The following is a 288,358-nucleotide window of genomic DNA, read 5'->3' as shown; positions in this document are numbered from 1 at the left end:
ATAGACCCAGGTGCCATGGGATAACTGACAGAGATGACTGGCACAAGCACCAACTGTGCTCCCCCCACTGTGCCAATTATTTGCGCTTTAGCCACTCGCCGCTCCGGTTGTTGTTGTGAGCGTCGCTTCTCTGCCCTCCGTTGTTGCTAGAGGGCAACTGCCTCCAACTCTTCAGCAGCATCCTTGACAAACCTCCTCTACAAAGGCCGATCTTGACCGTGCTGATATCGGTCACCGGCAAGCCCAATCAACTAAGCGCATCCTTGTGTACCGCATCGGTCCATCACTTCTCTCGCCCGTGCCACAGAAGAAATGGGATATCCGAAAAACGCAACACATTTTCGGCACGACAGGAAAATCAGCTTGGAGCGTAAAACAGTAAAAACGGCGGTCAGTAGATATTTGCTGGCGGTTGACAGTGGTGGGCAGAAAGGTTGGAAAGCCCATCTCTAGACCATGGGGAGCAGCAGAAGATGAGGGGGTGGGGGTACTCACCATCCTCATCCAGGGCCTCAAGGGGACTCAACTCAACCAACTCAAATGCCGACTGGATGCACCACTCCTGTGCCTCCCTGCGAGAGACACCTGCAACACGCAAGTAGCACAAAGACAAAAGCTACTCCATATAGACTCTAAACAGACTAACGGGGCAAGTGCTGTCAGCAAGCACCTACACACCCATACAATGACAAAGATCCCCCCCTATAGCCTCAATAGACTCTTGGGGCATGTGCTGCTATCGAGCACTTATGAAGGCTGGGCACACCACACACACCTCCGTACACACACTCTACACCACACACACTCTCTACACCACACACACTACACCACACACACACACTCTACACCACACACACGTCCATACACACACACTCTCTACACCACACACACCTCCATACACACACTCTACACTACACACACTACACCACACACACACATACACTCTCTACACCACACACACGTCCATACACACACACTCTACACCACACACACCTCCATACACACACTCTACACTACACACACTACACCACACACACACATACACTCTCTACACCACACACACGTCCATACACACACACTCTACACCACACACACTCTCTACACCACACACACACGTATACACATATACACACACGTCTGCACATACACACACACACACGACAACCCTGGGCAGCGTGCGCTGCGGTCACCTTGCTCGTCGATGCGGTCACACACGAGCACGAGCACCGATGGCGCCCAGTGCTGGGAGAACGACAGCCACTCAGACACCTGCGCCAGCGCCCCCTTCTGCACAAAGACAAAGATCCCCCATGTAGCCTTAACAGACTGTTGGAGCAAGTGCAGTAAGCGGAGTAGCACCTATGAATGCTGGCATTGGCAACACTAGGGGGTTGGTGGCCAGCACCACGCCCGGCCACCTTTGTCTCCCTAATGGCGATGCTTACACACTGCACCAGGTACTCAGTTGAGGTTGAGTCGACCTAGGGGAGGCTCCACACCGGTACAGCTAATCGTCACTGTTGTTCACAGTCGCTGGGTTTGTCGAGCCTGCGCTAACCGCTACACCACCACTCCCCACACACGCACGAACACAGACACGAGAGCCCATGGCGATTGCATTTGTACATCTCTGTAGTCACGTGTCTACTATGCAGGGTTTGCGGGATCTGACAGAGCAAATCAACTAAACAATTTTAAATGCAATGCCCACTGAGCTATGTAGCTCTTTTTCAGAAGCGAACTCGCCACAAATGATTGCTCAACTAAGTGGCTTTTCACGTGGCAATGTATAGCAGCCACATACTCTAAAGCACGTTGATTCTAAAATGTGGAGGGAAAAAAACGGAGGACCCGGAGATAAATCCACGCGACCACAGAGAGAACATCCGGTGACCTCAACGGCTTTGGCCACGATGACATCTTGACCTTGACCGGGATGAGAGAGGCCATGTGCGGCAATGCCATCCATCCGTACTCTCGCCGGGGAGTGAAGAAAAAAGATCACGCGACGGGGAGGCCAAGGATGGGCGACGCGGAAAGACGAGCGACGGTCCGCGAAGCAAACACCAACCTGGGACGCGTCGAAGTAAGCGAGGAAGGCCTGCACCGATTCCCCGAACTCGCGCGACACCAGGGACTTGCTCCGCAGGGGACAGAGGCGCACGCTGGCCGAGTAGTACTTGTTGTCGATGCGCCACGGGAACGACTCCACGCCGTCCTCGCTCGTCACGCTCTCGTCCGCCGAGCCCTCGCTCCCCAGAACCTCTGCGCACAGCGGGCAAAAAAACCACGCGGTTTTAGCGGCGGAGTTCGTACAAAACCGAAGCGGCAGATGACGCGCCCGCGGATACGGTGCATTGCCCTCTGCCGTGTTGACCTTTTTTGCCCATTGCACAGCTCCGCAGCCTATAATACATGTTATGTATGCATGTATATTGAACGTCTTTCGCACAGTACATAGCCAACCGTGCTAATGACCCATTCAAGCACTGTGCAGGTTTCAAGCCTGCTTGAAAATAAGAGAGGTTAAAAGCTGCGCTACACTTGATACAGCTAATCTGGCTGTGACGGTCCCACCTGATGACGGAGACTTGTGTTGCCTCCGAAACGTCGTGATTTTTGTTTTTTATTTTATTTTACTTTCTACGTGACTTTACCGAAAAAACCTAAGAAGATGATTCCTTGCAGTCACGAAAGCTTCAAATCTAGAATTAAAAGCTGCGCTACAGATAAACAATGTGCCGGTCATTTTTTACACAGTAAAAAAACAGTTTGCAATAATCTTACGTGGGCATAGACTTACGTTAAGTTTTACTTATGCAATATTTAATTAGCGTAATGGAAGCCGACCGGTAGCTGCCAGAACATACGTTTGAATATTTGAAAATACTCTACTGTATGAGCCTGTACGGTCCTTTTTTATTTAATTTCGGTCTCCAGGTTTTTGCCAACCATTTGATAAGTTGTATTGATCTATCAGCTACGTACCTTCACAGCAACACAACTTTATACTAAAACTTCGCTCACATTGGATCATCTTTGCAATAATTATCGTGCCCCCCCCCACCCCGCCGACAACCCCTTCAAGGATGAACAGACGGACGTACGGTGTGAACGTATATAGACGCTGTCACCCTCGGCTGGAAATCTTCATATGAATTACCTGTACAACCCTTTGACGATCTAACCCAGCGAGCGGTCTTCACTACTAGGCCCACGGCAGAGGTCGCAAACGGGTTTTCATTCCTTACCCGTACCTGTACCCGGCCGCACCAGGGTCGCAAATGGGTACCCGTACCTGGCCGGGTACGGGTACCCGTTCCCTACCCGTACCCGTACCCTACCCGAAAGGAGTGACAAACGGTTACTCACCAGTGACTCACGGCCTACCCGTACCCGGCCGCACCAGGGCCGCAAACAGTTACCCGTATCCGTACCCGGCCGGGTACGGGTAGCCGGGTAGGGTACGGGTATCGGGTAGCCGGTTGCGACCTCTGGCCCACGGTCCACTGGCGGCCCCTGGTGGCCTTTAGTGCGGCCCCTAAAGTGCAGCCCCCGACAATAAACAACGTGCGGCAAAACCCCCATGATTGTGCTGCTGTCAAACCCCAATGGTTTCAAATGTGTGGCGGCCTTAACACTGATGATGTCTTATCGGCGAAAGTGGCCCACCACCCTGAATGTTAGTGAAGAAAACTGGTCTAAACGCTGAAAGAGGCCTCCCCTTGCTTTGTGAATCGTACCGATTGTTTAACCATTCTTCACCACACAGGGCATTGCGGGTTGGTGAAGGTAGGGGATACAAGAGGCGGGAACACAGTACAGTACAACACTACATGTCACATGCACCGCCCCAAACCGCGCAGCCAATAACAACCGAACGTGCATTGCAGTCGCCAATAAAATAATTGTCCAGGTTAATCCTTGCTTGGCTTGACGAGATCTTGACGAAATCGGGGGCATTGTGGGTGATCTGGCCACGGGTTCGAGTTAAATACCCGGGTGAGCGGGGTGGGATTCAACCTGCCATGTGGGAGACGCTACTACACCTGGGGGGGGGGTTCCACTCACCGACTCACGCAAAGCAGCATGGAGAGAGAGAGAGATGCCGGCTTACAAATTACACTTAAGAGACAGAGTGTTGTAACGGTCGACAATGATGATGATGATGATAAGAGCATAAAATAAAAGTGTGTTGGGCAATTGGGCGCGTTGCTGGAAATGGGTTGATCTATAAGCCCGTGGCCGAGACTCGATAATCGCGGAAATTCAGCGATTTACATCAGCTCGTGTGGACGTGGATCGATGGATTACTCCCATACCTTAATTCTAGATTTGAAGCTTTCGTGACTGCAAAGATTCATACTCTTTGTTTTTTTCGGTAAAGTCACGTAGGTATAAAATAAAATAAAACAATTAAATTAAATCACGTTTCGGGCGCAACACAAGCGTCCTTGTGCGTCAGACACACACTTAAGCGGTTGTGCTTTCGCTACGTTGTCCCCACCTGAAGAAGGAAGGTTGTGTTGCGCCCGAAACGTCGTGATTTAATTTAGTTGTTTTCATTTATTTTATACTCCCATACCTTTCAAGCCCGTATTCTTGTGCAGGGAAAATTGAGTTGTCAGGTCCACACGGCGTACAGCCGTTTCAATACGGGCAAAAAAATGTGTTTAGTGACGTAATTTGTATCGATTTGTGTGTTTCTCCCTTGTGATGGGACTTTGTAGGATGAACGTTGAGATTTATAAGTGACACGGGCTGACCAATACGGTCTGAATTGATCTGCAATAATAAGGTAGGGCACTGATAAGGGGTTTGACAGGTGTGTACTACATCGCGGAATCGTGAGAGAAGGGGGGCGGGCTTTGGGGAGGCCTTCTTGCAGCAGTGGATAGACCACGGCTGACGACAACGAACAGACACCGACCGGCGCTTCCCCCCCCCCACCACCCCCGCATCGCCTACCGAGGAAGGCGCCACTCGCCCGGGCAGGGAAACCAGGCAAGAGCGAGGCTCCTCGAGGCTGCAAACGAACTCACGTTTCACGAGATCCTCCGCCGAAAAGCTGTCGCTGCAACTGACCACGGCGATCGAGGGCAACGCCATGACCCCTGTGGTTTAGTTTGTTGTTGTTGTCGTTGTTTTATTTAAATTAAAATTGACACTGAGTTCAAAATAAAGATGGAGAAACGTTTAACTTGACGGAGCGGACGCAGAGGGCCGCGCCATCGGGGTGACGTCGACGACGGTGGCCGGTGCGCGTCAAAGACCACGTGGTTCGCGTTTTTTTATTCGTCAGCTACAGACGCAACGGCTATGCTCAATCCACTGCTGGATGAGGGCCTCATCCATTTCTGACCAGAAGAAGTGGACAATACAGACGTCGTAAGTTCTAAGTGGTGAAATGTAAAGGTGCAGCCCCTGCAATTATTAGCTTTGGGAACGTCCATAAATGACGTCAAGCGATTTTGGACGATTTTTTGACCCCCCCCCCCACTCGTCACACGGCGTCACAAAAAGTCGGACCCCCCCCCCCCTCAAATGTGACGTCACAAAGCTCTGCCCCCCCAAACAATATTTATATTTTGAAAATAAAACATGCTTCAAATCGCTTTAAACTATTGTCATTGTAGTGCGTATTTAATGTGGCGCTGCACTCTGATGTTGTAGGAGTGTTGTTATAACAATAATTATTGTTGTTATAACAATTCTATATTTATTTAAAGTTGCGCATTTTGATGTGACGTCACATTTCTCAAACCCCACCCCCCCTCGTCACACATCGTCACAAATGTCTGACCCCCCCCCGCCCTAGGTGCGTGACGTCATTTATGGACTGCCCCTTTACACCACTAGAGGGAGCGCTGGCGACTTGTAATGGAAGGAAAATAATCATCGCCTTGCACCAGAGGTCGCAAACGGGGTTTGATTCCTTACCCGTACCCGTACCCTACCCGATACCCGGCTACCCGTACCCGGCCGGGTATCGGGTAGGGTACGGGTATGGGTACCCGATTGCGACCTCTGGGATGAAGCCATGTTGCAGGCGCGGGTGGGTTGATTCTAGGAACTTGAATTGTGAGAAGAGACAAGACGTTGGGAAATGAGTGACAAACGGTTACTCACCAGTGACTCACGGCCTACCCGTACTCGTACCCGGCCGCACCCGGCCGGGTCCGGGTAGCCGGGTATCGGGTAGGGTACGGGTATCGGGTACCCGGTTGCGACCTCTGCCTTGCACTCAGAATATTTAGGAATCCGATGATCTATAAAGCGTTTTTAATATCACAGATGTCCAGTAAGTGGCGATTCGTAAAGTTACAACGACAAACAGTACTAAAAGCACGACGCAGGTCTGGAGTTTTCCTTGTGTTTTCTAGATTTGAAGCTTTCGTGACTGCAAGGATTCATATTCTTAGTTCTTTCGGTAAAGTCACGTAGGTAAAAAATGAAATTAAAATTAATTTAAAAAATCACGACGTTTCGGAGGCAACGGAGACTTGTGTTGCCTCCGAAACGTCGTGATTTTATTGTTTTATTGTTTTACTTTTATTAATTTTCATTTCATTTTTTACCTACGTAACTTTACCGAAAGAACTAAGAGTATATTTTCCTTGTGTGCTGAACGAATGGTGCACGCTAGGCTGGCGATGCTGATGAGAGGTTGAATGGTGAAACCGGGCCGGAGTTTTGCTTGTGGTGAACTTCATTGCTTTTCGATTTAAAGCTTTCGTGACTGCAGGGATTCATCTTCTTGGTTCTGTCGGTAAAGTCACGTAGAAGGGAAATAATAAAATAATAAAAATAAAACAATAAAATAATTCTCACGACGTTTCGGCCACAACGCAAGCAGCCGTCCTCAGGTGAAGACCAGGTCTGTCGGGGAGACAGCGTCTGAATGCTTGCGTTGTGGCCGAAACGTCGTGAGAATTATTTTATTATGTTTTATTTTTATTATTTTATTATTTCCATTCTACGTGACTTTACCGAAAGAACCAAGAAGAACTTCATTGCTGCTGAAATTATGCACTCCCAAGAAGGCTGTGTGGATGATGGGATGTGTAAAGAATGTTTTTTTTAATGCAGAGAGACAGATTACGGGAAGTAAACGGCTTATTGGCTGCGTATTCGTTTTATATTCGAGAAATTATTTGGTGATGTTGCGTTGGCAGTGATACACACATTTATTTTATTTGGTATAGCCCTGTGAGCCATTCGGCTCTTGAATTGGGTGCAACCGCAACAAACAACAAACAAAAACATGACCAAGAAAACATCTTAAAGTGACTATGCGCAAACAGAAAAATCCAGGAAAAAACTGCAAAGTCTTCAAAAGAAAAGCACCGTACACCAACGCTGTGCAAAAATCCCAGTGGGATGCAAGTCAAACAACAACAACACGCAAGCACATTTCGTCAACAACAACAACAATAATACGGCCTTAAGGGAATCAAAATAATTGGAGACGTTTCGGAGAAATGGCCCTTCAAAGGACATCAATTAAGAATGACCATCATTTCGATTTAAAGCTTTCGTGACTGCAGGGATTCATATTCTTGGTTCTTTCGGTAAAGTCACGTAGAAGGGAAGTAATAATAAAATAATAAAAATAAAACAATAAAATTCTCACGACGTTTCGGCCACAACTCAAGCAGCCGTCCTCAGGCGAAGAACAGAGCTGTCGGAAAGACAGCATCCTAATGAACACTGCTAAGCTTGGCAGCGTATTCTATTCGCTTTACGTGATTTTACCAAAAGAACCAAGAATAAGGGCCATCATACTAATAGGGGTTTTCCCCTTTTTTCTGGCAACAAAACTGACACCTTTTGCAAGGAATCATGCTTACATTAACCACAATACTTGCAGTCAAATGCAAAAAAAAATTATACTCTGATCATTTATGCATTGTCTTTCAAACTGATTGGTCCACACCAGAGACAGCTTTCTTTGGAGCCTAGTCTCATATGGTGTTCGACCAGATGACGCCAAAAGGCGCACAGTTCAAAGACAACGCACTACCAGAGTAATGAGAGCTCGGGGTGAGCAGCAACATCATGGGACCTCCTTTGCCAGTACCAAAATATACTAATAGGGTTTTTCCGGCAACATATGGAGAAGGGCCATTGTCCGAAACGTCGCCCCGCTGCGTGTTGTTTATATAAAAGCCACACCGGGGGAGCCTTCCCCTTTGTGAGCGCTGAGTTCGGCCCACTGCTCCATCACCTTCGATAGCTCAGTTGGTAGAGCGGAGGACTGTAGATGAACGCGCTTGGCTGACATCCTTAGGTCGCTGGTTCGACTCCGGCTCGAAGGACGATTATTTTTTTAAATCTACTTTCAACCGGCCGAATGTTGTTTTGCTCGTATAGGCTGGAATTAGCGGCCTCTTCGAGTCTACGGGACGGATTTTGTTAAGTTTGTATCTTAAATGTCGCGTTTGTGTTTTGTTGCTCAATGCTTTTTGTTCGGTCTGCTCGTTTTGCCACGACGACACTGGCGACGCACCGCCCTCTAGCGGACTCTAACCGAATCGTGCAAACTGCAAAGGGAGTGCACAACACGACTTCCTAACCCAACGACAACCACACAACACCTCGAGACATCATGATAATTGTTTTTTACCCTTCTATCTGGCAACAAAACGGACACCTTTTTTACAAGGAGTCATGTTTACATAGACCACAATACCTGCAGTCATAATGCAAACAAAAACATAACTCTGATAATGTGCACTGTCCTTGAAGTTGATTGGTCCACACCCGAGACAGCTTTCCTTAGAGCCTAGTCTCACATTTTGGCGTCATCTGGTCCAACCCATGTGAGACGAGGCTCTAAGGAAAGCTGTCTCGGGTGTGGACCAATCAACATCAAGGACAGTGCACATTATCAGAGTTATGTTTTTTGTTTGCATTATGACTGCAGGTATTGTGGTCTATGTAAACATGACTCCTTGTAAAAAAGGTGTCAGTTTTGTTGCCAGATAGAAGGGTAAAAAAAACAATTATCATATTTTTACTGGCAAATGAGGTTCCAATGGTGTAAACCTCGAGACATCGTCAACCAACAAACTTCGCCGTGGACTCAAGTCCCGATCCCAATCCCTTCCGCCATCAACCGCATCAGAACATCGGCAGGACAACACGTGCACGTCACCTTCATGAATGGACAATGAAAGACACGAGCGTGGAGTAACCCCACCTGCAGTCTGCGCTCCTTCCATGGACGAGGGACACGTGTTGTTGGAAGGAGGCTGATTGTCCGCTTTTATATTTTGTTACTGGTAGGAACCCATTGGTTCCACCAGCCCACAGGGGATTCTTGTGTCCGTCCGTCCGGCTGTGTGGGGAGGGTGGGGCTGGGTGGGGAGGGGCTGGGTGGAGAGGGTGGGGAGGGGCTGGGTGGGGCTGGGTGGGGGGTGGGAGGGGTGGGGCTGGGTGGGGAGGGGCTGGTCACCCCGTGGTGCCCTTATAAAACTCAACGTTTAACCTACTCACGCCGGCTTGTGCCCGCCCTCACAGTCGGGCATATTTGCGGAATACACCACGCCGCCGTTGACCCTGGCCATTGACCGAGCAACCCAACGTTCCTACCAGCTCCCTCCGCAGGAATGTGTTAATTATACATGGTGCTTCCAAAAAATGCTAACACTTTTTGGGGCTATCGTTTTTAATGGAACAAAAATAACCGGCAATACACCTTAACATGATAACAAATGTAATGTTAGTAACTTCAAAAAGTCACAGTCTCCACTTGTTTCGCCATCGTTGTCAACGCGTGCAGGGAATCTTCACCAGGTGGTCTCCAGAGCTCAGAGGCAGCACATTTCTTGCGTTATTGTTGCAAATTCTCCGAAGTGTTAACACTTTATTGTTGGTTCTTTCGGTAAAGTCACGTAGAAGGGAAATAATAAAATAATAAAAATAAAACATACTAAAATTTTCACTTGTAAAGTCACGTAGAAGGGAAATAATAAAATAATAAAAATAAAACATAATAAAATACAATTTTCACTTGAGAATTGTATTTTATTATGTTTTATTTTTTATTATTTTATTATTTCCCTTCTACGTGACTTTACCGAAAGAGCCAAGAAGATGAATCCCTGCAGTCACGAAAGCTTTAAATCGAAAAATAAAAATTCTCACGACGTTACTTCTCCCTTTATCACTGCTAATCCTACATAATACACGAGCATAATATGACTTTGAGACCCCCCCCAACCACCTACACATTCCACAAGGAGTAACTAATCCCATATCTGCATTTTCCATCAATATGCTTAATTCCGGTGTTGATATGTAAACTCCTTTGTCAAGGCGCTCTCCGCCCCCCGACCAGCTTAAATATACGCTGCCAAGCTTGGCGGTGTTCATTGGGACGCTGTATTTCCGACAGCTCTGTGTCTTCACCTGAGGACGGCTGCTTGTGTTGTGGCCGAAACGTCGTGACAATTTTAATTTAATTACGTTTAATTTTTTTTTCCCTTCTACGTGACTTTACCGAAAGAACCAAGAATATGAATCCTTGCAAGTCACGAAAGCTTTAAATCGAAATGTTAGCACATTATTGTTGTTGAAGCACCCTTGCACGTGACCGTCCCTCCATCCCTCCAGCCGCGGCAACTGGCAATCATCATCCCTTCTGACCGTCACGCGTGTCCTACTCAAGCCCGCTCACTCGCTCACTCAAGGGGTTAAGATGATTCTAGATTTTAAGCTTTCGTGACTGCAAGGATTCATACTCTTAGGTTTTTTCGGTTACGTCACGTAGGTAAAAATATATTTAAAACAATAATATAAATAATTATAGAAATTAAATTAAATAATAAATCACGACACATTTCCCCACCGCGGCACGTACAAATTTTGGATCTAGACCGGGCTTGGGTCACCCCTAGGTCGACTGGGCGCAAAATTAGTACTGTATCTGATGCGGTGTGATGATGGGAAGGAACACTGGGGAGACAAAGGTGGTCGGGTCGGGTGTGGTGCTGGCTGATGGCCACATCATCCCGTTGTGCGCTGTTCCAACCTTAATAGGTGCTCACTAAAAGCACTATCTCCAACAGTGTGACGTAGTTATTCACGAATTTATTTCTGTACAAGAAGAGACGAACATTTGTATCTTATCAAACCGATTATTAAATCGCGCGACGTTTGATAACCGAGTTTTAAAGTCAATACCATTTTTTTAAACATGCGTTGAACACGATCCGTTGTAGTAATTACCTGAATTAAGTTATCACGATCACGCGAGCGCTCGCAAGCTCAGCAGAGTTGAGCCCATTCACTAACCCACTCACCTACTCACTCACTCCCTCACTCACCCACACACTCACCACGCTGCAGCTCACAACAACATGCTCACTTACTTACCCACACTCACCCACTCACTCACCCACACACTCACCCACCCACACACCCACACACTCACCACACTGCAGCTCGCAACAATATGCTCGCTTACTCACCCACACACTCACCCACTCACTCACCCAATCACTCACCCACACACTCACCCACACACTCACCCACACACTCACCCACTCACCCACTCACTCACCCACACACTCACCCACTCACTCGCCCACTCACTCACCAACACACTCACCCACACACTCACCCACTCACTCACCCACACACTCACCCACACACTCACACACTCACTCACCCACACACTCACCCACACACTCACCCACCCACTCACCCACTCACTCACCCACTCACTCACCAACTCACTCACCCACCCACACACCCACACACTCACCCACTCACTCACCCACACACTCACCCACACACTCACCCACTCACTCACCCACACACTCACCCACTCACTCACTCACACACTCACCCACACACATACTCACCCACACACTCACCCACACACTCACCCATTCACTCACCCACACACTCACCCACACACTCAATCACCCACTCACTCACCCACTCACTCACCCACACACTCCCCCACGCTGCAGGTCACCTCACTTCTCACGCCTCCCCTTTGAAATCCCCTCTTCTCATCATCAGCGTCTCCTTTCCCCAACTCTCGTAGTCGTAGTAGTAATAATAACATCGCCCCCACTTTAAAACAAATGTGAACTCTGAACGATTTTACACCTTCCATCGTGCGTGCTGTTTGTTACTGGCCTCTTACGAGTTCAATCAGCGACCAAAATAGCCAACCGGGCGACTCGGGGACTTCGAGCCGGAGGTTCTCAACAGTTGCAAGGTCACGGAAATCCACCGAACCTGTCACTGACCGATCCATGGAGGTCCACTTGCTCCGTGTCAACCTGCGCGCGTGTGATTCTTGTGGATGGCGTGGGCGAGGGCTGAAACGAATGAAAGGCGGACATCCGAACACGAAACGTCGATGCCAGAGGTCTCCTCGTAGCGGCAATGAACGTCTGCGGCGGAGACGGAGCGACGTGAAGTCGGGTGTTGGGTGGATTGTTACATCCGTGGGATTGGGTTGGAGGTGGAGGCGGAGCCGGCGCGAGGAGAGGGGGGGGGCTTCATCCAGCGGTGGATAGATCAAGTTCTCACGGCGATCTTGAATACGTCGAGCAGAGACACGTTACTTACCGACTGCTGTTCACACTCTCATGGTGTTCTTCTGCAAGGGCTCGAATTCAGAGATATGGCTCAATGATCGTGGCGGTGACTTTACTTGATAGAACATGATGATTTGATTCTAGATTTGAAGCTTTCGTGACTGCGAGGATTCATATTCTTAGGTTTTTTTCGGTAAAGTCACGTAGGTAAAAACCTAAGAATATGATGATTTGATCTCACTCGGTTCTCAGCCTAAAGTTCCACGTTTCTCAAAGTCTCGCGGTAAATGCTCACAAGTTACGCGCGCTGCCATCACCACCACCATCATCAAGAGAGCAATTGACTCTCGCAATGCCCAATGATTGCACACCGCACGAGAGTACACGCGTTCGAGGCTAAGTCGACCTAGGGGAGGAGGCCCACGAAATGTTCCCGATGCCGCTCACCGCCAAAGCGTGGCACCGTGCCCGGAGGGTAATGGAATTTATTTTGCCGGGTTGATGGGCGCAGTGTGCCAACCACTGCGCCACCGCTCCCACGTCAGGCACTCTTCTATTGCTTTGTTACTAAGTTATACTTCGCATGATTTGCGTGCAGTGATTTTTGTGTTATTGAAGTTCGGTACGTTAACGTAGAACACAACACCCACGCAACCTATCGTATAATCATTTAGCAATTTGTTATATTGATAATGTTGTGTTGTTGATCTTTTAGATATGCTGTAATGAGGTGTAAATAAAAATAATTGTATATGTTTGCCTTTATCAACGATTTGACTTTTCCAACTGAATATACATTGACTCTTTCAACAAAAAGGATCAATAAAAAATCTTCTTGGTTCTTTCGGTAAAGTCACGTAGAATGGAAATAATAAAATAATAAAAATAAAACATAATAAAATAATTCTCACGACGGTTCGGCCACAACGCAAGCAGCCGTCCTCAGGTGGAGAGCAGGTCTGTCGATAAGACAGAGTCTGAATGACACACTCCAGGCTTGGAGCGACTATTTAAGCTGGGATGGAGGGGGGGTCAATAATTACAGTAAAAGCTCTTGCGTAATTATTTTTTCTTTATTTGCAAAATATAACAATGGACCCAGCGACCTGAGTTCGAATCCGGGCCACGGCAAACATCAGTGTCGAGTAGAATCTCAACCGGTCCTGAAATCTCCTCGAGGGACAGTGGTCAAACAACTCTCACTCACCAGCGTGGTGAAGTATGGTCAATTTTGCGGGGGGGGGGGGGGCGTCATCGATCCAGCAGTGGAGTGACAGAGGGCCTGCACGTTTATAACCGGTCGTACGTACGGAGTGATCACGGCGCACGGCGGTTAGAACGTTGTCCGCGATTTTATTTTTAAATGCAGTATAGAATTACAGCATGCACACGTGAACATGTGTCCTGTGATGTCGATAATTCTGCAAATGAGATTGATAACAATGGCAATGCTATGCACACATATTTATATATTCATATTCTTAGGTTTTGTCGGACCATCTTATTTGACAGACAACTATTACAGGTTATTGATAGACAGCCAGTTTGTTGTTTTACCAGTTTTAGTTTTTACTTGCTTTCTTTTTTCACACTTTTGTTATGTATGCTAGGTGTTAGTTACAACCCGCACCTCTCCATAACAGTCTTAAGCCTCACCTTACCATATTAATAAAAAGTGTGCCGTTCCTGGCCCTTCCCCCCTCAACCATTATATATACGGGGTGGTATTTCTTGTGATCTCTCATTTACTTGATACAGCTGTCGTGGCTGTGACGGTTCCACCTGAAGACGGAGGCTTGTGTTGCTTCCGAAACGTCGTGATTTTTTATTTTGTTTTATTTTACTTTTATTGATTTACAAAATAAAATAAAAGTGTTTTCTACCTACGTGACTTTACCGAAAAAACCTAAGAATATGAATCCTTGCAGTCACGAAAGCTTCAAATCTAGAATTTATATATTCATATATATATTTTTTAAATATGCTACGTGATTATAAATAAGATAATATTAGAATAACGAATCATACTAATAATACGTCTGCAATGTTAGCATATTGTTATAGCCTTTACAATATATAATTTATAGTACGATATTTGTCACAATTTCATGCATTATTGGAACATGTAATATATTATTTACACGTATATCTATATACATAATTACTAATATTCCAGAAATTGATCGTTGCCTGCTCGAGCGCTCGCGTCTGTCCACTGCTAGACGACCTGCTCCTTCCCCACGCCGCGTGAGGGTCGTTTGACCATACTTCACCACTCTGGTCCGTCAGCGCATGACGGCGTGGTGCGCTGGCATCGTCGCTCGCCGCTGGTGTCAAGCCGTGGCCGCGATTCGAACCCAGGTCGCCGGCGTCGTCGTGAGTAATCGAATACTTTTCGTGTAATTCCTGAGATTTTTACAAAAATATTTTTTTTTACTCATTTCATGACATTGATATTGTGGATATAACGCTGAGTTTGATGTTACTTCACAGGCCTGTAAATTAAAATACATATAGGTGCACTATATACGCTTCATAAAAGTATAAATATGTTCATAATAAAGGGTTTTTGGGTTAGATCGCGTTAAAAAAACTAAACTTTATTATTAATAATATTTGTCGCGAAAGCCTACGTGTTAAACTCACTAAAAATATATTGTGTCTATAATAAGTTAAAGTCATGGAGTTTATATATATATTATTTAATATTGTTATACTGTAGATATATATATGTGCACATACTGTCTATATAATATACATATATACTGAATAACACTATAAATTATACTATACCCGGATATAATGTTGTGTATGCGTAGCGAATTGTGTAAATATTACATCGTCTTCTGCACAATATTTCTAATCAGCAAATTCAGCTGGCTGTAAATCAATATAATTGGATTCGTAATTGGGGGGCGGTAGGAGGAGGGGGTGTAAATAAAATATGTGTCGTAAACCTTCCTCCACCCGACACAGACGTGGCATAAGAGTGGCACATTAATTCAACATGCCAAATTTAATATTGGTCGTTAGACGCCTACACGCTACGCACTACTGTATAATTCGTTTATTGTTCAATCGTAAGGAAATGTTTACAAATACTATAACGTCGTATGAAAAAATTAAGAACAGCTTTTGCCCTTTTCTGGCAATTAAACCGGACGCGTTAAGAGGTTCAAAGACCAAGTAGAAACATTTCGCGAAGAATCAAGTACGGCATGAACCACACACACACACAGTGCTGAAAATGCAACATGCTCTGCTAATATTCGAAGCATTTTTATTTTAAATCGATCGCCCTATACACCAGAGCCGGCCTCCTTTAGGGTCTCGTCTCACCAGCAGTGTCAGAGCACGGCAAAAGGCGACCGGTACAAAGACCATGCACGTATCAGAGCATTTACATACTCTTAGGTTTTTTCGGTCAAGTCACGTAGGTAAAAAATAAAAAGAAAATTAAAATTAATAAAAGTAATAAATAAATAAAAATTACCTACGTGACTTTACCGAAAAAATCTAAGAGTATGAATCCTTGCAGTCACGAAAGCTTCAAATCTATAAGCATTTACATAGCTCGCGTTGAATAGCTACAATATGGGACCTTTTTTGTGAATCTAGATTTGAAGTTTTCGTGACTGCCGGGATCCATACTCTTGGTTCTTTCGGTAAAGTCACGTAGGTAGAAAACACTTTTATTTTATTTTGTTTCATATCTACGTGACTTTACCGAAAGAACCAAAGAGTATGGACCTTTGTGTGGTGAATACGGTCCATGATTCCTCGCGAAAGGGTTCTATTTGGTGTTTGAACCCCTTAACCCCTCCTGTTTCAGTCAGAAAGGGTTAAAAAAAGCCCTCTTCTTAATTCTAGATTTGAAGCTTCCGTGACTGCAAGGATTCATACTCTTAGGTTGTTTCGGTAAAGTCACGTAGGTAACGGTTCCACCTGAAGACGGAAGCTTGTGTTGCCTCCGAAACGTCGTGATTTTTATTTTATTTTTATTTTACTTTTATTAATTTACATTTTTTACCTACGTGACTTTACCGAAAAAAACTAAGAGTGTGAACCCTCTTCTTAAACACAATGACCTTGCCTTGTTGCCGTCACTTCACGGGTCCTCTTCGGCGCGTCCAGTGAGTGGAGTTGGGACGACTGCAATCGGCTCCTCGTTGCGCGCCAGGTAAAGGTGTCGGGGTGGATCCTTATCGACCAGCGGTGGGCAGATCATGGCTGGTGCCGATCGAGCCGTTAGAATTGTCTGTGCCTGAGCCAGAGGTCGCAAACGCGTTTTGATTCCTTACCCGTACCCGGCCGCACCAGGGTCGCAAATGGGTACCCGTACCCGTTCCATATACCCGTACCCGTACCCTACCCGAAATGAGTGACAAACGGTTACTCACCAGTGACTCACGGCCTACCCGTACCCGTACCCGGCCGCACCAGGGTCGCAAACGGGTACCCGTACCCGGCCGGGTACGCGTAGCCGGGTATCGGGTCGGGTACGGGTATCGGGCACCCGGTTGCGACCTCTGGCGTGAGCTTGCGTCGTCGTGCATTACGATCGTGTATTTGAACGGAATATTCTGCAACGTTATTTATATTTCTGTACTGTATACATATACCAAGCAATATATCTACGTGTGTGTGTGTATATACGTGACGAGCACAACACATCATGCTTGAGGTTGACACGTGTATGTCCATGCTATCGATTAGAGAGTCACCATTGCTCGACGGCCTGTTTTTATGAAACTCCTCAATCTAGCAGTGGAGAGAGAGCTGTAAATGATTATCGCCACCATCATCATCATTATTATTCACTCGATCACCCCGGTCAATATAAACAGCGATGCTCATCGATATCGCCGTGGCCTTCAAAAACGGGCGGGAAACAAAAAAGAGCGGAATAATAGTCGACGTTTCGGGCGATGACCCTTCTTCATAGCGCATTGATCTATGCGCCGTCAAACAAAACAATCAGACTCGACGCGGCATGCATATCCGTCCCTATGCGCACGAATAAAATATACGGATTATCTTCTTGGTTCTTTCGGTAAAGTCACGTAGAAGGGAAATAATAAAATAATAAAAATAAAACATGATAAAATACAATTCTCACGACGTTTCGGCCACAACGCAAGCAGCCATCCTCAAGTGAAGAACAGGTCTGTCTTTCCGACAGTGTAGGATGGCTGCTTGCGTTGTGGCCGAAACGTCGTGAGAATTGTATTTTATTATGTTTTAATTTAATTATTTTATTATTTCCCTTCTACGTGACTTTACCGAAAGAACCAAGAAGATGAATCCCTGCAGTCACGAAAGCTTTAAATCGAAATTTATAGAGATTCTATGTATTAGTCCAGCAGCGTTGAATACAGGAACAACACCCCCCCACCCCACACCTCGGATCGGTTTCCGACACGCAGTGTCTCATCAGCAGTGTCGGGCTCACTTCTGTACGTACGTATGTTGAACTTCTTTTGCGCCGTACGCAGTGAACCGTGCACATCGGAGGCGCGAAAACACAGGGCTGGTGGTAGCGCCCGGATGTTTATAGGGATGGACCCTGTCTGTTTTTGAAATGGAGAAGGTTCATTGCCCGAAACGTCGCACATTTTTTTTAAAAAAAATTCCATTTAGGACAGTATTATTGACTTATTGACTGTGTTAATTTTTCGTTATGTGTGCTATACACGGTATCACAAAGGTAGTTAATTCTAATTATGTAACTCCAAATGTAATATCGATATCAACATATAATAGATAGATAGATACATTTAACTTTGCATTTGGATTCGCAGTGGAAAATATGCGAATGTACCATCGATGATTGTACGCCTTCTAACTCATGTAGATATTAAATGTTACAAGGTTCTAAATTTAGAACCAGCAGCTGGAATATTTTAAATGTGACGCATGTATTTGCACACAGGTGTGTGTGTATGTCCACCTGTCTTTATATGTGTGTGCAGATTGTGTATGTGTGTACCTATGTCTACGTGTATTTCTGTGTTGGTGTGTATCTGTATAAAATGTGTGTGTATATATATACAATGTGTATGTATGTACCAGTGTGTGTGTGTGTGTTGTATTTGCGTATAACCTGCATGTGTATTTGTCTATGTTTTTCTGTGTGCGTATTTTAATCTCTACATATGTATGTATGCCTCTGTGTGGAGCGGTAGTGTAGTGTTTAGCGCGCTGCATTACGAACACGGTCATTCGAGTCCGATTTCTTGCTCATTATTTGAACCGGTTATCTGAAACGGTTCTGGGCATCCCCTAGGTCGACTCGGCCTCAAACGAGTGCCTGGTACGGTGCGTAAACATCGCCACTGGGGAGACAAAGGCGGCCGGGCGTGATTTTCGGCCCACCCCCCCTCCCCTCGTGTGCCGTGCCGGCCTTCATCGGTGCTGCTACTCGCTAACAGCACTTGCCCCAACAGTCTGTTAAGACTATACGAAGGAGGGGGGTGTGGGTGTCTTTATCTTTGTGTATATTTCCACTCCGTGGTGTGTTGCGAGCAATGTCGCTGTGTGTGTGTGTGGGGGGGGGGAGTTGTGGGGGGGGCTCAGAGTCTGTTGCCCTCACACTCACAGCCAGCAGAGGAAGGCAACGGGCGGCTCTGGACAGGTGCGAGGGGCTGGCTGGTGATCCCCCCACCACCACCACCGCGCTCCACATTCAATGCAATACAAACAGCGATGCTCATCGATATCGCCGTGGCCTTCAAAAACGTGCGGGGAACAAAAAAGAGCGGAATAATAGTCGACGTTTCGGGCGATGACCCTTCTTCATAGCGCACTGATCTATGTGCCGTCAAACAAAGCAATCAGACTCGACGCGGCATGCAAATCCGTCCCTATGCGCAAGAATAAAATATGCGGACAACAGAAAACGAAGACCACAACTAAGCTTGCGACGGAGGGCCTCAGGGTGGGCCATTGGTGTCGATGACGTCTCGAGGAGACTGAACCCTGCACCACCACCACCAGCCCTGCGAGTTCCTCCAGAAACAGCACGAGACCACTGCGGCTGGTCACGTGGGGATGTTTGAACGCTGGACGCTGGAGGAGAGGCTGCAATCCCTCTTGTCGGGAGCTGGAACCGTACCGTCGGGACGGCTGTCGACTGACTAGAGGAGGAGGGGGTGGGTAAGTCCTCTGCTCGGGAGAAGCTCTCCGCTTCCCCGCGCCTCCGATCAGCACGGTGGGCTACGTACGGTGCGAAAGAAGTTCAACGTACATATATACAGGCAGGTAGGAAACTGCCAAACAACGGGGAGTGGCTCTTCTTCTGAACAAACCAATGAAGGGGTGATGATAGTGTGATGGCGAGGTTTGGGGAGCTTCAAGTTCAAGCCTGTTGTGGGCTCGCCTCCCAGTCAACGGGAGGCGAGGAGTGGTGGTGGTGGTGGTGGTGGCCGCTTCCAGCCCTACCGCCGATGAACATCAGTGGAGGGATTGCGAGAGATGCGAGGCTGATGAGTCAAACGGCTCCTATGACCTCCTGTCGCAGGTGCTGGCTAAAGTTGCACAGGAGATGAACGCCATAATCTGGGTGCCTGTTAGTTGATATAATCAGTAATTATTATCATTAACTCCGTGATGATAAAAAAAAATAGAATCGCGTACTTGCACGGCAAAGCTTCGCTGAGTCTCGTGACTCATTTTCAGGAGGGTCCTGCCAAGTGTCCACATGCAGTAGGGTGGGGGCGATGGTTGCTGGAGTCATTTGTGGGTGCATTTTACAATTGTGGAAAACTTGGTATCAAGACTAAACTAAATTTTTATTTTATTTTGCCAGGTAAGGCCCACTGAGCTACGTAGCTATTTGTGAGAAGCGACCTGGTCACAAATGATAGCTCGACAAAGTGGCTTGTCACGTGGTAATTTTAATTCAGTCAAATACTTTAATAAAAGCACATTGATTCTAAACGTGGCACCACAGGGAGAGAGAGAGAGCGAGAGAGACACGCAAACTCCATATATACAGCAGGCGTCATGGTCGGGATTGAACCCACGATGTCCTGAATACCAGGCGAGGTGATTAACAAGACCGCCGTACACGCGATGGCCCTACGCTTGCTAGTGACGCCAGAGGATCTTTATCATCCGCTGCGTAACGGGGTTTTCTCAGTAGGGGGCGGCAATTGCTGCGTTTCCCAATTAACCCTTTTGCCGTTCCGAGACGTCTGCAAGTTGCAGTGTGGGGGGGTGTCCCGTTCACCGCTGAGTCTCGGGTCACGCGCGGTTTGCGTCAGAGGTCGCAAACGGGTTTTGATTCCTTACCCGTACCCGTACCCGGCCGCACAAGGGTCGCAAATGGGTACCGTACCCTACCCGATACCCGTACCCTACCCGAAATGAGTGACAAACGGTTACTCACCAGTGACTCACGGCCTACCCGTACCCGGCCGCACCAGGGTCGCAAACGGGTACCCGTACCCGGCCGGGTACGGGTAGCCGGGTATCGGGTAGGCTACGGGTATCGGGTACCCGGTTGCGACCTCTGGTTTGCGTTGATTTTATTTAGAGAGGCGTTGCGCCGTCAAAAAAAATGCATTCTACTCATCGCAGATAACTGTGCAATTGAATTCCCCGTCACATTAACATCGCCACTCCCGTGCCCTGGACTAGGAGACCACTCTCCTAGCTTACCTTTACATGCTAATTTCTCACATTAACGTCATGCTAATCCCTCACATTTACATAGCCACTTCCGTGCCCTCGTATAGGAGGCTGCTCTTCAATCTTAGAGTTACATGCTAATTTCTCACATTCACATCACTAGCCCCGGCCACTTCTTTATAACCTTTGAACTCCACCTATTTCAAACCTTTTAAAACAGTCTGCCTCAGCAGCAGACCACGCTTTCCCACCTGATGACGGGCGCTTGTGTTGCGCCCGAAACGTCGTGATTTATATTATATTATTTTATTTTATTCCTACGTGACTTTACCGAAAGAACCAAAGAGTTTCATCATGGGATCTCCTTTGCCAGTACCAAAATATACTAATAGGGATTTTCCCCTTTTTTCTGGCAACAAAACTGACACCTTTGCAAGGAATCATGCTTACATTAACCACAATACTTGCAGTCAAATGCAAACAAAAAACAATACTCTGATCATTTATGGATTGTCTTTGAAACTGATTGGTCCACACCAGAGACAGCTTTCTTTAGAGCCTAGTCTCATATGGTGTTCGACCAGATGACGCCAAAAGGCGCATTTGACTGCAAGTATTGTGGTTAATGTAAGCATGATTCCTTGCAGTTTTTTACCAGAAAAAAGGGGAAAAACCCTATTAGTAACCAAAGAGTACTTATATGGCTGGCGCCACACTATACCACACGCCCTCCCACCATGACCTTGCGGGAGCCTCGGTACCGATTAAGTAAATTTTATTTTCGTTTATCTTCCGTTTCCGTTCTGATGACGTACGTGTACGTACGTGTACGTCATTGGAACTGAATCGGAAGAAAAACTGATGACGTAAACGTAGGTGTGGACGGTTGATTGGTGAGAACTCCTTGCGTGTGACGGTCGGATGTGCGACTTTGCGCTGTACGTAGCGTGTGCCATTTACCTACTTGTCTTACTGCTTTTTTATTCTTTATTTTACTTTACAGGCGTCAACCAAGCGCGTGTTGCTTAGCTCTGCACGTGCACGGGTGAGTTTGCCGACGTGCGCTCTCGCAAATCGAGCCGAGGGTCGTTAAAATCGGTACCAATTTGTGGGAAGTCAATTGTGACTGGCCTATAGATTATAGAGCAGCAAAGTGTGCGGATTGATCTCCGTCTGATCATTCTTGTATGAGATCGAGTGTTTTTCCCTCTCGCACGCGTGGGTTTCCTCGTGAATTTGATGAAAACATCTTAATATGTAGAGGAGCGCAGAGCTGGGGCGATTGTTGGTAGTGCCGGCTCACCACCCAGAAGCTGTCTTCCAGCTTGGCCTATGGTTCCTTGACGACTGTGAAATATGCAAATTGCATGAACAACGCTACATGTGTAGTAGGTTCCAGGAGACTTTGACGACGTAGTCGGAGGCACACTTATTTATTAACCACAATGTATATTACAGGCCGAGATATACAACTCTTCGAAGGGGTATCGGCCCCTTCACCCGTCTAACAGGGAGATCACACAATCTATGTCACGGCTAGCCTACTCCTAGGTCCTCCACTACAGGGCTAGGGGAGGCTAGCTGACCCAGCTCTGGTTAAGCTGGGATTACGGCACCCTGAGTCCCCAGAACGGCTCGTACAATAACATCGGCTCTGGGCTCTCGGGGCCACGCCACTGGCTTGCCCTGGTCGCTCCTTAGAAGGACAGCGATCCAGGGGAGTCCCAGGGCCTATCTAGCCGGTCTTCTTGCTTCGCTGGTTTAAGCTGAACACTGAACCCCGAGCCCTCCGGCTCACCGCCTTATATAGCAACTCCCCCACTGAGGGGTGGGGCAGTGTGGGATCCCAGCGCCGTGTTAGCCCCCCAGGCTAAACGGTGCGGACGTGGATGTAAGCACCTCTCGGCGTTCGGGCATAACCACGCCCAGTGTGTTTGTTTGCCCTCCCGTAACACCTCTACACATGTACACATACAGCGTATATCTTATACGGTGTGCTTCAAAAAAATGTGAACACTTAAGAAAATTTGCAACAATAACCACCATAAATGTGCTGCCTCCGAGCTCTGGAGACCACCTGGAGAAGATTCCAGGCGCGTGTTGACAACGATGGCGAAACAAATGGAGACTTTTTGACTTTTTGAAGCTATTAACATTACAATTGTTACCATGTTACAGTGTACTATTATTATTTTTATCCGTTCTTTTTCCATTAAAGACGATAGTACCATGAAAGTTTCAACATTTTTTGAAGCACCCTGTACATTATTATCGGACTCGACTCTGCCATAGTAATGTGGAGTTTTCACAACTTTCACATCGTCATCATCCACATTATCACCACCATCATCATCAGTACCACCACCAACATCATCACCATCATTATCACCATCACGCGCATCACCATCACCACCACCAAGTGCAGCTCTCCTGTGTGCTCGGCGTAATGTCCGACGTTTCGCTCCATGTACTGGTAGGGAGCATCTTCAGGATCTCCGCAGCACGTGGATCGAACCGTCGGATAACGGCGCTGAACGATGACGACGCGGCACGAGCCGTGAACCACCCCGCATGGCAGAGCGCTGCGTGAATGTGTGTGGTGTGTGTGGTTGGTGTGATGTGTGTGCGGTGTGTGTGGTGTGTGTGGTGTGTGCGGTATGTGTGGTGTGTGTGAGGGGTGTGTGGTGTCGGTGGGGAGTGGGAGGGGTGTGTGTGTGGTGTGTGTGAGGGGTGTGGTGTGTGTGTGGTGTGTGTGCGTGACGTGTGTGTGCGTGCCGTATGTGCGCGTGCCGTGTGTGTGCGCGTGCCGTGTGTGCGTGCCGTGTGTGTGCGTGCCGTGTGTGTGCGTGCCTTGTGTGTGCGTGCCGTGTGTGTGTGCCGTGTGTGTGCGTGCCGTGTGTGTGCCTTGTGTGTGTGTGTCGTGTGTGTGTGTGTCGTGTGTGAGCGTGCCGTGTGTGAGCGTGCCGTGTGCGTGCCTTGTGTGTGTGTGCCCTGTGTGCGTGCCCTGTGTGCGTGCCGTGTGTGTGCGCGCCGTGTGTGTGCGCGCCGTGTGTGAGCGTGCCGTGTGTGTGCGTGCCGTGTGTGTGCGCGCCGTGTGTGTGCGCGCCGTGTGTGTGCGCGCCGTGTGTGAGCGTGCCGTGTGTGAGCGTGCCGTGTGTGTGCGTGCCGTGTGTGTGCCGTGTGCGTGCCGTGTGTGAGCGTGCCGTGTGTGTGTGCCCTGTGTGTGTGTGCCGTGTGCCGTCCCCTGGCTCTCCGCCCCTCTCCGTGGGTTCCGCGACTCGGGTCGCGTCTCCTGTTGCTGCTGCTGCAGCACGGAGCATTGAGCGCGCGTGCGTGATTCGAATTAAAAGATGCATTTTTCCTCGGATTAATGCCGGATTCACTCGCTCCCGTGTGACCCCGTGTCTCCCCCCCCTCCCTACCTCTCTCCCTCCCTCATTTCCTCCCTCCCTCCCTCCCTCACTCCTTCCCTCTCTTTTTTTTACGATCAGAGGAAACAAGAAGATGCTCGGTGTAGTCGGCACTTTGCTTCGTTCATCATTTCGTTTTTTGTTTTTTTATCAATGCTTTGCTTTATGCCCCCCCCCCCCGTGTCTTCATCCCTCCCCTCCCCGTGCACCCCCGTCTCTCATCCATGATGTCACCTGAATCCCTCTTGGATGGGGTTGGAGTTTGGGGGGGTCTATGTTTAGTTCCACGAGGCGAGAGAGAAGACAGGGAGGAGGAGGAGGTGGCGGGGGTGGTTGGATGTTGTAATCCTCGTTGCATCACGCTTTCACGCTCTGAATTGGGATCACACACTCGGGAAGCACCGAGCATCGCCACCCCCTCCCTCCTGCGAAAACTCGGCAGGGCCCTCCTGAATCAGAGTCGCGAGACTCAGTGAGACCTCCCCGGGTTAACAAGCGGAATAGTACACAGCAACACACAAATGCGAAACGAGTCTCGTGGGGCACAAAGACCCCCCGTGTGGCCATGAACAAACTTTTGGGGTAAATGCTTGTGAGCCAGCATCTATGAAGTCATTTGAGGCTGAGTCGACCTAGGAGCGGCCCGGGACCGGTTCAGATAATCGTCACTTGTGGTGGTGGCCGCGAGCGGGAATCGAACTGGGATCACGCGCTAACCGCCGCACCACCGCTCCCCACGTCGTGCACACACACAAAGACAAAGATCCCCTGTATAGCCTTCGCAGACTGTTGGGGCAAGTGCTATTAGCGAGTAGCACCTATGAAGGCACACACACCCACACACACACAAAGTTACACGCAAATGCACGCGATGCATTGAGCAGGAAAGACATACAAATCAGAGATATCACATTGACGTAATCGTTTTTTTTATTTAACACATTTAAAGAGGGAGGGTCATTGCTCGAAACGTCGCCCATGAAATATTTATTTTATTTTAAGGCCACGATGATGTTAAATCTTAACACGATGATGTTGTTGACGAATGTGTTGCGTGTTGTTGTCGTTGTTGACTGCTTGTGCACCACTGCCAACGCAGCAGCAGCATCACGAAATAATGTGTTTAATGTCCGTGTTTTGTTGCTGGCCACGTGCTCACAAAACCGATGTTGTGTCGTACACCTGCTCTCTTTCGTTCGCCCTACAACTGTATTCCTCCGACCGTGTCGGGTGGCGAAGGGCGTACGACACACATTGGCAATTTTTTTTGGAATGTTTTACTTGCGCGGCGCTTTGAGCTAGAAAGTAAAAATTTTGTCGCGGACAATTTTCAAGGAAATTAGTTGGGAGGAGGCGTTTGGACCGGACCCAGCGTGAAGACGGCGGAATGAGGGCCGATAGGCGAGACAATGAGTCAGTCTACTCAACGACCTCGCCTCGTACACAGGAGGTCGTGGGTCCGATCCCGACCCTGATGCCTGCTGCTGTATATTTGAAGGTTGCGTGTCTCTCTCTCATCATCACCATCACGGTGGCTAGGAGATGTTAACGACCTCGCCTGGTCTACGCGACGTCGTGGGTTCGATACCGACCCTGATGCCTGCTGCTGTATATTTGGAGTTTGCGTGTGTCTCTCTCTCTTTCTCATCATCACCATCACGGTGGCTAGGAGATGTTAACTACCTCGCCAGGTATACAGGAGGTGGTGGGTTCGATCCCGACCCTGATGCCTGCTGCTGTATATTTTGAGTCTGCGTGTCTCTCTCTTCCCGTGGTCGAGTGGATTTTTCTCCGGGTCCTCTGGTTTTTCCCTCCACATTTAGAATCGCCACGCGTTTAGAGTATTTGGCTGCTGTACATTTCCAAGCCATGAAGATGATGATGATGAGCCACAATGTTGAGCTATCATTGATGATAGCCGGGTCGCTTCTGAAACAGAGCTATATAGCAGCTCAGTGGGCCTTATCATGGAAACAAATTAAATAGTAAAATACGCAGTAGTTGTGAAATAGTCAGAGGCGGCAAACTACGTCCCCACAGAGATGGAACCGTGAGATCGCTCCGTACGCACGATCGCAAGAGGTGGTAGCGGCATGGGGATGCCTTCATCCAGCAGTGGATTGACCATGGCCGCTGACGACGATGATTATGATGAATAGATGATAAGAATCATGATGTTCGCCAAATGATGATTCCTCTGTGTTCTAGAGTGGTGCGTCGAGCTCATGGAGAAGCGGTGGTGCAGTGGCGACGAACCCGGCGACCCGAGTTCGATTCCCGCTCACGGTCACCAACACCGGTGAACCGGTCCTGGTCCTCTCCTAGGTAGACTCAGCCTCAAATGAGTAACTGGTGCGGTGTGTACAGGCGTCGTGCTGGCCAACCCATCCCCTCGTCTGCCGTGCCGGCCTTCATAGGTGCTCGCGAACAGCACTTTCCCCAACAGTTCGTTAAAGGTTACACGGGATATCTTTATCTTTATACGTAAGTTAATGTGTGCATATGTGTAAACATGAGTTTGGTATACTGTGTACTATATGTGTATGTGTGTATATTTTAGTGTGTCTGTGTGTGTATTTATATGTGCACGTATGTCACTATATATATGTGTGTGGCTGTGCTTGTATGTATACATCGTGTGTGTGTGTATGTGGATGTCGTGGTGACGTCACCGCCACTTAGTGGCGAATGGCGGTTGTTGTTGTTGTTGTCTATTTGTGTGTACACTGTATATATACATATATATGTACAGTTTAGTGCGCTGTTTATATTTGATTTTGTGTGTTGGAATATTACGTGTAGGTGTATACGTTTCGTTTGTTGGTGCGTACACACGTTTTTTACACGTGTTTTGCTATTTTGTGTATCATTATGTATGCGGGTTTTATTTTTTATTGAAACAAAAATACGAATTAAGTTAACGCGTAGTTTGTTACCACAGACAATATTACGATTCCTTCAAACAACCACCGTGGCCTTGAAAGTACAAAAATATATAATAGGCGACGTTTCGTGGCAAAAATAAATGCAAAAAGTCCATTAGAGACCGTGCGGCTGATGGGATTCGTAAATAATGATTTTACTTATCAATGCAGAGAGACAGATAACGGGAAGTAAGCGACATATTGCGCACTTATTTTAAGATATAACAAATTATTTGGCGAAGCTGCTACACGAGCACAATTCGCCAATAATATTAATAACAACGACGCGACCTTAAAAAGTGGAAAAATATAATCGGCGACGTTTCGGACAAATGGCCCTTCAAAGGATACAAATGACGAAGGGTGATTATATGCAGAAGGACCATTGTCCGAAACGTCGCCCGCTTACATGTTGTTTATTTAAAGGCCGCACTCCGGTGTTGTTCATCACGTGGGCCTTCCTCTTTGTGAGCGCTGCGTTCGGCCTCAAACTCCATCATCTTCAACAGCTCATTTGGTAGAGCCGATGACTGTAGTGATACACAAACACGTTTCGTCAATAATGATAACAACGTGGCCTTTCAAAAGAGAAAAAATATAATCGGCGACATTTCGGGCAAATATCCCTTCAAATGACGTAAATGCAGAAGGGCTATCAACGTGTGAAGAAGGCCCATTGTCCGAAACGTCGCCCCGCTGCGTGTTGTTTATATAAAAGCCACACCGGGGGAGCCTTCCCCTTTGTGAGCGCTGAGTTCGGCCCACTGCTCCATCACCTTCGATAGCTCAGTTGGTAGAGCGGAGGACTGTAGATGAACGCGCTTGGCTGACATCCTTAGGTCGCTGGTTCGACTCCGGCTCGAAGGACGATTATTTTTAAAATATTTTTTTTTCTGAATACTGACATAAACTTGTTGACTGTAATGGATAACTGTTCATAAAGGCTTAAATGTCAGATTTTTTTTATCATCATTGGTTTAAGCGAGCCTGGCTTTGCTGATGCGACGCCGAATATATGCAATATATATGCAATGGAAAACGACGGCGTGTGTCACACCCGGCCGCCTTTGTCTCCCCAAGTGCCGACGTTTTTTACACGTCGCTGCAAGGTTAAGGCTGAGTCGACTTAGGGGTAGGCCCGGGACAGGTCAGTACACCGACTGGGCGCGAAATGAGAGTTGGTGAGTTGATGAGGCACTGAATGTCGAAGCCGTACCACAGTGTTTCCTTGCGTTGAACCGCACGGCTGATGAGATGTGTCAAATATATATTAGTAAAAAAATAATAATTATCTTTTGGAGAGACAGATATGGGGAAGGATATCATCTGCTTGCTTGTTTTGTTATCAATACTAAAACTTCTCCACCTCGCTCCGTCTTTTTCGCGTTCACCAATGGAATCCTGTACCCCATTCAAATACTTATACTGGTAGGAACCTCCTGGTTACACCAGCCCACAGGGGATTGTTGTGTCCGTCCGTCCGTCGTGCATCCAAAAATGGGAGGGGTGGGGCTGGGTGGAGAGGGGAGGGTGGGGAAGGGATGGGTGGGGAGGGTGGGGCTGGGTGGGGCTGGGTGGGAGGGGTGGGGCTGGGTGGGGAGGGGCTGGTCACCCCGTGGTGCCCTTATAAAACTCAACGTTTAACCTACTCACGCCGGCTTGTGCCCGCCCCTCACAGTCGGGCATATTTGCGGAATACACCACGCCGCCGTTGACCCTGCAGGCCGTTGACCCTGCAGGCCATTGACCGAGCAACCCAACGTTCCGACCAGCTCCCTCCGCAGCAGGAATGTGTTTAAACTCGTGTCACGCTGCACACGCCGGATGATCGTTAAACACGCCCCCCCCCCCCCACACACACAGTGACGCGGTAAGCAATTAGCGCGCGCGCGTGTGTGTGCCCGCGATGCGCGTTCATTGCATAGCGCGTCACGTGGGGAACGTGTTCAATAATCATCGGGCGCGGGCGGCGCGCGACGATTGTAATTTGCGCGTGAATTGGAGTAAAGTGGTAATGGCGGAAAGACGGAGCGTAGTTGAGTCGACAGACCTGGAGTCTGGGGAGATGTCTATGTGTGTGTGTGTGTCTGTGTGTGTGTCTCTGTGTGTGTGTGTCTCTGTGTGTGTCTGTGTGTGTGTCTGTGTGTGTGTGAACCGGTCCCGGGCCTCCCCTAGGTCGACTCAGACTTAAATGAGTACCTGGTGCGGTGTGTCATAAACATCGCCACTGGGGAGACAAAGGCGGTCGGGCGTGGTGCTGGCCACCCACCCCCTCATTCGTGTACCATTCCGGCCTTCATAGGTGCTCGCTAACAGCACTTGCCCCTACAGTCTGTTAAGCCTATACTGGGGATCTTTTATCTTTGTGTATGTTGAACTCTTTCGCACCGTACGTAGCCGACCCTTCGAATCGGAGGTGCGGGGGTAGGACAACAAACTAAACACAAAAATACGTTCTAAAGAAATAAGTTTGTCACTCTGGATGATGATGATGATGATGACGATTTTAAAGTGTGCAGCTCCAACGGCTTCCTAATATCGGATGGAAGAGCGTTCCAGACGGCCGCAGAAGCGCATCTGAACAGCGCGCGTTGCAGTGAACATCCTTGCTGGGTCGTATTATATCATGATAATTCGCAACGATCAATCTTACGAATTATGTAACAAATTATCTTGCTAATTATATTACGAATGGTATTACGAATTATTTTATGAATTATGTTACGAATTATATTACGAATGGTATTACGAATTATTTTATGAATTATGTTACGAATTATATTACGAATTATATTACTATTTATGTTACTTGTTATATTACGAATTATATTACTGTTACTTCTTATATTACAAATTATGTAACGAATGATGTTACGAATTATATTTAGAATTGCATTACGAACTATATTACGAATTATATTACGAATTATATAAAGAATTATGTTACGAATTATATTAGGAATTACATTGCGAATTATATAACGAATAATATTACGAATTATATTGCGAATTATATTACTTCTTATATTACGAATTATATTGAGACTTATATTACGAATTATACTACGAATTATGTTACGAATTTTTTTTATTACTCGCAATATTTTATTTTACACAATGTACTTATATATATAATAAAAATGCAATTGTTGTCATTTTGCGTAAAATATAAATGCCAGCTTTTATAGTTAATTATTCTTTATAATCGTTACCATCCCTGTCTCAATCCCCTGCTGGGCGAAGGGGGTTGCTTGACCATACTTCACCACTCTGGTCACTGGGTTGGTGACGTGTGTGGAGGAGGGGGGGTGGAGGAGAGAGGGGTGGAGGGGAGGGGGGTGGGGGAGAGGGGGGGGTGGGGGAGAGGGGGGGGGTGGAGGAGAGGGGGGGGGGGTCGTTGAATCGAACTGAGTTTGCCCGGTTCGCAACGCAGTGCGCTAACCACTGCGCCACCGCTCCATAGTTGAGTGTGGACGCGTGAGATTTCACCCGGCAGCAGTGGTCGTGGTCTATCCACTGCTGGACGAATTCCTCCTTCTCCTCTCCTTGCCCGCCCCTACTGGACATGACGGTTTCGCTCGTCGGATTCCTCCGGTGTGAGTACAAATTATCATCCAGATTCTCTCTCCACGCGTTATCTTCCTTTCGATGCGCGCAAAAACTCCCCAACTCCCCAGCCACCTCGCGGTTCCGCACGCGCGCCCATTGACGATCCCCGCGGCTCCGTCTCTCTCCGCGGTGGTTGCCGGTGGCACCGTCTCCCGAGCGCCTTCCCGGCCTTCGGCTGCCGTTCCTTCACCGGCCTCGCCCTCACGGCGCGCGGCCCGACCACAAAGGCCACTCGCTTCACTCACTCACTTACCTACCCCCCCCCCCCTCGATATCTCTCTCGATCTCTCTCTCGATATCTCTCTAATCCACATCTCCCCCTCCCCCCGCTCTCTCTCTCGTCCTCCACCGAACGCAACGCTCCTTTGCGCACTCTCCATCACACCCCCTTGTGTTCCGTCGCCTCTGCCGCTCTACGTACGGGCGGGGGGGGGGGTCTCGTTCTCCCAGAACACCCGCGTGATGACGCCCATTGGGGACAACGCCATGAGTGCGTGTTGATTGCGAGCGAGCGGACGGAACTACGAGCAGCAATAAGCCGCTTGTGCTGCTGCCTCGGCGTAGAGCGTCTTCATCACACGAGGCGCCGGGATGCTGCTGGATGCTTCGAGAAAGCTACCCCCCCACCCCACCCCACCCACGCGCCTCGGCCTTTCTCCAGAACGGGCCGTGCATATCTCTGATCCGCGCGGATCGTACCGTGCCGTGATGCGCGCCGATTGAAAGAAGACAAAAAAACTCCCTTGGGCACGCGCGTTCACGTGGTAGCTGCTGTACGCTCCATTTTCGGTGATCAAATTGAGGTTTTAAAAAAATGTATTTAACAAAAATAAACTCCTCTATCCTCTTCCCGAGTTCCCCTCTTCATCTTATCTTTTTATCCCTCCCCCCCCTCCATCCCCCAGTTGTGTGTTTTTTTTTTTACAATTTTATTTAAATGTTTTTTTTTTTTACTTCTCTGTATCGCTATTCACACCTCCGGTTAGCACGATTGGCTACGTACGGTGCGAAAGAAGTTCAACGTACATTTCTACAGGCAGGAAACTGCCAAACAACAGGAAGTGGCTCTTCTTCTGAACAGAAGTTCAACGCGAAATATGTTTTTTATCTTTTATTTTTTATTTTATTTACCTACGTGACTTTACCGAAAGAACCAAGAGTATGGATCCTTGCAGTCACGACAACTTCCAATATAGACGTTCAACATCCATGCTCAGCTATTGAATCGTATCGTTTTGCGTGTATATATGTATGTATGCTCAAAGCACTTGCACCAATAGTTTGTTCATAAGGCTATACGGGGACCTTTATCTTTGTATATATGCAAGCATGTATCCCGATTTTGATTCCTGTTCACGACCAACATCGATGAAGAATATCGAAACCGAATCTGGGCCCATCCTAGGTCGACTCGGCCTTAAATGAATACCTAGTAAGGTAAACATTGCCACTAGGGGAGACAAAGGCGGTCGGGCGTGGTGCCGGCCACCCCACCCCCTCTTATGTGCCGTTCCAGCCTTCCACTTGCCCCAACAGTCTTTCAAGGCTATTCGGGAGATTTTTATCTTTGTGTTCAAGGGTGCTCGCTAACAGCACTCGCCCCAATATATGTCAAGGCTACACGGGAGAACTTTTGTCTTTGTGTATATGTGGATTATCTGAACCTGCCCTAGACTGCCCCTAGGTTGCGTGATCCTCAAATGAGTACCTGGTGCGGTGTGTAAATATCGCCACTGGGGAGACAAAGGCGGCCGGGCGTGGTACTGGCCACCCCACTCCCTCGTGTGCCGTGCCGTGCCGGCCTTCATAGGTGCTCACTAACAGCACTTTGCCCCAAGTCTGTTTAAGGCTATACGGGGGATCTTTGTGTTTCGCGTGTATTCCTACGATGTCGGCGTTGTGTCCTCCGCATGTCAATCGATGCTTGTACCTCCTGAACTTTAACTGCGTCGATATTAAAAGTTGAGTTCAACTCGGACCCCCATAGCGTCAAGACGGGGTTCTTAGCGATCACAGCAACTGGCAGTCAACCAGCATTGATTCAAGCAAAGCCTGGCTCTGCCGATGATACAATTGTATCGTTGTTAACCGGTCCGGAGTGGTTTGATTTTGCTCGTCTTGAATCGATGCAATTTTAAATGACACGCTCCCAAAAACGATGCCGTGCGGCTGATGGGATGCGTGAGAAATAATTAAATACATTAACGTTTTTTTTTTAGATAAAACAGACTTCAGAAGGCAAACATGAGTCTGCTTATTTATTTTGATGTATTTTTTTTAATTCAGAGTAAATTAGCATACACTATATTATTTATGTTGTGGCTATGCTGCGTTGGCAGTGGTGCACACAAACACTATGAAGAAGGGGCATTGCCCGAAACGTCGCCTGTTGTATACTAGTCCCTTTTAAGGCCACACAGTTGTATATTAGGCTATACTGGGGAACTTTGTTTTTGTATTGTGTATGCATACACAGTATATGTATGCATATAATGTGCGTATGTGTATAAGACGCATACAAAAATAATGTTATTTATGTGTGTGTACATACATCTATGTGTGTGTGCGTGTGTATATATGTGTGTGTATATATATGTGTGTTGTTGTGTATATGTATTATACGTGTGTGTGGGTGCGTTTAAACAGCTTGCCTGTACGCATATTTACGAATTTTTTGGCGCGTGTAACTGCGTGCATGTCACGTGTCTTCGCGTGCTCGCTTAACAGCCCTTGCCCCAACAGTCTGCAAAGGCTATACACGTGGTGGGAGTCTTTGTCTTTGTATGTGTTACGCGTGCCCGAGGTTACGAGATTTACGTGTATATAGCGCAATGGGCAAACCATCGTGCCACCGCTCCTCACCACTACGGTATAAATGTGTAGCGTTTGCAAATGACAGCATAAAGCATAAACATTTGCACGCGGTTAATCATCTTGTGTACACAAAGCAACACAATTTGTATGCCTATTGAACTTCTTTCACACCGTACGTAGCCCATCGTGCTCATCGGAGGTTCGGGGGGGGGAGGAAAAAACGATGGGTCTCTGTGTGGTGAGTCTATAGGTATCTGTGTCATGAGTCTATGGGACTCTGTGTGATGAGTCTGTGGGTCTCTGTGTGGTGAGTCTATGGGTCTCCGTGTGGTGAGTCTATGGGTCTCTGTGTGGTGAGTCTATGGGTCTTTGTGTGGTGAGTCTATGGGTCTCTGTGTGGTGAGTCTATGGGTCTCTGTGTGGTGAGTCTATGGGTCTTTGTGTGGTGAGTCTATGGGTCTCTGTGTGGTGAGTCTATGGATCTCTGTGTGATGAGTCTATGGATCTCTGTGTGGTTAGTCTATGGGTCTCTGTGTGGTGAGTCTATGGGTCTCTGTGTGGTGAGTCTATGGGTCTATGTGTGGTGAGTCTATGGGTCTCCGTGTGAGTCTATGTTGAAAAAAATCAGTTCTAAAGAAATTAGTCTTCAAGAGAATAATTTGTGTATGGTGAGTATCATCATCATCATAAAACCCACACCATCGCAAGCCCCTGTCTATGCACTGCACGCGTGTACACTATAATTCTAGACACGCACGGTATATCTTACCACTATTAAAAACACAATCATCTATGCCCTCGAGTTGACTGGCTGGCTGGCTGCTGGCTGGCCTCCTTCCCTACCACCCAGACGATAGCTCTGTTGTCAGTAGCGGCTGCTCTGGTCCCCGTTGCCACCGTAGCTAGCTGGGTAACTGGCTACACCAGATTTTCTTTTGCCGCGTAACAAATGAACATTGCGTTGAGTTCAAACGGCGGACGACGTTCGCACGACGTAGAAGAATAATAACGATAGATTGTGACCGTGAAGAGATTGGAGGAATGCATGCAGAAAGACTGACCACGGTTGATTTTTTTTAAAATCGTTCACACTTTTTCAATTAGTGATTCCATTATGAATGTCATTGTTTCCCCAATAATATCCCTTAAATCCTATGGAGAATATAAAACAATCTCACAATACATAATATATTGGCGTTTGATTATTACGTGGGGAAAAAAAACGTATTTTAGTGCTTCGAATGCAGCAGGAGGACAGTGAGAGGAGCATCAATTCGATGCCAGCTGCCGATTATTTTCCGTCGCATAGCAACGGATTCTCTACTAATTTACAAATTAAGAACGTATTTTATTTTACACCGTTACATAGTCAACGCCGCGTTTTAATGCGCGGCGCTGGTGCGCTATACGTAAGATTGCATTCTAATCCGGACTTACTCTATTCCGTTTTGGCCTGATGGAGCATCAGCTCCATCTCTATGGAGAAGAGATTGAGCTCATGCGGTACGGGAGGATGTGGAGCTGAGTGGACTTGCCGATGACCGGTACCAGCGGTGTCAAGATCGGCCTCAGTGGAAGAGGAGGAGGAGGCTCGTGAAGGACGCTTCTTGCTACTGGGCGGTTGGAGGCAGTCGCCCTCCAACAACAGCGGAGGGCAGAGGAGCGACGCTCAAAACAACGAGAGGAGCGCCGGGCGGTTAAAACGCAGAAAAGTTGCCAAAGTGTGGAGCACAATTGATGCATCTTGCCGGTCATCTCAGTCGCTCAACCCATGGCACATGGGACCGTCCCGTGACCTCTGCCAGCAGCGAGCCTTCGACACTTCACGTGACCTCTAGATGCACCTAGCCTGGCACAAGCACCGTGGTGACGTCACCGCCACTTCGCGACGAACAGCGATTCTGGTTGTTGTTGTTGTGTCTCTGCGTGTGCGTGTGTGTGCTCCAGTGTGGTTGCCCCAACAGCCTCGGTAGGCTATACGGGGGAACTTTGTATTTGTATGCGCGTGTACGTGTCTGTGCGTGTCTATAGGCCTCTGTGTGCACGTATATATGTGTGTGTGTATATATCGATGTATGTATGTACGTACATCCGTGTGTGCGTATGTCAGTGAGCGAGTACATCTGTATGCGTGTGTATATTACTGTGCGTGTATCTTTGCCTTCGGGTATACTCGGGGAGCGGTGGTGTAGTGGTTAGCGCGCTGCGCTACGAACCCGGCCTTCATAGGTGCTCGTTAACAGCACTTGCCCCTACAGTCTGCTAAAGGCTACACGGGGGATCTTTGTCTTTGTTGCATAAATATTTTCAATTGTATGTTTTCGTTTTTTCAAATGTACATTTTAACATGCCTTTTAACGTATATTATATCAGGCACTAATATTATACGCAACACGTATGGGATGGCGACTGCCTTGACCCACGCAGCAGTGGATGAAGACCGCGCCCGCTGCTGCCATTGACAGACTGACCGGCTGAGCGAGGAGCCGCGTTGTTCTCGACGGGGCTACAGAGCCGACAGTCAAGTTTCAAGTTTAATTCATTAAGTATAGAGCCATGTGAGCCATTCGGCTCTTGATTCGGGTGCAACCGCAACAAACAAAAAAACAAAAACATGAACAAGAAAACATCTTAAAGTGAATATGTGCCGTCTCTCTCTCTCTCTGTGTGTCTCTCAGCGAATATGAAAAAAATAAAACTCGTCGATAAACCCGTGTGTGTCTGCGTGAGTTCATTGGGCTCCCGTTGAGTGTGACCATACAGCCGATAGAGAGCCGGGGGGGGAGGGGAGGGGGGGTAGGGAGGAGCTGCGCTTGACCGCAAATCGCAGGCGAAGGGGTTGACGGTCAAACGCGAGCCGCTTTGAGCGCGGAGACGGCCCTCGTGCGGCGGTGGATTGATAGAGGAGGTGTAACTTCTAGATTTGAAGCTTTCGTGACTGCAAGGATTCATATTCTTAGGTTTTTTTCGGTAAAGTCACGTAGGTAAAAAAATTAAAATTAATAAAAGTAAAAAAAAAATCACGACGTTTCGGAGGCAACACAAGCTTCCGTCTTCAGGTGGAACAGTCACAGAACGATAGCTGATACAGCTATCGTTATAGCTGATACAGCTATATCGATAGCTGATACAGCTATCGTGCTGCTATCGTTATAGCTGATACAGCTATATCGATAGCTGATACAGCTATCGTGCTGTGACCGTTCCACCTAAAGACGGAAGCTTGTGTTGCCTCCGAAACGTCGTGATTTATTTTTTCTTTTTATTTTACTTTTATTAATTTTAATTGTTTTACCTACGTGACTTTACCGAAAAAAACCTAAGAATATGAGGTGTAACTTCATCATCAGGACTACAACGGATTATTTGTTGTTGTTGATGGTGGTGGTGGTGCGTTGGTATTGGGTGCACAAGCATCGTCAACAATAGCAACCACAGCAACATACAACTGAACACATTCGTAAATGATAATGTGGCATTAAACAATAAATGTATATTACAGGCGACGTTTCGAGCAATGGCCCTTCTTCGAAGCACACAGAGAGGCCAGATAAATGATCCTAACCCCTACGTTTCTACCTCTGTGGCCTCTCCTCTCTGCGTGCTATGATCAAGGGCCTTTACCCGAAACGTCGCCTATTGTGCATGTTTGTTTATTAGTTTTAAGGCCTCAACTCAGCGTTCTGTGATAATTGCATCGTTATCGACAATTCATCACGAGCCAGAGAGTCGCAGGCGACTTCCGATCGAAACGGGAAGCGAGATTGGTTTTCAATTCACACCCAATAATGATTTGTCGATGTTTAAAACATGATGCAACGTCACTAGCCATATATATCCACAGGTTAAGAATATTCCTAATAATAACAACATATTTGACGTAGTTAATAAAAAAGCGGTGGCCAAAATACAAAGAGCGTTTAATTAGTATTAACATATCATGCCTTTCTAGCGAACGCGATGGCATGGACACATCTAGGGGCGTGTGACTTTTAATCGGTGATGCACTAAGATCCTGAAGATTCTTCATCTATTTCGTGTGCGTTCTAGATTTGAAGTTTTCGTGACTGCAAGGATTTATACCCTTTGGTTTTTTCGGTAAAGTCACGTAGGTAAAAAAAATTGATAAATGAAAAAAAAACTAAATTAAATCACGACGTTTCGGAGGCAACACAAGCTTCCGTCTTGGTGTGTGTTGTGTGATGTGTGTTTACGTCAGACGATGAACGGCACTTTCGTGATTAAGACCAACCCGTGTGCCATGAAGAAGGCCCATTGCCCGAAACGTCGCATGTTAATTATATATATATATTTTTTTAATTGTAAGATCACGCGGTGCTGTTGACGGGTTGCGTTGTCCATCACAGTGATGAGGTTCAGCAGCAATCCATTTTAATTGAACAATTATAATAGGGTGTAATAATATAATAAATTATTATAATAGTACGCAATACTACCAATATTATAATAGTATCAACTATATTACAATAATATTATATTATCGATATTACGTTATATTCTCGATATTTATTCTATATTTTGTAATAATATAGTAAATTATTAAAAGTCAGCAATTACATAATTATATATTATAAAAGAATAAACGTTTCTATAATATTACAAAATAATATATTACATTATATATTATCGATATATATTCTATATATTGCAATAATATACATAAAAAATAGTCAGCAATTACATAATTATATATTAAAACAGAATAACTATACTATTACAAAACAATATATTAAATTGTATATTATCGATATCTATTCTATTAAATATATATTGATAAAACAGTCGGTACCTTCACTATGAGACCTCCTTTACCAGTGGCAAAATATAGTAGTAGGTTTTTACCCTTTCAATTGGTACAAAAATTGGTACAACACCAATGGAGACTAGGCTCTAAGAAAAGCTGTTTCGGGTGTGGACCAATCAACTTCAAGGACAGTGCATATCGTTATCACTATCAGAGTTGCTTCTTTTTGTTTGCATTTTGACTGCTTGTGTTGTGGTTATTGCAAACATGACCTTTGTATAAAGGTGTCAGTTTTTGTACCAGATGAAAGGGTAAAAACCTACTACTATAGTCGATACCTTCATTTAGGGAGCGATCGAAGGAAAGAGCCCAGAGAGGAATGGGAGACGAGAAAGACCTGGTTCGGGACTCGTCAAAAAGTGGACTGGAGTCCCACCAATCCGAGCCGCTGCTACGAATGCGGCACAATCACTAAGGATTCATAAACTCCAGTCCGAGCGGACCCACAACCACCACACTCCGTCTTTCCGCGTTTACCAATTTACCCCCCCCCCTCCCCCCGGTTCGGATAGAAATGAACTCGCTCTCGCGCAGAACGACTTAGAATATAATAAGCATTTGAGGCTTAAAATTGGTAACGCGGTAATGTATCGGTGAGCGCGCTGCGCTATTAACCCGGTGAATCGAGTTCGATTCCCGTTCACGGCCAACACCAAGGGACGCTCATCTGAATCGGTTCTGGGCCTCCCCTAGGTCGACTCGGCTTCGAATGAGTGCCTGTTGCCGATGTGTAAACATCGACACTGGGGAGACAAAGGCGGTCGGGCGTGGTGCTGGCCACCCACCCCCCTCGTGTGTCGTTCCGGCCTTCATAGGTTCTACTCGCTAACCGCACTTGCCCCAACAGTCTTTTGAGGCTACACGGGGGATCTTTGTCTGTGTTGTATTGTAGCAATCCAGCACGATAATGATGAGTTCGTATGAACTGGTAATGTGAGTCTGGATAATCGCCCGAGGAAGCTGTTTGTAATCACCAGGGAAACGTCGTAAACTCGAAATTATAAATGTTGTGGGTTTACTCTCCAACACACCGGTGTGCTGAAAGTCCATAACGGTTACGTTTCTTTAAGTGACAAACCTTACTAATTGGCTGTGTGTCGGGTGGTGGTGGGTTTAACGACCCATAATTTACGAGGTCTAACCACACAAAAAAAACTTGATTATAGAGTGCATTGTTTGTGACAATTATATTTAAACGTACCATTCATTGTTTTTATTTTGATTGTTACAAGCCGTCTGCGATCATTGATAGGATACATAATACACATACACACAGAGACAACATGCGTTATTAGTATTACTACTACTACCCATGTATAAGTTTATAGACTGTTGGGGCAAGTGCTGTTAAAGCCACCTTTGCCTCCCCAACGAAACCAGGTACTCGTTTAAGGCCGAATCTACCCAAAAGAGACCGTGGACGGGAATAGAACTCGGGAGCCGAGGGTGAGTGGCGGAAGAGGTGGAGGATTGAGTTGTGGGATCAAAGCGGACTCTGAGAGAGGGGCACCTCCTTGGAGGAGACGGAATTTGGTTACAATGAGAGCGAGAGCTGACACACGCGCACACATACACACAAAGACAAAGATCCCCCGTATAGCCTTTTAACAGAGTGTTGAAGCAAGTGCTGCTGCTCGCTTACAGCAGCACTTGCCGGCACGGTACACGATGACCAGCACCGCGCCCGGCCGCCTTTGTCTCCCCAGTGTTGACGTGTTCACACCGCACCAGGTACTGATTTTAATGCCGAGTCTACCTAGGGGAGGCCCAGATGCGGTTCAAGATATTCGTCACCGGCCATGGCTGTGAGCTCGGGTTCGTATCGCTAACCACTACACCATCGTTCCCCACGCGTACACACGCGTACACACATACAAAGACGTCCATAAACATGCACACACACACACCGTACACACGTATACACACGTATACGAACAGCACGCGAACACACACAGAACCCCCGTATAGCCTTAACAGACTATGAAGGCCGGAACGGTACACGAGGGGGTGGGTGGGCAGGACCACGCCCGACCGCCTTTGTCTCCCCCACACCGCACCAGGTACTCATTTCGAAGCTGAGTCGACCTAGGAGAGGCCCATGACCGGTTCAGATAACCGGTGTTGGCCGTGAGCGGGAATCGAACCCGGCGCAGCGCGCTAACCGCTACACCACCGCTCCCTACAAACGCGTGTGTACACACACGTTCACAAATATCCCACACAGGCACAGACACATACGAACATGTACAGACGCAAACAAAGGCAATGATACACCGTAAAGCCTTTAAAATACAACTGGGGCAAGTGCTGCGAAAGCAGACACGGCACACCACACACACACGCGCTCACACACACAGACACACAGATCCACACACACACGCGTACTCACACACACACAGACACACACACGCGCTCACACACACATAGACCCACACACACACGCGCGCTCACACACACACACAGACACACACACACGCGCGCGCGTGCGCACATCGCTCACGAACCTCACATTGACAATGACGTTCACAATAGCAGTGCAGAGGAACCGAGGATGAATGCTTACAACCGACAAACAAACACCACAAGCACACGCTGCTCAACTAGCGGAACCAACTAACGACACACCTATAAGATAAACCAACTGGTATCGCTAAACATAACCCCTCGCTACGAAAGCCTGCACCGCTCGTAACATCGCGCAAGACACTCGCTCACGCTGTACCGAACAATGCGACACGTTTTTGTCTTCTTGGTTCTTTCGGTAAAGTCACGTAGAAGAGAAATAATAAAATAATAAAACATAATCAAATAATTCTCACGACGTTTCGGAGGCAACACAAGCTTCCGTCTTCAGGTGGATCTTGATACAGCTATCGTGCTGTGACGGTTACACCTGAAGACGGAAGCTTGTGTTGCCTCCGAAACGTCGTGAGAATTGCATTTTAATGTTTTATTTTTATTATTGTATTATTTCCCTTCTACGTGACTTTACCGAAAGAACCAAGAATATGAATCCCTGCAGTCACGAAAGCTTTAAATCGACACGTTTTGTTCTTCAAATATGCGCGCCGTGAAACAGGGCCGTTGCCCGAAACGTCGCCCAGTGTGTTTGTGTATTAAGGCCACACACACACACACTGTTATTATTGACGAATGCTGTTGTGTGTGTTGTTGTTGTTGTTGACTATGATTGTGCACCGCTGCCAACGCCGCAGCAGCAGAATCACCATCATCACCGCCAAAGGCAAATGTCCCCCGTGTAGCCTCAACAGACTGTTGGGGCGAGTGCTGTAAGCGGAGTAGCACCTATAAATGCTGGCATTGGCAACACTAGGGGGCTGGTGGCCGGCACCACGCCCGGCCACCTTTGTCTCCCTAATGGCGATGCTTACACACCGCACCAGGTACTCAATTGAGTCGACCTAGGGGAGGCTCCACACCGGTACAGATAATCGTCACTGGTGTTCACAATGAGCAGAAATCGAACTCGGGTCGCTGGGTTTGTAGAGCCGTGCGCTAACCGCTACACCACCACCGAACACCACCGCCATCAGCACGATTCTGTCTCAAAACTATAGATTCTACTCCGATGCGCATTGCCCGTCCGCGCCGCCGTACGCCGCGCGCGAGCGAGCGACACGCGGATTCATTTCATCCGGAGCTGTCCGGGGCAGAGCTCCGGAAATATTCTCACCACCACCACCACCACCACCACCACCGGGTGCCTAGGCGGGTAGAGGTGTCATAGGCGACACACAAAAAAATGTTCCATGATGAATGAAGCGATCACGTCTCCTCCCACTCGTCACGGTGACACTCACTCGCTCTCTCTCTCTCTCTGGCTGTTTCGAAAGCGGCTTGCGGGCTCGCGGATGAGCGCCTCTGCGCGCGAAGCTACCGTCGTGTTCAAGATGCGGTAGTAGCCCTGGCCAATTTTTGTTGTTTTGTGTTTTTGTTGTTTTGTTGTTTTGTGCGTGTGGCGATCAACCACCCGCCCGCGCGAGAAACTCGCCGTCGTTACAAAGCAGATCGACGTTGACCTTGGGACGCGCTGCGGATGAGACGAGGCAAATTCGCCTCGCGTTGGGAACCGCTCGAGTGGGAAACGTTCCTTTCGCTCCGTGCGTGGCGAGTGCAATGGGGAGACAAAGGCGGCCGGGCGTGATGCTGGCCATCTCCCCTCCCTTCCCCGTTAGCGGTAGTGTAGTGGTGAGCGCGCTGCGTTACGAACCCGGCGATTCGAGTCCGATTTCTTGCTCATTATTTGAACCGGTTATCTGAACCGGTTCTGGGCATCCCATAGGTCGACTCGGCCACAAATGAACTCCTGGTGCGTAAACATCGCCACTGGGGAGACAAAGGCGGCCGGGCGTGGCTGCTAGCCACACCACCCCCCGCCCCCCCCCCTCGTGTGCCATTGATGCTGCTACTCGCTAACAGCCTGTTCTGGCTATACGGGGGGATCATTGTCACGCATGAATGTGCGTGGTTTAGACATGTATGTAACAATTGTACTTTTAAACCTAAGTAACATTGTACATATTTAGTGTGATTTATCGTATGTGCTTGCTATGTATCAGGTATGCACCACATTTATATGTGGTGCATGTCGTATGTGTCGTTGTATATATATATATTTCTATGTGTATGTGTGTAAACGCGTACGTGTACGCCAATTGTAAAACGCATGTCGAATCAATATACGTTGATGCATATATGTGTGCACGTGTGTGTGTATAAAATGTCCTTTATTTTCAATCGTACGCAAGCGTGCATGTATATGCTCGCTTGCAGCACTTGCCCCAAAAGTCTGTTCAAGACTACACGGGGATCTTTGTCTTTGTGCACCACTTAGACTCATATTGTGCATGTGCTTTATAATGTATTTATTTGCGAGCATAATATTACCTTCAATGTCCAAATTTATATATATACACCGTGTATTAATACATATAAAACGAGCATCAGTGGGTAGGCAAACAGCTGTTGTCTTGTGACGGATAGACTCAGCCCACCCAGCCGCCATAGGAATGTGGAATTTCCACCACCGGGCTCGGCGGGTCTGTGAACCAGACGATGGGGGCACCAAAGCCCTAACTTGTGTCTCGCTTACAAACGCGTTCACCTTACGATGCACAGGTAAAGGTGTGTCTTTTGCCTACGGCGTGACGGCCTTCATAGGTGCTGCTCGCTAACAGCACTTGCCCCGACATTACGCCAAGGCTATACTGGGGGAGGATCTTTGCCTTTGTGGATAAGATGAATATTATTATATTATTTTTATTATTATTATTCTATGTAAGGTGGCAATCGCGTAGTTTAATATACACGAGGCTGAACGCTGCATTGATACTATTATTCCTATTTTTATTATTTTATTATTTTTCTATCTCCGTGACTTTACCGAAAGACCGAATAGAACCATGACTATGGTTCATGTAACTGTTACCGCTCTTTTAAAATGCACTGCCCGATGAAGGCCTGCCCCTCGTCCAACACGCGGTGGAGGTCACGGACGTTGCTTGGTCATACTTCACCACCCTGGTCGGGGCGGGTTGCCCAAAGGGGTAGAACCCGGAGCGGATCAGAGATCGCCCGCTAACCACTGCACCACCGCTCCACCCACCACGACACTCCTCTATAACCCAATGAAAATAAACACGACTGTATGGATATCTCCACACGTGCATGTGTGCGCACGTGTATTTAGCATGTGTGTACGTATTCATATCATATGCACTGTATGTATTGACGTAGGTACAGTACAGTGTGGAGGAGCGGTGGCGCAGTGGTTAGCGCGCTATGCTGAGAATCCCGGCGGCCCGAGTTCGATTCCCGCTCGCTGGACAACATCCGTGACGATTATCTCAACCGATCCCGTGTCTCCCCGAGGTCGACTCAGCCTCAAATGAGCACCTGGTGATGTGTGTAAACATGGCGTGGTTCCGGCCACACCCACCCCCTCGTGTGCCCTTCCGGCCTTCATAGGTGCTGCAACTCGCTAACATGCACTTGCCCTCACAGTCTGTTGAGAGGCTATACGGGGGACCTTTGTCTTTGTTCTTTATAGCCCCCCACCCCCGAGGAGATGGAGGGATGCGATCAGCTCGTGTCCTTACGAGGGGTGGTCTGTCATCGTTTGCAGGATTTGCGGCTCGATAAGCAAGGGCTTCATCCAGCAGTGGATTGAACTTGATGACGAAGCTGATGACGACGTGAGCACTCGGGTTACCGCACCCTCTACAAGACGCCAAGCGGCCAGCAACAAGCGGCAACACCAACACAGTCGACAGGGAGGCCAAAAAGTCAGGACGCATAATTAATTTTAACACTGGCGTTATTAAAACACTTTCATCGTTTAGGCTTTAAGTTAAACATTTTTTGTATCATCGTCGCGATTCGCATCTATTTTTCGCCTTCATGCTTTTTTTGATGATATTTAACAATTGAAAGGAATGTATCTAAATACGAACGCGTTGTATTGTTTTTTTTTACGTATTTTAAATCGACAGCTGTGATCTTTCAAAGTAAAGTTCTACGTGAATTGCAAACGATAATTCATGGCCCACTCTGTATATATAAAATCCCCCTATCTTTAAATAAATAAAAAGTCCTAAATTCATTTCAAAAGAGAATTAATTGCATGGGTGAACCTTTAAATGGATGTCTGTTTGACCATTCGTTACAATGAATATGAGAGCCCTGTGTGTCCTGACTTTTGGGCCACCCCTGCATGTATGCTCGTGTCGGCTAAAGCAGCCGTCTGTCCTCCCGCGCGTAGCGAAACGGTCACACATCGAGTCCGTACTATTGCAAGCATACAAAGTGCAAAGATTTCTGGGTTGTAATCTTTATTTTGTTGTTGGTATATATATATTGTATATATAAAAAAAACAGATGCATAATGATGATAATACACACGCGCGTACGACCACCGTGCTGGAAATATATCTACACGCGCGCGCTATGGGTCTACATGCAGCATGCATAACGTGTGCGTGTGTTAATATGCGTGTGTGTGTGTGTACGAATGTGTGTGTGTGCGCGTCTGCATGCGTATGTGCATATTTGCATGTGCGTGTACGCATGTTTGTGTGTAAAAATATGCGTATGTATGCAAATATGTGCATGCATGTTTATGCATGGATACGGCTGTGTTTCTGTGTTTACGATTGTGTATTTGCACGCAATTGTTGTTTGTGTGTATGCTGCGTATTTATGCATGTATGCATCGGTGTGTACAAGTACACATAAGTGTGTGTGCGTGTGTGAATACGCGATAGTGTAGCGGTTAGTGCGCTGCGCTACGAATCTGGCCACCCGGGTTCGATTCCCGCTCACGGCCAACAACACCCAGTGACGATTATCTGAACCGGTTATGGGCCTCCCCTAGGTAGACTCGGCCTCAAATGAGTACTTGGTGCGATGTGTTAAAACATCCGTCGCTAGGGAGACAAAGGCGGCCGGGCGTGGTGCTGGCCCACCCACCCCCTCGTGTTCCGTGCCGGCCTTCATCGGTGCTCGCTAACAGCACTTGCCCCGACAGTCTGTTAAGGCTGTACGGGAAATATTTTAGTACATTAGTGTGTGTTCATGCATGTGTATGTTCATGCACGTATGCATGTACGCATCCGTGCGCTCATGAGTATACGTGCGTGTGTGTATGAGTGTGTGTACGAGTGTGTGTACGAGTGTGCGTGTGTGTATGTGCGTGTGTGTGTGCGTTGGTGTTAATACATACGGAGTTGTTCAGGCGCCGGTTGTAAGATCATCCATCAGACAAATGATGTCTCCCCGGTCTTCTCCCTGAACTTGATGTTGCATCGACATCTGTCTAAGTCCTGTCCTTTGTCTGTGTGTTGTGTATCTATCTCTGTGTCTTTGTCTTGGTGTGCGTATACATGCATGTGTGTGTCCATGCATGTGTGTTTTAATATATGGATGTGTGTGTGTGTGAACGCGTGTCTATTTGTATGCATGCACGTGTGTGTGCATGTATGCACGTGTTTGTTTGTGTGCATGTATGTTTTTATATGTATGTATGTGTGCATGTGTGTGTTCAACCTAGAAAATTTACCGGAGTATTAACCAAATGTGAAGAGAATAAATACGAACACAATAATGGCATTGTATGACAGACAGTTATTCTGCATTATAGAAGCCGAACGATATACCAACTTAATAAACTAAACATCCTTTAACCTACAACCGCAGACCTGCTTCGTCAGCCGAAACATATCCATTCATCTCAGCGACCATTAAGAACTTGGGCGCATATTGTGCGATTAACGCAAATCAGTCGCGCAGCATGTGTAGTGCCGTGCGGCGTGTTGTGTGTATATATATACGTGTGCGTGTATGCTGCTGTTGCTGTGAGTGTACAACATACACTACAGCTGGCTACAGCCTCCCCCACGCGAGCACAGACGCTACCTCGACACATTTGACTTTCCAACTCGCTGTACACGGAACACAAGCGGGTCCATGGCATATACCTTCGGAATCGGGGGCAGTAAATACTTACCCCACGTATCTGATTGGGGGGGGGGCGGAGAGGGGGCTATACCCCCTCCCCCCCCCCTGACCCCTCCTCCCATCAACAAAAAAAAAATCCCGGAGAAAATACTAATAACTATTTTTTTTTATTTCACCAATGTATTCTCTGCTGGCCGATTGCCGCTATTAATTGTGGCGAGTGATGAGCGTCTGCGTTGTTGTTGTTATTGTTGTTGTTATTAGAATGATAACTGCATAAGCAACCCAGCTCTGAGAGAGAGAGAGAGACAGACACACACACGGATCGAACCGGTAGAACAGCAGACACCACTTACACTCTCGGGCCCCCATGCAACGCTTCGATAACAAATCCATCGTTGGGGAGGGAAGCTTCCATCACGATCTTTCTCAGCTTTTTGAGAACCGATGGGGGATGATGATGGGGGAGGGGGGGGGGAGAGAACAAAAAATGTCGGAGTAAAAAACTAAAACAACAGGGAGAAGAGGTAGTGGAGGAGGAGGGCGTGATGGTGGCGATGGTTGTTGTTGATGATGATGATGAGAATGAATGGTGGATTGGTTATGGAGGGGAGTGGAGGAGACTTGGGGAAAGAGACGGCCAGCCTCACTCGCGCACCGCTGTTGCTACTACTGCTGCTGTTGCTACTGCTGCTGCTACTGCTGCTGCTGTTGCGACTGCTGCGGTTGCTGCTGCTACTGTTGCTACTCCTGCTGCTGCTGTTGCTACTGCTGCTGTTGCTACTGCTGCTGCGACTGCTGTTGCTACTGCTGCTGCTGCTACTGCTGCTGCTGCTACTGCTGTTGCGACTGCTGCTGTTGCTGGTGGTGGTGATGTTGCTGGGACGTTCGCCTAATCGAGGCTGTGCGAGTCTCGCTTCACGTGTCTCGCATGCAGAGAGAGAGAGAGAAGGGGGGGTTTCTCTCTCTCTCTCTCATACCCCCCTTCCTTGTTAATTTTTGCTCATTAACATTGAACCCAGGCACGCCGGAGTTGGGGGGGGGAGGGAGACGGGGAGGAGGGCGGTGGAGGGGTAGTGGCGAGGCAGGGGGTGGTGGTGGTGGTGGCTGGCTGGCTGAGATGTCTCTCCCGCGGGGGGAGACGGAGAGAGAGCGAGAGAGAGAGAGGAGGGGGTGGTGGTTGGAGGTTTTGGGAGACGGAGAGAGACAGAAGGGGAGGGAGGGAGGGGGAGGGAGAAAAAGCCAAACGAGAGAAAATGCGGCGCTATTATTATAACAACATGTATATCGCTATAACCGCACGTGGTAATTATAACAACGACGACGAGAATGAATCTCGCGACATCGTTGCCGGGAGGGTGCTGACACTGCAGGCGATGGGCCGGCTCCATCGCTGAGAGCTCGGGGAGATTCGCCGTTCCTCCGTCGCACGCCGTCCTGGCTACAGCACCACCCGTGCCACTCCACTGCTGGATGATGACACCGTAGTTTGTCTCGTCGCGTGAGTTGTTTGACCGCGCTTCGACCGCCGTTCCGCTGCTCGGCGAGACTTTCCTTGGTCGATTTAAACAAAACAAACGCAAACATTTCGGAGGCCGGCATTGGCTCAGGCGTGCGTGTTGGCCCCAGGGTTCATGTCGCAGCGCGCTCACCAGCTGCGACGGCCGTTCCCGCGAGCGGCGATGCCGCGGTGGCAGATCCACGCGCCCGCCTGCGGATCGCGTCTGGAACGCCGAAGACAAAACCGTGAGACCGCCACCCACCCCCACGGTCACCACCCCCCACGGCCGCCACCACAACCACCGCCACCACGTTCACCACCACCACCACCCCCACCGCCACCGCCGCCGCCACCACCACCGCCACCACCACCCCCACCGCCACCGCCACCCCCCGCCACCACCGCCACCGCCACCACCGCCACCACCACCACCGCCACCACCGCCACCACCACCACCGCCACCACCGCCACCACCACCACCGCCACCACCGCCACCACCACCACCACCCGTGCCGTGAAGGTCCAAATACGCGCGCCTCCAGACGGCTGTGGCACAAACGGCAACCCCCCCCCCTTCACTGCCAGAGCCGTTACACATAGCCCAGCATAGCCCAGCATAGCCCAGTGTAGCCATCATAGCCCAACATAGCCCGGTGTAGCCAACATAGCCCAGTGTAGCCCAGTATAGCCCAGTGTAGCCCAGCATAGCCCAACGTAGCCAAGCTTAGCCCAGTGTAGTCAGCATAGCCCAGTGTAGCCCAGTATAGCCCAGCGTAGCCCAGCATAGCCCAGTGTAGCCCAGTATAGCCCAGCGTAGCCCAGCATATCCCATCATAGCCCAGCATAGCCCAGTGTAGCCCAGCGTAGCCCAGTGTAGCCCAGCATAGCCCAGTGTAGCCCAGTATAGCCCAATGTAGCCCAGTATAGCCCAGTGTAGCCCAGCATAGCCCAGCATAGCCAGCATGGCCCAGCATAGCCCAGCATAGCCCAGTGTAGTCATCATAGCCCATCATAGCCCAGTGTAGTAAGAATAGCCAGAATAGACAGCCCCGCACCACAGTCACTCACGCAGCAGCCTCCCTGTCTCACTGTCACGCTCACAGGGAGCCCCCCCACCCCGCTGCCCCTCTCACCCCCCCCCTCTTCCAAAGCCCCCCCCTCCCACCACTCTTTCTACCCCCACCACCACCACCCGTGGCCCCGCGCGCCGCATGAATAGCAGAGGGTGGTGATGTTGGCGTTCACGATAGGAGGGACGCCATTGGTCAACGCAGCTTCGACCAATCCCACAGAACCCCCCCCCCGTCCCTTTTCATCATCAAGATCCACCCCCCCCTCCCTCCACCCCTCCCTCCCTCCACCTCCCTCTCCTCCTCCCCCTCCCTTCTCCGTTCCCTCTCTGGCTCTGTGTGTATCCCTCTCCCACAGACAGCCTTTAACCCCAGACACCCCCCACCCTACCCCCCCCTACTCCACCCCCCTCTCCCTCCCACCCCCCTCTCCCTCCCTCCCCCTCTCCCTCCCATCCCCCTCTCCCTCCCACCCCCCTCTCCCTCCCTCCCGGACAGCCACAATGGGGAGGAGGACTGGGCCACTCTCATATTCCATGCGACGCACGGACGGACGGACGGAGGGAAGAGCGCCGTCACTTGTCGCGCCAGAGCCTGGCCGAGGCCACGAGCGAACACAATGGGAAGTGAAACCCCTCCGCGGATCTTTCCCATGCACCCCGTGCCCTGCCACCCGTGTCACCACCAAAGACAAAGATCCCCCGTATAGCCTTTAACCCACTGTTCGGGGAAGGGGGAGGGCAAGTGCTGTTATAGCGAGTAGCACCTAATTAAGGTTCCTCTGCACGGCACACAAGCGGGTTGGGGAGTGGACAACACCACGCACGGCCGCCTTTGTCTTTTACGCACGAACATCAGGTTACTCATTTGAGGCTGAGTCTACCTAGGCGAGGCCCGGAACGGGTTCAGATAATCGTCCCTGGCGTTCGTGGTCCTCTATCCCACAACGACCACTGCCAATACTCGTCACATCACAATTAACTCCTCATCCACTACCACCAATACCAACCACTACCACATTAACCATCACCACCACATCATTAGCACCATCACGACACCCCCTTCCCAAACAGCCACCACCACCACTCTCTAACCCGAACCAAACTCAATACCACCACCACCTCGATCACCAACGCTATCCACCACCACCATAACCACCACTTCTCTACAATTCACTGCCACAACCACCACCATGTCCCCTCCTGCCCATCCACGTGCTCACGGCCACCATCATCACAATTACACCACTCCCGATCACAACCACCACCACCACTACCACCACCTATCTCAATCACCACCACCACTACCACCACCTACCTCAATCACCACCACCACTACCACCACCTATCTCAATCACCACCACCACTACCACCACCTATCTCAATCACCACCACTCCCGATCACTACCACCACCTACCTCAATCACCACCACCACTACCACCACCACCTCAATCACCACCACCACTACCACCACCTATCTCAATCACCACCACCACTACCACCACCACCTATCTCACTACCGCCACTCCCGATCACAACCACCACTACCACCACCTATCTCAATCACCACCACCACCGATTTTATTCACCACCACTGCCACCACTCCCTATCACAACCACCACTACCACCACCAGCACTCCAAAGCACAACCAAACAAAGACAAAGATCCCCCGTATAGCCTTAACAGACTGTTGGGGCAAGTGCAGTTAGTAAGTAGCACCTATGAAGGCCGGAACGGCACACAAGTGGGTGGGCGGCCAGCACCACGCCCGGCCGCCTTTGTCTCACCAGTGACGATGTTGACACACCGCACCAGGTACTCATTTGAGGCTGAGCCGACCTATCCATACACCCACATCCCATATCAACACACACCGATAGACACTCGCGAATCATGAATACTGACTAAGTTTAGCACGATTAGAGATAATATGCCTTACAAACATATATATATTATCTTTCCGGAAGCTTATTTTTTTTGACAGGTCTATTTTGTGATTGAGCCTGTGTTTGTTGAATTAAAATAAAACTGACCAAGAAAATCAAGAAATTATCAATGACACACTACACATTCACATCCATCCTACTCAAACCCACACACAGACAAAGATGCCCCGTGTAACCCCCCACGGACTGTTCGGCAAAGTGCTGTTAGCGAGCAACTCCTATTGAGGTCGGCCCGCGCGTACTCGGGGTTTGTGTGGGCAGAACCACGCCCGGACGCCTTTGTCTCCCCAACCCACACCGGGTAATCATTTGAGGCCGAGTTGACCTAGTGGAGGCCCGAGACCGGTTCAGATATCCGCCCGCCACTGATGTTGGCCCGTGACCGGGAATGGTGCGCTAACTGCTGCGCTACTACACCCCGCAGACAAAGATCCCCCGTATAGCCTTCAGAGACTGTTGGAGCAAGTGCTGTTCGCGGGCAAACACACACACACAGTACACACTCACATGCGCACAGACACACACACAGCACACGTCTCCCCGAACTAAATCACCTTCTCTCTCACACACACGCACGCCCATACACACGCACGCACACACCCCCCACACACACACGCGCATGCACAATCACCACCACACACTCGGCTCCCACCTCCCTCCCTCCCTCTCTCTAGCCGCCTCCCCACCCGTCTGATCACCCAACCCCACTCACCCGCCCTACCCTAAAGCAGCGCCCCCCCCCCAACAGAAGAAATTACCATCCCCTACCCCCCTCTCGATCTCTCCCAAACCCCTACCCCCTCCCTCCCGCATCCCCATCGCTCCCTCCCGCCCCTCTCCGATTCTCATCCTCACCAACTATTGCATCTCTAGCGTAGTTAGCGCGTAATGCCAGCCGCACTCCCCTCCCTCTCTCCTCCCTCTCCCCTTCACTCTCTTCCCTGTCGCTCTCCCACGACCTCCCCCACCACCACCACGTGGGAGTCGGGGGGGGGGGTCTGGGGGGGGGGCGACTCTCTCTCTCTCTCTCCGAGGCCGGCCGCATTCGCTCTTCCCGCTGGGCTCGCCGAATGTTTTGCTGGCCCCCGGATTCCCGCCTCCGAGGCCGCAACAAAAGAGTCGACGACGGGGGGGGGGGCTGTTCCCTTGCTCCTGCTGCTCCTGCTGCCGCAAGCCGCTGTAGTCTCTAACGTCGCCGCGCCTTGAGTTTCAGGGCACGTATGTGTGGGGTGGTGTGGGGTTAGCCGGGGGGGGGGGGGGTGGTGGTGGGTGTGAGAGTGGTGTGAGAGTGGCGTGAGAGTGGTGAGAGAGAGAGGGGGGGAGAGAGAGAGAGCGCGGGGCGAGTTTGGTCGAGCAGATTGAGTTTGGTGAGTTGGTGCAGCGAACGGGTGAGTGAGCGGTTGTCTGGATGTTACCGCTCATGTATATTCTCTCTGTCTCTCTCGTTCGTTCGTTCATCTCCTCTGTCCTGCTCGCATCTCTCGCGCTCCCAAAGAAGAATAAGAAGGAACGAACGCAACCCTGGGATGACTCACGGGGTGGAGTGAGTGGGGGGGGGGTGGACATCTGATGGCACCCCTTGGTTGGAACATGCTGGAGGAGGGGGGGTGGGGTGCTGAGCGATGTTGGGAGCGGTTCACGGAGAAGAAGGGCAGCCGCAGCATGAAGGGAAGGACGAGGAGGAGGAGGAGGTGGGAGGAGGAGGAGGATGATGATGTGCAGGAGGAGACCGCGTGGCGAGAGAACACGGGGAGAGCGGCAAAGTGGAGAGGTTGGGAACGCGGTCGCGACCACATGAGCGAAGCGTCCTGAAAGCTCCTGATTACATTCCATTAATTGTTGCTGCTGCTACTGCTGCCTTGCTGATGAAATGTCAGAATGCCGAGTGATGGTGGAGACGCGGCCAAGCATGCTGCGTGAAGAGACGACGGTGGCGCGATGTTGACGATGATGCCGGTGATGGTGAATATGGTGATGGTGATGATGATGGTGGTGCTGGCGATGAAGAAGACGCGATGCCGTTGGCGATGCTGCTGACTACTACTGCTGCTGATGGTGATTCGCCGCAGCTGATGGTGCTGATGACTATGTTGAAACACCTTCGATGATGATGATGATGGTAGTGTCGGAGTCAATGAATGCGCTACATAAGAGTGGAATGTCATCTGAAGAGAAATCAGCGACAAGGAGATGCGGCTAATCTCGCCATGATCATCATAACCATTATTGCTACTTTCTGCTTATTTTTGTTATAATTTTATGTTAGCACGCATTTTTGTTGTTGTTAAAGGGAACAAGCATATATTTTTTTATTGTTTGATTTCTTACAACCTTTCTGTTATCAACTTCATCACAATACATCGGCACCGTGGTGCCGGTGGTGATCATCATTATCATCATGGTACGAGTTACTACACAAGTATTGGAAGTCAACTCGTGCGGCCGAGATACGAGAATGGATGATTGTCCAGTGGTGCCTGTGGAGATGCGCCCGAAAGTTTCGCAAGACGTCTCAAGATATCGTACGACCCTAACGCAGAGAGATTGGATTTATTAATTCGTCGAGGAGGAAGGAAAGACGTCTCCGCTTTGCTGCCCACAGTTCGCAGTCTCTCCACCGCATCAACTCTCACTCCGTCTCCTGGCACACAGTAAGTGTGCGGGTCGCACAACATCCACACACACACCCACACATGCACACACACACCCACACATGCACACACATCATACACACACACACATCATACACACACACATCCACACACGCACCCACACGTGCACACACATCATCCACACACATCCACACACACATCCCACACACGTGCACACACATCCCACACACGCACACATCCACACACACACCCACACGTGCACACACATCATACACACTCGCATCCACACACACATCCACGTGCACACACACATCCACACGTGCACACACACATCCACACGCGCGCACACACATCCACACACGCACACACAGTCACAATCGCACACTCACACATGCACACACATGCACACACCAACAAACACATTCACACATGCACACACCAACAAACAAATTCACACACACACACACACATCCACACACGCACACACATCCACATACACACACATCCACACAGTCACAATCGCACACTCACACATGCACACACTAACAAAGATCCCCCATATAGCCTTAACAGACTGTAGGGGCAAGTGCTGTTAGCGAGCACCTTTCACACACGCACATCTACTTTGTACGCGAGTACATACAAAATATAAAGGTCCCCCCCTACCGTATAGCCTCTCTTATTCTACAGACAAGTGCTGTTCGCGAGCACCTACCTACGTACAAAGACAAAGATCCCCGTGTATATAGCCTCAACAGACTGTTGGGGCAAGTGCTGTTAGCGAGCACCTACACACAAACGTGCACATACATGTGCAGACATACATCCACACACGTACACACACACGCACGAACGCGTGTACACACAGATAAATACAAAGATCCCCCGTATAGCCTGAACAGACTGTCGGGGCAAGTGCTGTGAGCTAGTTCCTATGAAACCCAGCACGGCACACGATGGGGTGGGTGGCCGGAATCACGCCCGGCCGCCTTTGTCTCCCTAGTGGCGATTTTCACACATCGCGCCAGGTTAGTCATTTGAGGCTGGGTCGACCTAGCGGAGTCCCGGTACCGGTTCAGATAATCGTCACCGTTGTTGGTGGCCGTGAGCGGGAATCGAACTCGGGTCACCGGGTTCGTAGCGCAGCGCGCTAACCGCTGCACCACCGCTCCCTACAGTCGACCTACAAACACACACACACGCGTGTGCATACACACCCATGCACACACGCTCACATATACACACTGCGTGACATAATGATGGCATCGTAATGATCGTACACGTGGACAAACACAGCCCCCTATTGTGTCAACCCACTGCTGGATGAGTGCCTTCCTACATCGGCGGAGGTTCCTTGACCAAACGTAACCGCGTTCAAATGATGATTGTCGGTGCTGTGTGTGTGTGGCCGGCCTTCATAGGTGCACGCTAACAGCACTTGCCCCCCACAATCTGCCCAGGCTATACGGGGGACCTTTGTCTTTGTGCGTGTGTATATATCTCTCCCTATAACATTGTTGAATGCCAGCACGGAGATAATAGTTGGCGTGGCCTAGACAACGCACGGCCACCTTTGTATCCCCAGTACTGATACTATTTGCCGCACGCGCCACGTGTTTCCGGCCTCGAGTCGCCGCGCTCTCGAGAACAACGGCACTTGCCCCAGCAATTCCGTTCGTTGAAGGCTACACGGGACCCCTTTGGCTTTGTTGTTGTTATGTATACGTGATATTACTTCGGAGGGCAATGTGGTTGTGGTGGATGGGGCTTACAATCATCATCATTGTAATGCCCTTGGCTTACGGCAGAAAAGCATCGCCGTGTCTCGAAACTCGTGGACAATAGGGTCATGCTGGCACATTGGGATGTGAGTGAGTGGTTGGAATCACCCGTGACCTGAGTTCGACTCCCGGTCACGGACGAGACAGGGAAAAAAACCCCACATCTTAACCTTGAAATCTTCGATTGAAGCGATGAGTGTATAAAAAATAAAAACATCAGCATGAGATTATAAAAAAAATATATAAAAAACATCAGCCTGTGTGGATATTGGAAGGGAGTATGTAATGTCTGCCTATCTATTTAGTATTGTTCATTGATATAATAATGGTTGAAATCCCTGTCATTCACAGTGTACTTACGGAGTGTTTGTGTGTGTGCGTGTGTATAGTCTCAGCTCAGTATGTGTAAATATACACTGCATAGACGTGTGTTCGTGTGTGCGCATGTACGTGTTCTTGCATTACATGTGTACCCACATGTGTGTACTTATATATACATGCATGCATGTGCTATGTGTTGTGTTTGTATATGTGTATGTATGTATGCCTATGCTGAGCCGCAATGATGCTAGCTAACTGCACTTGCCCCGAATGCCTGGAAGGGCTACACGGGTGTCTTTTGTCTTTGCATGTGCAGGCTTTGTGTATGCAAGTATAAGTACAGTACGTAATGCGTGTACAGTACGTGTGCATGCTTGTATGTACAGCAGCCTATGTGCACTATATCACAGAGGATATGTGTGTACGTACGTGTGCACATATATGTACGTATTTTGTATGCATGTGTTTATGCTGGGATGTATCAATGGGCATGGGCAACAACAGTTATTTTAATGGTCTAAACTATAAGCCTGCTGTTGCACCGTACACGCACACGCCTCTGTGTGTTTGCACGTGTCTTTGTGTATATGCACGTATACACACACACGAGGCGAATTCTGTATAGCATGTGTGTACAGCAAAGGTCTGTGTATATGGGGAGCGGTGGTGGAGCGGTTAGCGCCACGCTGCGTTACGAACCCGGCCACCCGAGTTCGATTCCCGCTCACGGCCACCCAACACCGGTGATGATTATCTGAACCGGTCCTGGGCCTCCCCTAGGTCGACTCAGCCTCAAACGAGTACCTGGTGCGGTGTGTAAACATCGCCACTGGGGAGACAAAGGCGGCCGGTCGTGGTGTTGCCCAGCCACCCTTCTCGTGTGCCGTGCCGGCCTTCATAGGTGCTCCTCGCTCACAGCACTTGCCCCAAAAGTCTGTTGAGGCTATATGGAGAGCTTTGTCTTTGTCATGTAACAACCTTATGCTATACACACAGCCATGTGCATTGCCTCCAGCGTGTGTAATAAAGTCGGCTGTATACTCACCTCACGCTAACATATACTAAACATTAAGGTCTCATTTATATAACTGTACACGCATTTGCATTATATAACAGCCCTATCCTGGTATCCAACTTGCGTCAGCAGCTACAGCGGAGAGTTGTACAGCATAGTCAAAACTACACGTCATACAACCTCGTCCACATGCAATATTTAACACGATTACTAATCATTATCATAGTGATGATGATGATCGTGATGATGATGATGATGACATCGTCGGTTCGTGTGTGTGTCGTGTGTGTGTGGTGGTGGTGGGGAGCGGTGGCGCAGTGGTTGACGCACAGCGCTACGATCTCGGCCATCTTTTGAGTTCGATCCCCCTGCCGAGAGGAATATTTCCAGTGTCGACTGATCTTTAAAACCAGTCCGGTCCCACCCCCCCCCCCCCCCCCCATTTAGGTCTACTCAACCTTAACTCAGTACCCAAGGTGCGCTCTATATAGATCGATCTTCAAAACAAACACACGCACACAAAAATCAGCAGTGGGAAGACAAAGGCGGTCGTGAGTGCGCGGTCCTGTCCACGCCACTCGGGGCGTTGGTCATTTAATAGGTGCTCGCTAACAGCGCTTGCTACGAGGCTTTATGCACCTAGGGCCTATAGATTGGGTCTTTGTTATTGCAATAAGTACAACGTGAGAATTACTGGGCTAGAATAGGAGGGGGTGGTGGTATTAAGATCCTGAATATTGTGAGTCTGCGTGAACGATATTCAATAGCTGGCTAGTTTATTATTATAAGTGAACACTGTACGCGTGTGCGTGTCTGTGTGTCTGTGTGCGATCATCAATCAGTCGTGGGGGAGACAAAGACGGAAGGGGCATGGATTGTCTGAGCCACAGTCACTCCACGTGCTCAGTGTGCCGGCCCTTAATAGATGTTCGCGAACAGCTCTTGACCCACCGTGTGTTATGGGCTATGCCATGGGAGGGGAGATGTATCTGTGTGCGTGTGTGTGCTGTACAGAACATTATTTTATATTTGATAATTATCAATAAGAGGGAGAAAAATGCGATACCGTCGTTTCGGCCGACGAACCTTTTTCAGGAAGAATGTATAAACGTTGTTTTTTTATGTACAGCGACAGATTAGCTTAATGGTATTTATGTGTAACGTTTAATTACTGCGTAGTTTGTGTTGTGATGTTGCTGAATTGAATGCTGTAGTATATATAAGCTATATACACTGTACAGGCCTAATATTCCCATGCACAAGAGTGTCACAATCGATATAGTTTGACGGTTTCTACCGGTGGTGTAGACAGCATCTATGTTACTGACTACATTGTATTCATCTCTCACGCACCTTTTGTGCGAATACAAAATATAGAGCGACTTTCTATCGGTTGAAACTAAATAATCTAAAATGTATAATTTTGCTTGGAAATTATATTTCACAAATGCATATTAATTGTTCGAAGCAACGTAATTAATAATGTAATAACTTAACACGTAGATTATGGATGTATGCTGCATTTGATGTTGCAGTCAAAACAATTAATTCATAGGTTTATCAATAATTTAAATGTGTGTGTTGGTCCGTGTGTACACGGAGATACAGGATACAAAATCACTTGCTGTGTGCATCATAATTAAACATTTTACGGGGTTTATTTTTTTATCAGCTCTGATATTATCCCCGACAAAATTCTCACAATGTGTGATGAACATTTTTACCTGTAAACGTTGCGTAAGGGCAAAATTTACATTACAACGACCGTATGGACGACGATTAACCCCAACATTTCACTTTGGTCCCATTATAAAACGTGACATTTACCCCCCAAGCACAAAGATATAATTTCACATTTGTATAATGTATGCGTGGATCTGCAATGAGCCCTTGACATTTATCGCCAGTGAGTTTAGGGGGTGGTGATTCTTGGGCAGCGGTAGCCTGGTAGTTGACGCACTACGCTCGAACACCCAACAAGCCGAGTCCTGGGCCTCCCCTAGGTCGACTCAGCCTTTATTTGTTTGTTTGAGTGTGGGAACTTGACTACTGGCGAGACAAATGCGGCCGGGCACGGTGTTGGCACGTCAACACTTCCTCGTGTGTGCCGTTCCAGCCTTCTTAATAGGTGCTCGCTAACAGCACTTCTCCTGGCAGCTGTTAGAATGATTTACGGGGCGTTGTGGTGGATAATTAACGTAAGTGATTAGGATAACATCGAAACGACGGAAGCGATTCTCAGAATAAACAGCGTTCGAGATCACTCCAGTCGAGCCAACACGTAGGCCTAAAAGTTAGGCTTATTGTAAAAAAAAATTATTCCCGTAATTTTTTCCACATTGGGGGGGGGGTTGGGGGCGGTTGCGATTCATCACCACCACCATCATCGTCGTCGTCGTTATCGTCACCGTCACAATCATCATCATCATCGTTGAACGATCAGGCGCAAAGGGAAGAAGTTGACGAGTGAATGGGGATCGACGCGCGGGCAAGGCTGCCGCTGCTTCGAGCCAAACCGTCCGTCGCCAACGCTGAGATCGCCCTTCGCTCAGCACGTGACCCGCTCGTATTTCACACGGCGGTGATTGGTCCAGAAAATGTGTTTTGTGTAGAATATCCACGCTGCGATGATTACCGTTCTATTTTCTCATTAATAGCGTCATCATCAGCAGCATCGTCGTCATGAGTACGACGTTTGATCGCCGTTCGCTCAGCACGTGACCCGCTCGTATTTCACACGGTGGTGATTGGTCCAGAAAATGTGTAATATCCGCCGGTGACGATTCATCCGAACCGGTCCCTGGCCTCCCCCTAGGTCGACTCGGCCTCAAACGAGTACCCGGTGTTGTAAAACAATCGCCACTGGGGAGACAAAGGCGGCCGGGCGTGGTGCTGACCACATTCCCTTCCGTGTGCCGTGCCGGCCTTCTTCATCGGTGCTACTTCGTTAACGGCACTTGCCCCAACAGTCTGTTAAAGGCTACACGGGGGATCTTTGTCTTTGTGTGTACAGTGCGTGGAACTCAGTGAACTGCCGCTAAGAAATTCAACAGTGATATTTAACGTTCTTAAAAGAATTAACCTTTACATTATTCAAGTTATATTACAAACGTGCTCGGGTAACCACGCCCCCCACCCCGTACTTCTTGACTATGAAATTCAAACGTCCCGCGTCGTATTTAACGAAACGAGCGATCTAGCCGCAATAGAATAAAATATAAAATCATAGCGCTGATTAACAGATTGTAATATTTTCGTGTTTTATATAGTAATTCACTTGTGACAGGAACGTGGTTTCAGGTGAATACTGTACATCGGACGAATAAACACAGACTCTTGCAATTATTCAAATCGGGAAGCAATTTGCAAAATGTAATTTAATTGAAACAAGCTTTCGTCGCATCAGAGTTTCACAGAAACAAAGAAGTTTAACCATCGTCAAACGCACGTCCAAGCGTACGCCATGTAGTTGTAATGTTTTGCAGCGTCTAATTATCAGAGCAAACTTGCTCTCATAGCAATTAACAAATAAATGGAATAAAACTCAACACGTTTCTCAATCAACTGCCCGAGAACACGTGCCATGATTATGGGCCATCTCCCGAAACGTCGCCTATTATATATTTTTTTCTTTTAAGGCCACACACACAAGTTTTTTGGTGGTGATGTTATTATTATTGACGATTGCCTTGAGTGTGGTTGTTTTTGACTGTGCACCACTACCAACGCAAGCAGCAGCAAGACGATTTTGAGTTTTGAGAATATCACTCCTGCGCCGTGCCGGGAATCAAACTCAGGTGCGCCTCGCTCGTAGCGAAGTGCGCTAACCGCTGCGCCACTACTCATCTCGATCTCGATCTCGCACGCATCGACATAAATCTTGCGGCGGGAATCAGAGACCCCCCCCCCCCCCCAAAAAAAAACCCCCGAAATCACAGAAATTTCTACCAATTCATTTGCACGCGGTTTTTGCTAATCGCAATCGGTTGCGTTTTTTTTAAATTCTGGAGGGAATAGGAGTGGAGGGGGGCAAAATGGGCAGTCCGCTCCCCTCCCCCTAGTTACTTAATTAATTAATTGCGTTGACGTCACGCACTTTACCCACGGTTGAACGTAATCAGACACAATCCAACAATCAGACCCTCCAACAATCAGGCAATCAAACTATCAGACAGGCAAACACTCCAACGATCAGACTCTCCAATCAGGCAATCAAACAATCAGACAAACAATCCAACAATCAGACTCTTCAACAATCAGACAATCAAGCAATCAGACAATCACACGATCAAATTATTAAACAATGAACCGCACGTGTGAAAGGGAACGTCAGCTGATTCGAGTCGCTTTCTGCATCTTGCGATCTCGGCCATCACGATCATCACCATCTTCATCATCATCACCATCGTCACCACCATCATCGCCCTGGTCGTTCGATCTATCTCGAACGCTTCTTGCCACACGTTGGCATCGTGTTCCCTCCTTCATCCTCCTCCTCCACCATTCTTCCGTCCTCATCTCTCCTCGTCTTCCACGGCGCTTGCTTCCGTAGCATTTCCACCTCACGTCCCCCTCTCCCGCTCGGTCTGTGTCCTCCTCCGTTGAGGCTGTGGGTCTCTTGACTTCGCAGGGCACCGTGAGAGATGGGGCGAAGGCTTTTGGAGCAGTGGATTAAACAAAGATTTGTAATTCTATTATTTTGGCATACAATGTGTTCGCGTGTTGTAATATGTAATATTAATACTTCGTATATTTAATACATACATCGTATGTGGTTACAATGCCATTGAGGACTTTCTCTCTCTTTGAGTCGTGCTCTTTCTGCAATGCCATGTCGATGATCTTTGCCTTAGTTTCATTTTAGCTCTGTCCGCGATGTTTTACTCGACAACATCGCACGAGATGATCTTCCCAGTTTCAATCCACAACCGTTTCAATTGTCTCCACTTAATTCGATGTCTCTTGTATGATCGTACGTTGAACTTCTTTCACACCGTACGTAGCCAACCGCGCTAAGGGCAACAAACTAACACAGGAAGCAGTTATAACAAAAAAAGAGTTAATGTTGCTGCACTCCATATTATTTCGATTCGGACCATATATATTAATTGTCTTGAGCTTACATGTCCAAGAGCTCCAACTTGGCTTTCATTTAGGACTACAAACGTATCTAATACAGGTCGGCAATTGTGATTTTAATGATATTGTTCGAGAAGGGATAGATGGAATAATTCAATGTTAGCTCCGTAACAGTGGAAAATACGCCTAAATGTAATGCAGGTCTGGAAGGGCTGGCTTTTTTATTACGGTACGTATTGCTTCCACTAGAAATAACCGAAAATCGGTGTACAGTATTCGAGGTTTGGCTCGCCTCTAAAATAGGCACAGTTCAGAGGCTGATTGTTGACCTCACTCAACAATATATCTCGCGGCAAGGAGTTGAGGCTAAAGTTTGGTCAACTCCCCTCTCGAGTCTCCACGCCCCGAATTTTGCGACCCCCCTCACCCATCGCCCTCCCTCCCCATCGGTAAAATCGGCGCGCCTCGAGGAGTACGACGCTAAAGCCCATAAAGAGCGAAACAATATACTGTATAACTCTACTGGCGAAAAAAACCCCCCCAAACTAAATGGTTAATTTTCATTGGGGGGGTATAATTTCCGTCGTCACTCGAGGGTAAATGAGACTGTGGTAGGAACGGAATAAACTAAACTTTTTAATTGTATTTTAGCAGGTAAGGCCCAATGAGCTGTGTGACTCTTTCTCAGAAGCGACTGGGCTATCACGAATGATAGGTCAACGGAAGTGGCCGATCATCATCACCATCATCACGTGGACATTTATATCAGCAGCCAAATAGTCTAAACGCGTGATGTTGATTCTAAATGTGGAGGGGGGGAAAAAAAACGGAGGACCCGCAGAAAAATCCACGCGACCACGGGGAGAGAGACACGCAAACTCTAAATATACAGCAGCAGGCGTCAGGGTCTGAATAGAACCAACGACCTCCTGCATACCAGGCAAGGTAGTCAACATCTCGAATAGATAGATGGAGAGAAGTCCACGAACTGTAAATAGAAATATTCATCCTGCTCTCTTACATTGTTTCTGAAATAGGCAAATTGCCTGAAACGTCAAATATATTTGGTTTCACCTGTTTTACAAAACATATTTTCACAGTATTTTATGTAGTGTCTACACGTACGTGTGTGTTGCGTGATACGTGTGTGATGTGTTTACAAAGCAGTGTTGTCTCAGATTTGGGTATCTCGTGATTGCTGATACATTAACATATTTGCTTTATTTTTTATATGATATAAATAATTCCTTACTAAATATACACATAACGAGGCACGTTTGAAAGCTATGCTCGTATATTTTTTTGGGTTGTGGAGTAGTGTGGTGGCGGTGGTTAGCGCATTTATGAACCGGGCAACCAAAGTTTAATTCCAGACCACGGCTGAACCAACCTTAAGGGCCTCCCCCAAACCAATACCAACCCACACTTGACCAGCGTGGTGAAGTATGGTCTAACAACCCCCCCCCCCTTCATGACATCCAGCAGTATAGATTGCCAAAGAGACTGTACAATAATTACTTTAACTATGTTGTACAATATAATTAGTCGAGTTCTCTATCTATGATGATGAAGATGAATGTTTCATGATGCCGTTTGTAAATTGAACGATATAAGCCTCGAAAGCGTGTTCCACTTGGGGTGGGTTTTCATCAGCATTGCGTGGCCGGTTACACCATGAATTCTACGCAGTACAGACCCTGTTCGACTTTATATATATACACATCTGTACGTAAACAGTATCAAATTGTGTGCACTCGATTTGTGGTGCGCGTTGTGAGTTGCGTGGCACGCGGAACATCACAACGTAAGAGTTTTCAATTTCGATTTAAAGCTTTCGTGACTGCGGGGATTCATCTTCTTGGTTCTTTCGGTAAAGTCACGTAGAAGGGAAATAATAAAATAATAAAAATAAAACATAATAAAATAATTCTCACGACGTTTCGGCCACAACGCAAGCAGCCGTCCTCAGGTGAAGAACCTGACGACGTTTCGGCCACAACGCAAGCAGCCGTCCTCAGGTGAAGAACCTGAGGACGGCTGCTTGCGTTGTGGCCGAAACGTCGTGAGAATTATTTTGTCATGTTTTATTTTTATTATTTTATTATTTCCCTTCTACGTGACTTTACCGAAAGAACCAAGAAGAGGAGGTTTCAATTTGTGTAACCGTGTGGCGAGATGGCGAAGGGGGACCGGGATTGAGTCTCGATTGCAAAAAGAGGTGATTGACCCCTGGGGGTATTCGTCTGACAGTAGGGGGCGATTATTGTTGCTGCTCTCCGTGTGTGAACACACACATGTGGGGAGCGGTGGCGTAGTGGTGAGCGCGCTGCGCTACGAATCCCGCTCACGGCCGATACCACGTGACGATTTTTTAAACCGCGCCGTGGGCCTACCCCTAGGTCGACTCGGACTCAAATGAGTACCTGGTGAGGTGTGTAAGCATCGCCACTCGGGGGGTGGGGAGACAAAGACGGTCGAGCGTGGTGTTGTTCCACCCTTCCCTTCGTGTAGCGTTCCGGCCTTCATAGGGTGCTACTTTTTAGCGGCCCTTGCCCCAACAGTCTGTTAAGGCTACACGGGGCGAGGAGGCGGCTTTTAAAACGTGGGATTGCACACCACAGGAATAACCAGGGCGGGCCGCTGAACAGAAATTAAAAGACGGAAACCGCGAACCATTCTGTGATCTCGTTGCTAGCTACCAACCCATCGTGCACTAGGCCACCAACACACCATCACCCGTCAGAGCATCACCGAGTCTCGAGAGAGAGAGTCGAGAGAAAGGCCTGAGCCACATTGGATTGCATGGGCCAATTCAAGTGCTTGTAAGAATAATGGTGACGACGGTGTAGACACACTTTAAGCAAGTGCTTAAAATAAAATAAAAGCCACTAAATTCAATCGACAGTTAGCCGACACGGTTACGGGCGGGGTCGTTGACCATACTTCACCGCGCTGGTCCAGTGCCGGTTTGGTTTGGGGGGAAAAGGTGAAGATTTTGATGGAGAAGGGAGCGCGGGGAGGCATTTCTGATGCAGCTATCACTCGACACTGATGTTAGCCGTGACCTGGATTCGAACTCGGGTGGCCAGGTAAATGGTGTGCTCTAATCTGAAGTGCCTGTAATTAATTATCGTTTGTTTGTGCCGTACGCCAGAGTAAAATCTGCAACGTAAATTGAACGCACATGTAACACGTGGGTAAAGACCCGGGTTAGTGAATAACTGACTCACTAGCTTGTGCGATTCTAGTTAGATGCTCTAGAAGGGGTTGGAAATATGCGAGTGGTTTACGGATATTCTGCCGCGGTTCCATAAAGGCGAGACATCCGAGCGGAGTGATGTAAAATTATAACGAAGGATTAGACTGCAGAGCGCGTTATCTTCATTATAATGATACGTTCCATTCCATAGGGGGGCTAGACGGTTACTTTATTTTAGCAAACTATAATCATGCTCTAGAAGGGAACGAGAGCCGATATTTGGTTCACACATTCGAGTCTATATTCTTACAACAACATACAAAATAAACAATATTCACATTCGAGACCCGTTATGATTGAAGAGGCGGAGAGACCTTTACAAACAAGTTTTAACGTTTAAAACATGTTCCTCAAGTTTGCATTCATGCTTTTCGACGGCCGCTTATCCCAGTCGGCGATTATCATGATTATTTTCTCGTAATTAAAAGTTTACTTTGGGGTGTTTATCGAACGAGTGTGACGATGGAGTCTTTAGAAAGCAATCAATGCCCCCCCCTCCTCCCCCCGATGTTGATTCTTTTCGTGTCTCATCGAAGCGGGGACACACACACACAACAACAACTCACGAAGGGCGCCATTTCTGGGTGGCACCGTGTGTAACCGCGTGCATTAACACCTTGAACTTTGAGTACAACCGCTGTAAAATTATTAAATATCGTGACCGTCCGAGTCACAGAAGTCAAAGTTCATATCATGATTTGGGGGTAGCGGGAGGGGGTGCGTGGCTGGGTAGGGGGGGGGGGAGTTGACTCAACCCATCATCGCCGAAGGGCCGCTAAACTCGTAATACGTTGCTAGAAAGTCGTCAGCGGTTTGTCCTGTACTGGACACGACTGGCTCCCGTCGTGCCAACGTGGAATTCCCGCCCAGCGAGTTGCGTAGCATCGCCGGCAAAAGCTCGTTCCCGTTGCTCGTTTGAGATTGATGATCTATCCACCGCTGGATGAAGAAGACTTTTTGTTTGTTACCCGTCGAACGATCCAGTTGTTCTCCTCCACGCGAGCCGCTTCCCGTCTCCTCCATCCGCGGGGTTGGAGGCGTTCTCTCGGGTTCGGGTTTTTAGTTTTTTCGCTCCATTCTTTGGCTGCCGATCCGTGCTTGCTCTCGACCAGCCGTCACCAATCACCACCCGACCCTGCCGTGACTTGGCCCTGAGCACCCTCAAGTCCACTCACCGATGGTCCTCAGCTCTGCGGTATCTCTCTCTCTCTCTCCATAAGCCTTGTGGGGATTTGACGATGTAATAATTTTACGTTTATGCCGTACGCCAGAGTGATATCTGCAACGCAAATTGAACGCGCATTTAGCGCGTAGTTAAAGTCGCCGGTTAGTGAATAACTAACTCAGTTTAACACGTAGGCTTTCGCGAACAATATTATTCATAATCAACGTTTTGGGTTTAGATCGCGTTATTTATAAATGTGTCGTAACCCTCCACCACCCGACACGGCCAATCAGCAAAAAAGTGTCACGTTGACAAAAGACAAATAGTTCACTGCTTTAGCCCACCGGTGTGTTAAAGCGTGAAACCACAACATTTACAATTTGAGTAGCACGACGTTTCGCTGGTAATTGCATCCAGCATCATCGGGCAATTCGCCAGAATGGTGAGGCTCTGCTGTGTCTCCCGTTCTTATATAGAACAGCAGCAGGGTGACGTCATCATTAACTCATTAATTAACTAACTCGCTGACGCATGCGATTCCAGTTACCGTAGATGCTCTAGAACGGGTTGGAACTATGGGAGTGCAGATTGTGGATATTATCTTTTGATTCTCATAAAGGCGAGATATCCGAGCCGGAGCGATGTAAAATTATCACGACGTTCTAGAAGGGTTCGAATGCTGAGCGAGTAATGTTCATGATCTTTATGATGATGATGCGTTCCTTTCCTAAGCCACGTGTCCCCCCCCCCTCGTAAGAGAACGGTGATCACACTGCTATCAAATGTCGATGTATCGGCACGGGGCTGGTGTGACGTTGTCTGCGGCATGTACACGCGCGCGCGCATGCGTGTGTGTGTGTGTCCTTAATGCTTACATAAAGCACGTGTTGTTGTATAGTTGTGTCTTTTATATATATACGCGCTCCGAACATCGGGGCGACCTGAGTTAGATTCCCGCACACGGCCGCCAACACCGGTGGCGATTATCTCTGAACTGGTTTCTGGGCCTATACCGAGATCCACTCGGCCTCAAATGAGTGACCTGGTTCGATGTGTAAACATCGCAACTCGGGAGACAAAGGCGGCCGGCTGTGGTTACTGCCCCAACGCCGTTCCGACCCTTCATAGGCGCTCGCTAACAGCACTTGCCCCAGCCGTCTGTGTAGGCTACACGGGGGATCTTTACCTTTTGTGTTTAACTGAGACTGAACAAGTGATAGCCTTTCTTATTCCCGATCGTTGTTACAAAAACAATATTTTATTTTTTCTCTCTTATAACTCGTTTATTGAAGAATAACTAACGGTGCAAACCTTTTATCTCACAAACACGACGCCTGGGTGTGCTCTTGAAACTCACTGGCACACGTGACATGTGTGTCTATCCGTGTTTGTGTGTGTACGTGTATATAAACATCGCCGCTAGGGGAGACAAAGGCGGCCGGGCGTGGTGCTGGCCACCCCACCCCCCCCCCCCTCGTGTGCCGTGATGGCCTTCATAGGCGCTCGCTAACAGCACTTGCCCCAACAGTCTGTTATTTAGGCTATAAGGGGGATCTTTGTCTTTGTTCAAGCATATCCGTGTGTCTTCGTGACTCTACGTCTGCCCTTGTGTCTGTGTACACGAGTGTCTGTGCGTGTGGAAACGTCTTTGCGTGTCTACGCGTGCGGGTCCGTGCATGCGCGTGGGGCAAGTGCTGTTAAAAGGCTACACGGGGGATCTTTGCCTTTGTTAACCTTCATAGGCGCTCGCCAACAGCACTTGCCCTCGACAGTTTGTTAAAGCTATACGGGGGATCTTTGTCTTTTGTTGTTGTTGTTTGAGTCGACACGTCTAGAACACGTGTCCGTGTGTGTGTGTGTGTACGCCTATGCGCGTGTGTCTCACGCGTTAATAGGTGCTCGCTAATCGCACCTGCCCCCAATGTAGCGTGTAAGGCTGCACGGGGAGAATCTTTGCGTGTTGACGGCCTCGTTGCGATGAGACGTCGAGACATTATCGAACACGAGACACGGGACACGTCAAAAAGATCTCGCACACACAAAGACAAAGCCCCACCTCCCCCCGGTATAGCCTGCAGTTGGGAGCCAAGTGCTGTTAGCAAGCGCCTATCGAAAGGGCCGTCACAGCGCACGTGGAGGGATGGTGCGCCGGCCATCACGTACACTCGACCGCCTTTGTCTCTCCAGCGCTGACGTTTGCAAACCGCGCCAGGGCCACTCGCTGATTGCACGTGGACTCGATCTCTGGCGGGATCCCCCCGAAACCGGTTCTGACGTCACCGACCGCCCCGATGTTAGCCGTGAGCGGGTGTCGAACCTGTGTCCGTGGTGTTGTACAGAGAGCGGTGCCATGCACCAGAGCTGCTGTCGAATAATTTACATCACTTGAGCCCGTGCCCCCCCCCCACACACGCGCACACGCGCACACACGCACACACGCACGCACGCACACACACGCGCGCGTCTCCCCAAAACCCAAGAAGTCCACCCTCATGTGTCCATGAGAAACCCATCCAACCCCCCCATCTTTAATCTATTAAAGTATTCCAACCTGGATAATCCCGTGGAGGTGCGCGTCCCTGGCGGATGTCCTTTGTGGGGAGCGAGGCGGTCTCAGCGGTCAGCGCTCTACGCCGCGCTACGAACCCGGGACCACCCGGGTTCGATTCCCGCTCACGGATCAACACCGGTGACGATTCATCGGAAACGGTCCTGGGCCTCCGCTTAGGATGGACCCAGCCTCAAATGTGGGGTGCGCAAAACATCGCCACCACGGCCGGGCGTGGTGCTGGCCACCCCCCACACACCCCCACCCCCCTCGTGTGCCGTGCCGGCCTTCATAGGTGATCGCTAACAGCACTTGCCCCTACAGTTTGTTGAAGGTTACACGGGGGGGGGGGGGGTCGTTGGTGTCCTTTGACACGTACACCCTGCCGCCTTTGTCTCACCAGAGCTAATGCTTTACACGACGCATCGAGGCACAGATGATCAACAGCACACACACACACACAAGGCCTTAAAACCCCCGTGGTGTTGATACTCATCATCATCGACAGCAAGCACGAGCACCAGCCTTCATTCGCAATGACGTCGCAGCAGCGCTCGTGCCAGGCTAGGTGCGCTTTGAACTTGCAGACACAAAGGCGATGATCCCCCGTATAGCCTGAACAGATTCGTTCGAGCAAATGGTGTTAGCGAGCACCTATCAAGGTCGACACGGCACAAGATGGGGTTGGTTATCCAGCACCACGCCGGACCATGCAGACACCACACACAGACAAACAGAAAGACAGACACACACACAGACAGATGATCCCCCATATAGCCTTAACAGAATGTTGGAGCAAGTGGTGTTAGCGAGCACCTATGAAGGCCGACACGGTACACGATGGGAATGGTTATCCAGCACCACGCCGGACCATGCAGACACCACACACACAGACAAACAGAAAGACAGACTCCACAAACAGAAAGACAGACACACACAGACAAACAGAAAGACAGACACGCACAAAGACAAACAGAAGGACAGACACGCACACAGACAAACAGAAAGACAGACACGCACACAGACAAACAGAAAGACAGACACGCACACAGACAAACAGAAAGACAGACACGCACACAGACAAACAGACACGCACACAGACAAACAGAAAGACAGACACGCACACAGACAAACAGAAAGACAGACACGCACACAGACAAACAGAAAGACAGACACGCACACAGACAAACAAAAAGACAAACACACACAGACAAACAGAAAGACAGACACGCACACATACAAACAGAAAGACAGACACGCACAAAGACAAACAGAAAGATAGACACGCACACAGACAGACAGAAAGACAGACACGCACACAGACAAACAGACACGCACACAGACAGACAATCGCACTCGTACACCTCCCTCCCTCTAAGTCATCCAGTCACCACAAGGATCCATCCGTCTCTCCATCATTCGCCCACTCTCCTCCCTCCTCCTCCTCCTTGCCCCCCCCCCCCATCCGCCTCCTCCTCCTCCTCTCCCCCCTCCCTCGCTCTCATTTGAACTTGATGTTTGTGCCGGATTTGCATGGCGGACGGAGGATCTCGCGTCGGGCCAGGCCAGGCGAGGTCGGGACTGGTCGTTTTGCGCGCTACCATCATGTTCAACGTTACACTTAAAGAGTACGGATATCGCTACTGCTGCTGCTGCTACTACTGTTGCTGCTGCTACTGCTAATATCGCTGCATATTCCCTTGCAGGCTTAGCGCTCGGAACGGCTAAATGCTTGCCGCTATTATCGTAGTGGAGACGGGGGGGATGGTTATTTATTTAATTGCACGTACGTGCGATCATGTGCTGACGAACGCGTGCGCGTCGGACTATTGTGTGGCCATGTGCGCATGCACTGTGTGTGTGCGCGCGCGCGCGCGTGTGTGTTGTGTGTGCGCGTGTGCATGTGTACACGCGCGCGCGTATACACACACACATAACGCACGCGTAATTAGGTGATAATACTGTCCGCATATTTGTGCAGTGAGACACAAACATGCCGTAATGATGATACCGACGAGGATGATGATGATGCCGATGATGATTTGCCGCTATTGCTGCTGCTGTGTTTGATGATGGTGCCGCCGCCGATGATGATGGTGATGATGATGGTGCCGATGATGATGATGGTGCCGATGTAAATATTCCGGCCTGGTCAACAACCACTCAGCGAGGAATTGAGAGCGCATTCTGTGGTGATGAGTGTTTTTTGTTATAATATATTCGAGGCCTCGATCCTCACAGATGCCAAAAGCCCCCCACCCCTTCACCCCCCACCCTTCACCCCCCACCCCTCCCCCCACCCCTAAGCCCCCCCCCCCGAGAGGCGGTAAGTATGAACATCATCAGCTGTTGTGTGCGCGGATCCCATCCCGTGGGTGTGCCGCTGTTATTCGCGCGCCGTGGCGGTGTGTGTTTGTGTTGGTGGTTGTGGTGGTGGTGTTGGTGGTGGTGGGGTTGTTGGTGGTGGTGTTGGTTGTTGTGGTGTTGGTGGTGGTGTTGGTGGTGGTGTTGGTGGTGGTTGTGGGGTTGGTGGTGTTGGTGGTTGTGGTGTTGGAGGTTGTGGTGTTGGAGGTTGTGGTGTTGGAGGTTGTGGTGGTGTTGGTGGTGGTGTTGGTGGTGGTGTTGTTGGTGGTGTTGGTGGTTGTGGTGTTGGTGGTGGTTGTGGTGGTGGTGTTGGTGGTTGTGGTGTTGTTGGTGGTGGTGGTGTTGGTGTTGTTGTTGGTGGTGGTGGTGGTGGTGGTGATGTTGGTGGTGGTGGTGGTGATGTTGGTGTTGTTGGTGTTGTTGGTGATGTTGGTGGTGGTGGTGTTGGTGGTGTTGGTGGTGGTGGTGTTGGTGGTGTTGGTGGTGTTGGTGTTGTTGGTGGTGGTGTTGGTGGTGTAGGTGGTGTTGGTGGTGTTGGTGGTGTAGGTGGTGTAGGTGATGGTGGTGGCGTTAGTGTTGTTGGTGGTATAGTTGGTGGTGGTGGTGGTTGTGGTGGTGTTGGTGATGTTGGTGGTGTTGGTGATGTTGGTGGTGGTGGATGTGGTGGTGGTGTTGGTAGTGGTTGTGGTGGTGTTGTTGGTGGTGGTGTTGGCCGTGTAGGTGGTGGTGGTGTAGGTGGTGGTGGCGTTGGTGTTGTTGGTGGTGTAGTTGTGGTGGTGTGTTGGTGGTGGTTGTGGTGTTGGTTGTGGTAGTGTTGGTGGTGTTGGTGGTGGTGTTGGTGTTGGTGGTGGCTATAGAGATGTTGATGATGGAGCTGCTGCTCCGTGCCGAGTCGTGTAAGGTGGTGGTGGTGGTGGTGCGTTGTTGTTGTTGCTGCTTTGTTTGTCTGGGTGCTATAAGATGATGTACAACGTGATGGAAGTGAACGGAGTAATGCGATGTTGTGCTGCGTTGGTTATGCGTGATACAGTGTGGTTCTGGGTGCTAAACTGTGTGTCCTTGGTGGTACAGAGCGCTACACCGAGACGGGGATGAGTGTACTGTGCGTACTACACCATGTGCTTGCTGGGTGGTGCAATGCTGGTTGGCATTGGTTGGTCCTGGGTGGCGAGGTGGTGTCCAGGTTGCTGTGTAGAGTGGCACAATGTTCTTCCTGCTACGTGTTGTGATCTCCACTGGGCGGCACGATGTTGGCACGGTTGGCTGCGTACGGTGCGAAAGAAGTTCAACATACAGACACGACCTCGTCTCAAAGGTCTTTCCAATGTGGCCCAGGACGGTGGTTGTTTATCGGGCAGTACAACAATGCTGTTCTGGGTGACGTTGGCTGGTGCATGTGGTGCTGTAATGTTGTTCTGGGTGCTATGGGTTGGTTGGTCCAAATGGCAGCGTTGTTGTTGTTACCTGCGTGTTCTGTATGCCGATTGTCACAAGGCGTGTGCCTTGCTAGGCGCTGTGTGTAGTTCAGCCTACGTAACGACGACGTCTCTGCGTGTCCTGTTGCGGGGTCTGGGTTGACCTCTCTGGGCGCTGTGTACGAGTTGCTGACTGCGGTGTTCTCTATGGGCCCTGTGGTTTTACGATATTTGTGTTGCACCATGCTACGCCGAGTGCTCTGTATGACGCAAGGCCTTAATTATAATATATTGGGGGGGGGGGGGAGACACATCCCCCCCCCCCCCCAATATTCAAATATGCTCAATGTCCCCACCAATATATTGCTATAAATTTTTTTTAAAAAGTCATAATAATTGCTATGCTATGTAACTAAAAACAACAATTTGCTAAGCCTTCGCCACAATATCTGGACTTGTCTTCATATAAATCAATGCATAGATTGATGTTTATATGATTATGGTTGTACTTTAGTAATCGCTAATCTCAATCATTACATACAATGAAACAAGAAATGGTAAAAAAAATTAAAAACAGAGCAATGTAATACAATACACTATTAGACATTATTGTAAAAAAATAAATTAAAAGTCCAACCCACGTGTTGGTGAATTTTTCAATATTTTAGGCAGGAAATTAGTTTTCAAATTTAAATATTTCCCTGGGTTGGGACCCCCAGACCCCCTGGAATATTTGGTCCCCCCCCAATGTTGACTCCATGGCTACGGCCTTGGTATGACGGATCATGCCCCTTGCTAGGCGCTGTGTGTACTTGACTCTACGTACTGTACTCTGATTCTGTTCTTGTACACTGGGGGTGATATGGTGGTTATTATACCTTGCTAGGTGCTGTGTATAAGTGTCTGGTGATGTATTGTGAGCGTTGCTAGGCACTGTGCATTGTGCTCTGTTGTGTATGGTGTTATGTAGGGTCTTGTGTGTTTCTGAATTTTGTTTCTCTGTACTTTATTCCGTATGCTGAGTGTCGTGTGTTATGGGCACTGTGCCTTGCTGGATGCTGAGCATTCATTGTAATGTGTAAGATGCTCTGCCTTGTTGGTCACGTGTCTTTCTGAACAGTTCTAGATTTGAGGTTTTCGTGACTGCAAGGATCCATACTCTTTGGTTCTTTCGGTAAAGTCACGTAGGTAACAAATAAAAATAAACATAAAAAATAGAAATAAATGAGTTTTATTTATTTATTTATTCCATTATTTTTCATTTTTATTTTTTACCTACGTGACTTTACCGAAAGATCCAAAGAGTATTTCTGAATAGTGTTGTCCCTGTGTGTTCTGTATGCAGCAGGGTGTTACGTGTTACGGTCACTCTGAACTGTGCTAGGTACTGTGCACAATACTGGGCATTTTGTGTAACCGGCCCTGTGTAATTTCTGTATGCTGTGTATGCTGTGCTCATGTGGCAGGCGTGCCTTTGGGTCTGTAGAGTGCGGTCTACGAATGACACGACGTGCGGCGAACCGGTATAGACGTGCGCGACGTTGTTGATGTTGTTGTTGTTGCTGTTGTGTGTCGTTGCGTGTTCTCTATTGTGTTGTGTTCTCTAAGTGTCCTGTTTTGTTGTGGCTCTTGTACTTTGCGAGGTGCTGCGTACAAATCACGTGACTTCCGTGAGTGCCCGCCCCTCCCACTCTGAGCACCTCCCCTCGCCCCGCCCCCTATGAGAACACACACAGCTGCGTGCAGCAGCGTCGAGACCCTGAGGCAGGCTCTCCTTACTCCCTCTCCTAGTCTCCACTGGCACTGTGCTACCGTTCCTCCACTCCTTCTTTAAACTCTTCCTCCCATTCCCCACTTCTTCCCCCCCTCTTCCGTTCCTTTCTCGTTCATTACATCCTCCGTGGCTCGACTCTCCTCCCCGTGGTGGTGTCGCCACGGGCTCCAACAGCGGTTTGCGAGCGAGTCCAAACACATTCTTGCTGCGGAGGGAGCTGGTAGGAACGTTGGGTTGCTTTGTCAATGGCCAGGGTCAACGGCGGCGTGGTGTATTCCGCAAATATTGCCTGACTGTGAGAGCGGGCACAAGCCGGCGTGAGTAGGTTAAACGTTGAGTTTTATAAGGGCACCACGGGGTGACCAGCCCCTCCTCTCCCCACCCAGCCCCTCGCCACCCTCCCCTCCCCACCCAGCCCCACCCTCCCCACCCAGCCCCTCCCTGCACGACGGACGGACGGACACAATAATCCCCTGTGGGCTGGTGTAACCAAGAGGTTCCTACCACTATAAGCACTGAGGTGTCATGTGCCTTGCTAAGCGCTGTGTAATAACCACAACGTGGGTGGTATGAAACTCTTTCATAATACCTTGTGGGTGTATGTGTGATTCTGAACGCCGTGTAAACTACGTATTGTGTACGTAGACAATTGCGTCACGGGCATTGTGCCTTGCTAGGCGCTGTATGTGATGCTCGCTGTGTGCCGCTGCGCTTCCGTGTGCTGCTTACGCCGATTTCGTGTCCGTTGTAAAACATTTTGCGTGTGCTCCAGTGTGCTATGGAGTAGGGTCGTTGCCCGAAACGTCGCCCAGTTATGTTTACGTTGTAAGGCGGTGTTATTGTCGGTTGTGTTGATATAGTTCTTGATGAGAATATGTGTTCCGTACACTTGCCACCTGTGCCTTGCCAGGTGCCGTGTGTTCATTCACTCGCCGCGGTTATATATGGGATACGCACGGTATTGTGCCTCTGTGTGTCTTGTCACGGCTATTGGGGCCTTGCTAGGCGCTGTGCCCCCGCTGTGACGTCGCCCTGTGGTTTACGGCCTGCAAGATGTAGGGGGCATCTTTAACTTTCACTCTGAGTGGAGCGGAATCGTCAGAATCTGTATTTACGCTGGAGGAATCCGAAGAGCTGTAAAGCTCTTCATCACAGATCTCCAGTAGGGGCGGGTCAGAACGTGACAGCAGCAAACAGTAAAAAAAATACGAGAGTGCAAAGTATAGGAAAGATAAATAAATTATTTTTAAAAAATACAAATAAAACTGAACTAGATATATATTTTTATCTTATCAAGTAAACCCCACTGACGGACCTGTTCTCCACCTGAAGACGGCTGCTTGCGTTGTGGCCGAAACGTCGTGAGAATTATTTTATTATGTTTTATTTTTATTATTTTATTACTTCCCTTCTACGTGACTTTACCAAAAGAACCAAGAAGATGAATCCCTGCAGTCACGAAAGCTTTAAATCGAAATTTTATTATGTTTTATTTTTATTATTTTATTACTTCCCTTCTACGTGACTTTACCGAAAGAACCAAGAAGATGAATCCCTGCAGTCACGAAAGCTTTACATCGAAATCCCACTGATGTATTAACTTCTTTTTCAGAAGCAACCTGGCCATCACAAACGATAGCTCAACAAAGTAGATTATCGCGTGAAAATTAATAGCAGCAAAATAATCTACATACACGTTTCTAAATGTGTCGTAGTATTGCTACAGTTCACACCGCAGGAATAACCAGGGCAGCCGCTGGATTCGAACCGTGAATCTTGGTAAAAAGCTCGCAAATGCGCTACCGCTAGGCCCCGCAGCCTTGCTGAGTGCTGTGTTATTATTGGTACCGCTGTATTGTTGCTTCTATGTCGCGGTGTGTTCTATATCCTCAAGAGTTGTCCTGTGGTTTGCTGTGCCTTGCTAGGCGCTATGTTCAGTTAAGTCAACGTATTGCTGTGTTTCTGTGCATCCTGCAACCTGTGTAATCTGTTGTGGATACTGTGTCTTGCTTGGGTGCTGTGTCTAGCACTGGATGCTTTGTGTGGTCTTGTTTATTTGGTATGCTGTGTATTATACCTAATGGTGTAACTATGCCTTGCTAGGTGCTATGTATCTTGCTAAATTATTAATGTCTTTGCATTTTTACGTTACTGTGTGTTCTGTATACCGATTGATGGGTTATGGCTGCTATCCCTTGCTGGGTGCTGTGTATGCATACATTGATGTATTCCTGTGTTCACGTGTGGTCTGTATTCTGGATAGTGTGCCTTGCTAGATGATGTGCATATTTAAATCGATGTATTTCTGTGTTCACGTGAGCTCTGTCCACGGAGTGATGGGTTGTGTGTTACAAGCCTTGCTAGGCGCTCTACCCACGTGAGCTCTGTCCACGGAGTGATGGGCTGTGTGTTACAAGCCTTGCTAGACGCTCTACCCACGTGTGCTCTGTCCACGGAGTGATGGGTTGTGTGTTACAAGCCTTGCTAGGCGCTCTACCCACGTGAGCTCTGTCCACGGAGTGATGGGCTGTGTGTTACAAGCCTTGCTAGACGCTCTACCCACGTGAGCTCTGTCCACGGAGTGATGGGTTGTGTGTTACAAGCCTTGCTAGGCGCTCTACCCACGTGAGCTCTGTACACGGAGTGATGGGCTGTGTGTTACATGCCTTGCTAGACGCTCTACCCACGTGAGCTCTGTCCACGGAGTGATGGGTTGTGTGTTACATGCCTTGCTAGACGCTCTACCCACGTGAGCTCTGTCCACGGAGTGATGGGCTGTGTGTTACATGCCTTGCTAGACGCTCTACCCACGTGAGCTCTGTCCACGGAGTGATGGGTTGTGTGTTACATGCCTTGCTAGACGCTCTACCCACGTGAGCTCTGTCCACGGAGTGATGGGCTGTGTGTTACATGCCTTGCTAGGCACTGTATCCACGTGTGCTCTGTACACTGAGTGATGTTGTTGTGTGTTACATGCCTTGCTAAGTGCTCTATCCACGTGTGCTCTGTACACTGAGTGATGTTGTTGTGTGTTACATGCCTTGCTAGGCGCTGTGCATGGTAATGCGCGGTGTCTATGCGTCAGAAGGTCACGTGTCCTCTCTACACAGTGCATTTCTGGCCCATGCAGGATCTGAGTGCTTTGCTTGGCACCGTGCAGAGTCTGGGTCCTGTGCCTTCCTGGGTGTCTTGTATTACTGTGATTGGCGCCGTTTGTTGCAGGGTGTTGTGCGTTTTGCAGGTGTCCCTTTTATTTACGCCAATGGGCCCTAGTGGGCGCTGTGTATGTTGGAGTATTCGCATTGTTTGCCTTGCTCGACGCTGTGTGTGGATGAGGATTGTGTTCCGGTGTTGTTGTGATCGTGCCAGAGGTGTGGACTCGAGTCATGTGACTTGGACTCGAGTCAGACTCGAGTCATGAATTTGATGACTTGCGACTCGACTTGGACTTGCATAACAATGACTTTGTCCCACCTATGAGATGTGGACTCGAGTCATGTGACTTGGACTCGAGTCAGACTCGAGTCATGAATTTGATGACTTGCGACTCGACTTGGACTTGCATAACAATGACTTTGTCCCACCTCTGGATCGTGCCCCCTGCAGTGTCGAGCTACTGGTGTGGATACGTTCTGTTGTGGTTGTTTACTGGGGTGTCCGGATCCTGGGGGTGGCTACGTAGTGGCGAGGCTTGGCCTTGGTGTGTCTGGCTACCGATGTGGCCGATGCACCAATGTGACTTGGTCATTGTGTGTCTGGATAATGCAGACTAAATCCTGGTGTGGCTATGCACTGGTTTTAACATATAATAAAGTATTAATTGGACGATGATAAAATATAATAGGCTTTAAAATATTGAATGCGCATTAATTAATTTATTATTAATCAAAATGCGTTCACTTTATATTATCGGTTTTACTTTTACGGTACGCGTTTCTGCAACGACTTGGTTGTGTGTCGGTGTGGAACACTTATTGGTAATAAAATGTTTCATTAATCGATTCGACAACTCACACCCCCCCCCCTCGTCTCTCGCCTTCGGGGGCTGTCCGGCTCCGCGCTATCCAAAATGGGGCGGGAGCGGTGGCGCAGCGGTTAGCGCAGCGTGCTCTCGTCCCGAACCATCCCTGCGGGGGTATCTATGCGAGTTCGATTCCTCGATCGCGACCGACGGCACGCGTGTCTGAACCGGTCTACGACCTGGGACCCCCCCCCCGCCCCCCCGCTAATCAATGCAAAATCGTAATACTGTATACTTGATCGAGCATAGGTATTGAAACAATCAATGATACGCATCGACGCGAGGGCTCACGGGTAAAATAGAAACACCCACGTGACCCCCGCCGCCACGTGGCAGCACGTGGTGACGCGGTCACTCACGCCTCGCGATGCGGACCATTCATTGCGTGCGAAAATCTTCGCGCGCTGTTTTTCTAAACACGCTTCGGTGTTGGCGGACGTCTCTTCGTGTATTTAAACCTTCGACGCTGGACACGGTGACACAAGGTCCACGCGTTCGTCAATGACGCCGTGGCCCTGAGCACGAACAAGAGCAACAAAATATACACAATCGGTGACGTTTCGAGCAATGGACCACCCCCCTTTTCGTGGCACATGAGCACGCTGAGATACTGCGTTCAACACGCAAGTCTTTGTGTGTACAGCACAATATGCTGTCATTGTTATTGTGGCGCTGTTCAAACGTACATCCTGAAATATATTGCGTGATATTCTGACGCTACATTTAACCCAGCCATCCTTAGGCCTGTATCGGGATATTATTTCATTGCTACACTGTATTGATCAAACAGGCGAGATCACACACAAGAGGCTGCTATGGCAATGTCAAACACACAGCCTTCATTAAGCAAGGCTGACTATAGCTTCCATAGCGTGCTGTCATTTAGAGATTATACACAGCAGGCTGCTATTACACTGTCAAACACACAGCCTTCATTAAGCAGGGCTATATACAGCTTCCATAGCGTGCTGTCATTTAGAGATTATACACAGCAGGCTGCTATTACACTGTCAAACACACAGCCTTCATTAAGCAAGGCTGACTATAGCTTCCATAGCGTGCTGTCATTTTGAGATTATATACAGCATGCTGTTATGATGCTGCCAAACACAGCCTTCATTACGAAGGGCTGTATACAGCTTCCACGTAGCGTGTTGCCGTATAGAGATCATAGACAGCAGGCTGATATTACGCTGTCAATCGCCCACCCATCATTACACAAGGCTGTAACATAGCCTCCACACAGCGTGCTGTCATACAGAGACCCAAACAGCAGGTTGTTATGTTATCAAACACATCCCTTATGACGCAAGGCTGCCTATAGCTTCCACATAGCCTGCTGTCACATAGAGATCATGCACAGCAGGCTGCAATGACGCTGTCAAACACAGCCTTCGTTACGCAAGGTGGCTGGCTGTAGCTTCCACATAGCCTGCTGTCATATAGACATCCTACACAGCAAGCTGTTATGATGCTGTCAAACACAGCCTTCGTTACGCAGGGCTGGCTGTAGCTTCCACATAGCCTGCTGTCACATAGAGATCATGCACAGCAGGCTGCAATGACGCTATCAAACACAGCCTTCATTATGCAAGGTGGCTGGCTGTAGCTTCCACATAGCAAGCGCTCATGCATATGCATGAGCCGGCATAGATCACGTGACGCTGGGCGTAATGAGCCCACGTCAGAGGCCACGTGCAGGCTTGGTGCGACGACGCACGTGGCCACGTGTTCGTGTCTGCTGAAAAAGCAATGAACACTGGGGAGACAAAGGCGGCCGGTCGCGCTGGTGTTGACCACTGACCCTCTCGTGCCGGCCTTCATAGGTGCTCGCAGCACAGCACTTGCCCCTACAGTCTGTTGGAGGCTATATGGGGAAACTTTGTCTTTGCGTCAGTGCATATACAGCCGGTGGTGGCGGGTCTCTTTGTGTTGTGTGAAACGTGCTGGGAGCGGTGGCGCAGCGGTTAGCGCACTGCGCTACGACCCCCCCCTCCCCACACCGAGTTCGAATCCTGCTCACGACCAACAACAACGTCGAACCATAATGAACGGGTCCTCGGCAATCATCTAGATCCACTCAGCCTTGAATGAGTACAACAGCAGTTGCGGGGGGGGGGGGAGGGGGTGTGTGTGGGAGACAAAGGCGGTCAGGCGTAGTTCTTTCCACCTTACCAGCTCCTTTGTGTGCCATGCCGGTCTCGGTAGGTTCTGGCAAACGACGGTCGATTGTGAAAGGTTACGCGGTCGGCTGTTGGTGTCACTGCGAGCAATTGTGACGGGCGGGATGCCGCGTGTGTGCTGCGTGTACACGCGAGCCCACGCGTCTATTTTTAGGTCTGCGATGTGGTGTAAATCGTACCATTAATTGTCCAACCGTGTATCGGTTGGCTCTTATCTGCGTAATGAACAAATCCATACGGGATTGTGCTGGGACGTTGTACCATGCACGGCTCCGTGGCGTGATTAGTATGCACGATAGAAGCGGTACTGTACGTGCCCTGGCCGAGTGTGCGACTCGTTGACGGTGATTGTTGACCGATATAATAATGGGAGCCGATTTTGCCCGATCATATATATATAGCACACGATCATACAAAGTGCCTAAACATTTACTAAAGGCCCATATTTATTTAACCGAAATATTTAACCGAAACAACGTGTCAATATCCGTATTGACATGCTCCTGCAACAACAACAACAAAACTCGGCACGTTCGTCGATAATAGCCACTGCGCGTTGCCTCGACAGAGAAACAAACGTGCGACGTTTCGGGCAATGGACCCTAGAAACGCTGTGATGATGGGCGCACCATCGCCGCAGGGAGGTGGGTGGGGGTAGGTCTCGTCGCACGCGTTGTGTGCAGCGCAAACTGCTCCCACACAACGCCGGTGCGGAACGCCTCTGCCTGAAGTTGACGTCGTCTTCCATGAACGTGTCTCCGTCCGTTCATCACGAAGGGGCCGTCGTGTTCGGTGGCCGTCGTTGTTGCGGCGGCGGCGGCGGCTTTTGTCGCTGCGCTACCTTTGCGATCGTGGACAAGCGCCGTCGAGCATAGAGGCGCGCGCGAGAAGCATTTTAAACGTTTCACGACACAGCCTCCTGCAGTGGGGTCAACACGGCGATGTTTGAGAGATTGTTGGCCGTGTCGAGAGACCGAAATTCGTGCAAATTTTGGATGTCGCGCCGGTGGCCGTGGCCGTGATGGGTAGCAGTAGCAGCAGGGCCGCTTTTCGAACATGCGATCCGCCGTTCTTGGGATGGCCAAAAGGCTTCAAACGCATGAGGTTTTTTGGGAGGGTTAGATCACGTAAATATATTAACGTGTCGTTAAAACCGGCCACCACCCGACACACAGCCAACACGTAAACAGAACGTGGCCAATTCGTCACTCGTACGAATCGGCACGTTCTGTTAACGTGACAACCCCTTACTAGTTGGTGGTGGCGTGTTTTAACGACACATATTAACGTGATATAACCCAAAAAAAATATTGTGGATATTGCTCGCGAAAGCCTACGCGTTAAACTGACTTCAAATGCGTTGGAAGTCAAACCGGGCCTGGGGCCTACTTAGGACAGGCTCCGAATGCGTGTTGTGTGCACGTGTGAGATAGGCACATTTTAAAGTCTACGTGTAATGTTGCCATACTTTAAATTTTATAGTGTGTTTAATCATTGAGCATTGTCAGTATGCATCAGTTTTTTTTTATATATACCAGGTGAGGGTCACCCAGGTATTTATATTTGCATGGGAGGTGTCAGTGGAAATGCGAATGGTAAATGACGAACTGAATGGATTATACGGACTAGGATAGAGACTAGCAATTGTAACTAGTATTGTCACTTGATTATTTACTAACAACCTATTGCTCAACCTTTCACAACATACCCACCGTGATTATATTCTTAAACTGTAATTTCGTAATTCAAGTTTAATGCATAGTAGCTGCAGTGACGGTACATTACAATTAATTACATTTTACATTTTATCAACATATTAGGTAATGACCCATCTACAAAGCACGCACACACAAGTGTTTGAATGTGCTTTGAAAAAGGACCAAGCCCGAAACGTTAGCTATAATCTATTTGTTTCTCTTTCAAGGTCACAGTGACGATAGCGTTGAGGTGTTTTTGATGTCTTTCATTTTACTTTGGGCACCAGTGCCAATGCAGCATTGGCAATGATTTGTTAAATATCCGAGGCAATGTATGCAATGTGTTGTAGGTTTGTTCTATAAGCCAAGACTCTGGAGTATATATTGTTAGTATATTTGATTCAAGTCCTATGTGTTACCAATTACGACACGTTTTTTTAAATTATAATGTAGAATTATTTTATCCATCTTTGAGGTTACATACTTATAATCTTAAATTCAAGACTTACAATACAAGTGATGGTATGATACGTAATGATTATATTTAATGCTACTAGGAGCAATGGTAGAAGTTATATTGATTCTTCATGATATGTATGTTGGGGGTGTGTATAACATGAATTCATTTACACTTTACACGTGATATGATACAGCAAATACATTAGTGTAAACTATTAATTAAAAAAACATCACATCCCTAAGTCAATCCAATGCTGGACATAGTCCTCAGAGAAACCTTGATCGTGGGGAGGGTCTGTTTAACCATACTTCACCACGCTGGTCAGTGGGGGGGGGAATGGCTGTGGAGATTGTGGTGGGGGGTGGGGGGTAGGGGAACTGGAGGATGACGCGCAGAACCGGTTCAGATATTCCTCGCCAGCCCTGCTAACCGGTTCAATGGTGCTAACCGTTGCGCCACCGCTCAACCGTCCACGGTGGCGCGGAACGCCAATAGCTGTCGTGTACACACCACGCACTTTTTATATGGATTAAATTCTCTGAAGTGAATACGTAGACTTAATATTATAAAGTGTTTCGTTTGTTCATTAACTTAAGCCCTTGGAACACAAGGCCGCGTGTGTGATATTTGTGAGTGACTTCGATCAGCACATATGTATAACCGCGCATACATACACACACACACGCACCAGAAAATACAATAAACAACACTTCCAATAAATTTTGATTTAAAGCTTTCGTGACTGCAGGGATTCATATTCTTGGTTCTTTCGGTAAAGTCACGTAGAAGGGAAATAATAAAATAATAAAAAATATTAAACAATAAAATTCTCACGACGTTTCGACTGCAACTCAAGCAATCATCATCAGGTGTGAAATCCACAGCAAGAACATTTTATTATTTTATTGTTTCCCTTCTACGTGACTTTACCTAAAGAACCAAGAATATGAACACTTCCAATACTTTATATCGCACGCCCACAGCTCCGTGTTTATATAATACATCTACGCTAAGCTGTGGGTGGAGCGGTGGCGCAGTGGTTAGCGCACTGCGCTGTCGAACCCGCCGACCTGAATTCGATTCCCCTTGTCCAATACGCAGGGCTGGCTGTAGCTTCCACACAGCGTGCTGTCGTGTAGAGTTCATACACAGCATGTATGTAGAACTTCTTTTGTACCGTATGTAGCCAACCGTGCTATGACGCTGTCAAACACGGCACCCTTCCTTGCCTAGGGCTGGCTATAACCTCCCCCCTAGGTCGACTCAACCTTAAATGACTACCTTGTACGGTGGTGTAAACGTCAGCATGGGGGATACAAAGGCGGTCGGACGTTGTTCTCACCACAACAGCCTTCTCGAGGTGCGCGCGTGCTCGCAGCAGCACTTGCCCGAGCAGTGTATAGAGGCTACACGGGTGACCTTTGTCTTTGTACCACGTAGCGGCTCTCATTTACCTGGACGTCTTCCCGCTTTCTCACGGCCGTATCGTCGCACTCCGCTGCGAGGCGAATTACTCGGTTCACGGATGATGATGGGGGGGGGTGGGGGGGGGGGTCAAACAATGTTGTTTTGTTATCTTACGAACAACATTTATTTGTTGTTCGTAAGATAACAAAACAACATGTTTCACCCCCCCCCCCCCCCATCATCATCCGTGATGTTGTTGTCTCTGCCTCTACCGTTGGAGCCGATCAAACATCCGGTGGTCATTGCAGTGCGTTCAGGCGTAGCATCGACTCGACGTTTGACTCGTTTCTTCACCTGCCTGGCCCTTCTGGAATCATCACAAGAATGCACAAGCAACCCCCAAGAACTATCGTCTAACATGTGCACGAATTATTGTATCGTTGTATGTAGGCGAGTGAGGTTGTGGGTGGCTGAGCGAGCGGCGATGTAGCGCTACGAACCCGGCGACCCGAGTTCGATTCCCGCTTACGGCCAAACCACCGGTGACAATTATCTGAGCCGGTCCTGTGCCCTTCCCCTAGGTCGACTCGGCCTCAAAATGAGTACCTGGTGCGGTGTGTGAACATCGTCACTAGGGAGACAAAGGCGGTCGTTGTTTGTGGTTGTTGGCCACGCTCAACCCCGTCGTGTGCCGTGCCGGCTTTCATAGGTGCTCGCTAACAGCACTTGCCCCTACAGTCTGTCAAGGCTGTACGGGGGATCTTTGTCTTTGGTGTGAGTGCCTTGTCGATATGTGTAGGTGAGTGTGTAGGTGAGTGCGGTGTAGGTAAGTGAGTGTGCAGGTGAGTGTGCAGGTAAGTGTGCAGGTGTGTTGTAGGTGAGTGTATTATCGGCGAGTGTGTTATAGGTGAGCGCGGTGTAGGTGAGTGTACAGGTGGGTGTGTTGTAGGTGTGTTGCAGGTGAGTGAGTGTGTAGGTGAGTGAGTGTACAGGTGGGTGTGTTGTAGGTGTGTTGCAGGTGAGTGAGTGTGTAGGTGAGTGTGCAGTTGAGTGTGCAGGTGTGTTTACAGGTGAGTTGGTTGTAGATGAGTGTGCTAGTGAGTGTGGTGTAGGTGAGTGTGCAGGTGAGTGTGCAGGTGTGTTGCAGGTGAGTGGGTTGTAGGTGAGTGTGCAGGTGAGTGGGTTGTAGATGAGTGTGCTGGTGAGTGTGGTGTAGGTGAGTGTGCAGGTGAGTGTGCAGGTGTGTTGTAGGTGAGTGCGTTGTAGGTGAGTGTGCTGGTGTGTTGTAGGTGAGTGTGTAGGTGAGTGTACAGGTGAGTGTACAGGTGTGTTGTAGGTGCGTTATCGGCGAGTGCGCTCACCTCCACACCACCCCCTCTCTGGGTTTGTCCCACATACTTCACAGACGCTCGCTCATGAATTATCACCACTTGCCCAAACAGTCTTGTGCAGGCTACACGGGGGATCTTTGTCTGTGCCACTGCACTACATCAATATTGCTAAAGATAGACTTTGCCAATTTAAATGTGGACTGTATATTCCGTGTGTGGTACTGTATACCATATGCGGTGCACTGTACGAATAGTCTACGTAATACTGTGCGAATAACACGGCAAATTGGGGATGGTCTCTACAATAATTTAAACATTGCAATTGAAATAGTAATAAATCATAGGGTAATGTATACTTCTTTATCAATACAATGCTGCATTGGTGCAGCTCCCCCCCCCCCCCTCTCAGCCCGTCCCCCAAGCTTTTGACCATACTTCACCACCCTGGTCTTTGCGACTTGGTGAATGCCACTGATGGTGGCCGTGTCCGGGATTCGAATCGAGGTCGCGGAAGTCCGCGATCACCTCCACGACGCCACCACCTCCGACCACGGAATCTCTCGGTTCGATGAATCGTCGATCATTATTTTCGTCGATGTTAATAACTTCGGGGTCTAGCGCTGAGCCGATTTGCACGCGCGCAAGATGTCTTTGTACGACTCGCAAAATGTGCAATTGTATTGCACGCGTCGTGAGCTTGGCGATCGAAATTAATCGCGGTTATTGCTCGAGGCATCGTGACGCGCCCTCATCTTCATCCAATAACTTTGGTATAGAAAGTAGAGTTGCGTGCGGGGGAGGGCGGTAGTTGGACCTAGTGTATACGCCAAAGTGATGATTGGTTGTTATCGCATAATTTAGTAGAAATGTATGGTTTCATCATTTTACACTGGCAGTTATATATAAACTTTCTATGTATATATTGAAAACAATTCGTGATTATATGTTTAATCGTAATCGTTGTAGACGTGATTATTACCGAGTTTAATATAGAATGCGAGTAACTCGAATGCGTACAACTAAGAAATGTAACATTCATCGATTAATATTCATTAATTTCGGTTTCCAAGGCTCGGATCACGCGTGCAATAATCGATCATGGATGTATTCCTGCAAATTATATAAACCACGTTTTTTAACTCCCATTATTTATTTTCTATATAATTTACTTTTCATCAGCCAGCCAATGAGAGATGGTTATTGTATTATTGTATTCAGAAAAAAATATGCAAACAACAAAACAATTGTAAACAAACCAAAAATTATCATAAATCATGTTTCGAATGTCCGTGGTGTATTAATCGTTAACTGTGCGTCCCATTGCTAATTTTATATTTTTTAAAGGCTTTTCATTTATTATTTTGTCTTATTTTAAACATCGGTTTATTCTAAATATTTAATTAACGTGTCGCTGTATCTTTTTCACAGGTGTGTGTGTATGTATATATATACACACAGGCACAATGGTATTTTATATTGATCTGTCAAAATGTGTCACTGGGGAGACAAAGGCGACCCGGTGTGGTGTTGACCACCGACTCCCTCGTGTGCCGTGCCGGCCTTAATAGGTGCTCGCTAACAGCACTTGCCCCCAACAGTTTGTTAAGGCCGTACGGGGTGGTGGTAACGTTTGTCTGTTGGTGGACGGTAGAGAAATCTTTCTTAAATCCGGTTTGCTCATTGCAAACGGGATTCGTTAGCCTCTCGACTTTTCATTGTTCTGATTTCGCGATGTATCTTTTGTGAATGGTGTTACAGAGCCGCCCCTATGGCATGGCGAATCGGGGCGACCGTCCCGGGCCCTGAGTTGTTTTTTTTTGGGGGGGGGGGGGTGGTTAGTTCCGGGCCCCACACCCCCTCCTATAGACCACCCTGGCTGTCCATGTACACTAGACATGTGTGTGCGTGTGATCAGAGATGCTACAATGCCCGGAGGTGGTGGATAAGAGCCCGGCTGATGATAGCGATGGTTCACAACTCTTGATTCTCTCTCTAATAATTTACTCGAAACGTTCGCGAACGGAACCGTTGCTGACGAGACGAGGGGGTTAGAGGTGGGGGGGGGGGGGCGGTCCTAGCGAGACGATTAATGTAACAATTGCTAATCGATTATTGAATCGAACGACAGCTGCCCGAGGAGTGTACACGTGTTTGTACTGCGTGTCGTGTACACGATCTGTGGCGCTGTGAATACATTTTGCGGGTGTTGGGTTTGAGTCTCGAACAGGGCGGATTGACTTTGGCTTCCAAGCTACGCCCGTCCATCCTATAAATATCCTATTACTAGAACCCTATATAGGGTTATAGGAATATAGGATAAACATATAACGGTACAATAACAATAATATTAGCTATGGGACAGGTTTTTTTTAATGTCATTCAATATTGTATTTTTATTTTACAGATAGGTAGGTTTAGCTTGTACAGTGCAGGCGTGCTTTGGCACTCTAGTTGTAGTGCCTTACGCCGACCGAGGATAATTTGACGGCTTGTTTAAGACAGCGGATGTGATGTGGCTATTGGAGACACGTCACGGCACTTTTGACGAGCGAAGTTATTTCAATTTATATAAAAGGCAAAGTTGTGAATGTGTGTCTGTTCAAAATGTTTAGCGTACTTCCCGACATGCAACAAACTAGAAATTTGCCATGTGGGTACTTTCCAGACTGTACACCATGCACAAAATTATAAAAATACACTTTTTGGGGGGGGGGGGCTCAATAATGCATACATTTTTTGCACGGCAAGTGAGCTGTGACGTCACATATGTCACGTGACCCGCGCACGTGGAAGCGTAACGCATTGTAGTGTAGTGGTCAGCGCACCGCGCTACGAACCCGGCGACCCGAGTTCGATTCCCGCTCCCGGCCACCACCGGTGACGGTTATTTGAACCGGTCCTGGGCCCTCCCCTAGGCCGACTCAGCCTCAAACGAGTAACTGGTGTGCTGTGTGTGAACATCGCCACTGGGGAGACAAAGGCGGCCGGGCGTGGTGGATCCAAGTCCCGGGCGAAGCCGGGCAGTACAGCTAGTAATTAATGAATCATTGAGACTCTGTGAGCCCTGTACCTGCATGGGTAAGCGATTGTAAATACGAATCTCATATTATTAAGTTTGACTAACGTAGGGTATAAAAAAATCTTTAAAATAATTTAATGATGACAATAATATTCTCCAGTATTGTGTCCAACACACTCATCGGCTTTTATATATATATTCAATAATAACTTATATACGATGTACAATTATATATATTAAACAAATATATTTATGGGCATATAAAAGCGATCTTCAAGTGTGCATGTATTAATGCATCAATAATATATATAGGTAATGTATTTGTATAGTAATATCGCCCGTATAACCGAGTGTTGGATCGCGGATGCCAAGGGCACTCACTCTATGTAAACTTGTATTCCGCGAATATAAAAGTATCGCCTCGAGTGGAATCACGCCGAGGTGGGGGACCCCGCATGGATTCTCCGTGGAGGGAGAAAGAAAAAATTTACCCGTAAAAACAAAGTTTTTCACTAAAAATCCTTTTTATGTGTGGCATCGGTTTTATTTTATTATTCATTTCTGTTTTTCTTGAGTAAGAGTTTCATTTTTATCACATTGGTATTTTAAATTAAAAATGAAAAACATTTTTTCCTAAAAAGTGGAAAATTTTGGAACATTTTTTTCACGAAAATAAATTGTCGCGCACAACGAGTCTGTGTGCAAAATGTCAGCTCGATTGGATCACGGGAAGTGGGTTAAAAAAACGACCGAGAGATTTGCACGGTCGTAAGCGCGCAAGCAAGCAAGTGAACTTAATATAAAGGATTTAAAAAGAGGCCCAAAGGCATCGCAAAGTGGCAAGCGGATTTCAACGACTGCGCCCACTAATCTAGTGGAAAACTCGAGTTGGATGACTGGTTCTTTGGGTAAATTCTAGATTTGAAGCTTTCGTGACTGCAAGGATTCATACTCTTAGGTTTTTTTCGCTAAAGTCACGTAGGTAAGAAATGTAATTTTAAAGTAATAATAGAAATAAAATAAAATTATAAATCACGACGTTTCGGAGGCAACACAAGCTTCCGTCTTCAGGTGGAACCGTCACTGCACGATTGCTGTATCAAGTGAAGAGAAAATCGTGCTGTGACTGTTCCACCTGAAGACGGAAGCTTGTGTTGCCTCCGAAACGTCGTGATTTATTATTTTATTTCTATTATTACTTTTATTAATTTTAATTTTATCTTTGAGTAAAGTCACGTAGAAAAGAAAAAAATCTAATGGTAATAGAATTCGACGTTTCGCTCGCAACACAAGCAGCCATTATCGGGTAAGAATGAATGGTTAAACGCAGACACGGGGACAGCATGGGCAGACACACGTGCAGAGAGACACGCACATAGACACGTGTATCTCACTCTGTGTATCTTTGTGTGTCTCTTTCTGCATGTGTGTCTGCCTTTGTTGCTTCCGTGTCTGTGTTCCATCATTAATTCTTACCTGATGATGGTTGCTTGTGTTGCAACCGAAACGTCGTATTCTATTATTATTTGATTATTTTATTTTCTACGTCACTTTACCGATAAAAACCAAAGAGTAATTTCTGCAGTCACAAAGCTTCGAATCTCGTCCGAGTTCGATTCCCTGCCGCGACGAACTATTTTTTTTCATTTAGAAGCGAGCGACGATTTGTTTGTGCGTCGTTTGGTTTGTTGTCCGACGTTCCGCGCCACTGTGTGATTACAGCACCGTGCGGTCACATGCGGGGGGTTGCGCGGTGGCGCAACGGTTAGCGCCATTGAACCGGTTACCCTGGGCTGGCGAGGAATATCTGAACCGGTTCACGCCCCCACCCCCCCTCCCTAACATATCCACTCCTTTTCCCGCACTGACCAGCGTGGTGAAGTATGGTCAAACGCCCCCCGCCCCCCGATAGTCGTTCAAGCAACACCAGGTCAATGGGCCTGTGTTGTACGAATATAATGTTTCATTTAAGACGTTACATTACAGATAGCTGCATATTAACTTACAGCGGAATGTGTGTACAAATACTGTGTGTTGTGAAATGTAATTGTACAATTATAATAGTGTTGACTTAAAGCTTTCGTGACTGCAGGAATTCATTTTCTTTGGGTCTCTTTCGGGAAAGTCACGTAGAGAGAACAATGAAATAATAATACAAATGAAGTGAATTAAAAATTATTCACTTTATTTTTATTATGTTATTGTGAATAAAAAAAATCACTTTCTTTTCATTTTTATTATTTTATTGTTCTCTCTACGTGACTTTCCCGAAAGACCCAAAGAATATAATATTGTTTATTAGTACAGTGCTGTATTATCATATACAGGCCTTTCGGGGTGTTCATGTAGGTAATGTAACAGCAGCGAATTGACAAGACAGGAATAACTATTCGAGTATAATGATTATAATTATACGTACGCTAACGTATTAGTTACATATAAAGGCTGTCTCAAATGTCGCATGCGTGGTCGTTCGTACACAACCCTTCACGATCCTCACCATGATCAACACATTGCTAGATGTCGGGGTGTCCGCAATCCGTCGCCGTCTCTCGCAATGCAACTGCAATCCGCACGCGATCCGATTTCATCGCTCCGTGATGAAATCGGAATAAAAAAAAAATCTGAATAAAATTTTACAAAAATATTTTATTTTATTTTCTATCTCCGTGACTTTACCGACAGAACCAAGAATATGAATTCCTGCAGTCACGAAAGTTTAAAATCGAAATTATATTTTATATTTACGCGATCTAACCCAACAAAGCCTCCCTGTATTTTTGATCTATGATATGCAGTAGTTATATGAGAGCATATCCCGTGCATTTGCGTGAGATAGAGGGCCGAGGATGAGTGGTGGGGGGAAGGAGGGGGGGTAGGCGTGACGTAAGCGCGCACGAACGTTGCGAGGAATTGCGGGTGACGTCATCACGTCGATGTGCGCGGTGACGTCATCGCACGCATGCGAGGTTGTCCCTCCACCCACGCCAGGAGTCCAGGCAGTAAAACTTGTTTTCCTGCGCGTGTGTTATAATATCGGAAGTTTTAAACTATTTGAATATGTTTCTGAACCAAGCGAACGGCTGCCCTTGACTTTGAAGGGTCAAGGTGAGCTTCGGAGCTGATTCCTGCGTCTTTTAGTTTGTTCCCCTTCACCCCGCACCTCCGATTAGCACGGTTGGCTACGTACGGCGCGAAAGAAGTCCAACATGCACACTTCATGCGTCCGCGCAAGGGAACATTCCTCCAGGATAAGTAAAGAATCCTCGATTCTGGGTGGATTTGCCTCCAAAATCGCGGCACCCCGATGACCGATGGCGACTTCATTTTTTTCGGATGGGGAGGAGGTTTTCATCCAGCAGTGGAGATCGTTGATCTGATGGTGAATTACCAACAAACGCCGGGGGCTATCATTCTAGATTGGAAGTTTTCGTGACCTGCAATGATCCACATACTCTTTGGTTCTTTCGGTAAAGTCACGTAGGTGAAAAATAAAAAATTAAAAAAATCACGACGTTTCGGACACAACACAACCGCAGCGGTATTAGCCGTGAGCGGAAATTAAAACTCGGGTGGGCCGAGTGCGCTAACCACTGCGCCACCGCTCCTCGTCGTACACACAAACGCGCGCGCGCGCACACAAAGACGACGCTTCTGCCGTGCAGCCTGTAGCCGTGTAGCGATGTGGGGAGCAAGTGGTGTTAGCGAGTGACTCTGCAGGCCGGCACGGCACACGAGGGGGTGGCTGGCCAGCACCACGCCCGGCCGCCTTTGTCTCCCCTAGTGGCGATGTTTCCTGCACATAACACACATTTGAGGCCGAGTCGACCTAGTGGGGAGGCCCAGGACCCGGTTCTGATAAATCGTCACTGGTGTTGTTGGTCGTGAGCGGGAATCGAACTCGGGTGGCCGGGTTCGTAGCGCAGCGTGGCGCTGACCGCGACACCACCACTGCGGCCCCAACACACACACGCGGCACACACGCACACACACAGCACACACACAGCACACACACATACATACACACACACATACACACACACGCAGCACACACACACAGCACACACAGCACGCACACACGCAGCACACACACACAGCACACACACACACAGCACACACACACCGCACACACACACACACGCACACACACACGCAGCACAAACGCACACAGCAAGCACGCACACAGCACACACGCACACAGCACACACGCACGCAGCACTCACGCACGCAGCACACACGCACGCAGCACACACGCACACAGCACACACGCACACAGCACACACGCACACAGCACACACACAGCACACACACAGCACTCACACACGCAGCACACGCACGCAGCACACGCACACACACACTTACGCACACACGCAGCACACACGCACGCAGCACACGCACACACACACGCACGCAGCACACACGCACAGAGCAAGCACGCACACATACACGCACGCAGCACACACGCGCACACACACAGCACACACAACACACACGCAGCACACACAGCACACACGCACCACACAGCACACACACACAGCACACACACACAGCACACACGCAGCACACACGCACACAGACACAAATAGAATGAGACCGGCACACGAGGGTAGTAAGACGCGATCAGCTCATCTCATGAAGACAACACACACTTTGGCCTTAAAATAAATAATACTTGAATAATAAGACGCCGTATAAATAGGGCGACGTTTCGGGCATTGATCTTTCTGCAGAGCACGTGATATGCTGACGCGGCGCAGTGGGTGTGTCAGTGTGTGTGTGTCATTGTGTGTCGGTGTGTGTGTGTCCGTCCGTGTGTCAGTGTTGCTTGTGTGTCGGTGTGTGTGTCAGTGTGTGTGTCATTGTGTGTGTCATTGTGTGTCGGTGTGTGTGTCAGTGTGTGTGTGTCGGTGTGTGTGTGTCATTGTGTGTCGGTGTGTGTGTCAGTGTGTGTGTGTCATTGTGTGTCGGTGTGTGTGTGTCCGTCCGTGTGTCAGTGTTGCTTGTGTGTCTGTGTGTGTGTCAGTGTGTGTGTGTCATTGTGTGTCGGTGTGTGTGTGTCCGTCCGTGTGTCAGTGTTGCTTGTGTGTCTGTGTGTGTGTCAGTGTGTGTGTCATTGTGTGTGTCATTGTGTGTCGGTGTGTGCAGCCCGTGTCGGTGCAGTAGGCACTTGGACCTCGCCTTGACCCCGAACCTTAACCTTGGCTCGGAGCCGACGGATGCACGTGTGTGTCAGTGTGTGTGTGTGTCAGTGTGTGTGTGTCAGTGTGTGTGTGTCGTGGTGACGTCACCGCCACTTAGTGGCGAATGGCGGTTGTTGTTGTTGTCAGTGTGTGTGTCAGTGTGTGTGTCAGTGTGTGTGTCAGTGTGTGTCTCTGTGTGTGTCTCTGTGTGTGTCTCTGTGTGTGTCTCTGTGTGTGTCAGTGTGTGTCTCAGTGTGTGTCGGTGTGTGTAGTGGTTAGCGCGCTGCGCTATGAACCTGGCGATCCGGGGTTCGATTCCCGCTCACGGCCAACACCGGTGACGATTATTTGAACCGGTCCCAGGCCTCCCCTAGGTCGACTCAGCCTCAAACGAGTGCCTGGTGCGATGTGTAAACACCGTCACTAGTGAGACAAAGGCGGCCGGACTTGGTGTTGGCCACCCACCCCCTCGTGTATCGTTCCGGCCTTCATAGGTGCTCGCTAACAGCACTTGCCCCTACAGTCTGTTAAGGCTATACGGGGGATCTTTGTCTTTTTGTCATTGTGTGTCAGTGTGTGTAGCGGTAGTGTAGTGGTTCGCGTGCTGCGCTACGAACCTGGCGTCCCGAGTTCGATTCCCGCTCACGGCCAACATCAGTGACGATTGATCTGAACCGGCTCCTGGGCTTCCCCCTAGGTCGACTCGGCCTCAAATGAGTACCTGGTGCGGTGCGTAAAAATATCGGCACTGGGGAGACGAAGGCGGCCGGGCATGGTTGGCCACTCACCCCCTCACCCCCTCACCCCCTCACCCCCTCGTGCACCGTGCCGGCCTTCATCGGTGCTACTTGCTAACAGCACTTGCCCCTACAGATGATCAAAAGCTATACGGGGGATCTCTCTCTTCGTGTTATATGAACCCTTGTGTGTTGCCTATATATATACACAGGACATGTTTGTATATGGATGCACGTATCACCAGTCGAATTCGCCGTGACGTGCTTCCATCCTTGCGATGTCCGTCCACGATCTCACATCATCACCATCACCACATACATGACCACCACATACATTATCATCATCACCATCACCCACATCACCATCACCATACACATCATAACCACCATTATCCCACACATCTTTATCATCACCACCACCACATATATGATCACCATCACCCACATCACCATCATCACCACCATTACCCCACACATCATTATCCTCACCATCACCAATCATTATCATCACCATCACCCACACATCATCACCATCACCACACATTATTATCATCACCACCATATGATCATCATCACCACACATCACAACCATCACCACACACTTCATAACCATCGGAAATTACAGCCTAAACCTGTCCTGGGCCTATCCTCGTGTGTAGAGATTTAAACAACGCACAGAGATGTATTCGCTTGCCCTGTGCGTAAATATATATGTAAACATATATTACATATATTTTTTATTTATATATAATTACATTAAATAGACATTAAATATAATTATATATTAAATACCATATTATAATGTAATACGAATATAGGTATATTGCAATTTAGTATGTATTACATATTTGAAATTTATTTGTAAATATATTTCGTGAAATATTAAATATATTTGTTAATATAGTAATATATAAAATATATATTTGTTAATTTTTTTTATTAATATCCATTTAATATATTTTAATATATATTTTACAAATATATGTATTAAGTATATACATTTTTGGGGCAGCGCGCTTTATTCCCTGCAGGTATTGGTTAAACGCAAGCAGCATTGTGCTCCGGTTTCACTGCAGGTCTCTTCATCGCCAGAGACATACACGATGTTGAGATCGTTTAGGGGCCGTCCATAAATGACGTCACGCGATTTTGGACGATTTTTGACCCCCCCCCCCCTCGTCACACGGCGTCACAAGAAGTCAGACCCCCCCCTCAAATATGACGTCACAAAGCTCTGCCCCCCCCCCCCAAAAAAATATAAAACACGCTTCAAATCGCTTTAAACTATTGTCATTGTAGTGCCTATTTAATGTGGCGCTGCACTCTGATGTTGTAGGAGAAAACATTTAGTAAAAAGTTAATTAAGTAGAACGTGTTGTCTATATTTATTTAAAGTTGCGCATTTTGATGTGACGTCATATTTCTCAACCCCCCCCCTCCCCTCGTCACACATCGTCACAAATGACTGACCCCCCTCCCCCCCCCCCAAGTGCGTGACATCATTTATGGACGGCCCCTTAGCTATGAGTTTGCTGCTATGAATGTCTAAATGATAGGGCCACTTTGTTAAGCTGTCCTTTGTGGTAACCGAGTCGATTCACTAAAATAAGTTCATGCCTCGATGGGGCTTTGCCTCGTGGGATGGGGATGGTTTCGTGTCATGTTTGTGTGAGTTTGGGGTGATTTTTAGTTTTTTCGGTAAAGTCACGTAGGTAAAAAATGAAATTAATTGAATGCACTCATCACTGAACCTTTTTGCCAGTGTCAAAAGTATGAAAATAATAATAGGTGTTTACCATTTCTGTTAATCTGTTCGAACACCAAATAGAATTTACCTCTTGCAAGGAATCACGTCTGCATTAACCACATCCTGTACTTTTGGTGAACGTGCAAACATAACATGATCTGAATATACAAATGTATAACATTGTCTTTATAGAAGGCTGTTTCTGGTGTAGGCCAAGCAGTATCAATGACAATGCATATATTAAACGAGCGACTGGCTCAGAATCAAATGAATATTAATTTCGGCGTCTGTTCTCATAGGGGGCGGGGCAAGGGGCGGGGCTTAGAGTGGGGGTGGCTACTCACATAAGTCACGTGACTCGCGGGAGGCTTGAGCTGATTTAGAGATACGGTTTTTATGTTCCTTTTTTGCAGTATCATCGACTCGTGATGACGCTACGAGATGAGTGAATCTTGATGCCGATGCTGTGGTTTGTTGTACCAGCTGCAATTATTAGGGTCGAGATTCCATCGTGAAATCTGTAGCTTTGCTACGTCCCGTGATGCGAGCTTGTCTCGTTTGTACATCCGCGGTTTTCACGGGGTTTCATTTCAGGCCAGGTGCCTCCCCATGGCCCAGCTCCGGAAAATGATGTCGCCCTGTCTAAATTGCATTTTGTAACGCAGTATTTGCATATCATTTGCACGGAAATCAAATCTCGGTGCCTACACAAAGCCACGTGATGCACGCATCACGTCTAGTTACGGTCAAGTTCGGGTTTGATGCGTTTCATTATTTGACCGGCTGGGAACTCGAAAGAGGCCAGGGTACATCTCGCTTGGCCGAGTGGACACAAGGGGGCCGAAACAAAAATGCAAATGAGGATTAACAAAAAAAACTATTGAATCTCAACGATGGGGAATTTTAAATATCGCAAAAACACAATTCCCTGCAGCGGAAATCTTCCCTGGGTCAGATCACCTCCAGATTGACCACAGCAACAAAAATAACTGCAAAATTAAGTTGCGGAAATATTAAAGGTCAACCGGATATGTAGGTTGATTATAGTGTGTAGTAATAATGTATATTATCGTTCCAATAATCGATATTACGTGTATTGTTCGTTCTACCTCGGTTAAGAAAATTCAAACGCAGCTTACTAGAAAACGCGTGCAGGTAGGTGTGTGGCACGTGCACAGGCATACCTCTTACAGCGCTCGGGATGCGTTCTTGGTAAAAAAACAGCGCGAAACAAGGCAATTGTAACATAGTTTCAATGGAGATGCGTTACCAACAGAGCTAATTGTTTTTTACCTATGAGTGATATGAGGGCTTCATTGGGGTATCGGTAATATCCTCAATAATGGTTCTGTACACGCGATAAATGTATGAAATCATTTTATAAGTACTGTATTTATCTGGTACATATTGTGGTGAAGTATGGTCAAAGACCCCCCCCCCCCCCCCATCGGACCCCCTGACCGACATGGAGTTGGGAAGTCTTTATCTATCGGTGATTGGACAGTGGGGGATGTGAACGATCAATGCTTGCAATTCGTTTAATTCAACTGCTGGATGAAGCCCCCACGTCACCCACCCCCCACCCCTTTGTCTCCCCAGTAGCGATGTTTACACACCGCACCAGGTACTCATTTGAGGCTCAGTCGACCTAGGGGAGGCCCAGGACCGGTTCAGATAATCGTCACTGGTGGTGTTGGCCGTGAGCGGGAATCGAACCCGGGCCGCCAGGTTCATAGCGCAGGGCGCTGACCGCTACACATGCACTGACACACACACACTGACACACACACAGAGACGCACACACTGACACACACACTGACACACACACTGACACACACTGACACACAGAATGACACACACACTGACACACACAATGACACACACACTGACACACACACACTGACACACACAGAGACACACACATACTGACATACACACACTGACACACACACTGACACACACACACTGACACACACACTGACACACACTGACACACACACACTTACACAAACACACTGACACACACACTGACACACAATGACACACACACTGACACACAATGACACACACACACACTGACACACACACTGACACACACACTGACACACAATGACACACAATGACACACACTGACACACACACTGACACACAATGACACACACCCACTGACACACACACTGACACACACACACTGACACACACACTGACACACACACGCAGCCACACGCCACGGACTCCATCTTAGGCAGTGGCCGTGGTTGTCGTCACGAGAACGAGGCCCCCGTCACGTCTCCTGGCACAGGAGCGGTGGCGCGGTGGTTAGCCCGCTGCGTGGATGCTCCGCGGAGCGACCACGTGACGAGAGTTCGAGTTGGGATTTGCAGCCAGGGCCCAAGGGGCCGTCCATATATGACGTCACGCACCTGGGGGGGGGGGTCAGACATGTATGACGATGTGTGACGAGGGGGGGGGGTTGAGAAATGTGACGTCACATCAAAATGCGCAACTTTAAATGAATATAGACAACACGTTCTACTTAATTAAATAGACTTTTTAAATAAATGTTTTCTCCTACAACATCAGAGTGCAGCGCCACATTAAATACGCACTACAATGTCAGTAGTTTAAACGATTTGAAGCATGTTTTTTTTCATATTTGAGGGGGGTCTGACTTTTTGTGACGAAGGGGGGGGGGTCAAAAATGGTCCAAAATCGCGTGACGTCATTTATGGACGCCCCCCAAGTCGAGCGATCGAGGGCGACATCTGAAGCCCACGATCCGAACCGAATGAGAATCTTTATTCATCCTGCAGAAATACGATGAGCTGTGAAGCGTTTTTTTTTGTCCCCCTCCCACACAGATGTTGAGTGCGGGGCAGGTCAGAAAGTTTCAACAATAAACAATGTAAAAATAAAAGCTAATGGGAGTGCAAAGTATATAGGATGGGCTAATAAAATTGCTAAAATAATTTAAGCCAAAAAACTAAGTTTTTATTCTACTCTGAGACCTCTTTTACCAGTGGCAAAATATAGTAGTAGGTTTTTACACCTTCTGGTGTCATCTGGTCCAACACCAATGGGGACTAGGCTCTAAAGAAAGCCGTCTCGGGTGTGGACCAATCAGCTTCAAGGACAGTGCATATTATTATCATTATCAGAGTTGCTTCTTTTTGTTTGCATTTGTGACTACTTGTGTTGTGGTTATTGCAAACATGATGCCTTGTATAAAGTTTTTATTGTCCTACCCGTGTAAGTCCTGGGCCCTTTCCTGCGCCCCCCACTTGGAATGACCAGCGGAGTGAAGTATGGCCAACCAACCACCCCCCCCCCCCACGGACCGACACTGCGTGGGGAGTCCCTGACATCCAGCAGTGGATCGAGAAAGGGTCGCAGTCGATGTCTCGTACGTGCGCCAGATTGTGCCTCTGCGTTGCACTGCAGGTACACGGACAAACGTGCGTGTGCACGTACAGCCCTCTGGCCATACTTCACCACGCCGGTTAGCACGCGTTGGTGAAGTCGGCGGTTGTGGGGCGAGGTGGGATCCTAGGCGAGGGCGCATAGAAGTACGGGACAACAATCGCCCTGCTTGCCCGCAACGTAGTCCCCCTTGCTTCTGCCCATGTAACTAACTACAATATAACAAACTTTTATTTTATTTTACTAAGTGAGGCCCACTGAGCTTCATCGCTCTTTTTCAGACGCGAATTGTCCGCAAATGATAGCTCAACGAAGTTGCTTGCCATTCTGGAAAGCTATAGCAGCCAAAAACGCGTGGACCCGGAGAAAAATCCACGCGATCACGGGGGAGGGAGCAAGAGAGAGAGACCCGCAAACTCCAAATATGCAGCAGCAGGCGCCAGGGTCGGGATCGTACCCACGACCTCCTGTATACCGGGCGAGGTAGTTAACATCTCCTAGCCACCGTGATGATGATGAGAGAGAGACACGCATATTCCAAATATACAGCAGCAGGCGCCAGGGTCGGGATCGTACCCACGACCTCCTGTATACCGGGCGAGGTAGTTAACATCTCCTAGCCACCGTGATGATGATGAGAGACACGCAAACTCCAAATATGCAACAGCAGGCGCCAGGGTCGGGATCGTACCCACGACCTCCTGCACACCAGGCGAGGTAGTTAACATCTCCTAGCCACCGTGATGATGATGAGAGAGAGAGACACACAAACTCCAAATATACAGCAGCAGGCGCCAGGTTCGGGATCGTACCCACGACCTCCTGTATACCGGGCGAGGTAGTTAACATCTCCTAGTCACCTTGTCACGTGAGTTGCTCTCAGCTGTCGAATGGATGTCTCGAACCTCGCGTGCGTTCTAGTATCCACCTCTTTGCTCCTCTCCTTGCCTCTCCATTCCCGGCGTGCACCCCCTCCCTCCCCGGGCCCCATTGCCGGAGTTTGACTTCTCTATTTGGGGGGGCGGGCAGGGGTTCCCTTTGTCCTTCGCTACTAGGAATCGCGGGTGCATATCATGAATTAAATGTTAACGTTAATTGGGTGGTGGTGGTGTTCAGAGCGCGTGCCTCCTTGGGACTTGGAGCGAAGTGAAGACGATCGCTGTGGTTATGCGGGAGAGCAAGTGATGGGGGGTGGTGGTGGTGGTGATGATGATGGGGGTGATGGTGATGATGGTGATGGAGGTGATGGTGATGGAGGTGATGGTGATAAAGGTGATGGTGATGAAGGTGATGGTGTTATTGGGGGAGCGGTAGTGGAGCGAGCGGTTCGCGAGCTGCGCTACGAACCCGGCGAACCGGCGAACCGAGTTCGATTCACGCTCAACGCCAGTGACGATTATCTGAACCGGTCATGGGCCCTGCCCTAGGCCGACTCGGCCTCAAATGAGTCCCTGGTGTGGTGTGTAAACATCGCCACTGGGGAGACAAAGGCGGTCGGGCGTGGTGCTGGCCACCCACCCCCTTGTGTGCCGTGCCGGCCTTCATAGGTGCTCGCTAACAGCACTTGCCCCAACAGTATGTTCAAGCCTATACGGGGGATCTTTGTCTTTGTTTTTGATGATGGTGATGATGATGTTGGCAGGGGGGTGGTGTAGCGGTTAGCGCGCCACGAACCCGGCAAAACCTCGGTTCGATTCCTGACCACGGCGCGTTTGAGCGCGATATTGAATCGTAATCCCAGAATCAAAATCTCAATTTCAACCAGAGGAATCCGATGAGCTGTGAAGCGCTTTGTCCACATTTGTCCAGCCAAGATATCTGAACGGGTCTTAACCTCCCACTCCCCTCCCCCCCTCCAAACTGCACAAACTTCGCACTGACCAGCGTGGTGAAGTATGGTCAATTACAGCCCTCCACCCCCACCGAGCCATCCCACCCCGTGTCCGACACTCCGTGTGGATGCGGCTCCTAATCCAGCAGTGGATTTATACAGGCGCTGCGAGCGCGGCCTGGAAGCGTATTATGAAGTAATACATCTTAATTCTAGATTTGAAGCTTTCGTGACTGCAAGGATTCATATTCTTGGGTTTTTTTCGGTTAAAGTCACGTAGGTAAAAATTTTAAATAAAAATGATTTTATTTTTTATTTATTCTTTTTTACCTACGTGACTTTACCGAAAAAACCCAAAAATATAATACATCTTACAATTACAAGTCCTTATAGAGGAAACACGTACTAATTAACTGATCACTAATCTATTGTATAATTACAATACCCCCTCCTCCGCCTCTGATTTCTGCAGCTGATTTGGGTTCAGTTAAGACCGGAAGCAGGTGGATTGCTTCACGATTCTGGCAAATCGCCCGCTGATGCTGGTTGATGTCATCGCCAGCGAAACGTCGTACAACTCAGATTGTGAATGTTGTGGATTTACTCTCCAACACACCGGTGGGCTGAAGTGGTACACTACACTATACACTACACACTATACTATACACTACACTATACACTACACTATACACTACACTACAACACACACTGCACTATACACTACACTATACACTACACACTATACTATACACTACACTGTACACTATACTATACACTATACTATACACCACTATACACTACACTATACACTACACACTATACTATACACGACACTGTACACTACACTATACACTACACTACACACGTAACGAATTTGGCGTTTTGTTTACGCGACAAATCCCTCACTAATTGGCTGTGTCGGGTGGTGGAGGGTTACGACACATACAGCGATCTAACCCAAAAACCTTTATTGTGATGAATATTGGTCGCGAAAGCCTGCGACGTGTGAAAATGGTGATAATTGTTACAATGTTTGTGGCTAATTCGGAACTCGTGCCATGTGCTCTGTTGCTTACGCAGTACAGTGCCAACACCGCGTACCGCAATAGACTCTCATCGTGTGCGTGACAATGTCCACTCCACTGCTGGATGATTGCATCTCTCCCACGCCCTGCGGGGTCCTAGGGAAGGCGGTTGTTGAATTATCACCGCGCCGGTAGTGAAAGACGGGGTGCGTAGACGTTAGATTAGGAGGTGGGAGGTGGGGGGCATAGAGGTACAGTACAACTATTGGATGACGTTTCGGGCAATGGCCCTTCAGAGCAGAAGGGATAGAAGGTAGAGATGCTGACTCACTGGATCAGACTTTACACACGTGGGTTCCGGAGGATATTGGAAAGTTGATCACGGGAAGAGCTTGCGATTGAATCGTTGAGAAGTCTTCTATCCGTCAATGGTGGAAATGCCACGTTCCCATGGCGGGGGCGTGTCTATTAATTAGGCAAAAACTGCTGACTTCTGCACACACACAAACACACAAACCCCACGCACACACCTACTTTATCGACCCCCCCCCCCGAGGGATGATTGTCTGAATCAACACCCACAACCTGGATCTGGACTTCCGGCTAAGCAGTGAGGATAAGACAAACACCTTCATAAGTCAACTTATATATCATACGAATTGTTGCGTAGTATTATATATGTACAGTAAAAAAACGAATGTACTGTTCATTCAAACAATAAAATATCGAACGTTCCTGCTCAATTATATCACGGTAAAAAAAAAAGAAACTCAACACATCTAGGAAACATAAAATATATAATGCTGTAGTCGACGTTTCGGGCAATAGCCCTTCTTCAGAGTGCATAGAAAGGCCAGGGAGAAAGAAGTTAAAATTACGGGGGCGATGCTACCGCTCTGCGTTGGCAGTGGTGCACAAGCATCGTCAACAACAACAACAATCAACACATTTGTCAACAACACTGTCGGTTCTATATGTACTGTGAAGAAGGTCCATTGCCCGAACCGTCGCCTACTTTGTACTTAACAAAACACATTTCAAGGCCACACACAGTGATGTTGAGTGCCGTTGTTATTTGTTAATCATATACTGTGCACGTCATCATCATCGTCGTCATCATTGTCATCGTCGTCATCATCATCATCGTCGTCATCATCGTCATCCGTGATTAGTCCACTGCTGGATGAAGGCCTCCCCACAGAGCCACAATCCTGCAAATGACAACAAATCCACCCGTGGCAGCTCCCCCGCCTGCACACCGGCTCATTTGGTCGCTCCATCTCCCCGGGTAGCGCTACGGAGAACAAATACAAAGTTCCCCCGTATAGCCTCGAACAGACGGGCGAGGGCAAGTGCCTGTGAGCGAGTAGCACCTATGAAGGCCGGCACAGTGGCACACGAGGGGATTGGGTGGCCAGCACCACGCCCGGCCGCCTTTGTCTCCCGAGTGGCGATGTTTACACACCGCGCACCAAGTACATCCTTTTAAGGCCGAGTAGACCTAGGGGCGGAAGGAGACCCAGGACCGGCTCAGACTTTCGTCACCGGCGTGCACGCCGTGAGCGGGGAATCGAACTCGGGTGGCCACACGGAATCAGAATACATATTTCATACCGTGGGAATCCGATGAGCTATGAAGCTCTTTACCCCCCCCCACCCCGCTTGGCCCAGAGTTGTATTCGCGTATCGTGCGAGCCAAAGCCAGAAATTTATTGGAACCACGTGATGCCCAGAGAGGGCATCACCCCCCAAACACCGTTCACTTGTCGTGGACTTCGCCGGCTTTTTATCGGCTTAAGCGTCGCGCTCCACAGCAGGCGAATTTCTTGATTCGCTGACGGATCCTGGCGATCGCATGTGGGTGTGTACGTACGTGTGTGGGTGGGTGTACGTGTGTGTGTGTGGGTGTGTGTGCGTGTGTGTGTGTGGGTGGGTGTACGTGTGTGTGGGTGTGTGTGCGTGTGTGTGTGGGTGTGCGTGTGTGGGTGGGTGGGTGTACGTGTGGGTGTGGGTGGGTGTACGTGTGGGTGTGGGTGTGTGTGCGTGTGTGTGGGTGTGTGTGCGTGCGTATGTGTGGGTTGGTGTACGTGTGTGTGGGTGTGTGTGCGTGTGTGTGTGGGTGTACGTGTGTGTGTGGGTGGGTGTACGTGTGTGTGGGTGGGTGTACGTGTGTGTGAGTGTGTGTGTGGGTGTGTGTGGGTGGGTGTACGTGTGTGTGTGGGTGGGTGTACGTGTGTGTGTGGGTGGGTGTACGTGTGTGTGTGGGTGGGTGTACGTGTGTGTGTGGGTGGGTGTACGTGTGTGTGTGGGTGGGTGTACGTGTGTGTGTGGGTGGGTGTACGTGTGTGTGTGGGTGGGTGTACGTGTGGGTGGATGTGTGTGCGTGTGGGTGGGTGTGTGTGCGTGTGTGTGGGTGTGTGTGGATGTACGTACGTGTGTGGGTGTGTGTGTGGGTGTGTACGTACGTGTGTGGGTGGGTGTACGTGTGTGTGGGTGTACGTACGTGTGTGTGTGGGTGGGTGTACGTGTGTGTGTGGGTGGGTGTACGTGTGTGTGGGTGTACGTGTGTGTGTGTGTGGTCGACTCAGCCTCAGTTGAGTACCTGGTGCGGTGGGGTTAACATCGCCACTGTGGAGACAAAGGCGGCCGGGCGTGGTGCTGGCCACCCACCCCCTCGTGTACCGTTCCGGCCTTCATAGGTGCTCGCTAACAGCACTTGCCCCTACAGTCTGTTCAGGCTATACGGGGGATCTTTGTCTTTGTGTGTGTATCGGTGTGGGGGGAGCGGTGGTGTAGTGGTTAGCGCGCTGCGCCACAAACAGCAGTGAAGTTTATCTGAACCGGTGCTGGGCCTCCCCTAGGTCAACTCAACCTTAAATGTATATTTTTAATGAAGGACAATCATCCAAAACGTCACCTATTATATATGTGTGGGTATTTTGGTTCGTAGGTAAAAATTAAAATTAAATCACGACGTTTCGAACGCAGGTGGGGACCAACACAGCAAGAAATGACTGATGACGTGTTGCGTTCGAAACGTCGCGATTTAATTTAATTTATATTATTTCATTTTATACCTACGTGACTTTACCGAAAGAACTAAAGAGTGTATGTGTGTAGGTACATCTTCAGGGTGAGGTGAACCCCTCCCTCTGGTCAGGTGCGTGCGTGTACCGCAGTGGCTACCTATACCCGTTGCACCTACAGACAAAGTGCTCGACTACAGCGGCCCTTTGGGGCCGTCCATAAATGACGTCACGCATCTGGGGGGGGGGAGGGGTCAGACATTTGTGACGAGGGGGGGGGGGATTTGAGAAATGTGAGGTCACATCAAAATGCGCAACTTTAAATAAATATAGAATTGTTATAACAACACTATTTGTTATAACAACACTCCTACAACATCAGAGTGCAGCGCCACATTAAATACGCACTACAATGACAATAGTTTAAAGCGATTTGAAGCATGTTTTTTTTTCAAAATGGAAACATGGTTGGGGGGGGGGGACAGAGCTTTGTGACGTCATTTGAGGGGGGGTCTGACTTTTTGTGACGCCGTGTGACGAGGGGGGGGGGTCAAAAATCGTCCAAAATCGCGTGACGTCATTTATGGACGGCCCCTTTGCTCACGTCACTTGCTGGGCACGTGTAGGCCTTCCCATGCCGTGTTCGGGGTTGTTAAGCCGTACTTCACGTTGGGCCACGTCAAATAAGTTCGACTCCAGCCCCAGGGGATGCATTGCCCCAGCGTAGCGAGCGATATGAGAACCAACTCCCTGGATGTCACTCACGCAGTCACGGGGAGCATTGTGGGCTCACCGCTCCGCTCACCACCACACTCACTAATGTAAACATAGTGTAATATAAACAACACGAATATAATCGCGTTTGTTGTAATTATTATAATGATAATTGTGGTGTATATGTTTACACGTGGGTGGAGTGGTGGTGCAGTGGTTAGCGCACTGCGGAAAAAACTCGAATTATCTAATTTACATTCATGGCCACGGTCAACATCAGTGACGATTGATAATAATAGTATTACTATTAAAATAATTATTCGAATGTATTTATATCACTACAGTAGAATGTATACGGCACATTGCTAGTGAATTGGAGCGGTGACGTGTTTAATAACACGATACATCAGCAGCCGTTCCATAGTTGTCCTCTCCACTTAAAAAAACACACAAAATATCACACAATACTATGTTACACATCCCATCAGCCACAACCACGGCCTTCTGGAAGTGATTGTTGTTGAGGCAGCAGCAGCATTTGGGTTTTAATACAAACACAACTCTGCAACGGTTTCGGACATTTGCCGTCTCATCAGCAGTGCCACGCTTGTTCATTTTCATTTATAAGACCGCCACGTGTAAGGGGTTGCATTATAAACACGCACGATAGACAATTCATTAACGAAGTGCATCGACATCGTCTATTGCGACGAGGAACGCGCGGGTACTTCCCCATCGATTCGCAATCGTCCCGCGGATTTTCGCAAGACGACGTCTGTTTGTCGTGCTTGTTCAATGGTTTAAATCCTTAACAACTTGCTTTTTATTTCACACTAACGGCTTCCCGGGCCTTGCAGCAGATTCCGCGCAAGCATATGTCACAGATGGGACGTTTGCAACTTGCTTGAAACGTTACCTTGACACAACATTCACGTTGCCCGTTTCACGTCGTATTTTTTTTTTGCTGGTTGTACACCAAACGCAAATATTGCAAACGACGTTATTTGCGAGTACTGCAGATGGCTCGCCCGTCTAAAAACAAAAGAGTATACGTACATCCATGCAATATACATCTATAGTTTGCGCTAGTAGTGATACAGTATTCGCTCGTGCACGGTGGGGGTGGTGCAACAACGTGTCACGAAAAAGGGCCATTTCCCGAAACGTCGCCTGTTTATAATAGACGGGCACGTGGTGAACTAAATCGCGATAGCACCAATCGCCCAAGAATTTGTTTAAAAATATTAATATTTTAAGACTTGTGGTGTTGCTGCTGCTGCTGCTGCTCAAATGGAATAAATCGTACAGACGTTTCAGGCAAGCGGCCTTCTTCGGGAAGATGATACAAAGTTGGTATTATTATCATCATAACAGAACGATGTTTGCTGTTTGATATCGCGTTTTTATTTGGTAGGGTCCGACTTTTCGCGTTGTTGTCTGCTTTGATAATTGAACGTGGTAGTTTATAGAGTATTGATACTCGATGTATATTATATTAATTGCAGACAAAACGTTAAAGCTATTTAGGGTATTTATAATAATTAACAATAATTAATATTGATTTGAAAGACGACTTTCACGAACGTCTCAAGGCATGCAATACAAAGACAAAGATACCCCGTATAGCCTTTACAGACTGTTGGGGCAAGTGCTGTTAGCGAGCACCTCTGAAGGCCGCAACGGCAAGCACCACGCCCGGCCGCCTTTGTCTCCCCCAGTGCCGATGTTTACACATCGCACCAGGTACTCATTTGAGGCTGAGTCGACCTAATGGGAGGCTCGATACCGGTTCAGATAATCGTCACCGGCGTTGGCCGTGAGCGGGAATCGAACTCAGGTGGCAAGGGTTCGTAGCGCAGCGCGCTACCCGCTACACTACAAATAGACCACGTAACACACTTAGAGACGCATGTACACACATAGAGACACACACATAGAGATTTGATACATACACACAGATGCGTACACACAGACACATACACAGAGACACGCATAGAGACACATACATACACACAAATACACACCCATGAAGATAAAGACAAAGATATACACACAGATAGATACGCACATATATAGAGATACATACACAGACGCATACACATAGATACATACACATAGATACATACAGCCATGCATACAGAGACATGTATAAACACTATCGATTAATATAATACACAAAAACAATTATGCATTCATATTACTGTCCACAATATATTCGTAGCACATACACACGCGATAAATACGTACAGTACACCATCGTCAATACATACAATGTACATACACATCATACATACAGTATCGACAAAACGTACAAACACAAAAGACAACACGGATTTAATATAAGCACATATATACGCGCCAACAGAGTACAGAACGACACATACTTACAACACACACACACACACATATATATGTACAATCTACACAATACATACTAACACAAACAAAGCTCCCCCGTATAGGCTGTCATAGACTGTTGGGGCAAGTGCTGTTAGCTGGCGCCTATTAAAGCCGGATCCGGGCACGTCCGTCTTTGTATCCCTGGCACTGATGTTAAGGCACCGCACCAGCTATTCCGTACCAGGTATGTACTGAACGCCGAATCAACCTCGCAGAAGCCCAGAACCCCTGCAAGCGCTCGTGACCGGGAATTGAACTCGGGTAGAACCGAGTTCGTTGCAGAGTGCGCTAACCGATGCGCCACCACTCTCCAGGCAATCCACGTACAAATATAGTGTATCGACACCCTATAGGCATATTATGATTAACGGTCATTCATGAAGTGCTTAAAAGATGCAGTACATAATCATACACCGATAATATGTATCGTCCACAAAAGAGGTTTTTTTTTTTGGGGTGAGATCGCGTAAATATATAAATGTGTCGTTAAACCCGCCACCACCCGACACAGCTAATTAGCAAGGTAACACACCGGTTAGTGATGTACTAGTGACGAATTGGCCACGTTCTGTTTGCGTGACAAACCTTACTAGTTTGCCGTGTCGGGTGGTGGCAGGTTTAACGACACATTTATATATTTACGCGATCTAACCCAAAACGACTCTATTCATGTATGTTGGTCGTGAAAGCTTACAACGTGTTAAAGCAATAAAGATCGTATTTACGATGCAACTATACGGTATGTACACTACGACCTTGTAATACTGTACGTACAAAAATATTAACGTGGGCATGTACTGTAGGAAACAATGACATAATATACATTTACACATCCTATAGACATTCTAGATTTGAAGCTTTCGTGACTGCAAGGAATCATATTTTTAGGTTTTTTCGGTAAAGTCACGTAGGTAAAACATCAAAATTAATGAAAATAAAATAAAATAAAAACAAAAATCACGACGTTTCGGAGGCAACACAAGTCTCCGTCATCAGGTGGGACCGTCACAGCCGAATTAGCTGCATCAAGTGAGGCAATTATTCAAGAAGTAATCCCTTATAAGCAAGTTGAAGGGGGGAGGAGAAAAAACCTAAGAATATGAATATCCTATAGACAATTATACACACTTAATACATATACCATTGCCAATATAATACTCCATCTATACACTATAGACAATATATTTCCACTTTTTATGCATAAAAATATAGCCACCATTCACAATAGATGTCATGTATACACATTTCAGTATTCACATATACTCTTTAGACAATATAATACATGCAAACGTCAAACTACATACACAAACACGCACTGTATATACGTTATAGACAATATGAATACACACGATACACAACCCATAGCACACACCGTATACATAAACACGCTATAGAAATATAAGATACACACGCTAAGCACAACACATACCGTGGACACGATATACAAACAACACATACGTGTACACACATCAGACAATTGTAACAATACATAATACAATTCACAACGTATACAAACTTTCACACGCACTAAGTTAAATTACAAAGTTACCTCTGTTGGCATAAAGATCCGTTATTGTGTGCGAGCACCACATTAAAGGTGCAACGTTCATCTATGTATATACAAGACAAAGAACCCCCGTATAGCCTTAACAGACTGTTGGGGCAAGTGCTGTTAGCGAGTAGCACCTATGAAGGCCGGAACGGTACACGAGGGGGTAGGGGGGGCAGCACCACGCCCGGCCGCCTTTGTCTTCCCCCAGTGACGATGTTTTTACACATCGCACCAGGTTACTCATTTGATGCCGAGTCGACCTAGGGGAGGCCCAGGACCGGTTCAGATAAATCGTCACTTAGTGTTGGTAGCCGTGAGCGGGAATCGAACTCGGGTGGCCGGGTCCGTGGTTATGTGCACATGCTCAGAGCGTCTCAAGTGTCGTGTGGGTGGAAGGCTTCTATCATCCAGCAGTGGATCATGGCTACTGATGATGATGCATGTATGATGATGCATTGCACGTATGATGATGCATTGCACGTGTATGTCCGTGTTGTTTCTGTAACTCGGCTGTGATCGTACACGCGATGATCGGCGCGGTAAAACAACCTTGCTCCATGTAACATCAATGGTGGTTTATGTTGTTGTTTGTTTGATGTTGTTGTCTGCGTGCCAATGTATTCGATTTCTCACGCGAGGACGCCAGAGTTCTTGTTGTTTTAGCGCAGCTTTCCGTTTGCTATCATCGCTGTAACTTAATTGTATTTATTTCAATCTTGATTTTAAGCTTTCGTGACTGCAGGAATCCATACTCTTTGGTTCTTTCGGTAAAGCCACGTAGGTAGAACAACAATATATCACGACGTTTCGATCGCAACGCAAGAAATCGTCATCAGGTGGGACAACCACAGCCCACTTCAGCAGTTTGTTCTTGCTGTGGTTGTCCCACCTGATGACGATTGCTTGTGTTGCGATCGAAACGTCGTGATCTATTATTTTTTATTTATTTTGTCAGTTCCAGTGATCACCCAAACCACCGTGTTTTGCCATTTCAAATTCCGTGATACTGCATCGGCAAAGTTTCCCCGTGCACATCCAACGAGACAACCTCAACACACTCGTCACCGGCACTGCCTTAAAATAAATAGATAACGGATATTATAAGCCGGCGACGTTCTTGGCAATGGCTACAGAAGATGGGCCCTTTGCCCGAAACGTTTGACGATTGTTTTCCCTCCAAGGCAGTGTTGTTGTACCACCTTAAGAGAACTCCCCCAGCACCTGCCGCGAAACGTCGGACGTACGTACCGATTATGTCAATTGAACGCACCGAGTTGTTTTTTTAAATTGAATTGGCTGCACGTGGCCGCGGGGTCGTCCTTGCCGACCTGCCACTCGAGTTCGATTCCTGCTCGCGACCAATCTCATTAGCGATCGTTTGAAGCCGGTGCTGGGCTTCCCCTAGGTCGGCTCAGCCTTTAAGGCGCTCCCTCGCAGCACTTGTCCCAACAGCCTGTTAAAGGCTTTACGGGGGAGCTTTGCATTTTTTTTATTTTGTCTATTAAATAATCGATTATGTATCTTTATGAGTAAAAAACACGCTTTTTTATTTTTATATGTTTACTTATATTTTGAAACATCTTTAATGTGGATAATCCCCAGCGAGATGATACATCATATCGTGTGCAAGGGTGTGACAACGGGTACCTGGTGACCACGTGCGCGTGGACACGTGGTGTACACGTGATGAGCACGTGCGCACATACAGTGTCGTCAGACACGTCGTTAATCAACACTAATAATCGACATTAATCGATGGATCGTTACACAATGTGGGGTCGAGTGGAGGGGGGGGGGCGGAGCGGTGGGACAATAGTTAGCGCATTGCGCGATACGTAAACCCAGCCACCTGAGCTACCTGATTTGTACGGCTGTACAACATTAGCGTGGGAGTTACATCTGGACCGGTCTTGGAGCCTCCCTTTCACTAACCACCACGCTGGCAAGCGTGGTGAAGTATGGTCAAACAACCCATCCCATCCCCCGCGCCCCCCCCCCCATGGCCGACCAGTCGTGGGGTATATATATAATCCAGCAGTGGATCGATGAACGGCTGTACAATGCATTATACCAGTTACAATTGTGAGTAATGGGAATACAGTACATATATAATTATTTTAAAAACATTTTATTATACCAGGTAATGCCCACTGAGCGATGCAGCCCTTTTTCAGAAGCGACCTGCCCACAAATGAAAGCTCGTTTCTAAATGTGGAAGGGAACGGAGGAAGAGAGAAGCGCAAACTCCAAATATACAGCAGCAGGCGTCAGGGTCGGGATCGGACCCACGACCTCCTGTATACCAGGCGAGGTAGTTAACATCTCTACAGGGAGGGAGAGAGACACGCAAACTCCAAATATACAACAGGCGTCAGGGTCGGTATTGAAACCACGACTTCCTGTATACCAGGCGAGGTAGTTAACATCTCTACAGGGAGGGAGAGAGACACGCAAACTCCAAATATACAACAGGCGTCAGGGTCGGAATCGAACCCACGACCACCTGTGCACCAGGCGAGGTAGTCAACATCTCAAGGGCTAGAGCACTGTGGCAACACGCACAGTCGAGTCTATGCAAGCAATCTACTCCGGTGGCGTCCACCCGCGGAGATGGAGCGATGAAATCGCCTTTTACGTGCCGGTGGGAGATGGATTTTAGTTTTTCTTCATCGCAAGACCTTGAGAGATGGCGACGACTTGGGGGAGACCTTCATCCAGCAGTGAATTGAACATGGCTGATGACGTGAAAGGCATCGTGATTACCCGGCGTTTTGTTTCTATCGCTGAAGCCAAGCCCGCCATAGTCCGTGTTCGGGAGGTCTCTAAAGGAGGCCGAATTCAAGCGTGACGTCATTGTGATTATCATAATTATAATTATCCATAACCCAATTTTTCGTGCGCGTATTCGAAGAGTGTGACGCTTGAGCCGATAAAAAGCCCCCCCCCCCCCCCAGCTCTACACCCACCCCCTCCCCCAAACCGGTTTCCGAACTCGACTCGGTCTTGGGTTGATCGGGCCGTGTTTCTCGAGGAACGGAATCGCACCGCGGTAACGGAATTACACAGCGGCAAAACGGCCCGGCAAAGCGGTAACGGAGTTACACCGCGGCAAACGGAATCTGTACCGCGGTAACGGAATTACACAACGGCGAAACGGGGGGGTCGCCGCGGTAACGGAATTACGCCGCGGGGGCGCCCCGCTGACGAATTTCTTCGCGCGCGACCCTCGCTCGGGGGCCCGCGGCGGTAACGGAATTACGCCGCGTGGTGCGGAGTATTTTTTTTTACCATGGACGCGGTGAACGCGACCGAGGTTCCTTTGGAACCCGCGTCGTGAATCCACCGCCGACGAAGTGTGGAGCGATTTAATCGGTGCGCGCGTTTGAATTTGTCGCGGCGATCTTGCGTCGCGTCGGCCGCTGGTGTTGGGTTCACGACGCACGACGCACGACTTAAACCCAACGCGACTTTTGCGATGGATTATGTTGGTCGCGAAAGCCGCCTCCTGCTCCTGCTGCCGCCGCTGCTGCTGCCGCTACTTGCTACGTATTTAAGCGGAATTACTGCAGCGCCGTAACGGAATCGAATGCGGCCTTCGGATGCGCGGCCGTCACGGAATTGCCGCGATTCCTGGACCCTGCTTGGCTCACGAAGGCGGCGAGCGATATCCGGAACTGAACCGGTCCCGGATATTTTCCAGCCCCCCCCCACCACCACCACCTCCCCATTGATGACCATCGCGAAGTATAATTGTCGCGATTATTACTCTATGGCCTATATCTATATATTTAAGACTCAGAACTATCGATGGATGGGTTAGGTAAGTTTGACACGTGGGCATTCGCGACAAATACTATTGGGGGATTCATATTCTTAGGTTTTTTCGGTAAAGTCACGTAGGTAAAACATTAAAATTAATAAAAGTGAAATCAAATAAAAATCACGACGTTTCGGAGGCAACACAAGCTTCCGTCTCCGACACGTCGTGATTTTTATTTTATTTTTACTTTTATTAATTTTTATGTTTTACCTACGTGTCTTTACCAAAAAAAAACTAAGAATATGAATCCTTGCAGTCACGAAAGCTTCAAATCTAGAACTATTGGGGGAGTTTTTCGCGACCAATATTGTGAAGGGGGCTCGCATCGCATCGATCCCTCGATTTAAGAACGAAACAGGAGGACGTCTCCACAAATGTGGCTGCCCCGCCTGACGACGGCGGTTGTAATTACTGGCGAAACGTCGTACTCGGATTGTAAATGTGTTGTGGGTTTACTCTCCAACACACCGATTCATAACGAATTGCTACGTTGTGCTCACGTGACAAACCTTACGAATTGGCTGTGTCGGGTGGTGGCGGGTTTAACGACACATTTCGATGATTTACCTTCAAAGAAAATATCTCGCCATGTCTTACCCCCCCCCGCCACTCCAGAAAGGGCATCTGGCATCCTTAAGGGGTACGAGGTGCCCCCCAGGTTAACAACAACTGGGGGTTCATCTTCTTGGTTCTTTCGGTAAAGTCACGTAGAAGGGAAATAATAAAATAATAAAAATCAAACATAATAAAATACAATTCTCACGACGTTTCGGCCACAACGCAAGCAGCCGCCCTCAGGTGAAGAACAGTCTGTCGGAAAGACAGCGTCTGAATGACAGCCCTGTTCTTCACCTGCTGTCTGAATGACAGCCCTGTTCTTCACCCGAGGACGGCTGCTTGCGTTGTGGCCGAAACGTCGTGAGAATTGTATTTTATTATGTTGTATTTTAATTATTTTATTATTTCCCTTCTACGTGACCTTACCGAAAGAACCAAGAAGATGAATCCCTGCAGTCACGAAAGCTTTAAATCGAAAAACAACTGGGGGGTACGGTGGAGGCGCAAGTCTGAGAGGCGACGTATAACGAGAAAGGAACTGACGATGCAGTCAGCGACGTTCAGTGTTGGGGGGGGGGGGGGCGTGGGGGGTGTGAGAGCAAATCGGGTCGCGGTATTGTTATAATAAAGCGACGACGTATTGGCGAAACGACGTACATCGGCGACGACGTATTGGCGAAGCTACGTCCATCGGGGTTATTCACAGTGTCGTAGTTGTAATAACGGCCGCGAGTGGCCTATGTCAACTCTGGAGTTGATGGTTCTAGGATTCTCGAAGGGCGAGAGAGCTGATGACAATTGCCACAAACTACATAGTGAAGTCTCTGATGATAACTGGGCAATTAGAAACAAATATATCAATTTTTTTATATGAATGTATTTATAAATTGGGAACCCAAGAAACGAGTGAGCTTGATTGGTAGGGCAGGCCCAGCCGTCATCTCGCTCACCACTCACCCCGACCCTCACCTTCAGCGGAGTGGGACCCTGAAGCCGATAAAAGCCTCGCTATACCGGTCACGACAGTCACACTATTCTCTACAGCTTAGGGGTTAAACCAATGCCATTCAATGTATATGTTTATGCAGTATACGCATACTGTATACGATACGTTAATTGCGAACGCGCACTACTACTCAACGTAGCAGCAGCAGCAGCTACATCGCCAAATAACTCGAATTAAGCATTCACACTTTACATTTCGATTTCAAGCTTTCGTGACCGCAGGGATTCATCTTCTTGGTTCTTTCGGTAAAGTCACGTAGAATGGAAATGATAAAATAATAAAAATAAAACATAATAAAATAATTCTCACGACGTTTCGGTCACAACGCAAGCAGCCGTCCTCAGGTGGAGACCAGGTCCATTCAGACTCTGTCTTGGTGACAGACCTGCTCTGCACCTGAGGACGGCTGCTTGCGTTGTGGCCGAAACGTCGTGATAATTATTGTATTATGTTTTATTTTTATTATTTTATTATTTCCATTCTACGTGACTTTACCGAAAGAACCAAGAACATTCACACTTTGATGGATATGATCATCGAATATTCGGATGTACTTGCCTGTCCACCTGCTTGACAAACCACCCACTTCCCACACCTACCCAATAACAGTGAAGATTCGACGAACGGATTGAGTGCGCGAGATGAGTATCGCCGACTTTGTATGCACGTATCGATCGAAATGAACACAACTCAGAAATTTACCAATCCGCCGCAGGATCAAATCGGCCCGCGTGCAGATGTGGGTGCGGAGTGTAACAGCGAGTGGGGAGCGGTGGCGCAGCGATTAGCGCTACACTGCGCTACGAACCCGGCGACCCGGGTTCGATTCCCGCTCGCTGCCAATACCGGTGACGATTATCTGAATCGGTCATGGGCCTCCCCTAGATCGACTCGGTCGTACATGAGTACTTGGTGCGGTGTGTAGTAAACATCGCCACTGCGGAGACAAAGGCGGTCGGGCGTGGTGCTGGCCACCCACCCCCTCGTGTGCCGTTCCGGCCTTCCTAGGTGCTCACTAAACCGCACTTGTATCAACCGTCTGTTAAGGTTATATGGGGGATCTTTGTCTTTGTTTCGTAACATCGCGAGGGGATGGCGACGGCTTGGTGAGGTAATTTCATCTACGAGTCTCGATGTGCCTCTGCATCTCGATGAGTCTCTGTGTATCTCGATGTGTCTCTGTATCTCGATGAGTCTCTGTGTATCTCGATGAGTCCCTGTGTGTCTCGATGAGTCTCTGTGTATCTCGATGTGTCTCTGTGTATCTCGATGTGTCTCTGTGTATCTCGATGTGTCTCTGTATCTCGATGAGTCTCTATGAGTCTGTGTTCGTTTAGTGATGTTCGTGTTGTTGGGCTATCTGCGTTAGGATTGGGAAAAGCCTCACCCACTTTTCACCAAGTCTCTATGTATCTCGATGAGTCTCTATGTGTCTCTATGTATATCGATGATTCTCTGAGATTCTGTGCGTCTCACTCGATGAGTCCCTTTGTTTAGTTTGTTAAGTTTGTTGAGTCAGCTGGGACAGGATTAGCCAAAACCTCGTCCGCTTTTCATCCGAGGAACTCGAGGGCGGCGGCACAGATTTAAGTGTTTTTTTTTTCTCACCTAATATTACAACGAACAATTATGTAACGTATTTAAGCATCACAATTAAGGGACAAACAACATACACTGTTGAAATCATAATAATAATAATAAACAAGTCTAATCTCATCAATGGTCGTCATCCAGCAGTGGGTAGACCCTGACTGGTGATGATCTCCACCTGCTCGTCCGTCTGCCTACCAACTCACCCACGCTCACCTACACCCAAGCACATTCTTGTTTGCCTTTCCACTGATGAGACGCTGCATGTCGAAACCGCTCCGGGCGTTGTGCCCGCATCTACTCATGCTACTGCGATTACGCACTCCCAGTCAGAAGAGAAGGCCGTGTGGCTGTTGGGATGTTTTAACATTTCTTTTTTATTGCTTCGTAGAGAGACGGATTTGTGAACCAGAAGAGGAGGCGTATGTATTTTAAAACATCTATTTTTATTTCATATCCATCGTTTCCGACTTACGATTTGACAATTGTCGATAATCGAGTTGTATTAATATTATTCGTAGGAGTAGTAGGAATTGGTATTGTGAGCTATCGTCTCCTTGGTTTTTTTCGGTAAAGTCACGTAGGTAAAATTTTAAAATTAAAATTAATAAAAGTAAAATAAAAATAAAAGAAATTGTATTATTATTTTATTCTATTTTTATTTTATTTTACTTTTTTTATTTAACTTTTATTAATTTACATTTTTTACGTACGTGACTTTACCGAAAAAACCTAAGAATATGAATCATTGCAGTCACGAAAGCGTCAAATCTAGAAGCTATCGTCTCGTTGGTATCGCATGCACGGCAATGCTCCCATCGCCCGCCTCGAATCTATATACCGCGAGCTTTTTATCATCGGCCTATTTTATTTTGCTTGCAGAGCGAGTAACGTCAATTATTCCGCACTGTTCTATTTCGTGCAAGTGCATCGTGACCCCCCTTTAACGGACGTTGTTCGACGATTAATCGATGTCTATCGCTACATCCTCGATGCCAAGTCACGGCAAATCCTGTTCGCTCGATTATTCTTTTGCATCCCAATTGCTGATAATAGCGTAACAGAAAAAACATATTTTTGTTAAACGTAATTCCACTCTGCGTCTCCCGACTGGTTTCTCCACTTATGTGCCATGGAGAAGGACCATTGCCCGAAACATCGACCTCTATATATTTTATTATTTTAAGGCCACAAATTGTTGTTGTTGTTGTTGTTGTTGTTGACTGCTTGGGCACCACTGCCAACGCAGCAGCATCGCGGGATATTGTTTATTTTTTCCCGTTCAGCATAGCATATTCTATACTTCGATTTAAAGCTTTCGTGACTGCAGGGATTCATCTTCTTGGTTCTTTCGGTAAAGTCACGTAGAAGGGAAATAATAAAATAATACAAGTATTTTATTATGTTTTTTTTTATTTCCCTTCTACGTGACTTTACCGAAAGAACCAAGAAGATATTCTATACTGTCAATAAATTACATACTGTATGTGATTAGCACGCGTAAAAAAACAATCCTATAATCAGTCAAATTAATTCATTATCGCGCATTTTTTTTGCAATTTGCGCCCTGCCTTTCGCCATAATCGATGACATTGGTGCCGCTTTGTGACAAATCGATAACGGTCGCGCTGGCTCAGGCTCGCCATACGAACGTGTAATTTCCACGAATTCCTGTTTGAGCGAGAAAAAACGCTTTGACACGTTCAACTTAATCGTCGTGGTCAGTGCGGGGGGGGGTCCATAGAGAGTACGGTGCAATAATTGAGTCGGCTGCACTGCCTATTACCCTGTCCGCCACGTAGCTTCTTCGCAGCCGCCTATGGCATCTGTTATGCATCGTGGACACACATCCAAGAACTGGCTCTGGCTCAAAGCCTGCTTAGCTTCCAACACCTTTCGGGATCGGGCAAAGATCCCCCGTATAGCCTTGAACAGACTGTTAGGGCAAGTGCTTTTAGCGGGCACCTATGAAGGCCATCATGGCACACGAGGGGTGGACGTGGCCAATACCACGCCCGACCGCCTTTGTCTCCCCAGCCGCGATGTTTTACTACACACCGCACTCAGTACTCATTTGAGGCTGAGTCGACCTCGCGGAGGCCCAAGACCGGTTCAGATGCCGGTCACTGGTTTGTTGGTGGCCGTGAGCGGGAATCGAACTCGGGTGGTCGGGTGGTTGGTAGCGCAGCGCGCTAACCGCTGCACCACCGCTCCCCATATAGACCCCCCCCACACACACACACGCGCAGGTAAACTAGAGCGGCACGTACACACCTGCCTGCCACGTGGGGGATTTAATGGCAGCTAAGGGGTGGATGTTCCAGCCTCGAGCTCCAATCAACATCCCCCCCCTCTCCTCGCTCTCTCCTCCCTCTCCACTCCCCCGGCGCTCCCCTGCCCCTCTCTTACCTCACCCTATCCTCTCCTCGCCCGTCTCCTCTCTCCCTCCCTCCTCCTTCCCCCCCCTCCCCACTCACCTCCCCTCCCCACTCCCCTCTCCCTCCCCTCTCCCTCCCCTCTCCCTCCCCTCTCCCTCCCCTCTCCCTCCCCTCTCCCTCCCCTCTCCCTCCCCTCCCCTCTCCCTCTCCCTCCCCTCTCCCCTCTCCCCCTCCCTCCCCTCTCCCCGCTCCCTCCCCCCTCCCCTCTCCCCCCTCCCTCCCTCCCCCTCTACCCCCTCCCTCCCTCCCCTCTACCCCCTCCCTCCCTCCCCTCTACCCCCTCCCACCCTCCCCTCTACCCCCCTCCCACCCCCTCCCTCCCCTCCCTCTCTCCCCCTCCCTCCCCTAACTCCCCTCCCCTCCCTCCCTCCCCCCTCCCTCCCCTCTCTCCCCCTCCCTACCCACCTCGACGTTGCCCACGTGTCCTGCGCGCGTCCCCTTCGCTTCCGCCGAGCTAAAAATAGCGACGGGGGAAGACGACACGGGGCCCATCCACCACGCCCGCACACGTGTGGGTGGTGTGTGGGTGGTGTGTGGGTGGTGTGTGGGTGGTGTGTGGGTGGTGTGTGGGTGGTGTGGGTGGTGTGTGGGTGGGTGGTGTGTGGGTGTTGTGTGGGTGGTGTGTGGGTTTGGTGTGTGGGTGGTGTTGTTGGTGTGGGTGGTGTGTGGGTGGGTGGGTGGTATGTGGGTGGTGTGGGTGTTGTGTGGGTGGTGTGTGGGTGGTGTGTGGGTGGTGTGTGGGTGGTGTGTGGGTGGTGTGTGGGTGGTGTTGTTGGTGTGGGTGGTGTGTGGGTGGTGTGGGGGTGGTGTGTGGGAGGTGTGTGGGTGGGTGGTGTGTGGGTGGTGTGTGGGTGGTGTGTGGGTGGTGTGTGGGTGGTGTGTGGGTGGGTGGTGTGTGGGTGGTGTGTGGGTGGTGTGTGGGTGGTGTGTGGGTGGTGAATGGGTGGTGTGTGGGTGGGTGGTGTGTGGGTGGGTGGTGTGTGGGTGGTGTGTGGGTGGGTGGTGTGTGGGTGGTGTGTGGGTGTTGTGTGGGTGTTGTGTGGGTGGTGAGTGGGTGGTGTGTGGGTGGGTGGTGTGTGGGTGGGTGGTGTGTGGGTGGGTGGTGTGTGGGTGGGTGGTGTGTGGGTGGGTGGTGTGTGGGTGGTGTGTGGGTGGGTGGTGTGTGGGTGGTGTGTGGGTGGTGTGTGGGTGTGTGGGTGGTGTGTGGGTGGTGTGTGGGTGGGTGGTGTGGGTGGTGGGTGGTGTGTGGGTGGTGTGTGGGTGGTGTGTGTGTGGGTGGTGTGTGGGTGGGTGGTGTGTGTGGGTGGTGTGTGGGTGGGTGGTGTGTGTGGGTGGAGTGTGGGTGGTGTGTGGGTGGGTGTTGTGTGGGTGTTGTGTGGGTGGTGTGTGGGTGGTGTGTGGGTGTTGTGTGGGTGGGTGGTGTGTGGGTGGGTGGTGTGTGGGTGGGTGGTGTGTGGGTGGTGTGTGGGTGGTGTGTGGGTGTTGTGTGGGTGGTGTGTGGGTGGTGTGGTGGGTGGTGTGGTGGGTGGTGTGGTGGGTGGTGTGTGGGTGGGTGGTGTGTGGGGTGGTGTGTGGAGTGGTGTGGGTGGTGTGTTGGTGGTGTGTGGGGTGGTGTGGGTGGTGTGTGGTGGGTGGTGTGTGGGGTGGTGTGTGGGTGGTGTGTGGGTGGTGTGTGGGTGTTGTGTGGGTGGTGTGTGGGTGGTGTGTGGGTGGTGTGTGGGTGGTGTGTGGGTGTTGTGTGGGTGGTGTGTGGGTGGTGTGGTGGGTGGTGTGGTGGGTGGTGTGTGGGTGGTGTGTGGGGTGGTGTGGGTGGTGTGTGGTGGGTGGAGTGTGGGTGGTGTGTGGGTGGTGTGGTTGGTGTGTGGTTGGTGTGTTGGTGGTGTGTGGGTGGTGTGTGGGTGGTGTGTGGGTGGTGTGTGGTTGGTTTGGGTGGTGTGTGGGTGGTGTGTAGGTGGTGTGTGGGTGGTGTGTAGGTGGTGTGTGGGTGGTGTGTGGGTGGTGTGTGGGTGGTAAGTGTGGTGTGTGGGTGGTGTGTGGGTGGTGTGTGGGTTGTGTGTGGGTTGGGTGTGGATGTTGTGTGGGTGGTGCGTGTGGTTGGTGTGTGGTTGGTGTGTGATTGGTGTGTGGGTGGTGTGTGGGTGGTGTGTGTTTGGTGTGTGGTTGGTGTGTGGGTGGTGTGTGGGTGGTTTGTGGGTGGTGTGGTGTGTGGGTGGTGTGTGGGTGGTGTGTGGTTGGTGTGTGGGTGGTGTAGTTGGTGGTGTGGTGTGTGGGTGGTATGTGGTTGGTGTGGGTGGTGTGGTGGTGGTGGGTGGGTGGTGTGTGGGTGGTGTAGTTGGTGGTGTGGTGTGTGGGTGGTTTGTGGGTGGGTGGTGTGTGGGTGGTGTAGTTGGTGGTGTGGTGTGTGGGTGGTGTGTGGGTGGTGTGTGGGTGGTGTGTGGGTGGTGTGGGTGGTGTGGTGGGTGGTGTGGTGGGTGGTGTGTGGGTGGTGTGGTTGGTGTGGGTGGTGTGGTGGGTGGTGTGGTGGGTGGTGTGTCGGTGGTGTGTGGGTGCTGTGTGGGTTGTGTGTGGGTTGGGTGTGGGTGGTGTGTGGGTGGTGTGTGGGTGGTGTGGTGGGTGGTGTGTGGGTGGTGTGTGGGTGGTGTGTGGGTGTTGTGTGGGTGGTGTGTGGGTGGTGTAGGTGGTGTAGGTGGTGTGTGGGTGGTGTGTGGGTGGTGTGTGGGTGGGGTTGGGTGGTGTGTGGTGTGGGTTGTGTGCGGGTGCTAAATGAGAGTGTATATGTGCGTAGTTTGGGTATACGGTGTGGGTGTTTGTCTGTGGTCGACTCAGCCTCAAATGAGTACCTGGAGCGGTGTGTAGTAAACATCGCCACTGGGGAGACAAAGGCGGCCGGGCGTGGTGTTGGCCACCCGCCCCTTCGTAATCTGTTCAGGCCTTCATTGGTCGCTAACAGCACTTGCCCCAACAGTCTGTCAAGGCTATATGGGAGATCTTTGTCTTTATTTGTCTGTGGGAGCGTTCAACAGTGCGTTGAACGCTATTCGGGAGATGTTTTGTCTTTGAGTTCAAAGGTGCTCGCTCACAGCACTTGCCCCTCCAACCTGTTAAAGACTATACGGGTGAACTTTGTTTTTGTGGATGTGCGTGCGCTACAAACCCGATTAACCTACGTTCAATTTCAGGCCGCGGCTAACATCATTGGCGATTGATACCTGAAATAGAACTGACCGGTCAAACCCCACACTGACCAGCTCGGTGAAGTATGGTTAAACCATCCTCGTGAATGGCACCACGTGGGTTGACCTTCGTCCAGCAGTGGATTGGCAATGCGTTGTGGATAATGCTTTTATTATTTATATTATTATTTTCATCATTAGTGCTGTCACACTATCTATAGAGGCAACAGTAGCCAATCACAATGCTCTCTCACACTGCATGTAGAGGAATCAGCAGCCAATCGCATTGCTCTCACACGATCGATAGAGGCACCATTAGCCAATCGCAGTGCTCTCTCACACTGCCTATAGAGGCATCAGTAGCCAATAATTGGTGTCAGTTTAGCTCACAGTGAAGGTAAAACCCAAAGACAGGAACTAGTTATCATCATTGAGGTAATTCCATTGTGGAGGCCGCTAAAGTCTTTAGCAATAAATGATTATCGTTGAGCAGGTGATGATATTGAAACCAGCTAAGAGCAATGGGGATTGGAAAAGTATCCAAACCCTCACGTGTGAACGTGTCCATAGGTGTGTGTGTGGTGAGCGGTGGTGGTTAGCTCTATGCGCTCCGAATCTGGTGACCCGAGTTCGATTCCCGCTCACGGTCACCAACACCAAGTGACGATTTTCTAAATCGGTCCTGGACCCCTCCCCCCTGGGTCGACTCAGCCTCAAATGAGTACCTGGTGCGGTGTGTAGTAAACATCGCCATCAAGGAGACAAAGGCGGCCGGGCGTAGTGCTGGCCACCCACCCCCCCCCCCCCTCGTGTACCGTGCCGTCCTTCATAGGTGCTCGCCAACAGCACTTGCCCCAACAGTCTGTGAAGGCTACACTGGGGGGATCTTTTATCTTTGTGTGTCGATTGGGCTGTGTGTGGAGGAACCGTGGCGTCGTGGATAGCGCGCGGCACTACGGACCCAGCGCACCCGAGTTCAATTCCCGTTCACGACCAATAACAGTGGCGAATATTTTAACAGGTCCTGGGCCTCCCCTAGGTCGACTCAGCCTTAATTGAGTACTCTGCCCGGTGCAGCAGCCCACGCCTTTATAGCTGCACTTGCCTCTACAGACGGTTGAGCGCTACAGGGGGATCTTTGTCTTTGTGCAGGGTATAGAAATGCCCACGGGTGCCTTTTAGATGAATTGTCCCTGTTTAACGTTTCAGCAAAAATGATCGATTATAATCGTGTCAGCAAAAATTATCGATTATAATCGTTTCAGCAAAAATGATCGATTATCGTTTCAGCAAAAATGATCGATTATCGTTTCAGCTAAAATGATCGATTATCGTTTCAGCAAAAATGATCGATTATAATCGATATTTTTTGCTGAAACGTTACGGTGGTGTGTGTTAGGGCCTCTTGGGGTTGTCAGTGGGTCACTTAAATACATTCCAGCGCGTGAGGCGCGTATCCCGTGTAGTATCCTGAGAATTATAATTTATTTCAACCAATTGATGAATCGTTACACAACATACCCCGAGTATGATACACGTGCGGCTATGTCTAAGCATCGTTGCAATTCCTCTGCGTAGAACGGTGCGTGTCTTTTCATCGGCGTACATCATCGTCATCGTCGCATGATATGACTCGTGGGTTGAGATGCGGCGGCGTTGACTAGGCCGATGGAACACAGAAGCTCAGTAAAAAGTGCTCAAAGGAGCCAGGAAGATTTGAACGGAACGCACGGATTTGAGATCACAGGCAAGTCAGAGACAACATCGTCATCGCAATGTTAACTCGGCGCACCGTACAAACAACACACACACCGTTGATGATTTTACGGAGAAATAAAAAGCCTGGCAGCTGGCTTGCCAGTAATATACCGTATTAAAACCACGGTTTCGCACTACAGCACTCAATATTACGGTCACATTTTTTTTGGTGAACCATAAATGGTAAAAAAAAAATTGTTACATGCGTTGTTCTTCTTTCGCACCAGTACGTACGTAGCCAAACGTGCCAAAGAAGGGAAACTCGCTGGCAGAAGTGGGGGGGGGGGGGGGGTTGGGATACGTCATCAGCAGGAGATGGAGCGATGGAATCGGAGCGTGCGACAGTTTTGATGACGCCTTGGGTGGGGGCGGAGGGGTGTCTTCGTCCAGCAGTGGATAGACAACGGCTGTTGGTGCTGCTGCTGCCGATGATGATGCAGCGACGATGCAGAACGTCTCTCTGGTATAATTTTCAATGCGTGGTCTTTGTCCTCGACAGGGAATTGCCAACATTGAACTTCACATTTGAGATTTCTCAGGCAACGTGCAGAGGAAATTGGCTGAAGGCCCAACGGCCGGATGAGCGGTCTCATCATCCACGTGGCATCCACTAATCGATTCACACCTACGGCATCGTGTCGATTAATCAACGCACATTGTCGATTAATCGATAGAGTACATAATTTGATGCGGAGTAACAATTCTCGGAGCCTCGCGATAGTTCAATGCAATCATCGCGATTCGATTAATTATTAATTTGTCTCACGGGAAGTTGCGGTTATTGTTGTTGGTTATTGGATTGTGTTGCTGAGTTTATTGTTGTTGTTGTTGCAGAGCGCGTGCGAGCGACGCCAGGAGACGCAGAGAGACTCGGGGCAGACGTCCAACTTGAACTGGGACAGCAGGTACGGTGTGAGACACGGGGGCAACTGTGCGAGACACTGGGAGACACTGGGAGACAGTGGGAGAGAGTGGGAGACACTGAGAGACACTGAGAGACAGTGGGAGACAATGGGACACACTGGGAGACACTGGGAGACATTGGGAGAGAGAGTGGGAGACACTGAGAGACAGAGAGACAGTGGGAGACACTGAGAGATAGTGGGAGAGTGGGTGACACTAGGAGACACTGGGAGACAATGGGAGATACTGAGAGATAGTGGAAGAGAGTGGGTGACACTAGGAGACACTGGGAGACACTGGGAGACATTGGGTGACAGTGGGTGACATTGGGAAATAGTGTGATACACTGGGAGAGAGTGGAAGAGAGTGAGATACACTGAGAGACAGTGAGAGACAATGGGAGACACTGGGAGACAATGGGAGACACTGGGAGACAATGGGAGACACTGAGAGATAGCGGGAGAGAGTGGGTGATACTAGGAGAAACTGGGAGACACTGGGAGACATTGGGTGACAGTGGGTGACATTGGGAGACAGTGGGAGACACTGGGAGAGAGTGGAAGAGAGTGAGAGACACTGAGAGACTCTGGGAGACAATGGGAGACAATGGGAGACACTGAGAGACAGTGGGAGAGAGTGGGTGACACTAGGATACACTGGGAGACAATGGAAGACACTGAGAGATAGTGAGAGACAATGGGAGAAAGTGGGTGATACTGAGAGACGGTGGTGGACAGTGAGAGACACTGGGAGAGAGTGGGAGACACTGAGAGATAGCGGGAGAGAGTGGGTGATACTAGGAGAAACTGGGAGACACTGGGAGACATTGGGTGACAGTGGGTGACATTGGGAGACAGTGGGAGACACTGGGAGAGAGTGGAAGAGAGTGAGAGACACTGAGAGACTCTGGGAGACAATGGGGGACACTGAGAGACAGTGGGGAGAGAGTGGGTGACACTAGGAGACACTGGGAGACAATGGAAGACACTGAGAGATAGTGAGAGACAATGGGAGAAAGTGGGTGATACTGAGAGACGGTGGTGGACAGTGAGAGACACTGGGAAGACTTTAGGAGACACTGGGTGGATTTTTGGGGAAGATGGTGGGGACTTGTGGAGACTTTGGTCGAAAAAAAATTGGGAGATCTGAAAACCTCGGTGATTTCTGCTGTGACGCATTTCTTGAAACTGTCTCTCGTTGAGGTATGAAAATGTAACCCTGAGAATATTGAGGGTGCTTTACTCTGGCTCTGTGAGCATCAAACATCCACTTTTAACTCGAATTGGTGTCTTAGCCTGGCAGCGGTCATCCTTTCCAGGTGATTTTTTTTAAATTGTTAAATAGATGATTAATAAATGTGTACTCTGTTACGACTCCACGCACAGTTACACCCCTACGAACAATCACAATCTACGTTGCATGTAATCTGCACGCATCGTTAACGCTATCATTCTGCTGCCGCTGCTGTTGTTTTGCTACCAGACTCTGGGGCCTTCTCACCTAGGCCAGGACAAGGCTGAGCAAGGAGATAACAGAGAGAGAGAGAGAGGAGGGAGAGCGAGCGAGCGAGCGAGCGAGCGAGCGAGCGAGCGAGCGAGCGAGCGAGCGAGCGAGCGAGAGACTGGGGCAGCTTCAAGAAAGCACGGGAGACTTCTGGAGTCTCAAGGTGAGCAGGTGTGTAGTTTTTATGATTATGATGATGATGACGTCAACTCGTAACGCAGCACCACCATCCGCTCATCACGACAGCAGGCCAAAATAGAGAAAAGCAAGTCACTAGTAAGTGAATAAAGAAATATAAATGACGGAAAACATTACAAATTGCACAGGTACATCAAATTCTGCCGATGTGTCAACACCAAACGCAAGCTTGGGGCAAGGCAGCAAAACAACAACAACAGCAGTCTCAGACCACACCAAAAGACAACAATAGACACCAACACATGGAACCCTCAATAAAATAGCACATTCAAATTGAACTATCAGTACTACACGGGGGGTGGGGGTGGGGAGGTGGGTAAGGATGAATGTTGAACTTCTTTCGCACAGTACGTAGCCAACCGCGCTAATCGGAGGTGCGGGGAAGGACAATAGACTATGGGTCTCTGTGCGAGTCTATGGGTCTCTGTGCGAGTCTATGGGTCTCTGTGCGAGTCTATGGGTCTGGGTCGAAGTCTATGGGTCTCTGTACGAGTCTATGGGTCTCTGTGCGAGTCTATGGGTCTGTGTCGAAGTCTATGGGTCTCTGTGTGAGTCTATGGGTCTCTGTGCGAGTCTATGTGTCTCTGTGCGAGTCTATGGGTCTCTGTGCGAAGTCTATGGGTCTCTGTGCGAAGTCTATGGGTCTCTGTGCGAGTCTATGGGTCTCTGTGCGAAGTCTATGGGCCTCTGTGTCGAAGTCTATGGGTCTCTGTGCGAAGTCTATGGGTCTCTGTGCGAGTCTATGGGTCTCTGTGCGAGTCTATGGGTCTCTGTGCGAGTCTATGGGTCTCTGTGCGAAGTCTATAGGTCTCTGTGTGAGTCTATGGGTCTCTGTGCGAGTCTATGGGTCTCTGTGCGAGTCTATGGGTCTCTGTGCGAGTCTATGGGTCTGTGTCGAAGTCTATGGGTCTCTGTGCGAAGTCTATGGGTCTCTGTGCGAAGTCTATGGATCTCTGTGCGAAGTCTATGGGTCTCTGTGCGAAGTCTATGGATCTCTGTGTCGAAGTCTATGGGTCTCTGTGCGAGTCCACGTGTTGTATGTGCGTTGAACTTCTTTCGCACCGTACGTTGCCCCCCCCCCCCCCCGCCCGTGCTGATCGGAGTCGCGGGCAAGGGTCACGGTCGGCGTCCACGTGCGGGCCGGTGGCGGCGTTCTCTTTGGTTATCTAGCTGTATGAGTGTTCTCGGCTTCATAAAGCTAGATTACCGAAAGTAATGCCGCTTCCACGAGACGCCACCGCCACCGCCGCCGCTGTTGCTGCTGTCACAGCCGCAGACGAGAGGGCAGGGCGGGTGGGGGGTGGGGGCATAGTGTGGGGAGAGAGAGGGGAGAGTGTGAGGGGAGGGAGGGAGGGGAGAGTGTGGGGGGAGGGAGGGGAGAGTGTGGGGAGAGAGGGGGGAGAGTGGGGAGAGTGTGGGTGGAGAGAGAGGGGAGAGTGTGGGGAGAGAGAGGGGAGAGGGGAGGGAGGGGAGAGTGTGGGGGGAGGGAGGGGAGAGTGTGGGGGGAGGGAGGGGAGAGTGTGGGTGGAGAGAGAGGGGAGAGTGTGGGGAGAGAGAGGGGAGAGGGGAGGGAGGGGAGAGTGTGGGGGGAGGGGAGAGTGTGAGGAGAGAGAGGGGAGAGTGTGGGGAGAGCGAGGGGAGAGAGAGGGGAGAGTGTGGGGAGATTGTGGGGAGAGAGAGGGGGGAGAGTGTGGGGGGAGGGAGAGGGGAGAGTGTGGGGAGAGTGGGATATTGGAGAGGGGGGGAGAGTGTGTGGAGAGGCGGGAGAAGGAGATGTAGGAGTGTAGAGTGTGAAGAGAGAGGAGGGAGTGTGAAGAGAGAAAGGGAGAGTGGAGAAAGGGGTGTGTGTGGAGAGAGGGGAGAGTGTGTGGAGAGGGGAGAGTGTGTGGAGGTGTTGGAGGGAGGGGGGAGAGGGAGTCTCTGTCACGTCCACTCCCAATCACGGCCAGTTACGGGGAGGGCGGGGTGGGGGGGGGTCACGTGACATTGGAGATCTGTGTGAAAGAGCTTCATAGCTCATCGGATTTCTCCTCCAGTGTCAGTAAAAGATTCCGATTGTGACATTGAGCGTCTCTCTCTCGTTAACGACCACGAGCGATTACGCATTTGCGATTACTCGTCGTGATCGATGTCATTGTGATCACCAAACGACTCTGCCGATGTAATTGTGGTTACAGTATGATGTTAATTACTCGGTGAGGATCGTGATGAACGTGAATACTCATCGATGGATGTGATTATTGACGTCGTATTATCAATCGTGAACGTCAAATGGATGATGAAATAATTTATTCTGATTCCTTTACGATTCCTCTAACGGGCTGGGGATGGGGGGGGGGGGTGTGATTAAGCCAATTATCCCTTGGGGGTCGATAAAATTGGCACTACTTTGCGGGGAAGTCAACAACGGTTGTTGTGTGGGAGACACTGGCCCTCGCCGTGTGAATGTGGAATTTCCACCACCGGCTCTGCAGGGCTGTAAAGGGGTGATGAGCACTGATTCCTCAATGTTGTCATGAACAGTGGGGAAGTGTGTGTTTCGATTCCTCCCTCGTAAAGACGATGTATTCATAATGAAGGTGTTTGGGTTAGATCGCTGTAAGTATAAATGTGTCGTAACACCTCCACCACCCGACACAGCCAATTAGTGAGGGATTTGTCGCGTAAACAAAACGCCAAATTCGTTACTAGTATAGTGTATAGTGTAGTGTAGTGGTGTGTGTTGTGTAGTGTGTAGTGTATAGTGTAGTGTATAGTGTAGTGTGTAGGGTAGTGTATAGTGTAGTGTAGTGGTGTGTGTAGTGTATAGTGTAGTGTAGTGGTGTGTGTAGTGTATAGTGTAGTGTAGTGTATAGTGTAGTGTATAGTGTAATGTATAGTGTAGTGTATAGTGTAGTGTGTAGTGTATAGTGTAGTGTAGTGTGTAGTGTAGTGTATAGTGTAGTGTATAGTGTAGTGTGTAGTGTATAGTGTAGTGTATAGTGTTGTGTATAGTGTAGTGTATAGTGTAGTGGTGTGCAGTGTATAGTGTAGTGTATAGTGTAGCGGTGTGCAGTGTATAGTGTAGTGTATAGTGTAGTGTGTAGTGTAGTGTGTAGTGTAGTGTATAGTGTAGTGTATAGTGTAGTGTATAGTGTAGTGGTGTGCAGTGTATAGTGTAGTGTATAGTGTAGTGTATAGTGTAGCGGTGTGCAGTGTATAGTGTAGTGTACAGTGTAGTGTATAGTGTAGTGTATAGTGTAGTGTATAGTGTAGTGTATAGTGTAGTGTATAGTGTAGTGTATAGTATAGTATAGTGTGTAGTGTAGTGTATAGTGTAGTGTGTAGTGTAGTGTGTAGTGTAGTCGTGTGCAGTGTATAGTGTAGTGTATAGTGTAGTGTGTAGTGTAGTGTATAGTTTATAGTGTAAATAGTGTAGTATGTATAGTGTAGTGTGTGTATAGTGTAGTGTGTATAGTATAGTGCATGGTGTAGTGTATAGTGTAGTGTATAGTGTAGTGTGTAGTGTAGTGTATAGTTTATAGTGTAAATAGTGTAGTATGTATAGTGTAGTGTGTGTATAGTGTAGTGTGTATAGTAAAGTGCATGGTGTAGTGTATAGTGTAGTGTAAAGTGTAGTGTATAGTATAGTGTGTAGTGTATTGTATAGTAGTGTATAGTGTAGTGTATAGTGTAGTGTATAGTATAGTGTATAGTATAGTGTATAGTGTAGTGTATAGTGTAGTATATAGTGTAGTGTAGTGTATAGTAGTGTATAGTGTAGTGTATAGTACAGTGTGTATTGTAGTGTAGTGTATAGTGTAGTGTATAGTATAGTGTATAGTATAGTGTATAGTATAGTGTAGTGTATAGTGTAGTGTATAGTATAGTGTAGCGTGTAGTGTATAGTGTATAGTATAGTGTATAGTATAGTGTATAGTATAGTGTATAGTATAGTGTAGTGTATAGTATAGTGTAGTGTATAGTATAGTGTAGTGTATAGTATAGTGTATAGTATAGTGTAGTGTATAGTATAGTGTAGCGTGTAGTGTATAGTGTATAGTATAGTGTATAGTATAGTGTATAGTATAGTGTATAGTATAGTGTAGTGTATAGTATAGTGTAGTGTGTAGTGTATAGTGTATAGTGTAGTGTATAGTGTAGTGTACCACTTCAGCCCACCGGTGTGTTGGAGAGTAAATCCACAACATCCACAATCTGAGTAGTACGACGTTTCGCTGGTGATGACATCAACCAGCATCATCGGGAGATTTGACAGAATAGTGAAGCGATCCACCTGCTTCAGGTCTTAAATAGAGCAAAACTTCATACTATTCAAATTCTAGATGCTGTGGATTTACTCTCCTAAACAGTGGTGGGCTGAAGTGTATACTACACTATACATTACACTACAGTACACTACACTATATACTACACTATACACTACAGTACACTATACACTACACTATACACTACACTACTATACACTACTACACACTACACTATATACAACACTATACACTACTATACACTACACTATACACTACTATACACTACACTATACACTACTATACACTAAACTATACACTACTATACACTACACTATACACTACTACACACTACACTATACACTACTACACACTACACTACTACACACTACACTATACACTACTATACACTACACTGTACACTACTACACACTACACTATACACTACACTATACACTACTACACACTACACTACTACACACTACACTATACACTACTATACACTACACTGTACACTACTACACACTACACACTACACTATACACTACACTATACACTACTACACGCTACACTACTATACACTACACTACTATACACTACACTACTATACACTACACTATACACTACACTACTACACACTACACTATACACTACTACACTACTACACTACTACACACTAAACTATACACTACTATACACTAAACTATACACTACTATACACTACACTATACACTACTACACACTACACTATACACTACACTATACACTATACACTACACTATACACTACACTATACACTACTACACACTATACTATACACTACACTATACACTACTACACACTACACTACACTATACACTATATTAGTAACTAATTGGCGTGTTGTTTATGTGACAAACCTTATTGGGCGTGTCGGGTGGTGGAGGGTTACGACACATTTATACTTTTATCATGAATAATATTGGTCGCGAAAGCCTTAGTGTTAAATTACGATTTAACTCGCGTGACGATCATATTGTGATATTGATACAAAAAAATAACAATAAATAATACTAATTTTAACACGTATATTTCCGCGACCATTATAATCCATAATAGAGTTTTTTTGGAGGGTTAGATCTCCGTAAATATATGAATGTGTCGTTAAACCCGCCACCACCCGACACAGCCAATGAGTAAGGGTTGTCACGTAAACGTTACGAGTACAGCACCGCACTGGTTGTGTGCTGGAGAGCAAAGCCACAACATCTAAAATCTGAGTACGACGTTTCGCCAGTAAATACAACTAGCTTCATCAGGCGACAGCCAGATTTGTGGTGAAATCCTCCTCTTTCGTTCCTTAAATAGAGGGGTAGATGTGATGACAACGCTTGTGTGCTCTTCTTGTGCGAACTGGGGGGGGGGGGGGAATTAATGAATGTATATAAATTACTTTGGGTATCCATTGCCGTTTGAGTTATTCAAAATGGTAATCGACGCGCATTATGCAAGCCCGTTTTACGTGACAACCCTTACTAATTGGCTGTGTCGGGTGGTGGCGGGTTTAACGACACATTTATATATTTACGGAGATCTAACCCCCCACAAAACACCTCTTATGAATCCTCATTTGATATGATCATTCCACGAGGATGAAATGTACTTTTGGGGGAGCGGTGGGTGCCGTGGTTAGCGCACTGCTCTATCAACACGGTCACGTGACCGACTCGTCACCCACGTGACCGTCGTCGCCTCGGAGTCGATATGCATTCGTAGCGGAGGAATCCGTTGAGCTTGAAAGCCCTTTTTTATTTTTACAGATGTGCCATAGGGGTAGGTCATCACGTTACAACAACAATGCAAAGCAATACAATAGGAGTGCACAGTATAAGAAAGATAAGAAAATCACTAAATTATAAAAAATATATTTATATTTTTTAAGGTAAATCCCACTGAGCTAATAGCTTATTTTTCAGAATCAACATGACCATAAATAATAGCTCAACTTAGTATCTTATCGTGTGTAAATGTATAGCAGCAGCATAATCTAAATAATCTAACAACATACACACAACAACAATATAATTATATGGATGGCATGGCATGTATAGTTTTGACTTGCACTGATAGGTATAAAATAACCCGATGTTTAGACATATATACACCGTTCATGTATTTATATTTAAAATCGAGCGGTGGCGCATTGGTTAGCGCGTCTGCGTCACTGACCCCCCCCCCTGCTCTTCCCTTTACCGACCTGCATTGCCCTGCGTGGTGAAGTATGGTCACTCATGGGCAAGAGGCCTTCATCCAGCAGTGGATTGGCAAAGTGGCTATACCCCCCAAAAATGCGTAGCCTTCATATATGTATCTCTCCCCCTCCACACGTAAAACAAAGCTGTTACACGTGCTCATCAGCCACACGGCCTTTCTGGGGGTGTATAAGTTCAGCAGCACTGATTGAGCACAAAGAAAACACTCGACCGGTTTCCACATTCAGTGTATCATCAGCAGTATGTCAGGCTGGCTAGAACCATTGGTTCAGCACACACGCAGAATCTCTGGGCCGGTTTTAATGATTATGATGATAGTCAACAATTATAATTATTGTATTTCAATACGACCTCTCTATGATGATAATGGTATTCGCTGTATTAAGACCTTTATAGGATCACAGAATGAGCATGCCGTGTAATGTGCTTCATGTATGGCGATGATGATAATTGCGATAATGATGATGATGATGATAATGGCGTTCTGACATGATGATGAAGTTGATGCGACTTTTGTAGGATGACGACGACGATGTACCGGAGTTGATCATTACTATTTTCGGAAGATTAGAGTGATTATGATGATGACGATGTTGCTGATGGTTGATGTTGCTGACCACGTGGTGGTGGTAGCTGGTGGCTGTAGCTGGTGGCTGTCTCGTTGAAGATCAGCGCTGTCCCCTCGAGTCAGCTCGTGCATCCATAACACACACCACACAATATACACAAAACACAATACACACACATACACAACACAATATACACAATACACACACACAACACACATATACATAATATACACAACGCACACACTACTCACATACATAATGCACAACACAAACATAAATAATATACACAGCACACAGGCACATAATATACACAATGCACACACATAATACACACACCACAAACATGCACAATATGCATAATACACACAGCACACACATACACAATACACACATACAATACACACACCACAAACATGCATAATATACGTAATATACACAGCACACAAATAAATAATATGCACAATACACACACATAATACACACACCACAATACACGCAAATAGACACAATACACACAATACGCACATCACAAATGTACACAATACACAAAGCGCACTTACATAACATACACAATACACACACAACACGAATACAGTACATCATATACGTAATGCACACAACACACCCCGCACATAATATACACAATACACACACACAACACACATACTATACACAATATACACACACAACACACATACTATACACAATATACACACACAACACACATACTATACACAATACACACACACAACACACATACTATACACAATATACACACACAACACACATACTATACACAATATACACACACAACACACATACTATACACAATATACACACACAACACACATACTATACACAATATACACACACAACACACATACTATACACAATATACACACACAACACACATACTATACACAATATACACACACAACACACATACTATACACAATATACACACACAACACACATACTATACACAATATACACACACAGCACACATAATATACACAATATACACACACAACACACATACTATACACAATATACACACACAACACACATACTATACACAATATACACACACAACACACATACTATACACAATATACACACACAACACACATACTATACACAATATACACACACAGCACACATAATATACACAATATACACACACAACACACATACTATACACAATATACACACACAACACACATACTATACACAATATACACACACAACACACATACTATACACAATATACACACACAACACACATAATATACACAATATACACACACAACACACATACTATACACAATACACACGGCACACATACTATACACAATATACACACACAACACACATACTATACACAATATACACACACAACACACATACTATACACAATACACACACACAACACACATACTATACACAATACACACACACAACACACATACTATACACAATACACACACACAGCACACATACTATACACAATACACACACACCCCGCACATAATATACACAATATACACACACAACACACATAATATACACAATATACACACACAACACACATACTATACACAATATACACACACAACACACATAATATACACAATATACACACACAACACACATAATATACACAATATACACACACAACACACATACTATACACAATACACACGGCACACATGCATAGTATACATAATACATACAACACGTGTAATATACATAACACACCCAAGACGTGTGCATAATATACATGACACAATACACAGAGCACGTGCGTACATTATACTGTGTTCATAATATATCATACGCAGCGTGTGCGCAAGATAGTAGGACACACCGGGGAGAGAGACACGGGGAGGGAGACACGGGGAGAGAGACACGGGGACACGGGGAGAGAGACACGGGGAGAGAGACACGGGGAGAGAGACATGGGGAGAGAGACATGGGGAGAGAGACACGGGGAGAGAGACACGAGACACGGGGAGAGAGACACGGGAAGAGAGACACGGGGAGAGAGACATGGGGAGAGAGACATGGGGAGAGAGACACGGGGAGAGAGACACGGGGAGAGAGACACGGGACACGGGGAGAGAGACACAGGGAGAGAGACACGGGACACAGGGAGAGAGACACGGGGAGGGAGACACGGGGAGAGAGACACGGGGAGTGAGAGACACGGGGTGAGAGACACGGGGTGAGAGACACGGGGTGAGAGACACGGGGAGTGAGAGACACGGGGAGAGAGACACGGGGAAAGAGACACGGGACACAGGGAGAGAGACACGGGGAGAGAGACACGGGGAGGGTGACACGGGACACAGGGAGAGAGAGACGGGGAGGGAGACACGGGGAGAGAGACACGGGGAGAGAGACACGAGGAGAGAGACACGGGGAGAGAGACACGGGACACAGGGAGAGAGACACGGGGAGGGAGACACGGGGAGAGAGACATGGGGAGAGAGACACGGGACACGGGGTGAGAGACACGGGGGGAGAGAGACACGGGGAGAGAGACACGGGACACGGGGAGAGAGACACAGGGAGAGAGACACGGGACACAGGGAGAGAGACACGGGGAGAGAGACACGGGGAGTGAGAGACACGGGGTGAGAGACACGGGGAGAGAGACACGGGGAGAGAGACACGGGGAGAGAGACACGGGGAGAGAGACACGGGGAGAGAGACACGGGGAGAGAGACACTGGGAGAGAGACACGGGACACAGGGAGAGAGACACAGGGAGAGAGACACGGGGAGGGAGACACGGGACACAGGGAGAGAGACACGGGGAGAGAGACACGAGGAGAGAGACACGGGGAGAGAGACACGGGACACAGGGAGAGAGACACGGGAAGGGAGACACGGGGAGAGAGACACGGGGAGAGAGACACGGGGAGGGAGACACGGGGAGGGAGACACGGGGAGGGAGACACAGGGAGGGAGACACTGAGAGAGAGACACGGGACACAGGGAGAGAGACACTGAGAGAGAGACACGGGAGACAGGGAGAGAGACACGGGGAGAGAGACACGGGGAGGGAGACACGGGGAGAAAAACACGGGGAGAGAGACACGGGGGGAGAGACACGGGGAGGGAGACACTGGGAGGGAGATTGGAAGAGACAGGGGGGGAGCGAGACGGGGTTGTCTGGGGGGGTAGGGATGTGGGTGAGGAGGGGGGGGGGGTAGACTGGGGTGGTGGTGGTGGCTGGAGAGGGGGTGCGTGGCAATGTTGATTGAAGGTGGGGGGGGGGTGTCTCTAATAATGGGGACGGTGCCTTCGTGCTTTAACTGGGCGTGGGGAGCGGTGGGTGTCGTGGTTAGGATAGCTCGAGGGGGTGGGGTGGGTGGTGGTGGTGGTGTGTGCGTTCTGGTTGGAGCGGTGGCGCAGTGGTTAGCGCGCTTCGCCACGAACCCGGCTGTAAGGGTTCGACTCACCGATTATCTGAACGGGTCCTGGGACCCATCATAGGTGCTCGCTAACAGCACTTGCCCCAACATTCACTATTGGGATACGCGTGTTGTATGATCCAGTCATATTGTTTTGTGGGTGGCTAGCACCACGCCCGGGCCGCCTTCGTCTCCCATAGTGGCGATGTTTGCACACCATTTGAGGCCGAGTCGACCTAGGGGGAGGCCCAGGACCGGTTCAGATAATCGCCACTGCTGTTGGTTGGCCGTGAGCGGGAATCGAACTCGGGCGTTCGTTAGCGCAGCGCAGCGCTAACCGCTGCACCACCGCTCCGCGCAAGCCGAGTCCACGTGCATCTCTCTACACACAGCGCGACGTTGTCGGCTGCCGTTGTAGCTTCGCTGCTGGTTGGCATCATCATCATCATCAGCAACAACAACAGCAGCAGCAAGCATCAGCACGTAGCCGTGGACCGCATAGCGGCGGTGCTGCTGCTGCTGATGATGATGATCGTCGCCGGCGGTGGTGGTGCTGCTGCTGTTGTGTGTGGGGGGTGGAGAGGAGAGAGAGGCGGGGCCCGCCCGGCCCGGCCTCGACCCCAAACAAAAGAGGCCGATCGCTGCATTTGTATCCCGCGCCGGGCGAGGCGCATGTGAACGCATGAACGGAGCCGTTCCCACGGCCGCTCCGGGCACAGACGCTCATGCAGCACCGCTCAACGGGACCTCTGTCAAGGCGTGTGTGGTGGGGGGTTGTGGTGGTGGTGGTGGTGGTGGTGGGGGGGGGTGGTGGTGGTGGCAGAGATGGGAGGCGAGGGAGAATAGAGAGGGATGAAGGGAGGGAGGTGTGGGGTGGAAAGATGGAGAGATGGACGGGCGGGCGGGCGAGCGATGGGATCAGTGGGTGGTGGTCGTGATGGTGAATATGAGATTGTCCAATAAACGTGGTCACGTTCAGTTATCGTAATATGGTTGTTATTGGTTATTGCTGTGTCAATATCTGGATGGAATTCATGGTGAATATGAAATTGTCAAATCGTGGACACATTCAAGCATATCGTTGTTGGTTAGTGCTGTTCCATTATCTGGCGGTAGTAATGGTGAATACGTAATGTGTCCAATCACAGTCAATCATTCAACGATAGTATTATTGTTATGACTGCCCCTTGCTGCGTCATCGTTATCTGTTGATGCAAGGGTATCGTCCAATAGGAATTGCGTTCAATCGCAGCACCATCATCCTCGTCATCGCTGTGAGCGACGGCATTTATCTGGCGGTGTTGGTGGCACATTCTGTTGGTCGTATAATTATGTTGTGTGATGTTGATGATGGTGGTGGCTGGCAAGAATCGCATGCAATCATTATCATTGTCATCATCATTATCATTGTCATCATCACTGTCATCATTATCTGGTGGCAGATAAATACCCTGTATATTTTTTGTAATGAATTCCAAAAGATGATGATGATGATGATTGAATGTGATTCCTCTGTAACGATGATGATGATGGTATCTGTCCGTCTCGGTGCTCATGAATGATAACGGTGGTGCGGACGTGTGCGATGTTCATTGCGGGTACAATGATTGATCGCTTTGCGTTATTGTGTTTCGTGAATGCCAGATGAAAACGATGGCTGAGACACCAATCGTGATTGAGGAATCACATTTAAGCATATTGATATTCACATTATCATCTCACATGGTGGTGGTGGTGGTGCCGCCCGCTTACGGCCAACACCAGTGACGATTATCTGAACCGGGCCTGGGCCTCCCCTAGGTCGACTCAGCCTCAAGTGAGTACCTGGTTCAGTGTGTAAACATAGCACCTAGGGGTTGGTTTTGGCCACCCACCCGCTAGTGTACTGTTCCGGCCTTCGTTGCTGTTTTGCTAACAGCACTTGACCCTACAGTCATCCAGGAGATGGTTGCGTCGTATCATCCAGTGGTATTGTCTCGTGAAATGAATGTCACTTAATAATCACAACTATTGCCGAGGCACAACTGTCATCGTTATGACGCATAGCCCCCATTCTTTATAACATCGGTGGTGGTGGTGGTGATTGTGGTGATGATGACTCATGATGGTGGTGGTATAAGTGGTGGTGTTGAGGATGATGCTGATGATGATCCGAATGATCGTGGGAATATGATGGTGATGATCAGGATAGTGGTGATTGTGTGGTCGTGGTGGTGGTCACGATGTAGGTGGCAGCATCTCTGTAATGGGAATAGACGACTGCTGGGGATTATGATGCTGGTGTTACTGGTCATATTGATGATGATGATGATACTGGTGATGATGATGATGCTGGAGATGGTGACGCTGGTGATGCTGCTGCTGATGGTGATGCTGGTGATGTTGCTGGTGATGATGATGATGGTGATGATGCTGGTGATGATGATGATGATGCTGGTGATGCTGGTGATGATGATGCTGGTGATGCTGGTGATGATGATGGTGGTAATGATGCTGCTGCTGATGGTGATGCTGGTGATGGTGATGCTGCTGGTGATGATGCTGGTGATGGTGGTGCTGGTGATGATGGCGGTGATGGTGGTTGGTGGTGATGAGGTGGGAGGGTTTGGGGTTAAGGGGGGGGGTGGGTGGGTGGGGGGCTCTGGTGACACCACGTCTCTCTCTCTCTCTCCCGGCATTGTTCCCGACTTCGCGTCGCCTATTCCTGACACTGCCCGTGAGCCAGAGCCCGGGGTTTTGTTTGGGATGGCCGAAGCGAGTGTGTCTGTGCGCGTGTCTGTGCGCGTGTCTGTGCGTGTGTCTGTGCGCGTGTCTGTGCGCGTGTCTGTGCGTGTGTCTGTGCGTGTGTCTGTGCGCGTGTCTGTGCGTGCCTGTGGGTGTGTGCGTGTGTCTGTGCGCGTGTCTGTGCGTGTGTCTGTGCGCGTGTCTGTGCGTGTGTCTGTGCGCGTGTCTGTGCGTGTGTCTGTGCGTGTGTCTGTGCGCGTGTCTGTGCGTGTGTCTGTGCGCGTGTCTGTGCGTGCCTGTGGGTGTGTGCGCGTGTCTGTGCGCGTGTCTGTGCGTGCCTGTGGGTGTGTTCGCGTGTCTGTGCGCGTGTCTGTCTCTGTGCGTGTGTCTGTGCGTGCCTGTGGGTGTGTGCGCGTGTCTGTGCGCGTGTCTGTGCGTGCCTGTGGGTGTGTTCGCGTGTCTGTGCGCGTGTCTGTCTCTGTGCGTGTGTCTGTGCGTGCCTGTGGGTGTGTGCGCGTGTCTGTGCGCGTGTCTGTGCGTGCCTGTGGGTGTGTGCGCGTCTGTGCGCGTGTCTGTGCGATCCTGTGCGTGTGTCTGTGCGTGTCTGTGGGTGTGTGCGTGTGTCTGTACGTGTGTCTGTGCGTGTGTCTGTGCGATTGTCTGTGCGCTTGTCTGTGCGCGTCTGTGCGCGTGTCTGTGCGTGTGTCTGCGATCCTGTGCGTGTGTCTGTGCGTGCCTGTGGGTGTGTGCGTGTGTCTGCGCGTGTGTCTGTGCGTGTGTCTGTGCGTGTGTCTTTTGTCCGTGTGTGTGTGTGTGGCTGTGTGTGCTCGCTAACAGCACTTCCCCCCCCCCCCCAAAAGTCTGCGAAGGCTATATGGGGGATCTTTGTCGGTGTGTCTGTGCATGTGTGTGGTTGTCTTTGTTTTGTGCCTGTGCGTTTGTGTCTGTGAGCGAGAGAGTGTGCGTGTGTGTGCGTGTGTGTGCGTGTGAGAGCAGTCGTGTGGGGAGCGGCAGTCTGCTGGTTGGCGACCTGCACATCGAACCCGGCGACCCGAGTTCGATTCCCGCTCACGCCACGGCCAGTGGCGATTATCTTAACCGGTCCTAAGCCTCCCCCTGGGGTCGACTTACCCTTAAATGAGTACCCGGTGCCTTGCGAATTGAACACCACCAATGGGGAGACAAAAGCGGCCGGGCGTGGTGTTGGCCATCCACCCCCTCGTATCCTGTGCCGGCCTTCGTTGATGCTCGCTAACAGCACTTGCCCCAACAGCATGTTGAAGGCTATACGGCGGACCATTGTCTTTTGTGTTTGTTTCCCCATATTCTGCCCACTGTGTGTGTGTGTTTCTCTGAGCCTGACTGCACCACTGGGTGGGTTCCGCAGGATTGGAAGGATTCCCGGATATGTCCTCGTGCTTGGAAGAAGAGGGGGGGGGCGTACTCTGTGCCAGGAGCGGTCCCAGCAAGGATTATTCTGCATCGCGCACTCGCCACGCAGCACCTTGAGGGAGAGGCTTGCGTAGCCTCGATGTGGCTTCAGACCGTGGCGATCCTGCACGGAAGCCATATTCTCTGTCCGTCTGCTACAGCAGAGGAGCAGAGAATGTTACCAGGACCTACATCTGAGCTTTATTGACCTGGTCAAGGCCTATGATGCCATCAATAGGCCATTGCTCTGGGTTGTTGTTCGTGCTTTCGGAGACCCCAGACTCTCTGCTCACAATCATTAAGGACCTTCACGATGGTTGGCAGGCTCGGGTAAAGCTGCGTTGACGCGAGTCGGAGCCATTCCCTGTTCACCTTGGGGTACGACTGGGATGTCCTCTGGCACCGACATTATTTGACATCTTCTTTGACCGCATAGTTCGAGAAGCTTTCCATGGCTGCACCGGAGGAATTCCATCTGGTGCAGATAGATACAATGGGAGGCTGATCGATGCGGTCAATGGATGGCTCCCTATTGGTCAAGCATGTACGCTGATTATGTGGTAATTGCCAGAGGTGGGACAAAGTCATTGTTATGCAAGTCACAAGTAAGTCTCAAGTCTTTGCTCTCGAGTCCCGAGTCAAGTCGAGTCAAAGATGAGGCAAGTCCAAGTCGAGTCTGAAGTCATCAAAATCATGACTCGAGTCTGACTCGAGTCCAAGTCGCATGACTCGAGTCCACACCTCTGGTACTAATTGCTGCTCGCTCTGAGAAGCATTTGGAGTCTCTACTGCTGAGCCTGAAGTGTGTTGCTAATAGATGGGACATTGCCATCAGTCTCACACAAATACAAAGCGCCTGCCTGGGTCTGTTGTGCCATCGAACACTCCACCCTGTCAACTTCCCGTGAGCGATGGGGCAGTTTGTCGACAGAGTGAAGGAGTTCCCTACCTGAGGCAGTGTGCCTATGACCAGCTCCGGTTGGCAGTGGAAGTCAAGCGGCATTATCTTTTCATTGGCTGCGGTAACGCTGTGTGGAAAGCTACCTTGGCCTGTCGCTCCGGTGCGAAGCTCCGGGTCTTCTTGGCTCCAGTTTTAGCCTCTACCCCCACGATGCTTTGCAAAATGTCGACCCCTTTAAAGGTGCACACCCTCTCTGCTGATTTGAAACATCCTGAGCGAGCGTGTCTGAGCGGGGGCTCTACGCTGCGCTGCAATACACTCGCTGCGAATCTTTGTGGACGGATTGGACATTGAGCTTTAGACGAAGCTACGCAACCGCCCCTTCCTGGGTTCGATTCCCGTTCCAGGTGCCTTTCTGCGTGGATGTCGGTGTGTGTTGTCTCCCCCGATTCCGCGTGGGATTTCTTCCAGGTTCTCCGGTTTCTCCCTCCCATGGCGAACAAAGAACCACCCTCCGCCCGCTCGCTCCCGACATACGATGCAACTGTTATTTATCCAGAACGTCCCAATGCTCAAGAGTGTTCATAATCACCGTTTTTGGTTTTAGATCGCGTTATTTATAAATGTGTCGTAACCCTCCACCACCCGACACGGCCAATCAGTAAAAAAGTGTCACGTTGACAAAAGACAAATAGTTCACTGCTTTAGCCCACCGGTGTGTTGAAGCGTGAAACCACAACATTTACAATCTGGCGAATTTCCCGATGATGCTGGATGCAATTACCAGCGAAACGTCGTACTCAAATTGTAAATGTTGTGGTTTCACGCTTCAACACACCGGTGGGCTAAAGTAGTGAACTATTTGTCTTTTGTCAACGTGACACTTTTTTATTGATTGGCCGTGTCAGGTGGTGGAGGGTTACGACACATTTATAAATAACGCGATCTAAACCCAAAAACTGTGATTATGAATAATATTGGTCGCGAAAGCCTACGTGTTAAACTGCTCAAGAGTGTACCTACAAACAAGGTAGGCCCTGAATAATATCCAGGGCCTACCTTGGCTCCTCCCACCCTCAACCAGTATATATATATACAAGGACTCATCTTCTTGGTTCTTTCGGTAAAGTCACGTAGAAGGGAAGTAATAAAATAATAAAAATAAAACATTATAAACATAATAAAATCATTCTCACGACGTTTCGGCCACAACGCAAGCAGCCGTCCTCAGGTGGAGAACAGGTCCGTCAAGTAGACAGAGTCTGAATGGCACGCTCCAGGCTTGGAGCGACTCCAACGCAGAAAGGCACCTGGAACGGGAGCGACTCCAAGCCTGGAGCGTGCCATTCAGTCTCTGTCTACTTGACGGACCTGTTCTTCACCTGAGGACGGCTGCTTGCGTTGTGGCCGAAACGCCGAGAGAATTGTATTTTATTATGTTTTATTTGTATTATTTGTATTACTTCCCTTCTACGTGACTTTACCGAAAGAACCAAGAAGATAAATCCCCGCAGTCACGAAAGCTTTAAATCGAAATATACAAGGACTGTTTTCTTGGAATTTCTCTCACTTGATACAGCTATCGTGCTGTGACGGTTGCACATGAAGACGGAAGCTTGTGTTGCCTCCGAAACGTCGTGATTTTTATTTTATTTTTATTTTACTTTTATTAATTTTAATTTTAATTTTTTACCTACGTGACTTTACCGAAAAAACCTAAGAATATACCTACAAACAATGTAATTGGGATGACACGCACGCGCACACAGCAGCGACATTTGCTCCCCCCTCCCCCTTCCCCTACTGCGAAAACATGGCAGGACCCTCTTCAATCCGAGCCTTGAGACTCGGCGAGGCTTTCATCGGTAAACAAACGTGATGATGATGGTAACAATGCACGTTGGACTTCTTTCGCACCGTACGTAGCCAACCGTGCGAATTGGAGGTGCCCGATTAGCCTCGTCTGCTCACGATGAGCAGAAGAGGCCGCGGTGGCTAGATGTTGACTACCTCGCCTGGTATACAGAAGGTCGTGGGTTTGATCCCGACCCTGACGCCTGCTGTATATTTGGAGTCTGCGTGTCTCTCTCTCATAATCACGGTGGCTAGGAGATGTTGACTACCTCGCCTGGTATGCAGGAGGTCGTGGGTTCGATCCCGACCCTGACGCCTGCTGCTGTATATTTGGAGTCTGCATGTCTTTCTCTTCATCATCATCATCATCATCACGGTGGCTAGGATATGTTAACTACCTCGCCTGGTATACAGGAGGTCGTGGGTTCGATCCGGAACCTGACGTCTGCTGTAAATTCGGAGTTTGCGTGTCTCTCTCTCAACGTGACCACGTGGATTTTTCTCCGGGTCCTCCGATTCCCCCCCTCCCGCACCTCCGCATTTAGAATCAACGTCACGCGTTTATTTAGAGAGTATGTGGCTACTGCTAGAAATGTCCACGTGACGATGACGAGTCACTTCGTTGAGCTTTCATTTGTGACGGCCCAAAGTCGCTTCTGAACAAGAGCTGCTCTAGAGCCCAGCGGGGCCTTAAAATAAAATTAAAAAAATAGTTAAGACCAGCTCTGTGCCTACTAAAGCCGACGGCGATGGTGCAATGAACGTCACGTTAACGTTCGTGACGATGTTGTCCATCTCTCCCGCTGTGTGCGTAGTCGCCAGTCGTGTTCTACGCTCGTCTCGCTCGTCCCCATTTAAAGAGCGACGTTGCTTCTCGCGGTGGTTCGCCGTGAATGTTACGGACACGGGGAGAGCAAAACAGGCGATCGCGAGAGTCCAATGTGAATCTATGAACGCGCGGCTCGCATGAAAGGGGGTCCCCCCGTAAAGGGAAAAGGACGCCTCGGAAGGTCTTTTGAAGGAACTCGGGTTGCATGAGGATGAGAGAGATGTTTAGAGACGGATCAGAGACAGAGAGAGCACGGAGAGAAAGAGAAAGGAGGTGGGGGGAAGAGAGATAATACTCGTACGGACGGGGCGTCGTTCGTCTCGCACTCTCTGAAATTCACTCAACATCTAATTGCGTTGTTGTGACTCGCAGATGGCAGTGAAGCGGCGGTCGCTGCGCTGTTTGTTTTCTCCGTTAAACGTGGGGGGGGGAGGTCACACCGTTCTCCAAGTTAACTTAAAAACATTTTTCTTGGTTCTTTCGGTAAAGTCACGTAGAAGGGAAATAATAAAAGAATACAAATAAAACATAATAAAATAATTCTCACGACGTTTCGGCCACAACGCAAGCAGCCGTCTTCAGGTGAAGAACAGGGCTGTCATTCAGACGCTGTCTTTCCGACAGACCTGTTCTTCACCTGAGGACGGCTGCTTGCGTTGTGGCCGAAACATCGTGAGAATTATTTTATTGTTTTATTATTATTTTATTATTTACCTTCTACGTGACTTTACCGAAAGAACCAAGAAGATGAATCCCTGCAGTCACGAAAGCTTTAAATCGAAATTTTACTTTAAAAAGGTAACAATTTGAAAAGTCGATTTTTGTTTTTGGTTGCGTAACTTTGATTTATGTTCTGCTCATTGTGCTGATTTTGAGTCTAGGGCCCTGCACATATTTAGGCAATGCGTCGAACAAACCAATAAAAACATATTGCAGTGCATCAACAGCGATGTTTTAAGGGAACGCATTAACGTGCCTCGCCCTGCTGATGAGACGGGGCAAGGTCAAACACCGGTGTAGGCCTGGGAAGGTTTCTCAACAAATTCTGTTGGAAAGCATTGGTCGTGGGGACGTCCATTTCGGTCACGGCCACGGCTCTGACTCCCTCCCTCCCTCCCCCCTCCCCACCTTCACCAAACACGCGTTGGACAAGCGTGGTGAAGTATGGTCAAACAACCCCCCCCCCCCAGGCCCATAATAGGTCAGTCGGGCTCTTGAATGTTTCGTTTTAATTAGAGAATTTTGAGATAATTCGAACAAAACAATTGCGAACAAATGTCAGCCGTAGATTCCTTTAGACGCCTGACTGTTTTTTTTTAACTCGCAAAGCAACGCGATCACAACGGTGTCACATCTGCGCAGCTGGCAGATCACACGCGAGCCTGGCTCTGCTGATGAGACACTGAATATCGAAACCGGTTCAGCAGTTTTTTTTATTGCTCATGGAATGGATAAACAAAAGACGTGTCGTTTTTTTGTTTCTTTACGTACATGATGATGGGAAGGAAGAGGACGTTCCTGCCGAGTTATTTAATTTCTGATTACTATAGCGGCCTCTAGCGGCTGATGGGGGTGTCATGGTTGGAGCGCTGCGCTACGAACCTCGCCACCCGAGTTCGATTCCCGCTCACGGCCAACGCCAGCGACGATTATCTGAGCCGGTGTTGGGCCTGTTGAGTACCTGGTGCGGTGTGTAAAACATCGCCACTGGGGAGACAAAGGCGGTCGGGCGTGGTGCTGGCCACCCACCCCCTCGAGTGCCTTCATCGGTGCTCACTAACAGCACTTGCCCCAACAGTCTGTTAGGGCTATACGGGGGATCTTTGCCTTATTTAACAATACCGTGCCGTAATACTGGACTCTAAACGAGGAACCGATTCGTATGAACATCGATTCGACAACGGGTATCTCGTAGGCTGAAGAAGTGATATCAATCGACGACTATCGATCCGTTTCTCTCGATTTTTGAATGGGCGTTGTTGGCGTTGGCTTTGCATGCGCCTCTATTAGAACCCACTACGGCAATTCAACACGCGCGCTCCTGTGCACCGCCCGCTCTATTCGAGACATTACGGCCCCACGCGGTCGGTATTTAAATTACGTCACCCACCAGCTCATCAGATCGTCCGGATTATAAGACGCAAGCCCCCTCCAAGCGCAGGTGAGCCCGGGTGTTGATGGAGTTAACTCGCACAGGCAGTAGACCTACCAACTACCCACACTATCGGTGCTGTTAGCGAGCTCCTATGAAGGCCGGCACGGCACACGAGGGGGGTGGGTGGGTGGCCAGTACCCACGCCCGACCGCCTTTGTCTCCCCCAGTGGCGATGTGTTTTACACACGACGCGCCAGGCACTCGTTTGCGGCTGAGTCGAGCGAGTTGGGAGGCCCCAGGACCGGTTCGGATTAATCGTCGCCGGCGTTGGCCGTGAGCGGGAATCGAACTCGGGTCGCCGGGTTTCGTGGCGCGGCGCGCTGACCGCTCCACCACCGCTCCCGACAAAGACAAAGATCCCCCTATAGCCTTAACAGGCTGTTGGGACAAGTGCTGTTAGCGAGTAGCACCCTATGAAGGCCAGGGGTAACACACACAGACACTAACACACACACACACCAATACTAACACAGCCGCCATTCGCCACTAAGTGACGGTGACGTCACCACGGCGCCTGTGCCAGGCTAGGTGCACCTGAGGCTACTACCACGTGAAGTGTCGAAGGCTCGCTGCTGATCGGAGTTCTCGGGACAGACCCAGCAGGTGCCATGGGGTTGGCCGACTGAGACGACCGGTAGATGCACCACCGGCTGTTATACCCCCCCTCCCCCTACTGTGCCAACTTTGCCGTATTTTATCCGCCCGGCGCTCCGCTCGTTGTTGTGAGCGTCGCTCCTCTTTGACCCCTCTGTTATTGCTGGAGGAGCGACTGCCTCCCAACTGCTCAGCAGCAGCAATAGCAGCAACAGCATAAGCCACAGCAGTAGCAATAGCAGCAGTAGTAGCAATAGCAGCAGCAATAGCAGCAGCAGTAGTACCAGTAGCAGTAGTAGCAGTAGCAATAGCAGTAGTAAGCAATAGCAGTAGTAAGCAATAGCAGTAGTAAGCAGCAGCAGTAGCAATAGCAGCAGCAGTAGCAATAGCAGCAGCAATAGCAGCAGCAGTAGCACTAGCAGCAGCAGTAGCAATAGCAGTAGTAAGCAATAGCAGTAGTAAGCAGCAGCAGTAGCAATAGCAGCAGCAATAGCAGCAGCAGTAGTATCAGTAGCAGCAGCAGTAGTAGCAGCAGCAGTAGCAACAGTAGCACAAGCCGCAGTAGCAGCAGCAGGACCTGCAGCAGTAGCACCAGCAGCAATAGCACCAGCAGCAGTAGCAGCAGCAGCAGTAGCACCAGCAGCAGTAGCAGCAGCAGCAGTAGCAGCAGCAGGAGCTGCAGCAGTAGCAGCAGCAGCAGTAGCACCAGCAGCAATAGCACCAGCAGGAGCTGCAGCAGTAGCAGCAGCAGCAGTAGCACCAGCAGCAGTAGCACCAGCAGCAGTAGCAGCAGCAGTAGCAGCAGCAGCAGTAGCACCAGCAGCAGTAGCAGCAGCAGTAGCAGCAGCAGCAGCAGCAGTAGCACCAGCAGCAGTAGCACCAGCAGCAGTAGCACCAGCAGCAGTAGCACCAGCAGGAGCTGCAGCACCAGCAGCACCAGCAGCAGTAGCACCAGCAGCAGTAGCACCAGCAGCAGTAGCGTCCTTCACGAGCCTCCTCCACAGAAGGCTGATCTTGCCCACCGCTAACAGACCCACAGAGAGGCACAACACAAAGACAACCGCAGGCGGACACAGCCACACAGACACCCCCCCCCCCCAGGCATATCGCCTTTTTAAACTCCACTTTTGGGGGGGCAAGCGATGGCTGTGTGGCTTTGCCTCCCGTACGCAACCTCCATAAGCCCGGCGGTGACTTGACAAGTTGTGGATCTCATTGTAATCCGGCGCTCCCGTCGTCGTGGTGGTGGTGGTGTTGTCGATTTGCAGGCTCGCGAGAGGTTTGGCGACTGCGTGTGGAGAGAGGTCCTCATCCAGCGGTGGATCGATCGAGGCGCACGGACGAATCGCCCCGGGTGAGATCTCCCACGGGAGCCGTGCAGACTTAAGGGTTCGCCGGCCGGCACCACGGACGGTCATCCTTTGCCTCCCCGGCGAATGCTGGTTTTAAAGGCCGAGTCGACCTAGGGGAAGGCCGAGGACCGGTTCAGGTCATCGCCAGCGGTGGAGGTTGGTGGGCGTGGGCGCGAGTGGAACTCGGCTGGTCGGAATCGTGGCGCAGCGTTGCGCTGACCGCTCATACACACGTAGACAAACACACACACACACGCAGACAGACACATACACACATGCAGACAAACACACACACACGCAGACAGACACATACACACATGCAGACAAACACACACACACGCAGACAGACACATACACACATGCAGACAAACACATACACACATGCAGACAAACACACACACATGCAGACAAACACATACACACGCAGATATGCAACACACACACAGACACACACCACACACACAGACACACACCACACACACAGACACACACCACACACACAGACACACCACACACACACAGATACACCACACACACAGACACACCACACACACAGACACACCACACACACAGACACACCACACACATCACACACACAGCACACAGAAACACACCACACAGACACACCACACAGACACACACCACACAGACACACACCACACAGACACACACCACACAGACACACACCACATAGACACACACCACACACACAGACACATACACAGACACACAAACGGACACCACACACACAGACACACACCACACACACAGACACACACCACACACACAGACACACAAACAGACACCACACACACACCACACACACAGACACACACCACACACAGACACACACAACAAAGACAAAGACACACACAGACACCCACCCCACAGACACACACACAGACACACACACAGACACACACCACACAGACACACACCACACAGACACACACCACACAGACACACACCACACACACAGACACACACCACATACAGACACACACACAGACTCACACACACACAGACACATTACACACAGACACACACACACAGACACACCACACACAGACACACCACACACACACACAGACACACACACAGACACCCACATACATGCACTCACACACACAGACACACCACACACAGACACACACACAGACACACCACACACAGACACACACCACACAGACACACACACACACAGACACACACTACACAGACACGCACACAGACACGCACACAGACACGCACACACACACACCACACACACACACAGATACACAGACACACACATTACACACAGACACACCACACACACATACACACGCACACACAGACACACCACACACGCGCAGCATCAAGCCTTTTTCTCACCCCTAAACACAATTGACCATTGACGGGGGGGGGGGGGGTAGTGGGGGGGGCTAACGCAATTAATGCCCCCCCCCCCCACTCGACCAGCTACCCTCCCCCTCAAACAGAAGTATCCGTCAAGACAGACAGAGCACACATACTGTCCATCTGCTTGACCAAAGGCTGTCTGGCCTTTATGTTAATTCTCTCGCGTTTAGCATAGAGAGATTCTCGCTCCAGCCTAAGGCGCAGTAAATCCTCGCGTCTCTGCGCGCGCGCTCGCTCGGTCGCGTGTGTGGTGTAGGGGTTGTGTGTGGTGTGTGTGTGGTGTTGGGGTGTGTGTGGTCTGGGGTGTGTGGGTTGTGTGTGTGTGGTGTTTGTGTGGTGTGGTGTGTGTGGTGTGGTTTGGTGTATGTGTGTGGTGTAAGGTGTGTGTGGGGGGTGTTTGTGTGTGGGGGGTGTTTGTGTGTGTGTGGTGTGTGTGTGTCGTGGTGTGCGTGTGTGGTGTGTGTGGGTGGTGTATGTGGGTGTGGTGTGTGTGTGTGGTGTGCAGAGCAGAGGGGGGGGGGGACCCGGGGAGGGATGGAATGGAGGGGGTGGGGTGGATGAAGGGGCTATTGGGGTGGAGGAGGCGGGGGGCGGACGGTCTAATGGAGGATGGGAGGGGGGGGCCCCTCATTGTTTGACCCAAAAAACGAGGATCTGGGTTCACGTTTACCCCAAAAGAATCGCGCGTTTTTTATTAATTCGGCGGTGGGGGGAGGAGGGGGGTGGGGGTTGGGAATCTTCGGCAGAACGGAGCTGCCATCCGGGAGGGACGAATGTTCCGAGTCGGATCTCCCGCCGCGGCAGCCGTAACAAATGGTGCACGTTCAGTCCTTCACATCCTACGCGGCCGTGGTGGTAGATGCGCGTACGTCGACAGAGTGTGCATCGGCTGGCCCACGCGTGGTCGGTGTGGGTGACGTGTGGGTGACGTGTGTGGGCTACTCGGCAGAGGTCGCAAACGGGTTTTGATTCCTTACCCGTACCCGTACCCGGCCGCACCAGGGTCGCAAATGGGTACCCGTACCCGGCCGGGTACAGGTAGCCGTATCCTACCCGTACCCTACCCGAAATGAGTGACAAACGGTTACTCACCAGTGACTCACGGCCTACCCGTACCCATACCCGGCCGCGCCAGGGTCGTAAACGGCTACCCGTACCCGCCTGGGTACGGGTAGCCGAGTATCGGGTAGGGTACGGGTATCGGGTACCCGGTTGCGACCTCTGCTACTCGGACCTGTCCCGCGGACGTCGGTAATCGTGTTTCTCGTCTAGGGCGCCCCTCTAGGTCAAGGCGATTCTGCCCGCGTCTTTAGCGGGCGCGTTATGGGATGGACATGGATGCGGCGGGGGGGGGGGTCTGTACGTCTGTCTGTGTCTGTGTGTCTGTGTGTGTGTGTGTCTGTCTGTGTGTGTGTTTGTGTGTGTGTCTGTGTGTGTGTGTGTCTGTGTGTGTGTGTATGTCTGTGTGTGTGTTTGTGTGTGTGTCTGTGTCTGTGTGTGTGTCTATGTCTGTGTGTGTCTATGTCTGTGTGTGTCTATGTGTATGTGTGTCTGTCTGTGTGTGTGTGTCTGTGTGTGGAGGAGTGGGGAGCGGTGGTGTAGCGGTTAGCGCGCTGCGCTATGAACCCGGCGACCCGAGTTCGATTCCCGTTCACGGCCAACACCGGTGACGATTATTTGAACCGGTCCTGGGCCACCCCTAGGTCGACTCGGTCTCAAATGAGTACATGGTGCGGTGTGTAGTAAGCATCGCCACTGGGGAGACAAAGGCGGTCGGGCGTGGTGCTGGCCACTCACCCCCTCGTGTGCCGTGCCGGCCTTCATAGGTGCTCGCTAACAGCACTTGCCCCAACAGTCTGTTAAGGCTTTACGGGGGATCTTTGCCTTCGTCTTTGTTGTACGTCGAACTTCTTTCGCACCGTACGTAGCCGACCGTGCTAATCGCAGGTGCGGTGTGTGTGTGTCTAAATGCGGACTCGGGATGTCCTCGACCCGCCGTGGTAATGTGGAATTTCCGACAGTGTGTCCGACGAGAGTGTGTCCGTATGCGCGTGCGACCGCGTGGTGGTGGTGGCACAGTAGGGGGCACAGGTGGTGCATCAGCCAGTCATCTCGGTCATCTCAGTCAGTCGACCCGTGGCACCTGCTGGGTCTGCCCCGTGACCTGCCAGCGGGCGTTCGACACTTCACGTGGCCTCAAGGTGCACATTGCCTGGCACAAGCGTCGTGGTGACGTCACCGCCACTTAGTGTTGTTGTTGTTGTTGTACTGTGCTCGTATCTGTGTGTGTCGGTGTGTATGTGTGGGGAGCGGTGGCGAAACTTGTGCCACGGTTACCTGAACCGGTCCTGGGCCCCTCCACTAGGTCAACTCAACCTTAAACGAGTATCATCTGGTGCGGTGTGTAATGGGGGAGACAAAGACGGGCGGTGCCGGCTGACATTCGGTGCTCACTCACGGCACCGACCCCCAATAGCCCAGAAGGCTGCACAGTGGATCTTTGTTGTTGTTGTTGTGTATTAAGCAACACGGCTAAGCACGATTTCAACTTGGGTGGTGCTGGAATAGGCAAACACCGCCGTTCATACGAGGTGCTATCGGCTCCTACCGCCGCATTATTCGGATCGAGCAGCACACGTTCGTTGTCACGGCGTCCTCCGTTGTTTGACTATCGCCGCCTTCAACCCAAACACCACGTGCTTGCTGGACAAGGACGTGGTGAAGTATGGCTGGGTGATTCTAGATTTGAAGCCTTCGTGACTGCAAGGATTCATACTCTTAGGTTTTTTCGGTAAAGTCACGTAGGTAAAAATTAAAGAAATAATAAATAATTGGAAGAAAAATTACGTTATTTCAATTATTTTTATTTAGTTTATTTTAAATAATTATTTTATTTCTATTACTATTTATATAATTTTTTATTTGCTTAATTTTTTCCCGAAAAAACCTAAGAGTATGGCTGGGTGAACGACCGCCTTGACCGAACACTTCGCAAGGACTTGCGCTCATTTCACACGGCCTCATTCTAGATTTGAAGCTTTCGTGACTGCATGTATTCATATTCTTAGGTTTTTTCGGTAAAGTCACGTAGGTAAAAAAAATCAAAATTAATGAAAGTAAAATAAAAATAAAATAAACACAACCTCACTTGGGGGGGTACTCATCCAGCAGTGGAGAAAACATGTATCATTATTTGTTATGTATATAAGGCTTATATAACATGGGTAACCTTAGTCTTCGTGGTATGGAGTGCTTTACTTACGATCAGTTTAATCTTCTTAGGTTTTTTTCGGTAAAGTCACGTAGTGATTTTTGTTTTTATTTTTTATTTTATTTTACTTTCTACGTGACTTTACCGAAAAAAACCTAAGAAGATGATTCCTTGCAGTCACGAAAGCTTCAAATCTAGGATCAGTTTAATGTTATATTTAAGGCTCTGATAGGGATGATTATGAAATTCTAGATTTGAAGCTTTCGTGACTGCAAGGATTCATACACTTAGGTTTTTCGGTAAAGTCACGTAGGTAAAAATAAAATTAAAGTAAAAAAATTATTAGTTTATTAATAATATTCTTATTTTATTTTTATTTTAAAAATTATTAATAATATTAATTTTATTTTATTTGTATTCATTTAATTTTCATTTTTTACCTACGTGACTTTACCGAAAAAACTAAGAATATGATTATGAAAGCTTTCCCCGTCCGCCTTTGTATCCCCAGGCGCTCACTTGTTCCGAGATAAATTTTAACCTCGATTTACGAACACATCAACGTTTTTTTGGCTCGCGTCAAATTCATAATGAGCGCGCGCCAATTAGAATTATTTGGTTGTCGAATCATTTTTTTTTCGTTTAACAGCTGGAGGTGATAATGTGCGCTGGGCATTTTGTCATAAGTGATAATTGCAATACACATAGTGTAATTGATGATAATAATAATTACATTAACATTGAGATTTGGTGACTATGATGTAAGTATGCCATCGGGATGTACGTGGTTTAATACGCTCAATTATAAACACTTAACGCTGAGTGTGTGGGATTGTGTTGTGATCTGCCATGTGGTGGTTGAACTCGGTGGTGGTGATGGTGGTTGAACTTGGTGGTGGTGGTTTAACTCTGGTGGTGGTGGTTGAACTCAGTGGTGGTGGTTGAACTTGGTGGTGGTGGTTTAACTCTGGTGGTGGTGGTTGAACTTGGTGGTGGTGGTGGAACTCGGTGGTGGTGGAACTCGGTGGTTGTGGTGGTGGTTGAACTCTGGTGGTGGTTGAACTCTGGTGGTGGTGGTTGAACTTGGTGGTGGTGGTGGTGGTTGAACTCTGGTGGTGGTTGAACTTGGTGGTGGTGGTTTAACTCTGGTGATGGTGGTTGAACTTGGTGGTGGTGGTGGAACTCGGTGGTGGTGGTGGTGGTGGAACTCGGTGGTTGTGGTGGTGGTTGAACTCTGGTGGTGGTTGAACTCTGGTAGTGGTGGTTGAACTTGGTGGTGGTGGTGGTGGTTGAACTCTGGTGGTGGTTGAACTTGGTGGTGGTGGTGGTGGTGGTGGTGGTGGTGGAACTCGGTGGTGGTGGTGGTGGTTGAACTTAGTGCTGGTAGCTGAGCTCCGTGACGATAGTTGACACGACACGGCCAGTGTCTGGCCGAAGCGAGGAGCACTCCGCACGTGTCGAGGCGCCAACGAGTGGAGTCTCGGGCAGCGGTGACCACGGCGGCAGTCGCGGCGAGACGCGAGAGCGGAGAGCAGTCGGTGTCTCTCCCGGGAGACGCGTTGAGTTGTTAGTTGAGCACTTTTTGATCGCGACACTACTCACAGTTGGAGGATCCTCGCCAGAGGTCGCAAACGGGTTTTGATTCCTTACCCGTACCCGGCCGCACCAGGGTCGCAAACGGGTACCCGTACCCGGCCGGGTATCGGGTAGCCGGGTATCGGGTAGGGTACGGGTATCGGGTACCTGATTGCGACCTCTGGGATGAAGCCATGTTGCAGGCGCGGGTGGGTTGATTCTAGGAACTTGAATTGTGAGAAGAGACAAGACGTTGGGAAATGAGTGACAAACGGTGACTCACCAGTGACTCACGGCCTACCCGTACCCGGCCGCACCAGGGTCGCAAACGGGTACCCGTACCCGACCGGGTACGGGTAGCCGGGTATCGGGTAGGGTACGGGTATCGGGTACCCGATTGCGACCTCTGATCTTCGCCCCAGGGCTCAGCTGGTGCGCTGTCGTTGTTTGGCCGTCGGCGTGGTTTAGCATCGGCGGCATCGTCATCGTCATCGTCGTTGCCGCTCTGGAGGCCGGGAGATCCGGCGATCGACGTTCGGTGGTCGCGTCGACGGCACCCGTCGTGATCTCTCGCGTAACAGCCGCGCGCGGTGGGCCGCGTTGAAGGCTGCTGCCGTGCTCCGCTCCACCCAGACCCACGGTTATCTGCGGGCCTGGCCACCTGAATGTGAAATCGTGGCTTTGTTGCTCTGCGTCCACATCAGCAGCCGTACGGGAGAAGTACCCGGCACCGTTTGCTTCAGCCGAGTACTGAATTTTTAGTTTCCGTTGCTGCTGCTGCTGCTGCTTTGGCAGTTGTGCACAAGCACAGTTAACACTACCACCACCGCTTCTCAACACGATTGTCAACAACACTCTGTGTGTGACCCTTAATGGGAAAATATAAATCGCAGGCGACGTTTCGGACAACGTCCCTTCTTCATTGCACATAAAGGCCGTCGTTTATCTATGTGCTGTGAAGAATTTTTTTTAAATCTGGATTGAAAACTAATTTTCTTCGGAACGGCTGTTTGTGTTGAGTTTTTTTTGTCCGTCCCTCGCGCCTCCGATTCGCGCGGTTGGCTTCGTGCGGTGCGAAAGAAGCTCTCCATACGTACATGCAGAGACCCGAGTCGTCATTTGTTGTGTATGATGCTTTCTCACCTGATGACGGACGCTTGTGTTGCGCCCGAAACGCCGTGATATATTTTATTTTCTACCTACGTGACTTTACCGAAAGAACCAAAGAGTATGGATTCCTTGCAGTCGCGAAAGCTTCAAATCAAGATTGTTGCCTATTGTTTTACTTTTAAGGCCACGCAACGGCGTGATTTGGTGAAAGTGTGCCGACTTGTTGTGTTTCTGTTTGTTTGTTTGCTAACCTACCGAAAGGAGCCGTCACCAGGTAGATCAGTCCAACTCTCGACAAACTTCCTCCAAAGTAATAATAATGAGGCATTCCACTTCGCCGCAGTCGCCAAAGGAATTCTACGTGGCAACTTTGTTCAACGCGGCGGCGGGCGAACGGAAGACGCCACACGGGGTACAAAACACTTTAGCCACAATAGAGGCCAGAATAATTTATTTTAACACGTGGTAGGCTTTCGCGACCAATATCATCCATAATAGAGGTTTTTTTTGGTGTTAGATCGCGTAAATATATAAATGTGTCGTTAAAACCCGCCACCACCCGGCACAGCCAACTAGTAAGGGTTGTCACGTGAACAGAACGTGGGCAATTCGTCACTAGTACAGCACTAGTGTATAGTGTAGTGTATAGTGTAGTGTATAGTTGTGTAATGTATAGTGTAGTGTATAGTAGTGTAGTGTATAGTAGTGTGTAGTATAGTGTATAGTGTAGTATACTAGTACAGCACTAGTGTATAGTGTAGTTATACTAGTACAGCACTAGTGTATAGTGTAGTGTATAGTGTAGTATACTAGTACAGCACTAGTGTATAGAGTAGTGTATAGTGTAGTGTATAGTGTAGTATACTAGTACAGCACTAGTGTATAGTGTAGTGTATAGTGTAGTATACTAGTACAGCACTAGTGTATAGTGTAGTGTATAGTAGTGTATAGTGTAGTATACTAGTACAGCACACCGGTTGTGTGTTGGAGAGCCAAGCCACAACATTTACAATCTGAGCACGACGTTTCGCGCCGGTAATTACAACCAGCTTTATCAGGCGACAGCCAGATTTGTGGACAAGTTAAACTGTCCCGTTCCTTATATAGATAATTAACATATATCAAAAAAATATCCTCGTTTTGCAAGCGTGACCTCATTTGCAACAGCACCCAAAACGGACTGCCACCTCCATCACTTGCAACCGCACCTACCCAACCCCCCCCCCCCCCCCCCTTAAGACCGTTTAAAAGACCATAAAGTTGTAGTTTTGTGTAAAAAAAAGAAAATCAACAGGCTTTTATTGGGCGCGCGCGTGCCTGGCGTGTGGAGTTTCCCCCGTGCGGGCACTTGTTCGAGTTTTAGGACTGGTAGTCACAGTTTATAGAGTGTGGGGTCGTGCTGTGTGCGGGCAGTGGGGGGGGGGGCAGGGGGGGGTAGACTGGGGGGAGTTGTGGGTGGTGGTGGTGGGGTGAATTGAACAGCAGCACCAAACATAAAGTTACGTGGAGGACAGACGGACAGACGCGTTCACAAAGCCAATGTTGTCTTTAACCCTCCCTCTCACTCTCACTGCCTCTCTCCTCCCTCCCTCCCTCTCTACACTAAACAGCCCCATTAGCTTTATAGACTCTGCTGTTAAGCACCAAGGGCCGCTATACGCGGGGGGGGGGGGGCTTGATTTCTCTGCTGCTTAGTACGAGTAGAGGAGGCTTGGCTTGCCAGGGGTACAATAAGTCCTCGTACGGATTGTCGGCGGAGGGCGCACTAGCGTGAGAGTGCAAGGCTCAAAGCCTGTCCAATAAGATCCTCACAGTTATTGCTGTAATCATGTTGATGTGTGTTTACACGCAACCGCAGACAAAGGTCCCCCGTGTAGCCTGAACAGATTGCTGGGGCAAGTGCTGTCAGCGAGCGCCTCTGAAGGCCGGCACGACGCACGAGGGGGCGAGTGGCCAGCACCGCTCCCGGCCGCCTTTGTCTCCCCGGTGGTGATGTTTGAGGCTGAGTCGACCTATGGGAGGCCCAGAACCAGTTCAGATAATTGTCACTGGTGTTGGCCGGGATCGTCGCGCAGTGCGCTAACCACTGCGCCACCGCTCCCTACATATTCACTACTTTAATGAGCCAAGAATGTCTGTGTGTCCCGCGCGTGACGTCACTCCACGTCGGTCAGCCCCCCTCATTAATAATAATTAGCCGTGTGACGTCACTCCACATGGGGGGGGCGAGGCGCCTCCTCCCCCCTCCTCGGCGTCAACTCACAACCCTCACGTCACGTGATCTCCGTAACGCTGTTGAGACATCGAAGTAAAAAGGACGTCGTGATGAACAAGGGATTATAACCTGCAAATGAAACAAGTCTGTGTCACCGCGCCCTTACAAATTGCACACGAATTGATGCAATGCATATGACGTCGCGATCTGCTTTTCGTTTGTAAGTTTCAGATTTGCTGCAATAAAACCCCTCCTTGGACGGGCAAAAGGCTAATCAATGTATATTCTCAAAACACATGCAGCGAACCGTTTCATATGCGTGTATATATATGTATGCATATAGACACACGGGTACGTATACAGAATGACATTATACTATACAGGCACGCATATACAGAGACGTAAAAATAGCAATAACAGTGGCAAATAACTGCACAGGTCCTGGGCCTCCCCTAAGTCGACTCGACATGAAATGAGTACCTCGTTCGGTGTTTAAACGTCGCGATTGTGGGGAGACAAAGGCGGGTGGGGCTTGATGCTGGCGACCCACCCCAAGTGGTGCAGTGGCAGCCTTAATAGGTGCTCGCTAACGACACGTGCCCCAAATGCTATGTGGGCGATCGCATAGCCTTAGGTTCACATAGACATATGCATATATACACGCACACAAGAAATATAGTTGGACACGTACGGCTATAGACACAAATAAATACAGCAAATAGACACAGACACACGTGAAATCACACACACAAAGATAAAGGCAAAGATCCCCCGTGTAGCCTGTAACAGACTGTAGGGGCAAGTGCTGTTAGCGAGTAGCACCTATGAAGGCCGGCACGGCACACGAGGGGGTGGGCGGCCAACACCACGCCCGGCCGCCTTTGTCTCCCTAGTGGCGATGTTTACACATCGTACTAGGTACTCATTTGAGGCTCAGTCGACCTAGGGGAGTCCCATGACCGGTTCAGATAATCGTCACTGGTGTTGGCCTTGAGCGGGAATCGAACTCGGGTGGCCAGGTTCGTAGCGCAGCATAGCACTAACCGCTACACCACCGCTCCCCACTCCTCCACAAAGACAAAGATCCCCCGTATAGCCTTAACAGACTGTAGGGGCAAGTGCTGTTAGCAAGCACCTATGAAGGCCGGAACGGTACACGAGGGGGTGGGTGGCCAGCGCCACGCCCGACCGCCTTTGTCTCCCCAGTGGCGATGTTTACACACCGCACCAGGTACTCATTTCAGGTTGAGTCGACCTAGGGGAGGCCCAGGGCCGGTTCAAATAATCGTCACTGGTGTTGGCCTTGAGCGGGAATCGAACTCGGGTTGCCAGGTTCGTAGCACAGCGTCGCGCTAACCGCTACACCACCGCTCCCCACTCCTCCACACACACTGACACACACACACAGACACACACACAGAGATACACACACGCACACACTGCCCATAAAGGCGGCAGCAGCAGCAGTGTTGCTCTCTGCTCGTTAAGGAACGAGCGAGCGTGGACCCTTCGCGAAGATGGATGGGAGAGAGCGAGACACCACCCCCATCCCAACCACCACCACCCCCCACCCCCACCACCGCCACTACCACCCCAACCTTCATAGCCATCACCACCCCCACCACCACCACCCCCACCACCACTACCACCCCATCCCAACCACCACCCCACCCCCACCACCGCTACTACCACCCCCACCACCGCCACTACCACCCCAACCTTCATAGCCATCACCACCACCACCACCGCCACTACCACCCAAACCTTCATAGCCATCACCACCCCCACCAACACCACCCCCACCACCGCCACTACCACCCCATCTCAACCACCACCACCACCCCCACCACCGCCACTACCACCCCAACCTTCATAACCCTCACCACCACCCCCACCACCGCCACTACCACCCAAACCTTCATAGCCACCGCCACCCCCACCACCGCCACTACCACCCAAACCCCAAGCAGCACCACTAGCACCCCCACCACAACCTTCATAACAACCACCAACACACGAACCACAACCTTCATAACAACCACCAATACACGAACCACATCCTTCATAACCACCACCCCCACCGCCTCCACCCGACCACAACCTTCATAACAACCACCACCACCTTAACCACCAACATCCCTACCACCACAACCCCCACCACCACCACAACCTTCATAACCCCCACCAACCACCACTGCCACCATAAGCCCCACCGCCACCGTAGGCCCCTACACGTGGACCTTGAGCTCACCGCTCCATCTCCCCCGATGGCCGCCCTCTCGGGGCGAGGTCTCCCTCCTTGGGCTGCCATTCCTTCCCCCGGTCTCTCGTTTCCTGTAAACGGCCGGTCCCGTGGCCGTGACTCGACCCCCGGGGCGATGAGGCCACACTTTCTTTTGTTTACGTTTCCCCAACGTCGCTAAACCGTGCTCACCGGAGGTGCTGCGTGCGTGCGTGCGCTCGTTCTCCCGTCCGCGTGTCCGTGTCGCGTGCGGTGCCGGCGGAGGTGCACACGTGCGTCTCGCTTCACCCCTCGCTCTCCTTGGGCCCCTTTCTCAGCTTTCAGAATCGTCGGCATCGTTGTTTCGACCGCAGGAGGATTGAGGAATCCGATGAGCTATGAAGCTCTTTCTCTCACTGATGTCCAGTATGGGGGCACGGGGGTAGGCAGGTTACGACGGCGAACGACACGACAAACGCGAAAGGAGTGCAAAAAATAGATGCGAAATGGTAAGCAAGTCACCTAAATGCAAGCCAACGAATAATACATAAGAGGTTTTTTTTTGGGTTAGATCGTGTAAATATATAAATGCGTCGTTAAAACCCGCCACCACCCGACACAGCCAACTAATAAGGGTTGTCACGTAAACAGAACGTGACAATTGGTCACTAGTACAGCACGCCGGTTGTGTGTTGGTGAGCCAAGCCACAACATTTACAATCTGAGTACGACGAAGAATGCATCCATTTGTTATAAAAGTTCGATTTATCAAGCTTGGGCAAGGTAGCATAAAAACGGCAACAACACGGTCCCAGACCACCCCAAGATAACGCCGTGTAGCGTTAGCCCCCCAGTCGCATGGCACGGTAACATCCAACTACAGCGATTCTACACGGGTAATGATCGAAGTTACGAATCACATTTGTTGCAGGTGGTGCATCAGCCAGTCGTCTCGGTCATCTCGGTCAGTCGACCCGTGGCACCTGCTGGGTCTGCCCCGTGACCTCCTGCCAGCGGGCGTTCGACACTTCACGTGGCCTCAAGGTGCACATGGCCTGGCACAAGCGTCGTGGTGACGTCACCGCCACTTAGTGGCGAATGGCGGTTGTTGTTGTTTGTGCGTGAAACAGCAGCACTGGGGGTGAGACAAAGGCGGCCGGGCGTTTGGTTGTGCTGGCCACCAAACCCCCACCGTCTGACGTGGTGGGTGCTACTCGCTAGCAGCACTTGCCCCAACAGTCTATGAAGGCTGTCAACCGGTCCTAGGCCTTCCCTTGGTCGACTCGGCCTTAGACGAGTACCTGGTGTGGTGTGCGAACATCGGCATTGGGGGGAGACAAAGGTGTCCAAGCGTGGCGCTGGCCACCAACCCTCTTGTGCGCCTTGCCGGCCTTAATAGGACCTCGCAAACAGCACTTGCCCCAACAGTCTGTTATAGTCGACGCGGGGGGGGGGTGGAGATCTTTGCGTGTTATCGCAAGATGTAAATTGCAATAATACGCGCACTGCCGCAGCCAAGGGTCGTGGGAACTTTCCAGCGCAAAACGGGAAAGATTAAAACGGCCTCGAATTTTATTGCCAATCGGCGGCGAAACTCTCCGAGTGGATCGAGGAGGGCTCGGAGCGACGATGAAAAATAAACCGAATCCTTTTATCAAAATGTAAACCGGATAGCGAGTTACGGTCGCGCGGCACTTGCAGGGAAAATGTTTGTCCGGCCTTCGGCCTTGTGTTTTGTCGCCGAATGGATCTCAACGTGGGTTTTGACGATCGTGACATCCGCAAAAACCTTGTCTCGACGTAGACCAAACCGCGCATTGGAATTTCTTTTTGCGTCGGTACATTTTTTTTATGGCGCAGTTGTCCACTCGTGGAAAACTTTCGGGGAAGGCCGCCTTTTTAGAAAAGTCTTCGATGAGCACGGTTGGCTACGTACGGTGCAAAAGAAGTTCAACGTGCATACTTTACGTCGGGGGGGGGAGACGCGTTCCTGAACGGTGCGATGACGAACATCGAAGCAACGTCAAAGGAAGCGATTTCCAGGGTTAGTTGGTGGAGGCGAAGGCTGAGAGGCGATGGATAACGAGAACTGACGGACGAGGCTGTCAGCGACGCAAGTTTGGGTTGAGGCGACGCAAATCAAACAAACTGCAAATTCTTTTTTTATTTTGCCAGTTGAGGCCCATTGAGCAATATAGCTCTTTTTCAGAAGTGACCTGGCCACAAATGAAAGTTCAACAAGAGTGGCTTACCATCGTGTGGACATTTATAGCAGCCAAATACTCTAAACGCGTGATGTCGATTCTAAATGCGGAGGGAAAAAGCGGATGACCCAGCGAAAAATCCAGCTTTTTCAGAAGTGACTTGGCCACAAATGAAAGTTCAACGAAGTGGCTTATCATCCTGTGGACATTTATAGCAGCCAAATATTCTAAACGCGTGATGTCGATTCTATATGCGGAGGGAAAAAGCAGATGACCCAGAGAAAACTCCACGCGACCATTTACAGGCATCAGGGTCGGGCTCGAACCCACGACCTCCTGTATACCAGGCGAGGGAGTTAACATTTCGCCACCGCAGCGCCCCGAGGTAGTGGTAATAATAATAACATGACGACGTATTTGTGAAATTACGTCAAAGCGGGGGTGGGGAGACGTAATAGTATTGTATCAACCAGGCACCGGCCGCTTTTAAATATCGTCTAACAATACGTCACCATTTTGTTCGTTAAGCGGGTACGCGCCTTCTCTCTCCCTGTGGCCTAAATAAGGCTCCGTTGGCTGAATTTTTCTAAATCCCGCGGAGATGGTGGCGGCCGTCGAGGTCTCGTTTTGTCGCTAACGATGGTGGCGGCAGCGGCGAAGGAAATTCTTCGCGAGCGTTTTTGCATCGCCGGTCGGTGAAATATTACACGACAGCGCTGAAAAAAATTGTTACTTTTTTTTTTATGAAAAGCCTCACGTCCCACCGACCAATCGGGAGGCAACGTCTCGTGCTTAATTTAGGCCGATTTATCGCGGACGAATGCTGCCGCGCGCTAATTGGTCTCTAATTGCCACCGTCGCCTCCTGCGTCCCTTCCCGAGGAAAGTCCGCTCCCGTTAAATGCAAATGCAACCGCCGCGATAAAAAAAAAAAATTCTTCACATTAATTTACATCGAGTGATACTACCCAATTTTTTTGGAACATCACGGTAAAAAAAAAAAAATCTTCACATTAATTTACATCGAGTGATACTACCCAATCTTTTTGGAACATCACGGTAAAAAAAAAAAAATTCTTCACATTAATTTACATCGAGTGATACTACCCAATTTTTTTGGAACATCACGGTAAAAAAAAAAAATTCTTCACATTAATTTACATCGAGTGATACTACCCAATCTTTTTGGAACATCACGGTAAAAAAAAAAATTCTTCACATTAATTTACATCGAGTGATACTACCCAATTTTTTTGGAACATCACGGTAAAAAAAAAAAATTCTTCACATTAATTTACATCGAGTGATACTACCCAATTTTTTTGGAACATCACGGTAAAAAAAAAAAAATGAACTTTTTTTTTGCTGCTGATGTTAGTAATTCCTCTGTGTCCGCAAACGACGCCTCCTGGAACGCTTCTCGTTTGTCACATTTGCATATCGCAGCGCACAGCCTGGGAGGTTCAGCGAATTTAATAAATGGTCCCTTCAGTCACGCGGTGCCAAACCGCTCGTGGCGACGCTCGGCCCCCTCGGCGATGCACGGTCCCCTCGGCGAGGAAATGGAAGACCTCGGTAATTCCCAAGCGATAGGACCTGGGCTCCCACCTCCAACACTTCACCAAGCTGCTGTGATCAGCGTGGTGAAGTATGGTCAAATTAATTCCCCACCCCTCCCCCCACCCCGTGTATTATGGGGGGGAGGGGGGTGGAATTATTCATCTCGTGGTGGATTGGCACGGTGCTGTGAATTACCCTCGTTGTTGAATTCGGTAGACGGGGGCGTCGCTTTCGCTTTCGAAAATTAGCCGAGAACGAAAAGAAGCATTCGTTACTTCGGACCAAACCAGCCCCAACGATTGGAACCAGCTGACGATGACGAAAACGATGATGACGACAATGACGACGGTCACGATGATGATGATTATGACGACGATGAGAACGATTACGATGATGATAACGATGACGACGACGACGACGATCGTCACGATCGCCTTCCCAGCGGATCCGATCGCCAAGCCTCGGACGAAAGCGGAGCGGGAGAGCTCGCGCGATCCATCGGGTCTCCGTGGCCGCGGATGCCTCCAGAAATTACAAATGGCCGCCGTGCCTCGGCGGTGCCGGCGGCTGCGGTAGCAGCAGCCTCGGCGTCACCGCCGTTGTCATCGTCGCTTAATTTGCATGCGGTGTATTTCACCCGTAAGAATCCATTCATTTCCCTTTCCCCCGTTTTCTCGCCCACGCCGAGCTCCGTCGCTCCCCCCCCCCCTTCTGTCCCCCACCGCCGCTGCCGTGTCCCACGTTTTGTTTTGTTCGGTGGGGTGGTGGGTGGGGGGGCAGGAGGGTGGTGGTGCTGTGAGCTGGTTGGGGGATTGGGGGGGGGGGGGGAAGCCTGCGATAATTCTGCGTAGAAATTAGCATGCGAAAAACTACACTCGTTTCGTATGCACGGACGCAACCGTCAGCTGCCAGCGACGCGCACACGCGCTCGCGCGCGCACGCAAGCACGCGCAAACGTGCGCATATTCGCGTGGCAATTATTTATAAAATTATTCGCAGCCGTCGGGACGAGATAACAAGAAAATATAAACGTGCCCGGATTATTTCCAAATGTTTTATATATATCTATGTATTTATTTTCTTGGCTCGGACGTCCGCTTTCGTAGAAATCTCAAAATACGCGGTCGGCGGCGGGGTGGTGGATGGGGAAGATTTATTTTTTCCACATCATCATCCTCCCCACCATCGCCGCCACCGCCGCCGTCAAATAAAAAATCCGATCCGCTGCCAACGGGAGATGACGCTGGGCCGAACCGCGCCGCGCCCCCTTTGCGCGTGGTGTGGAGGTTCGACGTTCTTGGAACGACGCTGACTCCGCGCGGGGGACTGAGGTCGCGCGACAACCGGCTTCTCCGCGGAGACGGCTTTTGGGGGGGGGGGGCGGGGGGGGGGCCCCCCCAAGTCCTCGGTTCGTGATCCACGCGAGCCCCCAGGGGGTTGTTGACGACGAGAAGGGGAGGAGGAGGGGGGGGCATGGGGACCGTGGTGGAGATGCAGGCGTCGCGAAAACTCCGCGTAAACGAGACGGCGTTGAGCTTTGTGTTTCTTGTTGCCCTCAGTTCCGATATCCAGGAATAATTAAATAAATGAAACTGTTAAGTTAGGCGCCTTGCGTGTGCCGTGTACGTGTGTGTGTGTGTGCGTCTGCACGTCTGTGTGTTTGCGTGCATGAGGAGCGGTGGCCCATTGGTTAGCGCGTCGTGCTACGAATCCGGCTACCCGAGTTGGATTCCGGCTGACGGCCAATGAGCAGTGGTGAATATTTGCACCATTTGTGGGCCTGTCCTGGGTCAGACCCTTGTGTGCCGTGTCCGCCTTCATAGGTGCTCGCTAACAGCACTTACCCCAACGGTCTGTTATGGCTATGCGGGGGATCTTTGTCTCTGTTTTGTGTACGTGTACGACTGTACATCTGTGCGCGTCTGTATGTGTGTGTGCGTCTGTGTGTGTACGTCTGTACGTGTGTGTATGTCTGTGTGTGTATGTCTGTGTGTGTATGTACGTCTGCGTGTGTGCGCACGTACGTGGCGTAAACCCGTCACTGTGATTTTTTTGAAAGTCGCTCTGATGCGCAACACCACATGCATATTTTAATGATCGCGGTTATTTAGAAAAATCGCGGAATTTTTTTTTTACTCTATAACATTTTTGACATTTTATTATTTTGTATTTGTATCCCGTGTGTGCGCGCGCGCGCGTTGCGGCTACGTTGGCCGTCGTCGTCGGCGTGCGTCGTCGTTGCTGTTTTTATTTTATTTTATTTTTCCCGGGGTTTTCGCGCAGCGGCCGTAGCCGTATTGCGTCGACAATTTGGCGAAAAGGCCGAGAGAGTTGCGTTCGCCGATTCAGAAAGAAACGGAGGAAATTGCGATTTGTAAAAAAAAAAACGTGCTTTTTTTTTACGGTTTACGATTTTTTTCATGGCTATAGCATCGCTTACTGGCAGAAGTTAACATTTCCACCTCCTGGAATGCCTCTAAACTGCGGTCAGTTTTGTTCGGGCTGTTGAATTTTTGTAACAAAGATTGAATAAAGGGTAGTGGCGGTGGCGGGTGGGGGTGGCGCTTGGGTCACACCGATGCTTTAGTAGAATTCCAAGATTCGCGATCCCGCTTCGATCGGATAATTATATTGCTTACATTCCCCGCATAATTCGCTCGCCGTGAGCAGTCAAGTACCGTAGTGCGGTCGTCACTCCTGCGCGTGTATCGCATGGCAAAAAATTGTTTTTAGCGGCTCTTGATATTAATTTAAAAAAAATTTACATTTTTTTTTTACAGCTGCTTCGCGCAGAGGAGGAGGTCGCAGACAGCGGGAGGAACATCGCGGGGACGATCGAGCGAACGCCGTGCCAAGGATGGCAACGATCACGACGACGACGACGATGAAGAAGAAAGAAGAAGCGAGCGAGGGGTGGGGTTCAGGAGTGGCGACGGCGACGCGGTGAGTGGGGGGGGGGGGGGATGGGGGGGGGGGGCATCGGAGCGATGGTGCCGTTGAGGCTGGGGAGGGGGGGGAGCGAATGGGGAGGTACTGGCGCACACCTCGGTCGTCGCTCGTACCGCCCACTCGCTCTCCTGCCCGCTGTCCCGCTCGCTGTCCTGCGCGCTGTCCTGCTCGCTGTTTCTCTTGCTGTCCCGCTCACTGTCCCGCTCGCTGTCTCGCTCGCAGTCTTGCTCGCTCTCCTGCCCGCTGTCCCGCTCGCTGTCCCTCTCGCTGTCTCGCTCGCTGTCTCGCTCGCTGTCCCTCTCGCTGTCTCGCTCGCTGTCTCGCTCGCTGTCTCGCTCGCTGTCCCTCTCGCTGTCTCGCTCGCTGTCCCTCTCGCTGTCCTGCTCGCTGTCCTGCTCGCTGTCCTGCTCACTGTCCCGTGCGCTGTCCCGCTTGCTATCCCTTTCGCTCTTCCGCTCACAGTCCCACTCGCTCACCGATCTCTGTCCCTCTCTCTGTCCCGCACACTCTCCCGCACGCTCACCGCTCACGCGCCCCCCCCCCCCCCAAGCTCGCTCCGACAACATGAATATTAAACGCTCGGAGGCCATTTTCTGTCGTGCCTCTCTCGTTATCGTTAGGCGGCAGCGCGGCGCGCAAATTCTGCCCAGGCCAACGCCGCTCGCTCAATTACCGCAGTTTGTAGATTTCCCCGCGTCCTGTCCGCCCCCCCCCTCCACCTCTTCTCGATCTCCATCGTCGTATCACGGAAGCCGTCGTGGCGTTATTTATTTTTAATTAAAGGCGTGCGACGCGATATCTGAGCGCGCGCGTGCGACCCCCCCCACCCCCGCCCCTTTCCCCGTTGCGCCCGTGAGTGGATTATACCGCCAGGTTTTCGGGGGGGCGGGGGGGCGGGGAGGGGGTGCTGCGATAAAAAAAAAAATTATGTAAATTTTTCGTGAACGTTCCCTTGGAATATTTTTTCACCAGCTTTTCGTTTTTGTGCTTCGCTTGCTTTCAACGTTTCTCGCAACCGTCGGGTTTTGTGCGGGATCATTGTTGGGGGGGGGGGGCGAGGGGGGGTGGTTTGCCGTTGCTTTTCATTCACGTGGTTTGCGTGCTTTTTAGCTACGGTGCTAGCAGGCAGATGGCGATGGGAAGCGTTCGCACAAGGAGATCGTGGGGCGTAAATTCTGCCCCGTCCAATTTTCGGCAGAACGGCGGTCGTACTGACTCCGTACGGTTATTCTGGGGCAATTCCACACACACACAAAGACAAAGATCCCCCGTATAGCCTTTAACAGACTGTTGGGGCGAGTGCTGTTAGCGAGCAGCACCTGTGATGGGCGGCACGGCAGAGGTGGTGGGTGGTTAGCACCACGCCCGGCCGCCTTTGTCTCCCCAGTGGCGATGTTTACGCAACGCACCAGGTAACTCATTTGAGGCTGAGTCGAGCTAGGGGAGGCCCGGTGTTGGTGGGCGTGAGCGGGAATCGAACTCGGGTCTTTGCCGAGTTTGTAGTGCAGCGTGCTGACCGCTACACTGCCGCTCGCCCCTGCACACACACGCACGCATGCACACACGCACGCATGCACACACACAGGCATACACGCATGCACACACGCACGCATGCACACACGCACGCACGCACGCATGCACACACACGCACGCATGCACACACGCACGCATGCACACACGTAAGCACGTACACCTGCACACAGGCACGCACACGCACACACGCACACACACGTCGCACATTATTAAAAACATTTATCAGACGGAACTTTTAGTCACCGTTCACGTATAAACACCTCCCCCGCCGTTTTTATTTACGCAACGGCAACAATTCGCAGCGCGTAACGTTGCCCAATCTCGCAAAACGAATATCATTGGAATTAAACAAAAATGTAAAAAAAAAAAATGTTTCATTAATTAATATTTTCCTCCACGTACCGCTCTTTTTAACGCAGAAATGGACACACAAACCCCCCCCCCTCCCCCACCGGATTTTTCGCGCAAAAGAGCGGCAACCTCCAAAAGCGTGATTTTATTTCGTTGAAAGTAAGACGATTGCGACGACGATCAAGCGTCAGAGTCGGAATATATATTCATACCGGAGGAATCCGATGAACTATCAAGCTCTTTTTTCCCACAGGTGTCCAGTAGGGGGGTGAATCCTTCGTGACCTCGCCGCCGCCGTCGCGAGCGTCGATCGGCACCGTCGGTGTGCCGGCCGCGGTCGCGTCGACGATTTACCGCGCACGGGAATCCAAATTGGCGGTTTGGGAAATTCTCGCAAACTCGCGTACGGTCGTTCGAAAAGCATTCGGCGAGCGGAGTTGTGGGGGGTAGTGCAATGCGCGTTAATCTACCACCACTACGTTCAATCGCGAAGTCCAGTCTCGTTGGAATATTTATTTTTATGTAAAACGGGGCGAGCGTGAGCGCGTTGTTGCTGTTGTTGCTCCTGCTGCTGCCGACGTAGGAACGTAAATTATTAAGTCGAATTCAAAAACGAATTTGTAAATCATCCTAAGTACAGAAGACTGGACTCGGGGAGACGAACGACCTCAGTCCGTCGTTACATTCCTTGATCTCTGCGTTTACAATCAACTGAACACCCCTTTCCCCTCGTACCAATTGAAAGTCACAACGCAGCCACACGGGCATGTGATTCTAGATTTGAAGCTTTCGTGACTTGCAAGGATTCATACTCTTAGGTTTTTTCGGTAAAGTCACGTAGGTAAAAATAAATAATAAAAATAATATAATAGAAATAATAGAAATTAAATTATAAATCATTGATTTATAAAAAAATGCTATTATTATTAATTATAAATCACTGATTTATAATTTTATTTCTATTATTATTTCTATTATTTCTATTATTTTATATTTATTTTTATTTATTTTTACCTACGTGACTTTACCGAAAAAACCTAAGAGTAGGGGGCATGTGAGCCTCACTAACACTAATCGTGTTCATCAGGCACCCCGTGGTGGCGAGATGTTAACTACCCCGCCTGCTACGCAGAAGGTCGTGGGTTCGATCCAAACCCTGACGCCTGCTGCTGTATATTTAGAGTGGTCGCGTGGATTTTTCTCCGGGTCCTCCGCTTTTTGCCTTCGCATTTAGAATCAACATCGCCGTGCCACGAGTTCCAGTGGGCACGCGCGTATGCACGTGCGTTGAACTTCTTTCGCACAGTACGTATCCGACCGTGCTAAACGTCTCTCTCCTGGCCTCTTGAACTCACCCGCCTGGTTAAACAAAAAGAAACTCGCGCGGTCATCCGTCATCGGGTTCATTTATAAGTCCAAATTTCAACAATTCTAGATTTGAAGCTTTCGTGACTGCAAGGATTCATATTCTTAGGTTTTTTCGGTAAAGTCACGTAGGTAAAAAATTAAAATTAATAAAAGTAAAATAAAAATAAAATAAAAATCACGACGTTTTGGAGGCAACACAATCTTCTGTCTTCAGGTGTAACCATCACAGCTTTTTTTTTTTTACTTGATACAGCAAGCGTGCTGTGACGGGTCCACCTGAAGACGAAAGCTTGTGTTGCCTCCGAAACGTCGTGATTTAAAAAAAAAATTTATTTTACTTTTATTAATTTTACGTGACTTTACTTTTATTAATTTTACGTGACTTTACTTTTATTAATTTTACGTGACTTTACCGAAAAAAGAATATTTCAACAATTATTTTAGATATTTTTACTTTAGAAATATATCGAATAATAATTTAACAGCTCGTGCGAACTGTTCGGCAACTTTACCGGTGCACGAGCCGACATGGTCGCGATCGGCGCGCCGCTAAGCGCCGGCTGCACCGCCGGGCAAGTTCCGGGCGCCGTGACGCAACTCCGCACCGTGCCGGGTCCCAACGTCGAAGCGGCGTCGACTGCCAAACGAACGTCGGGGAACGACATTCTCGCTGCGTACGCGTGGGCGTCGGTTACATGGGCTCGCGTTGCCGCCGCGCAACCGGTCATCCAGCAGCGGATCGATCACAACCCGTGATAATGGGCGCGAGTGTAACTGCGCGGGGACATTTTCATCCAGCAGCCGAGAGTGGTCATCTCTGTCGGTGATGATCGGTGTAACTGTATGGGGAGGCTTCCATCCAGCAGTGGATATATCGTGGTTCATGGTGATGATGATGATGCCGCACGCGTATATCTCGATGGAAAGACCTTCAACGAAGCAGTAGATGGATCATGGCTCTTGATAACGACGAGAATAATTCTACGGGGGAAATCATCACCCAGCAGCGGATCGATGTTGTTCTCGGCGACCCACGCCGACGTCCGCGACTCGCCGATGAGCACCGAAAAGAGCGAAACCTGACCGGTCGGCAAGTTCAGACGTCGGACCTTGAAACGGCCCAAGGGGGGGTCAACCTGGCCAGTTGAGATTTCCTCTTCGTCTTCATCTTCCCGTGAATGCATTTCTATTATAAATATTGCGTGTGTCGTGTATGTGTGTGTATAAATGTTGCGTGTGTCGTGTGTGTGTGTATAAATATAGCGTGTGTCGTGTGTGTGTGTATAAATATAGCGTGTGTCGTGCCGCTTATGCATTGTACTACGTTTTGTTAAAAGGAAAAATAACGTGTACGTGACCTCTTCCAACCCGGTCTGTTTTCATTCCTCGATTCATGAGGCTCGGAGCCGCCCCATCACGACACCGGCCTCCCGCCCAGTGGCTAAAGCTGCACCGACACCACCAACGCCACCACCAACACCACCGCCACTACCGCCACTGCCATCATCAACACCACCGCCACTTCTACAGCCACCATAAACCACCGCCGCCGCCGACCACCGCAATCACCACAACCACCGCTATCGCAACCACCGTCACCGCCGACACCACCGCCATCACCACCACCACTGCCGTCATTGGTCTGTTAAGGCGATATGTGTGTGCGTCTTTGTGCGTGTCTGTGTGTGTGTCTGTGTGTGTGCGTGTGTCTGTGTGTGTGTCTGTGTACGTGCGTGTGAGCGCGTGTGTGTGTGTGTGCATGCTTAAGTACGCGCGTGTGTGTGTGAGTGTGTGAGTTTGTGCGTGTGTGAGTGTGTGCGTGTGTGTGCGCGCTGCCTCTGCTGTCTGCCAGCTAGCGGCATACATTATTCAAATTATGAAAGCGGGTTCTCCATTCCCACCTCCTACCCCCACCCCCTTTGTCTCCCCCAGACACCCTCCCCCCCCACTCCCTGCTACCCCCCTCCACCCCCCAGAGCGTGAACCAGCGATATCTGCCTATACCGCAACCACCGCCACCCCCATTACCACCGCCACCAACACCGCAACCACCTCCACCATTACCGCCACCGCCATTACAGCCACCACCGCCATTACCGCCACCAACACCGCAACCACCTCCACCCCCATTACCACCGCCACCAACACCGCAACCACCTCCACCATTACCGCCACCGCCATTACAGCCACCACCGCCATTACCGCCACCAACATCGCAACCACCTCCACCCCCATTACCACCGCCACCAACACCGCAACCACCTCCACCATTACCGCCACCGCCATTACAGCCACCACCGCCATTACCGCCACCAACACCGCAACCACCGCAACCACCCCCATTACCACCGCCACCAACACCGCAACCACCTCCACCATTACTGCCACCACCGCCAACACCGCAACCACCACCACAGCTGACACTGCCACCAGCGCTGCTGCCACCATGGCCACCGTCACCGCCACCACAACCACCACACTCCGTGTCCATAACCCTCCACTTGGCGATTGCGATTCAAACATTTCGCAATCGCCGGCCGCTGTTGTTTTGCCCATGGTGTCTGTCGCAGCTGGGCCGGCCGTGATGCGGTTGGCGGTTGAGGGTTGGGGAGAGAGGGCGAGGGGGGGGTGCGACGTGGTGGTGGTGGTGGGGGGGGGGGTGAGGACGTGCGGTTGGGGCACGAGACATGGCGCCTTAGGCGAGCCGCGTGGCTCTCTCTCGAGAGAGCAGCACGACGAGCCGAGCGGGACGCCCGAATCGGACTGGGAATGTTCAATTCGACGCTGGAGGAATCCAATGAGCTGTGGAGCTCTGTTTTGTCCACGCACGGTCCAGTCCTGAGCGCTGTTCCGCTTCGCGAAGGGTGGCTGGGTGGCTGTGGTTTGGGTTGCGGTGCGGGATGCGGGGCCCACGCTGAGCCACGAGTGAACATCTTGCCGAGAGAGATGTGTGATCCCTACAGCTCCCACTGCTGCGGAACAGGGCTTGCACGCTCGTGTACTGCTGCTTCTGCTGCTGCTTCTACTGCTGCTTCTCCTGCTGCTGCTTCTGTCCGCTGTGCGTTGTCGGGGGTTGTGCGCCGCGCGTTGTTGGGCCCGATGTCCGACGTTTTGCTGCCACGTGCCGGGAGATTTATTGAAGCGAATGTTTCGTAGATCTCTGTGTGTGTGCGCGTACGTTCTTTGACTCGCGTACAAAAGACGAAGATCCCCCGTGAAGCCTTAACAAACTGTAGGGGCAAGTGCTGTTAGCGAGCACCTATGAAGGCCGGCACGCCACTCGAAGGGGGTGGGTTGCCAGCACCGCGCCCGGCCGCCTTTGTCTCCCCAGTGGTGAACGTTACACATCGCACCGGTGACACACGCATAGTGACACAGCGCACACGGTGACGCATGCGTAGCGACACACACGCGGTGACACACGCGCTCGGTGACACACACGCGTAGTGACACGCTTGGTGACACACGCATAGTGACACAACACACACGATGACGCATGCGTAGCGACACGCACGCGTAGTGACACACGCGCTCGGTGACACACGCGCGCAGTGACACGCTCGGTGACACACGCGCGCAGTGACACACTCGGTGACACACGCATAGTGACACAGCGCACACGGTGACGCATGCGTATTGAACACGCACGCGGTGACACACGCGCTCGGTGACACACACGCGCAGTGACACGCTCGGTGACACACACGCGTAGTGACACGCTAGGTGACACACGCGCGCAGTGACACACTCGGTGACACACGCATAGTGACACAGCGCACACGGTGACGCATGCGTAGCGACACGCACGCGTAGTGACACACACGCGTAGTGACCGTGTAGGCTGCTCGGTCTGGCAGCTGCTGCCGCTGCTCATAGTCGCCTCCATTCACGGCGAGGCTGTGGGAAAGAGACTTTGACCCCCGGAAAGGTCGCAGGTCGGAGGTCAAGGTCGCCGCTTCTTGTCGGCTGTGATGAGCGGCACTGCCCAAACTCCCCCCTCCCCCACATTCCCCCCGCCCCTCGCTCCCCCCCCCCCCACGCTCCTTTCTCTCGCACCGCCGTGCTTTGCTTCATCAAGGAACAGAAACGTCACGGAATAAAAGCCACGATGCTTTTTTATCCCAGTGGTGGTGGTCGTGGTGGTGGTTGTTGGTGGTCGTGGTGGTGGTGGTTGTTGGTGGTCGTGGTGGTGGTTGTTGGTGGTCGTGGTGGTGGTTGTTGGTGGTCGTGGTGGTGGTTGTTGGTGGTCGTGGTGGTGGTGGTTGTTGGTGGTCGTGGTGGTCGTGGTGGTGGTGGTTGGTGGTGGTGCGACAGTGGCGGCCGGGCGTGGTGCTGGCCGCCCACCCCATCGTGCCCCGTGCCGGCCTTCATAGGTGCTCGCTAACAGCACTTGCCCCCAACAGTCTGTTGAAGGCTATACGGGGGATCTTTGTCTTTGGTGGCGCTAGGGATGGAGGTGCTAGGGATGGAGGTGCTAGGGATGGAGGTCCCAGGGATGGAGGTGCTAGGGATGGAGGTGCCAGGGATGGAGGTGGTGCTAGGGATGGAGGTGCCAGGGATGGAGGTGCTAGGGATGGAGGTGCTGGTGATGGAGGTGACAGGGATGGAGGTGGTGCTAGGGATGGAGGTGCCAGGGATGGAGGTGCTAGGGATGGAGGTGCTGGTGATGGAGGTGCCAGGGATGGAGGTGGTGCCAGGGATGGAGGTGCCAGGGATGGAGGTGCTAGGGATGGAGGTGCTGGTGATGGTGGTGACAGGGATGGAAGTGGTGCTAGGGATGGAGGTGCCAGGGATGGAGGTGCTGGTGATGGAGGTGACAGGGCTGGAGGTGGTGCTAGGGATGGAGGTGCCAGGGATGGAGGTGCTAGGGATGGAGGTGCCAGGGATGGAGGTGCCAGGGATGGAGGTGCCAGGGATGGAGGTGCCGGTGATGGAGGTGCCGAGGATGGAGGTGCTAGGGATGGAGGTTCTAGGGATGGAGGTGCTAGGGATGGAGGTGCCAGGGATGGAGGTGCCAGGGATGGAGGTGCCAGGGATGGAGGTGCCAGGGATGGAGGTGCTAGGGATGGAGGTGCTAGGGATGGAGGTGCTAAGGATGGAGGTGCCAGGGATGGAGGTGCCAGGGATGGAGGTGCTAGGGATGGAGGTTCTAGGGATGGAGGTGCCAGGGATGGAGGTGCCAGGGATGGAGGTGCCAGGGATGGAGGTGCCAGGGATGGAGGTGCCAGGGATGGAGGTGCTAGGGATGGAGGTTCTAGGGATGGAGGTGCCAGGGATGGAGGTGCCAGGGATGGAGGTGCTAGGGATGGAGGTTCTAGGGATGGAGGTGCCAGGGATGGAGGTGCCAGGGATGGAGGTGCCAGGGATGGAGGTGCTAGGGATGGAGGTTCTAGGGATGGAGGTGCCAGGGATGGAGGTGCCAGGGATGGAGGTGCCAGGGATGGAGGTGCCATGGATGGAGGTGCCAGGGATGGAGGTGCCAGGGATGGAGGTGCCAGGGATGGAGGTGCCAGGGATGGAGGTGCCAGGGATGGAGGTGCCAGAGATGGAGGTGCCAGGGATGGAGGTGCCAGGGATGGAGGTGCCAGGGATGGAGGTGCTAGGGATGGAGGTGCTAGGGATGGAGGTGCTAGGGGTGGAGGTGCCAGGGATGGAGGTGCCAGGGATAGAGGTGCCAGGGATGGAGGTGCTAGGGATGGAGGTACCAGGGATGGAGGTGCCAGGGATAGAGGTGCTAGGGATGGTGGTTCTAGGGATGGAGGTGCTAGGGATGGAGGTGCCAGGGATGGAGGTGCCAGGTATGGAGGTGCTAGGGATGGAGATGCTAGGGATGGAGGTGCCAGGGATGGAGGTGCCATGGATGGAGGTGCTAGGGATGGAGGTGCCAGGGATGGAGGTGCCAGGGATGGAGGTGCCGGGGATGGAGGTGCCGGGGATGGAGGTGCTAGGGATGGTGGTCCCAGGGATGGAGGTGCCAGGGATGGAGGTGCTAGGGATGGAGGTGCTATGGATGGAGGTGCCGGGGATGGAGGTGCCGGGGATGGAGGTGCTAGGGATGGTGGTCCGAGGGATGGAGGTGCCAGAGATGGAGGTGCTAGGGATGGAGGTGCCAGGGATGGAGGTGGTAGGCATAGCGAGGTGCAAGCCACGCAGACACGAGGTGGAGCTTTAGCGCGATGAGATGACACAAAGACGCGGCCGAGACGTGGAGGAGAGGCAGGCACGAGATGGCCAGCGACAGGGAGATTGTTTCGCTTGATACCAAAAACGCGAGTGCGCTGGTTTTTAACGCGAATCGGCGTCGTCCGCGTCTCTTAGGATTCGTGACTTCGAGATGACATTCGCAGCCCTTCCGTTGCCTGGGCCACCGGAGCCCTTTGCTTGGTTTGGTTACGGGGTTTGGTGGATCACGCAGAGATTCGAGTGAGATCCCCCTCCTCCCGCCCCTCCACCCCCTCCGCCGATGGCACAGCGTGAGCTGGTGGGCCTCTGTTGCGGCGTGCTGCTGCTGCGGCTGCTGCGGTGAGGCCGTGTCGATTGGCAGCACAGCACGTCGGTACGGACAGGGTAGAGCGGAATCATTCTGGGACATTCAGCATCTGGAGCCGCTTGTGCGTCTTTGTACCGTTTGTTGTTGGAACGCTCTTACCTCGTGCCCCTGCTGGGAATAAGTGAAAAATAGCTTCATAGCTCATCGGATACCTCCAGTAAAAATAAATATTCTTATTCTAAGGTGTACCTACTGGACATCTGTAAACCACAAAAAAGAGCTTCATTGCTCATCGGATCCCTCCGGTATAAATAAATATTATGACTCTGATTCTGCTTCTGACCTCTCCCATCGTGCCTTTTTTTTCCACGGTGAGCAAATGACCGAGCGGATCGGTGAACACATCCGTGCGGAAACTCTGATTGCTGTCACCTCGTATGACACGCGGCTTCCGGGATTTCTCCCCCGGATTTTCATTGCAAAACCATCCCCAGGTGGGGAGGATCCTCGTGAAAACGGAGGCTTCCGAGGCTCGGTGAGAACAACATCCCGCGTAAAACTCAACGATATTATTGTTGTTATTATTGTTGTTGAAGTCTATTTAAAATAGAACATCGTTGATGACGTGAGGATTGCAGCACGGGTCATCATCTCGAGTTGTACCGCCTGTCGTCGGAGTTGGTTGGTAAATATTTGGTGATGGAGTTTCAGAACGGTCAGGTCAGAGATGTTTCGGCGCCAGGGTGGCTAGGAGATGTTAACTACCTCGCCTGGTATACAGGAGGTCGTGGGTTCGATCCCGACCCTGATGCCTGTTGTATAATTGGAGTGCGTGTCTCGCTCTCATCATCATCATCATCACCACAGTGACTAGGATATGTTAACTACCTCGCCTGGTATACAGGAGGTCGTGGGTTTGATCCCCACCCTGACGCCTGTTGTATAATTGGAGTGCGTGTCTCGCTCTCATCATCATCATCATCACCACAGTGACTAGGAGATGTTAACTACCTCGCCTGGTATACAGGAGGTCGTGGGTTTGATCCCCACCCTGACGCCTGTTGTATAATTGGAGTGCGTGTCTCGCTCTCATCATCATCATCACCACAGTGACTAGGAGATGTTAACTACCTCGCCTGGTATACAGGAGGTCGTGGGTTCGATCCCGACCCTGACGCCTGTTGTATAATTGGAGTGCGTGTCTCGCTCTCATCATCATCATCATCACCACAGTGACTAGGAGATGTTAACTACCTCGCCTGGTATACAGGAGGTCGTGGGTTTGATCCCCACCCTGACGCCTGTTGTATAATTGGAGTGCATGTCTCGCTCTCATCATCATCATCATCACAGTGGCTAGGAGATGTTAACTACCTCGCCTGGTATACAGGAGGTCATGGGTTCGATCGCAGTGCTGACATCTGCTGTATATTTGGAGTTTTCGTGTCTCTGTCCCTGTGATCAGCGTGGATTTTTTTTGGGATCCTCCGGTTTTCCCCTCCACATTTAGAATCAACATCACGCGCATTTGACTGCTGTACATTTCCACGTGATAAGCCACTTGCCTTGAGCTATCATTTGTGGCCAGGTCATTTTGAAAAACAGCTATATAGCTCAGTGGGCCTTACGTGGTAAAATAAAAATAATAGTCTAGTAAAAAGAAAATAAATTAACTAATAGAATACGACGTTTCGATTGCAACACAAGCAGTCGTCATCAGGTAGAACTAAATTTGAGAGAGAGTCAAAGCACAGACACGGAGACACACAGACAGACACACAAGCAGAGAGAGACAACACAGACACAGAGAGAGACACACAGAGAGAGACACACAGACAGACACACAAGCAGAGAGAGACAACACAGACACACACATAGAGAGACACACAGAGAGAGACACACAGAGAGAGACACACAGACAGACACACAAGCAGAGAGAGACAACACAGAGGCACACAGAGAGAGACACAGAGAGAGAGAGACACACAGACAGACACACAAGCAGAGAGAGACCACACAGAGACCCACAGAGAGAGACACAGAGAGAGAGACACACAACATAGACACACAGAGACTCTCTGTGTGTCTATGTTGTGGTGTCTCTCTCTGCTTGTGTGTCTGTCTGTGTGTCTCCGTGTTTAAAGCTGCGTTCGCAATTGTAGCGAGGTGTGCATGGCCTTGGCCCCACTCCGTCACTGATGACTCGCAGAGGGACCCAGGGACTTTATAAAGGAACTCAAGCTCACCCATTAGAAGCCCATGGACCCCCATAGAGACCCATGGACCCCCCCTCCCGTGTACAGACTCATAGACCCCCGTATAAACCCCCATATAGACCCCCGTATACACCCATGGACCCCCCCCCCCTCGTATAGACCCATATACCCCCATATAAACCCCCATATAGACCCATGGACCCCCATATAAACCCCCGTATAGACCCATACACCCCCATATAGACCCATGGACCCCCATATAAACCCACGTATAAACCCATGGACCCCATATAAACCCACGTATACACCCATGGACCCCATATAAACCCCCATATAGACCCATGGACCCCCATATAAACCCCCTGTATAGACCCATGGAACCCCATATAAACCCCCATATACACCCATGGACCCCCATATAAACCCACGTATAGACCCATGGACCCCCATATAAACCCACGTATGGACCCCCATATAAACCCCCATATAGACCCCCATATAAACCCCCATATAGACCCATGGACCCCCATATAAACCCACGTATAGACCCATACACCCCCATATAGACCCATGGACCCCCATATAAACCCACGTATAAACCCATGGACCCCATATAAACCCACGTATACACCCATGGACCCCATATAAACCCCCATATAGACCCATGGACCCCCATATAAACCCCCATATACACCCATGGACCCCCATATAAACCCACGTATAGACCCATGGACCCCCATATAAACCCACGTATGGACCCCCATATAAACCCCCATATAGACCCCCATATAAACCCCCATATAGACCCATGGACCCCCATATAAACCCACGTATAGACCCATACACCCCCATATAAACCCACGTATAGACCCATACACCCCCATATAAACCCCCATATAGACCCATGGACCCCCATATAAACCCACGTATAGACCCATACACCCCCATATAAATCCACGTATAGACCCATACACCCCCATATAAACCCCCATATAGACCCATGGACCCCCATATAAACCCACGTATACACCCATACACCCCCATATAAACCCACGTATACACCCATAGACCCCCATATAAACCCACGTATACACCCATACACCCCCATATAAACCCCCATATAGACCCATGGACCCCCATATAAACCCACGTATAGACCCATACACCCCCATATAAACCCACGTATACACCCATGGACCCCCATATAAACCCACGTATAGACCCATACACCCCCATATAAACCCACGTATAGACCCATACACCCCCATATAAACCCACGTATAGACCCATACACCCCCATATAAACCCACGTATACACCCATACACCCCCATATAAACCCACGTATAGACCCATACACCCCCATATAAACCCACGTATACACCCATGGACCCCCATATAAACCCCAATATACACCCATGGACCCCCATATAAACCCCCATATACACCCATAGACCCCCATATAAACCCACGTATACACCCATAGACCCCCATATAAACCCCCATATACACCCATGGACCCCCATATAAACCCGCGTATACAGAACCAGGGGCTCGCGTAGAGCGTCACACGTTGTCAGCGAGACCTGCAATTTCCCGCGCACGGTTCACGCTCAAGGGGAGCCGACGGTATCCGCCTCGGCTCGCCGATGAATGCCGCACAATACGACAACAACAAAAGATCGCCACCAGGAGCAATATTAAATTTGGTTTTTAATTTAACTTGTCTTAGCGTGGCTCAAAGCGTATTAGGCACAGAGAGAGAGGGGTGGGGAGAGAGGGGGGGGGGTATCACTCTCCCGCTCAGTCGAGGAGCCCTGGAGGAGAGAGAGACGCGTCGACGGGGTTCCGCCGCCCCGCGAACGACGGTGATCTGAACCGGTCCTGGGCCTCCCCTCCCCTAGGTCGACTCGGCCTCAAGTGAGTACCTTGCACGGAGTGTCAACTTCGCTGTTCGGGAGACAAAGGCGGCCGGGCGCGGTGCTGGCCACACACACCCCCAACTCGCCTCGTGTGCCGTGCCGGCCTTCATCGGTGTGCCACTCGCCGCTTGCCCCCAACAGTCTGTTAAGGCTATACGGGGGATCTTTGTCTTTGTTCCGAACATTGAAGCTTTGCCCCCCCCCCCCCGACTACAGATGGGTGAGGGTCTGTGGCCCGAACGAATGTAAATAAATAAAAAATAAACAATCAACTGTTTTTGAACAAATAAGGAATTCATCTTCTTGGTTCTTTCGGTAAAGTCACGTAGAAGGGAAATAATAAAATAATAAAAATAAAACATAATAAAATACAAATCTCACGACGTTTCGGCCACAACGCAAGCAGCCGTCCTCAGGTGAAGATTATGTTTTATTTGTATTATTTAATTATTTCCCTTCTACGTGACTTTACCGAAAGAACCAAGAAGATGAATCCCTGCAGTCACGAAAGCTTTAAATCGAAAAATAAGGAATTGCGTCTGCTTCGTTTCGAACCAAGGTTGCTGCCTGTCCCGATTCGTCCTGGGACCGTTGGTCTTGTGATTGCGACAACTGCTTTTGCTTAATAATTAATTGCGGTTTCGTAATAATTGAAATAAACATTCGTCATGATCCTATGGGAACCTCATTTGCCAGTAAAAATATGATAATTAGTTCTTTACCCTTCTATCTGGCAACAAAACTGACACCTTTTTGTCAGTTTTGTTGCCAGATAGAAGGGTAAAGAACCAATTATCATTCGTCATGATTTTAACAATGGCAATAAAGCTACGCTCGCAAAGACAATGATGCGTTGACACGCAGTTCTGCCCACTCCTACCGCGATATCCCTACATACTCTTTGGTTCTTTCGGTAAAGTCACGTGGGTGAAAATAAAATAAATGAAAATAACTCGTTTAAATCACGACGTTTCGGGCGCAACACAAGGGTGCTTTCCCACCTGATGATGGACGCTTGTGTTGCGCCCGAAACGTCGCGATTTATTTTTTGTTTTATTTCTCTACCTACGTGATTTTACCGAAAGAACCAAGAGTATGGATTCCTGCAGTCACGAAAGCTTCAAATCAAGATTGAATATTCCTCCTTCCCAAGATGTTTTTTTTCGACATCAGAGGTGGCAACCGCCATTTACACACCGCGTTCAGTACTAATTTAAGGCTGAGTCGAACTAGGGGGGGGGGGGTGTGGGAGAGGCAGAGAGAATTACGGCTGATTTTGGCCCGTGGTCGGGTGTCGAACTCTGGTTTGCCGAGTTCATATCACGCAGTGCGCTAAGCACTGCGCCACCGCTCCCCAGCATACACAATGGCAAAGCCTTAACAGGCTGTAGGAGCAAGTGATCTTTGCGAGTAGCAGCACCTATTTGGGCCGGCACTGCACACGAGGGGGAGTTAGTTGAGTGGCCAGCACCGCTCCCGGCCGCCTTTGTCTCCCCAATGGCGTTTACTACACACCGAGTCAATGAAGGGGATGGCCAGGGCCGGTTCATATAATTACCGCCGACTTTGACCTATGGTCGGGATCACAACTCTGGTTGCCGGGTTCATATGGGACACCACGGTGGCTAGGAGATGTTAACTACCTCGCCTGGCACACAGGAGGTCGTGGGTTGAAAGCAGACACTGACGCCTGCTGTACATTTAGATGTTTGCGCTGCTGCTGTATTTTTTTTCCGCGCGCTGATAACGCCGCCACTTCGTCGGACTATCATTTGTGGCCAGAACCGTTTTGCGAAACGGGACTCTGGTTAAAACAATAAAATAGTAAATATATATTTAAAAAAAATAGATATATGTATAAAACGCAGTCGCGCTAACCGCTGCGCCACCGCTCCCCAGCCACACGCGCGCGGTGGGAGAGACGGAGAGAGAGACTCTCGCAGCTCGGAGCAATCGAAGTCGATAGAGAGAAAGACAATGGGCCAATCAGCGACAAAGCCGGAGCGCCCCCCCCCCCCCCACTACGGTGGGAGCAGACACGGAAGAGGAGGGAGGAGGAGGAGGGGGGTGGTATTGGGGGGTGAGGGGGGGGCGGCTGACGATGTCAGGCGGGAGGAGACGTCGCCTCTCGCAACGCGTCGCTCGCAGCGAGCCGGGGAGGGCGAATCGTGAACGCATTCGCTGCTGATGATGAAGATTATGATGAAGATTTTTATGATGATGCTGCTGATGCTGCTGATGATGATGTAGATTGTGCGGATGATGATGCTGCTGCTGCTGATGATGAAGATTTTTATGATGATGATGATGATGATGCGGCTGCTAATGTAGATTGTGCGGATGATGATGCTGCTGATGATGAAGATTTTGATGATGCTGCTGCTGATGATGTAGATTATGCAGATCATGATGCTGTTGATGATGAAGATACTGCTGATAATGAAAATGCTGCTGCTGCTGATGATGATAATGAAGATGGTGATGATGATGAAGATGCTGCTGCTGATGATCATGCTTATGAGGCTGCTAATGAAGATTCTGATGATGATGCTGCTGCTGATGTAGAAGATGATGATGATGATTCTTGTGATGCTGATTAAGATTCTGATGATGATGCTGATGAAGATGATACTGATGATTATGACGATGAAGATACTGATGATTCTGATGATGATGCTGATGCTGCTGCTGCTGCTGCTGATGATGCTGCTGCTGCTGATGATGCTGCTGATGCTGATGAAGATGACGATGCTGATAAAAATGCTGCTGCTGATGCTGCTGGTGATGATGAAGACGCTGCTGATGATGTCTACAACAAAAGATAGGGTCAGGATGACGATCGTGCCGCGTTTTTGTCGTTACTGCTGCGGAGTGGAGGACGGAGGATTTGGAGCACTTGCTTCAACATTCTGTTCAGGCTATACGGGGGATCTTTGTCTTTTTCTTTGGGCGCTTCAACACACCGTGCTGTTAGCGAGCACAGATGAAGGCCGGCACAGCACACGAGGGGGTGGATAGCCACCACCACTCCCGACCGCCTTTGTCTCCCCAGTGGTGATGGTTACACACCACACCAGGTACTCATTTGAGGCTGAGTCGACTTAGGGGAGGCGCAGGACCGGTTCGGATAAATCGTCACTGGTGTCGGTGGTGGCAGTGAGCGGGATTCGGCGTCGGGTTCGTAGCGCAGCGCGCTAACCGCTGCGCCACCACTCCCCTACACTACCGCAACACGAAGTCAAAGATCCCCCGCATAGCCTTAACAGACTGTAGGGGCAAGTGCTGTTAGCGAGCACCTAAAAAGGCCGGAACGGCACACGAGGGGGTGGGTGGCCAGCATCACGCCCGACCGCCTTTGTCTCCCCAGTGGCGACGTTGACACACCGCACCAGGTACTCATTGGAGGCTGAGTCGACCTAGGGGAGGCCCTAGGACCGGTTCAGAGAATCGTTACCGGTGTTGACCGCGAGGGGGAATTGAACCCGGGTCGCCGGATTCGTATAGCGCAGCGCGCTGACCGCTACACTACCGCTCCCCACGCATACGCGCACAGACACACACACACACGTACAGACACACTCACACACATGTACAGACAGACACACTCACAGACAGACACACTCGCACACACGCACAGACACACGCGCACGGACACGCACAGACAGACACACTCACACACACGCACAGACAGACACACTCACACACACGCACAGACAGACACAACAACAACAACCGCCATTTGCCACTAAGTGGCGGTGACGTCACCACGACGCTTGTGCCAGGCCATGTGCACCCTGAGGCCACGTGAAGTGTCGAACGCCCGCTGGCAGGAGGTCACGGGGCAGACCCAGGTGCCACGGGTCGACTGACCGAGATGACCGAGACGACTGGCTGATGCACCACCTGTGCCCCCTACTGTGCCAACTTGCTGTGCTTTAGCCACCCGGCGCTCCGCTCGTTGTTGTGAGCGTCGCTCCTCCGCCCTCCGTTGTTGTTGGAGGGCGACTGCCTCCAACTGCCCAGTAGCGTCCTTCACGAGCCTCCTCCACTGAGGCCGATCTTGACACCGCTGGTACCAGTCATCGGCAAGTCCACTCAGCTCCACGTCCTCCTGTACCACATCACTCCATCTCTTCTCTAGCCCGTGCCGCGCCCGTTTAGCCCCCTCGATCCGGCCGAACAAAAGCTGTTTAGGCATGCGGTGGCTGGGCATGCGGGCTACATGACCCAGCCAACGCAGCCTTGCCTGCCGGAGGAGCTCACTGATGGGACTTTGCCCAGATCTTTCAAGGACTTGTGAGCTCCTCACACAATCCAGCCTGGTTAAACCCAGGATGGATCGTAGGCAGGCCAGCCTAAATGTTTCCAACCGGCGAAGATGCTCCACTAGGGGGGTCCACGTTTCGCAAGCGTAGAGAAGGGAGGGAATGACCGTGGCCGAGAAGACCTGAAGCTTCGTGCGGAGCGACAGACCAGGTAGCTTCCACACAGCGTTACGCAACCGACGAAAAGATATTGCCGCTCGACTGATTCGGAGTGAGACCTCTGCTGATAAACTGGAGCCGGTCATAAGCACACTGCCCAGGTATGGGAAACTCTCCACTCTCTCCACAACTGCCCCATCACCGATTGGGAGTTGTGGGGGTGGAGTGCCCGATGGTACAAAATACCCAGGCAGGTGCTTAGTTTTGGTGGGGCTGATGGTAAGGCCCCACCTCTTAGTGGCACGCTCCAGTCTCAGCAGCAGCGTCTCCAACTCCTCTTCTGACAGACACACTCACAGACAGACACACTCACACACACGCGCACAGACAGACACACACGTACAGACACACACTCACACACATGTACAGACACACTCACACACATGTAGACACACACACGCACAGACACTCACGTACAGACAGACACTCACACACACGCACAGACACACACTCACACACACACACGCACAGACAGACACACTCACACACAGACAGACACACACACACGCACAGAAAGACACACACACGTACAGACACGCACACACGCGCGCACACACTCACACACGCACAGACAGACACTCACACGCACAGACAGACACACTCACTCACACACACACGCACAGATACAGACACACTCACACACACGCACAGAAAGACACACACGCACAGACAGACACACGCGCAGACAGACTTACACACACACAGACAGACACACTCACACACTCACACACAGACAGACACACACGCACAGACAGACTCACACTCACACAGACAGACACTCACACACACGCACAGACAGACACACACAGACAGACACACTCACACACACGCACAGACAGACACACACTCACACACGCACAGACAGACACACTCACACACACAGACAGACACACTCACACACACGCACAGACAGACACACTCACACACTTACACACTCAGACAGACACACTCACACACGCGCACAGTCAGACACACACAGACAGACACACTCACACACACGCACAGACAGACACACACTCACATACACTCACACACACGCACAGACACACACACACAGACAGACACACACTCACACACAGACAGACACACACACAGACACACACTCACACACACACAGACAGACACACACTCACACACTCACACACAGACAGACACACACTCACACACACACTCACACACACAGACAGACACACACTCACACACACACTCACACACAGACAGACACACACTGACTCACACACACTCACTCACACAGACACACACTCACACACACAGACAGACACACACTCACACACTCACAGACAGATATACACGCACACACACAGACAGACACAGACTCACTCACACACAGACAGACACACACTCACTCACACACAGACAGACACACACTGACTCACAGACAGACACACACTCACACACAGACAGACACACACACTCACACACGCACAGACAGACACACACACACAGACAGACACACTCACACACACACAGACAGACACACACTCACACACACACAGACAGACACACTCACACACTCACACACACACAGACAGACACACACTCACACACACAGACAGACACACACTCACACACTCACACAGACACACACTCACACACACACAGACAGACACACACTCACACACACACAGACAGACACACACACACACAGACAGACACACACTCACACACACACAGACAGACACACACTCACACACAGACAGACACACACTGATTCACACACACAGACAGACACACACACAGACACACACTCACACGCGCGCGCGCCCCCTTCGCCCGGCTCGTACAGAAGAGCCATTGAGACAGGCGCGCAGACATTGAGGTCCAATTTAATTAGTCGGCCGCATCCCCCAGACCCCTCCCCCTCCTCCCCCCTCCTTCGTGATTCTTATTCTGTTTTATAAATAAGAAAAAAAACCCTCCGCCCCTTCCCCCCAACTCCCGTCTCTCTTTAACCCTTATTCTGCACTCGCACCAATTCCCCCCCACCACCTCTTCTCCCACCCCCCTCTCATCCCCCGGTCCCCCTCTATTCCTCAGCAAGCCCCCCCCCCCTCCCTCCCTTGTTATTCATAGTGCGCCTCCCATAGCACAATGCCCACGTCTGGGCGCTGAAGGGGTTAACTCGGGAATTGTAACGTCAAGTTCTGTGCCGTGACAGGGCTCGCTTTTCCCACGCTCCTACTTTACAAAATAAAGTTCGCGAAACCTCTGTGGTGCCCCCCTCCCTCCCTCCCTCGCCCCCCCTCCCCCCCGAGAAAAAAGGGAGCCCCCGTGTCACCCACCCACCCACCTTCCCTTCCACCCACCCGTCTAAGCGCTTACCCACCCACCCATCAACCTCCCAATCCCGCCACTAAATTGATATGCTTAGCCACCCCCCAAACCACCACTACCACCACCATCAGCATAGTCATCATCATCATCACCACTATCGTCATCATCAACACCATCGTCATGGCATTCACCATCAGCATCGTCGTTATGACCATCATCACCATCATCATCATTGCCTTCATCGCCACCATCATCATTATGACATCATCCCCACCACCACAATCATCATCGCCACCACCAGCATCATCACATCACATCGCCCAGACCACCACCCCCACCACCCCCACTCACCACCACCACCCCCACCACCACCACCAGCCCCATCTCTCGCCCCCTAAAACCTCTCACACCCCCCCGCCCGCGCCCCGCAGCCAGAATGAGTCATCATTTGAACGTGAGCCGCGTGTGTAAGACGCGCGGGTAGGAGCGCTGGCTGAGTGGGATTTGAGACGGTGATTAGAGACGGGACGGTGGGAGGGAGCGGTCGAGGAGTTGTTGGGAGGGGGTAGAGTGAGAGTTGGGAGCGGGTGGGGAGATCGTTTTGCCGCTTGTCAAAGTCTAGGGGGGGTCGTGGAGGGGGTAGGGCGGTCTATACTGCGGGGTTGGCAGACAGCGTTGTCACCGATAATATTATTTAGAATGTGGTGTACGCCTTTTGGCGTCCTCTGGTCTAGCGCCGTTTTGAGACGAGGCTCAAAAGAAAGCTGTCTCTGGTGTGGAGCAATCAAGTTCAAAGACAATGCATATTTTATCAGAGTGTTTTTCTATTTGCATTCTGACCACAAGTTTTGTGGTTAATGCAGACACGATTCCTTGAAAAAGGTTTCAGTTTGGTGTTTTAACATCTTAACACAGCTATTTTGTTGCCACATAAAAAGGGGAACACCTATTCTCTAATATTCATAACAATAAAAATCGTAATGTTTGTATATTTGTTCCCACCAAAAGAAGTTGATTGTAACGAGCTGCGTGTGGTGTTGGCGGTGGTTGTGTCGAGCTGGCCAGCAAGCGACCTCCGCTCAAACAGCGGGGGGAGTCGCCTTTAGAGAATCAGAATCTTTATTTGGACTGCAGGAGGAATCCGATGAGCTATGAAGCTCTTCACAGATGTCCAGTGGGGGCGATCGCACGCGGCCGGGTGGTGGTGGGCTACACGACCAAATTGCTCATTTGGGGCCGGATCATTCATATAACGGCAAAAATTCCATATTAATGAACATTAGTTTATACTTTATTCATTTACCGTTGTGTCTACCTCCACATATGCCAGGTCCTGTTCCTCGTTTCCTCCTCTAACTTGCTGGGTTTTTTTTTCCTCCGTGGCTCTTCGGTTCCATCCCACCACCGAAGCTAAAAACTCCTCGCCCCCCTTTCGTCTTTCCGAGCATCTTTCGAGGTTTGCCAAACGTCCCCGAGCTCGTGCCCCCCCCCCCCCCCCCCGAGCACGTGACCACCCCCCCGAGCTCGTGACCCCCCCCGAGCTCGTGACCTCCCCAGCTCGTGACCCCCCCCCCCCCGAGCTCGTGACCCCCCCCCGAGCTCGTGACCCCCCCCCGTAGCTCGTGACCCCCACGAGCTCGTGACCCTCTCCCGAGCTCGTGACCCCCCCGGAGCTCGTGACCCCCCCGAGCTCGTGACCCCCCCGAGCTCGTGACCCCCCCCCCTAGCTCGTGACCCCCCCCCCTAGCTCGTGACCCCCCGTAGCTCGTGACCCCCCGTAGCTCGTGACCCCCCCGAGCTCGTGACCCCCCCGAGCTAGTGACCCCCCCCGAGCTCGTGACCCCCCCGAGCTCGTGACCCCCCTGAGCTCGTGACCCCCCCGAGCTCGTGACCCCCCCCGAGCTCGTGACCCCCCCCGGAGCTCGTGACCCCACCGAGCTCGTGACCCCCCCCCGAGCTCGTGACCCCCCCCCCCGAGCTCGTGACCCCCCCCCCCGAGCTCGTGACCCCCCCCCCCCCCGAGCTCGTGACCCCCCCCCCCCCCGAGCTCGTGATCCCCCCGAGCTCGTGACCCCCCCCCCCGAGCTCGTGACCCCCCCCGAGCACGTGACCACCCCCCCCCCGAGCTCGTGACCCCCCCCCCCCCCCGAGCTCGTGACCCCCCCCCGAGCTCGTGACCCCCCCCCCCCCCGAGCTCGTGACCCCCCCCCCCCCCGAGCTCGTGATCCCCCCCGAGCTCGTGACCCCCCCCCGAGCTCGTGACCCCCCCCCCCGCCTCCGGATAAAACCTCGCGGTCGTCGCCATGGGCGTGATCGTTATGAAAGGTTGAACGGGTTAAGGCGCAGCCCTGCAAGTGCTCGCTTAACGCCGCTGCTGGCGGGAGGGCCTCCCGCTAGAGGGAGCGCTCGGGAAGGGGTGTTTGGCCTACTCATCCACTCAGGCCGGACGTCGATCATCGCCCTAACTGTGATGAACCCGTTTAGACTGCGGGGTGGACAGAGGCAGTGGCGGTGTGGCAACAACAACAACAATTGTAACAACAATTGTTCTAACAACAACAATTGTTGCAACAACAACAATTGTTGTAACAACAACAGTTGTAACAACAACAATTGTTGAAACAACAACAATTGTTGCAACAACAACAATTGTTGCAACAACAACAACAGTTGTAACAACAACAATTGTTGCAACAACAACAATTGTTGCAACAACAACAACAGTTGTAACAACAACAATTGTTGCAACAACAACAATTGTTGCAACAACAACAATTGTTGCAACAACAACAATTGTTGTAACAACAACAATTGTTGCAACAACAACAATTGTTGCAACAACAACAACAGTTGTAACAACAACAATTGTTGCAACAACAACAATTGTTGCAACAATTGTTGCAACAACAACAACAGTTGTAACAACAACAATTGTTGCAACAACAACAATTGTTGTAACAACAACAATTGTTGCAACAACAACAACAGTTGTAACAACAACAATTGTTGCAACAACAACAATTGTTGTAACAACAACAATTGTTGCAACAACAACAACAGTTGTAACAACAACAATTGTTGCAACAACAACAATTGTTGTAACAACAACAATTGTTGCAACAACAACAATTGTTGCAACAACAACAATTGTTGTAACAACAACAATTGTTGCAACAACAACAACAGTTGTAACAACAACAATTGTTGCAACAACAACAATTGTTGTAACAACAACAATTGTTGCAACAACAACAATTGTTGCAACAACAACAACAGTTGTAACAACAACAATTGTTGCAACAACAACAATTGTTGCAACAACAACAATTGTTGCAACAACAACAACAGTTGTAACAACAACAATTGTTGCAACAACAACAATTGTTGCAACAACAATTGCTGTTGCAACAACAACAATTGCTGTTGCAACAATTGTAAGAACAGCAGCGACAATTGTTGCGACGGTGCGACTGAGCTTGTCCGAGTGCTCCGTGTTGCACGGTTTGCGTGTGTCGTTGCACGTGATTGCATGTAGTCGCGTGTGGTCGTAGCTGGTTGCATGTAGTTGTGCGTGGTTGTAGCTGGTTGCGCGTGGTTGCGTGCGGTTGTAGCTGGTTGCATATGGTTGCGTGTAGTCGTAGCTGGTTGCGTGTGATTGCGCATGATCGTAGCTGGTTGCGTGTGATTGCGCATGATCGTAGCTGGTTGCGTGTGATTGCGCATGATCGTAGCTGGTTGCGTGTGATTGCGCATGATCGTAGCTGGTTGCGTGTGATTGCGCATGATTGCGCGTGTTTGTAGCTGGTTGCGTGTGATTGCACGCGGTTGCGTGCGCGTGGTCACGTGTTGGTGTACGTGGCCGCGCGTGTGTCACGCATGTCGCTGCAAGTGGTCGCATGTGGTCGCATGTGGTAGAGGCGGTCGCGTATTCCTGCAGGCGGTTGCGCGCGTGGCCGGTGGGGTTTGTACGGTGGTGGGGGGGTTAGTGGGGGGGGGGGGGGTTATTGGTGGGGGGGGGGTAAACTTAACCAATAAGGTTCCGGGGCCCGTTTTTCTCCCCGCACACAAAAGCAAAAAAAAGTAAAAAAAAAATTATCGCCGCCGTCCCCGCCGTCCCCTTCTCAATGGCTATTCATTGCCATGGAGAAAGCGTAACGTAGAACGGGGGGTGGTGGCGTGGGGGGGGGCTAGGTGGGGGTGAGAATACGTCTCGAGAAGACGGGAGAGTGGTGGTGGGTGGGGGGTGGGTGGTGGGGGGGGTACTGATTTACATCTCCCCGTTCTGTCCCCCCACTCGCACGACCGCCACGTCAATGGCTGTCCATCAGCGGCCGCCACTGGCTATGGCGGTGGTGGTGGTGGTGGCGGTGGTAATGGTGAAGGCGGCTCCAGCAAATGTATCGGGCCTGGATGGTTCACGCGTTCGAGTTGTGTGCGATGGAACGGTGGGTGCGGTGGTCAGCGCGCCTGCTGCGCTCCGAACCCGGCGACCCGAGTTCGATTCCCGCTCGCGGCCACCAACACCAAGTGACGGTTATATTATCTGAACCGGTTCTGGGCCTCTCCTAGGTCGACTTAGCCTCAAATTAGTAACTGGTGTGATGTGTGAACATTGCAACTGGGGAGACGAAGGCGGCCGGGCGTGGTGTTGGCCACCCACGCACCTCGTGTGTCATGCCGGGTTTCATAGGTGCTCCCTAACAGCACTTGCCCCAACAGTCTGTTAAGGCTATAGGGGGGGTCTTTGTCTTTGTGAGTTGTGTGGGGAGCGGTGGTGTAGCGGTTAGCGCGCCTGCTGCGCTACGAACCCGGCCACCCGAGTTCGATTCCCGCTCGCCGCCACCACCAACACCGGTGATGACGATTATCAGAACCGATCCTGGACCTCCCCCGAGGTTGCCTGCAACAGTCCACCGAGCCGATGTCATCGTGGCTCCATCTCTGCCGGGGACACAGCCCCCAGGAGCGTTACCTCCTGAGGGCTGCCACTGTTTGTAGTCTCGAGCATGCGGGCCATCATCATCACCATCATCATCATCACCATCATCATCACCACCATCATCTTCATCACGGTCATCGCCACCATCGTCACCACCATCGTCATCATCACCATCATCACCACCATCATCATCTTCATCACCATCATCACCACCATCATCACCACCATCATCTTCATCACGGTCAACGCCATCATCGTCATCATCATGGCCATCATCACCACCATCGTCACCACCATTGTCACCATCATCGTCATTATCATGGCCATCATCATCACCACCATCATCACCACCATCATCACCACCATCATCTTCATCATGGTCATCGCCATCATCGTCACCACCATCGTCATCATAACCACCATCATCATCATGGCCATCATCATCCCGTCCAGTCAGCCTAACACGAAGTGCCCGGTGCGATGTGTTAACATCAGCAAACGAGGCGTTTGTGTTAACGGAGCTGACAAAACGCCTACAGACGAGGGCAGAGGGACCGATACGAACGAAGCGGTCAAACAAAAACAGTGAGACCAAACATAAATAATAATCGACTCCTGAACCGGAACCGCGGTTCCTAAATCGTCACGATTCATCGAGTCGCGAGCGGTGTGCTTAGCGCTTTAACAAAACGTCATCGTCTTTAATCATCGTAACAATAACCCTCGAATTCTGGCTCTTTTCTTTCGACCGCAGATGTTGTGGCGCGTGAACTGCGACGGCGCCAAGGGAGGACTGGGAAACCGAGAGACCGCGGGAGGACTCCGCTCGCCAACGGAAGGACGGAGTAGACGAGGAAGAAAAACCTTGCACCCGCATGGAACCCCGCTAAGAAGTTGTTGCCCCCGGACGTATTTCGTACGCGATAATGACCCGAAATTTCGATTGAAAGCTTTCGTGACTGCAGGGATTCATCTTCTTGGTTCTTTCGGTAAAGTCACGTAGAAGGGAAGTAATAAAATAATAAAAATTCAAACATAATAAAATAATTCTCACTACGTTTCGGCTACAACGCAAGCAGCCGTCCTCAGGTGAAGAAACTTCTACTCATTCACTTCTTCACTTGAGGACGGCTGCTTGCGTTGTAGCCGAAACGTCGTGAGAATTATTTTATTATGTTTTATTTGTATTCTTTTATTATTTCCATTCTACGTGACTTTACCGAAAGAACCAAGAAAATGACCCGAAATTTGGAGCGGCGTGGCGAGACGACATCGCGCGTGGCGACGTCATCGCCCCCCCCCCCCACCAATGACGACGTTCGCGGGTGATGACGTCACGAGTGGGGATGACGTCGCCCCCGCAATGACGTCGTTCGCGGGTGATGAGATCACCGCACAGTGATGTCATCGCCCGCAAATGGCGTCATCGCTCTGGCTGGCAAGACAAATACTTTTTAGCGCTGGTTCTTTAGTCGCCAAGTTCTGAGTGATTCGTCAAGTTTTGCTATGGGGGGGGCGGGGGGAGGTAAAGTCCCTTAGAAGATCTTCTTGGTTCTTTCGGTAAAGTCACGTAGAATGGGAATAATAAAATAATAAAAATAAAACACAATAAATAATTCTCACGACGTTTCGGCCACAACGCAAGCAGCCGTCCTCAGGTGGAGAGCAGGTCTGTCGAGTAGACAGAGTCTGAATAGAAGAGCCAAGACAATTTAATATTAAACTTTCCTTTCTCGCCACGGACCATCTTCACGTGACGCCACGCGTTACGTACGTGCGCGTGTGTACGTACGTCTAACTTATTTTGCCACCGTAGGTAGCCAACGGCGCTAATCGGAGGTGAAAGGGCGGTGCTGACGCTTGCCCAACGCCCTCCGGCGTGCGAGGAAAGGCCCTGGTTTCTTTCGGTATGGGGAGTTAAACGATGAATTGGGAATTAAATCGGTTCACAGTCGCTACTTGGGCTCGGAGTTCGATGGCAGCTTCAGTTTTTGTCGTTGTTGCTTAAAATCAAACCGCGAGCCCAGTATTACATCGCTGAAGATGGCCCCGCTGTGGGAAAAAGGTGCGCCACAATATTGTCTACACAAAAACAACGACCTCAATTTGACCATAATTTAGGATGTATTTTAAATGTATTGTGCAAAAGAGGACACGTAAAACATTGATAAAAAAAAAATAAGAGCAATATTTAAAATGTACAGTCCTGTACAAATGTGGTTATAAAAGCCCCCCCCCCACCCCGCATGACATCGGGCATTGTTGGTTGTTTTGTCCATACTTCACCACGCTGGTCAGTGTGGGATATCGCTCGCCACCGATGTGAGCCGTGGCCAGGAATTTGAACGCGGGTCGTCCTGTTTCACGGTCCGAGTGCGCCAACCTCTGCACCGTCGCTCCACTGCTGGATGAAGGCCTTCCACACGCGGTCGCCACGTCCATCGTGTGTACGTGCAGCGGTGGCAAATAAAATTGATATTAAAGATAAAACTAACTTGAGCGAATTTGCGCCATTTTGCTTCCCGCTCGCGGCTCACCACCGCTCTCTGGATGTGCCAATCAAACAAAACAGTCGATTTTGAAAGGAGTCGGCTGTGACGATCCCCGCGTGATACACAACGCACGTATGAGGCGCAGAAAAAATTAGAACTCTAATTAACGTCGCGAGAGGCAATTTCAACGTCGCTTCTGTCGATCAACCCATTTAAACGCCTTTATTTTATCATATTTCTTGGTCGTAGGAGATATTTTATTTTAAAACCACGATCGTCAATTAACGGGGGGGGGGGGGGGGGGGCAGAGAGCCCGACCCCCCGACCACCCCCCCAGATTCCGTTCTTGTGCCGAGAAATTTTGATTCGGAACCTCGTGCCAATCCGGCACGGTGCTCCTTGCCGGAGGGCACCTCGGGGTGGAGGGGGGGGGGTGTGTTTATTTGGCCTACTCTTCCACGCTGGCCGGACATGTTGGAGTAGTCGGTGGGTGGGAGAGTAGCCACACTTCTTTACGCCACCACACGTGACCTGCCGACTATAACCGAGCAGCACCCAATGCCACAGCCTTCATCGCAGCATTGTACGCAACAACAAAAAATCGCGTTCAATTAAAGATTTGGCCTTTTTTCATATATGCAATGCAACACGTGTATTTTATGATTTCATATTTTATTATTTGTTTATATGCAGCTTAGGGAGGGGGGGGGGGGTATCGGGTGGGACGGCGGCTTGCGCGCTGCGCTGTGAACGCGGCCACCCGAGTTCGGCTCCCGGCCGTGGCTGACATCAGCGGGTGGCGAGCGAGTGACACCCAAAACCGATCCCGGACCTCCCCGTCTCCTTCGCAAACGCGCGCTGACCATCGAGGTGAAGTATGGTCAAACAAAACCCACATTATCCATGCGGCGTGGGAGGGGGGAGGGAGGCCACTCATCCAGCAGCGGATCGATAAAAGGGCCGTTTGTGTCGTCACGTGACGAACACGATCGCTCGATGACACACTGTGTAAATGTTCATGGTAAAAAAATATCACGAATAAAATAAAGAAACCAGAAGTTGGGCCTAGGCGCGTTGCTAAACGCTTCAAAGACCACGTGACGATTCAGCTTGTTTGGCTATGTCGAGTGGTGGAGGGTGTTACGACACAAGTCCGGCCTTATCGTTAGCAACGCGGCCAAACCAAAAGCAATTAAGAATCTAAACCGTTGCTGCGATGTAACCATCCACTTAATTTTGACAACCTTGGGCGTTGTATGTGTGTACGTTGAACTTCTTTCGCACCATACGTAGCGAACCGCGCTAATCGGAGGTGCGGGGGCAGGACAACAAACCAACCACAAAAATCAGTGCCGAAGAAATTCGTTTTCAATCAAGACGACTTCAAAGTTGCATAGCTCCGGTAGGCTTCCTAACAACATTGAAAGGAAGAGCGTTCCAGACGGCCGCAGAAGCGCACCTGAACGGCGGCGACGCGGCCACAATCTCTGTCCGATCAGCCAGCCAAAAATCCGCTGCTCCTCCGGCTGCTGCTGCTGCTGCGAGGGGCGACTGGAGTTCGGGTGACGATGGTTGATGCACCCCTCGACGAGTTCGGCGGCGGGGGCGGTTGCAGGTTCGTTTGTGGCGAGCGCCTCCGCGTCGTTTGGAGACGCGGCGATGAAGACGGACGGGGAGATCGCGAATTTACCGGAGCTGAGGGATTTCACAACGGGAGTCGCTGGCGATGCGGCACCCTTCTAGAAACTAGAACTAAGAAGGAAACTGTAGACTTTTTGGATTTAAAGCTTTCGTGACTGCATGGATTCGTATTCTTGGTTCTTTCGGTAAAGTCACGTAGAAGGGAAATAATAAAATAATAAAAATAAAACGCAAGATAAAATGCTCACGACGTTTCGGCCACAACGCAAGCAGCCGTCTTCAGGTGAAGAACAGGGCTGTCATTCAGACGCTGTCTTTCCGACAGACCTGTTCTTCACCTGAGGACGGCTGCTTGCGTTGTGGCCGAAACGTCGTGAGAATTTTATCTTATGTTGTATTTTTATTATTTCCCTTCTACGTGACTTTACCGAAAGAACCAAGAATATGAACGATAGACTATTTGTTATTTTACCAGGGAAGGCCCACTGAGCCGTGTAGCTCTTTTTCGGAAAGTGACCGGGCCACAAACGATAGCTCAACGGAAGTGGCTTATCGTCACGTGGACATTTCTTAGTTAAATACCAAATACACTAAACACGTGATGTTCATTCTTTAAATGTCGACGGAAAAACTGGGGGACCTGGAGAAAAATCAAAGTGACCATGCGGAGAGAGAGACACGCAAACTCCAAATATACAGCAGCAGGCATCAGGATTGGGATCGAACCCACGACCTCCTGTATACCAGGCGAGGGAGTTAACTAACTATACTAACTATTTTTATTTGATCACGTAAGGGCCCACTGATCTATGTAGCTCTTTTTCAGAAGCGCCGTGGCCACATGATAGCTCAGCGAAGTGGCTTATCACGTGGAAATTTATGGCAGTAGTCAAATATTCTAAACGTGGGATGTTGATTCTAAATGTGGAGTGAAAAACCGGACGACCCGGAGAAAAATCCATACGACCATGGTGAGAGAGAGACCGAAAACTCCAAATATACAGCAGGCGTCAGGGTCGGGATCAAATCCACGACCTCCTGCATACCAGGCGAGGGAGTTAACATCTCATAGCCCCCGTGATGATCATGATGAGAGAGAGAGACACACACACGCAAAGTCCAAATATACAGCAGGCGTCAGGGCCGGGATCAAACCCACGACCTCCTGCATACCAGGCGAGGGAGTTAACGTCTTATAGCCACCGTGATGATCATGATGAGAGAGAGGAGGAGGAGGGGGGGGAGGAGGGGGGGGCGAGGAGGAGGAGGGGGGGCGAGGAGGAGGGGGGGGCGAGGATGAGGAGGGGGGGGCGAGGAGGAGGGGGGGGCGAGGAGGAGGAGGGGGGGCGAGGAGGAGGAGGGGGGCGAGGAGGAGGAGGGGGGGCGAGGAGGAGGGGGGGCGAGGAGGAGGGGGGGCGAGGAGGAGGAGGGGGCGAGGAGGAGGGGGGGGGGCGAGGAGGAGGAGGGGGGGGCGAGGAGGAGGAGGGGGGGGCGAGGAGGAGGAGGGGGCGAGGAGGAGGGGGGGGGGCGAGGAGGAGGAGGGGGGGGCGAGGAGGAGGAGGGGGGGGCGAGGAGGAGGAGGGGGGGGCGAGGAGGAGGAGGGGGGGGCGAGGAGGAGGAGGGGGGGGCGAGGAGGAGGAGGGGGGGGGCGAGGAGGAGGAGGGGGGGGGCGATGCGCCGCTCACTGCGAGACTCACGGAGCGCTTGCCTCCGCGTCGCTCTCGAAACCACGCCGCGAACGCAGCCGGGAAGTCAAATCCGCGCCCTCCTCTCCGTTCCCAATCGCCGACCGCCTCTCTCTGCGCCTCCCTCGCCCTGCTGCTCGTCACGCGCTCTCTCTCTCCTGCTCCCTTCTCGCTCCCATCCACTGGAGCCAACTCCCACTACAGCACACGGAGCAATCGTCTTCACTGTAACAACGACGACGACGATGTGGGCCTGCAGCTTCAGCTCGGTGTTAAAACGACCGCCGTCTCTTCTCTCTCCCCAGCCCCATTCTGCACCTCCTACCAGCCCCTACCCCGGCCCCTATCACTACCCCTACCCCAGCCCCTATCACTACCCCAACCCCTATCACCACCCCAACCCCTATCACTACCCCTACCCCAGCCCCTATCACTACCCCAACCCCTATCACTACCCCAACCCCATTCTGCACCTCCTACCAGCCCCTACCCCAGCCCCTATCACCACCCCAACCCCTATCACTACCCCAACCCCTATCACTACCCAGCCCCTATCACTACCCCAACCCCTATCACTACCCCTACCCCAGCCCCTATCACTACCCCAACCCCTATCACCACCCCAACCCCTATCACTACCCCAGCCCCTATCACTACCCCAACCCCTATCACTACCCCTACCCCAGCCCCTATCACTACCCCAACCCCTATCACCACCCCAACCCCTATCACTACCCCAACCCCTATCACTACCCCAACCCCATTCTGCACCTCCTACCAGCCCCTACCCCAGCCCCTATCACCACCCCAAACCCCTATCACTACCCCAACCCCTATCACCACCCCAACCCCTATCACTACCCCAGCCCCTATCACTACCCAACCCCTATCACCACCCCAACCCCTATCACTACCCCAACCCCTATCACTACCCCCAACCCTATCACCACCCCAACCCCTATCACCACCCCAACCCCTATCACTACCCCAACCCCTATCACTACCCCAACCCCTATCACCACCCCAACCCCTATCACCACCCCAACCCCTATCACTACCCCAACCCCTATCACTACCCCAACCCCTATCACTACCCCAACCCCTATCACTACCCCAACCCCAGCCCCTATCACTACCCCAACCCCTATCACTACCCCAGCCCCTATCACTACCCCAGCCCCTATCACTACCCCAACCCCTATCACTACCCCAACCCCTATCACTACCCCAACCCCTATCACTACCCCAACCCCTATCACTACCCCAACCCCTATCACCACCCCAACCCCTATCACTACCCCTACCCCAGCCCCTATCACTACCCCAACCCCTATCACTACCCCAACCCCTATCACTACCCCAACCCCTATCACTACCCCAACCCCTATCACCACCCCAACCCCTATCACTACCCCAACCCCTATCACTACCCCAACCCCTATCACTACCCCAACCCCTATCACCACCCCAACCCCTATCACTACCCCTACCCCAGCCCCTATCACTACCCCAACCCCTATCACTACCCCTACCCCAGCCCCTATCACTACCCCAACCCCTATCACTACCCCAGCCCCTATCACTACCCCAGCCCCTATCACTACCCCAACCCCTATCACTACCCCAACCCCTATCACTACCCCAACCCCTATCACTACCCCAACCCCTATAACTACCCCAACCCCTATCACTACCCCAGCCCCATTCTGCACCTCCTACCAGCCCCTACCCCAACCCCTATCACTACCCCAACCCCTATCACTACCCCTATCACTACCTCAACCCCTATCACTACCCCTATCACTACGCCAACCCCAATTACTACCCCAGCCCCTATCACTACCCCTATCACTACCCCTATCACTACCCCTATCACTACCCCAACCCCTATCACTACCCCAACCACTATCACTACCCCAACCCCAGCCCCTATCACTACCCCAACCCCTACCCTTACCCCAACCCCTATCACTACCCCTACCCCAACCCCTACCCCAACCCCTATCACTACCCCTACCCCAGCCCCTATCACTACCCCAGCCCCTATCACTACCCCTACCCCAGCCCCTATCACTACCCCAACCCCTATCACTACCCCAACCCCTATCACTACCCCAACCCCTATCACTACCCCAACCCCTATCACTACCCCAACCCCTATCACTACCCCAACCCCTATCACTACTCCAACCCCTATCACTACCCCAACCCCTATCACTACCCCAACCCCTATCACTACCCCAACCCCTATCACTACCCCAACCCCTATAACTACCCCAACCCCTATCACTACCCCAGCCCCATTCTGCACCTCCTACCAGCCCCTACCCCAACCCCTATCACTACCCCAACCCCTATCACTACCCCTATCACTACCTCAACCCCTATCACTACCCCTATCACTACGCCAACCCCAATTACTACCCCAGCCCCTATCACTACCCCTATCACTACCCCTATCACTACCCCTATCACTACCCCAACCCCTATCACTACCCCAACCACTATCACTACCCCAACCCCAGCCCCTATCACTACCCCAACCCCTACCCTTACCCCAACCCCTATCACTACCCCTACCCCTACCCCAACCCCTATCACTACCCCTACCCCAGCCCCTATCACTACCCCAGCCCCTATCACTACCCCTACCCCAGCCCCTATCACTACCCCAACCCCTATCACTACCCCAACCCCTATCACTACCCCAACCCCTATCACTACCCCAACCCCTATCACTACCCCAACCCCTATCACTACCCCAACCCCTATCACTACTCCAACCCCTATCACTACCCCAACCCCTATCACTACCCCAACCCCTATCACTACCCCAACCCCTATCACTACCCCAACCCCTATCACTACCTCAACCCCTATCACTACCCCAACCCCTCCTTAACCACTCCCGCCTGTCCCCCCTGTCACCACAGTCACACCTCCCCATAATGTTGTGTGAAGCGCCTTGGACGAAGGCGCTGCTGCTAGACGCATCTACTATATATCAGGTGTATCCTTAGAGGAGTTCAATGGACCCCCAAACAATAAACAAAACAAACATAGATTCGCCTCTTACACACAAAAGGTTTCCTTTGTTTTTCTGAGACACGTTTGGCGACGCGGTGTCGTCGAACCGGTTTTTTTGCGAAGTCGCCGTGAACCGTTTTTTTTTTACGAAGTCGCCTTGAACCGGTTTTTTTACGCAGTCGACGTGAACCGTTTTTTTACGAAGTCGCCGTGAACCTGTTTTTTTTACGAAGTCGCCGTGAACCGGTTTTTTTTTACGAAGTCGCCGTGAACCGGTTTTTTTACTAAGTCGCCGTGAACCGGTTTTTTTTTTACGAAGTCGCCGTGAACCAGGAACAGCGTCGTTCCCGTAGCCTCGTAACCCTCACGAGGAGTCACCGGCACTGCGGTAAACGGCTGTGTTCGATTCTAGATTTGAAGCTTTCGTGACTGCAAGGATTCATACTCTTAGGTTTTTTCGGTAAAGTCACGTAGGTAAAAAATAATAAATGAAAATAATAATAGAAATAAAATAATAATACATCAATTAAATCACGACGTTTCGGAGGCAACACAAGTCTCCGTCTTCAGGTGGAACCGTCACAGCTAAAGTAAATTAGTAATACAGTAAATTTAGCTGTGACGGTCCCACCTGAAGACGGAGACTTGTGTTGCCTCCGAAACGTCGTGATTTAATTGATTTATTATTATTTTATTTCTATGATTTTTTATTTAAATTTTTTATGATTTATTATTATTTTATTTCTATTATTATTATTTTTACCTACGTGACTTTACCGAAAAAAAACCTAAGGCTGTGTTCGAATCCGTGTTTCAGTCGCCTCGTTATTAAACCGAGCCCTTTAAAAAAAAAAAAAGTCGTGAGCGAGTTGATGGTCTGAGCTTGTGCCGCCGATGACCGCTGTTCAAAAATAACATCGAACAAAACCCATCACGTAAAAATGTACTTCTGTACTGAACTTGACTCAATTCCAGCTGTGAGGATTAAATATAAGGTTTGACCGTCCACGCCGACGAGTATTAACTAGCCTCGATTCTGTGTGGCAAGGCCGTAATTATAATATAAATATGTTGGAAATGTCTCCCCCCCCAATATATTGCTATAAACAATATTTTTTTTATTCTATGCTTTGTAAATAAAAACAACAATTTGCTAAACCTTGGCCACAATATCTGGACTTGCTTGTCTTCATATAACAATGCATATATTTATTTTCATATGATTGTGGTTATGGTTGTACTTTATTAATCCCTAATCTCTGCCGTTACATACAATGAAACAAGAAAAGGTAAAAAAGAAAAAACAGAGCAATGTAATGCAATACACTATTAGACATTATTTTAAAGAAAACATTAAAAGTCCATCCTGTGTGTTAGTGAATTAGTTTTATATTTTAGGCAGGAAATTAGTTTCAAATTTAGATTTTTTTTCTGGGGGGGGGGGACCCCCAGACCCCCTGGAAGATTTAGTCCCCCCAATGTTGACTCCATGGCTACAGCCTTGCTGTGTGGACCAGAGGTCATTTGAAGAAAGACATCTCAGAGGCGGCTCTGTGCTATCCACTTTCGCGGGACCATTCTGCGTGGACCAGAGTGTTGACCTGAAAACGAAAATCTTAGAGGTGGTTTTGCGATATCCACTTCCGCGGGCCACTGAGTGTACTCACTGCGCGAGTGGAGCGCGTGGATTGTTGCCTCGCGCGTCACGCCGTTGGCACAACCGCGACGAGATTTGGGAGGAGGGGGAGGGGGGAAGATGAGGGCGGGGGGCGGAAGGGGGGGGGGGTACAAAAACATTTTAAAAAATATTCACCAGCCCACAATTCCGTGCGGCTATCGCAGGCGGTGATGTTTCTAAAAAAAAAATGTTAAATGTTGCAACAAAAAAAATTTCGCAATCGGAGAAGGAGGGAAACCTCGCGCGGGCTAGGAGCGTCACGCGGCACGAAGCGTCGTCACCGCCTCGCTGCACGCGACGGAGCCGGCGCGCGCCCCCCCCCAGCCCCCCCCCCAGCCCCCCCCCCCAGCCCCCACTCGAATTGTAGCCCTGCGCTTAATTCCGTTTTTATTATCGCGGCTCCGACGGGCCTCTTATTTTAGTTATTTATATTCATTCTGTGTGTGTGTGTATATTTATACACACACGCGCACAAATAATCCACCGCACGTACACATCGGGCAGATTCGAGGCACGGAGGGTGGGGGGGTGGGGAGCGAGGGAGCCGTCACGCGGTCCGTGTTGTCGTGGTTGGTTTGTAGTTTTTTTGGGGGGGCGGAGTTCTGCTTCAGAATCAGAATATTCATTTGCACTGGAGCAATCCGAAAAGCTATGAAACTCTCCCCCCCCCCCCCCCACACAGATGTCCAGCAGACGCGGCATTGCGGCCGGTCCTGCCATGTTGGGGTGGGTGTGGCCAGCGCCACACCCGACCGCCTTTGTCTCCCCAGTGGCGATGTCTTTACACACCGCACCAGGTACTCATTTCAGGCTGAGTCGACCTAGGGGAGGCCCAGGACCGGTTTAGATAATCGTCACTGCTGTTGGCAGTGAGCGGGAATGGATATGGATACATGACACTACGTTGTGTGTCTGTCTTGTGACCCACGCATTATTTGGCATATATAAGTGTGTAGGGTGTTTTGTAGCGCAGTGGTTAGCGCGCTGCGCTTTGAACCCGGCAACCTCAGTTTTGATTCCCGCTCGCCGCCAACACCAGTGACGATTATCTGAATCGGTCCTGGGCCTCTCCTAGGTCGACTCAGAATTAAATAAGTACAGTACAATGGTGCGGTGCGTCAACATCGCCACTGTGCTATGAACCCGGCAACCTCAGTTTTGATTCCCGCTCACGGCCAACACCAGTGACGATTATCTGAATCGGTCCTGAGCCTCCTCTAGGTCGACTCAGCATTAAATAAGTACTGTACCATGGTGCGGTGCGTCAACATCGCCACTGTGGGGAGACAAAGGCGGCCCGAGTTGGTGAGGATTGTTCTGTTTTTCGCGCTCAGCGCCTGTTGTACACGTTTGTTTGTCTATGCAGGGTGGTGGAGGGTTTCACGACGAAAATAAATGTGTGTCCAGATCGTCACGTGGCATAAGGGGCCGTCCATAAATGACGTCACGCACCTAGGGGGGGAGGCAGACATTTTTGACGATGTGTGACGAGGGGGGGGGGGGGTGGATTTGAGAAATGTGACGTCACATCGAAATGCGCAACTTTAAATCAATATAGACAACACGTTCTACTTAATTAAATAGACTTTTTAAAACATGTTTTCTCCTACAACATCAGAGTGCAGCGCCACATTAAATACGCACTACAATGACAATAGTTTAAAGCGATTTGAAGCATGTTTTATTTTGGGGGGGGGGGGCAGAGCTTTGTGACGTCATATTTGAAGGGGGGGGGGTCTGACTTTTTGTGACGCCGTGTGACAAGGGGGCGGGTCAGAAATCATCCAAAATCGCGTGACGTCATTTATGGACGGCCCCTAACACAAAATAAATAATTCGTAAAATTGTCCACCAAAACCCACGTGTTAGTCTTGGTGGTATATGTGTGTGTTTGTGTGTTGAATGTGCCTATGTGTGTGTACACGTCTTTATACGTACGACAAGACAAAGATCCCCCGTATAGCCTTCAACAGACTATTGGGGCAAGTGCTGTTAGCGAGCACCTATTGAAGGCCGGTACGGCACACGAGGTGGCCACCACGCCCGGCCGCCCTTATCTCCCCAGTGGCGATGCTACACATCGCACCAGCTACTCATTTGAGGCTGAGTCGACCTAGAGGAGGAGGCCTACGACCGGTTCAGATAATCGTCACCGGTGTTGGACGTGAGCGGCCTCTGTATGTCAATGTGTGTGCAGGACGTCTGATTAGCATTTTCTCTATGTGTAATGCGGGCGTAAGCGACCTTCCGGAGGTGACGTCACGGGGGGTGGAGTCATGTGACGTGGGGGTAAGGTTCGGGGCTTTAAGCGGGTAAACCGGAAGGGGAAGGTAGTCGGGGTGTGAGCGGAAAAGAGTGAGGCCACGCGGGCAGGTGTGGAGAGGGGGGGGCGCCGACGGCCATCGGGAGCCAACCCCGAAGATAAGAGGAAGCTGCGGAGTGGTGTGCAGCTGCGGAGGAGACAGCCAGGAGGGCTGCGTGTTAGAGGCAGCGGTGTGGCTGCCAGGAGGAGCTGCGGAGAGAGAGAGAGAGGGGGCTGCTTATTAGAGGCAGCGGTGTGGCTGCCAGGAGGAGCTGCAGAGAGAGAGAGAGAGAGCAAGAAGCTGTGAGAGCTGCGGAGGGAGAAGAGCAGCAGCGAGTACAGCCAAGGGGGGCTGTGTGAGAGAAACAGCAGCGGAGCTGCTGTTGTGGATCGGGCCGACATTGGGGTCAGCACCGTGGAAAAGCTACAGAGTAAAGACAGCCGTGTGGGTGTACAGCACGAACCGAATAATAAAGGACACTGAGCCAGACATCGTGGTCCAGTCGTTTATTACACTGGTGTCGGAAGTGCAACGGCATGTCGAAACAAGTGAGGAAGAAAGTTAATCCGGCGCCTGCATCGGCTTCTTCGTCCGACGACGACGAACTCCCTCCAACCACGGATCCTGTTGGGGTGGTGGAGGAGAGCCAGGCTGAGGCGACCACGGGAACGGGAGTGGAGGATGTTGGCGCGGTGGCGGGTCCGTCGACATCATCAGACGCGGATCAACGATGGCAAGCGATGGCGGTACAACTGGAGGCACTTCAGGACGTCCTGGCGCATCTATGCCATCTCGTCGCGCCAGGGACGATGGATGATGCAAGTGGTGCTCCGCGGGCCGCCACGTTGCCTGTCCTGCCGCCGCCATTGCCCACGCGGCAAGAGGCCGCCATTTTGCGCGCTCCGTGGCGCCAAACCGCCATCTTGGCCACGCCGCGGGCCGACGCCATTTTGAATTTGCCATCACAACCACCACCATTGGAAGACGGCGGGAAGAGGAGTCGGAGTCGCCACCTTACAACGGTTAAAGAATTTTCCGTCGGTGGGGACTGGAGCGCGTTCGCCTGCCGCTTCTTGGCGGCGGTACGCACAGCAAGATGGACCGATGCGGAGGCTTTGGAGGTGTTGCCGACTCTCCTGGACGACGAATCTGTCCGATTCTTCCGTTCCATAGCGACCGATAAGAAGGCAACTTTATGTGGTGTTTTTCAAGAAATGGCCGATGCTTATGAGCCACCAGATGATGCGCATCGGCGATTCGCTCAACGACAACGAGCACCAGAGGAGTCGCCCGTGGCGTTCAGGGGTGCGGTGCTGGAGCTGGCCATGGCAGCTTATCCTGAGACGCCACAGGACCTGCTTGAGCCTCTCATATTAGGGAAAATGTTGGAGCTGTCTCGGGATCTGGGGATCCCCATGCCTGTGTGTGGGCATGAGAAGCTAACTTCCCGGATGGCTGCTAAGTGTCTCGATGCGCAATTCAACCTCCGTCGCTGGAAACAAGTGACGGCGTGGACGGGGGGGCCCGTCAAAGAAGGGGAGGCGCTGGGGTGGAACCCTGCGCAGGCCGTCTATGTTCCGGATGACCGGGGCCCTCAACAACTGACGGCCGCCTCCGCTCCATGGACGGGACGCGGCGGGCCGAGACCGCGCGCGGTGCTACCAGAACGGGGCCGTCAGGAGGCGAGGCCTGCGCTTCGGCGCAACGAGGCCGAATGTTTCCGCTGCGGGCGTAGGGGCCACTACGCCAGAGACTGCTGGGCCCGCTTCCCGGCTCCGCCGCAGCAGGAGGCCTCGGCACCGGTCAAGTCGGCTAAAGATCCTCCGAAACAGACAGGCCGGCCGTGACATTGCGGGGGACGAGGGGCCCTGCTCGGAGGACGCCTGCCAGGTCTGCGGGACCTTCGAGCCCTGCAGCCCTTCCGACCCAGCTGCGGGCACGGTCACAGGACAAGCCCAAGACTAACTCTTTAGAGACACGGGACGGCGGTGGACTTCCAGCTGCGACAGGGGGATTACCCCCTGTCGTTCCTCGACTTTCATCGCGTTCCCGTTCTGCGAGTGGGCCGCCGACCGTCCGGGACGGGCCGGCGACCCGCACACGTTCCAAATCGCTTACGTTTCGTTGATTGTTGCTGTCTTGTTATTTTTTTTTTACAGTTGTATTTATTGCATGCTTTTGTACGATCGTTGATGTTGATTGCGTTGTTGTTGTTCTTGCTGTTACATTATATGCTTAGTGTCCTTTAGGGGGGGAAGCTCGGTTCGCCGCATTACGATTTGCTATTGGTCAGCCGAGGTCGGCTGGGATTTTTCTACGGGGGAGGGTGGTGTAATGCGGGCGTAAGCGACCTTCCGGAGGTGACGTCACGGGGGGTGGAGTCATGTGACGTGGGGGTAAGGTTCGGGGCTTTAAGCGGGTAAACCGGAAGGGGAAGGTAGTCGGGGTGTGAGCGGAAAAGAGTGAGGCCACGCGGGCAGGTGTGGAGAGGGGGGGGCGCCGACGGCCATCGGGAGCCAACCCCGAAGATAAGAGGAAGCTGCGGAGTGGTGTGCAGCTGCGGAGGAGACAGCCAGGAGGGCTGCGTGTTAGAGGCAGCGGTGTGGCTGCCAGGAGGAGCTGCGGAGAGAGAGAGAGAGGGGGCTGCTTATTAGAGGCAGCGGTGTGGCTGCCAGGAGGAGCTGCAGAGAGAGAGAGAGAGAGCAAGAAGCTGTGAGAGCTGCGGAGGGAGAAGAGCAGCAGCGAGTACAGCCAAGGGGGGCTGTGTGAGAGAAACAGCAGCGGAGCTGCTGTTGTGGATCGGGCCGACATTGGGGTCAGCACCGTGGAAAAGCTACAGAGTAAAGACAGCCGTGTGGGTGTACAGCACGAACCGAATAATAAAGGACACTGAGCCAGACATCGTGGTCCAGTCGTTTATTACATATGTACCAATAACACTGGTCAACAAAAAAAAAACATTTTTTTCTGGCCTGGATTTTGCAGCTGTTCTAGACTAATTTCAGGGTGCTGATTCCAAATCTGATCTGAGATTTGCTCTATCACATCTCATTTTTATGCTATCGGCATACCCCATTTTCATTGATTTTACCCGAAATTAACTCTGTCACTTATGATTGCAAGTTGTTGCGAGTCAGTGACTGCTTTAGTGTTAAAATATGGTGCTGTATTTTTAAGATAGTGTGTTTATAATATCATTTTATGTAGATATCCACATTTATTTAATATTTTTCTTCTGCAGTTTTTATTGAAAACGCAATATTTTATATCTCAAAAACCTGATGTGATAGACAAAAACTGATGCCAGATTTGGGATCAGCACCCCAAAATTACATTTAAACCGTTGGAATATCTTATGCCAGAACAAGTGTGTTGACCAGTGTTATATTTGTACAGTGCAAAACCACAACGGCACTGAATGAAACTAATTGCGTTAAGCATAAGCAAATAAATACATGAACATTACATCTCATTTTTTTTGCTTTAATGTATTGCAATATTAAATATATGTTTTGTCCCATCAACCCTATTCGCCATTCGGAATACATTTTATTTCTGTTTGTTCCGCCAGAATTTGTTTTAAGTGACGTTATTCTGCGCTGTTTGCCACTGAAGTTGCCATCATAGCGGTTCACATCCACGATGCCACTCCACTGCTGGATGAAGGGAGAACCCCACCACGCCCACGTGTCGATCACGGCCATCGTTTCACCATACTTCACCACCCCTACCACCACTCAGGGCTGGTCCACTCCACTCGACACCGGTTTGGTGAATATTTTTTGTTAAATATTTTTTTTTACTTTTTGTTTAATTGACCAGGTAAGGCCCGCTGAGTTGCTCACATTATATATCGCTTTTTTTCCAGAAGCGACCTGGCTATCACAAATGAAGTGGCTTGTCATCGTGTGGACATGTGTCGCGTACCAAATACTTTAAACGCGTGACGTTGATTCTAAATTGCGGAGGGAAAAACCGGAGGACCCGGAGAAAACATCCACGCGAGCACGGGGAGAGAGAGAGAGAGACCACAAACTCCTAATACAGGGTGCTTAAAAAAGGTTGTTAGCACTTTTTATGGCACTACAGTTTTTAATGGAAAAATAACGGGTAATAATACACTGTAACGTGATAGCAAATGTATGCCAATAGCTTCAAAAAGTCAAAGAGTCTCCACTTTTTCGCCATCATTGTCAACGCGTGTCTGGGAATCTTCTCCAGATGGTCTCCAGAGCCCGAAGGCAGCGCATTTCCCGTGGTGTTGTTGCAAATTCTCAGAAGTGTAAAAAAAAATGTTTGGAACACCCTGTAAAACAGCAGGCGTCAGAGTCGGGTTCGAACCCACGACCTCCTGCGTACCAGGCGAGGGAGTTAACATCTCTTAGCCACCTTGGTACGCCCCCTCTGCAGGGAGTGCATGGGAGAGGTTCAGATTTCATCGCCGCTGATGTCAGCCGGGACCGGGTGTCAACCTGTGTTGGTGACCGAGTTAAAAGGATAGTTGTGCTAACCGCAGCGCCACTAATCGCCAGCTCCCCACGTATGCATGCATCATGGATGCATGAACGTATACCATATGCATGCGCACGTATAACCTTTGCACGTGTATGTACGTATACCATATGCACGGATGTGTATGTACGTATGCATTGGAGCGGTGGCGCAGTGAATAGAGACCCATTCTAAAACATGTGATCATTACTGCGTCCGCATGCTTCATGTCTGTTTGTAACTTCTGCATTGTATAAATATAAGCTAATGGTTATATATATATTTTTTTCAGTTCAATGCATCACGGTATTGCAAGCAGGGGAAAGCCATAGACAATGGTGTTACGTGGAAATTGTAAAAAAAAAATTCCATGTGTTACAATACAGTACTGTACGTAAACATACGTGTTTTGTATTTGTTGAATGTTATAAACTCAATTCAACGTTCCGGGCGACATCCTCTTTAAGCCACTACTGTATTTCAATGGCTCCGTGTTACTTACGTCCTTAGCATCAGCGAGTCGTGGGCGTCTGCCTACAAAGACAAAGCTCCCCCCTCGTATAGCCTTAGCAAACTGTTGGGGCAAGTGCTGTTAGCGAGCGCCTTCGAAGGCCGATATCTACGCTGTACACGCGCGCCTACTGGGTGATAGGTCAATGGAATTGTGTACAACACATGTGGGCAAGTTTTTGGTAATTTGTTAGCATCAGCGAGTCGGCTATCTTTTGTTTCATCACGTGATCGTTATGGCGGTACCCCGGGGTAACCAAATCATACAAACTGGCCTAGGCAATTAAATATGTTATTTCTGGGATACAGTTTTTTTCCAGGGGTGTACTGAACTCCGCGTCTGGGGTACCGATCAATCCGAAATCGGCGGTGCTACTCCGCTATGTCGAAACGCCAAACATTTTTGCATTAAAAAATCCGTGATCGAAAAATTCAACTTTGAATCGTGCATCGTGTACAGCTCGTCGAGATGAGTCGATTGCCGCATCGCCGACCATCAACAACAGACTAAACGTGACTGCATCACGGACACGATGCGGGTACCGCCATAAGGTGCATGCGTATACACGCATATTATATACACACACACACACGTGTTTATACACAGACATAATTATTCACAATATGATACTCGTAATATATAGGCTGTGCGTTTTCTGAGCGTGTATGTTTTTTTGCCGATATTGTTGGACACACGTGTGTACGCACATGTCAATTTTGTGACTGAGGCTAATTTTTTGGGGGGGATTAAGCGATTTTTAGATCATTTTAAACACCACCATCACACATTCACTAATAGTATTCGTGTAATTACGTCTCGTTAGTTCGAGTTTACCGGTTCTCGGTATCCCACGTCAGTGCAATACAACCCTCTGATGGACATCGCGTTTACGCGTGGCGATTACTCCGCGCGTAATGTTTGTTAATTTCCACGTCAAATTAAAACAAACAGCACGTCTGCAGCGTGCGTCACGTCACGTGTGTGTGTGTGTGTTTATGTGCGCCCGCCTTCATAGGCGCTCGCAAACAGCGAACTTGTCCCGAAAGTCTGTCGAGGCTGTACGGGGGATCTCTATCTATGTGTTCGTAGTGTGGGGAGCGGTGGCGCAGTGGTTAGCGAGCCGAGTTCGATTTTCGCTCAACGGCCAACAGCGATGACGATTGTCTGAGCCGGTCCCTATGCCTCCTCGAGGTAGACTCAGCCTCAAATGAGTACCTGGTGCGATGTGAAAACGTCGTCACTGGGAGAGACAAAGGCGGCCGGGCGTGGTGATGGACATACACCCCCTCGTGCGCCCTGCCTTCATAGGCGTATACGTACATAGCTAGCAGCACTTGCCCCAACAGTCTGTGAAGGCAATACGGGGGATCTGTATCTTTGCTTCATGTATAAATGTTCTATGTGTATACACGGTATTGTGTGTACTGTATACGTCTGCATATGTTCCATATATAATGTGTTCGTGTATTTAGTAATTATTGTTGTGTGCGTGTGGTGTGTTTCCCGGTGTATGTACAAATATATGATGTTTCTGTGTAATATCCACACGTGTGTGAGCGTGAGCGTATAAATAAAAATGTGTCAATTGTGTATTTGAGTGTACGTGTATGTAGAAGTCTACATATATGTTCGTGCCGATACCTGTACATATGTAGTGTATTTATATTGTGTATTTGTGTTTATACGTGTAGTGTGTACGTGTGCGATTGTGAATGCTCCTGTGTATGTGTACATCTGTATCATATGCATTATATATGGGTATATGTGCGTGTCCGTGAGGTTGTCTTTGTGTACATGTATGTATCTCTCTGTGTAAAATATACTGTGTAACTGTGAATGTATATGCATTTATTATGTATTCGCTGGTGTGTTTTGTGTGTGTGCGCGAAATTGATACGTATATATGTGTGTGTGTGTTTGTATTTGTATATATAATACAACATATATATTGTGTGTATGTTATGTGTGCCAGTCTAATATCGACGAGGTTAACCCAGCCTCAAATTAGTACCTGGTGCGGTGTGTAAACATCGCCACTGGGGAGACAAAGGCGGTCGGGCGAGGTGCTGGCCACCCACCCCTTCGTGTGCCGTGCCGGCCTTCATAGGTGCTTGCTAACAGCACTTGCCCCTACAGTCTGTTAAGGTTGCACGGGGATCTTTGTCTTTGCTTGTTTGCCAGTCAAATGTCGTGGTGGTGGTATCATCATGAATCATGGTCGATCCACTGCTGGATGTCGTCCGCACTACGCAGTCAAATCCATCGCGGCGGTCCCACGATTTCACAAATCATCTCGCACACCTGGCCAGCTTTTTCATAATAATAATAATAATAAAAGTGCTATGAAGAAGTGGCATTGCCCGAAACGTCGCCTACCACTTAAGTGTTTAATTGTAAGGCCACGCATGTACTGGTACTGTTGCTAATGACGAATGTGTTAAAAGTTGTATCGATAATTTGTGCACCACTACCAACGCAGCAGCAGCATCGTCAATATTTAATATTTGTTAAAATCATAGGCGGAATTTAACTTCCATATTTGTGGGAGGGGGGGCATAATTATTCATTAATTAAATATGTATTGTTAACTACTGAAAATAAATTTTAAAATGTGCCCATCCATAATAGAGATTTTTAGATTAGACCGCGTAAATATAAATGTGTCGTTAAACCCGCCACCACCCGACACAGCCAAATTAGTAAGGTTTGTCACATAAACGGAACGTGTCAATTCGTTACTCGTACAGCACACCGGGGTTGTGTGCTGGAGAGTAAACCCACAACATTTACAATTCGTAATCAACGTTTTTGTGTTTAGATCGCGTTATTTATAAATGTGTCGTAACCCTCCACCACCCGACACGGCCAATCAGTAAAAAAGTGTCACGTTGACAAAAGACAAATAGTTCACTGCTTTAGCCCACCAGTGTGTTGAAGCGGGTGGTGGAGGGTTACGACACATTTATAAATAACGCGATCTAAACCCAAAAACGTTGATTATTAATAATATTGGTCGCGAAAGCCTCACAAATTTATAATTCGATTGCGACGTTCCCCCGGTAACTACAACCAGCATCATCAGGCTGTCGCCTGTCGCCCGATGATGATGATGGTTGTGATTGCTACTGGATGTCGGGGCACTCCGCAGTCAAATTTGCAATTACTGGCGAAACATCTGGCGGTCGCCTGATTATGCTGGTTGTAATTACCGGCGAAACGTCGCACTCGAATTGTAAATGTTGCGGGTTTACTCACCAGCACACAACCGGTGTGCTGTACTAGTAACGAATTGGCACGTGTTGGGTGGTGGCGGGTTTAATGACACATTTATATTTACGTGGTCTAACCCAAAAAATAACTTTATCATGGATAATATTGGTCGCGAAATCCCGACCACGTGTTCATAAAGGTGTCCATTTTGGGCGAGGCATTGCCCCCCGTGCCCCCCCCCCCCGCAACCTCCGCCCATGGGTAAAACCCATACATGATTTTTGTATTGATGTTGAATATACATTTAGGGAGAGAGAGATACGTACTCAACAATGCGCTCAAAGAGGATATAATTTCAATCGGTTGCGCGCTCACCTCCCTACGACGCGCAGAATCGACCGCGTAGACATTTGGTCAAGGGGGGGGAGGACGTGGAGTGCGCAAAAGAAACGTGATGGTGGTGGTGGTGGTGGCGGTGGTGGTGGCGGTGGTGGTGGTGGCGGTGGTGGTGGCGGTGGCGGTGGTGGAGACGGAGGGGGGAGACGGAGCGCTGCGTGGAACCACCACGGAGTGGTCGAGGGATGAGAGAACACGTGACGGTCTGCTGGTGCGAGAGCTGCAACGGCGTGGCAGTCGACGGCGGGAGGGGTGAAGGGAACGCGCCCGGACTGGGCTCAAGTGCGCGGCTGGGTGATTCACACGGCAGGGGGTAGCGTTGGTTTGAGCGGAAGCCTCTCGTCCAGCAGCAGCGGATCGATCGTGGCCGACAGAGACGGTGAGATGGTGAGATGCGCGTGACAACGAAGACCCCATCACCACCACCACCACCGTACAGCCTTTAACAAACTGTTGGGGCAGGTGATGTTAGCGAGTAGCACCGATGAAGGCCGGGAAGGCACACGAGGTGGTCAGAACCACACCCGGCCGCCTTTGTCTCCCCAGTGGCGATGTTTACACACCGCACCAGGTACTCATTTGAGGCTGAGTCGACCTCGGGGAGGGCCAGGACCGGTTCAGATAATAGTCACCGGTGTTGACCGTGAGCGGGAATCGAACTCGGGGTCGCCGGGATCGTAACGCAGCGCGTTAACCGCTGCACCACCGCTCCCCACACACACACGCACGCCTACGCGTGCCGTCCAGCGCTTTGGAGGCAAGGGTTGGTGGGACGCGTAAAGATTTGTATATGAAACTCCTTAACCCAATGCTAAGCAAGGTGCTGTGAAGTTCAGGCTGATACTGGGCATTACAGCAAGTTGGATTCAAATATCCTGCCCATTGTCTGCACTGCCGCGCCTGGAGGTCAAACCGACTGCTGTTGTCGTGTGATTACCATCACACCACGGGCCAAAATCCATAGTACTTCATGTCATATATATACCACGTGTACATTTGAGCTCATTAACATTATTGGTTTCACCTGTCACCTGGACAATTGCAGGGCGTGGTGCGTGTGTGCGTGGGGAGCGGTGGCGCTAGTGGTTAGCGCACCGCGCTACGAATCCGAGACTGGCGTTCGGTTCCCGGTCGACGACCAATATCAGTGGTGAATATCTGTACCGGTCCTGGGCCTCCCCCTAGGTCGACTCAGCCTTAAACCAGTACCCACTGCAGTGTGTAGCATTGGGGGAAGACAAAGGCGCCCGGGGCATGGTGTTGCCGTGCCGGCCTTCATCTACGTCTACTCGCTAGCAGCACTTGCCCCAAAAGTCTATTGGAGGCTCTACGGGGGGGTGGGGGGAGGCCTTTGTCTTTGTTGGGGTTACGCTAGGCCATTCGGTCTTAACAGACTGCACCGAAATGCACAATTACACACTGGGGCTGCCAATCTTATAATCACGAGCCATTCATTCATAGAGCAGTACGCCTCGAATTACTCAATCGAGCCCGCCGCGGGGGGGGGGGGGCTCGTCTGTTGGGATGCGTTGCGTAATTTCGTGTCCCGAGCTCTGTTCTTGCGCGTCTACCGACGGCGCATGCGCGGGCAAAAGGCGCAGCGCTGCAAGCGCTCGCTCGGCGACTGCCGCAGATGTCGGCACGATGTCGCGAGGTGCTCTGGGAAGAAGGGGCACGTGACCCGAAACGTCACCTTTTATTCTCATTCAGACGCTGTCTTTCCGACAGACCTGTTCTTCACCTGAGGACGGCTGCTTGCGTTGTGGCCGAAACGTCGTGAGAATTGTATTTTATTATGTTTTATTTTTATTATTTTTATTATTTCCCTTCTACGTGACTTTACCGAAAGAACCAAGAAGATATTATTCTCTGTTACAATTTTAATGTAATCCTTATTTTTTTTAATAGCCACGGTGTTATTGAAGAGCTGGAGGAGATCCAGCGATTTCGTTTTGCATTCAACTGGGGTGTCTGTAAATGGATCGCCCCCCGTCTTATTCCATGAATATCAAAAACGCGCGCGCGTTGGATCACTTCTCCTGCACCACCCCCCCTCCTCCTCCTCCTCGCCACTCCCCCTTCACTCGCCCACGCTGACCGGAGAACAGCCCGCGAGAGATGGATGAGGGAGGAGGAGGTGGTGGTGAGTCGTCAAAGAAGATGAGACTTGGAAAGACGGGAACAACGAGGTTGGACTTGAATCATCATCATCATCTTTGACTTGTTCAAGGAAATCGCACCGAGTCATCTTTTTTTGCAGGATGCTCCTACGTTTGGGGGGGGGGTTCCTTTATTTTGTTTTCTTCAAGACGTTTTAAGCCGACGAACGAGCGGTCAATCCACTGCTGGATGAAGGCCTCTGGAATCACGGCCTTGTGTGGATCTTGGCTCGTGGGAGGTTTTTGAGCATACTTCACCACGCTGGTCAGTGCCGGTTGGTGGAGGGCGTCGGAGCAGAGAAGTTAGTGCAGTACAACTACTACATAGAAGTTAGTGCAGTACAACTACTACTGGACTGAGTTTGCCGCTCAGCTCTGCGTTGCACACAATGCAGGCCCGCAGCCTGTAGCCTATAGCACCTGCTATGCATGGTAGTCGTCAATCCAAGTACTCATCCAGTGGCTAGATTATTCAAATTATTTATGTAAATAAACATCACGTCGTTAGCGCACTGCGCTATCAGCTCCACAGGGTTCGATTCCCGACCACGGCTAACATGAGTGTCGAGTGATATGAAGTGTGTGTGTGTGTATATATATGAATCGGTCCGAGTTGTAAACCTTCATCCACATTCGTCATTCACCACCCAGCGCTGACCAGCGTGCTGAAGTAGAGTCAAAGCCCATGACAGATACGACGTAGCGGAGAGGGAGGCCTTCAGGCAGCCAGCGGATTGATAAAAAAAAAACAAGTTGAAAAACAAACAACGTACACTTAAATTTCGATTTAAAGCTTTCGTGACTGCAGGGATTCATCTTCTTGGTTATTTCGGTAAAGTCACGTAGAAGGGAAATAATAAAATAATAAAAATAAAACATAGTAAAATACAATTCTCAATTGAAAAATAAAACATAATAAAATACAATTCTCAATTGTGAGAATTGTATTTTATTATGTTGAATTTTTATTATTTTATTATTTCCCTTCTACGTGACTTTACCGAAAGAACCAAGAAAACGTACACTTTGCTACACGGCAAGGCACTGCTAGGGCTGTTGGGACAACTTGTGTTATCGAGGACTAATTAAGAGCCGAGTGGTCAATATCACGAAGCAAATGAGTGCTCATTTAATGCCGATTTCACCTAAGCGGAGGTCCACGCTAGCCACGGTCAGAGACCACCGCCAGAAATCGAACCCAGGTAGATTAGGTTCGCAGGGCGGTGCGCAAACTATTGTAACACCGCTCCGTCCAAAAGAGATTGTGCCAGGCTAGGTGCACCCCGAGGCCATCACGCGAAGTGCAGAGGGGGATCGTTATCGTCAGCTCACTGGACCGATCCAGGTGCTGTGGGTTGGCTGAAATGAGTTTGCTGACACACGCGGGAGACAATGAAAAAGATCCCCTCCCCCCCCCCGTGGAGCCTGAACAGACTGTTCGCGAGCACCTATTAAGGCCGGCACAGCGCACGAATCGGCGGTGATGCCAGAACCCACGCCCGGCCGCCTTTGTCTCTCGGAACTGATATTTACACACCGAGCCAGGTGCATTAGACCCAATTAGGACCGGGTATACCATGGTTAGTCGATAGGGAGGTCGCGTGCAGTGGGGTAAGGGGCCGTCCATAAATGACGTCACGCAATTTTGGACGATTTTTGACCCCCCCCCCCTCCCTCTCTCGTACCACGGCGTCACAAAAAGTGAGACCCCCCCTCAAATATAACGTCACAAAGCTCTGCCCCCCCCCCCTCCCAAAAATTTAACATGCTTCAAATCGCTTTAAACTAGTGTCATTGTAGTGCGTATTTAACGTGGCGCTGCACTCTGATGTTGTAGGAGAAAACATTTATTAAAAAGTCAATTTCATTAAGTAGAACGTGTTGTCTATATTTATTTAAAGTTGCGCATTTTGATGTGACGTCACATTTCTCACCCCCCCCTCCCTCCTCGTCACACATCGTCACAAATATCTGACCCCCCCCCCCCTAGGTGCATGACGTCATTTATGGACGGCCCCTAAGGTGTGTGGGTGCGTGCACCCCCCCATTTTGATATGACGTCACATTTCTCAAACCCCCCCTCCCTCCTCGTCACACATCGTCACAAATGTCTGACCCCCCCCCCCCCTAGGTGCGTGACGTCATTTATGGACGGACCCTAAGGTATGTGGGTGCGTGCATCCCCCCCCCTCCTTTACAGTCTTGACTGCTGCTATAAATGTGTGATAGGCTGGTCGCTTCTAAAAAAAATAACTACGAAGCTTAGCGAGGCCTCACCTGGTAAACAAAAACAAAAACTACCGTAGCTTTTAGTTGTTCTAACACGTCTCGTTGACCAAATACCCCGCTACCCGCACTGCTCCCTCCAGTCGAGGAGGCTTCGCCATCAGCGGCAGGAACCTCCTTTAAACAGAGCCATGAGACTCGGTGAGATGTCTCCTGGCTAAACAAGTTGAATAACAACAACAGCAACACTTAAAATGGAATCGAATCAAATAGGCGACGTTTAGGGGCAACGATGTGCCACGAGGAAGAGCCATTGCCCGAAACGTCGCCACATTTGTGGGTTACACGGTGGTCCAGATGTCCTGTGACCCCCCAATTAATTGACCTCTAAAAAATACTTTGCATATTCATTTATATTTCAAATAAAGCTTACTTTAAAAACCATATATTACGTTTTACAGAATTAAAGGGGCAGAGGGGGGGTCACAAGACATCTGGAACATCCTCGACTCTGAAGGCCACACAGTGGTATTGATGGATGTGTTACGGTTTGGGCTATTTAATCTTTAAAAAAACAAAAATCAAAGGTGAGATGACATCACCGTGTGATTTCACTGGCACTAATCTCCCCCACACACAGCCCTGCATCAGTGATGGAAATTCCACATTCACATGGCGGGTGGAGGGGGAGGGGCACGTTTATTAATTGTAAAACCATTGTTCACCTCGCTTCTCCCCACAAAGTAGTTACCCATTTTATCGACTCTGGAGGGATGATTGGCTGAGTCCAATCCCCACAACCAGGATCTGAACTCGGAATCTTTCGATTGGGAGCCGCTCGCTCTCTCGACACCTGAGCCACGTGGCCGGTTGTGTGTTTGTGTGACTTTGTGAATGATTGTGTATGTTTGTGTGTGTGTAAGAGAGACGGTGTATTAGTGTGTGTGTATATACAGTGGGGAGTGGTAGTGCTGCACTACGAACCCGGCGACCCGGTCACGGCCAACACCAGTGACGATTATTTGAACCGGTCCTGGGCCTCCCCTAGGTCGACTCAGCCTCAAATGAGTACTGTACCTGGTGCGATGTGTAAACATCGCCACTAGGGAGACAAAGGTGGCCGGGCGTGGTGTTGGCCACCCACCCCCTCGTGTGCCGTTCTGGCCTTCATAGGTGCTCGCTTACAGCACTTGCCCCAACAGTCTGTTGTGTGTGTCTGTGTGCGCCCGGGTGAAATTTGTAACGTGGACTGGCAAGGGTGATCACGATAATAACCGCCTTTTATTTCGTTCGCGACAAATGACTCTAAATGGTTAAGTAAAAGGGACGTCAGTCACGAGAGATAATGGATCTCAGAGGGACCTCACCTGGTAAGAAATTAACCCGTAAAAACAAAGTTTTTCACTATAAATCCTTTATATGCGTGCCGGCTAGAGTCCTCTCGTCTTCTGGCTTGAAATGGCTGCCACCTATGGGTCAGATGATTGTCTGCCACCATTAAGCAATTGGTAATTAAATATTTAAAAAACATTTCCTAAAAGGTGTAAAAATTTTGAAAAAATGTTTTCACGAAAATAAATTGTCACGCACAACGAGTCTGTGTGCAAAATGTCAGCTCGATTGGATCACGGGAAGTGGGTTAAAAAACGACCGAAAGATTTGCACGGTCGTAAGCGCGCAAGCAAGCAAGTGAACTTAATATAAAGGATTTAAAAAGAAAAAGCTGCGCCCATCGCAGAATGTAACGAATCTCAAATGGCCTCTCACCTGGTTAAATCGAGGACGATAGTCACATGAGACAATGCATGGATCTCAGTCGGTCCTCACCTGATTAATTAAATGCCGTCAGTCAAAAGAGATAATAAGGACTATCAATTGGGCTCTCGCCTGGTTAAATAAAGGACGTCGTATTGATTTGGATCAAGCGAAGGGGGGGGGGGGGCTGGGGGGAGAGAGGAGGATAGAGGGAGACGCGAGAGTGTGGCAGCGGCGAGGGAATGAGAAAAATGGTGGGGGGAGATAAGATAACATACAGGAGACGAGAAGAGATAACGGGGGGAGAGAGAGGAGAGAGATGGAGGAGATGGAGGAGATGCAGCCGAAAGGAGAGCGGCACACAGAGAGAGAGAGAGGAGAGCAGAGCGTGACATCTCTTGTGAAATATTTCATTTCAAAAGGGGGGGGGGGGTTACATAAAGCAAAGCATTGAAAAAAAAAACTAAATGATGAACGAAGCAAAGTGCCGAATACACCGAGCATCTTCTTGTTTCCTCTGATCGTAAAAAAGAGAGGGATGAAAAAAATAAAAAAAAATAAAAAAAGAGAGGGATGGACAGCGAGTGAGGGAGGGAGAGAGAGAGAGAGACACGAGACGGGGAAAGGGGTGGAGGCAGTGAGGGAGAGAGGCGCGGGGAGAGGGAGGGGGAGGGAGGGGGAGGGAGGGAGAGGGAGGGAGAGAGACGCGGGGAGAGGGAGGGGGAGGGAGAGGGAGGGAGGGAGAGAGACGCGGGGAGAGGGAGGGAGAGGGAGGGAGGGAGAGAGACATACGGGGAGAGAGGGGAGGATGGAGGGGGGGTGTAGAGTCGCCTTGATAGAGCCTTACCCGTGACCGCATCTGCGTGACCCATTGGCACCGCGCGTGAGTCGTGCTCACACCCCACGTGGGGGGGGAGGGGCACGGGGGAGGGGGGGAGACTGGATTTGTGGTGGTGGCTGGGATGGGGGGGAGGGGGGACACGGCAGGGGGGGACACAGGGGGGGACAAGGGGGGGGGGGGACACGGGGGTGCGACTGGATTTGTGGTGGTGGTGGATGGGGGGTGGTGGGCTGGGAAAGGTCGGGGAATGTGGAGATGTGGTTAGTGGTGGTGGTGGTTGTTGTTGTGGTTGTGATGATAGTGGTTGTGAGTGGTGTGCATTGTATTCGTAATAATCGTAGCAGTGCCCTTGGTTTAGCCAGGAAGGCCCACAGCGAGTCTCACGGCATCATGTTCAGGAGGGTCCTGCCGTGCATTCCAGGACAAACACGCGTGTTTAGAAATCATCAGGCGCGTTGCGTTGTTTAACTGCTTCGAAGCTTTATGTTTGTTGCCGAATGTAAAACGTTGCTAATCGAAACGAGACAGACAATAAAGAATAATAATACTGAACTGATTATGTTGGTGCTGCTGCGTTGCCATTGGTGCACAAGCACAGTCAACAACAACAACTCAACACATTCGTCACCAACATCACTGTGCTCATTGAAAATAAATAAATTATATAATAGGCGACGTTTCGGGAAATGGACCGTCTTCACAGCACAGAGAGAGAGAGTCCAGGGATAGTCTTAATATTAATAACAATCGATTCGTGACTAGACTCGCGACACTTAATCGACTCATCAATACGTTAAATTGTTGCTCCAAGATAAACATTGTTTCCGTATTTGACTATAAAGATATTGGTTGCACGTTGAGGCTAATGTGATGGCAGTGATAGTGGCTGTTTGATGATTATGATGAGGATTAGGGTGATATGGGTGATGATAATGGTGGTAGTGGTAGTGGTGATGATGGTGGTGATGATGGTGGTGGTGGTGGTGATGATGGTGGTGGTGATGATGGTGGTGATGATGATGGTAGTGGTGGTGGTGATGGTGGTGATGATGGTGGTGATGATGATGGTTGTGATGATGGTGGTGGTGATGATGATGATAGTGGTGATGATGGTGGTGATGATGGTGATGACGGTGATGATGATGATGGTTGTGATGATTATGACGATGGTCGTGGTGATGATGACAACGATGTCGATGATGATGATGGTGGTGATAATTTTAATGCTCGTTATTATGATGTCTCAGACATCTCTCTGTCTGTGCTACGAAGAAGGGCCATTCTCCGAAACGTCGCCTTGAGTTGTATGGCAGTGATGGTGTTGGTGGCTGTGTGCGCACGTGTGTCTTGGACTGGGTCACGTTCCCTCGCCTCTTCTCAGCCCCTTGCCGCTGATCTCCATTGTGATGCTAAACTATTTCATCTGCCAACCCGCGTGGAAACTTACATCCATAGACACGGAGAGGGAGAGAGAGGTGCGGGGTTAGGGGTGGCGGCGGTGGGGGGGCTAGCGAAGAGTGTGAGAGAGCGTGAGAGTGTTTGAAAGTGTGTGTGAGAGTGTGAGAGAATGTGTGTGAGAGTGTGAGAGCGTGTGTGTGAGAGTGTGAGAGTGTGTGAGAGAGCGAGTGTGTGTGAGAGTGTGTGAGAGTGTGAGAGAGTGTGAGAGTGTGTGTGAGAGCGTGCGTGTGAGAGTGTGTGAGAGTGTGAGAGTGTGTGAGAAAGCGAGTGTGTGTGAGAGTGTGTGAGAGTGTGAGAGAGTGTGAGAGTGTGTGTGAGGGCGTGCGTGTGAGAGTGTGTGAGAGTGTGAGAGAATGTGTGTGAGAGTGTGTGTGAGAGCGTGCGTGTGAGAGTGTGAGAGAGTGTGAGTGTGAGAGTGTGAAAGTGTGTGTGAGAGTGTGTGTGTGAGAGTGTATGAGAGTGTGAGAGAGTGTGAGAGTGTGTGTGAGAGTGTGAGAGTGTGTGTGAGTGTGTGTGAGAGCGTGTGTGAGAGAGTGTGAGAGAGCGTGAGAGTGTTTGAGAGTGTGTGAGAGAATGTGTGTGAGAGTGTGTGTGAGAGCGTGCGTGTGAGAGTGTGTGAGAGTGTGAGAGAGTGTGAGTGTGAGCGTGTGAAAGTGTGTGTGAGAGTGTGTGTGTGAGAGTGTATGAGAGTGTGAGAGAGTCTGAGAGTGTGTGTGAGAGTGTGAGAGTGTGTGTGAGTGTGTGTGAGAGCGTGTGTGAGAGTGTGAGAGCGTGTGTGAGAGTGTGAGAGTGTGTGTGAGAGTGTGTGAGAGTGTGAGTGTGTGTGTGAGAGTGTGTGTGAGAGTGTGAGAGTGTGTGTGAGTGTGTGTGAGAGCGTGTGTGAGAGTGTGAGAGTGTGTGTGAGAGTGTGTGAGAGTGTGAGTGTGTGTGTGAGAGTGTGTGAGAGTGTGTGTGAGAGTGTGTGAGAGTGTGAGTGAGAGTGTGTGTGAGAGTGTGACAGAGTGTGAGAGGGCGAGAGTGTGTGAGGGAGTGTGAGAGAGTGAGAGAGAGTGTGAGAGAGCGAGAGTGATTGAGAGAGCGTGAGAGAGTGTGAGAGTGTGAGAGAGTGTGTGAGAGTGTGTGAGAGTGTGTGAAAGTGTGTGAGAGTGTGTGAGAGTGTGTGAGAGTGTGAGAGTGTGAGAGAGTGTGTGAGAGTGTGTGAGAGTGTGAGTGAGAGTGTGTGAGAGTGTGAGAGTGTGTGTGAGAGTGTGTGAGAGTGTGTGAGAGTGTGAGAGTGTGAGAGTGTGTGAAAGTGTGTGAGAGTGTGTGAGAGTGTGTGAGAGTGTGAGAGTGTGAGAGAGTGTGTGAGAGTGTGTGAGAGTGTGAGAGTGTGTGTGAGAGTGTGAGAGTGTGTGTGAGAGTGTGTGTGAGTGTGTGTGAGAGCGTGTGTGAGAGTGTGAGAGTGTGTGTGAGAGTGTGTGAGAGTGTGAGTGTGTGTGTGAGAGTGTGAGAGTGTGTGTGAGAGTGTGTGAGAGTGTGAGTGAGAGTGTGTGTGAGAGTGTGACAGAGTGTGAGAGGGCGAGAGTGTGTGAGGGAGTGTGAGAGAGTGAGAGAGAGTGTGAGAGAGCGAGAGTGATTGAGAGAGCGTGAGAGAGTGTGAGAGGGCGAGTGTATGTGACAGAGTGTGAGAGTGTGAGAGAGTGTGTGAGAGTGTGTGAGAGTGTGAGAGTGTGTGAGAGTGTGAGAGTGTGTGAAAGTGTGTGAGAGTGTGAGAGAGTGTGAGAGTGTGAGTGAGAGTGTGTGAGAGTGTGAGAGAGTGTGTGAGAGTGTGAGAGAGTGTGTGAGAGTGTGTGAGAGTGTGTGAGAGTGTGAGAGAGTGTGTGAGAGTGTGTGAGAGTGTGAGAGAGTGTGAGAGTGTGAGTGAGAGTGTGTGAGAGTGTGAGAGAGTGTGTGAGAGTGTGTGAGAGTGTGAGAGAGTGTGAGAGTGTGAGTGAGAGTGTGTGAGAGTGTGAGAGAGTGTGTGAGAGTGTGTGAGAGTGTGAGAGAGTGTGAGAGTGTGAGTGAGAGTGTGTGAGAGTGTGAGAGAGTGTGTGAGAGTGTGTGAGAGTGTGTGAGAGTGTGAGAGTGTGAGAGAGTGTGTGAGAGTGTGTGAGAGTGTGAGAGAGTGTGTGAGAGTGTGTGAGAGTGTGTGAAAGTGTGTGAGAGTGTGTGAGAGTGTGTGAGAGTGTGAGAGTGTGTGTGAGAGTGTGAGAGTGTGTGTGAGAGTGTGAGAGTGTGTGTGAGTGTGTGTGAGAGCGTGTGTGAGAGTGTGAGAGCGTGTGTGAGAGTGTGAGAATGTGTGTGAGAGTGTGTGAGAGTGTGAGTGTGTGTGTGAGAGTGTGAGAGTGTGAGTGAGAGTGTGTGTGAGAGTGTGACAGAGTGTGAGAGGGCGAGAGTGTGTGAGGGAGTGTGAGAGAGTGAGAGAGAGTGTGAGAGAGCGAGAGTGATTGAGAGAGCGTGAGAGAGTGTGAGAGGGCGAGTGTATGTGACAGAGTGTGAGAGTGTGAGAGAGTGTGTGAGAGTGTGTGAGAGTGTGAGAGAGTGTGTGAGAGTGTGTGAGAGTGTGTGAAAGTGTGTGAGAGTGTGAGAGAGTGTGAGAGAGTGTGTGAGAGTGTGTGAGAGTGTGAGAGAGTGTGTGAAAGTGTGTGAGAGTGTGTGAAAGTGTGTGAGAGTGTGAGAGAGTGTGTGAGAGTGTGTGAGAGTGTGAGAGTGTGAGAGAGTGTGTGAGAGTGTGTGAGAGTGTGAGAGTGTGTGTGAGAGTGTGAGAGTGTGTGTGAGAGTGTGTGTGAGTGTGTGTGAGAGCGTGTGTGCGAGTGTGAGAGTGTGTGTGAGAGTGTGTGAGAGTGTGAGTGTGTGTGTGAGAGTGTGAGAGTGTGTGTGAGAGTGTGTGAGAGTGTGAGTGAGAGTGTGTGTGAGAGTGTGACAGAGTGTGAGAGGGCGAGAGTGTGTGAGGGAGTGTGTGAGAGTGTGTGAGAGTGTGAGAGAGTGTGTGAGAGTGTGAGAGAGTGTGTGAGAGTGTGTGAGAGTGTGTGAAAGTGTGTGAGAGTGTGAGAGAGTGTGAGAGTGTGAGAGGGCGAGAGTGTGAGAGAGTGTGAGCGACACGAGTGAGAGTGACAAGAGATAGTGAGATAATTCATTCATGTCTGCAAATGACGCCAAAATACCAACGCAACAGAATGATACCATGGTCTGTTTGGTGAGATGGAGAGAGTGAGTCAGTGCGAGATAGAGAGAGAGTGAGTCAATGTGAGATGGAGAGAGAGTGCGAGAGAGAGAGAGAGAACGAGAGAGTTAGAGACCTGGGTAGAGGATATACGGTAGAGTTGGAGGGGTGGGTTTAGAGAGGGGGGAGGGGGTGTAAGAGGGTAGACTGTGGGGGGGGTGGGATGGTGGGTGGGTGGGGGTAGATTTAGGGGATGGAGGGTAGAGTGAGAGACGCAAGCTCGCTCCCCACAAATAATCCATTATACACCCAGTGGGTGGGGTGACGTGGAGGGGAGAGAGGTGGGGGGAGACGTGGGTGGAGGAGGGATGGGGGAGGGGGGCTATACAATGACCCCCCCCCACCACCACCCCCCAGCATGCGGGATTTATGTCTGTATGCCGGGGTGGGATCACGGGAGCTGTGGTTTTTCCCACCAGTGTTCGCATTGAACGCGTCCCAAGTACGTCTCCGTATTCATGATAGCGCATTCACAAAGACAAAGGTTCAGCAGCCCCCCCCCGGCCCCACCGCCCGTATAGCCTTCGACGGACTGTTGGGGCAAGTGCTGTTCGTAGCGAGTAGCGACGGGCACCTATGACATGTCACCGGCGCTGTGGCGCACCACGCCCGGCCGCCTTTGTCTCACCGGTGCCGATGTTTTTACACACCGCGCCAGGTAATTATTCGAGGCTGAGTCGACCTAGGGGAGGCCCAGGACCGGTTCAGATGAAAGTCACCGGTGTTGGCAGTGAGCGGGGGAATCGAACTCGGGTTTGGCGGGTTCGTAGCGCAGCGCGCTAACCACCACGCCACCGCTCCCCAATGATCGCACATTCACACACACACAGACACATCCGCGCAGAGATGCATACAAGCAAACAGAGAGATGCATACACGTGTACAGATACATACACACAGAGATACATACACAGATACATTCACACGGAAAGATACACCCACAGAGATGCATACATACACAAAGACAAAGATCCCCCGAATAGCCTTCATATACTGTTGGGGCAAGTGCTGTAAGCGAACGCCGATGGAAAACCGGCACGGCACACGAGGGGGTGGGTGGTCAACACCACGCCCGACCGCCTTTGTCTCCCCGGTGCCGATGTTTTTACACACCGCACCGGGTACTCGTTTTCGGCTGAGTCGACCTAGGGGAAGCCCAGGACCGGTTCAGATAATCGTCACTGCTGTTAGCCATAGAGCGGGAATCGAACTCGGGTTTGGCGGGTTCGTAGCGCAGCGCGCTAACCGCTGCACTACCGCTCCCATAAATACACACAAATATTCGTGCACACAGAGAGATACGTACAGATACACGCCGAAAGATACTTACACTTAGAGAGATGCATACACACGTAGGAATACGTGCACACGTAGAGACATACACCCCTCGAGGTGTATACGCCCATAGAGACACATCGTTATTCAGAGTACATGCACACGGAGATGCATATACATTGAAATACTTACACACGTACCGATACATGTACACGTGAGATACGTAGACACATGGAGATAGCGAGGCACGTATCGATTCGCACGTAGAGATATACAGACACACGGAGCGATGCAACGGACTGTGTTGGGGCAAGTGCTGTTAGCGAGCCCCTATTAAGGCAGACACGGAGGTGGGCTACGTGCCGTGCGAAAGAAGTTCCAAATACCAACGTACATTTTATGAACAATTTAAACGCACGCTACTTCCTTTAACCTGCACAAAGTATAGCAGCCATATATTGTGAAGCAAGATGCAATGTATACATCAAGAAACTAAACTACATTTTTATTTTACCAGATAAAGCCCACTGAGCTAGGTAGCTCTTTTTCAGAAGCGATCTGACCACAAATGATAGCTCAAGTCAAGACCGTAATTATAATATATATAATATATATTCAAATATGCTCAAAATGCCCCCCCCCCCCCCAATATATTGCTATAAAAAAAATTATTGCTATGCTATGTAAATAAAAACAACAATTTGCTAAACCTTGGCCACAATATGTGGACTTGTCTTCATATAAATCAATGCATAGATTTCTGTTTATATGATTGCGGTTATGGTTGTACTTCATTAATCCCTGATCTCTGCCATTACATACAATAAAACAATGAATGGTAAAAAAGTAAAAACAGAGCACTGTAATACAATACACTATTAGACATTATTGTAAAAAATTAATAAAAAGTACATCGCGTGTGTTAGTGAATTTTGAAATATTTTAGGCAAGAAATGAGTTTTCAAATTTAGAAACAAGAAATGAGTTTTCAAATTTAGAAACAAGAAATGAGTTTTCAAATTTAGAAATGTTTCTGGGTTGGGACCCCCAGACACCCTGGAACATTTGGTCCCCCCCCCCCCAATGTTGACTCCATGGCTACGGCCTTGGCTCACTCAAGAAGTGGATTATCATCATCGCGTGGAAATGTACAGCCGCAGCCGAATGCTCTGAACGCGCATGATTCTCACGATCAAGCAGTCAAACCGGCACAGCCGAGATCCTGGATTCGAATCCGGGATTCAGTCACTGCCCGTGATCAAACCCTGGTTCTCAGATTGTCGCGAGATTGCGGCCTCAGCTCGCTCAGCACGACACGAACACATGAAGCCATCTCAAATCAGCTCTGAGAATGTCAAATATCGAGTTGACTTTTCGATTTAAAGCTTTCGTGACTGCAGGGATTCATTCATCTTCTTGGTTCTTTCGGTAAATTGACGTAGAAGGGAAATAATTAAATAATAAAAATAAAATACAATTCTCACGACGTTTCGGCCACTTTATTTTTTATGTTCTTCACCTGAGGACGGCTGCTTGCGTTGTGGCCGAAACGTCGTGAGAATTGTATTTTATTAGGTTTTATTTTTATTATTTTATTATTTCCCTTCTACGTGACTTTACCGAAAGAACCAAGCAGATCGAGTTGACTGTTACGCGATGAACCTCAGAGGTAGGTAAGCCCTACGATATTCACTCCCCTTAAGCGATATCCATCTTCCCCACAACTCCGTATTAGTACGGTTGGCGACGTACGGTGCGAAAGAAGTTCAACGTACATACGCACCACCGCCTTCATCATTACTGCGGAGTGCATAACAGCCCGCCGTCTGCTCCACAGCGGACGTTAAAGATCCCGTGACGTTATTCAAAAGAGGAGTGCCCTGCCATCATCAGGGTCCACATTTGCCATACTAGAAAAACTCGCATTGCAAATGACTCAATTTGGATTACACAAAGACAAAGATCCCCCCGTAGCCTTAACAGGCTGTTGGGGCAAGTGCTGTTAGCAAGCACATATTGAAACTGCACACCAGGGAGTGGGTGACCAGCACGACCCCGACCGCCTTTGTCTCCCCAGTGGCGATGTTATTACACACCACACCAGATCCTCAGTCGACCTAGGAGAGGCCCAGGACCGGTTCATATAATCTTCAATGGTTGTTGGCCGTGAGCGGGAATCGAACCCGTGTTGACCGGGTTCGTAGTGCAGCGCGCTAACCGCTACCCCACCGCTCCCCACACACAGCAGCAGCAATCAACGCCGCCTACTGAGAGAAGAACGCAAAATGAGACTTGTTTGCTAGTCTCTTGAGTTCTCTCTCACCTGGTTAAACAACATAAAGTTATCACAACCATCGTCGCCACCACCCCCTTGTCGCATCTATCCCATCACCCCATTGCTGCCCCCTAGTGACACCACACAGCGCGCACTGAGCTTTATCGCAGAAGCAGAATCTCTATTTAGACTGAAGGAATCCGATGAGCTATGAAGCTCTTTTTTCACAGACGACCGTACTTCATGTGTGTATGTTGAACTTCGTTCGCACCGTACGTAGCCAACCGTGCTACTCGGAGGTGCGGGGGAAAGGGCAACAAACTGAACACACGCGCAAAAAAAATCAGTCCTAAAGAGATGAGTTTTCAACCTCGATTTAAAAGTGCGTAAGCTCCAGCGGCTTCCTAATATCGGAAAGGAAGAGCGTTCCAGACGGCCGCAGAGGCGGTGACCTCCGCCGTCTTTGTTCGACGGCTCAACCAAAAGCCGCCAGAATGACCGCGGTGCCCGTGACGATGGCGCATCGCGTTGGCTTCGTCAAAAATGCATTGAACGTGTGGAAGCAACAGCAGTGGAGTTCTCTACGAGTTATGAAAAACATTTTTATTAATGAATTTTGCTTCGCTGCCCTCTGCTGCCCGCTCATCTGAAACACTGCCCAGGCTCCCAACCGCTCAGAGCTTCTGGTGGTTGTGAGGCCAAATTGTGAATTCGCTGACCGTGTGAGTTGGCTTCAGTGCAATCTCTTAACCCAGGGATGGTTAACACCCTCGACCAACCCGCCTCGAAGTCACATCAACTCGAGTCGGCTCCGAGTTCAATTCCCGCTCACGGCCAACACCGGTGACGAGTATTCGAACCGGTCCCGGTCCTGGGCCTCCCCTAGGTAGACTCGGCCTCAAATGAGTATCTCGTGCGGTGTGTAAAAATATCACGATCAGGGAGACAAAGGCGGTCGGGCGTGGTGCTAGCCACCCACCCCTCTGGTTTACCGTGTCGGCCTTGATAGATGCTCGCTAACGGCACTTGTCCCAACAGTCTATTCAGGCTATACGGGGGATCTTTGTCTTTTGGTAGTGATTTGATAACGGGGGGGGGGGGGGGTGTGTAAACACCTCTTTCTGGGGAGACAAAAGCGGTCGGGCGTGGTGTCATCGGTGCTACTCGCCAACAGCACTCGCCACATAATCTTAGGTTTTTTCGGTAAAGTCACATAGGTAAAAAATATAATAAAAATTTACTTAAAGTAATAATAGAAATAAAATAATTGTATTTGAGTAATAATATTTTATTTTATTTCTATTGTTACTTTTAGTAATTTATTTTTTTATTTTTTAATAGAATTTTTTTTATTTTATTTTAGTTCTATTATTACTTTTAGTAATTTTTAATTTTCTTTTTTACCTACGTGACTTTACCGAAACAACCTAAGAGTATGAATCCTTGCAGTCACGAAAGCTTCAAATCTAGAAGCACTCGCCACAACAGTCTGTTAAAGGAGGCACCTTAATGGGGTTGGCATGACGTGCGATCGAGTCGAACTGTCCTACTGCTTATGTGGATGCTGCACCTTTTTATTGTACACGCTTTTCATTAACTCACTCTGTTCTCAAATCTTGTAACTCAATTTTAACCCACTTCCCAATGTGGTATCGACTGCAAACTTGGTATACGTATGTCATACTGATGACAATACTATATTCTATCATTAAAAATAAAATGAAATATTTTTAAACATTATTTTATATATGTTATGTTTCGGCTTGGGTCTAATTGTCCACGCTCAACTCACGTTGGCTGTAATTGCCCACGTCCCCTTAGGTTATGGCAAGCTTCGGGGCCACTTCCTGGAGTCGTGGAGTTCTTCCATTACGAGTAGGGTACATTTCATTAAAGCGTGTTTTAAAAAACGTTTTTTTTATATTACTTATTTTGACCACAGTTCACGAGTAACAGGCTCAGAGGTCAATGCGCCAAACAGCAATTAACCAGCAGCACTATTCACGTTAGAATATGCAAGCGTTGTTAACACACAGTGTGTCAACGCGAACGATTTCTCAACTGATCATCGAAGCATTGTTGCTCATCTGCTTTACAATCCTGAGCCAAGTGGTGGCAATTCCACATTGCTATGGCGGAGGGCGAGTATATCCAAAGGATAAGAAGCTATAATAAAGGTGTTTGTTTTGGGTTGGATCGCGTCAATATATGTGTCGTTAAACGGTATAAGAAGCCGGTTACTTCGCCCACAGCATTTACTTCCCCACAAATTGGTCCCTATGTCTATCGAACCCGGAAGGATGATGGGCTGAGTCAAGCCCCTACCAGGATTTGATCTCTCAGCCTTCTCGATTGCGCCATCGCTGAGCCACGTGCAGTGTACGTGTGTGTGCGTGTGTGTATATAAGAAATCCTTGAAAGATCTGGGCAAAGTCCCATCGGTGAGCTCCTTCGGCAGGCAAGGCTGCGTTGGCTGGGTCATGTAGCCCGCATGCCCAGTCACCGCATGCCTCAACAGCTTTTGTTCGGCCGGATCGAGGGGGCTAAACGGGCGCGGCACGGGCTAGAGAAGAGATGGAGTGATGTGGTACAGGAGGACGTGGAGCTGAGTGGACTTGCCGATGACTGGTACCAGCGGTGTCAAGATCGGCCTTTGTGGAGGAGGCTCGTGAAGGACGCTGCTAGGCAGTTGGAGGCAGTCGCCCTCCAACAACAACGGAGGGCGGAGGAGCGACGCTCACAACAACTAGCGGAGCGCCGGGTGGCTAAAGCACAGCAAGTTGGCACAGTAGGGGGCACAGGTGGTGCATCAGCCAGTCATCTCGGTCGTCTCAGTCAGTCGACCCGTGGCACCTGCTGGGTCTGCCCAGTGACCTCCTGCCAGCGGGCGTTCGACACTTCACGTGGCCTCAAGGGGCACATGGCCTGGCACAAGCGTCGTGGTGACGTCACCGCCACTTTGTGGCGAATGGCGGTTGTTGTTGTATATAGTCTGGTAATCACAAACTAGTACCTGGTGCGGTGAGTAACCATCAGCACTGGAGAGACAAAGGCGGCCGGGCGTGGTTGTTGTTCCACATCAGCCCATTGTGCACTGACTGTTCTGGCCTGGATAGGTGCGGCGAATGGAACCTGCCCCAACAACCCGAGTAGCCTACACGGGTGATCGTTGTCTTTATAGTACATGTATGTATATGTCTATGGATAGTACACATGTTGTATTCGTTTATAACAATTGCATGCCGGTGTGTAGAGATGATATATTGTGAGACTGGGGAGCGGTAGTGGAGCGATTAGCGCGCTGCTCTACGAGCCCTGCGACCCGAGTTAGATTCACGACCAACACCAGTGACGATTGTCTGTACCGGTCCTGGGCCTCCCCTAGGTCGACTCGGCCTCAAATGAGTACCTGATGCGGTGTGTAAACATCGCCACTGGGGAGACAAAGGCGGCCGGGCGTGGTGCTGGCCACCCACCCCCCAAGTGTGCCGTGCCGGCCTTAATAGGCGCTCGCTAACAGCACTTGCCCCAACAGTCTGTTAAGGCTATAGGGGCATATTTGTCTTTATCTTTATATTGTAAGATAAAGTCCACAATGATCGTATCTTGTGTTTTTCATTTTCTGAAAGATATTATCTCGGGGGCTAAATATTTCTGCAATTACTAAATTCTAAATAAATATAATAGCCGATTTAAAATTGAGTGTCGTGTTAGGTTACGTGGTTTTATAGCCAAAATGTTGTCTTGTAAGACCCTCCCCCAACCCGAAATGTACTAACAAATAAAAAAACGTTTCACGTGTCCATGCGTTCAGCTCCCAATCATCATTGCTTAAGTCGAAGAATAATTCTCACAAACAAATGTAACAAGTATTATATTTTCTAATGGATCAGTGCTTTGTGTTGCGTGGCTTAAATACAGCACCCTGCACGCATTACACTATGTGCATGTATATGTGGGTTTGCGTATGTGTATTATATTTGTCAAAATTGTTTATATCCATGATATATATATACGTTTGTGTTTATGTACATACAAGCACGTATGTGTACAGCATATGTGTACATATTTATATGATTTGATGTATTATCCCTTGTAGTATATACATAGGCATATGGATACGTACGTTTATATGTATCATAGCAATTATTTAAAAATACAACACATTCGTCCATAGCACTGACTTAAAAATATATATAATAGGCGACGTTTCGGACGTTTGCCTATATCAGGTTTTTCTTTTTGACAGATATATTGTTAATTGTGCACCACTGCCAGCCCGACTGCAGTTTGTAAAAGACGAAATACCTTTACATATATATCTGTGCCAGTGCGTGCGTATGTGTAAACTAATTGTATTATTTTATGTATTATACGTACAGTATATATTTATAGTGCATGTGCATTAGGATCCACTGATGATTGACAAATACATATGCTACATACATACGTATACATAAACATTTCAAGATCACCCATATAACCTGTCAAATTCTGGGGCGTACAAGGGGATGGGTGGCCGGCACCTCGCCCGGCCGCCTTTGTCTCCCCAGCGACGATGTTTACTACACACCGCACCAGGTACACATTTGAGGCTGAGCCGACCTCGGGGAGGCCCAGGACCGGTTCAGATAATCGTCACTGGGTGTTGGCCGTGGACGGGAATCGAACTCGAGTCGCCGGGTTCGCATACACGTACTCAGGCTATACATAACACGTATGTATGCTACACGTGTGTGTGTGCGCCGTACGTACGCATACACATTCACACTTCGTCCAAGACCTATCTCCAGAGCCTCCCTCTCAAAAAGACCCATCATCTAGCAGTGGCGTGAGTCATTTGAGGGCTTCACTTTCACCCTGTGTGTGTGTGTGTCCAAGTCTCTGATCATCTGCGTAGCTGCTAGCGCTACGCTGCGCTACGAACCCGGCCACCCGAGTTCGATTCCCGCTCACGGCCAACATAAGTGGCGGTTATCTGAACCGGTTCTGGGCTTCCCCTAGGTCGACTCGGCCTCAAGTGAGTGCCTGGCGGGTTGTGTAATAAACATCGACGCTAGGGAGCCGAGGTAGTTCGCTAACAGTACTTTCCCTAACAGTCTGTTAAGGCTAAACGGGGGATCTTTATCTTTCTATACGGGGGATTCATCTTCTTTCTATACGGGGGATTCATCTTCTTGGTTCTTTTCTGTAAAGTCACGAAGACCAGGTCTGTCGGGGAAACGCTGTCTCTGAGGACGACTGCTTGCGTTGTGGCCGAAACGTCGTGAGAATTATTTTATTATGTTTTATTTTTATTATTTTATTATTTCCCTTCTACGTGACTTTACCGAAAGAACCAAGAAGATGAATCCCTGCAGTCACGAAAGCTTTAAATCGAAATCTATACGGGGGATCTTTGTCTATGCGATATGAACGCGGCAAAAGCCGAGTTCGATTCGTCGGCCACGGCAGTGGCGAGTGATGTTTAAACTCAACCCGTTCTGGGCCAATACCCCCTCCCAGCGAGGTGAAGTATGGTCAAGCGAGTCCATCCAGCAGTGGATTAATTCGTCCGTGCAAGTGTACGCGGCGTAGAATAGGAGGAGTGCTGTGTACGATGCTGGTGATTTGTACGCTGGCCCCCGAAGGACGCTGCCGTTAACACGGCTAACAAACGCGCACGTGTATTTAAAGTGCGTTCACGGCCAAGTGTAACAATCAAAACAACAACGAAATAAATAAACAATCCCGGATGGACATCCCTTCCCCCACCCCCATCCATGGGCTCCACGCACGTTCACAGAGACGGGGAGGAGGCTCCATTCGCAAGGAGGGACCCAGAATGTTCATGCCCTGAAAGCTGAGATCTCCCCAGAGCCTGGCCCAGCCTCACCTCATCCTCCTCCACCACCACATCATCCACCACCTCCTCAACCACCTCCTCAACCTCCACCACCTCATCCTCCACCACCACCACCACCACCTCATCCTCCTCCACCTCAACCTCCACCACCTCATCCTCCTCCACCACCTCATCCTCCACCACCTCCTCATCCTCCACCACCTCCTCATCCTCCTCCACCTCATCCTCCTCCTCCTCCACCACCACCTCATCCTCCACCTCCTCAACCTCCACCACCTCCTCAACCTCCACCACCTCATCCTCCACCACCACCTCATCCTCCACCACCACCTCCTCAACCTCCACCACCACCTCCTCCTCCACCTCCTCAACCTCCTCCACCTCCTCAACCTCCACCACCTCATCCTCCACCACCACCTCATCCTCCACCACCACCTCATCCTCCACCACCACCTCATCATGCTCCACCACCACCTCCTCAACCTCCACCACCACCTCCTCCTCCACCTCCTCAACCTCCTCCACCTCCTCAACCTCCACCACCTCATCCTCCACCACCACCTCATCCTCATCCTCCACCACCTCCTCAACCTCCACCACCACCTCCACCTCCTCAACCTCCTCCACCTCCTCAACCTCCACCACCTCATCCTCCACCACCACCTCATCCTCCACCACCACCTCATCATGCTCCACCACCTCCTCAACCTCCACCACCTCATCCTCCTCCACCTCATCCTCCTCCACCTCATCCTCCACCACCTCATCCTCCACCACCACCTCATCCTCCTCGATCTCATCACCCTCCCTCCACTGCGTCAACACCGCCGCTAACTAATCACCACCGCCACCAACAATCTCAACGCTCAGTTTTTGTTGTTGTTTAAACACGTAGGCTTTCGCGATTATTGTCATCGATAAATGTCGTCGGTTTATTATCCAAACACACCGGTGTGCTGAAGTAGCAACTAATTGACACGTTTTTGTCTACGTGACAAACCTTGCTAATTAGCTGTGTCGGGTGGTGTCGGGTTAACGACACATTTATATATTTACGCGATCAAACCCCCAACAACAAATCTTTATTACGGCTCAACTCTCAATGCTTCTCCTATCCATCCGCTCACTACCACAACCACCCCAGTTTCTACTACCACCACCCATCCACAACCAACGTTCCCTTATCTCACCACCACCACCACCATCATCATCATCACAACTCATTGCGCCTCCATCATCCCACCTCCACCAACACGACCACAACTACTACCATCATCATCATCATCTTCCCCCCATCGCTCATGCAACCCTCCCACTATCATCAAAGACCCCCCCCCCCCCCGTGTAGCCTAAGGGGCCGTCCATAAATGACGTCACGCACCTAGGGGGGGGGGGTCAGACATTTGTGACGATATGTGACGAGGGGGGGGGGGGGTTGAGAAATGTGACGTCACATCAAAATGCGCAACTTTAAATATAGACAACACGTTCTACTTAATTAAATATACTTTTTAATAAATGTTTTCTCCTACAACATCAGAGTGCAGCGCCACATAAAATACGCACTACAATGGCAATAGTTTAAAGCGATTTGAAACATGTTTAATCTTTTTTTGGGGGGGGGGGCAGAGCTTTGTGACGTCATATTTGAGGGGGGGGGGAGTCTGACTTTTTGTGACGCCGTGTGACTAAGGGGGGGGGGGGGTCAAAAATCGTCCAAAATCGCGTGACGTCATTAATGGACGGAGCCTTAACAGACCGTTAGGGGCAAGTGCTGTTAGCGAGCACCTATGAAACCCGGCACGATACACGGGGTGTGGACATGTCAGTACCGCACCCGGCCGCCTTTGTCTCCCTAGTAGCGATGTCTACACCCTGGTGTTTGCTGCGAACGGGAATCGAACTCGGGTGGTCGGGTTCGTAGCGTAGCTCCCTAGCTGCTACACCACCACGCCCCACCATCAACCACAATCACCACAACCACCATCAACCACAATCACCACAACCACCATCAACATGAACCACAACCACCATCACCACAACCACCACCATCAATCACTATCACCACAACCACAATCACCACAACAACCATCAACCACCATCAACATCAACCACAATCAACCACAATCACCATCAACCACAATCACCATCAACCACCATCAACCACAATCACCACAACCACCATCAACATCAACCACAATCACCACAACCACCATCAACCACCATCAACATCAACCACAATCAACCACAATCACCATCAACCACCATCAACCACAATCACCACAACCACCATCAACCACCATCAACATCAACCACAATCACCACAACCACCATCAACCACCATCAACATCAACCACAATCAACCACAATCACCATCAACCACAATCACCAAAACCACCATCAACCACCATCAACATCAACCACAATCACCACAACCACCATCAACATGAATCACAATCACCATCATCACTGCAATCGCCACCAATCACTATCAACTACAGCCACCATCAACCACAACAACCACCATCATCACCACAAGCATCAACCACCATCACTACAATCACCACAACCACCATCATCACCACAACCACCATCATCCCCATCAACAACCATCATCCACCACAACCACCATCATAATCACAGCCACCATCAATCACAACCACCATCATCACAACCACCATCATCATCACAACCATCAATCACCACAACCACCACAACCATCACCACAACCACCATTATCACCACAACCACCATCACCACAATCACCATCATCACAACCATCAATCACCACAACCACCACAACCATCACCACAACCACCATTATCACCACAACCACCATCACCATCATCACCACAATCACCATCATCACAACCATCAATCACCACAACCACCATTATCACCACAACCACCACAACCATCACCACAACCACCATCACCATCATCACCACAACCACCACCAATAACCACCATCACCACCACAATCACCATCATCACCAGCACCACCAACAACCACCACCACCATCAACACAACCACCACCATCAACCACAACCAACCGCCCTCCCAACCCCGATAGTAGTCACGTGACGTGCCAGGCGGTTGCCATGGTGACGTCATGCAGATTTATGCAAATCGCGCGAAAACCGCCAGCGAGGCGGCTCTGAGGGCCCCGCGCGGTTTTTTTTTTGATGCCAGAAATTTTTTGTTTTTAAATAAAATTGTCCACCCTCACTGACGACATTTCTCTCTTTCTCTCTCTGTCGTTATCCTCAATAAATGCGCAGCGCCCACGCAGTGGTGGCAGTAGTGGCAGTCATAATCATGACGACGTCCAACTTGCTCGCGCGCCGTTAATAAATTGACGGTTGACCAAACATTTTGAGCATTTTTTGTCGTAAATTTATTTCCACCTCCAAACGATTAATTGACGATTCACCAAACATTTTGAGCATTTTTTCGTCGTAAAATTTTTTCCCCACCTCCAAACGATTAATTGACGTTTCGCCAAACATTTTGAGCAATTTTTGTCGTTAATTTATTTCCACCTCCAAACGATAAATTGACATTTGACCAAACACTGAGCATTTTTTTGTCGTAATTTTTTTTCTACCTCCAAACGATAAATTGACGTTTGACCAAACACTTTGAGCATTTTTCGTCGTAATTTTTTTCCACCTCCAAACGATAAATTGACGTTTGACCAAACATTTAGAGCATTTTTTTCGTCGTTATTTTTTTTCCACCTCAAAACGAGAACGTCACCCACAGTGTGTGGACTGTTGCGCGGCCTTTTGACGCCAGTACGATTGGCATTGTCAGTGGGCACGAGAATAACCTCGTACCGTTCCAGTGCATCGCTACGGTGCCTTTGTGTTTGCCGGACAGGGCGACCTCGTGTGACCCCTTCTCTGAGGCTCTCGTGTCGCGTAAAAGGAGGTTAATACAGCCCCTCGGTCCGAATGTTCATTTTTATATTTTGGTCTTCACGGTGCCACGATTAAACGTTCTGCGTGGTGCGGAACGTGGCGAAAGAACGCCACGCACACAGAGACACCAACACACACACACACCCCAACACACACACACAGACACACACACACACCAACACTCACACACACCAACACCCAGACACATCCACACACACACCAACACACACACACACACACACCAACACATACACCAACACCCAGACACACCAACACCCAGACACACAAACACCCAGACACACCAACACCCAGACACACACCAACACCCACATACACCAACACACACACCGACACACACACACACACACCAACACATACCCCAACACCCAGACACACCAACACCCAGACACACCAACACCCAGACACACCAACACTCAGACACACCAACACACACACACCAACACACACACACACACACCAACACTCACACACACCAACACCCAGACACACCAACACACACACACCAACACACACACACCAACACTCACACACACCAACACCCAGACACACCAACACTCACACACCAACACTCACACACACCAACACCCAGACACACCAACACCCAGACACACCAACACACACACCAACACCCAGACACACCCACACACACACCAACACCCAGACACACCAACACTCACACACACCAACACACACACCAACACTCACACACACCAACACCCAGACACCCCAACACCCAGACACACCAACACACAGACACACCAACACACACACCAACACCCAGATACACCCACACACACACCAACACCCAGACACACCAACACTCACACACACCAACACACACACCAACACTCACACACACCAACACCCAGACGCACCAACACCCAGACACACCCACACCAACACCCAGACACACCAACACTCACACACAACAACACCCAGACACACCAACACCCAGACACACCAACACTCACACACACCAACACACACACCAACACCCAGACACACCCACACACACACCAACACCCAGACACACCCACCCCCAGACACACCAACACACACACACCAACACACACACACACCAACACTCACACACCAACACCCAGACACACCAACACACACACACACACACCAACACACACACACCAACACTCACACACACCAACACCCAGACACACCAACACTCACACACCAACACTCACACACACCAACACCCAGACACACCAACACCCAGACACACCAACACACACACCAACACCCAGACACACCCACACACACACCAACACCCAGACACACCAACACTCACACACACCAACACACACACCAACACTCACACACACCAACACCCAGACACCCCAACACCCAGACACACCAACACACAGACACACCAACACACACACCAACACCCAGATACACCCACACACACACCAACACCCAGACACACCAACACTCACACACACCAACACACACACCAACACTCACACACACCAACACCCAGACGCACCAACACCCAGACACACCAACACTCACACACAACAACACCCAGACACACCAACACCCAGACACCCCAACACACAGACACACCAACACACAGACACACCAATACTCACACACACCAACACCCAGACACACCAACACCCAGACACACCAACACTCACACACACCAACACACACACCAACACCCAGACACACCAACACACACTCACACCAACACTCACACACACTAACACCCAAACACACCAACACCCAGACACCCCAACACACAGACACACCAACACACAGACACACCAACACACACACACACCACAACCCAGACACACCCACACACACACACCAACACACACACACACCAACACCCAGACACACCAACACACCAACACCCAGACACACCAACACTCACACACACCAACACCCAGACACACCAACACCCAGACACACCAACACCCAGACACCCCAACACACAGACACACCAACACACAGACACACTAATACTCACACACACCAACACCCAGACACACCAACACTCACACACACCAACACCCAGATACACCAACACACACACACCAACACTCACACACACCAACACCCAGACACACCAACACCCAGACACACCAACACACACACACACACCAACACCCAGACACACCCACACACACACCAACACACACACACCAACACTCACACACACCAACACCCAGACACACCAATACCCAGACACACCAACACTCACACACACCAACACACACACCAACACACACCAACACCCAGACACACCAACAATCACACACAACCAACACTCAGACACACCAACACACACACCAACACACACACACACCAACACTCACACACACCAACACCTAGACACACCAACACACACCAACACCCAGACACACCCACACCCAGACACCCCAACACCCAGATACACCAACACTCACACACACCAACACCCAGACACACCCACCCCCAGACACACCAACACCCAGACACACCCACACCCAGACACACCAACACACAGACACACCAACACACAGACACACCCACACCCATACACACCAACACACAGACACACCAACACACAGACACACCAACACCCAGACACACCAACACTCACACACACCAACACCCAGACACACCCACACCCATACACACCAACACACAGACACACCAACACACAGACACACCAACACCCAGACACACCAACACCCAGACACACCAACACTCACACACACCAGAACCCAGACACACCAACACCCAGACACACCAACACTCAGACACACCAACACACACACACACCAACACACACCAACACACACCAACACGCACACACACCAACAGCCACACACACCAACACTCACACACACCAACACCCAGTCACACCAACACCCAGACACACCAACACTCAGACACCCCAACACCCACACGCGGTTTGCCCACCGCTAATTGAATGTCCGTTCGTGAACGCGGATCAGCATTTGAATAAAAACCACGCTCGTTCCCACGCCAGCCTTGATTGTCTGTCCAGACAAGATGAGGATTGCCCTTCCATGTAGCCTTGACAGACTGTTGGGGCAAGTGCTCTTAGCGAGCACAGATGAAGGCCGGCACGGTACACAAGAGGGTGCGTAGCCATCACCACGCCCGGCCGCCTTTGTCTCCCCACAGTGGCGATGTTGACTACACACCGCACCAGGTTACTCATTCGATGCTGAGTCGACCTAGGGGAGAGGCCCAAAACCGGTTCAGATAATCATCACCGTTGTTGGTGGCCGTGAGCGGGAATCGAACTCGGGTCGCCAGATTCCTTAGCGCAGCGTAGCGCTAACCGCTGCACCACCGCTCACTCCACTCTGCTCACCATCCTAACCATGACCGCCCACCACCGCTTGCAAACCTCTTGAACAACTTTTAATAAGAACAATTGCGCCCGTCTGGAACGTTCAGGCTGCTCCGGCCTTCGATCCATCCTGGCTCAACCAGACTGGATCGTGTGAGGAACTCGCAGATACATTTTTAAAGATCTGGAAACACCGTTCCATAATTATCAGTGAGCTCCTCCGGCAGGCGAGGCTGCATCGGCCGGTGTCACGTAGCCACCGCACGCCCAAGCAGCTTCTGTTTGGCCGGATAGAGGGGGAGCTAAACGGGCGCGACACGGGCTGTAAAAAATTTACCCGTAAAAACAAAGTTTTTCACTATAAATCCTTTATATGCGTGGCATCGGTTTTATTTTATTATTCATTTCTGTTTTTTCTTGAGTAAGAGTTTCATTTTTATCACATTGGTATTTTAAATTAAATATGAAAAAAAAAATCTTCCTAAAAAGTGGAAAATTGTGGAACATTTTTTTCACGAAAATAAATTGTCACGCACAAACGAGTCTGTGTGCAAAATGTCAGCTCGATTGGATCACGGGAAGTGGGTTAAAAAACGACCGAAAGATTTGCACGGTCGTAAGCGCGCAAGCAAGCAAGTGAACTTAATATAAAGGATTTAAAAATAGAGACAGAGCTGAGGTGTGTCACAGAAGGACGTGGAGCTGAGCGGACTTGCCAATGACCGGCACCAGCGGTGTTAAGGTCAGCATCTGTTGAGGAGGCTCGTGAAGGACGCTGCTGGGCAGTTTGGAAGCAGTCGCCCTCCCAACAGCAACGGGGGATGGAACGCCGGGAGGATGAAACGCAGCAACTTTGCGCAGTGCATGTGCCGGTCACCCAAGTTAAGTCGACCCATGGCACCTGGGTCTGTCCTGTGATCTCCTGCCAGCAGCGAGCTTATCGACGCTTCAACGTGACCTCGAGGTGCACCAAGCTTGGCACGAGCGCCGTGGTGACATCACTGAGAATTCGTTGATAATGGTGTATGTTAATATTTTTCACCGTGTGTCTGCATGTGTACTCTACGCATAGATATATGTGTGTGTGTGTGCGCATCTAAGTACTACGTGGGTATGTGTGTGTGGTTTTTTTACGGTCGTCTTCAACGTGCGCGTTTCTCTCCCAAGCGAATCGCGAACCACAGCCCATTTTATATTGAAAAGACATTAAAAAAAAACCTCGGAGTCCCATAGAAGACGCGCAAGAAAGGCGTTCACAATGGGCCCTTTTCAGCTCAATTTAGCTCTGGGAATACAAACCCAGCCTCTGAGCGTCCTTAAGCTAAACCACAGGCTTGCGAGTCGCTGGTCATCAACCCCACACCCCCCTCTATCCCCTTTCTCTCTCTCTCTATGCCCCCATCATCACCACCGCCCCTCTCCCCAAACTCTCCAAAACAATCTCTCACGCTCACCCCCACCGCCACCCCCCCCCCCCCCCAAGGCTCTTCCCTTACTGCTCGCACACGCTGGGGTCTGCCCGTCGTGATGTGCATACCTAAGTACGTCTTTAGAACAACAACAAAAACACGCACGCGCGCGCGAGAGAGAGAATCCCAGGCACGGTCATCACCGCCGCCACCGCCACCACCGCCACCACCACCGCCACCATTCAATGGAATTCCTCCCTTGCCCGCCCGCGTTCCACATGGAGGTAACAAAGGACCGCCCGTGGAACCAGGCAGAACAAAGTTTTCAATCGGTTACTTTAAATTAAAAAAAAAGTTTTCTTTTGGGTCCAGGTGAGAAGAGAGCGAGAGAGCAGTGTGTGTTGGATACAAAGTGGTCTACAGCGATGCGGACACGACTGGGGTTTGAAATCGACCTAAAATGTTGGCGACGTTGCACCGCCACCTCCCCACTCTGCCCTGCCACGTGACCGAAGTGGTCTTGTACGCGTCGCGTCTCGCCTGGTTGAGTCTGGTTTTCACACTTGGATGGGTGACAACAACAACAACGACGACAAAGACAAAGATCCCCCATATATCTTCTTGGTTCTTTCGGTAAGGTCACGTAGAAGGGAAATAATAAAATAATAAAAATAAAACATAATAAAATAACAATTCTCACGACGTTTCGGCCACAACGCAAGCAGCCGTCCTCAGGTGAAGAACAGGGCTGTCGGACAAACAGCGTCTGAATCAAGGTTCATTCCGACGCTGTCTTTCAAGAAGATGAATCCCTGCAGTCACAAAAGCTTTAAATCGAAAAAAATCCCCCATATAGCCTAAACAACTGCTGGGGAAAGTGCTGTTAGCGAGCACCTATGAAGGTCGGCACGGTACACGAGGGGGTGGGTGGCCAGCACCACGCCCGGCCGCCTTTGCCTCCCCACAAATGGCGATGTTTTTACACACCGCACCAGGCACCCATTTGAGGCCGAGTCCACCTAGGGGAGGCCCAGAACCGGCTCAGATAATCGTCGCTGGCGTTGGCCGTGAGCGAGAATCGAACTGGGATCACCGGGGCTTGCCACGTGTTGTAGGCGTGGGGCTGTGGTCCAGGTGGTGACAGTGCCGAGTGTCTATCCCATCGCGGTGTTGGGTTGTCTCCGTGCTCTCCGGTCTCCTCCTAACCCCCCTCTCGTGAACAATGGGATTCATGGGCAAACATCCCAATGTGGCCGCACCCTCCTGATAATGAACCTCGAGACTCAGCGATTGTTCCGCGGTGGCTAGGAGATGTTAACTACCTCGCCTGGTATGCGGGAGCTCGTAGGTTCGATCCCGACCCCGACGCCTGCTGTGTGTTTGGAGTTGACGTGTCTCTCTCCTTCGGGGTTTTCCCCTCCATATTTAGAAACATGCGTTTTGAGCGTTTGGGTGCTATACATTACCGCACAAATTCTAGCTCGTTGAGCGATCATTTGTGGCCAGGTCGCTTCTGAAAAAGAGATCTATAGCTCAGTGATCGTTACCTGGCAAAAGAAAATAGGCTTATTTTCTTGGTTCATTCGGTAAAGTCACGTAGAAGGGAAGTAACAAAATAATAAAAATAAAACATAATAAAATAATTCTCACGACGTTTCGGACACAACGCAAGCAGTGGCCGAAACGTCGTGAGAATTATTTTATTATGTTTTATTTTTATTATTTTATTACTTCCCTTCTACGTGACTTTACCGAAAGCAGTGGCCGAAACGTCGTGAGAAGTATTTTATTATGTTTTATTTTTATTATTTTATTACTTCCCTTCTACGTGACTTTACCGAAAGAACCAAGAAGATGAATCCCTGCAGTCACGAAACCTTTAAATCGAAATTTAAATAGGTTTACTTTTGGTCTAGTTAAGTTTTCATAGAATATACAGAATTGTATACCCACATCACGTTACAAATGTGTTCCAGACGGTTCTGATATCCCTCGCCGTACTGACGTTAGCCGTGGTCGGGAATGAAACTCACTCAGATCGTGTCTGGCAGCATGATGCAGTGCGCTCACCTTATTCTTAGGTTTTTTTCGGTAAAGTAACGTAGGTAAAATTTTTAAAATTAAAATGAATAAAAGTAAAATAAAATCAAAATAAAATTTAAATCCCCGCACTCTGTGATTTTTATTTTATTTTTTATTTTATTTTACTTTTATTAATTTTAATATTTTTTTACCTACGTGACTTTACCGACAAAACCTAAGAATATGAATCCTTGCAATCACGAAAGCTTCAAATCTAGAATTAGTGCGCTCACCGTTTCACCACCGCTCATCAGCTCAGCCATGCTTGATCCACCGTTGGCTGAGACCCTCCCTAAGCCGCTAATCTGTCACGTATCCTTCCCAACGGCAGTCGGTGCATTCTCAGACAATGCCCGACCAAAGAAGAAACCCCACAACACACGCACATCGCACATTGCGCACCGGGTAAGGGTCCATTAAGGGGCACTTTATAGGTCTCAATAAAGTTTTGTAGGGGCGCCTTGTTGTGTCTCGGCGGGGTGGTTGGGTGGGTGGGCGTGGGCGGCTACACATCCAGCGGACGGGACGCAAATCCACACTTGTTCTCATCGAGTGGCTCCCTGTTTGTTTAAGTGCGCGCTAACCACATTGCGTCGTACGCCCGCCCGCCCGACCACCCACCACCACCACCAACCAACCACACAACTCCCGCCTTTTGTCTCCCGCTGTGTAAACATCCTAAGCTGCTTGGACACACAGCGGCGTGAGTCACCGCCGTCGGGACGGGGTTGTTTGGCCATTGGCCGCACAAAAGAGGCCAGGCGCGGTCTTGCTTGGATTGAATCGAAGCTACTGAAATGATGAAATCTGAAAAGGCGACGCCGGCCGATGAGTTATGTGAAGAGGAAAGTTAAAAGATTTTGTATGCAGAGACACGGATACATAAATGACACATTGTCCGTTTAGCGTATTTTGTTAATATGAAAAAAAAATTATTGCTGTGGTTTTCCCACCTGATGATGATTGCTTGTGTTGCAATCGAAACGTCGTGATTTATTTTATTTTTTCCCTACGTGACTTTACCGAAATAACTAAAGAGTATGGATTCCTGCCGGCACGAAAGCTTCAAATCTGGTTCAAAGCCAAGTTTTTTAATACTATTATATATTATATAAAATATATTATATATTAGACGTTTCAGTTCATCAGCCGATCACAGCGACGAATTCAAGACCCAGAAAATGTGTATTTATTGACAGTGATGTTTCTTACACGAAATTTGTTTTATTAATGTAGGGTCCGATTTAAATATCTTTTAGATTCTGGACCATAATATGAAGAAATCAATATTTAATTTATGAGACGATATTTTGCAAAAGGGACGATACGATTACCATCGACCTTATATCGTACATTTGCCACTTACTGTGAATCTGCGAAAAAGAGCTTTATAGTTCATCGGATTCATCCAGTAAAAACACACATTCTGTTATCGCGGCAACCGTTAAAAGTAACAAAACAACTGAGCAGACAATACGACTTCATGCCACATCTGTCCCTTCACATGAAACATGTTTTTTTACGCATCACATCAGACACACAGCTTTCGAGGAGTGCATACTGTATGCAATCAGCATTGGTTCAACACAAGCACACGACTGTGTTATGGACCGGTTTCGACGTGCAGTGTCTCATCAGCAGAGCGAGGCTCTAGATTTGAAGTTTTCGTGACTGCAAGGATTCATACTCTTTGTTTTTTTCGGTGAAGTCACGTAGGTAATTTTTTTTTTAAATAAACTAAATCACGACGTTTCGGGCGCAACAGAAGCGTCCTTCTTCAGGTGGGTACAACTTAGCGAAGGCACAACGCTTAAGCGCTTTAATTTAAATTTCGATTTAAAGCTTTCGTGACTGACCTGTTCTTCACCTGAGGACGGCTGCTTGCGTTGTGGCCGAAACGTCGTGAGAATTGTATTTTAGTATGTTTTATTTTTATTATTTCCCTTCTACGTGACTTTACCGAAAGAACCAAGAAGATGCTTTAATTTATTTTAATTTCTTACCTACGTGACTTTACCGAAAAAAACTAAAAATATAGAGCCAGGCTCGCTTGAACCCAATTCAGGCTCGCTTTAACCCAATGCTGGTGAGCTTGCCAGATGTGTATAGACAAGGCAGTGGCGTAGTAACGACATCATGAGATCAGGGGTGGCTGCGGCAGTCGGTCACGTTAGTGCCCCATTATTTGATTTGTCTCGCACGGTCGCACCTACAGACTATTCTACATCGCTGCTCCTCTACCCCAACCACTTAATCACGCACACGGTCTCGAACATTTGACGCTGTAGGGGCACTCGGTTTTAAATAAGATTTGTTTTAATGGTGCTTGTCAAGGGGGGTCTAACTCGTCGCTTTGGCCACCAGGTGGAAGGGAGGGGTGGATGGTGGCGGGAGGGCACCCACTGGCTCCCCACGCGAGTCAAGCTGCTGAGATTCGGGTCCGTGTGGCTCCTGATGACTTTCGGAGTCATCTCGCCCGCTGCCTGCGCGCGTTCCTCGTGAAGCGCTACCGCCGCGCGGTGGCTGTGTGCGGTAATGCGCCGTGAACGTGGTCTATACACTGCTGGAGGGTTAGGGGTTTTAATGTTATCATTCATAATTTTCCTGCTTAACAAAAAAACTAGGGTTTCGAACGTTTACATTCCTCTCGTGCATTGTCAATTTGATTTTTTAAAGTTGAGCATTTAAAAAAAAGCATTCGTTCCATTGTTTTGTCTTGTATTCTTAGTTTTTTCGGTAAAGTCACGTAGGTAAAAAATTCAAATTAATAAAAGTAAAATAAAAGTAAAATAAAAAATCACGACGTTTCGGAGGCAACACAAGCTTAAAAATTTAATAAAAGTAAAATTAAAATAAAATTAAAAATTACGACGTTTCGGAGGCAACACAAGCTTAAAAAATTAATAAAAGTAAAATTAAAATAAAATTAAAAATCACGACGTTTCGGAGGCAACACAAGCTTGTGTTGCCTCCGAAACGTCGTGATTTTTTATTTCCTTTTTATTTTACTTTTATTAATTTTAATTTTTAACCTACGTGACTTTACCGGAAAAACCTAAAAATATGAATCCTTGCAGTCACGAAAGCTTCAAATCTAGAAGTTTTGTCTTGTGACATGTGCTACGAAGAAGGGCCATTGCCCGGAACGTCGCCTATTATATATATTTTATTTTTAAGACCACACAGTGATATTGACAAACGCGTTCAGTTGTGTTTTTGTTGTTAAAAGTGCTTGTTCACCGCTACCAACGCAGCACCAATAAATAATTTGTTTAATTTCACTGAACGTCGATGTCTTCATTAAAGCCGTTGGTGGCGGTTCGATAGATCGACGTTTTTATTTCAATGTCCCCATCCCTCCTCTCCCGGCTGCCATGGCAACGAGAGTGTGGCTCCAGTGGTACGAGTCATAGGGAGGTGGGTTCAAATCCAACTATACTCTTTGTTTATTTAGGTAAAGCTATCTCTGGTGTGGACCAATCAGTTTACAAGACAATGCATAAATGATCAGAGTATTGTTTTTTGTTTGCATTTGACTGCAAGTATTGTGGTTAATGTAAGCTTGATTCCTTGCAAAAGGTATCAGTTTTGTTGCCAGAAAAAAGGGGAAAAACCCTATTAGTATATTTTGGTACTGGCAAAGGAGGTCCCATGATGTTTGTTGTTGTTGTTGTTAAATATGCCACTTGCACGTTGATGTCGTCAAGCGAACTCCAATCACGACAGCCGCCTCAAGCCTCGTGGGAGCTGTGGTGGTGCAGCCCGCTGAGCGAGAGGCCGGCAACGTGGACGGAGCCTGGGTTCGAATCCCACCCACGAACAAAAACCGTGGAATAACACGGCCCATCGACGCCGGACTTCAAATAGAGAGGCGCGTGATTCACTTACGAATAAAGTGCGTACGTGGGATTTGTTAACGTGCGTCTCTGTACCAATGACAGGTGCTGTGGTGTGTGCAGGAGGGGGATGGAGAGGACTACGCCGGGGAGGATGTAACTTGGAAGAAGATGGGGGAAGCGGAGAGAAGCAGATGGGGGAGAAAAAAAAAGTGAAAACTTTTCTTGGAACTTAAAAACGTTTGTCCACTAGGGAGCGCTGTTCCGTCACTAGGTGGCGCTGTTCCATTACATTGTATCTTACAAACGCTCCTTTTCAAGCATATTTAGCGATTTCCGCTGGATTCCCGACACATTAAGCCGTAAGCGAGATGTCATGCAAATATCAACTTAGGGGCGCTAATATCAAATTCAAACTGCTTATTTGTGCAATTAAAATTGAACAGAAATTTACAAAAAAATAAAACGTACATTTGCGAAATAAAAATGCCTCAATTCTTAGATTCACTTTCATTTCACGTAAAACGTATGGCTTACACCTCAACATGTTGGATAATCGATGTATTTTCTTTAAAATAATCGCTTTAAAGGCAAAATGTCGTCAGACGCAGCAGCACACCACGGACAAATTCAATGGAAGTTAATCTTGACTTAAAACTTTCGTGACTGCAGGAATTCATACTCTGTTGGTCTTTGAGTGAAAGACCATTGCTTGTGTTGCGATCGAAACGTCGTGTTTTTAAAAAAAAACATTTTAGTATTTTTCTATCTACGTGACTTTACCTAAAGACCCAAATAGTATCAATGTAAGTGGCTTTATCACCGTGTAGAAATGTAAATGCACGTTCATTCACACCCTACAGGACTCGTGACGGGGCAGCAGGCACATCGCTCGGTTGACTGATGACCACGAGACTTGAAGCAACATAGAACACAGGTCACGCTCACCTCACGGTCCCCGGCTCCAGGTACGGGATTTCCAGGTGACCCGTGACCCCGGGTTGCCCAGGTGCAGGTTCCCCGGATTTCCCCGGTGGCCCAGGTGTGCCCGGCAGCCCCTCAACTCCATCATCCTGACCCATCCCTACTGGACACCTGTGAAAAAGAGCTTCATAGCTCATCGGATTTCTCCAGGATAAATAAATACTCCGATTCTGATCTTCTCCGCAGTGAAGGAGCGGTCCGGGCAGACCCCCTAACTCCCGAGTCGCGTCTTGGCCTCCACTGAGCATCTGAAGCAACCACCTGGACTCGGAACTCAGGTGGCGAATTCTACCCAGAGTCCAACAGGGTGTGTATGGAGGCGTTAAAGTTGCGTGTCGACTCAGCCTCAAATGAGTACCTGGTACGATCTGTAAACATCGTCACTGGTGAGACAAAGGCGGCCGGGCGTGGTGCTGGCCAACCACCCCCTCGTGTACCGTTCCGGCCTTCATAGGTGCTATTCGCTAACAGCACTTGCCCCAAAAGTCTGTTAAGGCTACACGGGGGGGGTCTTTGTATTTGTAGGAATGTGAGTAAGTGGTGGAGTCGGGGTCGTGTTTATGGAGTAGGAATGGGCAAACACATAGGTACGGTACACCGGTCACATCGATGTCCTGCTTTCGATACATCAATGTTTTGGGACCTGGACAAGACAAGACTGGGACACTCAGGATATCTCCCTGGCCACGGCGACCAAACGGTGATCGAACCCTGGGTCTCCCTTCAACCCGCGATGACCAGCATGGTGAAGTATGGTCGAACAACACTCGTGACCGACATGGCGTGTGGAGGGGGGGGGGGGGGGACCTCAGCCAGCAGTGGATTGACCAAAGGACCGTCAAGCTGTGATGATCATCACATGGGCGAACATCGATTCCCTCTCCTCCAGGAATCGAGTCTTTGCTGCCTCTCAAACATTGAACACATTCGAGCATCTTCTTGGTTCTTTCGGTAAAGTCACGTAGAAGGGAAGTAATAAAATAATACGAATAAAACATTATAAAATAATTCTCACGTTTCGGCCACAACGCAAGCAGCCGTCCTCAGGTGGAGAACAGGTCCGTCAAGTATTTTATTTTATTACTTCCCTTCTACGTGACTTTACCGAAAGAACCAAGAAGATGAATCCCTGCAGTCACGAAAGCTTTCAATCGAAACATTCGAGCAGTTCACCGGCACTGCTCGAAGAAAGAATGCCCCTGGCTGATGAGACAACTGAATGTTTAACAAAAAAAGCAACAAACGCGGCTGAAATAATTCACTGCTAGAAGAAGGCCATGGTGGCCGATGTGATGTGAGAGGGTAAAAAAAAACGTTATTTATTTATGCGACGGAGGAGGAGGCGGCGGAGGGGGCAGATATGGGAAAGAGGCTGCGTATTGTCTGATTATTTCTATCCCATTCAACCCCCGATTCCTTTTGGAGACTTGGAATCCAGTCATATGCTAATGCGCTTGGGTCAGGCATGACTTCACTCTGTACACAGCTCTTTCACAATGCACAATGGGTCAAGCACACACATAACTCTTTCCACCTCAATGCAGCCTACCCCTCCACCACCACGCCCCCCAATTCAAATTTTCATCATGTTACTTTTTTTTTTATTCCAGGGCACACATACGGGTGTCGACATTTTGACTTACACGGTGGTGGTGGTGGTGTAGTTTAGTGAAACAGAATCCATTGCTGTGTTCGGCTACACGGTCATTCACCGAGCCGTGTTGGTGAAGTATGGTCAAATATACCGCCCTCCACGATGACGGGAGGACGGACATCATCTAACAGTGGATTGGCACTAGGCATGTACCGTCTGCACAAGGGTCCTCTTTGATTTTATAGGTCCGCCAATAACAAAACTGTTGCATGTCAAATCAAAACATTTCAACTTAAACATCTGCGTTTATTGATGCGTTACAATCATAAATTTGACGCGCAAGTCAATTTATGCTAATTAATTAACCATTACACGCCTTCACCAAAGCCCCAAAGAGTTGGAGGGTATTTTTCAGCAGTCCCGATTGTAATGTTTGGCCAATTACTTAAAAAAATAATTTGAAAGTGCAGCATCATTACTGGTGTGAAAAGAAAAAAAAGTGCATTGAGAAAACCCACACGTACAATAGGCAGAACCACCTACTTGCTGTACTCCAACAAAAATCACGATTCATCATCAGCCGATGATCTATCCCAGGCGTTGGCAACATGCGGCTCATCAAAGGAACGGATTCGTGACGTCACTTACCAAGGGCCCCACCACGTGACCTCGTGTTCACCACGCAGTGCATCGTGGGCTCTTGAAATATTGAGTTGTTTCTTTCAACAATACCGACTTCGACACAAAAATGATTCTTGTTATTTTTTTTGGTTTGCCGGGCGAACTTTATTGCTCCATCTCCACAAATGGAACGTTCCTCGCGACGTTTCGAGCCCCCCACCTCTCGTCTGTCTCTCGGTGTAACTCCGAGCGTGCACCGACCTCTCCATGCTCCGGCAACATTACAATAATAATAAACACATTCCTGCGGAGGGAGCTGGTAGGAACGTTGGGTTGCTCGGTCAATGGCCTGCAGGGTCAACGGCAGCGTGGTGTATTCCGCAAATATGCCCGACTGTGAGGGCGGGCACAAGCCGGCGTGAGTAGGTTAAACATTTAATTTTATAAGGGCACCACGGGGTGACCAGCCCCTCCCCACCCAGCCCCACCCCCCACCCAGCCCCTCCCTCCCATCCCAGCACCTCCCTGCACGACGGAAGGACGGACACAATAATCCCCTGTGGGCTAGTGTAACCTCCCCAAGCCTCCTCACCCAGCCCCTCCCCACCCACCCCTCCTCCCCACCCAGCCCCTCCCTGCACGACGGACGGACACAATAATCCCCTGTGGGTTGTTGTAACCAGGAGGTTCCTACCAGTATAACAGTCTGCGCTGCTATAACGCTGCGCGTTTTCATAACGCGAATTGGACAGAACGCGATGAATGTATTCGGGAAGACATTTTTTTAATATAACGCGGATGCGAATCGGATATAACGCGATCGAGTGAACAGAACCACGTTGCGCGAGTGGGAATAAGCGGCAGAAACGGCTGCCTCGCAAGGCGGGATGCTGCTGGATGCTTCTGGACGCTACCCACGAGCCTCAGCCTTTATTCAGCCTGCGTACGCATCTCACGTGTTATCGCGTACTGTGCTCTACCCGACATTATTCATTTGCAACGCGATTTTTCCATAACGCGGTGTTCTTCAGGAACGCAACTACCGCCCCGGAGGAGAACAGACTGTAACAAGAATGAACAATAAGCCAACGCTCGTGCTGTCGCCGCGTTAGAGAACAGCTGACAATGCTCGGGCCGACAGCCAATCTGTGGCTGGGACCAGTAAAGCTGGGGTTTGAGGGTCACGTTGGTCAGAGGTCAAATGCCACCACTGACCCCGTGCCATTGTGGAAGCTCAGACACTCGGCCGCGAGAGCCGGTGCACAAACAGAAGGCGTCTAGACTGGGGGCTCTTCGAGGATTCGTTGAGACAGCGACACCCCTCCACCCCCCGCATTGTACGCACAGCGGTTAAGAGCACCGCACTGTGAACCCGAAGGCCCTCGTTTGATTCCCATTCATGGCTTGACATTCGTGGAGAGCGATACCTCAACCGGTCCTGGGCCACCTCTTCACAAACTCCACGCTTACCCCCACCCACACCCACCTATGACCGACACAAGCAGTGGGAAGCCTTCATCCGGCAGCGGATTAATACAAAGTTGGCAATACTTTGATGTGTTGTGGCCGGCTCAGATGCCGCTCGACCCTCTCATACAATTTCAATTAATACAGCCTCTGCATGAAACTGCATCTGAAGACATTGTACATCGTGTGGAAATGTGTCGCAACCAAATACTTTGAACGCGTGACGTTGATTCTACATTGCGGAGGGAAAAACCGGAGGCCCGGGAGAAAAATCCACGCGACCACGAGGAGAGAGAGACACGCAAACTCAAAACACAGGGTGCTTTAAAAAACGTTAACACTTTTTGAGGGAATATCGTTTTTAATGTAAAAAGAACGGATAATACACTGTAACATGATAACAAATGTAATGTTAATAGCTTCAGAAAGTCAAAGAGTTTCCACTTGTTCCCCATCATTGTCAACACGTGCCTGGAATCTTCTCCAGGTGATCTCCAGAGCCCGAAGGCACCACATCTCTCGAGGTATTGCTCCAAATTCTCCGAAGTGTTAAACAATTTTTTGAAGCACCCTGAATATACACATACGGATACGCAGGCAGGGCGGGTGGCGGTGGGGTGGGTGCTAATAGTCAGAGAAAGGGAAACACACAGGAGAGAGGAGAGAGAGAGAAACGCTGCAGCACAGCCTGGGACCAAGCAAACCAGACCCCGACACCACCACTGCGACAAAAACGATGAGCCCCAGGGGCATCCAGGGCAAGACCAAACGAGTCCCTAAGCATCCAGAGACACTGGGAGCCATTCACTCACAAGCCCTGAGGGCAGTACAATGAGTTTCAAGGCAACCTCCCCCCGGGGCATTAGACAACGCTCTCGACAGAAATATGAATACACAACTGTGAGTGGGTCAGACTCAAAGCTACGCACAGATGGGTGCACACAAAAAGCCTCGATGTACTGCCACCTCCTGGCCACCTCGCAGCCGAAGGGATTTGAAGCGGTAACTCCCAAAGAGAGCGAAATCAGGTAATTATTGTTTTCCGTCGGCGTTTTTCACTTTTAACGGAACGTGGTTGTGAGAAGCAGACTTTACAGAACTACTTTCAACATCGCTCCCAGTGACTTCGTCCACACACACTAGAGGGGTCAACACATTCCCACGCACTCTGCCGCAGAGGAAAAATGTTCATCACACATCAAAAGCCAACGTTTGATCCCGAGAGAAGCAATTTTTTTGCTCCCAAAATAAATTGCAAAAAAACAAATGTGTAACGCGACCGTTTGGCGTGCGGTCATTGGTGACCGCGTTACGACCATCGACTCTCTCCACTTGGCAGGACCCTCCTGGAATAAAAAAAGGCATGTGACTTGGTGGGTAAACAAGTGGGGGTACAAACAAAAATGATCTCATCGGTGGCTGACTCCGCACCCATGACCTCCGAACTACCCAGCAGCCACCTCGCGTGGAAAAAAAACAAATTCAAAGCGACGATCTTTCTTTCTCGGTGTGCGAACGTCGACCGACCGTGCTGACCGAAACCCACCGCCTCTATCCACACTGGAGACCCCCCCCCCCCCCGCGCTCATGTCACGGTCGAGTAGCCGCCGACACCCGGATTCAAATCCAGGATCTCAACATCCACAACAAAAAATAAAAATTTGGGTTAGATCACGTAAATTTAAATGTGCGTCGTTAAAGCCGCCCACCACCCGACACAGCCAATTAGAAAGGTTTGTCACGTAAACAGAACGCGGCAATTCGTTACCACTTCAGCACACCGGTTGGGTTGTGTGTTGGAGAGTAAACTCACAGCATTTAAAATTCGAGTCCTGTGACGTTTCGCCGGCGATTACAACCAGCTTCATCAGGCGACCCTCTCCCCCCCCTCCCTGACCACCTCACGGCATCAACAACAACATCAACAACCAAACAGTTGACGTAGTAAACGTAACGAGGGCTAAACGGTGTGACGGATGGGTTTTTTTTCCCCTTAAATCCTCAGCAGGTTCACATGGTGCTCTCGAGGGTGCGGTAACTGTCCTTGCTCTTGAGCTCCAGGAAGTGTTTGGGTCTCCGCGTGCGGGGCCCCGCCGCCGGGAGGTACGTGACCTGCACGGTGGCGGCTGCGGCTGCGGCGGCGTCGGAGGTGTTGGAGGCCGCCGCAGCCGTGGCTGACGAGGACGACGAGGGGACGTTGGCGGTGCACGTCGACGACGACGGAGACGTCGGGGAAGCGGGCGACGAGGTGGAGTTGCCCGCGGCTCTCCGCGGGCCGGAGGTGCTGTGACGCCCGTCCGAGGGAGGAGAGTTGGTGTCGCCGCTCGTTGACGAGCCGCCGCCGCCGCCACCGCCGGGGAAGCCGAGTTCGCGAGCAGCTGCCCGGTGCTGCTGCTGCTGAGCGATCGCCTGCGACTGCACGCTGCGGGGGTTTCGGCAACACAGAGTAGCGGCCGTAGTTCACAGGTCGCAAACGGGTTTAGATTCCTTACCCGTACCCGACCGCACCAGGGTCGCAAACGGGTACCCGTACCCAGCCGGGTATCGGGTAGGGTACGGGTATCGGGTACCCGGTTGCGACCTCTGCCGTAGTCAGCTGGGCGCAGTGGTGGTGAGATGTTAACTCCATCGCCTGGTGTGCAGGATGTCGTGGGTTCGACCCGGACCCTGACGCCTGCCGTATATTTGGGAGTTTGCGCGTCTCTCTCCCCGTGGTCGTGCGGATTTTTCTCCGGGTCCTCCAGTTATTCCCTCCACATTTAGGATCGACATCAGGCGTTCAGAATATTTGGCTGCTATAAATGTCCGTATGATAAGCCACTTCGTTGAGCTATCAATTAGCAGCTAGGTGGCTTCTGAAAGATATCTATATAGCTCAGTGGGCCTTACCTGGTGAAATAAAAATCAGTTTAGTTTTTAGTTTAGTTTGTTCGCTATTGACTGAAGGCCACGCCCGAAGCCGTCGCCTTCCGATGGCGTTGCCGGCCGACACAACGTACGCCGAAAATTATGTACTGCCGCCCCCTGGCCCTGCTTGGGCCCAAGCTAGACCAAGATGTCTCATGAGGCCAGCGTATCACGGGCTTGTGTCTGGCTCGGCTCGGCAAAGTCAGTGGGAAAGCACCCATACCCGTGCTGGCTTGGCTAGGAGAATACAAGACGTCAAACGTTACACATTCATTAAAATATTATTGCATTGTATATTTTTTCACTCGCTTGCTTACCCATTCATGAGCTCATTCAGGAGATCCATGTACTTCTCAAATTCCACTTCTCCAAACTCCTGGGAAGGACAATCAGGACACGGATGTTACATTAATCACAGGACGTTCCTTCCAGCCCTTCCGATCTGAGTACCGTCTAAGTGTAAATCCGGTACAGGATTTCCTTAAACACACAACCAGAGCTGGACTTTGCAGGATTGAAAGACAAACCAAATTTAATATTACGATTTAGCCAGGTGCGGTGACACACACCTACGATACGGAACCGTGAAGGCAAAGATTGGTGGATCACGAAGATTTGTGAAAAACTCCGAACCCACTTCACTGCGAAGTTGCCAGGAGAAACTATTTTTATTTTACACCATTGGTACCTCATTTGCCAATAAAAAATACGATAATTGTTTTTTTACCCTTTTATCTGGCAACAAAACTGACACCTTTTTTTACGAGGAGTCATGTTTGCATAGACCACAATACCTGCAGTCATAATGCAAACAAAAAACATGTTTTCAGTCATAATGCAAACAAAAAACATGTTTTTTTTTGCATTATGACTGCAGGTATTGTGGTCTATGCAAACATGACTCCTCGTAAAAAAAAGGTGTCAGTTTTGTTGCCAGATAAAAGGGTAAAAAAACAATTATCATATTTTTATTTTACCAGGTAAGGCCCACCGAGCTATGTAGCTCCTATTCAGAAGCGACCTGGTGACAAGTCATAGCTCAACGAAGTGGCTTATCATCGTGTGAAAATTTATAGCAGCCAAAGACTCTAAACCAGTGGTTGTTAACCTTTACTGCAGCGTACCACCACTCACGGAGTGACTGATGCGAGATGCAACTCTGCTTCTCAGAAAGGACATCTCGCACCCCCAGGGGGTGAGCGCACCCCACGCTAAGAACCAAAGTTCTAAACGAATGACTTGAAATGTGGAGGGAAAAACCGGAGGACCCGGAGAAAAAAACCACGCCACCACGGGGAGGCGTCCTGGTTGGGTTCGAACCCCCGACCTCCTGTATACCAGGCGAGGTAGTTAACATCTCACCATCACGGCACCCCTAAGTGGGTTAGTCAACCCGTCTTACGGTGAGTAAAAAATTAACCCGTAAAAAAAGTTTTTCACTATAAATCCTTTATATGCGTGGCGGCTAGAGTCCTCTCGTCCTCTGGCTTGAGATGGCTGCCACCTATGGGTCAGATGAATGGCTGCCACCATTAAGCAATTGGTAATTAAATATAATTTATTTTTTCCTAAAAAGTGTAAAATATTGGAAAAAAAATTTCACGAAAATACATTGTCACGCACAACGAGTCTGTGTGCAAAATGTCAGCTCGATTGGATCACGGGAAGTGGGTTAAAAAACGACCGAAAGATTTGCACGGTCGTAAGCAAGCAAGTGAACTTAATATAAAGGATTTAAAAATGGCATTTACTTGCCGAGGAAAGCCTCACTGAGTATCGCGATTATTTTTCAGGAGGGTCCTGCCACGTTTTCACAGTAGGGGGCGATAACACGATGTAACACGATTTTTGTTCCTGGGTAGGAAGTGTTATTTTCTAATCGCTTGTGCCTCAAAAGTACAGAAAATGGCTGTTATCCCCCACAAACTTTGCTTTTGTGACCAGGACTTTACGTGATAGACGACCGAAAGATTTATACGGTCGTAAGCAAGCAAGCAAGCAAGTGAACTTAATATAAAGGATTTAATAAGTATAACCCGTAAAAACAAAGTTTTTCACTATAAATCCTTTATATGCGTGGCAGCGAACTTAATATAAAGGATTTAAAAATATATTCGCCTGTGGAGGACGCGGGGATCGATCCCGCGACCTTTGGCATGGGAAGCGAGGGCGCTACCAACTGCGCTACTCCGCCACGGCCTGTGGAGGGGTTACGCTCTGGGCTCTTACACTGTGACGTTCAGCCAAAGCCATGAATGAGTTCTATTTGAATATATGTAAAATAATTTTTTTTTGCCTAAAAAGTGTCTCGCCCAACGAGTCTGTGTGGAAAATGTCAGCTCGATTGGATCACGGGAAGTGGGTTAAAAAACGACCGAAAGATTTGCACGGTCGTAAGCAAGCAAGCACGCAAGCAAGCAAGCAAGCACGCAAGCAAGCAAGCAAGCCAACTTAATATAAAGGATTTAAAAAGGCCCCCCCGCCACCCACTCCCACCACGCCTCCCTCTACTCGCCTGCGTGCCGTAGCGGGCGTGATCGTAGGCGTCTGCGAACGCGTGCACGGTGCTGTCGCACACGGTCAGCTCCCCCGGGTGAGTCCTCAGCAGGTCGAGGAGGTGCACCCGGAGGTTGCGCGCGTGGCAGCGCATCAGCGGCTCCAGCTCCTGCAGCCGCTCGTCTGTGCCAACCCCAACGTTGTTGTGTCAGGGGTTAGGGCGACGCGGTGGAGAGATGTTAACTACCTCGGCTGGTACACAGGAGGTCGTGGGTTCGATCCCTACCCTGACGTCTGCTGCTGTGTATTTGGAGTTTGCGTGTCTCTCTCTCTCATCATCATCACAGTGGCTAGGAGATGTTAACTACCTCGCCTGATGTGCAGGTCGTGGGTTCGATCCCTACCCTGACGCCTGCTGCTGTATATTTGGAGTTTGCGTGTCTCTCTCTCTCATCATCATCACAGTGGCTAGGAGATGTTAACTACCTTGCCTGGTACGCAGGAGGTCGTGGGTTCGATCACTACCCTGACGCCTGCTGGTGTATATTTTGAGTTTGCGTGTCTCTCTCTCTCTCTCATCATCACGGTGGCTATGAGACGTTGACTACCTCGCGTGGTATACAGGAGGTCGTGGGTTCGATGCCGACGCTGACGCCTGCTGTATATTCGGAGTTTGCGTGTCTCTCTATCTCCCCGTGGTCGCCTGGATTTTTCCCCGGGCCCTCTGGTTTTTACCTGCACGTTTAGAATCAACATCGCGCGTTTTTTCCACGCGAAGATAAGCGACTTCGTTGAGCTATCGCTTGTGGCCAGGTCGCTTCTGACAAAAAAGCCGTGTAGCTCGCTGGGTCTGGTAAAATAAAACATAGTTTCGTTTAGAGAACAAGGCAGCTTAAGTCGAGGGGGTGGGTGGGGGGTTTCATGTCGAGTGACGAAGGTGGCCGGACGGGCCTAGTGCCGATGCCACTCCGCCCCATCGTGCACCGCGCTAGCTCACAGCTCTTGCCCCAACAGTCTGTTAAAGGCTATACGGGCGATCTTTGTCTTTGTGTGTGTATGGTGATGGGGAGCGGTGGTGTAGCGGTTAGCGTGCCGCGCTACGAGCCCGGCGACCCAGGTTCGATTCCCGCTCACGGCCAACAACACCAGTGACAAATACCTAATCCGGTCCTGGGCCTCCCCTAGATCGACTGGGCCTCAAATGAGTACCTGGTGAGGTGTGTAAACATCGCCACTGGGGAGACAAAGGCAGCCAGGCGTGGTGCTGGCCACCCACCCCCTCGTGTGCCGTGTCGGCCTTCATAGGTGCTCGCTAACAGCACTTGCCCCAACAGTCTGTTAAGGCTATACGGGGCATATTTGTCTTTGGTGGACCCCAGAATGTTCGACTCAAACCTCAAACAACGCAGCACATGTTCAACTCACCCAGCTGATCAACAGCATCAAGCGCTTTCATTCTGTACAAGTAGTTATATCCACCTGCAACACAACCCACAGACACACCGTCAACAGGTCGTGATCCATCCACTGTTGGATGTAGTAGTCCTCTCCCACCCTCCCGCACCAAGTTGCTCCTAAATTTCCACGTGATAAGCCACTTCACTGAGTTATCATTTGTGGCCAGGTTGCTTCTAAAAAAGCTAATAGCTCAGTGGGCTTCTCCTGGTAAGATAAAACATTGTTTAGATTTATTTGTATTTTTTTTTAAGTGATGTGTTTACCTTTCCTATACTTTACACTGCTACTGTGTTTTTGCACTGTTTGTTGTTGTAACGATCTGACCCCGTGCCCCTGACTGGACCATCTGTCAAACAAAGCTTCGAAGCTCATCAAATTCCTCCAATATAAACAAAGATCCTGATTCTGTCTCGCTTGGCTCTCGCAGCGATCCACTGTCCGCACAAACAAGCCCCGATTCCTTCGCTCTCTTCCCGATTCCTTCGCTCTCTCCCCGAGTCCATGGTGGACGTCTTCTCTGGTGTTGTCCCCTCCGTTGGCTGCCACTTCGGTCGTCGAGTCTCAACCAGTGGTCCCTTCGAGCGGCGCGTCTCGCTCAAACCCATCGGGGAGGCCGCTAATACTAACGATGATGACATTTTCACGCGCCACATTTTGCAGACAAGTCAACAACTCAAGTGGCGCGGAGGCGAGCTCAGGGCTGCTCGAAAGCCTGACCCAAACGGAGAGAGAGGCCTTCAGATGTTCCTTGAAAGTCACAGTGCATTTGATGTTACGGATGTGCAAAGGATATTTAAGTCGATAAACAAGAAGCCAACGTCACGCCCCCACGGGTGGGGTAGGAACTCCTCCGCACCACAGGCGGTTGGGTGACCTTTCGCGGCTCGGCATCGCGATCTGATTCAAGTGGCGTGTCGGTTTTTAGTTTGTATTCATCTCCTTCGTGTTATTACATTAAGTTGTCAGCGGGCTGGGCCAGGGTTTGGCAAAAGATGTTGCTCACTTTTCACTCGGGAAGCCAGAGAGCAGAGTCTCGCCGCTAAAACAACGATTACTTATATTTAACGCACAAGTAACAAATATACTCTGAAAGAGAATTAAAATTTAAACAACTTCAAACATTGATGATTGCCAATGATTCTCATCGTGTTATCTGGGACACTGTTCCAGTATCCAATCAAGCTATTATTTACAACACCGTTAGATCCAACTGATCTTCGAGGAGAGAATTTTTGCAATTTAAATCCAGTGCTTGAACACCATCTGTCTGGGTGCACAGTAAGATAGGTAAACTTTTCCTTAAAATTATTTTTTTCTCCAACAAATAAAATCTCGCGTATAAAGAAGAGCAAAGTGTTCCCTTTCCCTTACGTCTGCAAATGAGATTTAGTTTAACTTGAAGAGATCAACAAGGTGCTTCCTGCTGTAAGGTACCTAGCATCCGCCATATTATTTCCCTCCCTCGTCTCATTTGTAGGGTTTTGTTCACGGGATGAAGAGTCTGGCAACGGATATTTTTGATCGATTTTGCAGAGTTGGCGTGAATGCGCCCTCAATCAATCGATTGATCCCAGTTTATCACGCTCTAAATTAAGGCGGTTCTGGTTCCTGTACGCTTTAGAGATCAGATTAGATTGAAAACTCGTTTCTTTAGAACTGCTTTTTGCGTTTAGTTTGTCATCCTTCCCCCGCACCTCCCATTAGCACGGTTGGCTATGTACGGTGCGAAAGAAGTTCAACACACGTACCCACGTACAGTATTGTTCTTCTTCTTCTTGGTTCTTTTGGTAAAGTCGTCACGTAGAAGGGAAATAATAAAATAATAAAAATAAAACATAATAAAATACAATTCTCACGACGTTTCAGCCACAACGCAAGCAGCCGTCCTCAGGTGAAGAACAGGTCTGTCGGAAAGACAGCATCTGTATTGTTCTTGTGAGCACTACATCCGCCTGTGAGAATGCGCCGCAAGGGAAGCTTACGCACAATTTGGCCCGAGCTCCTGCAGCTGCTGAAGGCGTGGGTCGGACTCCGTCAGGAATTTGGGTGCCCACGAAAGCTCCTGGATACGACTCAACCGCCTCTCGATCTCCTCCCTGAGATCCTGGAGACACACAAAGAGACAAAGATCCCCACCCCCACCGTATAGTGCTTACCACATTGCATTGGCCCTTCCGGTTTCTGAACGAATACATTACAAGGTTGCACTCATTACCGATCGCTCGCCACAAATGAACCACAATACCACGCCGATCTCGTCGAGGAGTATAAACCATCACGCCAACTCCGGTCATCCTCGCAACGGCTTTTGGCTAACCATCGAACAAAGATGGTCACTGCATCGCGCGCTCCGGATGCGCTTCTGCAGCCGTTTGGAATGCCCTTCCTTCCGATATTAGGAAGCCATTGGAGCGATGTGCTTTTAAATGAAGATTGAAAACTTATTTCTTTCTAACTGCTTTTTTGTGTTTAGTTTGTTGTCCTTCCCACGCACCTCCGATTGGCACGGATGGCTTCATATGGTGCGAAAGAAGTTCAACATACATACATACACTGTTGGTGGGGCAAGTGCTGTTAGCGAGTAGTAGTACCAATGAAGGCTGGCACGGCACACGAGGGCAGTGGGTGGGTGGCCAGCACCACGACCAGCCTCCGTTTCCCTCCCCATGTTTACAAACCCGCACCAGGTACTCGTTTAAGACTGAGTCCAGCTAGGGGAGGCCCAGGACTGGTTTAGATATTGGTCGCGAGCGGGAATCTAATTCAGGACGCTGGGTTCTCGTAGCACGGTGTACTAACCACTACACTGCCACTCCCCTGTAGAAACGCACATGGGGACACACACACACAAACACCACACTCTTACAGCCAGAGCTCCAGAGGTCTAGAAAATCAAACAAACTATTTAGTGCTGGCAGTGGTGCACAAGTAGAAATAACAAAACACTCAAGACATCCGTCAACAACGTAGTGTGTTCTTAAAAGGAAACAAATATTGAATAGCTGACGCTAAGGGCAATGTCACATCTTCATTACGCATCAATGGGCTCACCGGAACGTGAATAAGGGCCAAAATATTACCTGTTATATATATTACTTTTAAGGCCAGTGTTATTGACGAATGCGTTGAGAGGTCACGAGCAAGGCTACCATTCGGAACGGAACACACGGAGGTCATAGTGAGCACGGAAAATCTATAAACCAAACTATTTTTTCTTTTATTTTATCAGGTAAGGCCCACGGCGCTATATAGTTCTTTTTCAGAAGCGATCTGGCTATCACAAATGATAGCTCAACCAAGTGGCTTATCGCGCGGAAATGTATAGCAGTCAAATACTCTTAAACGAACGTTGATTCTAAATGTGGAGGGAAAAACCGGAGGAGAAAAATCCACGCGACCACGGGGAAAGAGACACGCAAAGTCCAAATATACAGCTGTCAGGGCAGGGATCAAACCCACGACCTCCTGTATGCCAGGCGAGGGAGTTAACATTATCGCTACCGCGGCGCCTAAAATCGCGAATTTAAATGAAGCCTAAAAGCGAAATTTAGCAAATTACTCTTAGTCACACATTAGGGTTAGGCGCTTCCAAATATTTATTTTCACAAATAAAATGTCCGCACATCGTGCGCTGAAAATACAAAGATACTAGATTTGAAGCTTTCGTGACAGCAAGGATTCATATTCTTAGGTTTTTTCGGTAAAGTCACGTAGGTAAAAAATTTAAATTCATAAAAGTAAAATTAAATTAAAATCACGACGTTTCAGAGGCAACACCTGAAGATGGAAGCTTGTGTTGCCTCCGAAACGTCGTGATTTTTATTTTATTTTTTATTTTACTTTTATTAATTTTAATTTTTTACCTACGTGACTTTACCGAAAAAACCTAAGAAAATACAAAGATACCTCTGTACGTTTAGAATGTCCCTCTCTTTACCTTGGGTGCGTTGTGACCCACGGCCACATGGGGGCCTCTGTGACTTCGCATGGTGAAGCGCATGATCTGCCGCTTGGCGAAGATGAAGAGCAGCACGAAGACCTGGGGCCACAGGAAGAGAGACAAAGACGGCTCAGCCGTCGCATTCGGCGTCGTCTTTTTGTGCGCACACACACGTGTACCTGAGCAGCGGGTAAAGGGTGCAAGCCCTTCGTAGTACTTGGCTCACACCGCTGGAGAACCCCTCTTAGAAGTCTCTCTTCATAATCAACGTTTTTGGGTTGAGATCGCGTTATTTATAAATGTGTCGTAACCCTCCACCACCCGACACGGCCAATCAGTAAAAAAGTGTCACGTTGACAAAAGACAAATAGTTCACTGCTTTAGCCCACCGGTGTGTTGAAGCGTGAAACCACAACATTTACAATTTGAGTAGCACGACGTTTCGCTGGTAATTGCATCCAGCATCATCGGGCAATTCGCCAGAATGGTGAGGCTCTGCTCTGTCTCCCGTTCTTATATAGAGCAGCAACAGGGTGACGTCATCATTAACTCATTAACTCATCAGGTGCAACGATTTGAGGGGGGGGGGTTATTGTAATTATATACTCTCTTCACTAACTTTCACTGGGATTTTTGCACAGCGGTTTTTTTTTTGGAAGATTTGCTGGTTTATCCCAGGATGTTTCTGTTGTGCGTCGTCGCTTTAAGATGTTCTTCGTTCATATTTTGTTTGTTACGGTTGGACCCGACTTAAGAGCCGCATGGCTCATAGGGCTATGCCAAATAAATTAAACTGGAAACTAATAACTCTTTGGTTTTTTCGGTAAAGTCACGTCAGTAAAAATAAATAAATGAAAAAACTAAATTAAATCACGACGTTTCGGAGGCAACACAAGCTTCCGAATTGAAACTAATTTTCACAAGGGAGACCGCTTTGGCCGATAATTAATACATCGACTTAAAACTTTCGTGACTGCAGGAATTCATATTCTATGGTTCTTTCGGTAAAGTCACGCAGATAAAAAATAAAACATATATTTGTATAATTTTTTCATTTGTATTATTTTTATTTTATTTTCCATCTACGTGACTTTACCGAACGAACCATAAAAAAATGAAGACATCATCAGCGTGAGGGCCCCGCCACACATTTGAAACCATTGTGGGTTTGACAGCAGCACGGTGATGGGCGTTAACGTCACACGTTGTGTATCGTCTGGGGCCGCACTACAGGCCACCAGGGGCCACACTAAAGGCCACCGGGGGCCGCACTACAGGCCACCAGGGGCCACATAAAGGCCATCAGGGGCCGCACTAAAGGCCACCAGGAGCCGCACTAAAGTCCATCAGGGGCCGCACTAAAGGCCACCAGGGGCCGCACTAAAGTCCATCAGGGGCCACATAAAGGCCATCAGGGGCCGCACTAAAGGCCACCAGGGGCCACACTAAAGGCCATCAGGGGCCGCACTAAAGGCTACCAGGGGCCACACTAAAGACCACCAGGAGCCGCACTAAAGTCCATCAGGGGCCGCACCAAAGGCCACCAGGGGCCGCACTAAAGTCCATCAGGGGCCACATAAAGGCCATCAGGGGCCGCACTAAAGGCCACCAGGGGCCACACTAAAGGCCACCAGGAGCCGCACTAAAGTCCATCAGGGGCCGCACTAAAGGCCAACAGGGGCCGCACTAAAGTCCATCAGGGGCCGCACTAAAGGCCAACAGGGGCCGCACTAAAGTCCATCAGGGGCCGCACTAAAGGCCAACAGGGGCCGCACTAAAGGCCATCAGGGGCCGCACTAAAGGCCATCAGGGGCCGCACTACAGGTCACCAGGGGCCGCACTAAAGTCCATCAGGGGCCGCACTAAAGGCCATCAGGGGCCGCACTAAAGGCCACCGGGGGCCGCACTACAGGTCACCAGGGGCCGCATTAAAGGCCGTCAGGGGCCGCACTAAAGGCCATCAGGGGCCGCACTAAAGGCCACCGGGGGCCGCACTACAGGTCACCAGGGGCCGCACTAAAGTCCATCAGGGGCCGCACTAAAGGCCATCAGGGGCCGCACTAAAGGCCACCGGGGGCCGCACTACAGGTCACCAGGGTCCGCACTAAAGGCCGTCAGGGGCCGCACTAAAGGCCATCAGGGGCCGCACTAAAGGTCATCAGGGACCGCACTAAAGGCCATCAGGGGCCGCACTAAAGGCCAACAGGGGCCGCACTAAAGGTCATCAGGGACCGCCAGTGACCCGCGGGCCCTGCAATGAAGACCACCAATTCAAGGAATGAACTTTAACCTCGTAGTCCTGGGAGTGGATGGGTGTCTCAAGAGGTCAGGGGTCGCTGAGCCTGGCACCGCTCAGGGCCAGGGTTCAAATCCAGATTTCGGCCGCACGTGATTGAAGCAAGGACTGGACACTCACCCTCACCCCCTACCACTCACTATCTCTCACACACAAGCTAAAGCCGAGTTTCAAGATCCAAAACCTCATCTCTCACGTTCACCCAAGCGACACAGCTCACTCGCAGGCAAGGTAAATACTCACCCACCCTCACATCTCTCCCGTCACTCAAACTCAACCACCTCACCCTCACCAAAGCTCGCCTCCGTCTCCCCCTACAACCCCTTAGAGATCTCTCCCCTCGGCCAAGCTCAACCCTGAGACCCTCACCCCGTTACTCACCAGGGCTCCGTACGCGATCACGAGCACCGCGTTCACCCCCGCGATCCTGAACCGCTGCCCCTCCTGACTGCTGCTGTTACCGGCCATGGTAAGAGGCTCCCTCCGTGAGTGAGTCTCCCTCCGTGAGGCTCCGTGAGTCTCCCTCGGGCTCCCACGTGAGTGAGTCTCCCTCCGTGAGTCTCCGTGAGTCTCCCTCGGGCTCCCACGTGAGTGAGTCTCCCTCCGTGAGGCTCCCTCCGTGAGGCTCCGTGAGTCTCCCTCCGTGAGGCTCCGTGAGTCTCCCTCCGTGAGGCTCCGTGAGTCTCCGTGAGGCTCCGTGAGTCTCCGTGAGGCTCCCTCCGTGAGGCTCCGTGAGTCTCCCTCCGTGAGGCTCCGTGAGTCTCCCTCCGTGAGGCTCCGTGAGTCTCCGTGAGGCTCCGTGAGTCTCCCTCCGTGAGGCTCCGTGAGTCTCCCTCCGTGAGGCTCCGTGAGTCTCCCTCCGTGAGGCTCCGTGAGTCTCCGTGAGTCTCCGTGAGGCTCCGTGAGTCTCCGTAAGGCTCCGTGAAGCTCCCTCGGGCGTCAGGAAGAAACTGTTTGTGTACAGCGCGTGTATCGATTCACAAATCGCGCTCCTTTGAAAAGATTTCGGAATCGAGTGTTGTCGATTCCTCTTGGTTACAGCTGGAGTTCACCCCCATGCCTGTTTATTGGACCTGTGGTAGTTAGTTACCTGTTCCAACTCGTTGGTAGTGCTGTTTGTTGCTGGCTCGTTTACTCTCTCTAGCCCCGAGCTCAGAAACTGCTTTCAGCAATCGATTCTCACATTCACGATTCTATTGGGTACACGTTAATCGCGATTCTAAGGGGCTAGGTACACGTATCGATTCTAAACGCGATCGACTCTGAAACCTCGCGAAACGGGAATCGATATCGGAATCGCGTGAGAATCGATTCCTGTATTGAGTCTATTTTTTGACAGCTCTGAGCCGGTGGTGGAAATTCCACGTTCCGATGGCGGGACAAAGATCATCCATCGAACCGCAAATTGGTAGTTAATTTATCGGCCCTGGATGGTCGATGGGCTATCATACCGCTCGCTCTACCAGACCCCATACGCACCCTATATATCCCCACAAAGTGGTAGGTATTTTATCGACCACGGTGTGATAATGGACTGAGTCAGCAGGATTTGAATTCTGCTCGCGTTACCGCTGAGCCGCCTGGCCAGTTAGCTTGTGGGTTCACACCACCACAGACTGATTCTATTTCGATTTAAAGCTTTCGTGACTGCAGGGATTCATGTTCTTGGTTCTTTCGGTAAAGTCACGTAGAAGGGAAATAATAAAATAATAAAAATAAAACATAATCAAATAATTCTCACGACGTTTCGGCCACAACGCAAGCAGCCGTCCTCAGGTGAAGAACAGGTCTGTCGGGAAGACAGTGTCTTTCCGACAGACCTCAGGTGAAGAACAGGTCTGTCGGAAAGACAGCGTCTGAATGAACACCACCACGCTTGGAGCGTATATTTAAGCTGGGTTGGAAGGGGAAGAGCGCCTTGACAAAATAATTAGCATATCAAGAGGAATTTAGCATATTTATCGGAAATGTAGATATGGGATTATTTTATTAGTTTTATTTTTATTTCCCTTCTACGTGACTTTACCGAAAGAACCAAGAAGAAGACTGATTCTATTCACCAGAATACAAAAGTATAGCAAATAAATAATAAAACATGTATTTTTAAATCAAATCAGGATTTGTGATTATTCATGGCATCTTTGATAACGTTCGTCAGGACTAAATCATTATGACCGGACATATCACACCACAGTTTCGTTTGTTATTGAAATTGTTTAATTTCAACTTAACAGTCATTCGTTTAAAAATATGCACGGCTACATCGTGAGCTGCAGATGGCAGGGCCGAATTCTAATTTCGCACTTGCATTTCCTACGATTCGGCTTTACAATGATCGCAAGCCACCAAACTCAAAAAAAGCACAAGTTCAAACACTGGCTCTGCTTTTCGTTTCCATTGCAACTGTTAACACTAACAAAATGTATGCGGATAAGACAGCGAAGGTCTGACAACCGCAATAAAACCAGGAGCAACTCGTTAAGACAACCTGTTGCTCATCACGCTCATCTCCAAAAAGACTCGCTTTGATGCATATGATTGAAAAGGATTTCCGAGCTAAAGGAAAAGTAACCACGTAAACTTTTGTCGAAAGCTATTTGAAATGCCCTTCCTAAGGGTGAACGGTCTCCCAACCCTCAAATCGAGTCACCACATTAATTTATAATACAAAAGTACAAAATGAAGGGCTGAGAAACGAGCGTTTGAAACGTGCTCACCGCAGCCCGTGATCCTAACCAAGGAAAGCGTTCACACGCTGGCAGGTTAGACGGGAAACGTTCCCCCGTTACAGCCGATGAATACGACCCAACGTTTCTCCACTACGCGGGTTTTAAACGGCCGTGCCTCCGCGTGGCTCTCGGTTGCGTTTTTGAGTTGTGCCGCGTGCGGTTCGGCACGGTGCCGCACGACGACGTTTCGTTACAACGGAGCCGTGGGGTTTTCTTCTGGAGCCGAAGCGAATTCATCCCTGGAGAAGCGCGTGGGGGGGGGGGGGGGGTGGGGAAACGTCGGGACGTCAAACCGAGCACGCGGTGCAAAATAAACTAAAACTCAACGGAGGGTTACGATCTTTTTCCCGGCTATTTGAGAAGAGAGTCGCGTGTTGAGAGGCACCCGGGCGTCACTGTAGGTCAAATTCCTCCTCGCTCGAGATGTCGTCCTGCCGAACAAAAACATAAAATCACAAAACAATAAGCACGCTTCAGAAACAGGCACGTCTCTGTACGTTAACGAACGAACATACGAAGCATTTCCCCCTCGCCGCTGGGGACCGAGGTCTAGGCGGATATGTGAAAAGGTCAGTTATGTAAACATCTAAATAAAGCAGACTGCCTTGAACATTAGAAAATAATGTTTTTAAAAGTGAATGCGCACAAGACTAGTAACACATTACCGTGCGTGAAAAGGTCAGATTGGCGAACATGTATAGAAAGCTATAGTTTCATTATGAAAAAACAATGATTCAACTTGTAACGCACCACACGGTATGGGGCCATCCATTTAGCAGGTACGCAAAAATCTGTCAAAACTTGACCTCTCCTCCCTGTACGCACGCGTACTTTTAACATCCCCCCCACCTGCATAAGTTCGCTTGACGCAGCCCCCCCCCACCCCCCCAAATCCGATATTTAATCCACGCAGAAACGACCAAGAATTAACAATATTAACGTGTTTAAGCAAACAGATAGTCCACCACCGGACTATCAAACTCATTTGAAGGCCAATGTAGACAAATTATTATCGAGGCTTCACCCCCCACCCCCCCCCCCCCCCCGTTTCCTATGCGTAGATTGTCAGTAGACCCCCCCATACGTAACCGTACGCATTTGGGTTAAACCCCACCCTCCCCCCTCCATGTGTAACGTACTAAATGGATGGGCCCTATTCATTCCCTCTCGATGAGAAAGAACTGCAGTTAAGCAGGAGACGAAGTAGCCAGGCCGGTGAGCTGGCACCACCAATTGCCCAAGCTCTGTGGACCTCTACACATTAATGTTTTCAGCCAATTAATGAGTCTTTATACATTTGGGAGGAACCCAGAGCACACAGAACAGACCCAGCCATGCGAGGGGGAAACACTCTACCCCATACAGGTGGAACAACAGGCGGTCGGATATGCGACGTTGTACTCAACGACGCGAGTGAATGTACAGAGAAATTCACGGGTCTACCAAGTTCACCTTTTGCAGTTTGGCCCTTTTCTGCACGTTTCCGTCCGAGTGGTCGTCTTGAGCGGTCTTGCGCTTATTCCTGAAGGAAAGCAGGGAAACGTGGAAACGTGTCACCAGCTCCACAGTGCAGTGTATCTACAAGCATCGTCATCATTGTCGCAGGATATCCCAGGTGAGCAGGAAGCAGAGGTCGCAAACGGGTTTTGATTCCTTACCCCTACCCGAAATGAGTGACAAACGGTTACTCACCAGTGACTCACGGCCTACCCGTACCCGTACCCGGCCGCACCAGGGTCGCAAACGGCTACCCGGCCGGGTACGGGTAGCCGGGTATCGGGTAGGGTACGGGTATCGGGTACCCGGTTGCGACCTCTGGCAGGACGTGGTGGCACGCAGGAGTAGTCATGCACTTGATGAAGAAAACAGAGATGACACACAGAGAGACTTGGAAATCGAGAGACACACATTGGAAACAGAGACAAAGACAGCAAGGGAGACACAGAGGCATGGAGGGAGACATCGACACAGGGATTACAGTCACAGAAACACGAAGAAAGACACATGGACAAAGATATACAGAGAGACATAGAAAACAACATCATAGAGAACGACGACAATAACACACACACGTAAAATAAGACACAGAGACACCGGGACTTATGGACACGCGTAAAAAGACACAGAGAGACACTGCGTGACGTGAGCTGTGGGATGGCGTACAGGCCACAGGGTGAGCCCAGGGCCTGGCAGTGAGCGGCACACTGCTCCAGATGCTGCTTGATGGTCCCCACCATCTCCGCTTTTGGCAGCTCCACACACTTCACCATCTTCCGGAGGTCTGCAACAGCAGCAGCAACAGCGATAGCAGTAGTAGCAGTAATAGCAACAGTGGCGGCAGCAATCATAGCAACAGCAGTAGCAGTAGTAGCAGCAACAGCAGCAGCAACAGCGATAGCAGCAGCAGCAGCAGCAGTGATAGCAGCAACAGCAGCAGCAGCAGCAGTGATAGCAGCAACAGCAGCAGCAGTAATAACAGCAACATGAGCAGCAACAGTGGCGGCAGCAGCAGTAATAGCAGCAACAGCAGCAGCAACAGCGATAGCAGTAGCAGCAGTGAAAGCAACAGTGGCAGCAGCAGCAGTAATAGCAGCAACAGCAGCAGCAACAGCGATAGCAGTAGCAGCAGCAGCGAAAGCAACAGTGGCACCAGCAGCAGTAATAGCAGCAACAGCAGCAGCAACAGTGGCGGCAGCAGCAGTAATAGCAGTAGCAGCAGCAGTAATGGCAACAGTGGCGGTAGCAATCGTAGCAACAGCAGTAGCAGCAGTAGTAGCAGCAACAGCAGCAGCGATAGCAACAACAGCAAGGTCAATGATAGATCAACATATGACACAAAGTTTAACGTGAACTCTCTTGAAATTAAATATTTTTTACATTAATTTTACCAATCGATTGCATCAATATAATGATATCAGCAGGGGATTGCTGGGTGGATCAAGGGTCATAGACTGGGTCAGAGACACTTAGTCCATTGGTAGGCACCACCCAAAGGTAGAAATCTTTAGTCGTACCAATTTATTTATACGACTAATACAAGTTAATTATTTCATAACCCACTCATGTCAAGTGGTTATCACATGATTCACTGTTATTGGCCACACGAAGAAACGGGAACCACTTAAGAGTTATGACACCTAAGTTGAGACTGACAAGTAAAATATCTGATTTGGGCTCATGGGCTGAACCGGCAAAACTGAGATCCTAGGATCAAACATGGGCAGTCCCGTTCTTGAGTTTCATAAGTAATGGGATTTTTTCCAGGATAAATACAGGTTCTGCTTCTGATGAAACTGGAACTCAAGTGTGGCGAGTTGGAGAATAAAAAAAATTAACCCGTAAAAACAAAGTTTTTCACTATAAATCCTTTATATGCGTGGCATCGGTTTTATTTTATTATTCATTTCTGTTTTTCTTGAGTAAGAGTTTCATTTTTATCACATTGGTATTTTAAATTAAATATGAAAAAAAAAATTCCTAAAAAGTGGAAAATTTTGGAAAAATTTTTTCACGAAAATAAATTGTCACGCACAACGAGTCTGTGTGCAAAATGTCAGCTCGATTGGATCACGGGAAGTGGGTTAAAAAACGACCGAAAGATTTGCACGGTCGTAAGCGCGCAAGCAAGCAAGCAAGTGAACTTAATATAAAGGATTTAAAAATGGCATTTACTTGCCGTGGAAAGCCTCACTGGGTATCGCGATTATTTTTCAGGAGGGTCCTGCCACGTTTTCACAGTAGGGGGCTATCGCTGTAACACGATTTTTGTTCCTGGGTAGGAAGTGTTATTTTCTAATTGCATATGCCTCAAAAGTACAGAAAATGGCTATTATTCCCCACAAACTTTGCTTTTGTGACCAGGTCTTTACGTGAAGGAATGACACAAATTCACATCACGTTTTCTCATTGAAAATAGGTACATTTCAAAATATCACTGTCCTGGTCACAAAAGCAAAGTTTGTGGGGAATAATACCCATTTCCTGTACTTTTGAGGCATAAGCAATTATGAAATAACACTTACTACCCAGGAACAAAAAATATATATTTCTTTGTTACACAGTGAATTAGTTGTTGCTGTGTATATACCTGCGGAGGTCATTTTCACATTTGCCTAATTTGGACTGCGACGGCGGCAAACGATGCCTTACCCTTGCGAGCAACGTCACGGGATCTTTTAGACGTCCGCTGTGTTAATACACCCCGCAGTCATAACCAGGGTGGCCGTTTTCTGACACGTGGCAGTACACGGCTCTCTGCGTGAAATGACTCCGCCTCGCGACGCCGATAAGGCCAATCGGGATAAAACGGCTGTGGGCAATTCAGGGGCGGTGCGACATCATCACTCGAGGGAGCAGAGACTCACTCTGCACGGTGTCCATCAGACAGGTCATGTCTTCCTTGAACTCGTCACCGCACAGACACTCCTTGATGTATCTGCGTGAAACGGAGACAGTGACAAGAGGGTTCGTAACGGAGTCGAGCACAGCCGCTGAGTGTTGCCCACCCACCCACCCTACCTCCCCAAAACCCAGTGGGTTTTCTTGGGGTGCTCCAGACGCTGTCGCCTCGACAGACCTGGTCTTCACCTGAGGACGGCTGCTTGCGTTGTGGCCGAAACGTCGTGAGAATTATTTTATTATGTTTTATTTTTATTATTTTATTACTTCCCTTCTACGTGACTTTACCGAAAGAACCAAGAAGATGAAGGTTTTTTGGGGTTTTTTTGGGGTTATTTGGGGTTAGATCGTGGAAATATAAACGTGCGTCGTTAAAGCCGCCCACCACCCGACACAGCCAATTAGTAGGGTTTGGCACGTAAACAAAACACGCCAATTAGTTACTACTTCAGTACACAGACGTGTTGGAGAGTAAATCCACAACATTAACAATTCGAGTCCTGCGATGTTTCGCTGGTGATTACAACCAGCTTCATCAGGCGATAGCCAGGTTTAACTACACATTTATATCTACACGATCTAACCTGAAAAACCTGTATTATGGATATTGGCCGCGAAAGCCGAGGCGTTAACTCTTTCCCGTTCTGTACATGGACGTCATCAGTTTTTCTTCTGATTCCGTTTGGATTATGTACATTTACGTTATCGGAACGGAATTGATTCCGAACAGAATCTAAAGTAAAGGGCCACCACGCGGGAGGGCGCGTGGCACAGTTTGGCGCCAGCTATCGTAGACTGCGGTTGTGTGTTTAGTTGCTGCAGCTCCATACTATTAACATTCCTTCCCTTTATTAATGCTAACCCTACTCACTCCCTTTGATGCTGCTAATCCTGCATAATGCACGGGCATAATATGACTTTGAAACCCCACACCCACCTCCTATGCATTCCACAAGTAGTACTAATCACATATCTGCATTTCCCATAAATATGCTAAATTCCTCTTGATTTGCAAATTATTTTGTCAAGGCGCTCTTCCCCCTCCAACCCAGCTTAAATATACGCTCCAAGCCTGGTGGTGCCCATTCAGACGCTGTCTTCCCGACAGCCCTGTTCTTCACCTGAGGACGGCTGCTTGCGTTGTGGCCGAAACGTCGTGAGAATTATTTTATTATGTTTAATTTTTATTATTTTATTATTTCCCTTCTACGCGACTTTACCGAAAGAACCAAGAAGATGTGTCACTACAGTTCTCTGCGGTGAGTACAGTGTCTTTAAAAACAGCGGCGCTACGCCTTCACAAACAAAATCAACGCTGAAACTGCTCGCGCGTTCCTAGTTTCAGCGGCGATTCAACGGGGGAGCCGCCCCGCGTCTTTCAGGCGTCTCGGAACAGGAGAAAAAGGGGTAAATGGACGGCACTCACCGCTCGATGGAGACGGAGGTGCGCGACGCTCCGGCGAGGAGGGCTGCGAGGGCGATCTGCGCGGGGCTCGCGAGGAGACACGCGTCCGTCGAGAGCGCCCGCTGCAGGAACTCCTCGGCCCCTTTACGCAGGGCCTCGGCCTGCGCGACTTCCGCGAAGTTCGTCTGCCGTTGGCGGTGCCGTCGACGGCACAGGTGGAGAGGGTGAACATGGATTCATCGTTTAATTTTTTTTTTTTTGGGTTGGTCACGTAACGGTCCGTTAACAATTCCGGGACAATTTTCCTGATGGAGCTGGTTGTAATTACCAGCAAAATGTCACAGTACTCAAATTGTAAATGTTGTGGCTTTACTCTCCAACACTGAAGTAGTAACGTCACAAACAACCTTACTGATTGGTGGGTTTACGACACATTTAAATTTACGCAATCCAACCCAAAAAGACTTTTATTACGAGTGACGGTCTGGCCAAACACGTGTCATAACACCCTCCACCAGCTGACACAGTGGACACAGGGGAAAAATATTTGAGCCCTCAAATGGGCAGGCGAACATGTGTGTACACCACGGGTCTGTCTGTAAACTAATTTTTTTTTTACATTTTACCAGGTAAGGCTCACTGAATATATAGATCTTTTTCAGAAGCGACCTGGCCAAAAATTATAGCCTGACAAAGTGGCTAATCTCGTGGACATTTATACAGGTAGGAACAACAGTTCCACACTGCCCACCAGGGATTAATTGTCTGTCTGTCTGTCGTGCATAGCCACGCCCTCGATTTGTATTTCATAGAGCACTTCGGGCGGGCTCAGCACCACGTGACGCAGCTTGTGCCGCGTCACACGAATCGCGCGAACGCGCTGTCCAACCAAGTTCCTACCTGCCCCCTCCGAAGGAACGTGTTAGCAGGCAAATACGCTAAATGAGGAGGGGAAAAAACCGGAGTACCCAGAGAAAAATCCATGTTGACCACGGGGAGAGAGAGACACACATGCAAACTCCAAATATACAACAGGCCTCAAGGGTGAGGATCGAACCCACGACCTCCTGTATACCAGGCGAGGCAGTTAACATCTCGCCACCGTGGCGCCCGTCCGCGTATCTCCATGGCACCGCATCGGCCACACCTTGATGTGAATGAGGAAGCCCTCGAGCGGGCGGTAGGGCGTGTGAACGGTGAGGTGAAAGCGCAGCTCCTGCGTGAGCAGCAGCTCGTGGGCCAGCACCAGCTGCAGCGCCTGCTCGCGCCCGCTCTCCGCCTCCTGCTGCAGGTTGCCCACGAACTGCATGCTCGACACGTTGAACTCGTCCGCCTTGCACGCCAGGAAGGCGGCCGTCAGCCTATCGCGGGGGGGAAAGCCGGGTGGTGGTGGTGGGGGACGTGTTTAAGGAAATTGTGAGTATGTGCGACGGTTCCAACGCGAAGCAGTAGGGAACCTACGGGCCGTGACTTCACACGTTGCATATTTGGTGTTTGCGTGTCTCTCTCTCCCCGTGGCCGCGTGGATTTTTCTCCGGGTCCTCCGGTTTTTCCCTCCACATTTAGAAACGTGCGTTTAGAGTGTTTGGCTGCCATCAATTTCCACGTGATAAACCACTTTGTTGAGCTATAATTTGTGTTAATTCTAGATTTGAAGCTTTCGTGACTGCAAGGATTCATACTCTTAGGTTTTTTCGGTAAAGTCACGTAGGTAGAAAATAAATAATACAAATAAATAATAAAATGATGGAAATAATAATAGAAATAAAATAATAAATCACGACGTTTCGGGCGCAACACAAGCGTCCGTCATCAGGTGGGACAACCGCAGCACGAAGCAATTGCTGCAGTGGGCTATAATTTGTGGCCAAATTGCTTCTGAAAAAGAGCTACATAGCTCAGCGGACCTTACCTGGTAAAATGAAAATTGTTCAGTTTAATTTTGTAAACGGCCTGCGGACGATAATTATAATCCATCGCTGCAAGCACCTGAACCATGCGCCGACTTGGTAACTGCGACCCAACATCAGCAAGGCGTCAGGGCGGTTGGATTGGTTTAGGATCGAGGGTTAGTGCAGGGGTGAGGAACCTATGACGCACGACTTCATTTCATATTTCATTTCATTCAGCCCGTGACTTCATTTCAAATGGCTTGCGGCATAATTTCATACGGACCGCGAGTTCATTTCACATGGCCAATGGCTTCATCATTTCATGCGGCCCACGATTACATTTTAAGTTTTTGTTCAGAAACCTTGTGCTTAAGATGTAAGACTCGAGTGACTGCATAGCCCGTATGTTGGCATTCATCAAATGAACTCATCACTTAAAGGTAATGTTGCATTTTACCCGTGATTCACGCACATGCTCTACTCACTAAAAAATTGAAACATAAACTACTGAATAAAAAAACCTATCTGGGCCACTTGGTCACACTGCTGTCAGAACTGACCTCACTAATGGAATGTGATAACACTCACAGGATGTTGCGTGGATGATATTCCATCACCGAGTTGTTGAGATAAAACCTCTTAAAGTAGCAGCAGGCGATAGCCTGCAAGTCACACACATGGGAGACACGAGTTACGTCAATCATTTATCCCGTCGTCTTTTTCCCAATGTTATTCCAATCGTGCCAAAGGCGTCACGGGCGCAAAGCGCTGCAGCGGGAGTCGAACCTGTGTGGAGCGGGGCATGGGCGGCTTGAACTTGGTGCACAGGTCTTGGAGGCAGCGCTCGTAGTGACGACACAGGGCGAGCTCTTCCGACGGGGTGAGAAGCAGAGAGTCGTTGACGGGGCCCTGGGAGCGAGCGGTGGACAAGCGGTGGACACGCAGGGGAGGGGTGGACGACGCACACACATTGCTGAAGATTCCTCAGGGTTCTGTGGAAGTGCATAGGGCCCAGAGAACCAAAATACAAAATACAAAATCATCTATCTGTCCCCCCAATTGTGTTATTGGCATCAGGTCGTGGAGATGAAGAATCCGTTTTGATGTCTCGCAGAGCAGTGACACCCTTCGTCGCGAACAACCAATGGCAGTGATCACCAACAGGGCTACCTCCAAGATCCTTTCAAGCGCACACTTTGGAATGTAGCTAAAACCAAGTAGACAACTAAATCTAATGGGATGGATTTACTCTTTTTACAGTTGTTCGTGACCCGGTTGAGACCATGAACTCAATGCCCTTGAGAACCCGGTCTAATCGCAGGTGGCTGAAACCCAGATTTGAAGCCCAGGATTGTCAACGACGCCGGCTCAGTGAGGCCTGCCACCAGTAGTGAGATGTTAACTACCTCGCCTGGTATACAGGATGTCGTGGGTTCGACCCCGACCCTGATGCCTGTAAATTTGGAGTTTGCATGTTCTCCCGAAACGTCACGTGGATTTTTCTCTGGGTCCTCCGGTTTTCCCTTCACATTTAGAATCAAAGTGCGTTTGGAGTATCTGGCTGCTATGAATCTCCATCATATGATAAGCCACTTCGCTGAGCTTTCATTTGTGATAGCCAAGTCACTTCTGAAGAGCTGTATAGCTCAGGGGGCCTTAACTGGTATAATAATAGTCCATCGGTTAAGTGACATTGGTTAAGGTTTTTGTGGTTTATGTTTTGCCTCCTATAGGACCACGTGGTTTCGACAAATGTAAAAATTTTGACTAACGCACGCGGGCGCCAATTTCGGCAAATCCGAGCGCTGGTAAGTGGGCTGAGCATGCCTCAGCCGATTAGCGATGCCCATTTATGAGACCTCGACTGGCTTTGTTTACATTGTTCCCTGTTATGGCAGCGAAAAAACTCTCTTGCAGACTCACGTAATTCGTATATTCGATGCTATTTCGGTTAACCGTAGTTTTCATGGAACGGATTAAAAACGCTAACCGTGGGACTACTGTAGCTGAACAGTTTTTAGTTTCTCCTACCTCTGAACAGACATCATTCAATTCAATTCAATCATCGATGCAGGGAACTCAGGTCCCACACCTTAGCATTCTTCCTGAGCTTGGTCTTGAACCTCTCGTTGGCTTCCCGCCTTAACGCCGTAATCTCCTCCTCCTTGCCAAACGTCCAGTGCGTCTTCTGCGTGCTGTTGTGGTACATCGCGACCGCCGCTCGCCGCTGTGCGGACCAGAGCGGAGGGTGGAGAGAAAAGTTAAAGAGTAATATTTTAAACAACTTTTTTTTTTAAACACGCTTTTATGAAATGTCCCGTACTAGTAATGGAAGAACTCCACGACTCCAGGAAGTGGCCTCGAAGCTTGCCACAACGTAAGGGACCGTGGGCAATTACAGCCAACGTCAGTTTACCGTGGACAATTAGACCCAAACCGAAACATAACATTAAAAAAGACTTGTTTTAAAATATATATTTTTTGATAGAATATAGTATTGTCATCAGTATGACATATGTATACCAAGTTTGCAGTCGATATCACATTGGGAAGTGGGTAAAAATTGAGTTACAAGATTTGAGGATACGACAACAGACAGAGTTGAGGATACAACGGACAGAGTGAGTTAAATAAAAGCGTTTAAATAATCATAAAAAGGATGTTTGGGTTATGAGCACGGGGGGAGGGGAAGAGGGGGTAACAGCTTAGCTTAGGTGTTGACCTTTGGTTGGCTCGTGTGGTTAAGGTGAGGAATAGGTAGTGTGGTTGGTAAGTGTGGTTATGGTTAAAGATATTTAGCTTTAATTTAATTTGGATAGTGTGGCTATGGTCTGGTTGGCGCGTGTGGTTAGCATTGGAGGGTAATGGCTCGTGTTTAGTGGGTCTGTGCGCTGGGGGTTAGCGTTCGTGTTTGGTTAGTTTGGTTACGTGCAGAACGAGTGCAAGGCTTTAGCTGGTTGGCATGTTACAGTGTAGAGATATGGCTGGTGGTGGAGATGAAGGTTCGTGTGGTCGGATTTAAGAGTTATCGGTTAAGAGCCTGGGGTTGTCATTCAGACTCTGTCTCCCCGACAGACCTATTCTTCACCTGAGGACGGCTGCTTGCGTTGTGGCCGAAACGTCGTGAGAATTATTTTATTATGTTTTCTTTTTATTATTTTATTATTTCCATTCTACGTGACTTTACCGAAAGAACCAAGAAGATGAATCCCTGCAGTCACGAAAGCTTTAAATCGAAATTTAAATCGAAAGTTGTGTAACAGCTTGTTCGGCTCACGTACTCTCTGTATTACAGTACAAACAAAATCATTATACATTGTCTATCCATGGCTGGATGACCGCCTCATCGCCACCTAATGTCTCATAAGGAAAACCCCACACATGGTAAAACGAATGGTGGAGTATGGTGGAGTATGGTGGAGTATGGTGGAGTATGGTGGAGTATGGTGGAGTGGTGGAGTAAGGTGGAGTATGGTGGAGTGGTGAAGTATGGTGGAGTGGTGGAGTATGGTGAAGTATGGTGGAGTGGTGGAGTATGGTGGAGTGGTGAAGTGGTGGAGTGGTGGAGTATGGTGGAGTGGTAGAGTATGGTGGACTATGGTGGAGTGGTGGAGTATGGTGGAGTGGTGGAGTGGTGAACTATGGTGGAGTGGTGGAGTATGGTGGAGTGGTGAAGTATGGTGGAGTGGTGAAGTATGGTGGAGTGGTGAAGTATGGTGGAGTGGTGAAGTGGTGGAGTGGTGAAGTATGGTGGAGTGGTGAAGTATGGTGGAGTGGTGGAGTGGTGGAGTATGGTGGAGTGGTGGAGTGGTGAAGTGGTGGAGTGGTGTGGAGTATGGTGAAGTGGTGGAGTGGTGATGTATGGTGGTATGGTGGAGTATGGTGAAGTGGTGGAGTGGTGGAGTGGTCCCTCACGGTGTGACGACGGCGTGGTGACTTCCACACTCACACACGGCCTGAGTTCAAGTACTCGTGTCACTTGCTGAGGCACATCGGCAGACTCGAGCGCAGGGGATTCCGAGGGTTCAGGCGAAGCGTTGCGATCGAGAAGAGGCCTCACAGCAAAGACAAAGATCCCCCGTGTAGCCTGTAACAGACTGTAGGGGCAAGTGCTGTTAGCGAGCAGCACCTATGAAGGCCGGCACGGCACACGAGGGGGTGGGTGGCCAACACCATTTAGCCCGGCCGCCTTTATCTCCCCAGTGGCGATGTTTACACACCGCAACAGATACTCATTTGAGGCTGAGTCGACCTAGGGGATGCCCAGGACCGGTTCAGATGTTGGCCGTGAGCGGGAATCGAACTCGGCTCGCCGGGGTTCGTATCGCAACGCGCTAACCGCTGCACCACCGCTCCCCATCAGCGCGCACACATCACAAAATCCCCCCTCACAGCAGAACTTAAGCAGCGGGAGACGAATGCGTAGAGCTCACTTTACGGCAAAGGGGCGCGCGTTCTGTTGAGTTCCAAACGCAGGGCGTCTTCGTCTTTAATTTGGACGACGATAAGAATTTGCGATCGTCAGACGGGCTGATTTCGACATTTACTATGACAACAACGTGGGTGCAACCACGGTCACTCGCCGCGGCGAAGTCGTCCGGGGGAAACGCGCGGCACGGAGGTTTTGGTTCCGGGTCAGGCTTGCCACCAACGCGAAACAACGTGGGGCATTAGTTTGACTTGAAGCTTTCGTGGCCGCATGGATTCATATTCTTTGGGTCTTTCGGTAAAGCCGCGTAGATAGAGAAAAATAAGAAATGTAGTTGGATATTTTTTTTTACCTGATGACTAATTGCTTGTGTTGCGATCGAAACGTCGTGATTTTTTAGGATTTTTTTATATTACCAAAGCATGTTTGTTTGCAAGTTTTTGCCACAAGTACGTGTGGTTAATGCAGATTTGACGCCTTGGCAAATGCATTCATTTGGTGTTTCAACATCTTAACACCTGTTTTATTGCCAAAAAAAAGAGGAAAAAGCCAATTCTTATTTTGCATCATTTTGGATACTGGCAAAAAGGCGCCATAGGGATTACTGTACAACCCACTGCAGCAGCAATCGCCGCCCACTATGAAAACTTGGCAGGACCCTCCTCAAACAGTCACGAGTCTCAGTGAGGCTTTCCTGGCTTAAGGACAACAATACTGTAATGAATCTTGACTTAAAGCTTTCGTGACTACAGGAATTCATATTCTTTTGGTATTTCGGTTAAGGCATGTAGATAGAACAATTATACAATATAAAAAAATAGAAAATATTACTTTTCTATCTACGTGGCTTTACCAGAAGACCCAAAGAACAATAGTGTAATGATCTTCTGTAATACCACAACCACGCCGGCCAGTGTGGGTTGATGAAGGTGGCCAGCCATTGCTAATATTGAATACAAATTATGGTGTTTCGCCGTGAAAATTATCAACAATAAAGTTAAAACGTTTACAAGATTTCCACCCAAATTATCCTTCGTGCTGCACAGAATGGCCCACGGAAGCAGATGAGACAGAGCTACCTCCGAGAACCACCCCGTGACCTCTGCTCCACGCACAGTAGAGGGCAGCACTTGCGCGATCACTTTGCTACCAAGGGTAATGAAATCTATGGGGAAAACTTATTTCGCATCGTACGTAGCCAATCGTGCTAATCGGAGGCGCGGGGGAATGACAAACTAAACACAAATATCAGTTTAATTGGACCTCCTTTGCCAGGACCAAAATATGAGAATAGTTTTTTCCCCTTTTTTCTGGCAACAAAACAGGTGCTAAGTTGTTAAAACACCAAACTGAAACCTTTTTAAAGGAATCATGTGTGCATTAACCACAATACTTGTGGTCAAAATGCAAGCAAAAAACACTCTGATAATATATGCATTGTCTTTGAAACTGATTGGTCCACACCAGAGACGGCTTTCTTTTGAGCCTCGTCTCAAACGGTGTTAGACCTCTGGTGGGGTTTGTGTGTTCCAATGATCTTCAGAGCGATGTCGCTTGGAGTATTGCACTCCTGGTAGGGTCTCCCTTGGCGAACAGGTCTGGGGGGGGGGAGCTTCCAGACAAATAACGGTCCAAGAAAAAGCCACTCACGGATGGTTAAAAAAGAAAAAAAAATCAGAGAACCTCGACCGAACAAGGTATAGTGGGACACCCCCCCTGGAGCCAGGCCTGGGGCTTGGTGTACGCCGCCAAGCGCCTGGTGGCCGGGTGACCCTGGGTGACCCCGGGTGACCCCCGCTAACCCCGCCCCCCACGTAGCCCGGTCGGGCCCGCTCCGTGACGCCGTATTGTGGGCCCCACCATCCGAACGGACGAAGGATGAAGGGGCCGGTGCGATGCCAGTCTGGCAGGAAGAGAGATGGTCTCAGACGGGAGAGGGAGGTGCGGACCGCCACGACTCAACAACACGCTGCAGACTGAGACCGGTGCAGCATACATTGAGAGGAAAGGCATTTTTTTATTATTAAATAACCAAAGCACGATTTATTTTGAACATTTTCTTATTTATAAAATATAATCGAGCAATAGTCTCGTATCACTAGTATAAAATTTTCTTTTACTCATGCACTTGAGCAATCTTTAAAAAAAAAATTATCAGCGTGCCGCCCACAACACCGGACGGACGTACATAATTCGAAGTCTGTTAATTCCTCTTCATCATTGGCGACAAAAGCAAAGGGCGCGCGCGTAGCGTCTTAACGGCCGCTAAAAAAAATCCATTTGACTCCCAACAGCAACTCAAAATTAATTCTACATCAAAACTAATTTGCGAAAGGTCCGCCCCCGGTTGAGTCATTGCTGTTGGTGACAAGAGCTGGTGGTATCTGGTATGTTAGCGAGTAAAGACCCAAGGGCAGGTAACACACACACACAAGTGCAATGTCATATCGTGCCAACCACCATCGGCATCACCGACCATCACCTATCCACTGCTGAATAAAGGCCTCCTCAAACGGTCGACATTTCCCACGGGTTTTTGCAATTTCAAACGCATCCACCCTGCTCCGACAACACGAGTCGATTTCATTTCTTCTATTTCCTAAGTAAACGTCCTCCCCCCCTCCCAGGTGAGCGAGCTCCCTCCTTTGGCTGTGGTTCCGTCGTTAGTCTCGACCACCGGTGTCCATCATCCCCCCCCGACCCAACTCCCCCCACTTCGAGCGAGCCCGCGTTACTGCCCGAACCCACTTAATTCTTCTTAATTCGTAAATGTCGCAAAATTGCGTCTGCTCTCTAATCCCACGTGTGCTCGTCTTCGTGTGTCTCTGTGTAATTCCAAGCAGGGGCTCTCTCTCTCTCTCTCTCCATGCCTCTTTGATGAGAACGACATTTCTGAAAAGGTGGACAAATTAAGCATGGAGAGGCGCTTGCTTGGAATTACACGGGAGATGTGTGAGGGGACACGTGCAATCCACTCATTTGCAACAAAACGCAACCCATGGATTTAATAAAGAGACGTGCTCACATTTGAATAATGGAGATGACCCAAGTGCGTGTTGGGAGGCCCAAGGGAAGAGATATCCTTAGAATGATTTTACAACTTTTATAGGCTGCTTCTAAAATAAAACAATCCCTGGATCCACTCACATTCCAGTTATTCCAGTCAGGAACATAAAAAAAACAATGACATACAAATAATAATTGAGGCGTGACAATACAACGACATATGTTAACTGACTGGGCATTTTACACACACGCGGGCTTAATGGCAGTTGATGCCACATCTTTGCACAGGCAAACATGTGTTGTACTGTACTCATATGCTCCCCCGTCTTCACCAACCCACGCTTGACCGGCCAGTTTTTCAATCCACTGCTGGATGAGCGCCTCCCTACGCCGTGCGGGCCGTGGTTATTTGCCTCGCCTCGCTTCTCCACGCTGCTCACAGCGCGTGTTGGAGGCAGGGAGGCACGCACCTAAGTATATAGCATAGGTGGGACAAAGTCATTGTTATGCAAGTCCAAGTCGAGTCGCAAGTCATCAAATTCATGACTCGAGTCTGACTCGAGTCCAAGTCACATGACTCGAGTCCACATCTCATAGGTGGGACAAAGTCATTGTTATGCAAGTCCAAGTCGAGTCGCAAGTCATCAAATTCATGACTCGAGTCTGACTCGAGTCCAAGTCACATGACTCGAGTCCACACCTCTGGTGTATAGTACATGCGCTTTCGTTGCAACCGTCCGAGCAAAGCCCCACAGCCTCCCGTGACAACTTGGTGTGCACGTTTTGTACGCTCATCCAAGCAATGTCCAGGCTCAACCCCGCTTAGCTTCCGAGATCCGGTGCAAGCCGGGTGGGGGGAGGAGGGGGGGTTTATTTGATCAATGGCAACTCGTTATTGAACCGAGGGGAGGAAAATAAAATTAACCCGTAAAAACAAAGTTTTTCACTATAAATCCTTTATATGCGTGGCTGCTAGAGTCCTCTCGTCCTCTGGCTTGAGATGGCTGCCACCTATGGGCCAGATGATTGCCTGCCACCATTAAGCAATTGGTAATTAAATATAATTTATTTTTTCCTAAAAAGTGTAAAATTTTGGGAATTTTTTTTTCACGAACATAAATTGTCACGCACAACGAGTCTGTGTGCAAAATGTCAGCTCGATTGGATCACGGGAAGTTGGTTAAAAAACGACCGAAAGATTTGCACGGTCGTAAGCGCGCAAGCAAGTGAACTTAATATAAAGGATTTAAAAATTATCGTCGGTCGGCGAGGTCGTGCCGGGCAGCTCTGGGGTCAGCTTCGGGGTCAGCTCCAAACACGAGCGGCGGTGTAGCACCGAGACTCACGGGACACGGGGGACCGACCACGTGCTCTGAACTGCGATGTTGGGGAGGATTGGGGGCGAATTCCCCGCACTGGGGCCCACGCCAGCCACGCTTTTATTTCTTGTCGCACGGCCG

The 288,358-nt window shown here is 49.6% G+C and overlaps 3 protein-coding genes, 1 long non-coding RNA gene and 2 other non-coding genes across 12 annotated transcripts in view; 3 read left to right on the top strand and 3 right to left on the bottom strand.

Moving 5' to 3' along the window:
• AAGAB (alpha and gamma adaptin binding protein) overlaps window positions 1–5,252 on the bottom strand; it is a 15,210-nt gene extending 9,958 nt beyond the window's left edge. Inside the window, exons 1-4 of the mRNA XM_078617109.1 lie at window positions 5,043–5,252; window positions 2,072–2,265; window positions 1,191–1,287; window positions 496–585 (exon numbers count right to left, since the gene is read on the bottom strand). Of these exons, the coding sequence (XP_078473235.1) occupies window positions 496–585; window positions 1,191–1,287; window positions 2,072–2,265; window positions 5,043–5,109 (448 nt within the window). The 5' untranslated portion in view covers window positions 5,110–5,252. The remainder of the gene's footprint in view (window positions 1–495; window positions 586–1,190; window positions 1,288–2,071; window positions 2,266–5,042) is intronic.
• Window positions 5,253–8,226: 2,974 nt separating this feature from the next.
• On the top strand, window positions 8,227–8,318 carry TRNAY-GUA (transfer RNA tyrosine (anticodon GUA)). The gene is given in 2 exon segments: window positions 8,227–8,263; window positions 8,283–8,318. It is a non-coding gene; the product is annotated as a tRNA-Tyr (tRNA).
• A 19,982-nt stretch (window positions 8,319–28,300) lies between these two features.
• On the top strand, window positions 28,301–28,392 carry TRNAY-GUA (transfer RNA tyrosine (anticodon GUA)). The gene is given in 2 exon segments: window positions 28,301–28,337; window positions 28,357–28,392. It is a non-coding gene; the product is annotated as a tRNA-Tyr (tRNA).
• A 24,772-nt stretch (window positions 28,393–53,164) lies between these two features.
• On the top strand, window positions 53,165–195,192 carry LOC144734895 (uncharacterized). 5 transcript variants are annotated; one of them, XR_013588561.1, is made up of 6 exons: window positions 53,165–54,418; window positions 126,028–126,098; window positions 127,579–127,762; window positions 150,040–150,125; window positions 168,400–168,562; window positions 194,919–195,192. It is a non-coding gene; the product is annotated as an uncharacterized LOC144734895 (long non-coding RNA). The 5 variants fall into 5 exon arrangements; XR_013588560.1 differs by lacking the exon at window positions 53,165–54,418 and adding an exon at window positions 71,042–71,121; XR_013588563.1 differs by lacking the exon at window positions 53,165–54,418 and adding an exon at window positions 71,042–71,121 and having other exon boundaries at window positions 127,579–127,770.
• A 60,046-nt stretch (window positions 195,193–255,238) lies between these two features.
• On the bottom strand, window positions 255,239–271,161 carry LTAP1 (lipid transport auxiliary protein 1). The gene is made up of 7 exons (XM_078617135.1): window positions 269,421–271,161; window positions 266,741–266,842; window positions 264,790–264,907; window positions 262,771–262,824; window positions 261,365–261,528; window positions 259,167–259,225; window positions 255,239–258,364 (listed from the first exon to the last, which is right to left on the bottom strand). The coding sequence occupies exons 1-7, from the start codon at window positions 269,505–269,507 to the stop codon at window positions 257,953–257,955; spliced, it is 996 nt and encodes a 331-aa protein (XP_078473261.1). The 5' UTR covers window positions 269,508–271,161; the 3' UTR covers window positions 255,239–257,952.
• A 77-nt stretch (window positions 271,162–271,238) lies between these two features.
• Window positions 271,239–284,076, bottom strand: CCNH (cyclin H). Of its 3 annotated transcripts, XM_078617139.1 has the most exons (11): window positions 283,902–284,076; window positions 283,413–283,561; window positions 281,556–281,690; window positions 280,250–280,372; window positions 280,052–280,125; window positions 278,719–278,932; window positions 277,593–277,756; window positions 276,133–276,203; window positions 273,932–274,049; window positions 273,221–273,290; window positions 271,239–272,199 (listed from the first exon to the last, which is right to left on the bottom strand). In XM_078617139.1, the coding sequence occupies exons 3-11, from the start codon at window positions 281,670–281,672 to the stop codon at window positions 272,161–272,163; spliced, it is 990 nt and encodes a 329-aa protein (XP_078473265.1). In that variant the 5' UTR covers window positions 281,673–281,690; window positions 283,413–283,561; window positions 283,902–284,076; the 3' UTR covers window positions 271,239–272,160. The 3 variants fall into 3 exon arrangements, with proteins under 3 accessions (XP_078473265.1, XP_078473263.1, XP_078473262.1); XM_078617137.1 differs by lacking the exon at window positions 283,413–283,561 and having other exon boundaries at window positions 281,556–281,691; window positions 283,902–284,037; XM_078617136.1 differs by lacking the exon at window positions 283,902–284,076 and having other exon boundaries at window positions 283,379–283,518.
• Between the last annotated feature and the right edge of the window lie 4,282 nt (window positions 284,077–288,358).

This window comes from Lampetra planeri, chromosome 53 (assembly GCF_965212315.1).
Source record: "Lampetra planeri chromosome 53, kcLamPlan1.2.h2, whole genome shotgun sequence".
NCBI lineage: Eukaryota > Metazoa > Chordata > Hyperoartia > Petromyzontiformes > Petromyzontidae > Lampetra > Lampetra planeri.
The sequence above is the reverse complement of the archived record's forward strand: the minus strand, read 5'-3'. Positions and strand labels throughout refer to the sequence as shown.

What these genes read in the sequence shown, in the direction of transcription:
- LTAP1 (XM_078617135.1), bottom strand. Translation starts at nt 269,507, where the DNA reads ATGGCCGGTAACAGCAGCAGTCAGGAGGGGCAGCGGTTCAGGATCGCG. An exon ending in TGGGTCACAACGCACCCAAG is followed by an intron (nt 264,908 to 266,740) that starts GTAAAGAGAGGG and finishes GTGTGTCTCCAG; the next exon opens with GATCTCAGGGAGGAGATCGA. An exon ending in GCAGGAGCTCGGGCCAAATT is followed by an intron (nt 262,825 to 264,789) that starts GTGCGTAAGCTT and finishes GTTGTGTTGCAG; the next exon opens with GTGGATATAACTACTTGTAC.
- CCNH (XM_078617139.1), bottom strand. Translation starts at nt 281,672, where the DNA reads ATGTACCACAACAGCACGCAGAAGACGCACTGGACGTTTGGCAAGGAG. An exon ending in AGCTCAGGAAGAATGCTAAG is followed by an intron (nt 280,373 to 281,555) that starts GTGTGGGACCTG and finishes GCTCGCTCCCAG; the next exon opens with GGCCCCGTCAACGACTCTCT. An exon ending in TCTGATGGACACCGTGCAGA is followed by an intron (nt 274,050 to 276,132) that starts GTGAGTCTCTGC and finishes CTGCTGTTGCAG; the next exon opens with ACCTCCGGAAGATGGTGAAG.